Source organism: Hemiscyllium ocellatum, chromosome 4, assembly GCF_020745735.1.
Source record: "Hemiscyllium ocellatum isolate sHemOce1 chromosome 4, sHemOce1.pat.X.cur, whole genome shotgun sequence".
Classification (NCBI taxonomy): Eukaryota; Metazoa; Chordata; class Chondrichthyes; order Orectolobiformes; family Hemiscylliidae; genus Hemiscyllium; species Hemiscyllium ocellatum.
Window position 1 is genome coordinate 94,507,473 of NC_083404.1, and position 288,358 is coordinate 94,795,830.

Sequence of the window (288,358 nt, forward strand, 5' to 3'; positions counted from 1 at the left end):
TCACAATAAATGGCAATAAAACTTTTACATCTCATATGTCCCGTATCCTCTTCCTATATTGTTTTAAAAAATTTAATGTCTGGTTGAAATTGTGTTTTTTATTCTCTCTTGAGCTGTTGGTGTCAGTGGCTGGTCAGTTACCCATCCCTAGTTGCCCTTGAGAAGGTGCTGTTGAGCCGGCTTCTTCAATTGCTGCAGTTCCTGCTGTAGGTAGCCCCACCATGCCTTTAGGAAGGGAAATCCAGGATTTTGACCCAGTGACAGTGAAGGAATGGTGAGTGGCTTGGAGGAGAACTTGCAGGTGGTGGTGTTCCTGTGCATCTGCTGCCCTTGTCCTTCTAGATGGAAGTAGTTGTGCATTTGGAAAATGCGATCTAAGTATTTTTAGTGAATTTTTGCAGTACTCAGAGTCGAGTCATAAAGCATAGAATTAGGTCCTTTGATCCAACCAGTCCATGCTGAATATAATCCCAAACTAAACTAGTCCAACTTGCCTGCTCCTGGCCCATATCTCTCCAAATTTTTCCTATACATGTACTTATCCAAATGTCTTTTAAATATTATAATTGTGCCCATATGCACCATTTCTTCAGGAAGGTCATTCCACAAGTGAACCTCCCTCTGTAAGATATTTGCCCCTTGTGACTTTTTTAAAATCTCTCAGCTTAAAAATATGCCCCCTAAACTTGAAATGCCCCATCCTAGGAAAAAGACAACTACTATTAATATCTTGTGGATAGTATACATTGTTGGGATTTCATTTACATAGACTAAGCAAAATTTAATTACAGCATTCAGAACATCTGCTCCTTTACACCATAATTAACAACAGAAAAGCAATTTGTTCCTGAAACATCATCCTGTAGACATCCAAGATCACTTAATGAATGACTCAGTGGAAAACTGCAATCCTGCCTGTTTCTTGGGTACATTTAAAAGTCTTTTGAGCTGCAAAATGGTGACTATTGTATTAGCAATTTTTTGGGTCAAGTCGCTGGTTTGGATCATCCTATTAATTTGTAAATCTCTTTAAATGTGTGTCCCTCATTGTTGTTCCTTTTCCCGTCAGTAACAGTTTCTCTTTCAATGTAGGCTATTCAGCCCACACATGATTTTGAAGGCCTTGATTATATTTTCATCTTTACCTTCTTCTCTTCAAGGTGAACAGTCCTAGTCTTTTCAGTCTATCTTCATTATCCAAGTTTCTCATCCTTAGAATCATTCGGCATTCTCTCCAATGCATCCACATCCTTCCTATAATGTTATGTCCAGAACTGTGTACAATATTCCTGACAAGTTCAGCTTCACTTCCTTGCATCAGTACTCTATGCCACTATTAATAAAGTTGAGAACTGTATGCTTTATTTACTGACCTCTCCATGTGACTTGCTACCGTCAATGATTTGTGCATAAAACACCAAGGACCCTCTGCTCTTGCACGTCCCTTGAGAACACTATTTTAGAACCCTCTATTTTATATTGCCTTTCAATGTTCTTCCTCCCAAAATGTATCACTTCATGCTTCTCTGCATTGTACCTCATGTGCCATCTACCTGCCCATTCCACCACATTGTTTTAGAGTTCTGCACTGTCCTCATAATTTACAATTCCTCAGAGTTTCATGTCATCAGTGAGCTTTGAACTTGTCCCTGTACACCAAAATCTAGATCATTAATATATCACAAAATGCAAGTGTCTCAATACGAAACTCTGGGGAACACCACAACAAGTCTTTCTCCAGCTCAAAAAGTATCCATTGCCCATTCCACTCTGTGTCTTGCCACGTAGTTGATTTTGTATCCATGTTGTACTGTTCCTTTTACTCCATGACCTGTAACTTTCCTCACAACTCTGTTCTGTGGCACTGTATCAATGCCATCTGAAAGTCTATGTACATGACATTTATAGCATTTCCCTCAACTAGCCTTTCTGATATGTCTTCAAAAAAACTCCAGCAAGTTAGTTAAACATGATTTCCCCTTGATAAAACTGCACTGATTCTTCCAAATCAAACCACCTTTTCCTATGTGACAACTAATTCTACCACATTAATTATTTCTTTGAATTGTCCCACCACTGAACATAAATTAGTTGGTCTGTTAATACTGGGCTTATCATAGAGTCATAGAATCATAGAGGTATACAGCATGGAAACAGGCCCTTCGGTCCAACTCGTCCATGCCGACCAGATATCCCAATGTAATATAGTCCTACTTGCCAGCACTTGGCCCATATCCCTCTAAACCCACCTATTCATAGACCCATCCAAATGCCTTTTAAATGTTGCAATTGTACCAGCTTCCATCACTTCCTCTGCAGCTCATTCCATACATGCACCACACTCTACGTGAAAAAGTTGCCCCTTAGGTCCCTGTTATATCTTTCCCCTCTCACACTAAACCAATGCCCTATAGTTCTGGACCCCAGGGAAAAGACATTGTCTATTTATCCTATCCATGCCCCTCATGATTTTATAAATCTCTATCAGATCACCCCTCAGCCTCCGATGCTCCAGGGAAAACCTATTCAGCCTCTCCCAATAGCTCAAATCCTCCAACCCATGGAACATCTTTGTAAATCTTTTCTGAACCCTCTCAAGTTTCACGGCATCTTTCTGATAGGAGGGAGACTAGAATTGCAAGCAATATTCCAGAAAGTGGGCGGCACGGTGGCACAGTGGTTAGCACTGCTGCCTCACAGCACCTGAGACCCGGGTTCAATTCCCGACTCAGGTGACTGACTGTGTGGAGTTTGCACGTTCTCCCCGTGTCTGCGTGGGTTTCCTCCGGGTGCTCCGGTTTCCTCCCACAGTCCAAAGATGTGCGGGTCAGGTGAATTGGCCATGCTAAATTGCCCGTAGTGTTAGGTAAGGGGTAAATGTAGGGGTATGGGTGGGTTTCGCTTCGGCGGGTCGGTGTGGACTTGTTGGGCCGAAGGGCCTGTTTCCACACTGTAAGTCTAATCTAAGTGGCCAAACCAACGTCCTGTACAGCCACAACATGACTAGTCAATGCTCTGACCAATAAAGGAAAGCATACCAAATGCCTTCTTCACTATCCTATCTACCTGCAACTCCACTTTCAAGGAATTATGAACCTGCACTCCAAGGTTCCAAAGCCTCTTTGTTCAGCAACACTCCCTACGACTTTACCATTAAGAATATTAGTCCAGCACTGAGTTTCTTTCCCAAAATGCAGTACCTTGCATTTATCTAAAATAAACTCTATCTGCCACTCGTCAGCCCATTGACCCATCTGATCAAGATCCCATTGTAATCTGAAGTAACCTTCTTCACTGTCCATTGCACCTCCAAGTTTGGCGTTATATGCAAACTTACTAATTATACCTCCAATGTTCACATCCAAATCATTTATATAAATGATGAAAAGCAGTGGACCCAGCACTGATCCTTATGGCACTCCACTGATTACAGGCTTCCAGTCTGAAAGGCAATCCTCCATCACTACCCTGTGTCTTCTATCTTCAAGCCAATTTTCCATCTAAATGGCTAGTTCTCGCCGTATTCCATGAGATCTAACCTTGCTAACCAGTCTCCCATGGGGAACCTTGTCAAATACGTTATCTTGAACAAGACAGTAATGTTTGCAATTTACCAGTCTTCTGATATATTGTCCAAGTCTCAGGAAGATTGAAAGAGTTTGGGTTAGTGACCCTACAATTTCCACGTTCACTTCCTTCAAAATTCTTAATGCATCTCATCCAGTACTTACATTCTGTTCAATTCTTCTTCCTTAACACCTTTGAACACTTTGACTATTTCTTCAGTCAGCATGGCCTAGGTAATAATTCTGTCTCTTTAGTGAAGATAGATGAAAGGAATTCATTTCACACCTTAGCTAAGCCTATTGCAACTTGGTGTAAATTCCCTATTTAATCCCTAATTGGCACTACACCTTTGCCACTCTTGTACTAATTAGAGCCAACAGAAGATTTTGAGACATATCTTTATGTTAACTGTCAGTCTTTTTTCATAATTCCTCTTCACTTCTCTTATTTGTTTTTTCACCTAACCTCTGAACCTTTAATATTCCTCTTGATTCTCAGTTTACTTTCTACCTGGCACCTACCATGAGCACACTTTCTCTCCTTTATCTTGATTACTACTTTCTTTGGCTTCAAGGATCTTTGGACTTGTTTGCTCTACCTTTCCCATTTGAGGGAAGATAACCTCAATTTTATCTGAACTATCTCCTCTTTGAAGTTAGCCCATTGTTCAATCACTATTTCTCTTGCTAACTTCTCGTTCCAGTCAGTCTTGTCCACCTCCATTGATGTCTACTCTCCCTAAATTCTGATTGCAGGACCACATTCCCTTCCTACCTGAGTCATTGGCACCAACATGACTCAAAGCATCTGGCTTTCCAAAATTGCACACTTCCCCACCACACCCCAGAATAATGTCCCTCAGTAGTTCTGTGACATTTCTTGACCCTAGTATGAAGGTAATTAGGAGGTAACATTTCATCCTAGAATCACATTGACTGCTACAGAAGCACCTGTCTTCTTCCATAACTAATGATTCCCGTATCATTATCAGCCAACCTTCCTTCTTCTTTTCCTTCTGTACAGCTGAGTCACTCATAGTGCCACAAACATGGCTGTGACTGCAAACCCCTGAGGACCCAATGATCTGATTAGCTTCCAGGGTATGGCTGCACTACCTGCCGCTCTCACTTTGGTTACTCATTCTCTTCATCTCCAAGCCCTTAGCTGCAATGTGGCCATCTCTCTGAATGTGCTATACATTAGCCTCACAGATCTTCCACAATGTCTCCAGTTGTTGCCTTAGCTCTGAAAAATGAGGTTCACGTTTCTGCAGCTTGCACATATAGTTGCCTCAGACTCCATTGGGTCCCTGACATTTTACATATTACAGGTCACATAATTCACTCAAACAACCTGTGCTGCTATGAAACCTAGACTTAATTAAATAGTTACTTAAAGTAGGTTAACAAGACCATTAAAAAAACAATAAAAATCAATTAAAAACTACTTAAATTCTTATTTACTTAGTTTTGCACTTGCTTCCTTTATCTTAACAGTATTCTCTCTTTCTTATCCTACTTTGGCTTAACTATATTACCTTATCAGATCAATTATATTTGTTGCTGACTGCTTCCTTCAGGCTGTTGCTTTGATTTTAGAAAAGCTTGGCACTTCCTGTATTTGTTTTAGTTCCAAAAATACACAGGGAGTGATGTAGCAAGTGCTGAAAGTAAATTTGCTGAGTTCAAGGCTCCTGTACAAGCCAGTTTGTCTCAGAGGAGACTGTACTAGTTGGCATGCCCCTCGGAATGCAGCATGACATTGAGAATGTAAAGTGGGCAAAGAGTAGCGCAAACTATTGGAAGAGGCAGGAGGGTGAGAGAAAGAAATGCCCAGCAGTAGGGAAGATTCAGCCAGGCTTTTGGGAAAGTAAATCACCTATGTAAACCTTCATGAGAAACCTTGGTGTGTCTAGTGTCTTCTGCAAGGATGACCTCCCTAAAATTACCAACTTCTGCAGCCTCCGTGGATGGCAAGGATTACATTACCAAGTGCCTGACATGCAGATCTTTGTGATTAACGTTTCTTTTTCCAGACTGGAGCTGGAGATGTTTGCAACACCTTGCATCCATTACTTTATCAGAATGCAGCAAAATAAATACAGGGCTCAGGGTGGTCTGCTGCACGCTTGACATTGTTGGGATAGCTCTTGTCAGCAGCTGTATGATGAACAGCTGAGAGCAAACATATGAGAGGGAACAGGGGAATCATTCAAAGGAACAGGTGGAAAAGGAGAAAGAAGAGAAAGGGCAGTGCCCATGTAGAAAGCTGACTTATGATTGGAGCTTGTGCAGAATTTATCCAAATGCAATATCAACAACCACAATATGAATTCCCCATTCGCCAACAATTCCTTGCCTTCCTCTTTCATTGATTCTAATGCAAAGAACAAGCAAAACAAAATAAACATTTCAAACCAAATTCCTGTGCATTCCTTAGTGCCTCCCATCTGTCAGCCTTTGTTCTCTCAGAGTTGCTGAATGCTGACTTTCAATGAGGGAGACAGCAGATGGTCTTGAAAGGTGCCTTAGGAATCACTGGACTTTGAAAAGTGTGGCTTTGACTGTCCCATCTTGGCTGGTTAATCACACGTCTCAGCCTCTGTGCTTGTTATCAATGGCTACCAAATTTTGTCCCCTTCACATTCACCACAAGCTTGATGTATAATCAAGCTGACTGACGTTTAGTTCAACTGGTATGTGTTTAATCAGAGTTTTGCTTGTAACCAAGTTTTCTTGACCTTGTCTGCTAATATGAATATTTATTGACTGTAACTCATTAACTTAATGTCTTATCTAATCTATTAAAATAACTGAAATTTCTTACCAAGTTATCTGTTTTACTTAGAGTCCCTACAGTTTAGAAGCAGGCCATTCAGCCCATCAAGTTCACATGGACTCTCTTAACAGCATCCCATCCAGACTCACAACCCCCTGCCCTACTCCTACATTTCCCTAATCTGACTATCCCTGGACACTATGGGCAATTTAAATGCCCTACTCATCTAACCTGCACATCTTTAGACTGTAAGAGGAAACCACAGCAACCAGAGAAAACCCATGCAGACATGGGGAGAATGTTCAAAATCCATGCCTGAGGCTGAGTCAAACCTGGGTCCCTGGCAGTAAGGCAACAGTGCTAACCACTGAGCCACCATGCCACATAAAATCTAACACCAGTGGGAAGTCATATTGAGGTTTTACAGGATATTAGTGAGGCCTCTTCTAGAGTACTGTGTCCAGTTCTGGTCACCCAGTTATAGGAAGGATATTATTAAGCTGGAGAGGTTTCAGAAGAGATTTACCAGGATGTTGTTGGCTATGAAAGGTTTCAGTTATAAGGAGAGGCTGGATAGGCTGGGACTTTTCTCATTGGAGAATAGCAAGTTGAGAGGCGACCTTATAGAAGTTTATAAAATCATGAGAGGTATAGATAGAGTTAATGAACAGCTGAGAGGGAGCAGGAAGATCTCTTTTCCCTAGGACGGAGGATTTCAAGACTATGGAGCACATTTTTAAGGTGAGAGGAGAGACTTAAAAAGAGATGAGGGGCAAATCTTTTACACAGCGGGTGGTTTGTGTATGGGATGAACTTCCTGAGGTAGTGATGGATGTGGGCACAGTTACGATGTTTAATAGACGTTTAGATAATTATGAGTCGGAATGATTTGGAGGGATATGGACTAGTAGTAGGTAGATGGAACTAGTTTAGTTTGGGATCATGTACAGCATGGACTGGTTGGACTGAAGGATCTGACTCTCTGACTCTATGCATGATTAACTGGAAATGTTTAAGTGATAGCTATATGTATGGATTTAGTGATTGCTTTGAAAGCACATTAAACAAACTAACAAACATGGTTGCTATAACTGTGACTAGTCTAAGCAGCAGACTTTGAGAAGCTTGAAAACAATTAACATCAGCCAGCCAATTAGTTCTTCATATACACAGAAACCTAGAGAAACCAACAGGAATAGGCTATTCAGCCCTTAGAGTCTGCTCTGCCATTTAATTTGATCGAATTACTTGGGAAACATGGACAGATTTGGTCAGAGGATGTAATTTGTAGAGTTGATCAGGGAAGCCAATGGACATGGTTTATTTAGACATTCAGAAGGCATACAATAAGGTGATTAGTGGGGTATCGCAGGGAACAGTGCTTGGACACCACCCATTTACAGCATATATTAATGATTTAGATAAGGGAACTAAATGTAACATCTCCAGTCTTGCAGATGAGACAACGTTGGGTGGGAGTGTAAGCTGTGAGTAGGATGCAGAGATGCTTCAGTAATTTGGATAAGTTGATTGAGTGGGCAAATGCATGGCAAATGAAGTATAATGAGGAGAACTGTGAGGTAATCCACTTTGATAGCAAAAACAGGAAGACAAACTATTATCTGAATGGCGATAGGCTGGGAAAAGGGGAAGTACAATGAGACTTGGATGTACTTGTTTAACAGTTGCTGAAGATAAATATGTAGGTATGATAGATGGTGGAAAGTGAGGACTGGGGGACCAACCTGAGGGAATAGAAGGGGTTAGAGCAGGTGTGGGGAAATTGGTCAGACATGGCTAAGGGCCCTGTCAACTATGGCATGGTACCCTCCCATTGAGGGAAAAGATGGACATTTCTGAGGCACTCCTGTGGAATAATGGAATAGAGTCCTTATAGGAAGCAGGTTGTGTGGGTGTAAACTCAAGGTAACTGTGGGAAGTTGGTGGGTTTGTAATGAATTGTCTTAAAGGGGGAGCAGGCTTGAGGGGCTGATTGTCCTTTACTGCTTCAAGCTCCATATCCTTTGGTTCTTTTGTACTTAGCTGAAAATGTGTTGCTGGAAAAGCGCAGCAGGTCAGGCAGCATCCAAGGAGCAGGAGCCCTTCTTCAGGAATGAGGAGAGTGTGTCCAGCAGGCTAAGATAAAAGGGAGGGAGGAGGGACTTGGGGGAGAGGTGTTGCAAATGTGATAGGTGGAAGGAGATAAGGTGAGGGTGATAGGCCGGAGTGGGGATGGGGGCGGAGAGGTCAGGAAGAAGATTGCAGGTTAGGAAGGTGGTGTTGAGTTCGAGGGATTTGACTGAGACAAGGTGGGGGGGGAAGGGAAATGAGGAAACTGGAGAAATCTGAGTTCATCCCTTTTGGACTTTTGTACTTAGGTTGTTGCTAATTGAATAATCTTTTCATCCTTTTTGAATCAATCCTGCCTTCTATGTTTCTAAATGTACCAGTGCTGCAAAACGTTCTCCCCCTACGTCTAAAAATACATGAAATATACCCAACTTCTGACTTAATCTTATAGCAGTGCTTTTGCAATCCTTATGGTATCAGAATCCATAAACAGGGAGTGGGACAAAATACTTAAAAAGGGAAAAAAAAATTAAATCACAATCTGCTGATGGACAAATGGTGAAAACGGAGAGAGATTAGTTTTACAACTCACACTCTGCCCCGAATAATATTTACTTTTATTATACTCACTGTGGTAGGACTTCTGCCTTTGTGAGAATTTAAATGGGGTGAAAATGGATGAGCATCTTGTTATATTCCTCTCAGGTCCAGATATCTCTGTGGGTACTTGACACCACAGCCACTGACTGATTTATTTGTATTTACTGCATTGTAAGATAATAAATTAGTTGATACTGCTGTCACTAGTTGGTGGGAAAAACTTCTGATCAGATCTATTTTGAGGTCATTAACATTTTGTGGTTTTTTTTAAAAAAGAACATGATTACTGCAGTTACTCATTCCTTTTAAATTGTAATGTGCAAAACCCAGCTTCCAACCCTGTCAACAATAAATTTCATTTTGGATGGTTATGAAATGTGGAATTAGTTTAATTGATTCCCCTTTTTGCCTGGATTCAACTTTATCTCATTTTAGTAGATTCAGTGGGCAATGCTTTGTGTTTGATGTTCTACATGTGAATCGATCACACAGATATCTTAGGAGAAGAGCTTATAGACAACAGGTAAACATACATTGTACAGAACGTTTATCGTGGAAGACTTTGAAACAGGATGCAAAGGTGTTTATGCTGGTTGCAGTTCCCATGCTTTTACTGTAGAAAAACCACTAAGTTTTCGAATGAAAAGATCCTTCCACTTTATTGATGTAAAAGGTCAAATCCTATTTTGAACCAGATGCAACTCTGACAGATTTAAAATGGAAATCAGATGTTTATTGTGAGTCCTGCCAGATTTACGAGTTTCAGATGTTCTAGGACAAGAGTCACCCTCCAACATCTAATCTAGCTCTCATTTGTCTGCACAGATTAAAGCTGGAGATTCCAGTTGGGTTGATGAAGTTCTCGAACACTTTAAGATTAATAAAGAGGAGATATCGGATATTTTAGCAAGTATAAAGGTGCTTAAATCCCCAGGGCCTGATGAGATGTATCTCAGGTTGCTGTGGGAGGTAAGGGAGGAGATTGCTCGGGCGCTAGTGGATATATTGAATATTTTGCTGGTCATTGAGAAGTGCCAGATGACTGGAGGATAGCTAATGTGGTGCCTTTGTTAAAGAAGGGCAGCAGGAATAGGCCAGGTAATGACAGACCAGTTAATCCAACATCAGTGATAGAGAAATTATTAGAAAAAAACTGTGAAAGATAGGATTAATCAACACTTGGTGAGGGATAATCAGAGATGGTTAGATGGATTTGTTAGGGCGAGATCCTGTCGGAATAATTTAATTGAGTTTTTTGAAAAGGTAACTAATTGTGTTAATAAGGGCAGTGCAGTTGATTTGGTTTACATAGGAACCTCGGTTATCTGAAGGACATGAGCGGGGAGTATTTTGTTCGGATAATCGAATTACCAGATAATCGAATGCCGGATGACATAGTTTTGCTAAGCATCGGGACCTTGTGATCTTCCAAATCTTCCTTGTGATAATCCAAAATTCAGATAATCGAATGCTGGATAATCAAGGTTCCTCTGTACATGGACTTCAGTAGAACATTTAACAAGCTCCCACATGGAAAGCTGGTCCAAAAGCAGAGTTGACCTAGTGGTAGAATCACTGGAGTGTTAATCCAGAGACCCAGGTAATCCTTCCACAGCAGATGGTGGAATTTGAATTCAATAAAAATCTGGAATTAAGAGTCTAATAATGACCATGAATCAATTATCGATTGTCAGAAAAAAATACCCATTTGGTTCAGGTCCTCCAGGGAGGGAAACTGCCATCCTTAGCTGGTCTGGCCTTCATGAGTCTTCAGACCCACAGCAATATGGTTGACTCTTAGCTGACCTCTGGGCAATACGAGATGGGCAATAACTGCTGGCTTGGCCAGTGACATCCTCATCCTGTGAATGAATTAAAAAAGTAAGAGTCCATGGGATTTAAGGCAAGTTGGTAAACTGATCCAAACTTACTTTACAAATATTCGCCAAAGAGTGATGATGGAGGTTTGTTATTGTAATTGGAAGCCTATAAATAGTGCTGTATCACAGCATTCAGTGCTGGGACCCTCGCTGTTTGTTATTTACATTAATGACATGGGTGTGAATGTAGAAGGTAGAATTAGTAAGCTTGAAGATGATGCAAAAATTTGTGATTTTTTGATAGTGAGGATGATGGTCTCAGGCTTCAGTCTCAGGCTCAGCTGATAAATTGGGCAGAGCAATGGCAGATGGAATTTAGTCTCGCTACATGCAAGATGATGCATTTTAAAAAGTCTACTAAGGTAAGGGTATACACAATGAATAATAGGTCCCAGAGAGCACTGAGGAACAGAGGGACCTTTCTTACAAGTTTATAGACCCCTGAAGATGTCAGCACAAGGGGACAGGGTTATGAAGAGGGCATATGGGATGCTTACCTTCATTAGCCGGCACATGGAATATAGGAGCAAGGAAGTCTTGTTACAACTTTATAAAACATTGGTTAAGCCACAGATGGAAGACTAAGTGCTCAATCAGACTGCCTCTGATTGAAGTATACAGAGGTATGAGAAGCATAGACAGAGTAGATCATGAGAACTCAACCCATGATGGTAGATGTGTCTAAGACCAGAAGGCATAAGTTTAAGGTGAGGAGCAACTGGTTGAAAGGAAATGTGAGAAGGAATTCTTTTTCACCTAGAGGTTGGTGTTATATGGAATGTGCTGCCTGACAGAGTGGTGGAGGCAGATAGCCTCACTACAGTTAAGAAGCATCTGGATGAATACTTGCAATGCCAGGGCATAGTGTTTGGTGTTTGTTGGTCAGCATAGACATGGTGTACTGAAGGGCATGATTCTATGACTCTCAACGACTATGACTCCCCAACCAGGGAAAATATCTTCCCTCCTGCATCTACTCTGTGCAGGCCTGTTAGAATTTTACATGTTTCAATCCGATCCCCTCTCCTCCTTCTGAACTCTAATGAATACAGTTCCTTGCATCTCAAATTCTAATTACCCATCTACCACCACTGATCTTCCTTGATTTCTCTGGCTAATTGATTTGCCGCTGTATTAAAACTTTTCATGACCCTGGCTCTTCTGAGGGAGACAGTTTCAATGTCTCACATGTCTCTGAGAGAAAAGATTTCTACTAATCTCTCTCCTAAAAGGGTGACCCCTAATTTTAAAAATAGTGCCCTCTAGTTTTGGACTGACTCATAAGAGGAAATGTCCTTCCCACATCAACCTTGATAAGGTTACTGAAGACCTTAACCACTTCAATCGATTCATCCCATGTCCTTCTAGAGAGAATTGATTTTAGGCCAGGGAAGGTGAAGTGAAATGAAATCAATTCAGAAAACCTGTGTTGAGCAGACAGTCAGTCAAGTCTACGTGAGAGCAAAATGACAGTTTATTTCCTGATTTAGTGTAGTTTGTTTGGATAGGAATGCTTGCAGCATTATATAGTTTATAACAATCTTCTCTCACATTTTCATGTTGACAGGATGATAAGAAAGCATTTGATTTTAGGCCAGGGAAGGTGAAGTGAAATGAAATCAATTCAGAAAACCTGTGTTGAACAGACAGTCAGTCAAGTCTACGTGAGAGCAAAATGACAGTTTATTTCCTGATTTAGTGTAGCAATTGAATCTAAATCTTCTTTGAAAGACTCACAGGAGTGAGTCTTGAAATTGGAAATTGCCTCAGAGGGAAGTATGTCACTAACTGAACCCCAGGTGTCTCAGGACTTCTGTATTTTTTCATCCAACCTTGAGAATGCATGTCACTGAAACACACTGGTGACAGGACTATTCATCAAGGTGGAGGCACTTGTTAAAGAATAACAAAGGATTGCTTGTGGAAACTTTCAGTCACGCATACCTTGGGACTTGATGCAAATATTGCAAATCCTGGTCCATCAACAGAATTATGGGTCATGTTTTTGGTCAATTGTGAACCTGTTACACCCTGGATCTTTTACTAATTTACATTCTCTGGTTAGACTGAATATTCTGACACTAGAAGCAATTTATTCTATACAACTAGCCAACACATTCATATTTTTGAACATATTATTAACCTCGTTGCTCTCAGGAGATCAACACAATCCTTCTTGATGTCCTTAACTTCCTAAAAGTTCCTCTTCCTGGTACCGTTATAATGTGGCAAAAAAATGTATATTGTAAAATATTGACTATATGTACATTTTGATGCAAAATCCTTTATAAAGTATTTTAGATATATAACCATTTTAGTGGGGAGACATCATTTGGTTTATTATTACTACCAATAGAAACCTGAAGTCGCCAGGTTCAAATTCAGGTTTCTGCTGTTAACTGATCTGAAGCAGAATAACAATGAGTGGTGTCCTGCTCTCCTCAGTGTCATTAGAGGGGCATAGAAGAAAGAACTTATTGCTATGACTCCTTGAAATTGTGCGTTGGTTCTGGATAAGACACGAATTGGCTGTTGTAGCTGCTTGAAAGTGTGCTGAGTGTATGCCAGCATTCATGGTATCAAAGCTCAACAAGAATCAATATCCTTACGTGAAGAACTGAGAGAAATGGAGAAACACAGCTATGTGAGTTGGTTCGACTTTTCAAAACACAAAATATAATACACAAAGTTGTAGAATTAAAACATGTATGCAGAATTCTCCCAATTTTATCTGTCTTTCAGACTCAAGTTGACAGAAAGCATGGACCAGGTTTCTGTGCTTAATAAAAAAATTACAATTTAATACAAATAAGCAGATTCAAGTTACAGGTTATGAACCTTTGGAATTTAACTCTGCTAATAAGAATGCTAACAACATATATACCACAAATATCTTAAGGACAAAAGGGTAACTAGGGAGAGAATAGGGCCCCTTAAAGATCAGCAAGGTGGCATTTCTGTGGAGCCACTGAAAATGGGGGAGATACTAAATGAATATTTTGCATCAGTATTTACTGTGGAAAAGGATATGGAAGATATAGACAGTAGGGAAATAGTTGGTGACATCTTGCAAAATGTCCAGATTACAGAGGAGGAAGTGCTGGATGTCTTGAAACGGTTAAAAGTTTATAAATCCCCAGGACCTGATCTGGTGTACCCGAGAACTCTGTGGGAAGCTCAAGAAGTGATTGCTGGGCCTCTTGCTGAGATATGTGTATCATCAATAGTCACAGGTGCCGGAAGACTGGAGGTTGGCAAACTTGATGCCACTGTTTAAGAAGGGCGGTAAGGACAAGCCAGGGAACTATAGACCAGTGAGCCTGACCTTGGTGGTGGGCAAGTTGTTGGAGGGAATCCTGAGGGACAGGATGTACATGTATTTGGTAAGGCAAGGATTGATTAGGGATAGTCAACATGGCTTTGTACGTGGGAAATCATGTCTCACAAACTTAATTGAGTTTTTTGAAGAAGTAACAAAGAAGATTGATGTGGGCAGAGCAGTAGATGTGATCTATATGGACTTCAGTAAGGCGTTCGACAAGGTTCCCCATAGAAGATGTTGATTCTCCTGTTCCTTTGATGCTGCCTGACCTGCTGCACTTTTCCAGCAACACATTTTTAGCAAGGTTGGATCTCATGGAATACAGAGAGAACTAGCCATTTGGATATGGAACTGGCATAAAAGTAGAAGACAGAGGGTGGTGGTGGAGGGTTGTTTTTCAGACTGGAGGCATGTGACCAGTGGAGTGCCACAAGGATCGGTGTTGGGCCTTCTACTTTTTGTCATTTCCATAAATGATTTAGATGAGAGCATAAGAGGTACAATGAGTAAGTTTGCAGATGAAATCAAAATTGGAGGTGTAGTGGACAGCAAAGAGGGTTACCTCAGATTAACAACAGGATCTAGACCAGATGGGCCAATGGGCTGAGAAGGGGCAGATGGAGTTTAATTCTGATAAATGCGAGGTGCTGCATTTTGGGAAAGCAAATCTTAGCAGGACTTATACACTTAATGGTAAGGTTGCTGAAAAAGGAGACCTTGGAGTGCAGGTTCATAGCTTGGTAGATAGGATAGTGAAGAAGGTGTTTGGTATGCTTTCCTTTATTGGTCAGGGTATTGAGTACAGGAGTTGGGAGGTCATGTTGCGGCTGTACAGGAGATTGGTTAGGCCACTGTTGGAATATTGCGTGCAATTCTGGTCTCCTTCCTATTGGAAAGATGTTGTGAAACTTGAAAGGGTTCAGAAAAGATTTACAAGGATGTTGCCAGGGTTGGAGGATCTGAGCTACAGGGAGAGGCTGAACAGGCTGGGGCTGTTTTCCTTGGAGTGTCAGAGGCTGAGGGGTGACCTTATAGAGGTTTACAAAATTATGAGGAGCATGGATAGGATAAATAGGCAAAGTCTTTTCCCTGGGGTCGGGGAGTCCAGAACTAGAGGGCATAGGTTTACGGTGAGAGGGGAAAGATATAAAAGAGACCCAAGAGGCAACTTTTTCACACAGAGGGTGGTACATGTATGGAATGAGTTGCCAGAGGAAGTGGTGGAGGCTGGTACAATTGCAACATTTATGAGGCATTTTGAATGGGACTTCCTATATGAAAAGGAAGGGTGTGGAGGGATATGGGCTGGGTGCTGGCAGGTGGGACTAGATTGGGTTGGGATATCTGGTCAACATGGATGGGTTAGACCGAAGGGTCTGTTTCTTTCCATGCTGTACATCTCTATGACTCTATGACTCTATATAAGCTCCTCCTTCACACTCACATATAGATTTTAAAAAGAATGGGTGTTATAGATGGAGGGAAAAGCTGGGAAAGCAGTTCAGTGATTCCTATTTGTAGGATCTGCTGAGAGGACCTTTGGCTTTTCAGTTTTCATTCTCCCTGATGCTATCACTGATTTGCAGAAGTCTCAGGGTGACTGATTCACATTTATGAAAGGTCTCTGACTGATTCACTAAAAGGCACAGCTTATAGCAACTGCTGAATGAAAATGAAACAGACTTTTCTTCAGAATTAAAGTGGTTTTAACTGCAAAGGGCAGGGACCGCTTCTGAGCCTGCGGAGATCCAACCCCATCCGTTTATTTTGTTCACAGACCCAATCAAATCACATAATTGTTCACAGGCACAAAGCTTTTGTCATTGATAATTGGTCACTAGTTCATAGATCAATTAGCTACTTGTTGCTGGCCACATTTCAATTTGTATATACCCTTGGCTCCATCTTATTTGTACCTTCCCCTGCAACATTTTGAACAAGCAGCAGTGTAGAGGTGTAAACAGTATCTATAATGAACATCAGGTAGTAATGTTTCAGGATTACTGTTCAAAACAGAAACCTTTGATTAGGTCTTCAGTTCTGTTATTGGCTTCTGTAACTTGATGTAAAATTTTAACATCTAACATGATTGAGAAATTCTTTGGGATTGTTTACTCCACTACAGACACTACATAAATATGGCATTGTTATTGCTGTTTTCTCCAAAATCCTCCAGTTATAATATTTTCCAACCTCTTCTGTTGGACAGAAGATAAACTTAAATATATGTACCAACAGATTCAAGACCAGCTTCTTCTCCTTTGTTATTAAATTTCTGAATAGATTTCTCAAATTTTAAAATTAATATTGATCTCACTGTTTGTGCACCTTCTCTTGAGCAATAACATTGTGTTCCTCACTCTGTTCTATTACCTTTAGGCACTTTGGATGGTATGATCTGCCTGTACTGCATGCAAAACAAAACTTTTCACTGTACCTAGGTACATGTGACAACAATAAATCAAATCGAAGTATTTCCCAATGACAAACTGTCCATTCTTTACAAATCTTCTCATTGGTTTCTCTCATTGGTTTTCTCTCAACACCATAGACTACACTGGAAGAGATTGACCAGAATGTTGCCAGGGCTGGAGAGATTCAGCAATGAAAAGGGATTAGATAGATTGGGACTAGGGCTCATCATTGAGTTCAATAACTTTATACCCTGTGTCTATGCTTTGTTTTCAACTCATTCTCACACACGGTCTCATTATGCCATTGGTTGCTTTTAGCACAAATAACCCATTCATACTCACTCTCGGCCTATCAACAGACCACATAGGTTACCTTTAGCACAGCCTAGTTATTCTCTCCTACTCAGCTCTCAAGATCACTTATTCAGTTACTCTTCAATCCTACTATCAATAATCCCCTCGATGCCTATCCCTTTCATGATGTGCAGGTGCCAGTATTGGGCTGGGGTGAACAAAGTTAAAAAGCACATGACACCATGCTATAGTTCAACAGGTTTATTTGGAAGTACAAGCTTTCACAGCGCTGTTCCTTCATCAGGTAGTTAGTGGAGTAGGATCACAGAAGTTATAGCAAAAGATCATAGTCTCACATATTCATGCAATATATTGTGCGCTGTTCATCTCTATGACTCTAAAACTCTTAACCAGGCTTCCTTGAGTTACCAGACATTGAATTTATGAGGAATTAGAAGTGCAGCATACTTCTAAACAGATTAGAAATAAGATAAAAGTAAAAAGAACTTTATCTAAATTTTTCGCAGTGTGGACATTTGAATGTACCTATAGGGTACAGGTAGTATTAACACTACTAGTTGAACAAATGGTTTCATGACCTTAATTTTGTTGATCTGTTGATATTCTGTTGTTCTGATTCCTCTCAACTGTGATTGAATTGCAGCTTACGGAGTGACAGTGAATTATTTTGTGGTCCTTTTGACTGGCTGCTAACTGGCTGTATTTTAGCACCTAGCATACAAGAGTCTCTTACAGGGTGACTAGGGGATATTTCTCTGACTATGACCTTCACAGCTTGCTAATGCATGAACTCAAGTTAGTACACATGAGAACATTGGAGTGGAGTTGAACATGCAGTGGAGTTGAAATTAGCATGTAACTCCAGTCTTTGTGCATTATTCAAAGGGAAATATAACATATATCTGCATTTTGGGACATTATCCATAGAGTCATAGAATCATACAGCATGGAAACAGACTCTTCAGTCCAACACATTCATGGCGACCGATTTTCCCAAACTAAACTAGTCCCAACCAAACTGTGTTTGGCCAGATCTCTCTAAACTGTCCAAATGTTGTAGCTGTACCTGCATCTCTGTTTTCTCTGGCAGTTCATTTCACATACAAACAATCCTATGTATGAAAAAGTTACTCCTTACATTCCTTATAAATCTTTCTCCTTGCACCTTAAAAATATGCCCCCTAGTTTTAAACTCCCCCACCTTAGGGAAAAGCCCTTTGTTATTCACCTTATCTATGCCCCTCATGAATTTATAAACCTCTACAAGGTCACTATACAATCTTTTATGCTCCAGTCAAAAAGGTTTCAGCCTATCCAGCCTCTCCTTATAACTCAAATCAAGAGTCTAGTGAGAATGAAGGGGTGAGGCTTGTTGTTCTATAGGGGTGTGGATTAATCCATCATTGTTTTTGTAGTCTCAAGAATCATAGTTGAGTTTGTTTTGACTTGCCTCTTTCTTTGTTGTTATGCAGTTCCCTTTGCATACCTAAATGCTACTTATCATGGTTCTTTCTCTCTTGTCCCCTTCCTCCTCTCTCTCTCTCTCCCTCACTTGCACTTCTTGACTCAGCTGTTGTCGTGCACATTTCCCCATTTGGGCCAAAATGCAGGAGGAACAGTGCAAGTGCTCTCTTTTAAAGACATTGCCAAATGCTGTTTGCTGTGCAATTGTCCATTAACACCGTGCATCTTATGTTGTAATATCTTTGTGTATTTAAGAATGCACTTGTGCTAGAACATAGTGGTACTGAACCAAATCTAAGTCAATATTCTGATTCTCACACTCATTGCAGTGCTCAGTGGCAACACCAAAGCAGCCCAAATGCTGAAGAAAACACACTGTAGGCTGAAATGAATTGCCTTGCCCTTTCCCAATCCGGTGGCACAGTGGTTAGCACTGCTACCTCACAGCGCCTGTAGACCTGGGTTCAATTCCCGACTGACTGTGTGGAGTTTGCATGTTCTCCCCGTGTCTGCGTGGGTTTCCTCCGGGTGCTCCGGTTTCCTCCCACAGTCCAAAGATGTGCGGGTCAGGTGAATTGGCCATGCTAAATTGTCCGTAGTGTTAGGTAAGGGGTAAATGTAGGGGTATGGGTGGGTTGCGCTTCGGCGGGTCGGTGTGGACTTGTTGGGCCGAAGGGCCTGTTTCCACACTGTAAGTCTAATCTAAAAAAATATGTGGTTCTCTCCCAACTCTTTCAATTACCAATTTGTTGCTTTCCCTAGTTTATTTTTCTGCCTTCTTTGACTTTCTCTCTTGCTCTTTCTCTTTCTCGCTCTCTCTTGTTGTGGACTAGGCCAGACCACTCAAAACATTCTTAAGCAGGCAGCCCCAGATCATAACTTTGCAATTTCATTTGGTCAGTGTACAGTGAAAATTACCCAGAGTAAGTTAGTTAGGTTGACTACGAGATTTTAAAACAGAAAAAAAATTATTTACAAAATTACACAATGAAACACAAAGGACAGAATAAAGAACCCCTTTACAACTCAGTATAAATGGATCACATGCTTACAGGTTGAAGTTGAAGGGCAGAAAAGAGAGTTTCCACACAGCTCCCTGTTGAACTTCTCAGGTCAACACTGAACTAAAGCTGCTCAACCCAGCTAAAGAGCTGGCCACTCCCCTTTCGTTATACAGGTCACTTCTAAAACATGACCACTTTGGCCTGAAGTCTCATCTGTTTACATATAAACAAAAGCCTCTCAAAATGCTTTTCATCTCTGTACCAAACCAGACTGATTGGAGCCTGGCCCGGTTTATTGCCCCTTTGAAAGAAAATCAAGGACAGAGTCTCCTTGAGCCAATGAGCAGATTTTAGGAAAAAAAGGGACTAGCTTAGAGACACTCTCCAGTTGCCCTCTCCGATTCACAGTTTGTGGATATTTTTCCTTATTTGGATAACTTCATCTTCAGAAGCGGCAATGAAGCAGTGTGCTCTCAGTAGTCAGGAGACCAGCAGAGCTTGGACAATCTGGATTGGCTGCAATCAATATGAAACAAAAATAATTTCTGCCAGTTGGAATACTCAGGGCTAATTGCTCAGTCTGGTATACTCCAGCTCAAAGAGGTATGATTGGAAACCCTATGAAACACATTTTGCATTTCCTTTTCACATTCTTTGCTCCTTGAAGTCTTATTTTTGTCTGATTTTTATCTTATACAATATAGAACAGTTTCCCATCCCTGGCGTTCTCTTTGTGAAACTCCATTGAACACTTTCCATGGTTTTAATATACTGCAGAGTCCACAACGCCACATAAGCCTCAAATTGACCTAACTATTTATCCGTACGGATTTATTATGACAAGGCATTGCATTTTTCTATGGCTTTATCTACCTTCATGCCACTTTCAAGGAATAATGAATTTGCACTGAGTAATTTTCTTGTTCTCTAATTAGAATTTAATTTATGTATCATTGCTTGCTTCTCCTCCCAAAATGTATTCTCATCTTTCACTTTAAGTTATGTTCCCTCTGTAATCTGCCTGCTCAGTCATATTAGATTAACTACTTTATGGAAACAGGCCCTTCGGCCCAACAAGTCCACACCAACCCCCCGAAGAGTAACCCACTCAGACCCATTCCCCTACTTAACCCTGACTGATACACCTAACACTATGGGCAATTTATCATGGTCAATTCACCTGACCGGCACATCTTTGGATTGTGGGAGGAAACCCATGCAGACACAGGGTGAATGTGCAAGCTTCACACAGTCGCCTGAGACAGGGATTGAATCCAGGTCCCTGGCGATGTGAGCCTGCAGTACTCACCACTCAGCCACCATGCTTTCTGCACATGTCATTAGAAATTATATATCTTTCAAAGCCTCTTATTATACAATAGTTCCTAATTGCTGCATGGTCTTTTCCACCAAATTATTTTTCCCGCTTTACGTTGTTCATTCCACCATAACAGCTGGTGTCATTTAAATTCAAATAACAAATCCGAGATTGAAATCTAACCTCAGGACTGGTGACTTTGAAACCATTGTTGATTGTTGCAATAACCCATATAATGTCCTTTAGGGAAGGGAATCTGACACCCTTACCTGGTCTGGTGAGCATGTGACTCTAGATCCTTTGTAATGTGTTGACTCTTAACTGCCCTCTGAAGCGTCTAATAGTTCAAGAACAATTGGTTATGGACAACAAATATGCTGGTCTTGCTAGTAATATCCACACCCCATGAGAGAATAAAGAAAAAAATAAATCAACCATGCTTCCACCTGGCTCCACCTCCTTATTATTCTTTAAATTTTTATCATTCACCTCCTTCTTAACATAATTTTGTTAGTTTCAGTCTATCTTTCAGTACATTCCTTTTCTTATCTGATCATTTTGTGATTGATTATTTTTTGGCTTGTTTGTTTTTACATGCCTTGCTGCCTTATCAGTTTATTCCTCCCTCACTACTCTGTTCACCTTTGCTGCAAGGGCATTCATACAATTTAGTTTAGATGGAGCCTGTTCTATCTGAGCATTGACTTTCCAATGTTCCAGAAATGTGCATGTCTCTTTACTCTGTCTCTAGACATGCATTAATCCACAAATTTATTTTCCTGTAACTATTCTTTGTTCATGGGATGTGGGAGTCACTGGCTATATCAGCCAGCATTTGCTGTCCATCTGTATTTGCCCTAGGGAAGGCAGTGTTGAACTGTCTACTTAAATCATTTCAGCTAACTGGCTTGCCAGCCATTTCAGAATGAAATTAACAACCAAACATGTTGCTTTGGTCTGGAGTCACATGTCAGCCAGACCAAGTAAAGACAGCAGTTCTCCTTCTCAAAAACATAATAATGATCCAGATGGGGTTTTACAACAGCTGTCAGTTGCTATATGATCATTAGACCACTTTTAAATGTCAAGTATATTATTCGATTCAAATTTTGCCCCCTTCCTTTGTGGAATTCACATCTATGTCCCCAGATTAGTAATCCTGTGAAATGAGCACTATGACACAAACTCCCCTGAAACAATCAACATAATTTTCCAACTTAACTGAGGACCTCACTCCTCGAGGACACTTGGCAAGATCTCAATTCCACCCTTCCCAATTTACATGAACTGTAAGATCTTTTTGCGTACCTTTCCAGAACTTTCTACACCATCTCTGTGTGAACAGGACAGCACTACAAACTTCAAGTATATTTCCCTAATTATGGAACTCTTCTATTTTCCTAATGATAGAATTCTCACAGCTATCCTCTCTTTTTCCAAAGGGTAGTCTTTCCTCTAGATTGTTATTAGATTAGATTACTTACAGTGCGGAAACAGGCCCTTCGGCCCAACGAGTCCACACCGACCCGCCGAAGCGCAACCCACCCATACCCCTACATTTATCCCTTACCTAACCTTAAGCAGTTGCTTAATCAGTTCCCACCATTATGTCTTAGTCCACTTTCTCATCAGAGCTATTAAGAATGAGAAAACTTTTTGAATAAACAGATCTTAAGGATTTGGTTGTAATAGGTCTTCTATTTCCTTCTTCATAAGGTTTATCTGCCATTAGGAACACCACTGTTTGTAAAGACAGTGAGATAAAAACAGAAATAGACACATCACACTGGCAAGTCTTTGCTAGATGCAACAGGTTAGACCGCAAGAAGCCAGTTTAATGTTTTCTCTAGGGCAAGAAGGTGACTCATAGATACGCATTATGTTTTCATGTTACATGAAAAAAAAGTGTTACCTCAACTGAGTGAGTCTGATCACAATCATTTTTTTTATGTTAATCTGCAGTGGAATAATGATTCATAAATGGCAGCACCTAATTTAATGATTATCACTTTAAAAGGATTTTTTTAAAAATTGTAAGGTGCAATAGTTACAGCCATGCATTATACTATCGTATAGTTAGATTTTGGGTAATATGAGAATTTGCTGACAGATAAGATGCTGGGACTAATTGTGGGAGCGACAAACTCTGGTGTATTCAGGAGAATATTTAAATCTTATCGATACAATTCAACTGCATTAGTGAGTAAAGCTGAGCTAGCTTTGGGATGACTGCCCATGCAAAAGCCATTCACTCTATGGAATTTTACATTTAACTGAATCTGTCCCATATGCCAGAGGTACACTGCTACAAATGCCATCGACTTTTCATGATGAGCCGAAAAGATGCTGTAAGTCCGAACTGCTTCTGCATTTCTCTCATCTGGCATCTGGTCTAGAATATTTCTAATTGCACAGAAAATATACCAGCATAGCTCTCAGCTTTCTCTTGCTACATCCAAATGCTTCTTCACAACTGAGGGCGACCTGCTGTACATCCCTCCAGTTTATCTTTCAGAACCTCAGAATCTACGCCAACAGGTTAAACTTTGCAATGTTGGCTTGTTGCGATAAGTTTGAGCTTATGGCAACATATAACTTTGTGGACCCTTCAAGGGAATTGAAAAGGAAGAAGCATTACAAGATCCCATAATACGATGCCTTGTAAACATATTAAGATGAAATATTTGGTAAGTTATTGTCTACATCATTGTGAGAACTCAAAAAAAATGAGAACACTAAACAAAGCAAATAGCAAATCTTGTTCTGAACAACTAATGAAACTTTTGAAAGCCAGTCTACATTTGAAGAGTTGAAGGTTGTCCTGAAATCTGTTATTCTGGTCCATTTGAAATTTGGAAGACTTTTTTATTTTGCTTGTTAACAATATCTGCAGGCTTTGCAATTATTTAGCTTTGAATAATGAGGCTCGGTAGGTTTTGACAATAATCTTTCAGCTCCATCTATATTCAATGTGAAACTCACAGCCTGGTGCTCAGCGGAGCAGGTAAGGGCTGTTTGGCAGTGGCTGCTTGAAGGCTCGGTGACGTTTGTTTAACGGTTTAAATTTGAAAGTTTTTTTTAAAAAAAGCACAGAGCAGACCCGGAAGCTGGTGTAGCGCAAGCTTACCTGGGTAGGTTGTTATCCTATAAAGGCGCGCAGGAGAGGAATCCGAGGCACTACAGGGGTAGTGCCTCCCACCCGCCCTCCTCCTCTAACAGAATAATAAGACCCTTTGTGGTAAGCAGGTAAGTGCTGCATTTTGCTTGTTCTATTGTTTAGATCTAGTTTTTTTTAAAAAAAGGTTACTTTTAGAGGGATGGCAGTGAAGGCAGTGCAATGTTCCTCTTGCAACATGTTTGAGGTGAGGGATGCCATGGTCGTCCCTGCTGATTACACTTGCAGGAAGTGCACCCATCTCCAGCTCCTCCAAGACCGTGTTAGGGAATTGGAGCTGGAGTTGGATGAACGTAGGATCATTTGGGAGGCAGAGGGGGTCATAGATCAGAGCTTCAGGGAAGTAGCAACTCCAAAGATTGCAGACAGATGGGTGACAGTGAAGGGGACTTGGAGGAAGCAGCCAGTGCAGGGACCCCCTGCGGCCGTTGCCGTCAAGAACAAGTATACTGTTCTGGATACTTGCGGGGGGGACGACTTGCCAGGGGTAAGCAATGAAGTTCAGGCCTCTGGCACGGAGCCTGTTCCCGTTGCTCAGAAGGGAAGGGTAGAGAACAGCAGAGCAATAGTTTTTGGGGACTCGATAGTTCGGGGCACAGATGGGCGGTTTTGTGGGAGCGAGAGAGACTCACGTTTGGTATGTTGCCTCCCAGGTGCAAGGGTACGTTTGATCGTGTTTTCCGGGTCCTTAAGGGGGAGGGGGAGCAGCCCGAAGTCGTGGTCCACATTGGCACCAATGACATAGGTAGGAAGAGTGCTGAGGATGTTAGGCAGGCTTTCAGGGAGCTAGGTTGGAAGCTCAGAGTTAGAACAAACAGAGTTGTTATCTCTGGTTTGTTACCTGTGCCACGTGATAGAGAGTCGAGGAACAGGGAGAGAGAGCAGTTAAATGCGTGGCTACAGGAATGGTGCAGGAGGGAGGGATTCCGGTATTTGGATAACTGGGGTTCTTTCTGGAGAAGGTGGGACCTCTATAAACAGGATGGTCTACACCTGAACCTGAGGGGCACCAGTATCCTTGGGGGGAAGTTTGCTAGTGCTCTTTGGGGGGGTTTAAACAAACTCTGCAGGGGCATGGGAACCTAGACTGTAGCTTTAGGGTTCAGGTCTGGAGTGTAGGGAGGTTAGGAACATGGCATCAATCTCGAAGGAGGGTGCCTGTAAACAGGAAGGTGGCTTGAAGTGTGTGTACTGCAATGCGAGAAGTATACGAAATAAGTAGGTGAACTTGCAACGTGAGTTGGTATCTGGGATTTTGATGTTGTGGCTATTATGGAGACATGGGTAGAAGAGGGACAGGATTGGCTGTTGCAGGTTCCAGCGTTTAAATGTTTTAGTCGGGTCAGAGGTGAGGGTAAAAGAGGGGTAGGTGTGGCATTGCTTGTCAAAGATAGTATTACAGCAGTGGAAAGGACGATGGATGAAGACTTGCCATCTGAGGTAGTTTGGGTTGAGGTTAGAAATAGGAAAGGTGAGGTCACCCTGTTAGGAGTTTTCTACAGGCCTCCTAATAGTCCTAGATACGTAGAAGAAAGGATTGCGAGGATGATTCAGGAGAAGAGTGAAAGTAATAAGGTGGTTGTTATGGGGGACTTTTAACTTTCCAGATATTGACTGGGAAAGCTATAGTTCGAGTAAATTAGATGGGTCGGTGTTTGTCCAATGTGTTTCCTGACACAATATGTCGACAGGCCAACAAGAGGTGAGGCCATACTGGATTTGATTCTGGGTAACGAACCAGGCCAGGTGTTAGAATTGGAGGTAGGTGAGCACTTTGGGGACAGTGACCACAATTCAGTGACTTTTACTCTAGTGATGGAGAGGGATAGGGTGCACTGCAGGGCAAGAGTTATAGCTGGGGGCAGGGAAATTATGATGCGGTGAGGCATGACTTAGGATGCGTGGCTTAGAAAAATAAGCTTCAAGGGAAGGGCGCAATCGATATGTGGAACTTGTTCAAGGAGCAACGTTTGAGTGTCCTTGATAAGTATGTACCTGTCAGGCAGGGAGGAAAGGGTCATGTAAGGGAGCCGTGGTTTAATAAGGAATTGGAATTCCTTGTTAAATGGAAGAGGGTGGCCTATGTAAAGATGAGGCATGAAGGTTCAATTGAGGAGATTGAGAGTTATAAGGTAGCCAGGAAGGATCTAAAGAGAGAGCTAAGAGCAGCAAGGAGGGGACATGAAAAGTCCTTAGTTGGTAGGATTATGGAAAACCCAAAGGCTTTCTATAGGTATGTCAGGAATAAAAGAATGACTAGGGTAGGAATAGGTCCAGTCAAGGATAGTAGTGGGAAGTTGCGTGTGGAAGCTGAAGAGATTGGGGAGACACTGAATGAATACTTTTCATCAGTATTCACTCAGGAACAGGACATTGTTGCCGATGTGAATATTGAGTCACAATTAATTAGAATGGATGGCTTTGAGGTATGTAGGGAACAGGTGTTGGAAATTCTGGAAAGGGTGAAAATAGATAAGTCTCCAGGGCCTGATGGCATTTGTCCTAGGATTCTCTGGGAAGCAAGGAAGGAGATTGCAGAGCCATTGGCCTTGATTTTTATGTCGTCGTTGTCTACAGGAATAGTGCCAGAAGACTGGAGGGTAGCGAATGTGGTCCCCTTGTTCAAGAAGGGGAATAGGGACAGCCCTAGTAACTATAGGCCGGTGAGTCTCACTTCTGTTGTGGGCAAAGTCTTAGAGAGAATTGTAAGGGATAGGATTTATGAACATCTGGATAAGAATAATGTGATCAAGGATAGTCAGCATGGTTTTGTGAAGGGCAGGTCGTGCCTCACAAACCTTATTGAGTTCTTTGAGAAGGTGACCAAGGAAGTGGATGAGGGTAAAGCAGTAGATATGGTGTATATGGATTTTAGCAAGGCGTTCGATAAGGTTCCCCATGGTAGGCTACTGCAAAAATTACGGAGGTATGGCATTGAGGGTGCATTAGAGGTTTGGATTAGGAATTGGCTGGCTGGAAGGAGACAGAGGGTAGTAGTTGATGGTAAAGGTTCATCTTGGAGTGCAGTTACTAGCGGTGTTCCACAAGGATCTGTTTTGGGACCATTGCTGTTTGTCATTTTTATAAATGACCTGGAGGAGGGGCTAGAAGGTTGGGTGAGCAAGTTTGCGGATGATACGAAAGTCGGTGGAGTTGTTGACAGTGAGGAAGGATGTGGCAGGTTACAGCATGATATAGATAAGTTGCAGAGCTGGGCAGAAAGATGGCAAATGGAGTTCAATGTAGCTAAGTGTGAAGTGATTCACTTTGGTAAGAGTAACAAAAAGATGGGGTACTGGGCTAATGGTTGGATACTTGGTAGTGTGGATGAGCAGAGGGATCTTGGTGTCCATGTACACAGATCTCTGAAAGTTGCCACCCAGGTAAATAGTGCTGTGAAGAAGGCATATTGCGTACTGGCTTTTATTGGTAGAGGAATTGAGTTCTGGAGTCCTGGGGTCATGTTGCAGTTGTATAAGACTCTGGTGCAGCCGCATCTGGAGTGTTGTGTGCAGTTTTGGTCGCCATACTATAGGAAGGATGTGGAGACACTGGAATGGGTGCAGAGGAGGTTTACCAGGATGTTGCCTGGTATGGTAGGAAGATCGTATGAGGAAAGGCTGAGGCACTTGTGGCTGTTTTCATTGGAGAAAAGAAGGTTTAGGGGTGACTTGATAGAGGTGTACAAGATGATTAGGGGTTTAGATAGGGTTGACCATGAGAACTTTTTACCATGTATGGAGTCAGCTATTACGAGGGGGCATAGCTTTAAATTAAGGGGTGGTAGGTATAGGACAGATGTTAGGGGTAGATTCTTTACTCAGCGAGTCGTGAGTTCATGGAATGCCCGGCCAGTAGCAATGGTGGACTCTCCCTCTTTATGGGCATTTAAACGGGCATTGGATAGGCATATGGAGGATAGTGGGCTAGAGTAGGTTAGGTGGGCTTGGATCGGCGCAACATCGAGAACCAAAGGGCCTGTACTGCGCTGTATTTGTCTATGTTTTATGTTCTATGTTCTATTCCTATGGGTAGTACTTTGAAACATTCAGCCAATGGCACAAGCCCTCAAGATACTCCCTATGATTGGTATCACATGAATTATTTCACCTATATTCACAGCCTGACTATTTCTGAATTATTTGGCAAATGATACAAAGGAACAGAAATTGTTCACGTATAGAATAACACAGCACAGAAAAAGGCCAGTGTGCCATGTGCCAACGTGGTTTGCTTGAAGTACCTATTCAAATACAGATCGTTCTGGTATAACACGTGTTCTGCCAACATGAATTGGCATAATGCAACTGACAAATTGTGAATGTTGTTTGGATAATGAGAATGTTCAATTGAATGGGTATAGTGTTCTCCTTTAGTGCGATGTTTGTAGTGATTTTCTCCAGCACAATCTTCTACAGTGTGAGGTTGTAAAGGAGCGCAACTGTTGTGTTAAACCAGAATGCCCTGTAATTCCATTCTTTTATGAGATCAAAATATGGCAAAGCTGAAAATCAGAAGTGAAAACATAAAATGCAGGAAATACTCAGCAGGGCTGGCATCATTCTGGGGAGTGAAATGGATGTGTATTGCTGCAACTCTTTTCCCCCTCAACAACCTTCAGCAGGTGAGCTACTCTCAAACTGACTTTAAACTGACTCATTGAATACAAGCTGCGGGTTTGACATTGAGGGTCTGTTGTTGAGAGTCTGTCGCTGAGGGTCTGACACTGAGGATCAGTCACTGAGGGTCAGTCACTGAGGATCTGTCACTGAGGGTCTGTCACTGAGTGTCACGGAGGGTCGGTCACGGAGGGTCGGTCACAGAGGGTTGGTCACAGAGGGTCGGTCACAGAGGGGCTGAAGCTGAGGGTCTGTCACTGAGGGTCTGTTACTGAGGGTCTGTCACTGAGAGTCGGTCACTGAGGGTCGGTCACTGAGGGTTTGTCACTGAGGTTCGGTCACTGAGGATCAGTCACTGATGATCTGTCGCTGAGAGTCTATCACTGACGGTCAGTCACTGAGGGTCTGTTGCTGAGGGTCTGTCACTAAGGGTCGGTCACTGATGGTCAGTCACTGAGGGTCGGTCACTGTGTGTCTGTGGCTGAGGGTCAGTCACTAAGGGTCTGTCATTGAGGATGTATTTCTCAGTAGAAGACTGGAAATTAGCTCCTCCTTCAAGAATTGCTGGACTATTTAATTCTGCTGCAAATGTGTTGCTGGTCAAAGCACAGCAGGTTAGGCAGCATCTCAGGAATAGAGAATTCGACGTTTCGAGCATAAGCCCTTCATCAGCTCTTGCTGTCTCAGCAGTGCCAGCAGAGTGTAGTGGATTCTGCTGGAAGTGCATGGAAACCCTCAAAAATGTGTAGGGATACTGGAGCCACATAATTCAGATATCTTTGAGCAGGGAGGGATTGGGAATTATAGGAAGCAAGGTGAGAGTTCTGTGTGTGTACACATCTGTTAAGACTGTGGGGGACTGGGCAGAGGGGATGTGGGATGGGTCTTTTGAAGCCAGACAGAGAGGTATCAAAATAAATAATGTAATTGGTTGGGGCTGCCTCCAACATGCCAAAAGCCTCCTCCCCCCTCAAAAAGAGTGGTGCCTTTCCCTTCTCTCCCTCCCTTTTGCAAACTATGATTGAAAAAGAGCTTGCTGTCCTTCCTGCCTTCCCACCCATAATATAGTGGAGATGGAATGAGATGTTCAATTGACCATCAAAGGGCCCCAATAGCCCTGTGGCTGGATGTGCTTGTGGATGTCTTACCCACTGACTGTATGATAGGGAACAGGTGGGGATGAACTAGCTGCTTTTATGCATCTCTTGACAAAGATTTGTCGGGGGTAGGTAAGGTGGGATGGGGAATGGGGGTATAAAATCTCACCTAATATTTCAAGGTCACTGCGATTGCAATAATAGTAGTAGATTGATCATTGAATGTTGGGACTGCCCATCCACTAGACATCCTCTGGACTAGGCAATATTGGCAATATTTTGCTAACTAGTTCTCTTGTTCAATATTCCAGTAACAGATGCTGAAGGCAATAACAATACAAAATCAGGTAATTGTTATTACAGTTATCCCTCAATCAAAATGTAACATGAGGGCTAATTTCTTGCTGTTCTCCTTCCCTGCTAACTTCTCTTAATTCGTATCCATCTTCACCACTTAATTCAGGGAATCATCCCACTGCCTTCCACTTATTACTCTGCAGGCAAAAAACACTGCTCAAAATTTAACCTCATTTCTTTCTTATATGTTTCTGACTTCATAAACTTCCATTTCCCCATCCCTTTTATTGACAACTATTTCTCCAGTAATTTTCATTTTTAAAGTCATTGATGTCACTCCCATTGCTTTCGTCTTCATTGTCATATGTTCCTTCTACTCTATTGATATTATTATCAAATTCCACACTGTTGCCTCTGGAGAGCTCCATTTTCTTACAACAATTTCCCACTACCCCCACCAAGTATGCAACCCCTCTCTTAATTTCTCATTTATCTGTCCCCCATGATGCTAGGTTTCAGATATATGCTGATGAGTCCCAATTCTATCCAATGTCCATTGACACTCCACTACGTCTAGTTTGTCATGCTTCATATTTGACCTTCAGTATTTGATGAGCTGAAATGTCCTGAAACAAAATATTGGGAAGATTGAAGACAATGTCTTTGACCCCTGCCAGATTCTCCATTACCTGATCATTATCCAGTGCCTGCCCTGGCCATTATTTGAAGCTCCACCCAATTGTTTGTGACCTCAGAAACCTCAACCCCCTCTTCATCTAGTCACGTTTATCCATCACCTCTGTTACTCTCTGACCATACATTGTTTTTTGGCATGCCAAAGGTTAGTGCCAGCATGTTCTGTGGTCTCAGCTGTAGCTATCTCTAAATATTCCAGTCTTTGAACCTTTAAGATCTTTGTGCTGCTTCCATTCTGACCTCTTGCATATCCTCATGTTTCATCACTTCACAGTTGTAGCTGTACTTTGAGATGCCCATAGGCCCTAAGCTCTAAGATGACTCACTAATGACTTTCTCTGAAAGTCTGGTAAAAACATACCAAGTTAAAAATCACACAACACCAGGTTATAGTCCAACAGGTTTATTTGGAAGCACTAGCTTTCAGAGCACTGCAAAACCACCTGATGGAAGTCCTCTCTAGGTGGATTCTGAACTTGAGAAAACACGAGAAACATTGAAGTGTAGTTACTCAAAAAAGTGGCTCACTTTATTGCCACCTCCCAAGGCGTGATGCAGGAGATTGTAATCGTCATAGCAAAATACAAATGGCAGGAAGGTGCCTGTCAGTGAAACCAAAGAAGTATAACCAAGGTAGTGATGGCTATTAGTAGTAGGAACCTAGTGCTATTCTCCTAGATTCAGTGCTGAAGGTAGTTTAGTCACATAATCAGCATAGGAATACTGAATGTGTTGGCACATTTAACTATATCTTGTTTATATGATGATGAACCCTCATTCTGCTTTATCAAGTCTTCTCTAGCATATCATTCCTCAAGGGGAGAAAGTGAGGACTGCAGATGCTGGAGATCAGAGTTGAGGATGTAGTGCTAGAACAGCACAGCAGGTCAGGCAGCATCCGAGGAGCGGGAGAATCAACGTTTTGGGCATAAGTTTATGCCCAAAATATCGATTATCCTGCTCCTTGGAGGCTGCCTGACCTGCTATGCATTTCCAGCACCATATATCACTCCTCACATGAATTCACCTTGCAAGGCCAACCATCCTTCTCAGTCTATACACTTCTCTATGTTCTCATCTGTCCATTCACCAAAATACTCATCCTCTTCTTTATAGAGTGTCATGCTTCTTCCTTATAGTCATCCTCAATTAAGAGTGAATGTGGGTGTTGCAGATGCTGGAGATTAGAGTCAAGTTTAGAGTAGTGCTGGAAAAGCATAGCAGGTCAGGCAGCATCTGAGGAGTAGAAAAATTTCGGTCAAAAGCCGTTCATCAATTAAGAGCCACCATCCATTTGGTTAGCAACATTTACAATCTGGGTTCTAAAAGTACAGAACATCAGGGTTAATCAGAGAGATGGACTTGGCTCTTTAACCAATTCAGAAATTCTGGATGTAGGTTTGCTTGTTGAATTGGAAAGTTCATTTCCAGATGTTTCATCACCCTACAAGGTAACACCTTCAGTGGGCATCTGGGCGAAGCACTGCTGATCATTCCTGCTTCCTATTTATATGTTTGGGTTTCTTTGGGTTGTTGATGTCAGAACATTATTTCAACGAGCCAACACACACTGCAGCACAGAGGAACTACGCAGAGCAGAGGAAAATCACCTATACTGTGTATTCAAAAAGAATGGGCACCCAATGAACACAGTCTGCCGATTTCTCAGCAACAAACCCAAACAAGCAGACAAAACACATCCAGAAACCTTGGCCATTCTCTCCTACATCAAGACATCTCAGAAATGACTGCCAAATTACTCAGACCACTTGGCATCATGGTAGCCCACAAACCCACCAACATACTAAAACAGCAGCTAAAGAACTTGAAAGACCCTATACAGACAACAAGCAAAACTAATGTCATTTACAAAATACCGTGCAAGAACTGTAACAAACACTACATTGGACAAACAGGCAGAAAAGTAGCCATCGGGATACATGAACATCAACTAGCCACAAAACAACATAACCCTCTCTCACTAGTATCTTTACATACAGATAAGGAAGGACACCACTTCGACTGGGGCAACACCATCCACCCTAGGACAAGCCAAACAGTGGCACACATGAGAATTCCTAGAAGTATGGCATTATAACTGGAACTCTATCAATAAATACATCGAGTTAGACCCTATCTACCATTCCATGAAAACAAAGAATAGAAAATTACATCATCACAGGAAATGATATCACCACAGGAAATGACACCACCAACCCAAAGAAACCCAAATATATAAATAGAAAGCAGGAAGTATCAGCAGTGCTTCGCCCAGAAACCTACTGAAGATGTTACCTAGTACGGTGACAAAACGTCTGGAAATGAACCTTCCACTCAGTGAGCGAACCTACATCCAGAACCTCGACCTGAGCTACAAATCTTCTCAAAATTCAGAAATTCTGCATCCTACGAGCCTGCCCACTAGTTACCTGATGAAAGAGCAATGTTCCGAGAGCTTGTACTTCCAAATAAACCTATTGGACTATAACCTGACGTTGTATGATTTTTAACTCAATTCAGAATGGATAGCTATACAAGTGGAGCTGCTGGACATTAGGGAGTCATGTTCTGCTTTGGCATCAGACATGGAAATATACTGGATCTTCCATTTATCAAGTAGCAGAATGAAATGTTAATGACAGGGGCGGGTATCATGCACACAGAGACTCGATTTCAACCCAAATGAAATAGAATCAGAATGATCTTATGCACATAATGATCACTTTAAACATTCTTGCCTTGACATCTAATTTATGATTTTAAGTTCCCATGGGGCCTTTACTAAGGCAGAAAGTGTCTTTCTATCTACCCTATTTACTCCTCAGAATCTTGTACACCTCAATTAGGTCCCCTGAACAGCACATAGTTAGGGACAAGGAACAGTTTGTGCCGATTTTTGTCAGCAAGTACTAACTTACAGACCAGAACAAATCATTAACTGCCAATGTGAAATATGGCAGTTGTATCTTCAATTTAAAAGAAAACAATGGACCAACAATGTCTCCTCTCTGAGGCATTTTATTGAATATGAAAATGAATATGATTCTAAGTATGAATGAATGAATTGAAACAGCCCGACTTTTGGATGTGTCACTTTAATATCAGATAAAACCAGTTCAGCTGAAAATTATCAAAAAGGAGGAGCAAACATTCTGCAACACATTGCTCTGCACTGCCCGTAATTAGTCATTGTGCTATTTTGAGTGGGAGTGGCAGCTTAAAAAATTTTCAGGGATCTTCTACTCACCAAGTTTCATAATGTTAATTTTCAAAAGCTTAACCTGCTTTTTGTTTCCTGGAATAAATCCAGTGAGTGTGAGACAAGAGATAACCCTCAATGATTGAAACGGTTAGCAGATGACCAAGACACCACTGACTATTCACATGACAGTTAGACTAAAGTCAAAAGGGAGCAAAGTTGATGGCACTGCTGCCTCACAGCACCAGGGTCCCAGGTTTGATTCCAGCATTGGGCAATTGTCTGTGTGGAGTTTGCACATTCGCCTCATGCCTGACTGTTTCCTCCCACAGTCCAACGATGTGCAGGTCAGGTGAATTGGCCATGTTAAATTGCCCATAATGTTAGGTGTATTAATCAGAGGGAAATGGGTCTGGGTACGTTACTCTTCGGCTGGTCGATCTGGGCTGAAGGGCCTAGTCCCACACTGTAGGGAATCTAATCTCAAAAAGCAACAAATCCTGTTGCAAAGTCACAAATTCCTGAACATTTACTGTTTGAGGATGAGGTGAGCTTTTTTGTTCAAAATGAGACAACTTTAGATTTCATGGAATTAAATTTAAGATTCTGTAATGCAAATTGTAATGCTTGTCTTGAAACATGATCAAAAAGTCTACCACTCCTTGACTGAATGCCACACTAGATTAATTTGAAAAGCAAATGCACAATCCTGCCAATAATGGGAATCTGAAGTAAGCACAGAAAATATTGCAAATAGTTATAGAATGTCTGGCAGAACCTATGGAGAAAGAAAATCAGAATTAACATTAGGCACTGTCACCCATTATTAGAACAAGGGACAGTTAGAAATCTATTGGATTTGAGGCAAGATGGGCGGAAAGTGGGCAAAAGAATTATTGTCACATTAAAGCAAACTAAATCAAAATAATCAGAGATAAACCAAAACAGTGAAGAGAAAGGATTAAAAAAATGGGAGTAGGGGTTAAAATTATTGAACTAAATGTTTCGTCTGGAGTGCCATAAGATGCTTACTCAGAAAAAAATGAGGTACTGGTCAGATTCCTTGCCTTTTGATGCCATTGTGATGACTAGTATAAAAATGGGCAGTGTGCCTTGAACTATTGCAACAAGAAATACCACTGGATCTTGTGCCGATCAGGCATTTCAGTGGCCACTGGCTGTGCTTCCCACAGGGAACAATTCATGGTACAGTGAGGTCCTCAGAGCACAAGGTATTGGAAGTATATTATATTTCATGGGGGAATGGGCTGGGATCGCAGGAAGGTGGGGGTGTCAAGGGAGGTGAGAGGCAAAGATGGGTGTTTGGCTTTCAATGGCCACTTTGTTGATTCTCAGGTTGGGACAGGTCATAGACCTCAGGCAGACAGTTAGAGTGATAGGGCCTTCTAAGATTTATACAGGTCAGGAGGCTCCCAATATTCTCCACTGCCAGGAATCATGTTAATTCGGGTGGCGGCCTGGAGAAATTTTGAAGTGGCAATTAGTTGACAATCTAAGAGTCATAGTTGATGACTTAATTCCTGTGGTTGAGGGAGGCAGTGGGGATATCTCTAGGCACCAACCCCCTCTGAATTTGTCTGCTCATGCCATATTCCTTGGTGCTTTTTCAGAAGGGAAGTATCTGATAACTGTTTCTCATGCCTACTTCAGCTTATTTTTAAATTCCTTCATAGAATGAAGGCATCACTGACGGGGGCAGTAATAATTGCCCATCCTTAGTTGCCATGAGAATGGGATAGTAAGCTGTCTCTTGGACCACTTCAGAGGATTTGATGCAGGTAGACCCGCAATGCTGTTACGGAGGGACTTTGATCCAGCAACACTGAAGGATTGGTGATGTCAGATTCAAGAGTGGTGGAGTAGCAGAGCTGCATATGGGCTGTTGTACCTGGCTCATCCACTCCTGCATGCTTTCTTTTTTTGTCTTTACTTCTGTTCTTTTCCTATGGCTTAACTTCCTCAGCAATTGTAGAAATCAGAGTCAACAAGGATGGAACGATTGTGTGAGCAGAGATAATGGGGAATCTCATACTGGGAAGAGATTACAGTGAAGAGAACATCAATGGGTTTAGTCTCTGCAGAGAGAGAGACGTAGGAATTATGACAAGAAGAGTTTTGCAGTCAAGCAGGAGAAGCACTCCTGCTCCCTGTGGTCTAAATCAGTGCTTGGCTATTGGATCTGGCACGTCTTTCCACAATTTGGCAGCTGGGTTTCTGGACCCCTTGTAAACTCAACCTGTGGTCATTAGATTTAGCTCCTGCCAAAACGTGAGGAGCACAGCCTCATTGCATACTAAATACACTGAGCTAGTTTACTGAGATACTCTCATCGCGCACACAAACTTGCCTGTTAACCTTAAAATAGCCACACCTGCAGCATGTAATCACATTTTAAGCCCTTTAATTCGTGATGCTGTCCCATTGTCTATGTAACAATTGTGCCTGCACACTGGGGTTAGGGGTCATCTTTTCAGGGCTGTTGTCTAGGTTGGTGTGTACACCTGGGACTTACGAAAGGATGTGTCGCTCAGTTTGATATCAGTGGAAGTAAAATATAAAATGTGCAATCCTAAGCTATGTCTGCAATTTTGATCCACATTCTGAACCATTGATTATTTGCACTGGCTGTATTAACATACAAACAACCTTCCTGAACACCCCAAAACACATCTTACGTTAACTTAGTCTGACACGATCCATACTGTTATTCAAGGTGACTGCCAGCAATGTATCTGATTAATATTTCCACAGAAAACAGAACAATATGCTGCCAGTACTCTTATTGTTTCTTTACAGATATTACATCTGAATGAGACATAAACAGCAACCTGACTTGACTGTAAACAGTGTCATCAAAGTCCAAGAGTACATTTAGTATCAGAGGAAGTTGTTCTAAAATTCTAACTGCAGAGTTCTGTTTATTACTTATCACTCCAAAATTAATGTTCACAGAGCTAATTTCTACTGTGGAGCAAGAATATGTTGCATTAATTTAACCTGAAGGTATGACGGTCAAATGGTTTTGGCATGAATTAGATTATTTACAGTGTGGAAACAGGCCCTTCGACCCAACAAGTCCACACTGATCCTTCAAAGAGCAACCCACCCAGACCCATTCCCCTACATTTACCCCTTCACCTAACACTATGGGCAATTTAGCATGGCCAATTCACCTAGCCTGCACAGCTTTGGACTGTGGGAGGAAACCGGAGCACCCGGAGGAAACCCACGCAGACAGAGGGAGAATGTGCAAACTCCATGCAGACAGTTGCCTGAGGCAGGAGTTGAACCCAGGTCTCTGGCGCTGTGAGGCAGCAATGCTAACCACCGTGCTGCCCACGAAATATGTAATCAAATATCATCTTGGTCAGTCGGGTAACTAAGCTAATTAAAATTTGGTGATTCTTAGGTTGCTACCACATGGGACAGCAATCTAAGTTGTCAGACTGTCATTAAGTTTCAACTGGCTCAGCAAGGCTTTGAGTGAAGCAAACCTGTTGCCTTTGCACAGTCTGACCATATGTGACAACATTCCACATGACATAGTTGACTTTTAACATTTTCAGATCATTAACATCTTTAACATGATTAGGAATGGGCAATAAATATGCCACGGTTACCCACATCATGAGAATTAGTATGCTTATAAATTATAAACTGAAAGTGCTGAAGAAATTCAGTAGGTCTGGTAGCATCTGTGGAGACAGAAATAGAGTTAATGCTTTGAGTCCTGTATGACTTTTACTCTTCTTCTTGGTCTAAAGAGACCTACTGTGTTTTTCCTGCACTTCCTGTTTTATTTCAGATTTATAACATCATCCAAACTTGATTTAATATAGTATTTTTAAATATTATATAATATGTTTTGCGGTTCTACCCATCCGTCTTTACACTGATCCATAGTCAATAAACATCAATTGGCAGGCCATTGACTTCTGATTTTACATTGCTGCATTATTAAAGTATCAGACTTAGTATAGTTGGTGCCAGTCTTTTCTCTAAATCAGAAAGTTCTGGATTCAAGTCCCATTTCAGGTTGTAAGGACACGACCAAGTTGAACTGCAGTACTACTGTACCATTGGAAATGCTGTATTTCAGATGAGATGCTAAACCAAGACCCTACCTCTTCTTGTTTGTGTGGATGCAAAAAGATCCCATGATACTCTTTTAAAGAGGGAGGGGTGCACCCTAGTCTCCTGATCAATATTTATTTCTTGATCAATGTCACAATAATGGTTCATCTGATGATTATGACCTCATTGTTTGTGCGAGTTTGCTGTGCAAAAATTAGTTGATGCATTTCCTAGAATAGCACAGTTTAAAAGGACGCTTCGAGATGTCTGATATTGGTGACACATAGATGCAATCTTTCTTTTTACACATACTACATATATAATAACATGGAGTTTCTAAATGAGAATACAGAAATGTTTCTGTATGTAGCACTACTTTCAGCTTATTTGATTGGAATTATACAAATAATATGTTAAAATGGTAGCTGGAAGGAAGCTTTTGTGCATTGCAGCACTCCTGCCATTTTACCATTTTTCTTCAGGGCTTTCAGGTATATTGAAATCAATAGCATGTGCATGTGGGAACCACATAGTCCAATGGATACAATTCAAGCATGGACTGCAACATAATTTTCAAAAGGAATCCCATGCAGATTTTGATGTGGCAACAAATGGAAACAAAGACTAGGTGCAGGCTTTAGCCCTCCAAGATTGTTCAGCTACTCAAATAATTAATTTATATCTAATCTGTATTTATTCACTGCTCTTCCAAATTCTTTGTTACTCTTTTACCAGTTCCAAATAACTACTGTTCCAGATTTTACTGGTCCATATTGTTCCTGCAAAAAGATATGTCTCCAACTTCCCGTTCCTTTCCAAAGTCCTGGAACATGTTGACATTTACCAAATTCATTCCCATCTTTTCCAGAACTCCATATTTGAGTTACTGCAATCAGGTTTCCATCTCTGCTACAGTACCATGCTCCTCTTGCCAGAATCAAATGGATTTTCCTTGGTTTGAACTTCCAAGGGTCAGAGACAGGCAGGCGCAATGGAGTTAGAGGGTTGCTACCTCTGGAATGACCTGAGAGGAGACTTCTGAAGGGCCAGTAATTTCTCAACTGGATAGGTGCCTCCTGACACTGCCCTGTCTCCTTGACTGTGCACCTTTCCGTTGGCCCCTGAAGATACTGGACCTGGCTCTTTTGGCAGATAAAACTGCTGATTGGTGAGTTCTTCTGGGAGCAGCATGTGGTAAGATGGGGCTAGAGTTAGGTGAGAGGAGCACTACAGTGAGCGGTATAGGAAGTTAATGAAGCAAATTTGTGAGATACAGTGCGAGATCTTTTCGCCTCGTGGTGAAAAACCCTCTAAAAACCCTGACAAACTGACACTGAGCCAAAAAAGTTAAGATTCAGCCCATCATTTATAAAACCACTGAACCCCTTGATTAGATTACAGCATTAGAGTTCAAAAACAGATTCATTTGATTAGTTCATTAATGCTGCTGATTATTCCTCAAAATAAAACCAACCTCTCAAAATCCAGAGTGTCTTAATTGATGAAATGTTCATGAAAAGCTTATTCAGTTTATAATTAAAAAACATTAAACACTTCGGAAGTGCTGTCAGTTAAACTTAGTTTAATAAGATTTTGGACTCGATGAAAGGTACGTTATTATGTTATGAAAATAGGTTCACTGTCCTTTAGGAGAAATTAATTTGTTGATGTGCCATGTAAATCAGAGAACAAAATCTTTCAGAAAATCTCTTCAAATGAGATCGCTTTGTTATGATTTTGTTCTTTGCTAAACAGTAATTTGAAAACAGCCCTTCAGTTAATTTACCAAGGAATCTCAGAGGCAGAAACAGCTTGGAAGATTTTTCCTTTGTATGGACTTTAACTCAAGTACAAACACTAAGGCTATCTTGCAGAATCCAACTTTTGACGAGAGATGTGAAAAGTGGGAGCTGGAGCTGGAACTGGAAGAGAAGGGAGAAAGTGGAGAAGAGTCTGTTCTGGTCAAACAGGTCAGTAATGATCGTACCCAATTTGTTGATTGCTCGATTTATTTCCTGGATTTTCAAGAACGATTTTGATATATTTAGCCAAAACACATTTCTGAGACACCATGCAAATAAAAGTATCCTTGTTGGTATATTTATAAATCGAAACATATATCGACTCTAATTTTAACTTTGAGTTAGCTGTCAGTTTATGGGTAACAAGGTGAGTTCAAAATTGATCTTCTGTTTCAGAAGACAAGTCCAGAGGAGTCTACTCCCAAGCCACCTGACAACCTCTCAGGTGTCAGCTTTCCCATTGTATTTGCCTTTGGAAAACTGTCCATTTCTGAAAGGCAACTTCCAAATGATCTGCCAGGGGTGGATTTCATAAGATGGGTCGATCACTTTAATAAACTATGAAGCTCACTTCAATTTGTCTTGGGATTAAAGTCTGTTCTTTATTATATTTGTAGTTTGTTTCTTGTTTTTTTTTATAGCTTGTTCATCAGCAATAGTAGCAATATTGTTCAGGGAAAGGTTGAATGATTTTAAAGCTCTTTAATGTAAACTCAGAGAGGTGACAAATGTTGTTAACACTGTGAGACTTTTACTGGCTTTTCAGGTGAAGGACTAGGGACCTCATTGATAGAGTTTCTCTGTTATCTTGCCTGGCTGGTCTAGTGGAAATGGTTTCTGTATGCCATCAATTTATCATCTGCTCTGGCCTTTGTCTAATTCTTTCTGATCTAACAAGACATCATTTTGTTGCTGGGCCTTCATGAACTCCAAACCTCTTTGCATTTTCAGGTTGTGTAGAATTCGGCAAACTGCAGTGATACGGTCTCTCCCTGGTGATGTGTAAGCAATAATGACAACACTGGGAAAATATGGACAGAATGAGAAAAGTCGGAATCTCAACATTGGGAAATATTTTTGCTATTTTTCCTTTGAGCTTTAAATGGTAACTTCGTAATTTTGCCATAGAGCAGAGCTTACTTTATTTCCTTACTCATTTTCCCTGAGGAACTAGATTGTGCAAAATTCCAACATGTAGGTCATACTGAGTAGCTGTTAGCTACTGATTGATGGCTTTCATACAACTGGCCAATTGTTTCTTCAGCACAATGTCTCTGCCTGCCTTATGTCCATTCAAATTGGCAAAATATCATTGTGCCTGAACTTGGAATAACTCTCACACAAATTCAGCTCTTTAGCACTTTACCTTGGAGCTCAGGGCCACCCACACCTTGCATGTTTCTGCTAGGTCACTTTGTGCGCATGGATATAGATGCATCTCATGCAACACAACAAATTGAATCTTATGGCTCTCATGCTTGCTTTCTTAGCATTCGCTCACTTTGAGCTTACTTGGAGGCTGCTAGCCGCTGCTTTTCTGGCAGACAATCACTGACTTCAGCATTGCCTGACAGCCCCTGTGTGGCTCACATTTCTTTACAGTGCATTGAGTCTTCAGGGCACGGTTAGTGGTTGCCATGCTCTGTGGCTTGTATTATTTTTCAGCAGAGAGGGAGAGACAGTTGAGAGCACTGAACACCATGTGCGTTAATATGCACCTGCAGCTTATGCCACCAGTTTATGCAGCAAACATGCTGCATGTGCTTCAAGCAAAGAACCATCTGTGAAAATTGAAGCAAAGCAGTCCTTAGTGGGATGTGGTGAGAGAATACAGTTGGCCATGGGCTTCATTGAAAGGACTCAGTCATTCACTGGGCTAGTCCAATTCCAGTCCAGGGAGAAGGCCATGGTCAGTCAGGCACTTAGTGCTACTGGAGTTTGAGGATCCATGTTCCTCCTATTCTAGGCATTGGGCTACAGTCGGTCTGCAAACAAGGACTGGAATTACAGGTAGGTCAGTCAGACAATTGAAGAGACATCAGTCCTGGGGCTGAGCTTTGGTTGATCGAGGCAGTTGTGCCAAGAAAATCCAGGCTATGGACACAGTCAGTGCTGAGTTTTGTTCAGTAATAGTCAAGGATTTTACTGGGGGCGGATGCATCCAGGATGTAATTAACGCCATTTTCTCTAGAGCAGTGCTCCTTATACCCTTCCCCTGGTAGTGAGGAGTGTTAAGCAGCTCGACCAGTAGGACTTTCCACCTTCATTGGCTTCCCCTCCTGGAATCACCCAATTGCAGAGATCATCAACAGAAAAGGCTTTGGCTCCAACAATCGTCAAACTATATGTGACCATTAATGCCAAATTTTGGAGATCTGTGCAAGATATCCTGTGAAAGGCTATGACTCTTACTAGAGAACTCCCAGATTCATGCATTCATCGAAGGTCCTCGGGTCATGAAGAGACACCCAGGTAAATCTGGTTGACGAAAAGCTGGGAAAAGCCAAAACTAGCAAATTTCTGCCCCATTTGTCTACTCTTCATCATCAGTAAAGTGATGGAAGGTGCCATCAACAGTGCTATCAATCAGCAATGCTCAGCAACAACTTACTGACTGATGCTCAGTTTGATTTCTGTCAGAGTCACTCAGCTCCTGACCTCACTCGAGTCAATGGAAATCAGGGGAAACTCTCTGATAGTTGGAATCATATCGACACAAAGAAAGATGGTTGTGGTCGCTGGAAGATGGTCATCCGAACACTAGGACATCTCTACATGAGTTCCCCCAGTCTAGTATCCTTGGCCTACCTATTTTCAGTTGTTTCATTAATGAGTTTCTCAATATCATAAGATCAGAAGTGGGGATGTTCTTTGATAATTGCACATGTTCACCACCATTTGCAACTTCTCAGCTACTGATGCAGTCAAGTCTAAATGCAGCAACCTGGTTATTATCCATACATGGGCTGAAAAATGGTAAGTAACACCTCCACCACATGAGCCAGCAATAACCATTTCCAATAAGAGAGAATCAAACCATCGCTTTTGACATTCAATGGCATTGCTATTACTGAATCCCCTATTATCAACATTTTGGGGTTATCACTTACCAAAATCTGAAATGAACCAACTGTTCTCCTTATCTCAGGAAAGATGCCATTGTCACAAAAGCTCACTAGGCTTATAGGGGATGATGGGGCAAGTCCTATGAAGAGAAATTGAACAAATTGGACTTGTATTCTCTAAAGATTAGAGATTAAATGTATTCCCTGAAGGTTAGAGATTTAATCTGGTCGAGCTGGATAAATAAATTGGATTCCTCTTTAGTCTGAGATGAGGGGAAATTATTTTATTCATAGGGTGATGAACCTTTGGTACTATTCTGCAGAGGGCTGGGGAAGCTGAGTTTTTGAGTATGTCTGAGGTGGAGATTGAGGCTGAAAATGTGTTGCTGGAAAAGCGCAGCAGGTCAGGCAGCATCCAAAGAGCAGGAGAATCAACGTTTCGGGCATGAGCCCTTCTTCAGGAATTCCTGAAGAAGGGCTCATGCCCGAAACGTCGATTCTCCTGCTCTTTGGATGCTGCCTGACCTGCTGCGCTTTTCCAGCAACACATTTTCAGCCCTGATCTCCAGCATCTGCAGTCCTCACTTTCTCCTGAGGTGGAGATCGATAGGGTTCTGATTATCAGTGGCACACAGCATTATGGGGTGAGTAAATGGCATTGTTCAATCAGTCATGATTAAGTTGAATGGACTAAATGGCCTACTCCTACTTAGATTTCCCTGTATAAGTATTATAGCTACAAAAGCTGGTCAGAGGCTAGGAATCTTGCAGTTAATCTTCTGACACTCGATATCCTGTCCACCACCTACAAGGCACAATTTATGAGTGTGATGGGATATTCATGAGTTGCCTGGATGAGTGTAGCTCTAACACTCAAGAACATTGAGACAATTCAGGACAAAGCAGTTTGTTTGATTGTCATCACATGCACAGAGTTAACGGGCACAATTTAATTTGTTTACCCAAGGTGAGTTCGTAGATGGGAGGGCCTGCTTGATCAAGTCATTCTTGACTCAACCCTCCCACTCCTTCCCCCCTCCCCCGCCTTCTCCCACCCACACCCCTGCTGATCAAGCTCAGGGAGGGGTGGTGAAGGATGGCACTAATTGCAGTGCTTAATGAAGGTCCACTGAAGAGTCTCATCCATCACCGCTGAGTTGATCCAGCCCTCTTGAATTTCCCAATGGCATTTTGGAAGGAATAAGTTGCAAATGAGGAGGGATGGGTGATGTGGATCTCTCATCCTCAGCCAAGTCTCTGCTGTCAACTCCCCTATCCATCCCCCGCTGGTCACCCCAATCCCCCATTCCATTCTGTTTGCGGGTCCATGGTTAAACTCTCCTGCAGCCCTGATTGTAATATGGACAGTGGCAGAGACAATACTAGGGAAGTGACAGCCCCTCATTGCCAGCAGGTTTCAACAGTATGATTCCTGTGCTTTATAAAGTGGGAAGGTGTGGTCCTCATAAAGTGCCTGATTGCCTGGTAATGACACAGAGTGCCCACTGGTTCTCCAACATATGGGCAAGGACACAACTGAAAGTTCCAGCACTTTCTATTACAGCAGTTCCTGACCCTGGTATTTCTCCCTCGCTTTGTTTGAGGCTTGGCCTTTCTCATCAGGTTACTGCTGTTACATAATTTAAGGGCTGTGGTTGACATTGGCTAGGTTCACTAGTGACACCATAGAAGTGTGAAGCAGGTAATGAAGCAATTCCAGAAATAATGTTTAAACCTGTGCTTATAATACAGATTTAAAATTCTCATGATGCCCCTGAGTACTAATGTCTAACAGAGGTAAACAACAGTAATGCAAAGGAATGAAGCACTATCCATAATGTTTCAATATAAAACTCATAATTTTTCCATTGTTTTCACAGGAGGAGAGAGCCCCACGCCTGGGAGAGGACAAGGACTGATGGAGAATTATTCAAATGGCAAAGTGCCCAACTCGTTGGTTACAATGCAGATGCAGACTAGACTGTCATCAAGCATGCAGATCCCTTTGACTTTGGAGAGGGGGCATTTGAGGTGACATGAATATGAGGCATTCATCATTCAATTTTGGGAAGGGAGTGTGGTCCGGTGGCTGTGTGGCTGAGGCAATGGATGAGTGATGGAGTCTTGACTAAAGGATGGGAATGCAGTGATCTCTTTTCAAACCTCATCTGCAGTGTTGAGTGGTGCTGATCTCTCCTCCAAATGGTCAACCGTCAGGCCCAAGGCTCCTCAGATAAATACTGAGGGTGCAGCCCCCCATCTGTGCCTTGCACATAAGACTAGTTCTGATACTCGCTCCTTGATGACGATGTGCACGTTGGCCGAAAGAGAAGGACATGCTACTTTAAGCACCACACAGGAGCTGGACTGGCTTCCAGGCCTGTTGTCATGGGAGGAGTGTGGGAGTGCAGGTCAATGCTGAGCTTCAGCCTTACAAAGAGGAGCAGGAATTGCCTGTAATGTGGCAAATGCTGGATGTGTATTGGGAGTTGCATGAAGGTCTGACACAGCTTCAAGAACATATGTGTGCCCTTCCCAGAAAGTGGGAGAGTATATCCAGGCAATAAGTCCTTCAATCTCCCTCCTGCAGCTTGTTTAGAGTTTAAATACCAGCTTGGAATGGTTGTTTGAAATGGCCTATTTCTGAGCTGTATATCCAATGTAATCTTATGCAAGAGCACATGAAAATTCAGTTGGATACAGATTACCTTATTCTTTATTTAGCAATCTGTATTACATTATGTGTAACATTGAATATAATACATATATATCTGTAAAACAAGGAAGTTTATCCATTAAATTGAATATGTGACTCAGTGTTATGGTTTTACAAATTTGCTTTACATGTTTATCACAATTACAGCTGAATTAGTTCCTGATTCTTGGAAAGTGAATGACATAGTAAGTCAATATTCAAAGAGGATGTAAATGACTAGACTACCTCATAAATTCATTGTAAATACTCCACTCCCAGAAGTATTGGTGCATTGCAAACTCAAATATGTTGATCTTTTTGACTCTGAGTTTGTGAGTTTCGTCATTAGTGAGGTGTTAGCAAATAGGCTGACAGAATATTCCATCTGCTGAGCATAAGGCTTCCAGTCATATCATGTAACAAAACTGGCTCGGTTGGAACTGTCACATTAGCCACTGCTAATTAAAGTTTTCTAAAGAGGAAGTCAAATTTCTCAAACAAGCTGTTTTGTTCTTACTTTTTAATCTTACAGAAATTATTCATTTTAAAATATTATTAACTTTGCTGTAGTTAGCATTGTCATTTATGTATTTCATCCAATTCAGACAATTAAGGTCATAACTGAAGTAATGTTCTATAACATCATGTTACTATTCTGCACATCTCATTATTATAAATTCTATATAATTGATAATCATTGCATAATTTTCTTTGTCATGAGGAAATGCTAAATCTTTTAATACTATTATTGTTACTGATCCACAGTTATTTCCAGAGCGCACATGTAAAGAACTGTTCCATTTTGACTACTCTGGTAAGAGTCAAGCTAATTCCCAGATACAACTTGAATCGAGTGTGTAATGTGATCTGTAACCTCTAATGTTCAGGGAAAGGAGTGAGGGAACTCAGTTTAAAAGAGTAAGGGATGAGAATTCTAAATTTCCCAGGTACATGGAGATCCCACTAATTTAATATCAGATCCTCATTACCATATTTTAAATTCTGTTTACCACCACAATGGTGCCAAGATTAGCAGCCTGGCAGCAACAGGAAAGTCTAGCTGGGAACTGGAGACAATCTTCAGAGTTACTGTGCATGGTAATAGTGAACTGGAAATCAAGCCTCACTATCTCTGGAGTGATCACAAATGTAAAAAGATTTTGTTAAACTCTCCAAAGTCCCCAACCTAACTCCTGACAAACTCAGGATACAAAAATGCACTCATCAGGTTTCAGTATGTAACAAAAAAGCAACTGTTCATTCTGAACAATTATCTTTAACTAATGGTAATTAGAAAATATGAATAGCTAAGATAACTTTACAATTTAAATCTATCCTTTCTTCAACTTCCCCATTTGCAAACACGACAACACAGAGAGACAAACAGGACACAGATATTATCAGGTTTGAAAATACATTCCTTTTATTAGTTCACAGCCTAAAGCTAAAGGAAGTATAAAGGTGTGGTATTTACAACAACAAGCAGATAAAATTTGAAATTAGAGGAAGTGGGGGGAGGAGTAAACTCCAAGGTCACCAGTAAGGAAGAGGAGGTAGAGGAAACAATTTGAGATGGGGAGGAAGTTAAGTGTTGGGGTGGGCTGGAAACTGTTGACAGATTATGGTGTGGGGAGCCTGGGGTTGGAGAGGTGTTTAAGGCAGATTGTGGAGCATGAGGTTCAAAGTCAAGGAATTTGAGGGTTGGCAACTGAAAAGGCTGGCAGCCAAATGTTGGGGGCTGGAGAGGCCATGTCATGACCATGAGATGAGATCTTGGTTTCCATGATTGTTTGGTGAGGTTACTTGCTCACAAAACCTCCAGTGAAGAACAGTTTAGCTGGCTACTCCCAGCTCCACTCAGCTCTCAGGTTTCCCAGGACCTGGGAACACCAATCAGCAACTGTTTCTAACTACACTGTGTGAAACTGATTTAAACATCATTACAGGAAATGATACCACTACCCCAAAGAAGCCCAAACATATAGATAGGAAGCAGGAATCATTAGCAGTGCTTCATCTGGAGGCTTACTCACCACCTAGTATGGTGATGAAATGTCTGATAATGAATATTTCAGCTCAGAGAGCAAACCTACATCCAGCACCTCAACCTGAGCTACAAATCTTCTCAAAACTCACTGAAACTCACTAACTGATTTAAAATATAAGGAAGTGTCCTACCTTTCCAGGACTGGACACTGCCATCATAAAATTAGCTGTAAGTGTGCACATGATGGTTGGTGCCTTAGTTCATGATTTTAAGTGTTTATTTTAATTTCACCCAAACTCCTTGCCTGTTTGACCATTAGTGACAGACATCATTGACAACAAAGGCACAAATTTTAAACATTTTATATATTGGTTTTTATGGATTTGCATTTAAAAATGACTTTGTACTTAAACCACGTATAACAACCTGAAGAGAATGATATGAATTGTTGAATATCTCTTTAAGAAAGGCACACTTTGGTTTTGCCTTATTGTTATTTATTCGCAAAGAGATGAAAATAGAAACATTTACTATGGGGGTTGAAAGCAGGGGTGGCTGACCCCACTTCAGTTGGTCATGGAGCCTGAGTTTCATTTCGTCAACAGCGACCGATTAAATAGCTGTTGCCAGGGCTACTATCCTGTTAAGGAAAGTGCCGTGTCTTCTGGAACTGTCAGCTCATCAGAGAGTCAGCAAACCCCAGCAATGTCACTACTAGCAGTGGCCATTGTTGGGAATGTATCAGGAGAAAAGGGTCATATTAATGGATGTCCAACCTCAAAGTAAGATCATCTGATGGTGAGGGGCTTGAGGTTGGCGACACTGACAGGAAGCACAGCTGATAATGTGGGAGTGACCATTGCCAATGAGCAAAGTTCTGTTGGCCAAAGGGTGCCCTGAAAAGGAGTCCACACAGCAGCAGGCAGCAACACAAGTGGACTTTAGAATAACTTAACTATTGGAAACCTTAACTGACTGAATGCAGTAACTGTTACTAATCAACTGTACCAATACATAACACCCCTTAAACCCCTTGGTGAAAAGGTAAATTCAAACACAAATTCTTACAGGCAGGAGGGAACCACATCCAAAGAGAATTCAGGAGAAAATCGGAGGAGTCATTTACTGAAGTTTGCAACTCCCCAGATTCACATGTCTTGTGATTGCTACAGCTAAACAAACTAGAAAACACCTGAACTGGGAGAACTGGCCACTCACCTTCCATTGTTAATCTAGACCCTTTAGTACCTCTGCCTTTACGACCTTTCTTCCAAAAAAATTCAGGACAAAACAAACTTTTTAAAGTGACAGCATCGTCACAGTCACTAAATTTCAACCTATTGTGACAATGTGGTGGTACAACATTATTCTAACATCAGTTGAGATTTCAGCATCTGACTTTCCAACAAAAAATTCTCCTTGCAAACTAGTAATAATATTTGAGCTACACATGCAAATGGAGGCCCTCTAATGGCTACCACCACACTTGTCTAGATTGACCTTGTGGATTCAAGAGTATTTCTCATACTTTCTCAGCTTCATATATGCTCTTTCAGGTTTTCACAGGCAGGTTTGATTAGATTAGATTAGACTTACAGTGTGGAAACAGGCCCTTCGGCCCAACAAGTCCACACCGACCCGCCGAAGCGCAACCCACCCATACCCCTACATTTACCCCTTACCTAACACTACGGGCAATTTAGCTTGGCCAATTCACCTGACCCACACATCTTTGGACTGTGGGAGGAAACCGGAGCACCCGGAGGAAACCCACGCAGACACGGGGAGAACGTGCAAACTCCACACAGTCAGTCGCCTGAGTCGGGAATTGAACCCGGGTCTACAGGCGCTGTGAGGCAGCAGTGCTAACCACTGTGCCACCGTGCCGCCCACAAGCAAGCTTGTGCTGTACTTAAGCTGTCAAATCCCTGGTTGCTAGGTCATATGTTGCCCCTGCTTAGAGATGAGAACCAATACATATAGGGTTCAGTGCATGCCTAGAATGTTGTATAAACATTTATAAACCAACTAGTCAGCAATTCTGTTGGGTCTTTTATGCCTATTGTGCTAACTTTATTTGTTTTTATTATGAAAATAAAATTTAAAAGCAGGATGTTGCTATAAACACACATAGTTGTCATACTGTTTTGATGAAAAGTCATGGACCTGTACCATTAACATAACATTAACTCTGTTTCCCTCTGCTGATGCTGCCTGACGTGTCAAGTGTTTCTAGATTTTATTGTTCTTATCTTAACATTTTTGCTTCGGAAATATTTTGCACTTGCACATATATGAATCATTTCAGTGTTGTCTAGATATTGTTTTTTCTCATTCACTCATGGGATGTGGCACCTCTGGTTGGCAGCATTTATTGCCTGTTCCTAGTTGCCCTTGAGAAGGTGGTGATGAGCTGTCTTCTTGAAACGCCGTGGACCACGTGCTATGCGTAGACTCGCAATGCCACTAGGGAGAGAATTCCAGGATTCTGACCAGCAAAATCAAATGTAATTTCAGACTTCTCCAGAACCTATCTTCAGAGAGAGAAGCCGAACAGGAAGGTAAATTCTGGAGAGGTCCGCAATCATGTTCGATTTGATTGGTGATGTTTAAGTGATACGATAGAAGGAACATGCACCATCAAAATAATTTGACTTCCTCAGTCTTAGAGATTTTCACAAAAGTTAATGTATTGTGATCAATATGGACTGTGCTCTATCTGTACACATTTTGGGCATATATCTCAAAGTGTTTAAGAGCCAGCAATAAATAGCCTAACGGTTTCCTTCTCTATCTCCGAAGTATGTTTAGTTTTTATTTGGAGAAGTCCTGATCTCTATATTTTAGAATCTTCTTCCTGAGGGAGGACACTCCAATACTCTAATGTTTCTTACATCAATGGCTACGTTAAATATGTGGTTAAAGTTTGGAACTGCAAGCACAGGCTCACTTGCTAAATCGCTTCCGGCTTTTTCAAAAGCAATTTGACATTTCTCACCCGCGGCTTCAATGCGCTTTCAGATCTGTCTGCAGTGCAGCCATGCTCAGATAACAACTCACCAGACCCAATACCAATCATGTGCAGGACAAAGGAAGTGTACAGGATTCTATGCAACGACTGCATGAAGCATTATATAGGACAAACAGATAGACAACTAGAGGTCTGCATTCATGAACATTGACTCACCACTAAATGCCTCAACCAGCTGTCCCTAGTATCGGTACACACAGACGACAAGAACCACAAATTCGACTGGGACAACACGACAATAAGAGGACAAGCCAAACAGAGGACAGCCACAGAATGCCTAGAAGCATGGCACTCATCCACGCACTCCATCAATAAGCACATTGACCTAGACCCAATGTACCAACTATTGCAACAAACAACCGGAACTTGCAAACAGAAGCAGCAGGAATGAAACCAAATAACTTCCAATTGACACAGTACAACAGCACTTCATAGGAGGCTCTATAGCACTGAGGATATCACCTAGACAGGGGATGAAATGTCTGCAAACTAACTTCCCAGCTCAGCAAACATACCCATAACAATTGCTACTGTGTTGATAGAACATAGAACATAGAAAAGTACAGCACAGAACAGGCGCTTAGGCCCATGATGTTGTGCCGAGACTTAATCCTAATGTAAAATAAAGTAACTTAACCTATGCACCTCTCAACTCACTGCTATCCATGTGCATGTCCAGTAGTCACTTAAATGTCCCCAATGTCTCTGCTTCCACCACCTCAGCTGGCAACGCATTCCAAGCATTCACAACTCTCTGTGTAAAGAACCTACCCCTGATGTTTCCTTTATAACTTCCCCCTAATATCTTCAAATTATGACTTCTCGTACCAATCAATCCTGCACTGGAGAAAAGTCTCTGGCTGTTGACTCTATCTATTCCTCTCATTATCTTGTACACTTCGATCAGGTCTCCTCTTCTCCTCCTTCTCTCCAGAGAGAAAAGTCTGGGCTTATTCAACCTTTCTTCAGTAGGCAAGCCCTCCAGTCCAGGTAGCATCCTGGTAAATCTTCATTGTACCCTCTCCAAAGCTTCCACATCTTTCCTATAGTAGGGTGACCAGAACTGGACACAATATTCCAAGTGTGGTCTCACCAGGGATTTGTAGAACTGCAGCAAAACCTCACGGCTCTTAAACTCTATCCCCCTGTTAATGAAAGCCAAAACACCATATGCTTTCTTAACAACCCTATCCAGTTGGGTGCCAACTTTGAGGGATCTGTGTACTTGCACACCCAGATCCCTCTGTTCCTCCACCCTGCCAGGAATCCTGTCTTTAATCCTATATTAGGCATTCGAGTTCGACCTTCCAAAATGTTTCACTTCGCATTTATCCAGGTTGAGCTCCATCTGCCATTTCTCAGCCCAACTCTGCATCCTGTCTATATCACACTGCAGTCTGCAGTAGCCCTCTATACTATCAATGACACCTCCAACCTTTGTGTCATCTGCAAATTTACTAACCCACCCCTCAACCTCTTCATCCAAGTCTTTTATAAAAAACTACAAAGAGCAGAGGCCCAAGAACAAAGCCCTGTGGGACACCACTCAACACTGCCTTCCAGGCAGAATACTTTCCATCTACAACCATTCTCTGCCTTCTATCAGCCAGCCAGCCAATTCTGAATCCAGATGGCCAAATCTCCTGTATCCCATACCTCCTGACTTTATGAATGAGCCTACCATGGAGAACCCTATCAAATGCTCGGGTTGAGTTGCCCAATGAATATTCCCAAGAATCTCAAGATTTCTTGTTTTGTTGAGGGAATGGGGAATTGTGCCACTGCTTGTCTCTTTGTATCCTTGGGCATGCTCATCCTTGACTCACTATGGGTGTCCTAGATAGGCCATTTGGGCATTAGCAAACCTGCTATTTGTGATACCGACCACTGGATCAACTGACTGTATTTTACTGAAGAGGGCATCCCTTCCCTCTAAACATTGCTGTACATGAGCAGGTACTTTACGTGCACTCAGAAGTTGAAAAAGCCCACCACTACTTGGTTTATCAGCCATTTGGGACATTGCAGAATTTGAATGGCCTATCTCGAAACTGGTACAACCCATCCAGACTTATGATTTGATTACTTACAGTGTGGAAACAGGCCCTTCGGCCCAACAAATCACACTGACCCTCCAAAGAGCAACCCACCCAGACCCATTCCCCTACATTTACCCCTTCACCTAACACTATGGGCAATTTAGCATGGCCAATTCACCTAACCTGCACATCTTTGGACTGTGGGAGGATACCAGAGCACCCAGAGGAAACCCACGCAGACACGGGGAGAATGTGCAAACTCCAGACAGTTGCCTGAGGCAGGAATTGAACCCGGGCCTCTGGCATTGTGAGGCAGCAGTGTTAACCACTGTGCCACCATGCCGCCCAAAGACTGAAGCTATTTTTGTTTGAGTTCTGCAGCTAACTTACCAGTACCTTTTGCATAAATTTATCTTGATAGTGTAGGCTGCTTTCTACGCACTTTTCCAGCTGGGATAGGATAGAGGTTGGCTCTGGTCATTTCAATATTTTTTAGCCAGTCAGTGAGCAGAATTATGGACCTGACCAACTTGGGCATGAGCATAACTGGGAAGCTCCATCATTTGCTGCTGGGATCGATCAGTTGATGCTCCAGCATGTAGTTCATCTCCTCCTGAACTTAGATCAGCTTTGCTGGGTGTAGCTGATAGAGCTGTTCTCTTATGGGAGGGGCTTCTCTCACACTCAAATCATGTGGAACTAGAGTGGTGCAACTTATCTCTGTATAAGCTCATAAATACAATCTGTGAGCTGTTTTCCAGCTAGGTGGGCAAATAAGGATTGTCAGGATTAATTCAAGATATCTGGTTGGCATGGACGAATTGGACTGAAGAATCTGTTTCCATGCTGTATAACTCTATGACTCGATTGGTTAGCCAAGTAGTGGAGGATGCAAAGAGTTCAATGTGGGCCTTAACCACATCTCTCTCCTGCCTTCATCCCTCTCTCTGCCCTCTTCATAGTCTTCATCCTCTAGGTTGATGGCTATGGGACAGACTGTAAAAATCCTATCTCCTTCGCAGTGGATGGAGTTGCTTTTCCAGGTTGATATGACACAGCCTTTGCTTTTTCCTGTGATCTCAGATCTCAATCAGATTCAATTCAGTTTGCCAGCTGAGAGGGCAGATAGATCTCACATTAATGTTAAAGCATGTATGGTCCAACACAGCAGCACTTCCATTTGTGCGCTAAAGCATTGGTTGAGACCTGCTATGCAAGTCCCTGGATTGGGACTTGAACCTACAATGCCATAGAATTCCTACAGTGTGGAAACATGCCCTTCAGCCCTACAAGTTCACACCAACTCTCCGAAGAGTATCCCATCCAACCCATTCCCCATTACTCTACATTTACCCTGATTAATACACCTAACCTACACATCACTGAACACTATGGGCAATTTAGCATGGCCAACTCACCTAACCTGCACATCTTTGTGACTGTGGGAGGAAACTGGTGCAAGCGGAAGAAACACACGCAGACATGGAGAGAATGTGCAAACTCCACACAGACAGTCGCCCGAGGCTGGAATTGAACCCAGGTCCCTGGCGCTGTGAGGCAGCAGTGCTAACCACTGAGCCACAATGCCTCTCCAACTCATCTGAAACAAACACAGAGAATGCTGGGAAAGCTCATTATATCTGGAACCATCTGTGGAGAGAAATAGGGTTAATGTTTCAAGTCCAGCATGATTCTTCTTCAGTAACTAGACTTGAAACATTAACTCAGTTTCTCTATCCACTGATGCTGTCAGACCTGTTGAGTTCCTCCAGCATTCTCTGTGAATGTTTCAGATTTCCAGCATCTGCAGTATTTTGCTTTTATTAACTAAGTTATTAAGTGGGATTTAGAGTCTTATTAAACAGTACATTGAGTGGAAGAGAAAAGGGAATGAAGAAGATGGTTTAGGCAATTACAATTTTGAGGGATTTTGAGTGGCAAGTTGCAAGTAAAAAGAACTTATATTTATTTAGTGTTTTCCCAAGAACCCCTTTGAAGTTCCCAAGGTACTTTGTCATCAATGGCACCTGAAAGAGATAACTGACTCTTAACCTGCTTTTGAAACATTGCTTAAAGGATAAAGTGATGATGAGAATAAAAAGGAAATTCCCTTCCAATAATAGTGCCATAGGACCTTTTATAGCCACCTAAACATTTAGATGAATGAGTGCTTATAGCACTCACACAGCACTGTATTGAAGTATTTGCCTTGATTATATGTTGAACTTGTGTATAACTTCCTGAGTTGAAAATGTGTTGCTGGAAAAGCGCAGCAGGTCAGGCAGCATCCAAGGAACAGGAGATTCGATGTTTCGGGCATAAGCCCTTCTTCAGGAATGAGGAAAGTGTGTCCAGCAGGCTAAGATAAAAGGTAGGGAGGAGGGACTTGGGGGAGGGGCGATGGAGATGTGATAGGTGGAAGGAGGTCAAGGTGAGGGTGAGAGGCCAGAGTGGGGGTGGGGGCAGAAAGGTCAGGAAGAAGGTTGCAGGTTAGGAAGGCGGTGCTGAGTTCGAGGGATTTGACTGAGACAAGGTGAGGGGAGGGAAAATGAGGAAACTGGAGAAATCTGAGTTCATCCCTTGTGGTTGGAGGGTTCCTAGGCACCTGCACCTCCACACACATCATCTATTGCATTCACTGCACCCGATGTGGCCTCCTCTATATTGGGGAGACAGGCCGCCTACTTGCAGAACGTTTCAGAGAACACCTCTGGGACACCCGGACCAACCAACCCAACCACCCTGTGGCTCAACACTTTAACTCCCCCTCCCACTCCACCAAGGACATGCAGGTCCTTGGACTCCTCCATCACCAGACCATAACAACACGATGGTTGGAGGAAGAGCGCCTTATGCCCGAAACGTCGAATCTCCTGTTCCTTGGATGCTGCCTGACCTGCTGCACTTTTCCAGCAACACATTTTCAGCACTGATCTCCAGCATCTGCAGTCCTCACTTTTTCCTACAACTTCCTGAGAGCAAGCCAGACTCCACTACACCTAGAAGCCATTACATTATTTTGCATGGCTCAAGCAATTAGGAGCCTGAGTTCATGGCTTCCACATATTCCTGACTCTCAGGATGTCCTTTCTCTAAGGGTCCCCAGTCAATCAAAGGGCTGGCAATTCTCAGTTCCAGTAGCACCTCTGGGAAAGATGGTCCCTGGTAGCATTGCAGCCAGTTCCAGACCAAGTCAGCGATGGAGAAGTAGGCAAGTGACTCAGGGTCAAGCAGGTTCTGTTAGGTTGGAGATATGTTGATCTAGAGGCCATGTTGGGAAGGTAATCAAGTGGAGGCAGCCTTTTCTGTTAAAGAGGCCTTCAGTGAGACATGGGATGCTGAACGAAAGGGATCACCTCTCTCTCTGCCTCAACCCTCATTGTGTAAAACTATTCCTTTAATAAATAAAGGTCTGCAGCCTGCTTCTGCTGTTAGATGCTCATACCAAATAAGAAATGGGCTTCCTTCTGTATTAGTGCTGTTGCAGAGGTAAAATGGTGGAACCCACTGACCCTGACACATAGGTAAGCTTTTTTAGTCTAAAAAAAAGTTTTAGCGTTTATAAAGCTATGATTTTTTTTAAATCAGGCACTCTGCATTTGAACTATAAGATGCCTTTGACTGCGGTTTCACTTTTGAAACAGGAAGTAGGCTGTTAGTTGACTTTTATTAAAAGAATAGTGGGGCATTTTCCTTGATGGAAGCTAAATGTTAAGCAGAATGAAATTAAGTCTGCCACCTAACTGTTTAATCTGCAGGCTCTTCTAACATAAATTTTCATTTACAGTTTTCTTTGATAGCAGGCCTGTGGTCGAGCTAATCTTCAGTTAGGTTTCCATGTTTTTTGGACATTTTACAAGCAGCCACTGCTGCTTATCGTTATGCTGCCACCATAATTTGGCAACTTGATGGAACTTTTGCCTCCAGCAGAATGTTTGTACTTGATGGGCAATCCTTATGATAGCTCCTGTAATATTAGAACTTGGCATGTATAATGTAGTATATATAAATATAGGCAATATTGTGCCTGGTCTAATACTAAGCTATTTGGTTACAAAGAGCAGTATGTTTCAATTAGCATCTCATGGTTCATTTGACCTCTGTTAATTTAGAGACTAAGTCCTTCATGCCTTCACTTCACTTCATGCCCACATGATTTCGTACAGAGAAGATGCTATTAGTATGTCTCTAAAAGGTACACTGCACTAGCTGTGTGACACATCACAATAATTGATGCCATGTATAGTTATCTTGATGTTAAATGCATCATCCTCAGTTCCCCAATTGAGGTCAGTAATTTTGTCTTTGTTTGAACAAAAACAAGAACTGAATGAGTCTATCAGAACCCCAACTTGAGTGCCAGTAAGCTGGTTACTGGTGAGTTCAATGCTGCTTGATAGTACTGATGATGACATCTTCCATCACTTTGCTGATGATTAAGAATAGACTGATGTGACTGTAATTGGCTGGGATGGATATCTCCTCGTTTGGATAGAGCACATCTGGGAAATTATCCACTTCGTCAGGTAGATATCAATATTTAACTTTATTCGACCAACTTGTCTAAGTTAGCTCTAGAGAATGTCTTCATTATTTTGGCCAAATGTTGGTGGGATATATGTCATTTGCAGTATCCAGTGCCTCCAGACATTCAACTTTCATTATTGAGTGGCCTTCAATTTAAAATCTTCACTCAGGCAAGCTTTTAGTCTTTAGTTATTTAATTGTTGAGCATTTGATTGTTCTAAGAATGCAGGAAGGCAGTCATTTTAAAAATACTGTAAATAAAACTCTGTATACATAAAACTTAGTGTGTCAGCACAGTACATCTTCAAGACATGACACACAACAAGAGGATAAAAATATTTCTTTACACAGATGATTGATGGGACATGAGATGATTTGCCATAGGAACTTCCCAGACAGAAAGCAATGTTAAGGAAAAAAATCGGGAAATAGTTGAGGCAGAGAAGGAAACAAATCTTTGGAGAGAAAGTGGGGCAATGTTTTTGTGTTACTTTAACAAAGAACCAATAATATGTAATTAACTAATTGACCTCCATATTGGCCTATGATATTGCAGCTATATCTTCCTTTATTCTAGGAAGAGCAAAATAAGGATGTTTTAAAATGCAAACTCTTTTCTGTCTCAAAAACTCTAGCTGAGAACTGGGTCAGATTGTGTGTCAGAACCAACTATGTGATTTGATCATTGACAATATATTTGTCTGTCGCAGCATTAGCATTTCGTGTACACAGCAGGCTTTGAGCATAGCTTCTCATTAACATGCAATGCTATGATTGTCTTTGTTTTGATTCTGATGACCAGTTCTGCAGCTGGTTGCATCCTGAACGTGGGAATAAATGTGACAAGCTTTCACTGATTACTTATTTCAATTGACAGAGTCCATTCTCCACTCTTATTGCCAAGCCATTGTGCAAAGCAGGACTCTTGAAGTGCTGTTGGTAATGCACTTTCAAACTATATTATTATGGCTGTGGAAAAGGACTATGAATTCAATAACATCCTATTATTTGTACTCTGAAAGCAATAACAACCTGCATTTACCTAATATTCTTAATGTCCTGAGATAACTCACATATTGACATCAAGCCAACAAGGCCAAGATTAGCAGCTGTGACCTAAAGGTAGGTCAAGGAAATGGCTTTAAACCAATTAATGTGCTTAAGTAATTAATTAAATAGGTTTGAATTTCCAGTCCAGTCAGGTACATTGAGATGGAGAAAATCTCCAGCTGTTGCTCACCTAAGTCTGTTTCCTATTCCTTCATATTGTGGAATGTTTGAGCAGAATGGCTGGAATCTTAGTCCTAGTCCACATTTGTTTCACATGTTTCTACGCTACATAGATAAGTGAATTTTCATCATACAATTTACTTTACATCATTTAACCTATAGTAATGCGACACGCAAAGAACATGCACATTGTTTTGATCACCTAAGGGTTGCTTAAATTTTCAGTGACCTCAACATTTACTAAATCAGTCACAGAACGAACAATTAACTATCCTGTGATGCTCGATAAGATTAAAAATAAAACTATGTTTTTCATTTGCAACTATCAGTTGTTTCATCATTAATGTTTTTGTGTTGAAATAGGATTATGTCAATATTCATTTTGTGATCACAAAATAGCACAATACTCTCGACTTCAAGGGCCATTGTCTTGAATGCCTAAAACATTTATGCTTGAGTATTGGCTCAGGTCATTTACCAGGTATTAGATCCTTACATATATAATTACAAGGCTGAACATTTGACTGAGTTGTACATTAGGAAACTATATAGCGTGAATCGTATTAAAAGCCATATTCCTCAGCAGATCTTTAGCAACCAATAGATGGTCAATTTCCTTCATTGAACTATTTTTAAAATGAGGCCTAAGCTTAGCGTTGATGGTAAGTTAAAGCATTCAATAAATTTTAAGATGAAATTATGGAAAATAAGTAGTTCAATGACCAGAAACCACTGAACCAATCCCATTTACTCAATGAAACTGGTGGTCTTTTTGTTCCACAAAAAATCCAATGAATTTGGTGGCAGTGACATAGTAGAAATGGCGACTACTTGTGTTATTCGAAGAAGGGAACAAGCTCAGGAGTTGAGACTGGTTTAGAGTCAGTTATGGATTGGCAGGGATCATAAATGAATATGAGTGACATTATGATTTAAATCTAACACTTGTTACAATCTGTCCTGGGTAAGGTTTCCCAATTCATTACAGTCTCAGATGAAATACTCAGTAAAGCTTCTGTGTGAGAACACAACTCCCTTCCATTACTCATCCACCCTTCAGTTGGTTACACCAAAGCTAATTAGAACAGAAGCAGATTGGATACCCCAAACTGTTAAGCTTCTGGGTGAGATAGTGTAAACTTGCTCACCTTGGTCATTTACACAACACTTAGTTGGTCACAAGATTGATTTACAAAGGGTCCCTTCCCTTGTAGATATTTATCTTCTAGATTCAAAAGAATTTATGTTGTAAAATGAGCCAATATAACCAGACTTTAATCTTACGGAAGAGTATGTTTATTAGTTTTATAAATAATGGAGCAATGTGTAGATACTAAGATTGAAAATAGGAAATGAGTATTAAAAAGACAAAATTTAAAAGTATACAGAACAGTGTCTAGATTGTTCATGAAGGGCAGATTGTGAAAGATTGGTAGTTGATCAATCAACTTCACGATGCTTGGCTTTGCAGGTTAACTGAGTATCGTTTGACCTATTTCCTGTTGACTGGCTTCCAACGTTCTACAAGAGAAATCTTTCTTTTGTCCTGTTTCCTTTTGACTGGCTTGCTGGCTGATTTCCAGCATTCAGAGTGGAAGAACTCTTTATTTGGAGACTAATAGATGGTCCTTTGACTGTGATTAGTGCTTGATCAAAAGCTAGTATGCTCAAGTATTTCAGCTCACTCTTAACCCCTGTTCCTGTGATTTCTTGAAAGGGGAAAACTCAAAGATATCTCTTGCTGTCTTTTCTCCCATCACACTCACAATCTGAGATAATCATAACAGATTATAGTTCAGTTGGGACTGCATTTCTCTATTTGAAACTTCCATGATACCTTCAGGTGTAGCATTCCATGGTTCGTTAACCACACAGCCATTGAATATATCCACAGTCATCTTTTGGTGCATCTCCTTTTAAAACAAATTCACGCTTTGTTCACTATGTCCATAGGTGAACTTGAATTATGATCCATGGTTGAGCCAAGTTGTTTTTATTGAAATCAGCCAATATTGTGAAGTTTTGTAGTGGTTCTGTTCGCCGAGCTGGAAGTTTTTGTTGCAAACGTTTCGTCCCCTGGCTAAGAGACATCATCAGTGCTGTGGAGCCTCCTGCGAAGCGCTTCTTTGATGTTTCTTCCGGCATTTATAGTGGTCTGTCCTTGCCGCTTCCGGGTGTCAGTTTCAGCTGTCCGCTGTAGTGATTGGTATATTGGGTCCAGGTCGATGTGTCTGCTGATGGAATTTGTGGATGAATGCCATGCCTCTAGGAATTCCCTGGCTGTTCTCTGTCTGGCTTGCCCTATGATAGTAGTGTTTTCCCAGTCGAATTCATGTTGTTTGTTGTCTGAGTGTGTGGCTACTAGGGATAGCTGGTCATGTCGTTTCGTGGCTATTTGGTGTTCATGTATGCAGATTGTTAGCTGTCTTCCTGTTTGTCCTATATAGTGTTTTGTGTAGTCCTTGCATGGTATTTTATAAACTACATTAGTTTTGCTCATGTTGGGTATTGGCTCCTTTGTTCTGGTAAGTTGTTGTCTGAACGTGGCTGTTGGTTTGTGTGCCGTTATGAGTCCTAGGGGTCACAGTAGTCTGGCTGTCAGTTCTGAAACGCTCCTGATGTATGGTAGTGTGGCTAATCCTTTTGGTTGTGGCATGTCCTCGTTCCATGGTCTATCTCTTAGGCATCTATTGATAAAGTTGCGCGGGTATCCGTTTTTGGCGAATACCTTGTATAGGTGTTCCTCTTCCTCTTTTCGCAGTTCTGGTGTACTGCAGTGTGTTGTAGCTCTTTTGAATAGTGTCCTGATGCAGCTTCGTTTGTGTGTGTTGGGGTGGTTACTTTCATTGTTTAGGACTTGGTCTGTGTGTGTTGTTTTCCTGTGTACCCTTGTGGTGAATTCTCTGTTCGGTGTTCTCTGTACTATCACATCTAGGAATGGGAGTTGGCTGTCCTTTTCTACTTCTCTCATGAATCGGCTGCCTGTGAGTGTGGCGTTGATGATCCGGTGTGTTTTTTCTATTTCCGTGTTTTTGATGATTACGAAAGTGTCATCGACATATCTGACCCAGAGTTTGGGTTGAATTTGTGGTAGGGCTGTTTGTTCTAACCTTTGCATAACTGCCTCTGCTATGAGTCCCGAGATTGGTGATCCCACCTCGACCTGGACCCAATATACCAATCACTACAGCGGACAGCTGAAACTGACACCCGGAAGCGGCAAGGACAGACCACTATAAATGCCGGAAGAAACATCAAAGAAGCGCTTCGCAGGAGGCTCCACAGCACTGATGATGTCTCCTAGCCAGGGGACGAAACGTTTGCAACAAAAACTTCCAGCTCGGCGAACAGAACCACTACAACAAGCACCCGAGCTACAAATCTTCGCACAAACTTTGAATTGTGAAGTTTCCAAAAATGTAACAATTCTGTTGCTTTGTACACCCAAAAACCTTCACATACATCAAATGAGATAAAAAATCTGACTGAAATGATCTCTACTTTGATAATCTGGCCTACTAATCTCCATAGCAGTGAATTTCTTCATCGTTGCTATGGCTTCCATGAAAAGCAATTTGTGGTTGATGGAGACATAGTTACACAAGAATCTATTAGGTGAGCTTAGAAGAATATTATTGCTATAAATTCCTTACAAAACAAGTATAGTTTACTGTCGTACATGAAAATCGGAGTGTAACTTTTGTAGCGACTTCAGCAATAGCTAGAATGTAAATTGAACCTCAGTTCAAAATTCACTTGAACCTCAGATTTGCTGCATGTTTCATCAATGTTTCACCACATTATTCAAAAATTGTATTGACTGCAGGTACACTTGCAACAAGAAGTAAAGCAAGGCAGTGTATTAGCATACCAAAGTAGTAAAGGAAAAGAGTGTACCACATGAAATAGCATGGGACTTTATCAACTTAGACTCCAGGCACTTCTCAGTGTAATTGAAATCAGAAGAGAAAGAGACAGTTTTGCTTATGAGTGCCAGCAAGTCAGCTTGGTATGTCACTGTACCACTTCCATTGCACTGCAAGGTGTGGCTACTGATAGCACCATCACTCTCTCTCACTTCTTTCAGCATGCTCATCTCTCATATACCCCTCCCCCAGGATTGTGAAATACTGCCAAAAATCTTCCAGAAAACCTCACCAGAGTAACAATGGTAATGCATACCACCTTCTCCTGCTTGAGACTATTGCTGCACGCTTGAGGTATGATTTATACAATGAACCTATCAAAATAGATTCTGCTTAAGCAAAGCTCAGCTGATCGCCATGTTGGAATCTTGTTCTAATTCTGTCCTAAATTTGTATTCCCTTATTTTGAGGCTAGGCTCTCTAGTTCTAGTTTCACCAGCGAGTAGAAACAACCTCCCTGCTTCTATGATATCTATTCCCTTCATGACTTTATGTGCTCTAGAAGATCCCCCCTCATTCATCTAAATTTCAATGCGTATAGTCCCAATCTACTCAATCTCTACACATTACTCAATCCTCTCAACTCTGGAATCAACCTAGTGAAACTCCTCTGCACCCCCTCAGTGACAGTACATCCTTTCTCAAGTGAGGAGGCCAAAACCGTACACAATACTGTAAGTATAGCCTCACCAGTACTCTATACAACTGCAGCACAACTTGCTTATTTTTAAACTCCATCCCTTTAACAATGAAGGATAGTATTCCTTTTACCATCATATTATCTCCTGAACCAACATTTTGTGATTCATGCACAAGGTCAACCAAGTCCCTCTGCATAGAAATGTTAGCAAACCAATCGCTTAGTAAGATGGTTAGGCTTAGAGAAATCAATATGAGTAAGAAAATAGTGCTGGGGAATTAATGGGGTTAAAGGCTAACAAATCACAAATTAATCTACATCAGAGTACTGAAGGGGGTGGTCCCAGATATATTATATGCATTGAAGGTTTTCTTGTAACCTTCAATACACTCTGGAGTAATTCCTACAGGCTGATGGGTGGCAAATATAACCCCACTATTTAAAAAACGAGGGAGAGAAAAAAGCAGAGTAGTTAGTTTAACATCAGTAATGGAGACAATACTAGAGTCCATTCTCACAGCCGTGATACCAGAGCATTTGCTACGTAGAATTCCTACAGTGGCGAAACAGGCCCTTCCGTCCAACAAGTCCACATCGAACCTTCGAAGAGTCACCCACCCAGACCCATTCCACTATTCTGTTATCCTATATTTACCCCTGACCAATGCAGCTAACCTACACATCCCTGAACGCTATGAGCAATTTAACATGGCCAATTCACCTAACCTGCACATCTTTAGACTGTGGGAGGAAACCAGAGCACCCAGAGGAAACCCACACAGACACAGGGAGAATGTGCAAATGCCAGATAGACAGCCGTCTGAGGCTGGAATCAAGCCCAGGATCCCTGGCGCTGTGAGGGAGCAGTGTTAACCACTGAGCCACCGTGCCACCCGGAACAGACCAGTGTTAAGCAATTAATTAATCATGTAGTCCTAGGATATTACAATTTTTGATATATGTAGCCAAAACAAATGGTTACCTTTAGCTTAAAAAATATTTGAAACAACTGAAAATCACCTTGGCAATGATACTTGAATCTGTCCCTTAAGTGGAACTTTCATTCTTCAGATATCAGTCCAGAATTATTCGCAGTTCCCACTGGCTTCAATTGTTTCTCCGTTCCCAACCAGATAACTTCAAATTTCTGAATGGACTTTCACAGTGAGGGTCACCCAATCACTTTATCCATCTGGCCTAAGGTAGGTAAACGTACAGATTTCTTTAAAATTTTATTTCTTTAGTCACTGGAAATGTAAGGTAATAGGGTAGAAGACTGAGTCTGGGTGGGATACTCTTCAGAGGGTTGGTGTGGACTTGTTCGGCCAAATGGCCAGTTTCCACACTGTAGAGATTCTATGATTCTAACTCTTAAAGGGTTATGCATTGTGTTTGGATCAAGTGCTAGTAGGAAGTGAATTTGACTTGTATCAAACAGTGAAACAGTGAGGGAGAGCAAACATAGAGCAAGTCAGTTCCAAGATTTTCAGGAATTTCACTGGAGGTCTTGGTGTTGTGAAGAAGATGGGATGTTCTGTATTTGAAGAGGGGCAGATAGCTTTCCAGATACACAAGGAAAGGGCAACAGCACAGACAGCTGGTCAATGCCAGCGATAAAGTCCTGAATCCAGTGCCGCATTAAGTTCAATGCTTTCACACAAGTGGTCAAAGTCATTGAATCATCTTCAAATGTTTTATCTTACCAATTGTACCTTTAATCTCAAGTACTACTCAATTAGCCACACATTCAATATTCACCAACCAATAAGTTCTATCCATCAGGACACTTGCCAAAAATTCAAATGCTCCACCACACCCACAAGCATGGTCATGGTGTAGGACTGCTTCTCATCTTGCCTCTCCCTGCACTATAGACCGCTTACTTTTACAATCACTGGAAGGTCAAAAGAAGCGACAGAGGACATTGCTTCTGCTGACCTGCTCTGCCATCACGAACAGAATAAATCATTGCCCATATATATTTAGAGTCAAACAATTTGTCATCAACTTAGAACCAGCTTGAAAATTATGGATCAAAGTGACCTAGTTTCTGACATTACATATAGAATGGGATACGCTTCATTAAACAAATTTCACAACTGAGATTCTATTCCTTCTGCATGATAAGCCTGGCCCTGTTTCTGTACATTCCAACTAGTTTAAGTAGCCTGATGAAGGGCTTATGCTCGAAACGTCGAATTCTCTATTCCTGAGATGCTGCCTGGCCTGCTGTGCTTTGACCAGCAACACATTTGCAGTTTAAGTAGTGATTGAGCCTGTGTGTAAAATGAAAGGTAATTGTCCTCAGAAAGATGGTGCAATGTACTTCTGCAGGATTAGTATTCCAGGATGCAGGCTAACATTCTTTTATCTGTCGGCTCAGAATTAAGGGGTGAAAATGTGTTGCTGGAAAAGCGCAGCAGGTCAGGCAGCATCCAAGGAACAGGAAATTCGACGTTTCGGGCATAAGCCCTTCAACAGGAATGGATGAAGGATTCCTGATGAAGGGCTTATGCCCGAAACGTCGAATTTCCTGTTCCTTGGATGCTGCCTGACCTGCTGCGCTTTTCCAGCAACACATTTTCAGCTCTGATCTCCAGCATCTGCAGACCTCACTTTCTCCTCCAAAATTAAGGGGTGCCAATTAAAGATTGAGAAGAGGAGAAATTTCTTCTCTCAGAGGTTTGTGTGAGTCTATGAAAATCCTTGCCACAGATAGCTGTAGGGGTAGAGCCTTTGTGAATATTTAAGGCTGAGATAGATTCTTGATCAGTAGGGAATCAAGGTTTACGGGTAAATGTAGGAAAGTGGACATGAGGAATGATGTGTCATGAACGTATTGAATGGCACAGCAGGCTTAAGGGGCTGAACAGCCTGCTCCTGTTCCTATTCCTTACAGTTCCTATGATCTTATGGAAAAGAATAAATGGTTTCCTTAAACAGGTACTTTCTTTTTTATATCTTTCCCCAAAAAGAAAATAATAAACTATTGAACTTAAGTTTTGGTAAAGATTTGCATTGCATGGACCTAATTTGAATGAATTCTCACCTAGTGTGTCATCTACAATTTTCCTGTAAAGCTGTGCGCAGAAGTATGTGGGTCACGTCAAATGACATATATTAACCAACACAGGATTGGGAAATACTGAAATTTTAAATGCTTCAACTTAATGAAAAAAAAAGTTTTAATTCTTCTCATGTTTTGCCTTTACATCTAGGCTAAAATAATTGCGAAGGAAACCTTTTTAAATTACTGATTGGCATGAAATCTTCCAATTTACTAATGGAATACAGAATAGGTTAATGTACTCCTAATATCATAGTTAGGAACCTACCAACTTCGACAAAGTGAGGACTACAGGTGCTGGAGATCAGAGTCGAGAGTGTGGTGCTAGAAAAGCACAGCAGGTCAGGTAGCACCTGAAGAGCAGGAGACTTGACATTTCGAACTTAAGCCCTTCATCAGGAACTTATCCACTTAGTTAGGAATCTGCCACTGAAGCAATAAGATCTTTCTTGTTTATTGAGACAGCATGCTCCTCTTATTAGGACTCCCAAGGTAAGTACATTGAATTAGAAAGGCTTTGCTTTATACAGATTTGCAAACAATGGAAAATGACTGTTCACAGCAAAGAAATTGCATACCAGTAAAATGTTGCCAACTCTGTGCAGCAATAGATGTTTGGCAGCTGAAAATTAAATAGCAAACGAAAGATCATGGAATTCACAATTAGTGCAGAGAAAGGACTTTGGGGTAAAAATTACAGATCATTTTAGGGCATATATAGAGCACACAGTCCAGGGCTTGCATGAAATTTGTTTTGATTCAGCAGTTTGGTCAACCTGTTTGCCTTTACAGATGTTTCTTGTTCCAGCAATTCATGCGTACTTATTTCAATCTAATCTATTGCATTTGCTCTTTATAATGTAGTTTCCGCTACATTACTGGGATCAAGTGCTGATTTTATGACCACTTCATGGGACACCTCCACTGTTTCCACAGAAATGAGTCTAACTTTCTAGTCACTGGTGGAAACAAGGGCTTACCTGAGGAATAACCTTTGCATGCAGCTCGTGAATATAACCAACTATACCTTGTCTGAGGGTATTGTAGACACAGTGTCAATTGAGGCTTTCAAAAAGGAATTTGAGCATTATCTGAAGAGGAAAACAAATTCAGGGTTATGGTGAAAAGACAGCTGAATTACATAGATATACTGCTATTTTAGAGGACCAGCACATGACATATGCATTTAATGGCTTCTTTCTTTGTTGTAACTATTACCTGATTTAAAGTGTTTTGAGAACCAGTCTCTCAAAGGTCATTGCTGGAGGGCTTCATTGAAACTGTTCAAAGACTTTCCAACTAATCAGTTTTGCTGAAGAGTTTCTTCTTACTATCCAGTCACACCACAATCTTCCCAAATCCTTCTCCAATACTCTGGGAATATTTTACGCTGTCTCTCCATAAATTCTAGTTTCTCCCTCTTTACTTCTTTAAGTACTGAAGTTCCAAGCCAAAGGCACAATTAATTGAAACTAATGACCCATGGAAAATTATAAATAACGTATCCATAATTTATTTCTTCTATTCTCTGACATTTCCTATTAACTGAAATAGTTGATAGTTTATGACCATTCTTAGGGCCTAACACTTATATACTGACACAGCAATAACATCTCCTCATGTATTCTGCAAGGTAATAATTATTCGGAAACTGCCACTTTGAAGCTTGCTTTCTGTAGCCCATTCCAGCATAAACAAAATTTAAAAATCGCACAGGTTATAGTCCAACAGGTTTAATTAGATGCACTAGCTTTCAGAGCGCCGCTCCCTCATCAGGTAGCTTCCAATTAAACCTATTGGACTATAACCTAGTGTTGTGTGACTTTTAACTTTGTCCACCCCAATCCAACACTGGCATCTCCAAATCAGCATAAACAAGGCACTATCAACATTTAAACTCTGAGAAATCTAAAGGAAGCTGTTGACACTGCTTCTAATTAATTATGTGAACATGTTAATGGCATATTTTAAAGATTAGAATGTGTGTTTGCCTCAATATTATAAAATTGAACTAATTTTTATGACCATGCATTTTCCTATAAAGAGTGGTTAACAGTAACGTTGTAAGGATACACAGCATGACTGATCTTGAGCCAAAAAGTGAGCTTCAAAACATCAAGAAAATTGTTGTGTCAATTAATTAAATCAATTGCAAACAAATTAGACAATAAAGCAATTCTATAACATTTCCATCACATGATGAGGATACATCTGATGCAAATAATAGTGCTTAACTGTGAGTTAAATGTGGATAGGTTTTTATTTCCTCAGACCTGAAAAATGAACATTCTTCATCTGCAGCAAAGAGAAGGGATTTGCAAAATGTTATGACAAGTCTCTCTGTAGTTCATGATATTTCATGCACTGCTTCCAACTGAAAACAATGGACGCTTATACTTGGTAGAGGTTGAGCCCTCCCATGCTAGTGTGTGGGAAGAGAGAAATCCTGTCTGAATTTTCCGTGTCTACCCCCACTGAAGAGTCCAGCAGCCCCGAGGCTGAGTTTTGACAGCACATACCACAGCAAGCTCTATAGCTATGTTCTAGTTTATTTTCCAATTTTCAGTTCCTGTGCCTAGAGTGTAAATGAGTCATGTAATGACCTGAATTATGGACATAATGTGATTCTACTTCCCAAAGGTCCTAAGGTACTGTTGCTAGTTGAGTATTCAATGGCCTTCCACACAGAAAATCTACCTGATTATTAGTTCAATTGTCTCAGAACAAAGCAATTTCTTACACAAGGTCTTCAATGTAAACAGGATTTTGAAGTATATTAGAGGATTAATTCATAAATTGACAACATTGGCTATTGTGAACAAGCCCAACTATTAAGAAAGGGGAGGCAGGTTTTTTAACCAGCCCATGTCGACACTCATTCCTACACTCCTCTAACATTGCCTCAGACTTGGTTAGGGAAGGATAATTCTTGACCATCCATATTGCTAGGAGATAAAAATATGTTGGGTTTGGAGAAGGCTTAGTGAACTTGGGAATTACATAGCTTTGGTACTCAGGAGTTCTTTTTTGATGCCCAACCACCTCCTCACGATGTAGAATCCCCCACTTCATGTTTCCCTCGTTACCTTGTCCAGCCATGCTACTGTCCATCCTCCGTCCATTTCCTTAGGAGTGTCGGCCAGCCTGGTCCCAATGAGACCACAGACTTATACCCCCCCACACACACAAATTTTGAGTTCTTTCCTCTTGGCGTCACTGTAGCAACAGCAGTGGCCACTGCTCCCGATTGTGTTGTTGGGACACAGCAGCTGCCTGTCCCCTGATTGACCAGAATCTCCCTGAGATCAGAGCTTCTTAGTAAAAATCAGAATATTTGTCATTAGCCATCAGGTCCCAGCGTAAAATTCAGCTCTTATTCATTGAAGTCAAAATTTGTAGCAGTTCTTTCTATTTATCATTTCCCTCTTTATTGTTCCCAAACACTGATTGAAATCAGTTTTCTTACTCAAGAAAGGGATCAACCATGGAGCATTCTTTGTTGGTGTGTCTTAGTATCACAACACTTTACACCTACTACAACATTATCACACGGGCAAAAGCAATCGTATCTTGCAATACTAGTAGTCAAGACATTTAATCACTGATTTGTTACTTACTTTGTGTATCTAGGTTACAAGTTGTGAACCCAGCTTGACTGCTTCAGAACATAGGAACATATGAGCAAGAGTGGGCCATAAAGCCCCTCAATCTTGTTCTCAGCAAGATTATGGCTGATCTGTGACCTAGTCTGGATCACGTTGGCATAAGTAGGGAAGATGTATTAGGTAAGCTAGAGGTTATTAAGGTGGACAAGTCCCCAGGACTGGATGGGATCTGAGGGAGGTGAGAGAGGAAATAGCTGGGGCCCTGACAGATATCTTTGTGGCATCCTTAAATACAGGTGAGGTGCCGGAGGACTGGAAGATTGCTCATATTGTCTCCCTGTACAAGAAGGGTAATAGGGATATTCCGGTAACTACAGACCAGTGAGCCTGATGTCAGTGGTGGGGAAGTTGCTGGAGAGAGTACTGAGAGATAGGATCTATTTATATTTGGAAAGAAATGAACTTATCGGTGATGGGCAACATGATTTTGTACTGGGGAGATCATGCCTTACCAACTTGACAGAGTTCTTTGAGGAAGTGACCAAGTTGTTAGATGAACGAAGGGCTGTTGATGTCACATACATGGACTTTAGTAAGGAGTTTGATAAGGTTCCCCATTGTAGACTAATGGAGAAAGTGATGTCACATGGTGTGCAGGGTGTTCTAGCTAGGTGGATAAATACCTGGTTGAGCAACAGGAGACAGAGAGTAGTAGTTGAAGGGAGTCTCTCGAAATGGAGAAAGGTGACCAGTGGTGTTCCACAGGGGTCAGTATTGGGGCCACTGTTGTTTGTAATATACATAAATGATCTGGAAGAGGGCACTGTTGGCATAATCAGCAAGTTTGCAGATGACACGAAGATTGGTGGAGTGGCAGAAAGCATAGGAAATTTTAAGAGAATACAGGAGGATATAGATAGACTGGAGAGTTGGGCGGAAAAGTAGCAGATGGCTTTCAATCCAGACAAATGTGAGGTGATGCATTTAAACAAGTCTAATTCTAGAGCGAATTATATAATGAATGGAAGAGCCTTGGGAAAAGTTGATGGACAGAGAGATCTGGGAGTGCAGGTCCATTGTACCCTGAAGGTTGCTGCACAGGTGGATAGAGTGGTCAAGGAGGCATATAGTATACTTGCCTTCATCGGATGGGGTATTGAGTATAAGAGCTGGCAGGTCATGTTAAAATTGTACAAGACATTGGTTCGGCTGCATTTAGAATACTGTGTACAGTTCTGGTTGCCACATTACCAAAAGGATGTGGACGCTTTGGAGAGGGTGCAGAGAAGGTTTATGAGGATGTTGCTTGGATGGAAGATGCTAACTATGAAGAGGTGTTGATTAGGTTAAGTTTATTTTAACTAGACAAAAAGGAAATTGAGGGGGGACCTATTTGATGTTTACAACATCATGAAAGGTATAGACCGGGGCGATAGAGACAAGCTTTTTCCCAGGGTGAAGGATTCAATAACGAGAGGTCATGCTTTCAAGGTGAGAGATGGAAAGTTTAAAGGGATACACGAGGCAAGTAATTCACATAGAGGGTGGTGGGCGTTTGGAACGTGTTGCCAGCAGAGGTGGTAGAGGCAGGCACGGTAGATTAATTTAAGATGCGTCGGAACAGATGCATGAGTAGGTGGGGAGCAGAGGGATACAGATGCTTAGGAATTGACTGACAGGTTTAGACAGTACATTTGGATCGGCTCAGGCTTAGAGGGCTGAAGGGCCTGTGCCTGGGCTGTAAATTTTCTTTGTTCTTTGTTCTAACTCCATATACCTGCCTTTGGCCTGTTTCCTTCAATACCTTTGCTTTACAAAAAAAAAACATCTATCTCAGATTTAAAAATAACATCTTTTATCAGTTTATCTGTTGTCCTAATCACAAAGATGAAAATATTCTTAGACTATGGCTTTTAAGTAATATTGTTTTGCATTCTACTGTAACTATAGTGAATATACAATAGTTGGGATTACATTTCAATTTTTTTATTCCAAATATCTCACTGAACTCTTTGTTCATTAATATATGTCATCTGCTATTAAATCTATCTATCATTATGGATTATTTTAAATGTTAAGACATAAATAGCATTGTGTATAATAAAACGAGAAGTAACAAATGAATACACCATAAATGTTACAAGTGAATATCAAATCAAAAAATGACTAACTCTAGGATTACTATCAACTTTTTTAGAAATTATTAAAATTTTCTTTTAATCAAGATTTTTATTTTAAAAATGTGCTGCAAGATACTGAGCAATTGCTTTAATGACTAATGAAAAGGTGTACAAAGTTAAAAATCACACAACACCAGGTTATAGTCCAACAGGTTTAATTGGAAGCACACTAGCTTTCGGAGCGACGCTCCTTCATCAGGTCATCAGATGGACTATAACCTGGTGTTGTGTGATTTTTAACTTTGTACACCCCAGTCCAACACTGGCATCTCCAAATAATGAAAAGGTGGGTTAGAATAACAAAGTGACATACTTATCAAGACAACATATTCTATGTACTCAGGAAAATATAATTTGATGGTGACTATGAGGCTATCATTAATTGTCATAAAAATTTTGCTAATGACTTTCAGAGATGGAAATCTGCCATTCTTATCTGGCCTAGCCCATTTATGAATTCAGATCAACTGCCCTCTGAAATGAGCAAGCCTCTCAGTTCAAGGGCAACTAGGAATAAACAACAAAAGCAGGCCTTGCCAGTGATACCCACATCACATTAAAGAATAAATAAATTCAAATCTATTTACTTTACATGTCTCAAGATATGTAAACTACCTCCACACTTTCCAGTTCACACGGAAGTTTGAAGGAAAACAAATGGTGATCTATGATGTGTCCATTATTCTAAAAATAATACTTCGTAGTCAGTGCATCATTAATTGGGATGAAGTTAAATATACAATTTAAATTTTGTTCTCAGCAGGGTGCAAAAGCCTTTCCTGAAATGAAATATTTGTTTACTTTCACAATGCTAGTAACTACAAATATGAGAAACATCTTTTTTGGCAACTAATGCGTGTTTCCTCAATAGCTTTTTGCATTGATCATTGTTATGTGTCCTGCCTTTACAGTCTGCTGTGCCTCCAAGTAGATGACCTACTTGTAAACAAGATTGGTTTTCTATGATACATTATATGCAAGTGGCTGCACAACCATCATGTGATGGTTCTCAGAGACATTACTGGAAAAAGCCCAAGGGAAAGTTAATGCAGTCAGGACAAACATCAATTAGGTCCAGTTCTCCATTTCCACATTCACTACAACCACATTCTGATGCTAATATTAATATTTTTAACTTCCCTAGCTCCACAATATTTAATGCATTAGAACGAAATTTTTTTAAATATCTATATACTATCTTCTGTCACCACCTCACTATCTGGCTTGGCTCAATTGCTACCTCTGTATCAGGATTTTGAGGTGCTGGTGTTGGCCTAGGGTGTACAAAGTTAAAAATCACACAACACCAGGTTATAGTCCGACAGGTTTATTTGGAAGCACTACCTTTCATAGCACTGCTCCTTCATCAGGTGGTTGTGAAGGATCAGTGTTCTAAAAGCTAGTGCTTCCAAATTACCCTGTTGGACTATAACCTGGTGTTGTGTGATTTTTAACTTTATATCAGAAAGTTGTCAATTCAAGCCCTAATCGAGACTTAAGCACATAACTGACACTGTAGTGCAGTCGCGAGTGAGTTTAGTTTTTGTCAGATATGCTGCCTTTTGGAAGAGACATCAATTTAATATTCTGTTTTGTCCTCAGTAGATGTCAACTATGATAAGAGAATATTTGGAAAAGGACAAGAAAGTAGTCCTGGACACCATCTCTCCCTCAAAAGCTGCATGGTTATTTAAGAAGTGTTTTTTTTAATGATCTCATTGTATAGAATTTTACAAAAGCTAAACAAGCTGCCTTCCTGAAGCTGTAAGTGACTGGTTAGAACTGACTACCAGGTTAACAAGTGCTGAGAAGCCAGAGGACTTTTCTTAATGTGCAGCCTAAATAGCACAGAGTCTGGTTTGACAGTGACTTAAAACTCCAGATTTGGCGAGTGAAGGAATTCTATGCAATAGAGAAAACAGTACATGTTGTACTGGCCTTTCACTGTCAAAGAATAGAACACAGAATGTAGGGTCTTCCACATCTGAGCGGACTATGATACCATTCTAAACTAATCTCATCTGCATGCATTCGGTTGCTATCCTTCTAATCCCTGCCCATTTATGCATCTGTCTAAATATCTCTTAAACATTGCAATTATATCTGCTTCTACCACCTCCTCTGGCAGGACATTCCTGCACCAACCATCATCTGTGTAAAAATCTTGCCTCGGACATTACCTTAAAACTTTCTCCTCTCATTTTAAACCTGTGCCCCTAGTATTTGTAAATTTCCACCCAACTACCCACTCTATCCATGCCTCTCCTAATTTTATATATTTCTATCAGGTTGTCCCTCAGCCTCTGATGCTCTCACGAAACTAATCCAAGTTTGTCCAGCCTCTCCCTATAGCTATTACACTCCAATCGAGGCAACATCCCAGTAAACCTCTTCTGCACTCTCTCTAAAGCCTCCACATCCTTCTTAGAAGGTGACAACCAGAACTGCACAAAATCAAGAGAAGGAGCAAAAGACAGACAAAGATAAAATTCTAAAAGCATTAATTAGTTGAGTAGGTGGATGATTTTTTTGGTAAATTTTGTTTCTCTAAACTAGAACCAGGGAGATTTAACTAAAATATGACATTTAAAAACTAGCTATTTGAAATATTTAACATTTTATAATATTTCTAAAATTGAAATTCTGATTTGACAAATAAAATACAAAAGAGATGGCAAGGAGCTGATGTGGTACAGATGCAAATTTAATTCACAGCAACCACATCTGCAGTAGGCACAAGTATTTTGAGGAAATTCAGAACAGAGTTGCAGTTCAGTTTGCAGTTTGTGCTTTGGATGCTGTGATGCATCAGGAAAGGAGAATATTACCTGGATATTACTTTGCCCTCGGAAGTAGTCACATCTCTTGGGTTGTATACTTCAGATTTGGTCCGTGGTCAAGGAGTGAAGCAAATGTGGATCCAGAAGCAAGCACTGGAGGAGACTCAACCTTTGCAGTTGCTGAACAGGTATGAGGTACTTGCACCTTGTGTGGATAGAAGCAGGAACTGGACAGCAAATGAACGAACTGACAACAGTTCTATGGTATAGGAGACCATTCAAATTGAAGGAATACAAAGGGATATAGCAGCAGTATGGGAAAGTTTATTTCGGGGGTGAGGTACAGCAAACAGGAACATGTATCCTAAATGTCGTGCTGCTGTTACTATACCAGGCGTAAAGACATCTTGTCATGTCTGAGGGGGGAATTGCATTGTGAAGGGAAGGGTCCAGTTGCTGTCGTCCAACTAGTGCCAATGACCAAGATAGGGCTAAGAAAGAGGTTCTGCTAAAGGAGTACAAGCTACTAGGGGCTAAACTAAAGAGCAGATCCACAAATGTAATCTCTGAACTCCTACCTGAGCTACGAGCAAACAGGATGAATGAGATCAGAAGATTGGATGCATGACTAAAATTGGAGAGAAATAGATTTCAATTTAGGAGATACTAGCACTAGGACTGGAGAAGGGGAGCTGTAACACTAAAATGGTCTTTACTCACGTGCACTGATGAATTGTAGAGATAGGCAGGGCAACACTACAAATGGAGATGCCCTCTGAGGATCAAGTCCTTTTAATTTAAAATAGCCATGGCTCTCCAGTGAAAACACAGCCACCAGGAGGGTGTTCTCCCTGTGGCTCAGCAGCCAATAGCAATTGTGGATGGCCTCTGTCATATGAGTAATTGTCACTCCATCTCCTCATTCCCTGTTTGAGTCTACCACTTTCCACTCAATGTGGTCCAGTGTGATTTCTGGGTCACCTGCTTTGATAAATGACATTTTTTTGCCAGAGCCGTATGAGGCTTTAATGTGACTCTAATTACCACTCATTGTCCTGATCTAGCTGCATGGCAGAGACCGACATAACAAGATTACAGATCGACCCATCTCGTATCTTAGCTTTGACCTATCCAAAGACTCTGAAAATGCATGTGGACAGTGAGAGAAAGAAACATGCTGGTTGGACTAAAGTATAAGAAAATGCAAGTTCATTCACACTGGTATGCAAAATTAGAAAAGCAGTGTATTATTTAAATAGGGAGTGACTATGCAATGATACAGAGGGATCTGGGTATCCTTATGCACGCATTAAAAAAAGGTGATATGCAGGTTGAATAAGTAACTAGAAAAGCATATGGAATGTTGCCCTGATTGAAATTGGGATAGAGTATAAAAGTTAGGAAGTCTTAGTATGAGTTTGGAGATGCACTGTTTTGGAAAACCTCGAGTTTACTATGGAAGTCAGCCAGGAGAACATTGGAATTGTTTAGTCTAGAGGTAGCAAAGGCATAGTTGGAAGTTTCAGCAGCAGATGAACTGAAGCAATGGGGAAACAAGGAACAGTACAGAAGCAGAATTGTCAGTACTATTGATATTGATACTATTGATATTTGGCCTTCCAACCTTGTCTCTGGGATGGATAAGATGTGGAAATTGCAAGCTACCTGGTTCGCCCTCAGGTAGTGCCCAGAGAAAAGAGTGGAATCAGTTTCTGGGAAATGCTTCTAGTATGGGGACCAAAGACAATGACTTTCATCTTTCCAATCCTTTACATACTGAAATATTTTTGAAACAGAGCCACATATTTTAGGAAGTAGAAATTATTCATCTCAGAAAAAAAGTCCCTCTGTTCTATTGAAGTACGCACTTATGTTCTCAACTCTCTGAAGTGCATTTTCAAATCTATGACCTTTTGACACAGAGGCAGGAATACCACCATGGAGTCATAACAGAGCATATTATTGTTTTTTTCACCACTTTCTCATTCAAGATAAGCTTACTCAGCATTGTTCAACATCAAGTAATTATTAGGCAAATTTTATGTTACAATTCAATAGTTTCTGCTATGATTGACTTAAATGTAACTTGATTAAAAATGTCTTTTTTGAAATGTATTAACATTGTCAATGCATGCAATAAACACACAAGTTTGGACATGTTGTACGATCACTTATCAGGCATTTGCACTTGATGAATGTAAGGAGTGATAACATCATGCCGCAACGTTTTGGCAAATGGGATTAAAAAGGTCCCTTGACATTAGTTGGCATTGTAAATGGCACAAATTAGCAAAGAACTTGAAAGCAAGTTTTGAAAAACATGCAAGATCATCACCTACGGATCCCCAGACAGGCATTAATTGGAACACATTAGAAAAACTGAGCCATGCACAGCGCTAAATCCTATGAGACCATTTGGCTTCATCACTTGAAACAGCAAGAGATAACATATTGTTCCTCTGTCAAAAAACAGAAAAATAGAAGTCAAAGAAAGAAAATGAGAACAGCAAATTGGTAATTTCCTGATTTCGTGCTGTTGGTAGAAAAGAAATCTAGGCACATGCTGTTTACAATTTTCTAACCATTTAAGGATTAGAAAATAGTACACAGCAAGCACATACATTTTTCAACTGTACATCTGCTTAGTTAGTGTCTGGTGGCAGGGAGTATTTGAAAATTACTTGTTTTATATAATTACTAAATCACTGAGGGTGCTGTTGCATTAGATGCATGGTGAATTGAAGAAGGCATGACTAACTCCTGTTTTGTATGATCCCGAGGAAGGTTGGTGATGGCTCCAATGAGAAGGGGATGGAATTATATGAATAAAACGCAAGGGTAGGCCACTTGGCCACTTTGACCCTGCTCTGCTGTTAGGTACAATCATGACTGATTTGATTTTAAGATCAAGATTAGAGTGGTGCTGGAAAAGCACAGCAAGTCAGGCACCACCCAAGGAGCAGAAAAATCGACGTTTCGGGCAAAAGCCCTTCATGAGGAATAAGGCTGGGAGCCTTGGGGGTGGACAGATAAATGAGAGAGGGTGGGGCTGGGGAGAAGGTAGCTGAGAGTGCAATAGGTGGATGGAGATGGGGGTAAAGGTGATAGGTTGGAGAGGAGGGTGGAGTGAATAGGTGAAAAGGAAGATTGACAGGTGGAACGGTCATGAGGATGGTGCTGAGGTGGAAGGTTGAAACTGGGGTAAGGTGGGGGAAGAGGAAATGAGGAAACTGGTGAAGTCCACATTGATGCCATGGGGTTGAAGGGTCCTGAGGTGGAAGATGGGACGTTCTTCCTCCAGCTGTTAGATGGTGAGGGATGGCAATGGAGGAGGCCTAGGACCTGCATGTTCTCGGCTGAGTCAGAGGGGGAGTCGAAATGTTTGGCCACAGGGCGGTGAGGTTGATTGGTGTCAGTGTTCTGGAGATGTTCTCTGAAGTGCTCTGCGAGAAGGCGACCATTGAGAAGTGTCCTCAATGTGGAAGAGATTGCATTGGGAGCAACAGATACAATAAATGACATATGTGGAAATGCAGGTGAAATGGATGTGGAAGGCTGCTTTGGGGCCTTGGATGGAGGTGTGGGCACAGGTTTTGCAATTCCTGCAGTGGCAGGGGAAGGTGCCAGGAGGGAGGGTGGGTTGTTGGGGAGGCATGGACCTGATCAGGTAGTCGCCGAGGTCTGATTTTAACTTCAACTCTATATTCCTGCATACTCCTGAAGACATTTCACCCCTATTGTCATCAGTAATCTAAAAATTTAAAATTCTCCCTCTGCTGCCTTTTTGAGGAAGCGGATTCCAAAGACTTAATACACAGAGAAAACCTCTCCCCTCATCTCTTTCTTAAAGGGGCGCCCCCTTTATTTTTAAACTGGGATCCTAGTCCTGGATTCTTCCACAAGAGAAAATATCCTTTCCACATCCACTGGGTCAAGTTCCATTAGGATCTTACATGTTTCAATTAAGTCACCTCAGATTCTTTGAAACTCCAGATGGCATCGACCTTGAATTCTGTCATATAATTTATGACTTGTACTCATGTAGCTTTTGAAAGATGTCTATCTCCATGAGGGCTGAATCTTGTGCTAACTTCGTATGATCAGTGTTTAAGCATGAACTCTACCAATCTGAGCCCAGTATACCTCCAGTCATACCTCTTGTCTGCATGATTTGAGAAGGAAGGGCTGTTTTTGTTCCCAGTTCTACATGCATCCATTTCTAAACATGAACTGTTTCCTGTTGAATGATGCTCCAGATGGCACTTACACACCAACAGGAGTGTTGTGCATCAATCAGTTTTTGTAAAGTGCTTTTAACTCCCTTGCTTAGGAAAGTCTGGAAGAAATGCTGTGTACTTTGACTCTTCTTGCCTGAGGAAGAAATCTGATTGGCCTTCAGTGTGTTCCTGTATGTGTTGGTGTAGTTTTTTCCCTTGGATTGCTAATGGATCCCAGTTGCATCACCGACATGCATCATGAGATATCGCCATTTTTAACATTTTAGGAAAATTTAGTTTGGCTGCTTTTGGAATACTGCATGTAATTCTGGTCTCCCTGTTATAGGAAATATGTTGTGAAATTTGAAAGGGTTCAGAAATTACTTACAAGGACATTGCCAAGGTTGGAGAGTTTGAATCAAGGGGAGAGGCTGAATTGGCTGGGGCTATTTTCCCTGGAGCGTTGGAGACTGAGGGGTGCCTTATAGAAGTTTATAAAACCATGAGGGGCATGGATAGAGGAAACAGACAAGGTCTTTTTTCCAAGGTAGGGAAGGTCCAGAACTAGAGAGGTTAGGTTTAAAGTGAGAGAGGAAAGATTTAAAAGGGAGCTAAGGGGCATTTTTTTCATGTAGACGGTTGTGTGTGTATGGAATAAGCTGCCAGAGGAAGAGGTGGAGGCTGCAACAATTAGTACATTTAAAAGGCATCTGGATGGGAATATGAATAGGAAGAGTTTAAAAAAATGTGGGCCAAATGCTGGCCAATGGGACTAGATTAATTTAGGATATCTGGTCAGCATGAACGAGTTGGACCAAAGGGTCTGTTTTCATACTGTACAGCTCTATGACTGTATGACTCTATAACCTTGAGGGAGAAAGTGAGCACTGCAGAAGCTGGAGATCAGAGCTGAAAATGTGTTGCTGGAAAAGCGCAGCAGGTCAGGCAGCATCCAAGGAGCAGGAGAATCGACGTTGCGGGCATGAGCCCTTCTTCAGGAATGAGGAGAGTGTGCCAAGCAGGCTAAGATAAAAGGTAGGGAGGAGGCACTTGGGGGAGGGGCGTTGGAAATGCGATAGGTGGAAGGAGGTTAAGGTGAGTTTGTTAGGCCAGAGTGGGGGTGGGGGCGGAGAGGTCAGGAAGAAGATTGCAGGTTAGGAACTTGGTGCTGAGTTCGAGGGTTGGGACTGAGACAAGGTGGGAGGAGGGGAAATGAGGAAACTGGAGAAATCTGAGTCCATCCCTTGTGGTTGGAGGGTTCCTAGGCGGAAGATGAGGCGCTCTTCCTCCAGCCGTCGTGTTGCTATGGTCTGGCAATGGAGGAGTCCAAGGACCTGCTTGTCCTTGGTGGAGTGGGAGGAGGAGTTGAAGTGTTGAGTGGTTGGATTGGTTGGTCTGGGTGTCCCAGAGGAATTCTCTGAAACATTCCGCAAGTAGGTGACCTGTCTCCCCAATATAGAGGAGGCCACATTGGGTGCACCGGCTGCAATAATTGATGTGTGTGGAGGTGCAGGTGAATTTGTGGCGGATATGGAAGGATCCCTTGGGGCCTTGGAGGGAAGTAAGGGGGGAGATGTGGGCGCAAGTTTTGCATTTCTTGCGGTTGCAGGGGAAGGTGCCGGGAGTGGAGGTTGGGTTGGCGGGGGATGTGGACCTGACAAGGAAATCATGGAGGGAGTGGTCTTTTTGGAACGCTGATAGGGGAAGGGAGCGAAATATATCCCTGGTGGTGGGGTCCGTTTGCAGGTGGCGGAAATGACGATGGATGATATGATGTATATGGAGGTTGGTGGGGTGGTAGGTGAGGACCAATGGGGTTCTGTCCTGATGGCGATTGGAGGGGTGGGGCTCAAGGGCAGAGGAGCGGGAAGTGGAGTAGATACGGTGGAGAGCATCTTCGATCACGTCTGGGGGGATATTGCGGTCTTTGAAGAAGGAAGCCATCTGCGTTGTTCAGTATTTGAACTGGTCCTCCTGGGAACAGATGTGGTGGAGACTAAGGAATTGGGAATATGGGATGGCATTTTTACAGGGGGCAGAGTGGGGGGAGGTGTAGTCTAGGTAGCTGTGGGAGTCAGTCGGTTTATATAAATGTCCGTGTTGATTCGGTCACCCAAGATAGAAATGCAGAGGTCTAGGAAGGGGAGGGAGGAGTCTGAGATGGTCCAGGTAAATTTGTGGTCGGGGTGGAATGTGTTGGTAAAGTGGATGAACTGTTCAACCTCTTCGTGGGAGCACGAGGTATCACCAATGTAGCGGAGGAAAAGGTGGGGTGTGGTGCCAGTGTAGCTGCGGAAGATGGACTGTTCTACATATCCTACAAAGAGGCAGGCGTAGCTGGGGCCCATGCGGGTGCCCATCGCTACTCCTTTGGTTTGGAGGAAGTGGGAGGATTGGAAAGAGAAGTTGTTCAGAGTGAGGACCAGTTCAGTCAGTCGAAGGAGGATGTCAGTGGAAGGGGACTGGTTGGTACGGCGGGAAAGGAAGAAGCGGAGGGCTTTGAATCCTTCATGATGGGGAATGGAGGTGCACAGGGACTGGATGTCCATGGTGAAGACAAGGCATTGGGGACCGGGGAAGCGAAAATCCTGGAGGAGGTGGAGGGCTTGGGTGGTGTCCCGAACATAGGTGGGGAGTTCTTGGACTAAGGGGGACAGGACCGTGTCGAGGTATGCAGAAATGAGTTCTGTGGGGCAGGAACAGGCTGAGACAATGTGTCAGCCGGTGCAGTCAGGTTTGTGGATTTTGGGCAGGAGGTAGAAACGAGTGGTGCGGGGTTGTGGGACTATGAGGTTGGAGGCAGTGGATGGTAGATATCCAGAACACCCTCTCTGAGGATGAAAGATCAGTCCTTGGCAGAGGCCTCACCCTCATTCCCCTACGCTCTCGGATTAATGAGTTCAACACGTGGCGAAACATCGAACAATTCTTCCACCGCCTTCGCCTCCATGCCTACTTCTTCAACCAGGATTCTCGCCCACCCTCTGACGACCCCTTCTCCCGCCTCCAACACACCCCATCCACCTGGCCTCTTACCTGCCCTCAATCTCTTCATAGCCAACTGCCGCCATGACATTAACCGCCTCAATCGCTCCACCCCTCTCACCCACTCCAACCTCTCACCCTCAGAACGTGCAGCCCTCCACTCCCTCCGTTCCAACCCCAACCTCACTATCAAACCGGCAGACAAGTGAGGGGTGATAGCAGTTTGGCGCATCAAACTTTACATCGCAGAGGCTAAACGCCAGCTCGCGGACACCTCCTCCTACAGCCCCCTTGACCATGACCCCACCTCCTACCACCAAACCATCATCTCCCAGACCATTGATAACCTCATCACCTCAAGGGATCTCCCATCCACCGCCTCCAACCTCTTGGTCCCACAACCCCGCACCGCCCGTTTCTACCTCCTGCCCAAAATCCACAAACTTGACTGCCCCGGCCAACCCATTGTCTCAGCCTGCTCCTGCCCCACAGAACTCATTTCTGCATACCTTGACACGGTCCTGTCCCCCTTAGTCCAAGAACTCCCCACCAACGTTCAGGACACCACCCACATCCTCCACCTCCTCCATGTTTTTAGCTTCCATCTGCTCTGCTACATTTCCTCTGCTACATCAATGACTGTATCGGCGCTGCCTCGTTCTCCCACGCGGAGCTTGAACAGTTCATCTACTTTCCCAACACATTCCACCCCGACCACAAATTTACCTGGACCATCTCAGACTCCTCCCACCCCTTCCTAGACCTCTCCATTTCTATCTCGGGTGACCAAATCAACACAGACATTTACTATAAACCGATCGACTCCCACAGCTACCTAGACTACACCTCCTCCCACCCTGTAAAAACGCCATCCCATATTCCCAATTCCTTCGTCTCTGCTGCATCTGCTCCCAGGAGAACCAGTTCCAATACCAAACAACCCAAATGGCCTCCTTCGTCAAAGACCACAATTTCCCCCCAGACATGATCGAAGATGCTCTCCACCGCATCTCCTCCACTTCCTGCTCCTTCGCCCATGAGCCCCGCCCCTCCGACAGAACCCCATTGATCCTCACCTACCACCCCACCAACCTCCATATACATCATATCATCCGTCGTCATTTCCGCCACCTCCAAACGGACCCCACCACCAGGGATATATTTCGCTCCCCTCCCCTATCAGTGTTCCGAAAAGACCACTCCCTCCGTGACTCCCTTGTCAGGTCCACACCCCCTACCAACCCAACCTCCATTCCCGGCACCTTCCCCTGCAACCGCAAGAAATGCAAAACTTGCGCCCACATCTCCCCCCTTACTTCCCTCCAAGGCCCCAAGGGATCCTTCCATATCTACCACAAATTCACCTGCACCTCCACACACATCATTTACTGCATCTGATGTGGCCTCTTCTATATTGGGGAGACAGGCCGCCTACTTGCGGAATGTTTCAGAGAACACCTCTGGGACACCCGGACCAACCAACCCAACCACCCCGTGGCTCAACACTTCAACTCCCCCTCCCACTCCACCAAGGACATGCAGGTCCCTGGACTCCTCCATCGCCAGACCATAGCAACACGACAGCTGGAGGAAAAGCACCTCATTTTCCGCCTAGGATCCCTCCAACCACAAGGGATGAACTCAGATTTCTCAAGTTTCCTTATTTCCCCTCCCCCCATCTTGTCTCAGTCCCAACCCTCGAACTCAGCACCACCTTCCTAACCTGCAATCTTCTTCCTGACCTCTCCGCTGTTGGGACGGACCCGTAGGGCCTCGTCTCCACGTGTTCTTTGGAAGGAGAGATCACACCGTCCAGAGTTTGGAGCAAAAACACCGTTTATTACAGAATCAAGACTGGCAAACTATACAACGAATTCAAAAGCATGCAATTCGTTGGAGAAGGCGTTCTGTCTTCCTCTACGGACCTGGAGCAGTTATACTTCGCGCTTCCTCGAGTTCCCAGTCAGGTTCCCCTCGTTCGGTTCTCTCATTGGTCGGTTCACCTGTCTGTGAAGGGATTAGTGTCTCTATTGGCTGCCCCGAGATACCTGTCCAGCTCCTGCTGTGCTGAACAATGGGTAGACATCCTGGGTTCAGCAGTTTCCGATCTTGTAATTTAAAAGTTTATTGTTTGGAAGGGTTTCCTCATTGCTATGCGCCTGCTGTCTGGGCGTTCACAATAGTTCTCCATAGTTGAATATACAGGTATTATCATTTAACACAGGACCCGAATGAGTTTGACGTCAGCGGAGGCATTAGCAAGTACTTTATCAATCAAGTGTAGTATCGGTGCGATTTACACTATCCAATAGTTACCGGTTTCCTTTATTAACAATGAGATTGTAACAGGATGATCTGAAACTGACGGACATGTTCTAATCCCCAAGGAATGTGGCCTGCAGTGGCTGGGTTTACTTTACATGGCTGTGTTTTAGCTGGTACCTGACAGTGTCTGCTTTAATAATGGTGCTCCCCTCCCTAGCCCCAATGTAGGTACCCCGATAGCAGATTATCCCCAACATTCCCTCCCTTGGCCTCGAAAGAGGCCACACCCCCTTATCCCGTAAGGGACGCAACCCCACGAGGCGACCGGTATCTGGTGTTGTATCGACCAGACTCACCGGTTCTAAGGAGACAGTCATGTGGGGATGAAGGGTGCCCTGAAAAATGCGCCGCTACACAATTAAGCAATAGATAGTCACAGCTGCATGCTAGGCTAAACTAATAGTTGAAGTAATTGAGGCAGTGTCTGCAGAAATAACGAAAAGCACAGGATTAGACAAGCATTGCAATAAGTCATTCAGAGCTGGCGAAATGTACGCGAGTGCGTTAGAATGAGTAAGCCATTTAGTAAATGCAAGTCTGTAGTCCAAAGAGCCGGCAAATGTAAATAGGCGTTGTAAGTTTGGAAAGGGAGTAGGAACAGCCTGGTACCAGCAGTTAGGTACCCGCTAGAGATCTGAAACCCAGTGTGAAACTGTACTGTGCCCCGGTGGTCCTGTAGATCAGTATGCTCCAGAGAGCAGCAGTGCTGTCCAACCGTCCGACACGGATGCAAGCAGGCAGAAATCTCATCAAATGGAGACGAACGGAGGCCACCCGTTCCGATGTCAATGCGCGACTGTGCCTGTCTTAGGTTGTCCCCCGCCCGAGGGATCTTACCCGTCATTGGCTAACCAGTCGTGCTGCATTGAGTAATAGATGGCGACATCCATTTCACCGCCACAAGGACAGGCGTGGGCAGCTCAGTAGCATGGTCAGTGGCCTCCAAGAGTGGCTGAGGCCAGTCAGGAATATTCGACAGTCCGCAAGGGCCGCTTGCGAGAACAGCAGTGTTTCGATTGCCAGGGCGCACAGTACATCTCCCCCACCCGCTGTTATGGAAGGATCAATTCACATATCCCCAATTTAAACGGGCAAAATAAATAAGTAGGGGCTCTTTGGACAACCAGGCTTCATTCAATGTACATGAAGGTGAAAATTTAGTCATGAGCACAACAGGATGCACAACAGGATCATATGAATTCGAAAGAAAACCATTGAGGGAGCCGACATGCCCCGGAGAGATAGCCTCTACTACGCCCGAACCCCGAGCTCATGCAACGGCGGTACTATAGCAATGAAGAAAAGAATTGGGAGGTCCCCACTCGCCCGCCCTTATCGCAACCAGCCGTAAGCAAGAAACCCGGTATCATGGCTCACGAGCGGAAGTCGCATTACAGCATGTATTGGATATGTCCCTGTCCGTTTGTAGGAGGTCACACACAGGCTGTCGTGTTGTCGGAGTTGGTGGCAGCGGCGTCTCCTGGTGGAGCTCAACGTATGGGGGTCTGGTTGAAAAGTAATGATACCTCATCACCTTTAAATCAGTGAGATGGGGCTGTGGGAATGCAGTAAAAAGGAGTCCCCGCATCACCAGGGTGATATATGGCGGGGTCAGTCAGGAACTATGTGACTACAATGGGAAATAAAGTGTTGTGTTGTATGGGGTCTTTGGGGTGGCATGTCTGGGAGACCGGAATGGACGGGAGGCAGTCCCCAAATTCTCCAGTCAGTACTCCTGAACATAAGGTCTGTGCTCATGTGGACTGTCAGATGCAACCAGGAAGAGTGTACTCAACCATTTGTGTAAGAGGAATGGAGGGAGCAGATATGAGAAGACAATGGTGAAGAAAAAAAAAATGAAGGCAGTCTGAAACCCATAACCTTTCTTATGAGTTGTGGACCTGTACGTGGCAGTATTGCAATGGAAAATATCTACCAGGAGGAGTCACATAAAAATAGAGCGACTCTGTGCGAGTTGGACGGAGTGATTTCACGTAAGGGAAGGGGTACAACTTTACACAAGGGAAGTCAGAGGGATTCGTGCAGGGGCTGCCACAAAAAGGCAGTCGAGGCAGGGGTAGCCAGATTATACTGTAGGTGTTTTAATGTTCGTCAAATTACGAAGAGGCAGAGGAAAACTGTAAAAAACGTAATCATGACACTGGTCCAGTGTCGGTGAGGTAATTGCGGGGAGCAGTCACGCAAAAGGTGTCAAGTCGCAATATTCTGACAAAGTTAAAATCAAGTGTGCGCAGACTGTGGAAGACAATTAGTAGGATAATCCGTGTCCATTTGAGCAGCAGCACTACACGGGGTAGATGAAAGTCGGGACACTGATACAAATGCAAGATAGTACGAGTGGCAGTTATGACTCGGTGGGAATGTGTGCTAGCAGCTGCAGGAGCGCAGGCTCCTGTATGTTTTAAAACGCAATGTTTGAAGAGTAAAAACATTCGTCCAGGAGTTGTGTCGAAAAAATAGAGTAAGTCCCTCGAGAGGGAAGTGGGATTGGTAATAGTGAGAAGGGAACCACAATAGACTGCATAGGGGAAGGCAAATGGTACGCTTTGATAATGCACAGTAAGGGACACAAGTAGTTTCGATTAGCACACCGGGGAACTGCCGGTGCTTGGGGCGCCCAACCAATGGTGTTGTCGTAGGACAATCGTTCGACGAGGCGCCCATGGAGACCGTTTAGTATAAAGGTGGAAATGATGAGGATCCCCATCAACTCTGTGGTAATAGGACAATAGAGCAGGTGAAATTCCAGTGTGTGGTTAGGGAAGACAAAGCGCAGGAGATGCCCCTAGCCTCACAGTGCGCGCAGAATAAGCGGCAAGGTAGCCGGGAACCCCCTTTAGCAAGCAGGGCGGGATTGTCGCCCCCAGACACTTGGGTAGGATATTGGAGCGATCCGCGACTGTGAGGCAGAAAGTATTGGTAACATCAGGAAAGGCGCCTATACAATGGAGAAAGACCAATGTAGATAAAAAGGGGGTTTGAGCCACCAGCTAAAGGGCGCAACCTTATCCTGGCGGCTATTTGCCCGCTCGAAGCGGAGTGCATGATAAACAAGGTGGATCTCTTAAGATAAGGCTGAATGAAGAGTTTAGAGAGCGGAATAAAGTACACGAAGAGTAAGGATATCAGTGAAATGGACCCATGTCGGGCCGTGTCAAGGTGGGGCTGCATGTTTCCAGCTCAGACTGCACCTCCCCATCAGGTCGTGTCTCATCGAGTGATTTTAGAGATATATTAGGTTCTGCTGACCTGGAGCAATGAGAGAAGTGGTGCGTGTAGTGGCGTATGTGTTTCCAGCCAGCTCGGTACAAGATATGATGATGATGATTATGGAGCGGGGCCGTTCTCACTGGGAGCCTCATGAGCAAAGCAAAACTCTGGGCAATTGGGAGATTTGCGGTGGTACGAAGTTGGACCAATTCCCTGAGGGGGCTTGTTGCCCTGAATGAGGCGCAGAACGAGAGGTGCAAGGACGATCCTGGCCTAATGAAGAACCTGCTTGTGAGAGGGGCCGTGTGTTCTAGCCAAAGGAGTGTGCGCAGGTGCTGCGGGCATGTTGGAAAGGAGACAGAGAGAGAGAGAATCTCAAAAAGCTGGTCAGACAGATCAGGACAGAAAGTGGCTGTGTAGCAGTTTCTTACGTGAAATACATGAAGATTTGATGAATTTGGGGGAAGTAGCAGCCTTTAAAAGATACCCCTAGGAGAGGATTCATAGAGGAACCTGGTCACCCTGCCGTTCTCAGTGTGAACCTGTGCGTCGCAAAAGATATGAACAGATGAATTGGCGAGGAGTACTCGCAGTTGAGGAGACTGAAGGATTTGGGCAGGGCATGAGAGTTGGGAAGTCCTGGTAGCAAACCTCAGGGAGCATAAGAGTTGGGAAGTCCTGGTAGCAACCCTCAGGGAGCGGAAAACTCTCTATTCAGTGAGACCCATGCAGGCTGAGTGAAAGACCAAGCTAAGACGACCTCAGATCCGGCGGTGAACATAAAGTGTGTAGGTTTGGGAGGAGATGATGAAGGGGTGTGACCACGGCGTGGGGAATGGGGAGCGGGGGTATAGGATAGGGCAGTACAATCGGCAAGAGGAGTCTGTACGAGATTTCAATGGGAAGGTTTGGTACTGACTGGCAGTTACAGGTTGCATGTTCAAAGCATTGGAGAGTGTAGCCTCAGACAGGTAGACTGGCTGGCATCTTCACCCCGCATGGTTGCCAATACCCGCTTTAGGGACTGGAAATGGCAGTGTCTGTGGCAGCAGTAGCTCAACCCTCCCTAGCCGCAAACTTGAGGAGGGGCGGGGACAAGTAGCAGGAGGAAATTGCTTTAAAATGAGTGTCCATAATGCTTTAGCGAAAGAAAAAATCTGTGGACTTGGGAGAAAAGATAAAAATGGGTGCGTGAGAAGGGGCATTAAAATTTGGAGGGCATAGACGGAAGAAGGAGTAGGTGGGCCCCCTCTCGTTCTTGGCACTTTGTGAACACGAGGGGAAAAGGGATGGCCTAAACACCCATGTCGGCGGACAAAAAGATGAGTGAGCGGCCGCGAGGAAGAGAGATGGGCCAAGCACCCTGCTGTGTGCTGAGTAGCACGTCCTAGTTGGAGGCCTGAGGCCTGTGACCAGCGGGGGAAAAAGAGAGAGAGACAAAAATAAGTGGGTTGGGGGATATTTGGGCAGTGGGACGGCCAAACACTGGACATACAAAACATTGTAAATGAAAACGCACAGTATGGCGATACGGCAATGCGCATGTTGTTGGTCGGGACGTTATAGTTAAAAGTAAAAGGTACAACCTGTCAGACAAGATGTGGTTAGAGGCATGATTCATATCGACGTCCCAGTAACTGAAGAGGACCTGTTCATCGAGTAATCCCATGGAGTAGGGCAATGACGCTTGAGAGACCCATCGGTGTAGTGGTGGCGCGGTAGTTGAGCTAATAGGGTCGAGGAACGTCCGCAGGCGAGCAGCCCCTTCTAGACTGTGCAATCCTGCCAAGAGTGAGCATTCGCGCCAAAAGCGAACGGGCACCGCCCCAACTGAGCGTTCGCGCCAAAAGTCAGCTGGCCCCGCCCAACCTGAGCCTTCGCGCCAAAAGCAAGAAAGCCCGCCAAGAACTGAGGTGACCCGCCCAGAGAAGGGTGACCCGCCAAAACTAGGGTGAGCACGGGACACCCCGGGATTTACCGTCTTAGGATTCCACAACCGTAGTGTTATTAAAATAAAAAGCTCCACCATCCCTTCCTGCGCCCCCTCCCTACATCCAGGTATTCCTTTTCAAGTATAAGAATAATTAAAAGTGATAGTGGGGGGACAAGCGGTATTTAATCATAAAAATCAAGACGAGACTATGGAGAAAAATCCCAGACCGTTAAGTGATCAATCCCAAACCGCTAAGTGTAGAGAACAACACTCACGTACTCCGACACCAGTAAAACTGCTTTCGGCTGCTGGGCGGCTTCCCACGGTCCCTCTCCGTCACTCAGGCTGTCGGCGCCGGTCCACTGTACACCGAGACCTGGGATGAAACATTTGCTGCGACACGTCCGTTCGCCACATCCGTTAAAAATCACTGCACTCACTCACTCACTCCCTCTCTCACTGGGCCGGCCCCACACTGGTTTTCATCCACATACATGCCAACCCACGCATACTGTCGGTGTGTCCGTACTCTCGTCTCAGTCTGTCGCAGTCCCTTGTCCCCAGTTTTAGTGACATGTTTCGAGGCATTACATCCTCGGTGGTCCGAAATCAAGTCCCCCATGTCGGATCCCCCTGATGGGTACCGCTTTAAAAAACAGTGCGTCTTTCAAAAGCCTGACCTTTGCGTGGCAGGTCTCTGCTCTTAATAACCGGTCTAAGGCAGACGCCTGTGCAGGTAAACCCTATCCAGGAGATGAGATCCGCCCTCTGTCCCCTTAGGATGCTAGCAGCGAGTGTGTCTATCGATAGTTGTCAGAGTTAAAGTGCTTATTAAAAAGAGAAAGGATCCAATCAGTCAAGTGCGGTCAGCGCTGTATTAATTAATTTCAAAAAGCGTCCAGGCTCCGTAAGCCACGCTGTACCTTAACTCAGACCCAGAGTTTTTTCCCCACTAGCGCGTCGGGCCCGACAAAATCCCCCATTCAGTAGAAAATTACTGCAGTACTGGACGTCTCGCGTGTCAGAGCCTTCGTTACCTCTGAAGACAGTCCATCAGGGCACCTTGTAACCTCCGAAAATTGTCCGTCAGAGCACCTTGTCACCTCTGAAAATTGGGCTGCCGGAATCACTTGTTACCTCCGGGAAAAACACACTTTAAAAAACTCAAAAACCGCGTCCAGGATCCGAAATCCATGCGTAAAACTTAACTCAAAAACCGCGTCCAGGATCTGAAATCCACGCGTAAAACTCAACTCAAAAAACTGCGTCCAGGATCCGAAATCCACGCATTAACTTAACTCAAAAACTGCATCCAGGATCCGAAATCCACGCATTAACTCAACTCAAAAAGCGTGCATTAACTTAAGGCTAGCCATGGATCAATTAGTCACTTCAGTACCGCGAAAACAGGCAGGTGTTAGTGAAGAAGTGAGAAAATAGCTTACCAGTATGGACTCTGCAACGTTGCTGCCAAACTGATTTTAAAGTACTGTTTGTGTTGGTGAGGATCAGGGAGCAGACAAAGACTGACTAACTAAAAAATTTACCTACTGGAAGTCTTTGCTTTAACAGGCGCTTCCTCACCTTTTAAAAGTTCGGCCGAAAGTTTGTCTGCCCTCCAGTCTGCCAACGTGGCCAACTTGCGGTCGTCTCTTTCCCTTCCCACGTTCAGGCTCACCAGCTGTTGGGATGGACCCGTAGGGTCTCGTCTCCACGTGTTCTTTGGAAGGAGAGATCACACCGGCTAGAGTTTGGAGCAAAAACACCGTTAATTACAGAATCAAGACTGGCAAACTATGCAACGAATTCAAAAGCATGCAATTCGTTGGAGAAGACGTTCTGTCTTCCTCTACGGACCTGGAGCAGTTATACTTCGCGCTTCCTCGAGTTCCCGGTCAGGTTCCCCTCGTTCGGTTCTCTCATTGGTCGGTTCACCTGTCTGTGAAGGGATTAGTGTCTCTATTGGCTGCCCCGAGATACCTGTCCAGCTCCTGCTGTGCTGAACAATGGGTAGACATCCTGGGTTCAGCAGTTTCTGATCTTGTAATTTAAAAGTTTATTGTTTGGAAGGGTTTCCTCATTGCTATGCACCTGGCTGTCTGGGCGTTCACAATAGTTCTCCATAGTTGAATATACAGGTATTATCATTTAACACAGGACCCGAATGAGTTTGACGTCAGCGGAGGCATTAGCAAGTACTTTATCAATCAAGTGTAGTATCGGTGCGATTTACACTATCCGATAGTTACCGGTTTCCTTTATTAACAATGAGATTGTAATAGGATGATCTGAAACTGACGGATATGTTCTAATCCCCAAGGAATGTGGCCTGCAGTGGCTGGGTTTACTTTACATGGCTGTGTTTTAGCTGGTACCTGACAGTGTCTGCTTTAATAATGGTGCTCCCCTCCCTAGCCCCAATGTAGGTACCCCGATAGCAGATTATCCCCAACACCGCCCCCACCCCCACTCTAGCCTATCACTTTCACCTTAACCTCCTTCCACCAATTGCATTTCTAACGCCCCTCCCCCAAGTGCCTCCTCCCTACCTTTTATCTTAGCCTGCTTGGCACACTCTCCTCATTCCTGAAGAAGGGCTCATGCCCGAAACGTCGATTCTCCTGCTCCTTGGATGCTGCCTGACCTGCTGCGCTATTCCAGCAACACCTTTTCAGCTCTATAACCTTGTGAGCAGAGAGAAAGGAAATAATGTTTGATAAATAATTTTTTAGCATTTCACTGAAGTGAACAACATGCTTTCTTTAAATATCAAGAGCAGAAAATGCTGGAAACAAATGCAGGAATCTTGCTTAATTAGTATGTTGTTCAGGATCTATGTATCTCATGGGGAAAAGCAGAGATTAATATTAAAATGCTCAAACACCCAGTACAGACATGATGGGCCTAATGGCCTCCTTCTGCACCATAACAATTCTGTGATGGAGGCAGTCTCAAATATGACACTCATGAGGGCATTAGATAATAATTTAAACGGAAATGATGTGCAAGGCTATGCAGAAAAGTCAGGAGATTGACAAGGAGTCAAAAATGCTCATAGCTAAGGGTGCTCATGCGCCCTTAATGCTTATGGGCAGCATGTTGGCTCAATGGTTAGCACTGCTGCCTCACAGCACCAGAGACCCGGGTTTGATTCCCGCCTCGGGCGATTGATTGTGTGGAGTTTGCACATTCTCCCCATGTCTGCGTGGCTTTCCTCCAGCTGCTCTAGTTTCCTCCCACAGTCCAAATATGTGCAGGTTAGGTGAGTTGGCCATACTAAACTGCCCATTGTGTTATGTGCATTAGTCAGGGGTAATGGGTCAGAGTGGACTTATTGGGCTGAAGGGCATGCTTCCATACTGTAAAGAATCTAATCTAGTACAGACATGATGAACCAAATGGCTTCTTCTTGCTCTGCATACATTTTCTGATTCTTTGAGATCGATAAAGGAAGGAAAGTAACCAGATCACCACAAACACACATGCGCATGAAAAGGAATAGTTGTTTAAGTTGGAAACAACAGATGGTTAAAAGCAGAAATAATAATAGCATAAGACAGTCAAATGCATATCAAAGGAAGGCAGGAAATAAAAGATAACAACGAGCTACAGGGATTGTGCAAATAGCTGACGAGGTATGCAAAAGGCAGAGAGAAATGAGACAGAAAAAAATTGGGCAAGCAGAGCTGAAGCAGCCCAATGAGTTGGTGAAGCGAACGAGCAAATAGACAACAATTCTGCAAAATGCCACATCACCAATGGTTCAATGGACCATCCTCACCCCATGCACCAATTAAATCCTCCACTTCCATCCCATTACAACTATTTCGCACTGACATCACTTGCTGCTGAAGGGGAATTTGGGCAATAGATAAAAGGGATGGATTAGCTGGTATTATTGGGCAGCGTGGGATTTCAACATCTGCAGTTTTTTTGCTTATTATTTTCTACTGCCAATGACAGGTCATCGTAGCATGATATAATTTCCTTAGTTCATCATTACTCATTTCAATTTATGTCCATTCTAAAATTTTCAAACAGAATTGATTTCCTGTGTCATCTAAATCACTTGAATATAACTGCGACATCATCTAATGTTTTATTCAGCATACCACAATTATGAATTCATAAGGGTAAGCTTTGATAATCCACCACTGTTCTCACCTGCTTTGCAATTTATGGGGAGCATCCCACTTTTGTTTCAGAAACAAATATTCCCTGCATTTCTAATAAATCACAATACATATTCCTCATTTGTACGCTTGTCATTTTTCTTATGGTTAAGATGCTCAATTTCTATTTCATATTGCAGACCATAGTTGGAATAAACATGAGCATGCGTTGGCTTTCTGAAAGGATCAGTGTCAAACTGAATCACAATGCGAAAGCGATCTACTTGCAATGATCTGGGCAACCGCTGGCATCAGTTACTGGGAGGAGGTGACGGATGGATCATCATATCGAACTGTTACAAGTTATGCTTTGTGATTAGTTGAAGTAGCTTTCTAATCACTTGAGACTCAAAGTGGAACTCTAGTCACATATAAACAAGATCAGGTAACAATGAACTTTCAGGTTTTTGCTTTTATTGATATGAACTTTAGATAACTGACTCTCTACTTACACATTATTTAAATTCCCAAATGGTCTCAAGGGAATTGGAATTGAAATCCTTTGAATTATTAATTGTGTAACATTATCATGATGCTGAAATTGCTAGCTCATACCCAGCTCCCTAAGATGCAATAGTAGGGAGGACATTTTCAGTCTTCATTTTGTTTCCAGATGGACACACATTATTCGGTCCCAAAGGCAATTTTTTAAGGTTTACTTACACTCTTAAATTTTATTTAACATGTTAAATAGAAAACAAAAGAATCAGAGGGTCAAATGTAAATCATGATGTCTGAGTATTTATTTTAAACAGCAAAGACTCACTTCTACAGTTTAAATTCACATTTTGATATAAATGCGCAATAGTGCAGAACTGAGGTCAATGACTTTCTATGCTCTAATAATAAGTGCTAAGTGCCATCATTTCTCTCTGCTACCTCACACTCATTTTAACTCTGCCACTGTGCACAAACCTCACCACTGCCATGGACTACCAACCTCACTATTGCAGGCTGCATATCAATTCAATGGCTCTCATCCACCTCATCCTCCTCCGCAATGACTAACTGTCCTGCCTTCTGGTTGAAAAGCTATGCAATTCACAGAGGCTGGCAGCCTGTAAGCTGCTTATGCTGCTGACACATGGTTCTGGTGTGATATGGCCATAGTACTGTACCATACGACAAACTGTCACCCTTTGACAGATGACTACTGAGAACCATAACAAAACCGACTGACCATGTATCTGTACCAAAAGGCAAGGTGAGACAGAAGTACTGTGAGCTTTAAAATCTAGCTAGGGAGTGAGGTGCAAAACACAAGGCAGAGATGATGTAAGCATTGAAGTAGGCATATAGTGAATGAGCATTAAGACAGCCAAGTGAGGCGGTCTGAGATTCACGCCGCTCTAATCCATTAGGTAGGTACCTACTTCTATGTTTCTGGATTAGTGGTGCTGGAAGAGCACTGCAGTTCAGGCAGCATCCGAGGAGCAGTAAAATCAACGTTTCGGGCAAAAGCCCTTTCTACTTTTGTGTGCAAAGTATCCTGTCAGCACCATTGCAATTATGGGTGCCATGCACTCCATTGTGCAGTATTGATGTCCAGAGCTATATTGTATAAAGATCGGAGATGTGCCATGAGGGTGCGATGAGGCTGGTACACCTCGGTTGCCAATGTCCGTGGATAGTTGGTACAGGTGGTGATTCATGGAGGCCCTGCTTGCTGATCCTACTCTGAGATATTACTGATGGTGTCCCAAAATGGAGAGCTATCAACAGTTAACTCTACAAGCTAAAACTCCCATCCTATACACATGTGCGGACAATAAAGAAAAACATGGGTGTTATGCACAAAGGGAAAAATTGGAAAAGCTATTCATTGTCCCTGACCTCAGGGTTCACTGAAAAGATGCACGTACGTTTACTTACTTGCAGAAGGCATGGGGTGCCACTGGTTTACACACTGATTAAAAAAACTCACACCATTTACAGTAACTGAGATGAAATAAATAGGCTATCTTCAGGCTTGAAATGCTTTTTACTGTACAGCAAAAACAACCTTTTCCCTTCTGGAGGTCTCATGGCTTCTGCCTTTGGCTTCCTGGGAGCCAATCACATAATGCTGACAGACAGAAGGCCCATGTCATTGATAACTGGTTACCATATCACAGACTAATCAGCTACTTGTCCACCATTCGCAAACATCCCTCTGGCTCCAGCTCATCTGTAACCAAACTTGCCCCACTGCTTTAACAAGCAGCTTTGTAAACGAAACCCACAATGGTTATCAGGTAACTTGTTTTTTAAAAAAGACTGCAGCAATTCTTTAACAATCCTTGGCATTTGAACCAGTTATTTTCCTATTTCAGTCTACACTTAAAAATACAGAAAAATGAAATGACCATATAGTTGCACCATATAGTTACTATCAGGCAGCTGGGAGAATGGGAAATTGCATGTAAATAAAGTGAGCTTAATTAATAATATGTTAATATATACTGACATATGTAAATAGGCCTTTCACCATTCATGGATGATAACCTCATCTTGCTGTTCAAGACTTGGTTGGAAATTGAGAATATTTCTGAATCTCATTGCAGCCAATCTTACCCTATTTTCTTAACTCTTTTCACATATTGTTCAGTGGATGGGAAGATTCTTTCCTATGTATTCCCACAGTGCCAGAAAATAGCAGAACTTATTACTGTCAGTATAATATATGTAATTCAATGGTATACAGCTATTAACACATAAAACCCTAGAGTACAATAGTGTTTATCTCGGCTTCTGGACAGTTTTTTCCACAGAATGCCACATTACAGCAATTAACACTTTTCCAAAGATCAATTTAGGAATGAGGTGATGTGCAAAATTAAGTTAATGCAAGTTGCTGATGCACTTTTTGTACCTGATGTCAGTCATTTGAGAGCTGTTTAATTGACATTGTTGAATAAGCTCATTAAAATGCAATTTTGAGCTAACCTTGCTGACAATCATGACAATTATAATACCCTGATATTTTAGCACTTACGTTAAACTTTCAGAACAGAGTTAGATTTGAAGAACATAAATAATATGAGCTGGTCCATGAAAATAGAGGAAAGGAGCTTAAAAACCAATTCAGAATAGTTCTCTTACAATAATACTTCCCATTTTTATATTAATTCACAAAATTAGGAGAGGGCTTCACATTACCACACTGTAGTCTTTCAAAGTAAACTGCCAAAGTAGGGGAGCTGTTGGTTGATAGGAATAGTTTTTATTTTGAGTTCAAATAAGGCTGTTCAACTGCTTTTCATCGAGACAGGTCAGAGAGAGGATACTTTCATCTTTTCATCTTAGATTCTACCCCCAGATCAGAGATGCAAGAGCAGTTGCCTAACTCATCATACCTTCGTATCCCCGAGGGCTGATCACTTTATATATTAACCTTTTGAACAATGATTAAGAGGACTCTGAAATAGAAGAATTAAAAAATACATTAAGAAATATATTGCTCTTGAACTTGGAACGTGCAGCCATCTTAACAAAATAAAATTAACATAAAAGCACAAAAAAAGTAGACGAACATCCTATATTCTAAGGATGCCTGAAGGTGTCATCCACAGACATTAGCAGTGGGAAATGGCAAACTCCTTGGACTGTCAGGGCACTTCTCCACTACATTAGCCAGGATGCTCAGAAAGTACAGACTAGCAAGGCAAGGCACGCCAGCAACTAACATTGAAATGCTGCAGCAAGGACAGATTGGATTAGGCTGAGCTCAAGACTGCTCAGTTGCTTTCCGAGTATTTGCTCACCTAGCATAGCCCAGCATGCTCGCAGCATGTGTGCCTTGCCTTGTCATGTCAATTAGCACAGTCATACAAGGAGGCAGCTTGCTTTGCTGCTCAGCAATCCTCATTCAAAGGGGTGGACACCTTGTTGCATGGCAGGATGTTATGTCAATCTCACACCAGCAATGTGCACCAGCGGCCTATGCAGTAAACACATTGCATGTGCACCGTGCAAGCAATCATGTCTCAAAGTCTTGGAGGAATGTCCTCACCAAAATTCATGGAGATACCTATCAGTTAGCAGATTCCGGCACAATAAGTTAAGGACAGCCTCATGTACCAGTCCAGGAGAGAGGCCGCAGTCAGATGTCTGGCTAGTGTGATCTCAGTCAGGGGTCCGTGCCTCTTTAATCCTGTGGCTCCCCAGCACCTAGGCTGGGGGTCTGGCGAACAGTCAATGAGATTTGTCAGAAACACAGACCTGTGGGGTCCCTAATCCCTGGCTATTCTAAAGCATTGCCTTATCACTCCTTGTTTCTGCTGAATCACCCTGCCTCAGACATTGCTGACCAACTCATTCACACCATCACATTCAGACATAGAGGGCATGAAAGAGTAGGAATACTATAGGAGGAGGGCCAATGGTGCCAGCCCTGCATATGCCTTGTAATTAATGATTTCAGATGATGCAGCAGACTCTCAGCAAAGGCATCCATCAATGGAATATCCTGTGTGACTGAATTTTAGTCTGATGAATTAAAACTGAGATTTAAGACTAGACAGAGAGTCAAACAACGCAAACATTTACAGCATAGTGTCATTTTTGTTGCTAAAATGCCTCAATAGGCATTTTGTCTTTTTATCCCCCGCGTTACCTCTGAGTGGGCCCCTTAGAGCCACACTTCAGTTGGGCTGTGTCTCTCAGCAGTGGAAACAGTTGGCCTGGAGATTTGGTCAGGTAACTCTCAGGAATGCTTGTGCCTGAACGACTCAGATATACCAAGGGTCATCTTGCTAGATGCAAGTTGACCCTCCAGGGTGTGATTTTCTAAGGGTTGGAGGGTCAGGCAAGGTTGAGGTGAAGGGTCTGGACACCAATGGTGTGAATTTCTAAGGGTTGGAGAGTTAGGCAGGGTTGAGGTGGAGGGCCTGTGTCCTGAGTGGAGATATCTAAGGGGAGTGCAGGTGAGGTCACTTGTGAGTGCTGTTTACGTTTACATGAGTTACACTTGAGGACATTCAGGAAGAATCATAGAAAACATAGGAAAGGGACATGAAAGAAAGGTACTGCAATATTCTTGTAGCTTTAAACTCTGCTGAGATTTGAAGAAACGAGTTATCAAAGGAAAGCCTGTAAAATTATTTCATACAGTGTATAATGGTCCCATTAATTTATTAGCGTAGGATGATCTAAAGTAAACCAAGGAGGAGGCTCTCCTCAACCTTGTAATGAGCAGTGAGAAAGGATGTATCAATAACCATAATGTAAAAAAGAAGACTTCTCAGTGACAGTGATCACATCATGATAAAAGTTCGTGTTCATTTTGAAAGGGTGAAGTGAGTATGCATGTCTTGTGTTTTTATCCTAAATAAAGGTAATGATAATGGTATGAAGCTGGCCAAGATGGATTGGGAAGCTAGTTTAAATCTAAGACAGTACATGTTCAGTGACAACCTTTTGAAGAGATATTTAATTACTCTCAGCAAAGAGATATCCCTTTCAGAAAGAAGAGCTCTTTGGAGAGTATGCATCATCTGTGTCTAAATAAGGAAGTTCAACACTAATAGTTGGTCAGAAAATCAGACAGATTTTAAGAATCAGCAAAGTATTACTAAAAGGTGATTTTAAAAAATGGAAAGCAGAGTGTAAGAGGATGCTACACAGTTATAAAAAACAGAATGGAATCTTCCCATCCCTGGTCTGGCATGAGTGAGGAGAAAGTGAGGTCTGCAGATGCTGGAGTTCAGAGCTGAAAATGTGTTGCTGGAAAAGCGCAGCAGGTCAGGCAGCATCTAAGGAAAGGAAATTCGACGTTTCGGGCATAAGCCTAATGAAGGGCTTATGCCCAAAATGTCGAATTTCCTGTTCCTTGGATGCTGCCTGACCTGCTGCACTTTTCCAGCAACACATTTTCTGGCATGAGTGAGGCACGCTAACATGAAACAAATGAAGAGATTGGACTCTCAACATCGAGAAAACTTTTCCCAGTTTTCCCTTCAAATGGCAACTTGAGAATTTTGCTTTTGAGTAGTGACTACCTTATTTGCATGCATTTGCATCTCATTAATACTCCAACTCCCCTTATTATCTGCAACTTCAAACTCGCCCCCCTCCCTTGCCAAGAAAAGACACCGTGTGAATTTCCAACAGCAGAGGGTTACCTGACAATTGCAGCTCACAGAATGTTTGTTCCAGCCTTTGTGTAAATGTTTCTTTATAGCGTGTTCCATGGCCACTCCCCTCTTTAACCTTTCATACACACAAGTTAGGATTGGCAAACCACCAACCTCATCATATCAATGCGCCTGCTCTTGGACCAACTCAGAAACTGTATCAGCCCTTTGATGCTTTACTTTGGAGCTCAGGACCACCTATAACTTACATGTGTGAAGGGATCTCTACACATATGATACAATTGTACAGGATATAAGTTATGTCTCTTAGCCCACTTCCTTAGCACCCACTCACTTTCCACTTATTTGGAGGCTGCCAGCTGCTGTCCATTTCACATTGCTTTCTTGGTACACACTCACTGGCTTCCATACTGACTCACATTACTTTCTTAGCGCATTAGTTTTCAGTTATGGGCTACAAGTCTTAGTGGCTTGCTTTTGAGTTTTAGCACAGATGTAGAGGCAGTCAGCTTGTGATGGTCAAAGGCACTGGACAGTCAATCTATCGGTCAGATAATGGGACATGTTGCTATATGGCACCTTGCTATATCAACATTAGAGCTGCAGCATGTGCCAACCTTACTTGGCAAACACGCTGCATGTCCTTCAAGCAAATGGCAAGTGTGAAAAGTCAATGGGGAGCAGTCGTTCGTAAAAGGGACTGCAGTCATTCAGGAGGCTAAGCAAACACAATGAGTGTAGTATTGAGAATTTTGGAGAGAGGTGTGTGCAGAGTTAGACAATGGGGGGTCATTGATAGTGAGATGACAGAGAAAGGGTGGTGGGACCTATACTTTCAGAACACAGAAAATCATTTACCTTCTTTCTACTTAGCTGGACACTCATTTACTCCTTGGACTGGGCTACAACTGTGCCCAGGCTGGCCGAGTCTGGAGGCATGGTCTTCTGAGGCATTTGGCTGCAAGAAGGAATGCCTTCCCCCCCAGCACTCCATCCACAACATCTCTAGGTCCCTGTGTGTGAACTGGAGAGTGAACTATCTTTTCCTTTGTGCTATGTTTGGTGACAACAGTCATTATGGGGGTCAGTTTTGGCTTGTAACTTTCTAAAAAAATTCATAATTCATGTGTGTTGCTGGGCCAGCATTAATTGCTCATCTCTAATTGCCCTTGAGAAAGTGGTGGTGAGCTGTCTTCTTGTACCACTGCAGTCCATTTGGTGTAGGCAGACCAATAATGTCATTAGGGCATGATTTGGAGATGCCGGTGTTGGACTGGAGTGTACAAAGTTAAAAATCACACAACACCAGGTTATAGTCCAACAGGTTTAATTGGAAGCACACTAACTTTTGGAGCGACGCTCCTTACAATCACCTGATGAAGGAGCGTCGCACCGAAAGCTAATGTGCTTCCAATTAAACCTATTGGACTATAACCTGGTGTTGTGTGATTTTTAGCGTCATTAGGGTAAAGTACTACATCTGAAGTGATATGCAGCTGGGCATTAAATATGGTATCAGAGCCATAAAAGCTGAAAGGTTCCAGCAGTGTCGAACACTTCCACCTCTCTAGACATGGAATTGCCCAAGAAGTATACTCAACAGCACAGCGAATGTGATTAAGAGACCAGAAGATTGCGAGAAAAGTTGTTCTAAGCCATAGTGGACTGGACACCATGAATCCCACGCTACAAAACATGTTAAGTGCAAATGAGGAAATTTTGCTCTTAGTGGAAGTTTCTACAAATACTTGAATAGGAAGAGTAACTAAAACTAGTGCTGGTCCTCTGCAGTGAGTCTGGGTAACTGATTGTGCAAAGCAAAAAAATTGTGGAGGGTTTGAGCAAGTGTTTTGTGTCCGTCTTGACAGTAGAAAAGGGAGTGATGAACTTAAACAATCACCATCACCAGGGAAAAGGTGCTCAGATAATGATTGGACCTAAAGGCAGAGAAGTCCAGGTGTCCCTAAGACCAGATGGTCTTCATTTTCCTAACCTTTGGATGACATGGGCAATGATAAATCAGTTGGGAAAATATGGTAATATTAGAAAAAATGAGGTTCTTGATGTCGAGAAAAAAAAATTCTGATTTTCCACCCAAGGTTTGAGCAGCAAGATGAGAATCTTATGAGTGAGCAATGAGAGGCCTACTTGCATGCATTTACATTGTATTAATCTTGCCTTGTTTATATACAGTTTCCTGTACTCCTGTACAGCAAGAAAGAGCACAGTGACAATTCCAGACAGGAAGATCAGGGTAGGCATTTGGCAGGTTTAATTCGCCATTTGTTCCTCCTCAGCTTGAGCAGAATGTTCCATGGGGAGTGACCAGTCTGCACACTCCATCCATTGATGTTAGCATCAGACTTGCACTTGCCTCACCACATTGCCCTAGCAGATCTCCAACTAATTTGGGGTACAAATCTCTACTTCAATATTACACTTAGGAGCTTATCGATACCTTTCATTCTTGTGCTGCTGCCAGACCACTTTGTACATCGTGCCACACATCTATCTCATTCATTGGAGCAGATTGCATCTTAGGGCTCTATACCTACTTTCATGCCAACTTGGATGCTCACAGCATCTCTGCGGTACCTTACATTTTGTTGCTTCTTTCAGAATTTACAACCTAACAATCATAGAGTCATAGATTTGTACAGCACGCAAACAGACCCTTTGGTCTAGCCATCCACTCCAAACATAATGTCAAACTAAAAAAGTCCTACCTGCCTAGTACCAGCCCATATTGCCCAAACCTTACCTATTCATGTACATATCCAAATGACTTTTGTAACTCTACCCATATCCACCACTTCATCAGGAAGTTCATTCCACATGTGAACCATACTCAGCATAAAAAAAAATTAGCCCCTCATGTCTTTTTTTAAACCTGTCTGCTCTCACCTTAATAATGTGCCCTCTAGTCCTGAAATCCCTCATCCTAAGGAAAGAATAACTACCATTAACCCTACCTATACCTGTCATGATTTTAGAAACTTATATAAGGTTGCCTTTCAACCTCCTAAGCTCCAGTGCGAAAAGTCCCAGCCTACCCAGCCTCTCCTTATAACTCAAAACCTCTGTCCCCTGCAACATCCTGGTAAATCTCTTCTGAACCATCTCTAGCTTAATAATATCCTTCCTATAACTATTCTTCTGCCTTTCCTTAACTTTTAGTGCAGACAAAGTCAGGTATTTTGTTATGGTCATCAGCAATAATCAGTCAAGGGGCTGCTCGTGTTACTATATGGCGCTATGCTACATCAATGTCACAGCTATTGCATGTGCTAGCAGGGTTGGTGACAAAAACATTGCATGTGCTTCAATCAAATGACAATGTCTCAAAAATCAAAGGGGAATAGCCCTCAGGAATGTCATCAGTCAGTCATGCCACAGTCAGCCAAGGACAGCATTTAATCTCAGTCCATGGGCTCGGATGCTTTCAATCAGCCACTTGGGCTGGTCTGGGGCAGGGGTTCCCTATTATTTCAGTCCTACAAAATTCAGTGCAACCATTCTCAGACATCAGTTAAGAAAATGCACGGGTCTGGTCACTTACCAGTCAGGACTGTCTTTCCAATTTGCACCATTGTCAGTCTTGGAAAGTCAAGGCTGCTTAGTAGGGGGGCTGTTGCTGTGAAAAAGACATTGGGGTAGTAAATTGTGGCAATTGAGGCAGCATGCTGGGCTGTAGAAGGGTCAATAATAATGACAGTAACATATAAGTTAGAAGATGATGATACATTATGGACTTGGGTTACTGCAGGAGGGGCATGTTATCAATGGTCACTGTTACTTGGGCTTCAATAGGGAGCAGTGCATGTATAATTCAGGGACACCTGTCGGAAAATAAAGACTTAAATGAAAAAGTTGGAAACTCGTAACTAATAGGGAGTGCAAGGAAGAAAGGGACACGGAGGTTTGCAAAGTCACCTAGATGAACAGGTTGAGCATGAAACTGCCTCTGCGAAGCATGTCCTGTGTTGGCTTTCATCCTTATTCAAATTACAACAGCACAATCAAAATGAAAAATGACTACCAACCCACTGGAAGTGGGTGGAGTAAGTGGCCTGCTCTGTCCAAGCAAATGGACTCTACTTGTGAACAATGTGAGGCTTTTCAAGATGCAATTGCATTAATCAGGCACTCACACATATGGACTAAAGACATCTATGATAATAAAATCCTGCATGTGAAATACATACAGTATCCAACTGCGTGGGATTTAAACCTTGACTATGTCATTCGTCATTACGAATTGATCACAGTCACCGCTGAGAGGCAGAAGTAGGTCATAGGTCACATTAAAAGTTTTACCTGTGAGCTCCAATTCACAAAGACAATCCAGAAGCTCATTGGGCTGAATGAGGCTGCAGAGTTGAACTCTATATGTTTGCTGACATGTTTTTACATGCAATGCTGCATTTCTTGGGTGTTGTGGGGTGGAGGTGGGCGAAAGGTTTCAGTAATCCTCCAGCACTCACAATTACATCAGAATAAGGCCCACTACGTCAAAGGAAAAGGCACAGGCATTTCAATAGCCTCTGACTTTCCCTCAGATGCAAGACAATATAGAATGTGTGCATAACACTTCCCTCTATCCAGATCATTAACATTGTTGTGTCTTGATGTGCATGAAGGGGAAAGTTTATAAAGTGGGTTGGATTTTAAGTAGTAGAGTTATATGTTGACATTTCACAGTTGTTTACAGTTGGTTAGAATGTATTTATTTTCCAGAAATAGTAGCTCTTGTTAAGTCCAGAAATTTTGCCTCTGTTTCCTGATGAAGGGCTTTTGCCCGAACGTCGATTTTACTGCTCCTCGGATGCTGCCTGAACTGCTGTGCTCTTCCAGCACCACTAATCCAGAATCTGTTTTCTGTGAAGCTGGTCTAAGAAAACAGATAAGTCAGGATGGAATACTCTCCACTTGCATTGAGACGTGTGGCTCCAAAAAGATACAAGAAGCCTAGCAACATTACAAGTATCCTACTTGATTAGCACCTAATAGGCCATGTTAACTCCCTTCAACATTGTTGTGTCGTGACAATTCCAGAAAGAGCAGGGTTTGATTTCCAATGTAATACAGTGAGGCATGTCAGCAGGCCTCCTTTTATTTTGAAAAACATCAACACAATATTATTACAGAATACATGTGATTCACGGAGAATTGTGTGGCACACATCAGCTATACCCTCTCTATAGAAATACCTTTTGTGATAATATAGATGTTGCAACATTTGCCTCTACGTGTAAGGGGATTAGATTTCACAGCACAATTAATCAAACAATGTAACGTGACCTGTACAAACAAAATAGCAGAAGCTGAATGTTGCAGTAACCTTTTCTGGGAGAAGGGCATAGTTAATGGTGGATGACGCAATGTTGCTCAGCATATCAACCAAATTTTTGTTCAATTTATATTAATAAAAACAGCAAATTAGGACTAATTAATAAGACGTTTTTACTTCAAAATGCTTGGAAAAATCTTGATTATTTTATTACCCATCTATAACTGTTGTGGAGAAGGATATGGTGAAGTGCCTTCATAGTACCTTGCAGATCTTGGAGTATAGGGCCACTCATTGTGCTGTTCAGAAAGGAATTCCAAGATTTTTACCAAACAATGAAGGAAGTGTGATGTAGTTCTAAGTCAGGATGGTGAGTGGCTTAGAGTGGAACTTGCTGATGGTTTTCCCATGGTTAGCTGCTCTTGACCTACAAGGCAGTAAAGGTCATGAGTTTAGAAGATGCAGTGGAGGATCTTTGGTGAGCTATTTAGTTCATCTTGTAGATGGCACACACTCTTGCCCTGACACATCAATGTTGAAGGGAGTTAATGTGGTCTATTAGGTGCTAATCAAGTAGGATACTTGCAAAGTTGCCAGGCTTCTTCTGTTTTGTTGGAGCCACACTTCGCTATGCAAGTGGAGAGTGTTCTATCAAACTCCTGATTTGTGTTTGTAGATGGTGGACTGATGTTGGAGAGTCAGGAAGTCTGGTATTCATTGCAGCACTCTTAGTCTCTGATCTGCTCTTGCAGCCATTGTATTTACACGGCTGCTATTTCCTTATTCCCCAAGATAATCCTATCTCTGCCTCTAAGAAACCAAAATTCATTTTAACTACTCACCTCCTCTTTTATATATTTGTTAAAGCTCTTACAATAGGTTTTTATATTCCTTGTCGATTTATTCATATATTCTATTTCTTCCTTTATTAGTAAATTTTGGGCGTCCCTTTGCTAGTTTCTAAATTCTTCTAACCTTCAGACTTTCTACTATTCTTTGCCATATTATAAATCTGTTCTTTTATACCAATACTACGATTAATTTCCTTAGTCAGCTATTATCTTCCTTTCTGGATTAATGCTTTTTTAGTGGAATGTGTTTTATTGTACATTTTGAATTGTTTCTTTAAATGTTTCTCACTTTTTAGCTATACTGTATCTATTAATCTCTTTACTCTTTTTAACCTTAAGCAGCTCTCCTGCCTTTGTAATAGCTTTAAGCGTGGTTCAAGACTCTTGTTTGGAAATGGAATATTTTTCAAAGTTTTCGTATTATGATCGCTTTTCCCATTGGATCATTTTCTGTGATGTTATTAATTAACCCTGCCTCATTGCTCAATGCCAGATCTAAAATAGCTTTCTCCCGAGACACTGCATAAAATGGCTTTATCCTGAGTTGGTTCATTGAAAGGGTGAGGCAGCACATTTACTCATGTGAATGTAAATTGATTAAAATCTTTTCAAACAACAGGAAAATATTAAATTTAGTGGAATCAGCAAAAGTAAAATTCAAGTGAAAGTGTACAGCCTGGACGTAGGTTTGCTCGCTAAGCTGGGAGGTTCATTTCCAGACATTTTGTCACCCTACTAAGTAATATCCAAGTAATTATCAGCTGGGCGAAGCACTGCTGATAATTTCTGCTTTCTATTTATATGTGTGGGTTTCTTTGGGTTGGTGATGTCATTTCCTGTGGTGATATTGTTTCCTTTTCTTTTTCTCAGGAGGTAGTAGATGGGGTCTAACTCGATGTGTTTGTTGATAGAGTTCTGGTTGGAATGCTACACTTCTAGGAATTCTCGTGCGTGTCTCTGTTTGGCTTGTCCTAAGATAGATGTGTTGTCCCAGTCGAAGTGGTGTCCTTCCTTATTGTATGTAAGGATACTAGTGAAAGAGGGTCATGTCATTTTGTGGCTAGTTGGTGTTCATGTATCCTGGTTGATAGTTTTCTGCCTGCTTGTCCAATGTAGTGTTTGTTACAGTTCTTGCATGCTATTTTGTATCATGTACAGGTACAGGTGTACAGCCTGTTGCGGTGTTTGGGTACATATGGGACTTATAATCATTGTCGGGATCTCAATATCTGATTTTCATGAGGATGGATTCAAAAGTCAACAGGAACTCCCATGCTCTTGCTGTCATTGTGTAAATAATTAAAAATTTTAAAGTCACTAATTATGCGCGTTTTATTCAAGAATTCTTGCTTTAATAGCTTTGTAATTGTGCCAGACTTTGTGTGTTTTGTTGTAGCCACAATTGTCTATGCAAGTGGAGTGTATTCCATCACACCCCTGACTTGTGTTTTGTAGACGGTGACGATTTGGAGGTAAGGTTAATAGCCCACAGGCCCAGCCTCTAAGCTGAAAGGGTTGCTGAGGTGAGCAGGTGGCACGGTGGCTCAATAGTCAGCACTGCTGCCTCACAGTGCCAGGGATCTGGGTTCGATTCCACCCTCGGGCTACTATCTGTTTGGAGTTTGCGCATTCTCCCCACATCTGCGTGTGTTTCCTTTGGGTGCTCTGGTTTCCTCCATAGCACCAAAGAGGTGCAGATTAAGTGACTTGGCCATGCTAAATGGCCCGTAGTGTCATTCATCATGATTAGATTAGATGCACAGCACCAAATTCCCAAGTTCGATTCCAGCCTCAGGCGACTGTCTGTGTGGAGTTTGCACATTCTCCCCCTGTCTGCGTTGGTTTCCTCCAGGTGCTGTGGTTTCCTCCCACAATCCAAAGATGTGCAGGTCAAATGAATTGGCTGTGTTAAATTACCCATAGTGTTAGCTGTATTAGTCAGAGGGAAATGGATCTGGGTGGGTTACTCTTCAGAGGGTCGATGTGGACTGATTGGGCTGAAGGGCCTTTTTCCACACTGTAGGGATTCTAATCTAATCTAATCTAATCATTAATCAGGGGAAATGTAGGGTTTGGGTACAATACTCTCCAGAGGGTTGGTGCAGATGTACTGGGCCAAGTGGCCTGTTTCCACACTGCAGGGATTCTATGAGCACATAGCAGGGATAATTTTCCAACAAAACTGATAGGGCTGGGCAGTCTTTAATCAATGGAATGGAGGAGGTTCAACAATGGCCAGGTGGAAAGGTGGTGCTCACCATATGATCTTCATTTCTGGGAACCCAGAGGTGGGACACTCACTCTGTACCTCTGTATTTGAGCCTCTTGATGAGTCCAATGGGCTCCCAATCAGCTAATGGCCATGTCATTTGGCTGGGACTAAGATCAGCAAATTCTGCTTCATGTTAGTTACTTCCATTCATTAGTTGGTAGAAACTATTGTCATCGTGTAGACTGAGGCTCAGTCATAGATCCCTAGCTTTGTATTCCAAAAAGCAGTTTGGAAGTGATAGGGTGATGATGAACAATAGAACTGTGGACTACGGAAAGATATCAATGGACTGATCAGGTGGACAAAAACGGTGGAAAACAGAATGGAATTCAGAAAAATGAGAGGCAATGAATGTAGAGAAGGTAAACTAAACAAGGGAATACACAATAAATAATATTATATTGTGAAGTGTAAAGGAACAGGTTTGAGTGTATGACCACCATTCTTAAAACTAGCAAATCAGGTAGAAAACATGGTTCAAAAGTATAGAAAAATGGCGAAGAATCCATAGCAGGGAGGTAATGGGAGAATCTATAAAATGTGAGATTAACCAGAGCTCTGGCTCTGCATATAGCTTTGGTCACTATGTTTCAGGAATGGTGTAACTACAGAAGCTGTGGAGAAAACTTGAAAGGATATTGCCAGGAATGGAGAATTTTACCTGAGAGTGTGGATTGGATCAGCTGGACTGTTTTCTTTGAATCAGGGAAGATTTATTTGAGGTAAATGAAATTATGAAATGCCTGATAGAATGGATAGGAAGAAACCTTTTTTAAACAGAGAAATTGATAATCTGGCAGAACAGGTTTAAATTAAAGAGCAAAATTTACTATGGGAGAGGAGTTGCAGAAAAATTTATTCACTCAGAGAATACCCAAACGCCATCTTAAAAATCAATTGAATTAGATGTGAAAATCATTGCTGGAAAATACAGGAAACTCTCCCATAATTTAAAGAGTACTTAGAAATGCAGTTGAAGTGTCATCATTGATATAGGTACAAACATAAAAGTTAGAAAGTGGGAATAGGCTGGTTAACTCTGTTTCGGCCACACTGGCATGATGGGCTGAATAATCTCTTGCTGAGCTATTGCTTTTCTATTTCTACATATTGAAATCTTCCAAATAATAGCCCAGATGTCCAATGAAAGTTTCCTCTACCACTCAGTTTCCTACTCAATATATACATTTTAGCAGAAACAAACAGCATACTCTATACAGTATTTTTTTATTTCTGTGCTATGAATTGGGGTTCAAAGACCAATTAGTATGTGAAACACAAATGCACTTATTTGATAATTCTCTGCCTTCTCACCAGTCATTAACCTACTTATTTTAAAACAGCAGACAAGATTTTCCAACACACATTTTTGCCACAGTGGTCATCCATCTGCCACTGAATGAATCTATTCATTAAACATTATTGGTACTGAATAATGATCTTTCAGTTCTGTACATTCTATGCACCACACAGCATCAGCCATTAGTGCATCATGTATTAACTGTCTGGGCACATCATTACTTCAAGGACTTTGAATTACTGGACTTTTTTACAGGCACCCTCTTCCCTGTTTGACACACTGACCTGCTTTTTCTGTTGATAATAAAGTATCACTGTTTGCTGCTATATGAAATAAAGAATCCATTCTCAACTTTTTCATAGCCTGCTGCAGTACTTGTTCTCCTGAATACCACAGTGGTCCAGTGGCAAATGCTTGTCCAAGGCTCAGAAAAGGGTGTATTCCTGGTGAAGTTATTCCTCCATTGATGACACTAAAAAAATCCATGTCTCTTAAGATCAAACAGTCAGTTGCTCAGATTGGTGTTTCATGGCACTTTGTGATTTTAAGTAGTCTTCAACATGATAAATACCTTTCAATCCATTTATGGAATATGTAAAAATGCTTAAAAACCTTTAAGCGCTTTAACAAACCTTTACATGTTTGTAATCATGTTTAAATATTTCTTTAGACTTCAAAAGATTATTATAAATTTTAAATGTTTTAAACTTTAAAGAAAACTTTTAAATACATTAATAAACTTTGAATGGCAAAGTTTGCATTCTTGTTTTGGAAGCTGACCTGCTGAATGATAGCCAAAGTAGAGTTAAGAAGCTGAATGAGCTTTTGTGATCAATACACAGTCCTGCCCCCATTGAATTCATGTAATTTTTGAAAGGATGCATAGATACATCTTTGATTGCGCCAAATGCTGGCACAGAGCCAAGTTCTGAAGGTTCTGATAGTTCAGAATTGTCTGTATGACCTTCAAATATGTTTAGTGGTGGAAAAGCTTCCCCTATCAATGTTTACTGTAGGTCACTTTCATTGCATGCTTATCACATCTCCTGAAGTTGAACACAACTGGTATGTGTTACTACAGTATGTCTTTCATTCATCATGCTCAGTTTAAAAGGGAATCGACAGCGAATCCAGCTTTATCACCTTGATCGATATGTTGTTTGGCAAATGCTTTGATATCTGTCACTCTTAGTCAATCGCATATACTGAATGTTCTTAAATTTATGTGGCAATTCAAATATTTTTACAGGCCCAACCTGAAAATACCATGAGTGCGCGGAATGGTTTTATCTTTTCAGTTTGTTTTGGGTACTGCTTCACTTACATTCAAGAAGCATTCAACTCAGAGAAATGTCATATTAATGCAAATCAGCAGATCATGGCTATGACATATAAATTTGGGAGTCAATTTACATTTCACCTACAGATGAATATACTTTTGCTACTGCTGATCTTTTTTTTTATCAGGAATAGTTTAACACAGAAGAAGTTCTTGAGCCATTAATGTGCTGCAGCAAAGGAATTGACAAGGAGAATATTCCACAGCTTCCTGGCACTGTAAGAACTGTATACATTAGGATTATTATTGGATAGCTCCCTGGGCTCTCCAGGCTCTTCTTCCTAGGTTCTCCTAACTCTCCAGACCTCTCTTCCAACTACCCCCTTGGCTCATCTTCAGATTCTTGCTCCTCCCACCCACACAGGCTGCTCAACACTTGACATAAGTTAGAGTTTTGCTGACTCGTGTTCTGATTCTTACACTGAACTGTGAAACTTCTATTCCCTGCTTGAGATACGGCCACAGTACAAGGAGCTGAGAGATGGCATGATCAGCAACTGTGGCTTGGATGTTCGTTGGCTAAATGTTTTCTTTGGCTTGAATGGTTTAAAAAGGGACCAAATGGTAAAAAGGTAAAACGAAACAGAAATTCAGGCTAAACATGAAAACAGACAGTCTGCTGTGTGAGAACTAAAATAAATACCGAGTAGAATCCCAGATCCAGACATAAGTAGAGACAAAATAACTGAGTCCCAAGACCACAATGTTTTATTAGCTTGAATTAAGCTTTGCATTGGAATGTTTTTCAGCTGACAAGAGTGTTAGAGCAGCAACTCAGCAATCCTGGATTCTGAACTGACAGATGGGGACATGATATCTTTTGCAATAAGGTTATTCCATGAACAGTAAGGCAACGATTGTTTTAAATCTTGTCTCCCTTGACTTGTTGAATAAAGGAAGCATAAATATTGTTTTTTATGCACAGAAACTGCAAAAGTAATTGACCTGATGAGGTTAGAGGTCACCCTGTAGCCAAGGCCTTGCAGAAGGATGGGCCAGAGAAGGTACCATGCATGTCTGTGCTGCACTGATTGCTGCAATAGTGCTTAAAGCACAGTCAGTTTGTATTGAATATTAGAATAATGCTGTTGTGCTTCAACACTACTGCTCAGACCTTAAAATGTGTCAAGCTTTACTTATACAGAATAAATATAATCACTGCCACCAGTAAGGATCGTCACTTTGAACATTTTCAGAATTTGATAGGGAAAGGGTTAGTTAAATGTGAAACGCCTAAATTCAGGGAGTGGTGGCTGTGATTGCAAACTATTTGTGCACAACATTGGTTGGTGACACTGTAGTTGCTATCCTCCTTGGTCTATGACTATGATAGGAAGTATGGAACAGTGTGAGGACAGGAGAGGACAAAGTGCCTGGAGGGGAAAGAGGAAAAGGGGAAGAAGGGATCAGCCAGGAGGTCCTGTCCACATTGAGCCTTTAGGATGTACTTCACTCAATCTCCACCTGAGCCATGAGCAATCTATTCAATGTCTTCAAGTCATGAAGGTGATGCTTATGCTTGGAACAAGATTTGCAGGCTCACAGCCATGTGGCTCCATAGGTAACTGCAGTCCTGGATTTCTTTGTGCTGGGATCCTGCCAAATTGGAACAAGTCTCATTGATATCATCTCCCTTTGTCAGAGATTCGACAAAGACCCAGTTAAGCAACACCTCAATACGAAAATTCGGAACCTTATTTTCAGATGATTCAATGACCTCAGTCATTCCTCGGTCTTTAATCGCCTCTAGTCTTAAAGCAATGCATACTAAACTCTTCTCTCTGTTTCAAAATGTATGCGCCACTGCATTGTCAACTGAGAGTGCAGTACAGCTGTACAACCATAACTTGTCAGAGCTCCACAGTGACCAGAACTGCCTCAGAGCATGTGACCCCTCTGCTTGTGAACCTATTTGGGATCCAAACCCTCATTTTGGGTTGCCCTGCCTTACAGACTCTCCTAGTGGCCACCTCCTATTACAAAGATTTCTGTGGTCAACCAATTCGGGTCCTTTGGCATCCATTACTTTGATTACTTTCCTATGAGAGGCTATGCCTTCAGCTTCCAATTCTGAAACTCCGTAATTTCTATCCAAAAGCTCTCTCCCACTCTACCTCCAGTTGTTTTTTTTAAGGCACCCCTTAATTCCCTTCTTTTAGCACATTGTCCCTACCTCCTATATGGCTCATTATCAAAATTAGTTTGTTAATGTCCCTATAAAGTGCCTCATGATCTTTGAGAATGAACAGACAGTATTTATTGTCTGTATCCTTGCTTCCCTGAGGGTATAAAAAGTCAAGAACTCAGTAATAGTACTGGAGACAGGCAGCCCTCCTTGAATCCCATTAGTGAACTAATTCAATTTTTATCAAACAGTTCTCATAGACTTAATACTGGTTCTGTTCCACAAAATACTAGCTATGATTTGGAGATGCCGGCTTTCAGGGCAACACTATACAACCTTGTCACGGTGGAAGCTGCAAGACATGTCAGAGTATCAATGCAGATAACACCATTATGCGTGAGGCATCTCCCATCATGTACGTGGCAGATACTCACGCGACCAACCAACATTGTCTATCTTATATGCTGCAGGCAAGGATGCCCTGAGGCATGGTACATTAGCAAGACCAAGCAGAGGCTATGGCAGCGAATGAATGGATACCGCACAACAATCGACAGATAGGAGTGTTCTCTTCCAGTCGGAGAACACTTCAGCAGTCCAGGACATTTGACCTCGGACCTTAGGGGGACCGTCCTCCAAGGCAGACTTCGGGACAGGTAATAATGAAAAGTGGCCAAGCAGAGGCTGATAGCCAAGTTCAGTTCCCATGGTGATGGCCCCAACCGGGATCTTGGGTTCATGTCACGCTACAGGTGACCCTATTGCACTATACTCACACACAGACAGACAGACAGACAGACGCACACACAGACACTCCAAAGACACACACACTCTCCTACAGACCCATACACTCACGCAGACCCTCTCTCATACACTCACAAACACTCCCACACTCACAAATGCACCCTCTCACCAGACTTATACCCTTTTACACTCACACTCACACACATACACACACTCTTTCACAGACATTCATAACCCCTGCTCACCTAATACCCCCCCCCTTTAACACACACACACAAGCGCGTACACACACACATACACACACACACACACACACACACACACATATGTTTGTGGGGTGAATTTGTACTTGCAGAATTACATTTTACTTAGCTCAAAAACTACATGAATCCACGTTAAGATTCTGTAAACCCGTTTTTAGATTAGAATTAGTCTGTCCATTGTGGCACAGTCAGCCTCACACAGGGCAGCTCACATCTTCAATGCATTATCTGGGCCGACGTGACACCAATTGTTAAAGTTCACTTGAGAATGTAACTTTAAAATGTTCTGTGATTTACATATGAAAGAACTGAAGCCAACATGTTATTCTAAAAGATGAGAGACTTAACAAACAATCCAGGTCTTTTTCAATATATAATTTCGGTTACATCACACTGTAATCTTTTGCTATAGATTCTGTGTCTTACATTCTTACACTCCACAACCACCTACTGAAGGAGCAGCACTCAAAAAGCTAGTGCTTCCAAATAAACCTGTTGGACTATAACCTGGTGTTGTATAACAAGTTACTAGTTGTTTATTTTGATTTTATAATTTCCATGATGGGCTTTAAACTTTAAAATCTTTGGGTGCAAATCCATTATCATAAAACTCTAGGATAAAGTTGAGTAGTCTTACCTTGGTTGATTTTGTCAAAGAACAAAGAACAGGCCCTTCGGCCCTCCACCCTGAGCCAATCCAAATGTACTGTGTAAACCTGTCGGTCAATTCCTAAGCATCTGTATCACTCTGCTCCCCACATACTCATGCATCTGTCCAGACACAGCTTAAATGAATCTACTGTGACTGCCTCTATCACCTCTGCTGATGCCCACCACCCTCTGTGTGAAGTACTTGCCGCATGTATCCCCTTTAAACTTTCCACCTCTCACCTTGAAAGCATGACCTCTTGTTATTGAATCCTTCACCCGGGGCAAAAGCTTGTCTCTATCCACCCTGTCTATACCCTTCATGATTTTTCAAACCTCAATCAGGTCCCCCCTCAATATCCTTTTTTCTAATGAAAACAAACCTAATCTACTCAACCTCTCTTCATAGCAAGCACCTTCCATACCAGACAACATCCTCGTAAACCTTCTCTGCACCCTCTCCAAAGCATCCTCATTCTTTAGGTAATGTGGCACCCAGAACTGTACATAGTACTCTAAATGTGACTGAACAAATGTCTTGTACAATTTTAACATGACTTTCCAGCTCTTATACTCAATACCCCATCCGATGAAGGCAAGTATACTATGTGCCTTCCTGACCTGTGCAGCAACCTATCGGATACAATGGACCTGCAATCCCTGATCTCTCTGCCCAACAACATTTCCCAAGGCTCTTCCGTTCATTATATAATTTGCTCTAGAATTAGTCTTCCCAAATGCATCACCTCACATTTGTCTGGATTGAAAAGCCATCTGCCACTCTCCAGTCTATCTATATCCTCCTGTATTCTTTGACAGTCCCTTATGCTTTCTACTACTCCACCAATCTTCGTGTCATCTGTAAACTTGCTGATCATACCAACAGTGTCCTCTTCCAGATCATTTACATATATTACAAACAACAGTGGCCCCAACACTGATCCCTGTGGAACACCACTGGTCACCTTTCTCTATTTCGAGAAACTCCCCTCAACTACTACTCTCTGCCTCCTGTTGCTCAACCAGTTCTTTATCCTTCCAACTAGAACACCATGCACACTATGTGACTTCACCTTCTCCATTATTCTACTAAGGGGAACCTTATAAGGTCCATGTACATGACATCAACAGCCCATCCTTCATCTATCAACTTGGTCCTGCTTGCTGAGCTTGGCTATTTTCTCATTAAGTAGCAGCTGAAAATGTGTTGCTGGTTAAAGCACAGCAGGTTAGGCAGCATCCAAGGAACAGGAAATTCGACGTTTGATGTATGTATGAGCTCTCTGGATGTTGCACCTAATTTTCAGGTTAATATCCAGAGTACAATTCGAGATTCACTCATTCCATAATGCCTGAGTTGTGAATAAATCAAAGTCTTTAGGAATAATAGACAGTAGAATCAATTCACTATCTTGCACTTACCCTTTTTATTACATATTCAAGCTCATTCAGTGGCTAAGTCTTTAACACTTGCTATCCTCCATTTAATTCTTTCTCTCACTAACTTTATGCTTCTTCATTTTCCATAATGCTACATGTACAATAAACCATACAATTTCTCTCCTATTCAATATATGCTTATGTTGTTCTTCCCCAGCCATTTTCTTTTGCAATGTAAAACTAAGTTTCTTCTCATCGGGAGCAAGAACAGGAGGAGTGTTAATCTGTGGGGAGAGAAAGAAATCAAATGCATGAATATAATTTTCACCAACAGTCCTCTTCCTACCTTGCCAGACCAATGTGTGCAGTATTCTTTCCACAGAGACACACACACATTTGACTTACGTTTATCCGTTTTGTTCTCAGAAATGTTTCCCCTCACATAATTCCTTTTAAAGTGTACCTCTGGTGCCATCTGGTGAGCAGATAAAAATGAAAAACACTTATGAAACAGTACAAAGAGTGGAAATTTTGAATAAGAAAGATAGAATTCTATTTCTGCGGTGTTTTTCACAGCCTCAGGAAATCCAAGCAATTTACAGCCCATTAAATAACTTCTGTTCTGAAGAAGAATCATTCACTTTGTTTCGCTCTTTCCACAAATGCTGCCAGAGCTACTTTGTTTATCTAGCATTTTCTGTTTTGTTGAATAACTTTTTGAAATGTGGACACTTGTACAATTTCAGGAAAGAGGCAGCTATTTTATACTCAGCAAAAAACATTCCAAAGGCAGCACGGTGGCTCAATGATTAGTATTGTTGCCTCACAGCACCAGGGTCCCAGGTTTGTTCCCAGCCTCAGGCAACTGTCTGTGTGGCGTTTGCACATTCTCCCTGTGTCTGTGTGGGTTTCCTTCGGGTGCTCTGGTTTCCTCCCACAGTCTAAAGATGTGCAGGTCAGGTGAATTGGCAACACTAAATTGCCCGTAGTGTTAGGTGCATTAATCAGAGGGAAATGGGTCTGGGTGGATTACTCTTTGGAGGGTCGGTGTGGACTGGTTGGGCCAACGGGCCTGTTTCCACACTGTAGGGAATCTAATCTAAACAGCCCAATGATAAGAACCAAACATTTTGTTTTAATGGTGTTTAATTTTTGAATGAGAAGTAGGAGCTATGAGTCTGGAGGTAGTAATTCCTTTCCTTCAAAATAATGGTGGGGGTTAGTTTACATCCACTTGAGAATACAACAGGTCCTCAGTTTAAGTATTTGCAACAATGCAGAACTCCATTTATCAAATATCACACTAGTTTTTTTCTCTGGCATAGAGATCTGAATTCATCATGAATCAAAGACTAAAGGACAATCATTTCAGCCAAAGCAGAATTCACCTGGACAAAAGAAGAATGACTGCTATGTTCAGCTTTCACAAATTGGTCCAAAATTCCACTTTGCTGAATGATTTTTAAGCATTTGCTAGAGAATTTTCATTCAACATTGGTTGAAATGAAATAACCCTTACCCTAACCCCAACCCTAACCCTAATCCTAATCCTAATGAGTGATAAAATGCCTGGACATTTGTGTCAAAACAAAATTCAGCCTTTTAATCCTCTTGAAGCCGCAAAGAATGTTGGATCATTCAACCATATATCCTCAAATACAGAAAATTGTGTGTACATCGTGGACTAAATTGGGAAAGGAAACATTATCCGACAACACTTTCTAGAAATAATTTTACAGGAAAGTCAGTTAAGGGTAAGATTAAACTGAACCATAATAATCCTCATGTAGAATTTACCACCTCTGCAATGGAAAAATGGCTGAGTGGAGCTAAATGTTATTGTTATAGCTTATGGGTTCATTTATTAGCACATACCCATGAAGTAGAACTTTCCAATTTGAGCTTCAATGAGCTGAGGATATTTAGGTGCTGGAAAAATATAAGTTAACAATATCTCCATTACATATCCCAGAGATACTTCTTATCTGATAACCTGGTGGATTGGCATTATCATATCAATATAAACAGTTGGAATACTAAAAATAGTTTGTGAAAAATGCAAATTTATTTAAAACTAGGAAAGCTGTAAGTTAGTTTTCCCATGAAGATTTTTTGTTACTTCTTAGTCCAGTCAACGTGGAAATTTTCATGTATTCATAAACTTACTCCTAATATGCTGTTGAAGCTTAGATGTTCAATTATTAGCTCATTTCACTTATTATATAAAAATATGCCAGCACTTGTCATTTTAAAAAATTCATAAGAAAGTATAATTTCATAAATTTAATTGGACAATCTATTCTTATGTGAGAATCTGCTTTAGTATTAACAGGAAAAGTAATGGTTGCCTTGGTAATTAAATGCCCATACTGTACTGCTGTCGAGAAAAGATGGCACTCCACTGGCTTGACTTTTATTTAAAGTGTGACAAACAGATTAAGATAGACTCTAGCCTTTTAAGAGTCTTCTCAAATGTTGAGCTGAAAATGAATGTATCACCCAGATGCTTAAGGACAGACGAGAAATTGAGTTAGCAAAGAGTTTTATCTATCACATACATGAAAGTGACAGGGGCATTCTTGTCTATTCTTAAAATCCCACAATGGCTGTTCAGAATGCATCTTGTTCAGCAATGGGTCATTATAACTGTGGGCAGATTGTGATTGCAGAAATAATTGCACCTCTGAGAATTGTAATGCTTCCGCACTCTTAGGTAAAACACAAACATCGTTATGATCTAACTGACTCTCTCTCTGTTACTAGGGGTTGGAGATTTTGTTCCTTATAATGTATCCCTGTCCACAGAATGTGGGAGTTGAGATCATGCACCAGGGGCAGCATTGAAGAGAAAGAGAATTGGTCTCACCCTGGTGTTTGTTAGTAAATACCTACGGTGAGTGAAACACTGCAGATTAGCACCTTCTTGTATGAATATCAAACACCTCCCTGGAACATTGTTGAATATATAAACTAAATGTAAAGTTTCGTGTACATTATCCCAACAATACTTTTTTAAACACAGACTTCAATTACACAACTCTGACATCATTAATGTGATTCAAATTAGTGCCAACTTTTATCAATTGTTTTTTGTCTTGTGTAAGGCATTGTGAAGCGTGGTTTGTAGCTATACAAAAGAATTGGATCATAAAATTACAACAAGAGAGGAAACATGCAAATGTGAGAACTTCTGCTAAAGTTACAACACGGTGGTAGAAACTCAAATAAATTGCTTGCCCTGTATCGGTTGAAGGTGTCACCAAAGCCAGTATGCAGATTCAATTTCATTATTTTATACAAGCTGCAGAGAGAAGCCTTTCACTTCATCAATTTACACTGATTTCTAAACAATGCCCTGATCATTAAAGGAGAAGGTAAGGACTGCAGATACTGGAGATCAGAGCTGAAAATGTGTTGCTGGAAAAGCGCAGCAGGTCAGGCAGCATCCAAGGAACAGGAGAGTCGATGTTTCGGGCATGAGCCCTTCTTCAGGAAGGCTCATGCCCGAAACGTCGACTCTCCTGCTTCTTGGATGCTGTCTGACCTGCAACGCTTTTCCAGCAATACATTTTCAGCCCTGATCATTAAAGGACATCTTCACATCCAATAACAGAAGAAATCACCATCTGATAAAGTATTCATGATTTAGAGATGCCGGTGTTGGACTGGGGTATACAAAGTTAAAAATCACACAACACCAGGTTATAGTCCAACAGGTTTAATTGGAAGCACACTAGCTTTCGGAGCGCCGCTCCTTCATCAGGTGATTGTCAATCACATGATGAAGGAGCACCGCTGCGAAAGCTAGTGTGCTTCCAATTAAATCTGTTGGACTATAACCTGGTGTTGCGTGATTTTTAACTTTGATAAAAGAGGCAGCTCCTGAAAGATGGCTACTTTATAATAGCTCCGACAACCCAAGTTGTATAATACTTTTCATGCAATAGAAATGTAGAAACAAAGTTTGGGAAATACTTGATATTTTCTTGGTGATATCACATTTTTCTTAATTGCTAATATTAAGAGCTCTCAAATGCATTAGCATTGCTCGTTGTTCCTGAAACTGAGGTGGCCAACTCTTCCTGAAGCCTAGGAGAGTATTTCAGCAGATTGCACTGCTTCGACAGGATCTCGAAATTGGGGCTCATTTTAGCAAACCTTTTGTAGCGAGCCTACCCTGTCAGATCATACATCAGTCTCCGTTTATTCAACCACAGACATGGGATAAATCTCCTGTAGCATTTCCATCATATCCCAGGTGCATTTCACTGGGCTGGTAAGTAAAACACTGGATGGCAGCATAAATAAGAATATAGCTGGTTGTGAAGAACCATCTATTCATCTCCTTCATTCTTCTTCCACTTCCACTATAGATGTTTGCGTTGGGTTATTTAGAATGATGCATTTTTCCCTGAGGGAAAAGTAAGAGACTCTTCCCATTTGGTTTCAATTCCTTATGAACTTGGTTTTGTCAATCTGTACAGAAGTTCTCACCTAGAGTGGCAAAGCGCAATCCTCTGCCATTCCTCTTCCTACAGCTGCTTTCCATTTCGCAGATTCAGGCAGATTAACTTTGCTTATGAGTTTTCAGGGATACCGTCGGTTCTTCCCTTGTCCAAACCCATTTCCGTCAACATATGAATCAGATAGACCTTACATCCAGGTAGAAACACTGATTAGATATCCTTGACAATCCAACTCTCTTTCATCTCAGAAAAAAGATGAAATGTTTAAAGCACAACTGCTTACAACAAACTGTTATCAACACTCTTATGTGAGACTTTGAAGACTCACAGTCTTTCCTGTGTTAACACACAGGTTGTGGCCATTGTTTTCAATTGTAAACATGTTTTCTTCCCAGTAAAATAATCTGAACCCTTTTTGATCTCTATCAATCAATCTCCCCGAGGCTTGTTGTCAGGCAGACCTCAGACAAGACCAAACCTCATTTTCTCTTAAATTAAAGGCATGGTTCCAAAAAATGTTAAACCTCATAGCTATAATAATTCCTACAGTTGCCAAAGAAATCAAGATTTCAAAGGCAAAGTCATACAGTCAAAAGAATTAATGATTATCTCAAATTACGGAATTACTAAGATAGCAATACTTGTTTACCACAAATACTTAATAGGAGCTACCAAACCTAGTTCCAATCAAAAGGCAGGAATGAATAACGAGTTAACAATGACCAAAACATAATAATATTGCTGGTTTTCAATCAAAAATAACAGATCATTATATAATCGTTCAAACTGTTCAAATTTCATTCTTCTTTCAGTAACCATTTGTTTTCCCTCTTTGGTCTATTGTGTATTGAGAAATGTTATATAAACTATGTTAATAATACCAGTCCAGTAAATGTTAAGCATTATACATTCAAAATGATTGCCATAGGTTTCTTATACAAAGGCTGTGCTTTTTCTCTGAGTGTGCATAGTAGATAGGTTACTAGAACTATAGTTTTCATCCTGCTAAAGTGAACCTAAAATGTCAAATTTTTACTGACAACTCATTTCATGAAAACCATGCAAAAACTAACCCATCAACTAACAATTTGTCATGCTGACAAATTTAGTTTACATGAAGGCTTTTCATTTCTTTTGGAACTGCAATATGTGAAATTCAACAAATTGCCCCTTGGTGACGATAAGATCTATGCCTACAAATAAAGAACAAAATGTAGTTAGACACATTTATAACTGGGAGACCAGGTGAAAGCATTTTAAAGTAATACCACTTTGCATGCTTTAAGGCTTTTAAATAACCTTTTCTGTGACATCATCAGTTGAAATGAAATTTAAGTGCCAGTGGCGAGGACATGAAGTTTGCAAAGGGTTAATGGGGTGGCGTTTGTTGCATTTTTTTTGATGCTGAGTTTAGATGAGAGCCGGAATCAGCTAGTCAGTAAATCTTAGATTATCGTGAATGATAGCATAATGAATCAAATAGCTAGGGCTGCAGATGGGGCTTTAAACTAAATGGGTGGGGGAAGTGGGGAGGCTCAATTATAGGGGTAATTAGTAAACCAAAATTAAAAGAGGAGGTAAGATTGCAGAACTCAGAAAAGGTTATTAAAATCTGCAGCACAGACACAAATAGGACAGGATGTATGGAAAGGTTTAGTAATCAAAACTTCAAGCACACTGGACAAACGAATGACAATGAGAAGAGGGATGGTCAATACAGGACTGAAGATGTTATATCTGAATGCACGCAGTATAAGGCATAAGATAAATGAGCTTGCGGCACAGATCAAAATTGGCAGATATGACATAGTGGACATCACAGAGATGTGGCTGCAAGGGGATCAGAATTAGGAGCTGAATGCTCAAGGATATACATCCTTTTGTAAAGATAGGCAGGTGGGCAGAGGGTGTGAGGTTGCCTTATTAGTAAGAAATGAAATTAAATCAATAGTAAGAAACAAAGTAGGGTCAGATGGTATAGAATCTGTATGGGTAGAATTAAGGAACTGCAAAGGTGAAAAAATACATAGGGTTATGTACAGGCCTCCAAATAGTAGTCAAGAGCTGGGGCACAAGATACACTAGAATATAGAAAAGATGTGTAGGAAAGGCAAAATTACAGTGATCATGCGGGAATTTCAATATGCAGGTGGGCTGGGAAAATAGGGTTGGTAGTGGATTGCAAGAAAAGGAATTTGTGGAATGTCTATGAGGTAGCTTTTTGGAGCAGCTTGTGGTGGATCCCATGAGGGAATAGAGAGCTTGGGCTGAAGGAACCCTTCAGGAGGCAGTGATCATAATATGATTGAATTTACTCTGCAATTTAAGAAGGTGAATTTAGAATCAGAAGTAATGGAATTACAGCTCAATAAAGGCAACTACAGAGGCATGAAGGAGGAGCTGGGTAGAATTGACTGGGAGAGGACCTTAGCAGGAAAGACAGTGGGACAGCAATGGCAGGAGATTCTGGGAGTAATTTAGGAGACACAGCAGAGGTTCATCCCAAGAGAAAAGAAGCATGGTACAGGAAGGATGAGGTAATCATGGCTGACTAAGGAAGACAGGGATAGCATAGAAGCAAAAGAGAAAGCATATAATATGGCGAAATGCAGTGGGAAACCCGAAAATTGAGAAGCTTACAAAGACCAACAGAGGGCAACAAAAGAAGAAATAAGGAGGGAGAAGATTTAAAATGAGGGTAATATAAAGGAAGACTGTAAGAGTTTATTTAGTATATAAAGGGCAAAAGAGAGGCAAAAGTGGACATTGGACTGCTGGAAAATGACATTGGAGATAGTAGTGGAGAATACGGAAATGGATGAGGAACTGAACAATTACTTAGTGTCAGTCTTCACGTTGGAAGACATGGGTAATATCCCAAAAATTCAAACAGAGTGAGGGGGCAGAGCTGAGTGTGGTGGCTATCACCAAGGAGAAGGTGCTAGACAAACTGAATGGACTGAAGGTGAATAAATCACCTGGACCAGATGGACTAGACTCCAGAGTTCTAAAGGAGAAAGCTAAAGTGATAGCTGAAGCGATAATGGTGATCTTTTAGGAATCGCTAGAATCAGAGAAGGTCACAGAGGACTGGAAAATCACTAATGTGACACCCCTGTTTAAAAAGGGAGTAAAGCAAAAGACAGAAAATTATAGACCGATTAGCCTAACCTCAGTTGGGGGTAAGACTCTGGATACATTATGAAGGATGAGGCTTCTGAATACTTGGAAGTGTACGGTAAAATAGGACAAAGTAAGCCTTTAGAAGTAACAAACAGGTTAGACCAAGGACAGCTAATGGATGTTATCTACCTAGACTTCAAGGTCTTTGACAAGGTGCCACACAGGAGGTTACTGAGTAAGATAAGGGCCCATGGTGTCAGAGACGAGATGCTCACATGGATAGAAGCTTGGCTGTCTGGCAGAAAGCACAGAGTGGGGATTAAAGGGTCCTTCTCAGGATGGAAGCCGGTGACAAGTGATGTTCCACAAGGCTCAGTGTTGGGACCACAAAATTTCACTTGATACATTAACAATCTAGATGAAGGAACTGAGGGCATTCTGGCTATTTGCAGATGATACATTGGGGAGGTGGGGAGGCTGCAGAAGATTTGGACAGGTTAGGAGAGTGGGCAAAGAAGTAGCAGATGGAGTACAGTGTGAGGTCACGCAATTTGGTAGGAAGAATAGAAATCTGAAGTGCAAAGAGACTTGGGAGTTATAGTCCAGGATTCTGTCAAGGCAAACATGCAAGTTGAGTCAGTAGTTTGGGAAGGCAAATGCATTGATGGGATTTATTTTGAGAGGGGGCCTGAATATAAAAGCAGGAATATACTTCTGAGGCTGTATAAGACTCTGGTCAGACCACATTTGGAGTATTGTGCACAGTTTTGGGCCCCATATCTCAGGAAGGATGTATTGGCCCTGGATCATGTTCAGAGGAGGTTCACAAGAATGGTCCCAGGAATGAAAAGCTTAACATATGAAGAACATTTGAGGACTCTAGTTTTATACTTGATGGATTTTAGAAGGATGAGAGGGCATCTAATTGAAACATACAGAATACTGAATGGATTCTGGATCAGTGGTGCTGGAAGAGCACAGCAGTTCAGGCAGCATCCAACGAGCAGTGAAATCAACGTTTTGGGCAAAAGCCCTTCATCAGGAATAAAGGCAGTGAACTGGAAGCATGGAGAGATAAGCTAGACAAGGGTGGGGTGGGTAGAGAGTAGCATAGAGTACAATGGGTGAATGGGGGAGGAGATGAAGGTGATAGGTCAGGGAGGAGAGGGTGGAGTGGATAGGTAGAAAAGAAGACAGGCAGGTCGGACAAGTCCGGACAAGTCATGGGGAGAGTACTGAGCTGGAAGTTTGAAACTAGGATGAGGTGGGGGAAGGGGAAATGAGGAAGCTGTTGAAGTCCATATTGATGCCCTGGGGTTGAAGTGTTCCGAGGCGGAAGATGAGGCGTTCTTCCTCCAGGCATCTGGTGGTGAGGGAGCGGCGGTGAAGGAGGCCCAGAACCTCCATGTCCTTGGCAGAGTGGGAGGGGGAGTTGAAATGTTGGGCCACAGGGCGGTGTGGTTGATTGGTGCGGGTATCTCAGAGATGTTCCCCAAAGCGCTCTGCTAGGGAGCGCCCAGTCTCCCCAATGTAGAGGAGACCGCATCGGGAGCAACGGATACAATAAATGGTATTAGTGGATGTGCAGGTAAAACTTTGATGGATGTGGAAGACTCCTTTAGGGCCTAGGATAGAGGTGAGGGAGGAGGTATGGGCACAGGTTTTACAGTTCCTGAGGTGGCAGGGGAAAGTGCCAGGATGGGAGGGTGGGTCTTAGGGGAGCGTGGACCTGACCAGGTAGTCACGGAGGGAACGGTCTTTGCGGAAGGCGGAAAGGGGTGGGGAGGGAAATATATCCCTGGTGATGGGGTCTTTTTGGAGGTGGCGGAAATGTCGGCGGATGATTTGGTTTATGCGAAGGTTGGTAGGGTGAGCACCAGGGGCGTTCTGTCCTTGTTACGGTTGGAGGGGTGTGGTCTGAGGGCAGAGGTGCGGGACGTGGACGAGATGCATTGGAGGGCATCTCTAACCACGTGGGAAGGGAAATTGCGGTCTCTAAAGAAGGAGGCCATCTGGTGTGTTCTATGGTGGAACTGGTCCTCCTGGGAGCAGATATGGCGGAGGCGGAGGAATTAGGAATATGGGATGGCATTTTTGCAAGAGATGGGATGGGAAGAGGTGTAATCCAGATAGCTGTGGGAATCGGTGGGTTTGTAAAAAATGTCAGTGTCAAGTCGGTCATCATTAATGGAGATGGAGAGGTCCAGGAAGGGGAGGGAGGTGTCAGAGATGGTCCAGGTAAATTTAAGGTCAGGGTGGAATGTGTTGGTGAAGTTGATGAATTGCTCAACCTCGAGCACCACTGATCCAGAATCTGGTTTCGAGCATCTGCAGTCATTGCTTTTACCTCGTTGATTTTAACCCTACTGTGAATCCTCTTGCAAGGATGCCTGCCTTGAAGAAGTTTTCCTCCTCTCTCTACAAGAATCTCAGGGAGTCCCTCTCCCACTGCAACTCCCAGGTCATTTCCTCTGCCCTGAAGCTCTTCAACCATGTCGTGAAACAAACTCGGTACCACAGCCACATTTGCTTCCTCAGTGCCTGCCTCAGTAACCAACTCATCCCACACGAACTCCGAACCACCTTTAAACCAGCAGAGTTCGGACCCGAACAGGACAAACAGTACAGACTACAGATTCAAAAACACCAGCAACAGTTCTCTTTCAGGATCCTCCGCTCCACGCTCGCAGCAATGCGCCGGCACCTAACCTCTCTGCAGTCAGCCCTGCCTCAGCTGAGGGCCACACTCTCTCAGAATTGCAAAGGACCCACTCTGTACCACATCCTCAGGAGAATTCATACTCTCAACAAACAGTACTTCAACTCCATCTCAAACATCAAAAACTGTAAGTACAACAAACTTTTATCCACCCACCTCCATAACCAGCGCTCCTCAAACATTCCAGAAGATTCTCCCGGCCTCGGAAACACCATTAGCCATGCGGCTGATGCAGCTTCCACCCCCATGCTGATTGATGATGTCACTTCCGCCCCCATCATGGCCACTCCCAAAGCCACTTCCGGCCCTCACATCATCGCTGATGCCACACGCTCAGTGACTTTCGCCACCTCTACTGCCGTGTCTGCCACCACTTCTGCCCCCACCAGCGCCACTCACTTGCAGTCTGCTGACATGCCCCCCACAGACCCCACTGTCACTATCCCCACTCCCCAGAACCCTGAGGGGCACATTACCCCTGCTCATGACTCCACCCCCATTCCCCCCACCATCACACCCACTCCAGGTACTGCCTCCGACCCCACTCCCAGCTCCACAACCACACCAGATCTCAGCTTCCAGCCCTGCCCTAGTTTTCACCATCCCCCCAGACCTCCCCCTTACTGAGGACGAACGATCAGTCCTCACTCACCTTCATCCCCCTCCGTCCACGCATCAATGAATTTAATACACGCCGTGACGTCGAACAATTCTTCCGTCGCCTCCGCCTCCGAGCTTACTTTCACAATCAGGATTCCCGCCCACCTTCCGAGGACCCCTTCGCCCACCTCCAACACACTGCATCCACCTGGACACCCTGCCCTGGCCTGTTACCTGCCCTCGACCTCTTCATTTCCAACTGCCGCTGGGACATTAACCGCCTCAACCTGTCTACCCCCCTCCCCCACTCTAGCCTCTCACCCTCACAACGCGCAGCCCTCCAATTCCTCTGCTCCAACCCCAACTTCACCATCAAACCAGCGGATAAAGGGGGTGCAGTGGTAGTCTGGCGCACTGACCTCTACACCGCTGAAGCTAAACACCAACTCGAGGACACCTCTTCCTACTGCCTGCTAGACCATGACCCCACGCCCTATCACCAAACCATCATCTCCCAGACCATACAGAACCTCATCACCTCAGGAGATCTCCCACCCACAGCTTCCAATTTCATAGTCCGGGAACCCCGCACTGCCCGGTTCTACCTCCTTCCCAAGATCCACAAGCCTGACCACCCTGGCCGACCCATCGTCTCAGCATGCTCCTGCCCCACTGAACTCATCTCTACCTACCTCGACACTGTCCTATCCCCCCTAGTCCAGGAACTCCCCACATACGTTCGAGACACCACCCACGCCCTCCACCTCCTCCAAGACTTCCGTTTCCCCGGCCCACAACGCCTCATCTTCACCTTGGATATCCAATCCGTCTACACCTCCATCCGCCATGACCAGGGCCTCCAAGCCCTCCGTTTTTCCCTCTCCAGACGTCCCCAACAGCACCCTTCCACCGACACTCTCATTCGTTTTGCCGAACTGGTCCTCACCCTTAACAATTTCTCCTTTGAATCCTCCCACTTCCTCCAGACCAAAGGGGTAGCCATGGGCACATGTATGGGCCCCAGCTATGCCTGTCTCTTTGTTGGCTACATTAGAACAGTTGATCTTCCGTAATTACACCGGCACCACTCCCCACCTCTTCCTCCGCTACATTGATGACTGCATTGGCGCCACCTCGTGCTCCCGCGAGGAGGTTGAGCAATTCATCAACTTCACCAACACATCCTGACCTTAAATTTACCTGGGCCATCTCTGACACCTCCCTCCCCTTCCTGGACCTCTCCATCTCCATTAATGATGACCGACTTGACACTGACATTTTTTACAAACCCACCGATTCCCACAGCTATCTGGATTACACCTCTTCCCATCCTATCTCTTGCAAAAATGCAATCCCGTATTCCCAATTCCTCCGCCTCCGCCGTATCTGCTCCCAGGAGGACCAGTTCCACCATAGAACACACCAGATGACCTCCTTCTTTAGAGATCGCAATTTCACTTCCCACGTGGTTAGAGATGCCCTCCAACGCATCTCGTCCACGTCCCTCACCTCTGCCCTCAGACCACACTCCTCCAACCATAACAAGGACAGAACGCCCCTGGTGCTCACCTTCCACCCTACCAACCTTCGCATAAACCAAATCATCCGCCGACATTTCCGCCATCTCCAAAATAACCCCACCACCAGGGATATATTTCCCTCCCCACCCCTTTCCGCCTTCCGCAAAGACCGTTCCCTCCGTGACTACCTGGTCAGGTCCACGCCCCCTACGACCCACCCTCCCATCCTGGCACTTTCCCCTGCCACCGCAGGAACTGTAAAACCTGTGCCCACACCTCCTCCCTCACCTCTATCCTAGGCCCTAAAGGAGCCTTCCACATCCATCGAAGTTTTACCTGCACATCCACTAATATCATTTATTGTATCTGTTGCTCCCGATGCGGACTCCTCTACATTGGGGAGACTGGGCGCCTCCTAGCAGAGCGCTTTAGGGAACATCTCCGAGATACCCGCACCAATCAACCACACCGCCCCCTGGTCCAACATTTCAACTCCCCCTCCCACTCTGCCAAGGACATGGAGGTCCTGGGCCTCCTTCACCGCCGCTCCCTCACCACCAGACGCTTGGAGGAAGAACGCCTCAACTTCCGCCTCGGAACACTTCAACCCCAGGGCATCAATGTGGACTTCAACAGCTTCCTCATTTCCCCTTCCCCCCACCTCATCCTAGTTTCAAACTTCCAGTTCAGCACTCTCCCCATGACTTGTCCGGACTTGTCCGACCTGCCTGTCTTCTTTTCCACCTATCCACTCCACCCTCTCCTCCCTGACCTATCACCTTCATCTTCTCCCCCCTCACCCATTGTACTCTGTGCCACTCTCTCCCCGCCCCCACCTTCCTCTAGCTTATCTCTCCGTGCTTCCAGCTCACTGCCTTTATTCCTGATGAAGGGCTTTTGCCTGAAACGTCAATTTCACTGCTCGTTGGATGCTGCCTGAACTGCTGTGCTCTTCCAGCACCACTGATCCAGAATCTGGTTTCCAGCATCTGCAGTCATTGTTTTTATCCAGAATACTGAATGGCATGGACAGAGCGGAAGTCGGGAAGATGTTTCCATTGGAGGAGAGACTAGGACCTGAGGGTACAGCCTTAGAGTAAAGGGAAGACCCTTTAGAGCAGAGATAAGGAGAAACTTCCTCAGCCAGAGAATAGTGAATCTATGGTCTTCCCTGCCACAGAAGGCTGTGGAGGCCAGGTCATTGAGTATATTTAAGACTGAGAAAGGTAGGTTCTTGAGGATCAAGGGAATCAAGGGTTATGGAGAGAAAGTGGAAGAATGGTGGTGAGAAACCTATTAGCCATGATTGAATGGTGTAGCATACTTGATGGGCTGAATGGCCTAATTTCTGCTCCTATGTCTTATGGTCTTATGAAGGTGATGCTCATTTAAAACAGCACAACGTAAAAGTCCTACCTTGGCTGTTTTATTCCCTCAGGAGAAAGTGAGGACTACGGATGTTGGAGATCAGACTCGAGAGTGTGGTGCTGGAAAAGCACAGCAGCTCAGGCAGCATCTGAGGAGCAGGAGAATCGACATTTCAGGCATAGTTCCTGATGAAGGGCTTATGTCCAAAACATTGATTCTCCTGATTCTTGGATGCTGCCTGACCTGCTGTGCTTTTCCAGCATCACACTCACCTTTACTCCCTCAACAAATTTTGTAAGAACTGCAAATCCACATTGACAAGTAAAAGAGTTGGGAGGAAAGATCAATAGCTTATTGTAATATAAATCACTAAGAAATTCATTTTGGGGAAATGGAGGATAAAATATAAAGCAATGAAAAGTCTTGCAACTTAAGCAACCATTGCAAATTGGCAGAGGAGACAAATCCCCAAAAATATTCCACTATTACATAACCTTCAAGTAAGAAGTCAAGAATGATGGAAAAAAAAACATGTTTTCTAGAGATAGGCAAATTATATTACCAACACTTGAAATTTAAATAATTCACAATGTTTACTTTGTGCTATTATGTTTTATATACCTGCCACAAATTTATAGCTTTCCAATAATAGGTGACCTATCATTGTGTTCACTGTCATGAAGGAATTAAACAGAGTGCAAAAGAGAAATGTTCCTACTGTGTAGGATCTGAAAACCAAGAGGCACAGAATCAAAGATTTGCAGATGGTGCCGTATCTATGTATTGCTGAATTCGTCCTTTGTAGGAAGTAAATGTTACAGGTTTGGAAGGAACTTGGATTGCTGCAGTTCTCTTGAAGATATGCTACAGACTATTGTCACTGTGTGTCAGTGGTGGCACAAATGAATGCATAAGATGGTGGATGGAAAGTCCATCAAACAGACAGCTTTGTCCTAGATGGCGTTAGGTAAATGCAGCATATTCTATAACACCCCTGAAGTGTGAGAGACAGACACACAGAGAGAAAGAGGGTGGGGTCACTAATGGCAATGCTGTTGAATGTGAAGTGTACATGGGTAGATTCTCTTTTTGTGTGGCAAAAATCATTCTGTTCATTTGTCAGCCCCATCTTGAATGTCATCCAGGTCTTGCTGCATAATATGTAAATGGAGTCCTTCAGCATTTGAGTGTTGGAATGTAATGATGTCCCTATACACTGGGATGAGTGTTATAGGATCTCCAACAGTAAGTGGCAATAGTGATAAAGGGCGTTGAGCAAGAGAGTTGAGCAGTTTGCCAGGTTCTCCACAAGTAGATGACAATGATAAGGGAAGCCACCTGAAGCAGTCAAACAGATTCTCACTGGAAGAAAAGGTGTGTTTGATGGAAGGGTCAATGGGATGGGGCACATATGACAAAGGATTCCTCAGACCAATGTAAACCACAGGTTTCGTTCCATACAAAAACTGCAAATAACTTCTCGTTTATCTTTAATTATCCTCCTGTTCATATGACCTGATGACAATGGAATAAAGAGCCCTTGCTTCATCATTAGATTACTTACAGTGTGGAAACATGCCCTTCGGCCCAAAAAGTCCACATCAACCCTCTGAAGAGCAACCCACCCAGACCCATTCTCCTACATTTACCACTTCACCTAACACTATGAGCAATTTAGCATGGCCAATTCACCTAACCTGCACATTTTTTGGACTGTGGGAGGAAACCAGAGGAAACCCACGCAGATACAGGGAGAACGTGCAAACTCCACACAGACAATCACCTAAGACGGGAATTGAACCTGGGTTTCCAGCGCTGTGAGGCAGCAGTGCTAACCACTGTGCCACCGTGCCGCCCGCTCTATCACCTTCTGGTATTCCAAGTATTCAAATTTCTACATACAATGTTTTAGCAAAAGAGTTTCTGTGAAGGAGATCATAGCATACTGCTGTGAGATTTTTAAAAATCATCCATGGAACATGGCCAGCATTAATTGCCCATCCCCAATGGATGTGGTAATGATCTGCCTTCATGATCTATTGTAGTCCATGGGGGAGGAAATAGGAACAAACATAGAACATAGAACTTAGAAAAGTACAGCACAGAACAGACCCTTTGGCCCACAATGTTGTGACAAGATTTAATCCTAATGTAAAATATCGTAACAACCGAAGCACCCCTCAACTCACTGCTATCCATGTGCATGTCCAGAAGTTGCTTAAATGTCCCTAATGACTCTGCTTCCACCACCACCACTGGTAACGCATTCCATGCATTCACAACTCTCTGTGTAAAAAAAACCTACCTCTGACGTCTCCTTTATACCTTCCTCCTAATATCTTCAAACTATGACGTCTTGTACCAGTCAATTCTGCCTCGGGGAAATGTCTCTGGCTATTGACTCTATCTATTCCTCTCATTATTTTGTACACCTCTATCAGGTCTCCTCTCTTCCTCCTTCTCTCCAGAGAGAAAAATTGAAGCTTATTCAACCTTTCTTCATAAGGCAAGCCCTCCAGTCCAGGCAGCAACCTGGTAACCCTTCATTGCACCCTTTCCAAAGCCTCTGTATCTTTCCTATAGTAGGGCAACCAGAACTGGACACAATATTCCAAGTATGGCCTCACCAGAGACTTGTAGAACTGCAGCAAAATCTCTCGGCTCTTAAACTCTATACCCCGTCGATGAAAGCCAAAGCACCATATGCTTTCTTAACAACCCTATCCACTTGGGTGGCAACTTTGAGGGATCTATGTACTTGAACACCCATATCCCTCTGTTCCTCCACCCTGCCAAGAATCCTGTCTTTAATCCTATATTCACTATTCAAGTTCAACCTTCCAATATGCATCACTTCGCATTTATCCAGGTTGAACACCATCTGCCATTTCTCAGGTCTGCTCTGCATCATGTCTATGTCGCACTGCAGCCTGCAGTAGCCCTCTATACTATCGATGACACCTCCAACCTTTGTGTCATCTGCAAATTTACTAACCCACCCTTCAACCTCCTCATCCAAGTCATTTATAAAAACTACAAAGAGCAGAGGCCCAAGTACAGAGCCCTGCGGGACCCCACTCAACACTGTCCTCCAAGCAGAATACTTTCCATCTACAACCACTTTCTGCCTTCTGTCAGCCAGCCAATTCTGAATCCAGATGGCCAAATCTCCCTGTATCCCATATTTCTTGACTTTATAGATGAGTCTACCATGGGGAAACTCTTATCAAATGCCTTGCTGAAATCCATATCCACCACATCCACTGCTCGACCGTTATCGACCTGTCTTGACACCTCCTCAAAGAACAGTACAGTTAAGTAGTAACTTCAGGAATTTGACTCAGAGACAGTGAAGGAATGGCAATATGCTTTTAAGTCAGGTTGGTGTGTGGCTTGGAGAGTAGTTTGCAACGTGGTTATGTTCCCAAGTACCTACTTCCCTTGCTCTTCTAGGTGATCGGGGTTATGGGTTTGGAAGGAATAATTGCTTATCTTGCTGTTGACAACATAGAGGAGAATGTAGTGTCCCTGTCAATGCTGTATTTGCAGGTGGAGGGCAGGGTCACATAAAATAGAACAGATGGCTAGTCAGCTGTCTTCCTGTCCACCCACAAATTACAGTAGCTGGATAATTTATAAGCTACCCTTTGAATAATAGATGCCCTTTGCTAGCCAATTAATATCTAGTTAGGGGCTTGTTTATGAACTTGCCAGGACAATAATCATGGCTGACTTTATTACTGGGGGGATAAGCAACATGCCCCCCAATACTTTAAAAATCAAATCCTGATAGCTTAATTGATATGCTGAAAGCAAATAAATCCACTGTCACATATGTTTCCTGCATTTGTTATATTACTCAGCTATGAAAGAAATGGATGCAATTCAACATGAACTTCATTTTCCATGAACACTAATGTCTCCATTGATTAAAGGGAGTGAATGTTGAAGTTGGTGGAAACCAGGGGACTGCTTTGTTCAGGTTGGTGTCAAGCTTCTTGAGTGATGTTGGAGCTGCACAGGCAAGCAGGCAGTGTTCCATCACACTCCTGACTTGAGGCTTGTAAATTAATGGGCAGTAGGGAGTCAGGAAGTGACTTACTTGCTGCAGAATTCTAGTTTCTAACCTTATCTTGTAGCCACAATCCTCATATGGTTGATTCAGTTCATTTACTGATCATTGTATAACACATGAATGTTGATTCAGCAATTGAACATCAAGAGGTGATGGCTTAATTCTCTCTTGTTGCAGATGGTTATTGTATGGCATTTGTGCAAATGTTCATTGCCACTTATAGGCCCAGTCTGAACATTGTCCAGGTCTTGATGAATATAGACATGGACTATTTCAACATGTGAGGAATCCCAAATGGTGTGAACATAGTGCAACTACTAGTGAAAATTCCCACTTCTGAGTTATATTTGATCATCAATGAAGCAGCCTGGGTTGGGCCTAGGAAAATACTCTGAGGAACTCTTGCTCTAACATTCTGGACTGAGATGATTAAGCTCCAACAACCCATTGAGTTGGGTATGAGTCCATTTGATAACTATATTTCAGACAACACTGGCAAGAACATTTCAAAATGAATAGCACCTCAGAATTTCTTTTCATTTATACAAATAATTAAAGAGTGTAAATGCACTAAAATGCTCTACATCTAGAAGATAAAAGGATTATTAATGGAGAATTTTCTTTGTATCATAAAATAACTTCCTATGATTGAAGCTGATGGGAAAACTTACTGTCAAAACAAATGTTACACTTCAAGCAATAAATATAATACCGTAATGAAAAAAACCAGAATCAATAGATGTTCACAAATGATTTACTGAAGCAATTAACAGAAAAATTCTTTTAAAGTTCATGACACATAGGAAGAAATAATTTTATTGGTGAACACCATAACATTCATCCTGCCACAATTACCTCTCCGCTTGTGATGGGATAATGGCTGAGGAAGTACTGGCAGTCATATGCTGGTGCTTTAAAAATATGTCTTTACTGCGCCCTTGTGGTAACAGGAGATTTCAAGATATTGTTTGAATCCAGTATGACAATCAGGGGAAGAGCAAATTGCTTAATTCCAAATAAAGAGACAGTAAAGCATAAAAATCCCCAAATAAGAGACAATAAACCAATATTTTGCTCTAGGCTCCCACAAAGTAAACAATGCTCCACCCCCCGCCTTGTACATACTGTATATGTGTGCACTAAAAAAAACCTTCTTTATTCAGCACTTTTCACAACCACCATTCATTTCAAAACACTCAGCCTATGTAATCTTTTTTGAAATGCATTCATTAATATGTAGGAAGGATGCTAGCAAATTCCCATAAATGGCAGTGCGGTTATCATCAAATAACCTGTGTTCAAGATGATGATTGAGGATCAAGCAGTAGCCAGGACATCAGATATAACTTCCCTTTCCTTCTTGCCCATGGGATCTTTTACATCCACTCATGACCTTAGTCTCCCATTCAGAAGGCAGCCCCTCACTTTCTAATCAGCCTGTCCAGAGATGTTGTTTTGCACCTCTGGAGCAGGTGAGATCTGAACCCAGGCATGCTTGACTCAGAGATACTGACACTACTACTGCATTGCAACAGTCCTACCAACTAAGCCACAGCTGATAGATTTAAAGCCACTTGAAGAACTGCTGTAACATGTTTCTTTCATCTAGTCACTTTTTGTTTAGGGCTGTTATGGTGCAACGGTAGTGTCTCTCCTTCTGAGCTAGGAAACACAAATTGAAGTCCCACCTGTACCAGAGCTGTGAAATAGCAAGTGTGAACAGGTATGTTTTTTAAAAAATTACCTGCCTGTTAAGTATTTGCAATTCATAAGGAGGTTAGCATCATATTGACCTTTTACTGAAACATAAAGTATTAACACATCCCAGCGAGCAGTTATACCTTGTGGACAGCTTTATCCATTTCTAGTTAGGCAGTAATATTTAACTCCTTTCTTTTGTATCACTAGTTAAAGTTCAATTGTATTGGAAACATCGGATTAAGGTGATATCCCAGACTTTGCGTAATTATTTAATTACCAATTTGGTGACCGTGATCTGATTCCTAACAGTGTGGGTTAAAGCAAAGTTCTGACGCAGATTCATTTGTGTATTGGAATTGCATTTATACTCTGGTAGGAGCTGATAGCTGGTTCCAGCTAACGGTATCCCTTTTCTCTATCCAGAGATGCTGCCTGACTTGCTGAATAATTCCAGCATTTTCTGTTTATATTGCCATTTACACTGGTTGTATAATGCAATTCCCTTGTCCAAATTACATAAGGAAACCTGAGCAAACCTTAGACTCTATTTCATATCCCAATCAAGCTGTTCCCGATGTGGAGTCAAACCTAAGCAGAATGAGACTTTGGGAATCTGTGTCCTTGAAAAGTCCAGATTTGACTATTCCAGTGCTCTCCTGGGGGATATTAATTCAGTTGGCCAGAGATCTGTGTTCAATTCCCACATCAGCTGAGGTTACCACAAAGGATTCTCCTTCTTAACCTCTTGCCTCACCTCAGATGTGGTGATCCTCAGATTAAACCATCATTAGTTTTCTCTCTCTAATGAGAGAATGGCCCAATGTTTTGCTGGGACTATGGGTCTCCTGACTGACTTTCACTTGACGAAGGGGCATCGCTTCAAAAGCTTGTGATTTCAAATAAAGCTGTTGGACTTCTGACCTTGTCCACTCTAATCCAATGCTGGCCCTTCCACATCATGACCTTATATACTCCACCTTTAGGTTTACCCTTTAGCTAGAAGCAGTTCCAATACCACACGGAAAAGTGATGTTTATTATTTATTGCAGTAATAATTATGATTTTTTATATCAGTGATTTTGAAGCAGTCAGTTTAACATCCAATTAGTACTTTAAATAGTCTAAGCTCCATTCCCTCCTCATTGCTGTACAATAGAAAGTAGGGAGAATGGAAAGTGGGAATGTTTTCTCTTGCATTAACATTGAATTCCATGATATATAACATAGGTTTATGTTGTTGTCATAGAAACACCTTCAGTATAATAAACAGTAGTTGCTAGACATGTTAACATCGAGTAGCCCCAGCTATGCCTGCCTCTTCGTAGGATATGTGGGCCCCAGCTATGCCTGCCTCTTCGTAGGATATGTGGGCCCCAGCTATGCCTGCCTCTTCGTAGGATATGTGGAACAGTCCATCTTCCGCAACTACACTGGCACCACCCCCCACCTTTTCCTCCGCTACATCGATGACTGTATCGGCGCTGCCTCGTGCTCCCACGAGGAGGTTGAACAGTTCATCAACTTTACTAACACCTTCCATCCCGACCTGAAATTCACCTGGACTGTCTCAGACTCCTCCCTCCCCTTCCTAGACCTTTCCATTTCTATCTCGGGCGACCGACTCAACACAGACATCTATTATAAACCGACTGACTCCCACAGCTACCTGGACTACACCTCCTCCCACCCTGCCCCCTGTAAAAACGCCATCCCATATTCCCAATTCCTTCGTCTCCGCCGCATCTGCTCCCAGGAGGACCAATTCCAACACCGCACAGCCCAGATGGCCTCCTTCTTCAAGGACCGCAGATTCCCCCCAGACGTGATCGACGATGCCCTCCACCGCATCTCCTCCACTTCCCGCTCCTCCGCCCTTGAGCCCCGCTCCTCCAACCGCCACCAAGACAGAACCCCACTGGTTCTCACCTACCACCCCACCAACCTCCGCATACAACGTATCATCTGCCGCCATTTCCGCCACCTCCAAACGGACCCCACCACCAAGGATATATTTCCCTCCCCTCCCCTATCAGCGTTCCGCAAAGACCACTCCCTTCGTGACTCCCTCGTCAGATCCACACCCCCCACCAACCCAACCTCCACCCCCGGCACCTTCCCCTGCAACCGCAGGAAATGTAAAACTTGCGCCCACACCTCCACACTCACTTCCCTCCAAGGCCCCAAGGGATCCTTCCATATCCGCCACAAGTTCACCTGTACCTCCACACACATCATCTATTGCATCCGCTGCACCCGATGTGGCCTCCTCTATGTTGGTGAGACAGGCCGCTTACTTGCGGAACGCTTCAGAGAACACCTCCGGGCCGCCCGAACCAACCAACCCAATCACCCCGTGGCTCAACACTTTAACTCTCCCTCCCACTCCACCGAGGACATGCAGGTCCTTGGACTCCTCCACCGGCAGAACACAACAACACGACGGCTGGAGGAGGAGCGCCTCATCTTCTGCCTGGGAACCCTCCAACCACAAGGTATGAATTCAGATTTCTCCAGTTTCCTCATTTCCCCTCCCCCCACCTTGTCTCAGTCGGTTCCCTCAACTCAGCACCGCCCTCCTAACCTGCAATCCTCTTCCTGACCTCTCCGCCCCCACCCCACTCCGGCCTATCACCCTCACCTTGACCTCCTTCCACCTATCCCACCTCCATCGCCCCTCCCCCTAGTCCCTCCTCCCTACCTTTTATCTTAGCCTGCTTGGCTCTCTCTCTCTTATTCCTGATGAAGGGCTTATGCTCGAAACATCGAATTCTCTATTCCTGAGATGCTGCCTGACCTGCTGTGCTTTGACCAGCAACACATTTGCAGACATGTTAACATGCTGAGCTGCGATAAAATGTAAACATTTTGATTATCATTAAAGCGTGCTACACAAACAGGAGGGAGGAGTGGGTTTGGGTGTCTCCTGTTATCTACAGCAACATTTTAATCCACCCAACAAGGGCATAAACATTTCTAAGAAATATCACAGTATAAGAAGGCATTTTCCCAAACATTTCTGTTTTATGCCATCAGCAGTTTTGACAAAAAAAATTGGTGAAAAAGTTACTTGCACTGCAAATAACTTCTTCTTTATTTCAAGCGTGCATGTTTCACAGTTTTTATCTTCAATTGCCTAATGTATGCATTTATACAAACATTAATAGAAGTTCCTAAACTGTGCAAAGAAGACAAACAAAATGACAAGGATTGAGTTTTGAACATTGAAAAGTCTATGACATTCAAAAGTAATGGGAGTCTACATAAAGACAGTGGCGGGGGGTGGGGTAACATTCCTTATCAAATATGGTATTTGTGCAATAGTTAGAGATGATCTTGGTTCAGAAGATCAAAGTGTAGATTCAGTTTGCGTAGCGATAGGTTATAATAGATGTCACAAGTGGAAGAGATCTATAGGTCTCTGAAGAGTAACCACAAGGTAAGAAGAAGCAAAAAAAGAGAATGTTTGATGAAGGGATAGCAATAATTATGGGTAATTTTATTCTACATGCACAATGCAAACAAAATAGATTGGAAATGTGGACCAGGAGTTCATTGAAGGCTTTTGAGAAAGCTCAAAGTTTGGGAGAAGATTTGTAGCTCAGGAGCTCATTGTTGTGGTTCTGTTCGCTGAGCTGGGAATTTGTGTTGCAGACGTTCCGTCCCCTGTCTAGCTGACATCCTCAGTGCTTGGGAGCCTCCTGTGAAGCGCTTCTGTAATGTTTCCTCTGGCATTTATAGTGATTTGTATCTGCCGCTTCTGGTTGTCAGTTCCAGCTATCTGCTGCAGTGGCCGGTATATTGGGTCCAGGTCGATGTGTGATTGATTGAATCTGTGAATGAGTGCCATGCCTCTAGGAATTCCCTGGCTGTTCTCTGTTTGGCTTGTCCTATAATAGTAGTGTTGTCTCAGTCGAACTCATGTTGCTTGTCATCTGAGTGTGTGGCTATTAAGGATAGCTGGTCGTGTCGTTTCGTGGCTAGTTAGTGTTCATGGATGTGGATCGTTAGCTGTCTTCCTGTTTGTCCTATGTAGTGTTTTGTGCAGTCCTTGCATGGGATTTTGTACACTACATTGGTTTTGCTCATGCTGGGTATTGGATCCTTCGTCCTGGTGAGTTGTTGTCTGAGAGTGGCTGTTGGTTTGTGTGCTGTTATGAGTCCTAGTGATCGCAGTAGTCTGGCTGTCAGTTCAGAATGTTTTTGATGTATGTTAGTGTGGCTAGTCCTTTGGGTTGTGGCATGTCCTCATTCTGTTGTCTTTCGCTTAGGCATCCGTTGATGAAATTGCGGGGGTATCTGTTTTTGACGAATATATTGTATAGGTGTTCATCTTCCTCTTTTTGCAGTTCTGGTGTACTGCAGTGTGTTGTGGTCCGTTTGAACAATGTCTTGATGCAACTTCTTTTGTGTGTGTTGGGGTGGTTGCTTTCGTAGTTTAGGACTTGGTCTGTGTGTGTGGCTTTCCTGTATACCTTTGTGGTGAATTCTCTATTCGGTGTTCTCTGTACCCTCACATCTAGGAATGGGAGTTGATTGTCCTTTTCTTCCTCTCTCGTGAATCGGATTCCTGTGAGTGTGGCGTTGATGATCCGGTGTGTGTTCTCTATTTCTGTGTTTTTAATGATTGCAAAGGTATTGTCTACATATCTGACCCAAAGTTTGGGTTGAATTTGCAGTAAGACTGTTTGTTCAAACCTTTGCATTACCGCTTCTGCTATGAGTCCAGAGATAGGTGAGCCCATGGATGTGCCGTTGATTTGTTCATATATTTGGTTGTTGAATGTGAAGTGTGTTGTGAGGCACAGGTCCAGTAGTTTGAGTATACAGTCTTTGTTGATGGGTTCCCCGTCTTGTTGTCTGTTCTGTATGTCCAGCAGGTTAGCTACTGTTTGGCTAGGGCTTTGTCAATAGAGGTGAACAATGCCATTACATCGAATGAGACCATAGTTTCTTCCTTGTCTATGTGTATATTTCTGATGATGTCCAAGAATTCCTGTGTTGACTGTATAGAGTGTCCGGATCCGCTGATCAGATGTTTCAGTTTCTGCTGTAGTTCTTTAGCCAGTTTGTGTGATGGTGTCCCTGGTAGCGATACTATGGGTCTGAGTGGGGTGCCTGGTTTGTGCACTTTAGGTAGTCCATAGAATCTAGGGTTGTTGTTGCTTTCAGGTTTTATTCTCTGTAGGTCAAACCTGGTTATCTGTCCACTTTTTTGTAGGTTCCTCAGTGTGTTGTTTATCCTATTGGTGAGCTGGGGGGTGGCATCAAACTCCCTCTTTTGGAAGGTGTTGGTATCTGTAAGTAGTTGTTGCGCTTTTTGGATGTACTCTGCTTTGTCCAGGATGACCGTCATTCTACCTTTGTCTGCTGGTAGTATGATTATGTTCTTATCGTTTCTTAGTGCTTTTAGTGCTTCCATCTCCTTGGTGTTGAGGTTATGTGTTTGTCTTTTCCTTGTTATCAGGGGTACGATACTTTGTCTCACTGTTTGTTGTGTCTCTTCTGTCTTTTGAGAAAGCTTCTTAGATCTGCATATTCTGGAAGAGACCAGACTATACTAGACTTTAAATTGTGCCATGTGAGGGGTAGGTCAGACGACTAGTTAGAAGTCAAAGCATGATATGATTAAAAGGTTTATGAGGGGAAATAACTTAAACTATGAGGGGAAGCTAACGAGAAATGTAAACGCAGCTTGCAAGATCTTCTATAGGTATTTAAAAAGGAAAAGAGGAAGTAAAGTGTATTTGGTCCTCTACCTTGATTTCCAGAAAGTCATAGTTCATCAGAAGTGTCATATCAGCATGGATAGAAGATTGGTTGTTGGAAGAAATTATTTTTCAGTTGGCAGGATGTGACAAGTGGAGTCTCTCAGATGCATTTGCGGGACCTTCAACATTTTACAATTCACGTTAATGGTAGCTGAAAGTAGAGATGACACAAAGATAGGTAGGAAAGATAGATGGTGTGAAGATAGCATCATCAGGATGCAGACTAATATAGGTTGCATGAGCAAAAATCTGAGGAAAATGTGGGAAAATGTGAAGGTGTTTTGGCACAAAAAATAACAAAAGCAGAGTATTACTAAACAGAGAATAACTAGATTTTGGGATGCAGATGGCTCCAAGAGTTCTAGAACATCAGCTACAAACGTTAGTATGGATATACAGCAAATGATTAAGAATATTAATAATGCACTGCCCTTTATTACCAAAGGAATTGAACATCAAAGTAAGGAAGTTATGCTTTAGTTACCACAGGACATTAATGACGTCACATTTTGAACACTGTTTGTAGTTTGTTGTTTTTATTTAAAGAAAAATATAAATGTGTTGTCGGCAGTTTAACCAAGGTTTACTAGAATGATGCTTGGAATGAGCGTGTTGCATGAGAAAATATTAGACAGCCTGGGCTTGTTTTCACTGGAATTTGGAAGAGTGAGAGGTTATTTTATTGATTCTGAATGTTCTTGACAAGGCAGGTATGAAAAGGATGCTTACGACTGTGGGCGAGACCAGGACTAGAACAGACTGTTTTAAAATTAAGGGTCACCATTTTAGAACTGAGATAAGGATAGTTTTTCTATGAGGCTTGCATGACTTTGGAACTCTCTGCCTCAAAATATGCTGAAGTCAGAATCATCAAATCTTTTTCTCATGCAGGTGCTTATTAGGGAAAGGAATAAAAAAACTTATTGGGGGTAGATGGTAATGTGAACTACACAACATAAATGATTCAGCCCTGATTTTTTGAATGGTAGAACAGACTTGAAGGGCTGAATGACCTACTTCTGATCTTAAATTGTATGATATTTTATATATTATAGACATTTGTTAATTCCATCATTGAGGGCTCACTTATTGTTTGCGCTGAAATCTCTTACTCACCTCTGTCACTCACTTCCTGTGGAACCACACTGACCTAATAGTCCTGAGTGACCTTTATATTCATGCCGGGGGGCAGACAAAGTCTCGCTATATAGAATATCTCACAATGAGCCACTTTAGAAAAGTTCATACATATTTAGAGTCATAGAGTCATAGAAGTGTACAACACGGAAACAGAGCCTTCAGTCCAACCCGTCCATGCCGACCAGATATCCCAACCCAATCTAGTCCCACCTGCCAGCACCCGGCCCTTATCCCTCCAAACCCTTCCTATTCATACACCCATCCAAATGCCTCTTAAATGTTGCAATTGTACCAGCCTCCACCACATCCTCTGGCAAATTATTCCATACACGTACCACCCTCTGTGTGAAAATGTTGCCCCTTAGGTCTCTTTTATATCTTTCCCCTCTCACCCTAAACCTATGCCCTCTAGTTCTAGACTTCCTGACTCCAGGGAAAAGACTTTGCCTATTTATCCTATCTATGCCCCTCATAATTTTGTAAACCTCTGTAAGGTCACCCCTCAGCCTCCGACACTCCTGGGAAAACAGTCCCAGCCTGTTCAGCCTCTCCCTGTACCTCAGATCCTCCAACCATGGCAACATCCTTGTAAATCTTTGCTGAACCCTTTCAAGTTTCACAACATTTTTCCGATAGGAAGGAGACCAGAATTGCACGCAATATTCCAACAGTGGCCTAACCAATGTCCTGTACAGCCGCAACATGACCTCCCAACTCCTGTACTCAATACTCTGACCAATAAGGGAAAGCATTTCAAACGCATTCTTCACTATCCTATCTACCTGTGACTCCACTTTCAAGAAGTTATGAATCTGCACTCCAAGATCTCTTTGTTCAGCAACACTCCCTAGGACTTTACCATTAAGCGTATAAGTCCTGCTAAGGTTTGCTTTCCCAAAATGCAGCACCTTGGAGATTTTATTGTCCACAGAGTATCTGAAGGTATGAGCTGAGAATGGTACCATTATGTTGACACAATATAGCACAGAGACAGGCCATTTGGCCGTGTGGATTCGTGCCTTTGTTAATTCTACATGTGAGTCTGTGCTTAACACTCTTCATCTAATACCATCAGCAAATCTTCTAATTCTTTCTCTATCATGATCCCACCAAAGTACTCCTTAAATTACGTCAGTAACGTTACATTATATTACAGTGAAGGTAACAAGACATCTGGGATTTTGGAGAACAATGTGACAAAGAGTATATTTCCTTAAATGAGATTTAAGGACTAAAAAGGAGGATGAATTATGATGCAGGCATCACTGGCTGGGATGGCATTTATTGCCTGTCCTTTGTTGCTTTTGGGGTTCACCATAGACTGTTTTGGTGTCGATGCAGAGTCCCTACCTAACAGGTCAGGAGGCTCAGGTTCAAGTCCCACCTGCTTAGAGATGTGTAATAATATCTCTAAGTATTTTGGTAAGAAAATGGCTATAAGCCAAGTGCTGGAAAATAGGATTAGAATAAATAATCGCTTGGTACAGTCATGATGGGCTCAAGGGTCTTTTCCATGTTATAAAAACTCTATGAGAAGGTGGTGGACTGCTGTTTTTTTGCAAATGTTACAGTGACATTGTAAATGTCATTTGCAAATGTTACAGTAATCATTGGCTCCTTCAAAAGAATGTCCAGCAGCCACTCTGTGACATCCTTGACCCTGGCATCATCCTAGAGTCATGTCTGTGATCACAAAAGCACCTGTCTGTTCCCAGAGCCATCTATGGTGCCATGAAATTAGCTTTACCTGCAATCCTCATGTCCTCACCAGTTTCTGAAATGCTAACTCATTATTGAACTGGAGCCTTGGGGATTCTTGCACTAACTGCCTGTTTATCATGGCATTTCTAGTCGTTACAATTTCAATTTGTGTTTCCATGCTTCTAATGTATAGTCTGACCACCTCACTGAACATGCTGTCCTGATAGCTCTTGGTGTCATGGAGACTACTATTGGTCATCAGCAAAGGAGTGAAAGAGATCATTGACAGTACAATCAAGTGATTACAAGGAAATAATCTACTCACTGGCACTTAATTTGGATTACAGTTAGTGTATGATATGTTGGGACAATGTCCCTTTTAGACATGAGCACTGCTGGTAAGTGCTCAGCTAATGCTCACTTACTTGTTCAGACTTGTTTGAGCTTTTGCAGAGTGCCGAGTTTCAGAATAAAAGCCTTCCTGTTGAGTTGCAACAAATGACAGTTTACATGTTCTAAGTTCTGAATGGAGCCTGGTAACAGCCCAGTACTGAATAAATAAAGCCTTGGTCCAAAACTAGACTAAAGAGCTGAACTCCAGAATGGAGGTCAGAGTGACTGCCTTTAACATCAATCCAGTATTCAACGTCAAAGAACGCTAGCAAAACTGGAGACAATGGTAGGCATAGAGAAAATGCTGGTTGATGTCATACCTAGCATAAAGGAAAATGGTTGTGGCTTTGCCTGAGGCCCACTGAAGATGTTACCTAGTACCTTCCATCTCAGCGAGCAAACCTACATCCAGAACCTCAACCTGAGCTACAAATCTTCTCAAAAATGGTTGTGGCTGTTGGAAAACAACAATTTCAACTCCAGGATATTGCTGTAGGTGTTCATGTGGGTGGTAACTTAGGCCAAACTGGTTTCAGCTGCTCCAACAATGATTGTTCCTACAGCATACGGTCAAAAGTGAAAATCTTGCTGATGATCACACTATGTGCAATACCATTTGTAACTCCTCAAATACTGAACCAGTCTTAGTCCATATTCAGCAAGACCTGGACAATTAAGTCATGAACTGATAACTGGCAAGTAACATTCATGCCAGACAATGACAATCATCAACAGCGAATCTAATCTTTGTCTCTTGATATTTAATTGAATTAAGTCAGAAGTCATATGACACCAGGTTATAGGCCAAAAGGTTTATTTGAAATCACAATCTTTTAGAGTGCTGTTCCTTTGTCAGGTGAAGTGAATTTAATTGAATTACTACCATTGAAACCCACTATCAACATTGTGGGGGCTACCATTGACCGTAAACTAAACTGGACCAGTTATGAAAGTACTGTGGCCACAACAGCAGGACAGAGGCTAGGAATACCGCAGCATGGAATTCACCTCTTGACTTCCCAAAGCCTGTCCAACCACCTGTAAGGCACAAATCCGGAGTGTGAAGGTGTACTCCCCACTTGCCTGGATTGGTGCAGCTCCAACAACGCCCAAGAAGCTTGTAACCATCCCGGTCAATACAGCTCATTTGATTAATATCCCCAACGCAACATTCAACATCCACTCCCTCCACCACCAACGTACAGTGGTAACCGTGAAGAAATTCACCAAGACTCCTCATTCAATACCTTCCAAACCATGATTACTACCATCTAGAAGGACAAGAGCAACAGCTACATGGGAACTCCACCATCTGCAAGTTTCCCTTCAAACCATGCACCATTCTGACTTAAAAATATTGTCATTCCTTTGCTGTTACTTGGTCAAATCCTGCCGTTCCCTACCTATCATCTCTGTGGGTATACCTGCAACAAATTGACTGCCGCAGTTCAAGAGGCAGCTCACCCACTACTTTCTCCACGGATAATAGGTATGGGTAATACATGTTGACTAAAACAGTGATGTCTACATTCCATGATTAAAAACAATTGGACCCATCACCAACCCACTAAAGCAAAATTAAGGTCACAATATTTCACAGGTATCGTTCCATAATTCCAACTATGAATTCCAAATGAAACATTTCTTTTTATGGGGAATTGATGCCATTCTGATGAGTGGCAAAACTATCTCAGATGAGACGCATTATATTTATCAAAATATCAAACACATGTGACAATGTATAGTTGTGATGCAAATAATCTCTTTGTGAGATTATTAATCTTAAACGAATTAATAAACGAATTATTAAACGAATTAATCTCTTAATTCGTTATGTGTATAGAAAGCTTGCTAAAGCCCTCTAATAAAATTTCAAATTTCCTTTAATATAAATTTTAGAGCTTCTGCAAGAATCGGGAAGCCTTCACGTACTAACACTCAATTTACTTCAGTGCATTTACTCTCTGGAAAGCAAATGTACTTCTGTCCAGATCATTGTAAAAAAACGCAGCCAAGATAATTTTTGCTCACAACCATATGTAAAGCACAAGTATCCTTTCTACCAAAGAAAAGCAAATATGATTAGCTAAGCCAATTCAGCACCACACTGAGCTTTCAGTTCCAACATATTCTTCAGCTCTGAATGACCTACTCCTATTTCTAGACTCCTATGATTTAAAAATTAACTTGACTGAGTGCAGTCAAATGCCAAAGATGTTACAGAATGTAGCCCATAAGGAAGCCCAGACTAGCACCAACAGCTGGTTGAATTCAGTATTGAGTTGATCAAGGAAGGACCTTGGGAATTCTCCAGGTTGTGCAAGTGATCAAATTATTGACATGACATTTAAGTATAGAATCGGTCATGATAGATAGATATTTTGAACATAATAGAAATGGATTATTGAACTTTGACCTTTTTTATCATTCCTGATATCTGTTCCAATTATACCTAATATGCATTAAATTTAATCTTGGCTATTGTGGTAGCTAACAACACAAATCAATTTTTATACATTTGTTAGCCATAAATGAACTCAGCCCAGTTGCTGTCATAACACATGTTACATTGTACTTATCACTGCACAGCAAATTAGTTAAGTATTTCATTTCATATGGGGAGGTTTAGCTTTGCCTTGCACCATTATAAAACCTACAAGGATTTCAGAAAATACATAGTTCCCTGGTGTTCAGAAAAGTTGAAGATATGTAATCAGGGTGGACTGGTCTTGACTTACAATTTTCAGAAAAAGGTGAGGGAAGTATTAATGTATAATTATAAACCATTCATGGGGCATTCAAGGAATTTCTTAATTTTCCATATGTGTAATGCCAGAGTGTGAACAGATTGAGGTTGTTATGTTATGTTTCACATATAGTACCTCATTACACTCTTAGGCTCATGGTATCATCACTGTAACATAGCAGGTGACCTGAGGATATAAGTATCTCAGACTTCATGTTAACTTGGGACACTTTGAAAACATAGCACACTGGTGAAAACATACTGCAGCTTGTAACTAATGTGCCTGCAAATGCAGTATTGAACATATTAGTGAGATGTTATAAATATCTGTTGGATCTTTTAATATCACATTACTTAAGTCTAATTACTATGCTACAAGGGGAAATATAAGTATTGGAGCATCTGGTAAAGGTACACTGCTGGAGGCAAAACATGCATCAGGCACTAGCCAAGCTTTTGGGTTTTTGGAGTCAGTAGGGTATGTATAATGAAGTCTCATATGACATGTAACAGTACAGCACACCATGTCTGTGCTGACCATGATGCCAGTCTAAATTAATCCTATCTGCTGTATTCCCTCTCTGTTCATGTGTCTGTCTAAATGCCTCTGAATGTTGCTTCCACCATCCTCCCTTGCAGCACATTCCAGGTACTTACCACCTTCTGTGTAAAACAGCTTGCGTCACACATTTTCTTAAATTTTCCCCTCTCACTTTAAACCCACACCCCCTAGTATTTGAAATTTCCATCCTGAGGAAAAGATTCTGACTGTCCACCCTATGCTTCAACCCAGTCAATATCCTGGTAAACCTCTTTTACATCCCCTCCAAAGCCTCTCAATCCTTCCTATAGTGTAGTGATCAACACTGCACGCAAAACTCCAAATGTAGCCAAACTAAGTTTTCCTATTCTTGTATAAATCTCAAGCGTTTGGTATAATTGATAGACTAATTTATCATTTATTCACGAGTGAAGCGAATGACATAAACATTCCCACACAAGTCTCCAGACACATGAAATTCAAACAGCACCAGCAAGAAGATAGCAGAGGGGCAAAAAAGGCAAGCTGATTTCCCAGGCCTTCAATGGGCAAGTTCATAGTTAACGTTTGGATGTCCCCGGGATTGAATCTGCAAATATCTACATGTTTATCTGCTTTCCTCCTAATCCACAACTTTTCAAAAGTTCAGAAATGTTGAAAATCTAGCCTGGGATTCCCTTAGCAATGTCAGTACAAGAAGCCCAGGGATTTTACTTTTGGCAGGAAGAGTGTTTTATTCTGTGCTTTGAATTTCCTGATGTTGAGTTTATCTGAAAAAGTGAAAAGTGGTATTCACAAAAGAAAATTGGATTGGAAAATTTATACAAATTATCAGGGATCTCTTTACCAAAATATCTTTCAGTGTTCCTGTCTAGCTTGGAGTGATTTTCTGTCTTTATTTCCTGTGCGCTGTTAATACCTATAGCTATAGGTGAAACCAAGGAGAGGTATAATAGTAACGTAAGTGGTCAGGAAACAAATACAGTTATAGATCAGAAGTTGGAAGTGAAGTGAGGAAATGATTGTGAAAACAAAATGAAAGCGAAGTACAGCGGATGCTGAAGGTCTGAAATAGAAATAGTAAGTGGTGGGGAAACTCAGCAGTATCTGTTTGGAGATGAACCATCATAGTATAAGCATCATGTTTGCTCAATCTTCCAACTGACTATCATCCTTTTTCACCACACTGAAGACTGTTCCCCATTGATTATTACTTTTGGCCGTTTGCTTGAAGTGCATGCAATATGTCCCTTGTAGGCTGCTGGCACGGACTGCAATCGAGACATTAATGCAGCACCTTGCTGCACAGTGACATCTTCAATCCCTTACGGTTTAGTACTTCCCCACCGTGACGAGCTGTTAATTCTGGTATGCTAAGTCTGTGTAGACATTCGTGTAGACACTGTTGAAATATCTTATATCATGTTAGGCAGAGTGACATTGCTGCTCCTTTGACAAGGTTAAGGTGGCCTTGGTCTTTTTCAGAGGAATTTGTAAAAGACATGGACTCCAAAACGTCTGGGTTTGGATCGGTTTTGGGGCCAGTTTGATTAAAGCTAATAGATACTGCCTTAGGCAAAAGGCCTTTAAGTTAAAAAAAAGTTTGTCCAATGAGAAGGGAGTGGCTGGTACTCCCACCTCAGCTTTGCTTTGGTCTGGCTATTCACTGAAAGCAGTCAGGCAGTTGTAAAAGCTGCTGGACTCAAAGAAGCAGGTCCATGCTGATCCTCTCTCTGACTTCTCTCCTGTAAGATTATGTGTTTTATTTTTACCTTTTGTGCCAAGGGATGTTTACAGGGATTGTTACAAGTATTTGGAACAGCATCATTGAGTTGGGATGATCCGTTGTATTTTTGGATAGGTTAAGTTATTCTCTGTTCTGTTTGTGTTTCATTCAGTAATCATGTAAATAAATTCTGTTTTGTTTAAAACTAAGTGGTTTGACCAACTGCATCCCTCCTGGATTATTCGTGTTATACCTGCTTAAAACAATTAGCAAAATTAGGGTCTGGGCTACTTTCTTGAAATGTTTTGAGGGGATCTGGCCTGGTCCATAACAGCAGTTTAAATCAGGGAATTTTGTGAACATTCTGACAGTATGCTTTTCACCTTCCCTTACTTGCTATCAACTGGGCACACTCAACAAAAGGCAGCACCTTGAAAGTAGTGCTTCCAAACAAACCTGTTGGACTAATGATTTGGAGGTGCCGGTGTTGGACTGGAGTGGACAAAGTTAAAAATCACACAATACCAGGTTATAGTCCAACAGGTTTAACTGGAAACACACTAGATTTCGGAGCGACGCTCCTTCATCAGGCAATCACCTGATGAAGGAGCGTCGCTCCAAAAGCTAGTGTGCTTCCAATTAAACCTGTTGGACTATAACCTGGTGTTATGTGATTTTTTAACTTTGTCCACTCCAGTCCAACTCCGGCACCTCCAAATCAGTTGCATTTCGATAGGCATTTCATAGCTTACCAGCAAGCTGTGTTTTCAGTACTCTCTGGCACTTGTTACGACACGGGGTAAACCCTCCTGCTTTAATTTAAACCAGCAACACAGAAAAAATTTATCCCATGCAGTAGTCTGTGAAAATTCGAGAGGCCAAGAACTATCCCAAAGATCACTATTTAAAGTAAAAGTTAACAACTTTATTTTTTAAAGTATAATAGAGAATAATTAACTAACAACTATTTGCAACTCCTTTTTCTAACCGATCTTTTACCTTCCCCTTCTACAATATTAGTCCAATAAAACCCCGGGTTAAGATTTACCAAAAATTCAACTTTCAAAACCAGCAAGCTGTCAAATCCTCCTTTTATATCTTCCTCTGTCTGCTTTTCTTCTTAGGGATTTCTGTTTCACAGGTCAATCATCGATAAAGGTACCTTTAAATTTTCTGGGCAGTCGGCAGATGTTGGAGGCTTGGCAGTTCTCCCCAACTGTTTTTCCCAGTCTTATACCCCCAGAGCATCAGATTGTATTTAATTTTGTCAATATACTAAATTCAAACTTGATTGGCTTTTAGTTTTTTCGGAGTATAATTTAACTGATTGGCCTAATTCAAATTTGTTTTTGTCTCCAGGTAACCAGCTACATAGCTGCAGAAGGTTACATTATATCTTGTTCAGAACACTTGGCGCTGTCAGGTAGTTCTTCTAGCTTTTAACTTGCTTAAAGGTACAGTACACCCACATCTTCATAACACAGTACATGAGTAAACATATTCAGGGTTTTTTCATGGACTTCAATATGGCCATTTGTTCTGTCCTTTCCTGTCTATTTCTCCCCTCTATTCCTGATGAAGGGCTTTTGCCTGAAACGTCGATTTTCCTGCTCCTTGGACGCTGCCTGAACTGCTGTGTTTTTCCAGCGCCACTCTACTCTAGAATCTGGTTTCCAACATCAGCAGTCCTTGTTTTTTCCCATTTGTTTTGTCTGTAGATTAACTTATTTGCTGCCTGTTCAACCACAATATGCTTCATCAGCAAGATGTTTTCACTGCTGCCCATCATGCTATATTATTGATTATTGTCGAATAACTAATAGCTTGTCAAACATTTTGAGGTTAGTTTGCTTAAGATAGTAACACCTCATTGTAAGTTATATGCAGACATTACCACAAATCAACAGTTTTCTGAGCACTCAGCTTGTAAATTCATAGTAGTCAAATTGGCAGGCAGAGTCACAACATTGCATACACACTATACTGAGAATCTCTATATATGAAGTCTCTTTATGGGAAATTACATACACATCAGAATAACAGCAGTATGCACAATTTAAAAAATTGTCACAACTCCTTCGACAGCACCTTCCATAGCCAGAATTTGTATTTCCTTGGAGGACAAGGGCAGCAGATACATGACCATTTCACCATGCAAGTTCCTCTCCAAGCCCCATACTATTTTGACTTGAAACTATAGCGCCGTTCCTTCATTGGGTAAACAGTATATGGGCTTACCCAAGGTCTGCAGCAGTTCAAGAAGGTGTCCCAATACCATCTTCTCAAGGGCAATTACAAATAGACAATAAATGCTGGCCTAGTAAGCAATACCCATGACTTGTAATTTTTTTTTAAATGACCTTAGAAGAAGAGATGAAAATGATGTAAAGACATTAAAGATTCAAAGTTGAAGATAGAGAGGATGAAAGTTCTGTTCCAGCAAAGTCCTTTGAGGTCAAGTGAGCAGGGAGAAATTGAGCCCTAGAATTCCAAATACATTAGAATTAAAACCTGCTGAAAGTTTCAGTCATTTCAGGACTTGTGGGAATAAATCTGTATACAGTATATAACATGAGCAGCTCTTCAGAATTTATGAGAGCAGGGCAGGAGCAGGTCAGCAGCCTCAGCAGCTAACTGTGGGACTATATTCCTCACAGTTTTAATCAGGTTTCTGCTGATTGCTGCCTTGCTTGAAAATAACTTGCTTTTGCGGTGGGTAACCGGCCTTGGCCAATACGCTTGTCATCAGAGGGGATTTCTGCAGTTATTAATGAGCATCCTGCGCGACTTTGTTTCTTTTCCTGACTCACCCAATTTCTGCCACAAGGAAGTGTTTACAAAAACTGCTGTAATGTTTTCAAGTTTGCCGTAGAAACCCCATACTCCAGCTCAACTTTTTAGGAACAAACATGTCTGGTTCAGTCATCATGCAAGAAAATATGATGGTTTCTCTTATGAGTAGTCATGCATTCGCTGAAGAGAGGCAAAAGAACAATTGATATTTATTTAGTACCTTAATGTAATGAAACAGCCCAAAGGATTCACAGGAACAGTAATATACATAGTAGTATAATGACACAAAGTGACATAAGGAGATATGGCACGGCACGGTGGCACAGTAGTTAGCACTGCTGCCTCACGGCGCCAGAGACCCGAGTTCAATTCCCGACTCAGGCGACTGACTGCGTGGAGTTTGCACGTTCTCCCCGTGTCTGCGTGGGTTTCCTCCGGGTGCTCCGGTGTCCTCCCACTGTCCAAAAATGTGCAGTTCAGGTGAATTGGCCGTGCTAAATTGCCCGTAGTGTTAGGTAAAGGGGTAAATGTAGGGGAATGAGTGGATTGTGCTTGGCGGGTCGGTGTGGACTTGTTGGGCCGAAGGGCCTGTTTCCACACTGTAAGTAATCTAATAAGGGCAGGTCTTATGAAAAAAGGTTGAGGGAGCTAGGGCTTTTCTCATTGGAGTGAAGAAGGATGAGAGATGACTTGACAGAGGTGTACAAGATGATAAGAGGCATAGATAGATTGGATAGCCAGAGACTTTTTCCAGAGATGGCTATCATGAGGTGGCATCATTTTAAGATGATTAGAGGAAGATTTAGGGGAGATGTCAGAAGTAGATTCTTTACATAGAGAGTGGTGGTTGCGTGCAATGCACTGCCAGCAGTGGTAGTAGAGTCAGGTAAATTATGGACATTTAAGTGACACTTGGATAGGCACATGGATGACAGTAAAATGAAGGGGATGTAGGTTAGTTTGATCTTAGAGTAGGATAAAATGTTGGCACAACACCGAAGGACGAAGGGCCTGTATTGTGCTGTATTGTTCTATGATCTATAATGGAGAGAATTTTACCAGTCGCACTACATGGGTGCATGGTAGGGACAACCAATAAAATCACAGGGGACTTCTTCAGAAATAGTCACCACTCCTGGTCAAGCTGCTGAGTTGCCAGCACTCTAATTGGGCTAGCAGCTATTCTGGAACACGTAGGTGTCTTAAACAATGCAGCAATGCCAACAACACTCCTTAACTGGCTTCAGGAAGAAAAATTGAGGGTGAATGTATGATGATATTGTGGGGGGCTTTAAGAGGTGTGTTTTGACTTGGCTTTTTTTAGGGAGCGATTGGTGAATAGGGAACGCACAGCCTAGGAGAAGATAAATGACTTGTGAGGCATTGGGTGTTTTTTATTCAACCTTGGAACAGTAGAAGCAGCCTGAATGAATCTGATCAAGCTCCCACAGAATCAGGGTTTTCCCACGGCCAATCTTTGGACTGTGGGAGGAAACCGGAGCATCCGGCACAAACCTACTCCCCAAAATAGAATGTTCAGTGAACAGTCTGATAATTCAGCAACAGTGAAGGAGGTGAAAGAGTGAGGTAGAGCTGGGTGTCATTACTCTACAGTTGAAAACTAACGTACATGCTTTTGGATGATTTTGTCAAGGGGTAGCACGTAGATCAGAAATAGGAGGAGGCTAAGACCCATGGGGAACATCACAAGTAATAAGGCAGATGGATAAAAATAAGCCATTGCAAGTGATACTCTGATGATAAGTGAGGAGTGTAATGGAATACTCCCCTATTACCTGGATGAATACAGTTCCAAAAACATTGAAGTAGCATGATACCATCCAATTCAAAGCAGCCTGCTATATTGGCAGTAAAAAATTAGGTCTGCAGATGCTGGAGATCAGCTGAAAATGTGTTGCTGGTCAAAGCACAGCAGGCCAGGCAGCATCTCAGGAATAGAGAATTCGACGTTTCGAGCATAAGCCCTTCATCAGGAATGAGGGCACCTCATCCATCATGTTCAGGATTCACTCTATCAATCAATAATGCTCATTTGCTGCAATATGCACAAATCAAGCCACAAACTATCCTGATTTGGAAACATATTAACATTCCTTTCCTATTGCTGGTCAAAATCCTAGGAAACCCTCTACAACAGCACTGTGTGCATAACTACACACCAAGAATTGAGATAGTTGAAGAAGTCAGCTCACCGTCACTTTTCAAAGGTTAATAGGGATTAGCAATATATACTGGTCTACATATATCCACATCCCATGAACAAATTTTTAAAATAAGATCGGTAAAATGGAACCAGCTGACAACAATTCCACCCATCTTGGCAACAGGAAAACATTTGGAAGTATTGATGGAGGATGATATGGGAGTCATGGCAAAGGCTGCATAGAGATTAAGAAGGATAAAGAGTTTTTTTTCATTTGTCATAATCATATTTGTAAATTTGATAGGAGCTGTTTTGAATGTGTGGCATGGACAGAAACCTGATTGGATGAATTTGAACACAGAGTTCAGGGAAAGTTAGGAACAAATTTGGGAAGCAGTTTAAAGGAATTTGGAGAGAAAAGAGAAATTGGAGTTGGAATGGTAGACTGTAGGGACAACATGGATCCGGGCTTTAATAAGGAGATGGTCAGAGGGTCAACAGGTGAAGAGAGAGAACTACTATAAACCCAAAACACAATTCACAAAAGAAAATGTATGTAATTCCTCATCAGCCTTAAAGTAAACAATTTCCCAGTTCCCAGGAAATTCCCTGGGGTGGGGAGTCCAGAATTAGAGGGCATAGGTTTAGGATGAGAGGGCAAAGATATAAAAAGGACCTATGGGGCAACTTTTTCACGCGGAGGGTGGTGCGTGTATGGAATGAGCTGCCAGAGAAGTGGTGGAGGCTAGTTATCCAGATGGGTATATGAATAGGAAGGGTTTAGAGGCATATGGGCCAAGTGCTGGTAGGTGGGACTAGATTAGGTTGGGATACCTGGCCAGCATGGTCGAGTTGGACCAAAGGGTCTGTTTCCGTGCTCTACATCTCTATGACAATGAGCACAAAGTCCAGTCCCATCTCCTTTCCACTGTCACATTATTGAAATGACTGTAAATACTGGAAAAGGATTAATAGTGTCCAGGTGAAAGTGAAGACTGCAGATGCTGGAGATGCTGGAAAAGCACAGCAGGTCAGGCAACATCCAAGGAGCGGGAAAATCAACGTTTCAGGCAAAAGCCCTTCATCAACAATGAGTGTTTGTTGAATCCTTAATTGGCATTAATGGGCAGTTGGATAATATCTTCTACCTCTTCAGGTAAGAGACTTTAGGACAACTTAAAATGACAGCAAACATTTCAAGCAATGGTTTCTAATATTTTTGGTTCATTTTGTTGCAAACCTCTATTCTCGAAAATTAGTATTCAAAACATCCCACTAGTGGCAAAAGTATGCCATTGTATGTATTGTTTCTACAAGCATATTCATATTTCCTTAAATACCATTTCTTTTCTCACAATGTAAGTTGTAGATATGACAACTTTCTGTCAGATAGTGCTACACTGCTTTTTTAAAAAGAAGGAAAGATTTTTTCAAAAATCTGCAAATCAATTCAGACTTTGAATTCAAAAGTCAGTCATCATTTATAGAAAGTTATATCCAGGTAACTTGCATTCTAAAATGTAATGCCTAGTTACCTTGTCATGAGTTACAAAGGCAATAGGAATCCAGCTAATATCAGAATATATAAAGAACACGTAGCACAATAACCAACCGGATTATTAGAGAGGGACTGAAGAAGTAAATCTGAGTTTATAATGAAAATTCAGCAGTAAATTTGGATGATGGGATCTCTTTGAGCACAGTGATCAGGATATCCTTAAAGCCAAAATGGGTTACTCCCCCTGGAGAAAATGCAATGAATGAATTGATCACAACAGTCTGGATGTTCATGACCAAATTGCCGAGAGCAAAACCATTACATAAAAACCACTGCCCAGAAATTGTTTAAGCAAATGGGAAAGGAACTTAATCATAACTGCACAGAGTGATATCATAAGACAACAAAGTGCAAGGCAATTCTGTAAATGTCAGGGAAATGAAAGAAAAGGATATAAAAGGAACAGAGATCACTACTGCAAAGTATTAAAGAATTATTTTTTACAATAATAATGTTTTCAGCCCAAAATGGTGATAAAACACATACACTTTATTGTGTTTTGTTCTGTAAAATGCAAGTTTTTTAAAAAAAATTGAAGTCGAATTAAGTACTACCTATTATCTTGTGTAATGTTGTCACCTCCAGGCTGGAAACTCTATTACTTCTCTGATGCAGTTTGCCAGTATCCATTCCAATGACTTACTTCTAATCAAACTTAAAAATATCAAACATTAGCCTGACTAAATATTATCAATGTTAAGAGCTGGGTTACCAATGTGAATTTACTGACCTAAATAGGTGATGTCTATTTGTACTTTAGCACTTTTTGAACTAGAAATATAAAGCTTCCCTCCAAGTAATGAAAAGAATCATATACAGGGAAGCAAAGAATAAAAACAGAAGCTGCTAAAAAAAAAAGCTCAGCAGGTCCAGTAGCATCTGTGAACAGAAATCAGAGTTAACATTTCAGGTCCAGTGACCCTTCCTCAGAATTGATGATAGTGAGGAAAATTTTGGTTTATATGCAGAAGAAAAGGTTGGAGAAGGAGTTAAGGAGTAAATGATAGGTAAGGATAGAGCTCAAAGAGAGAGAAGGATAGTTGGACAGACCAAGGAGTTGATAACAATCGGGCTAGGAGGCTGAATAGCTGTTACTTATGACTGTTATTGACTAACAATATAGGTAGGGTGTAATGGCAGGCTATGTGGTAACAAGGCCTAGTGTGTAGGGTAGAGAGCAAGGACATGGGACAGTTCCGGCCCTAAAACGATTGAACTCAATATTGTTTCCAGAGGGCTACAGAATCACTAAGTGGAAAATGAGATGTTCATCTTCCAGCTTGTACTGAGCTTCAGAGGAACACTGCGACAAGCCTGAGACAGAGATGCTGGCCAGGGAACAGGGTGCTATGTCAAAGTGGCAGGCTACTGAAAACTCAGGGTCTTTGTTGTGGACAGAATGTAGATGTTCTGCAAAGCAGTCACCCAGTCTACGCTTTGTTTCCTCAATGTAGAGGAGACCACATTGTGAGCAGCGATGCAGTAGACTGGGAAGTGCAAGTGAAGTGCTACTTCACCTTAAAGATAAGTTTGGGCTCTTGGATACTGGGAACAGGGCACATAAATGGGCAGGTGTTTCACCTTCAGTGGCTTCAGGGTAAGCTGCCACGCTGTGGGTCTGTGGGAGGGTGTTGGGAGTGAAGGGAGTCTGGACCAGGGTGTCCTGGAGGGAATGGTCCCTGCGGAAGGTGGACAGGGAGGGGAGGGAAATCTGTATCTGGTGGTGGCATCTCACTGGTGCCTGATGATCTTATGGAAGAAGATGCAGGTGCAATAGTAGGTAAAGGTAAGGGGAACTCTATCGCTAGTGTGGGAGGGGAGGGAGGTGCTGAGGGTGGAAGTGCGGGAGATGGATCGGAGCCAGCTGAGGGCCCTGTCAACCATGGTGCTGGGGAATCCTCGGTTGAGGAAAAAGATGGACACTTTGACATTGTCAAAGTTGGCCTCATCTGAACATATGCGACAGAGACAGAGGAACTGAGAGAATGGAATGGAGTCTTTATAGGAAGCAGGGTATGAGGACGTATAGTCCAGTTAACTGTCAGAGCCAATGGGTTTATAGGGAAGCAAAGAATTCATTTGACGATGTGTAGTAACAAGATAAACGTGATAACAAAGGATTTCGTCTTGACATTGTGCATACTATGTAGCTAAATGCTGAGAGTCATTTAGTAACATTTTCATTAGCTTTTTTCCTGTAATTGCATTAATAACAGGGAAAAACTAATCCAGAAAAACATCACTTAGTCCAAATGAATTTTCAAAGTTTGTATTTGCCTGCTGCTTTATTTGCAATGTCTACCTGAACTAAAAACATTGGCCACTGGGTGGCAGGTTCATTACTTTAATCATTGAATATTCAAGGTAGTAAATTGGCTGTTTTCCAAAGTACAGTCAACATTCCAGTATCTATGGGATTAGGAGTGTGCCAGTTGGTCAAATACTCTGATAATCAATAAGTCCACATAATCAACATAAAAATGCATGCTAAGTAACAGAAACAGAATCCGGGGGGGGGTATACTCATCACTGTTTTACTTTATTTACAGCATAATCACTTCAATAATAATGCAACTTCGCCTCAAATAAAACTTACTAGCAGAGAGATTTCTTACTCACACCTTCAACTGACTCCTCGACCATCTCAGTACTTAAAGTAATCGAGTCATGGAGATGTACAACATGGAAACAGACCCTTCATCTACGCTGAGCAAATATCCTAAATTAATCTAGTCCCATTTGTTAGCATTTGGCCGACATCTCTCTAAAACCTTCCTATTCATTCATCCATCCAGATGCTTTTTAAATGTCATATTTGTACCAGCCTCCACCACTTCCTCTCACAAAATCAAATCATCTATTGATGTTTTGTGTGGCCATTGAATTGAACAAGTATATTTACATTGAGGCAAATAAATTTTAAAAATACATAGTAATTGTACAGAATAATACAGTAAACTTTGAGGTATTTGAGGTATTTAATTTTTGCCAGTTTATCGAGAATGCTGCTTTGTAAGGAGTTGGTTAAAACAAAGTTTGCTGTAATTGCTCTTATTCAATTACTAATACTTTCGGGGTTTTTCTGAGCAGGTTGATTAAAAATAATTACAATGTAAGAATAAAGGGAAAGGAGGTGGTATAGTGGTAATATTACTGAGGTAGTAGTCCAAACACCTTGGCCAATGGTCTGCATTCAAATCTTGTCATGGTAGATGGTGAAATTTGAGTTTGGGGCAGCACAGTGGCTTGGGACAGCACGGTGACTCAGTGGTTAGCACTGCTGCCTCACAGCGCCTGGGACCCAGGTTTGATTCCAGCCTTGGGCGACTGGTCTGTGTGGAGTTTGCACGTTCTCCCGTGTCTGCGTGGGTCTCCTCCGGGTGCTCTGGTTTCCTCCCACAGTCCAAAGATATGCAGGTTAGGTGAATTGGTCATGCTAAATTGCCTGTAGTGTTAGGTGCATTAGTCAGGTGTAAATGTAGGGGAATGTGTCTGGGTAGGCTGCTCTTCGGAGGGTCGGTGTGGACTTGTTGGGCCAAAGGGCCTGTTTCCACACTGTAGAGAATCTAACCTAATATTTACAAAAGAATATAATGCTGGAATTTAAAGCTAGCCTAGTGGTGTTAATCCAGAACTTTAAAGTCACCTCTCCAAATTCTTTCAGTGAAGTCAGAAATGAAGTATTTGGTTAACACCCAGCATATCCTCTGGCTCCATACATAGATTTCTCCTTGATCTTTATAAGCCCTGCTCTTTCCCTGATTATCCTCTTCACCCTAATATATTTACAGAATATTTTGGGATTGTCCCTAATCTTACCTGCCAGTGTTTCTTCATGCTCCACCCTGCACTTTCTAAACTCCAGTAGGCCCTCTGTTGATTTGCTCAACCTGCACCAGCTAAAAGCCTTTATTTTCCTTCTTATCCAGTCCTGAGTATTCCTAGACATCCAGCATTATAGAATCTTAGAATAAGACAGCATGAAAATAGACCTTTTAGTCCAGTTTATGCTGACAATAATCCCAAATGAAATTAGTCGCACCCACCTCCCCTTGGTCCATATCCCTCCAAACATTTCTTATTCATGAACCTATCTTTTAAATGTTATAATTCCACCCGCAACCACCACTTCATCTGTAAGTTCATTCCGCACATGAACAACTCTGTTAAAAAAAGTTACCCCCATGTAATTTTTAAAATGTTTCCCCTCTCACCTTCAAGATATGTCCCCTAATCATGAAATCCCCCACCTTAGGGAAAAGATACCTGCCATTCACCTTATCTATACCTCTAATGATTTTATAAAGTTTGATAGGTCACCTCTTAACTTCCAGTGAAAAAAAGTCTCAGCCTACCCAGCCTCTCCTCATAACTCAAAAACTCCATGCCTAGCAACAGCCTGGTAAATCTTTTCTGAATCCTCTCCAGCTTAATAATATCCTTCCTATAACATCAAGTAAAAAGTGAGGTCTGCAGATACTGGAGATCAGAGCTGAAAATGTGTTGCTGGTTAAAGCACAGCAGGTCAGGCAGCATCCAAGGAACAGGAAATTCGACGTTTCAGGGCAGAGCCCTTCATCAGGAAGGGCTCTGGCCCGAAACGTCGAATTTCCTGTTCCTTGGATGCTGCCTGACCTGCTGTGCTTTAACCAGCAACACATTTTCAGCTCCTTCCTATAACATGACAACCAGAACTGGACATTACTCCAGAAGAGCATCTAGGGTTCTCTAGGCTTATTGCTTCTACATGTCACCCTAGAGACAGTATGTTTGGTGTGCACTTTCCCTGTTTCCTTCTTGAATGCCCACCATTGTTCTCCTAAAGATTTTCCCAAAAGTAGCTGTTCCCAGTCTACTTTGGCCAGATCATGACTTATTTTAATAAAGTCTGCCTTCTCCAATCCAAAGTATGTTTTGCAGACCATCTCTTTTCTTTTCCATAGCAAACTTAAATCATATTGCATTGTAGTTAAAATGCTCCCTAACTGCCACCTTGATACTTGTCCGAATTCATTGCCTGGAATTTAGCTCAGCACTGCACTAAATCTTTTTGGATTCTCTGGGTGTTGATATAAAAAGCTTTCCCAAATATACTTTTTGTGGGCGGCACGGTGGCACAGTGGTTAGCACTGCTGCCTCACAGCGCCTGAAGACCCGGGTTCAATTCCCGACTCAGGCGACTGACTGTGTGGAGTTTGCACGTTCTCCCCGTGTCTGCGTGGGTTTCCTCCGGGTGCTCCGGTTTCCTCCCACAGTCCAAAGATGTGCGGGTCAGGTGAATTGGCCATGCTAAATTGCCCGTAGTGTTAGGTAAGGGGTAATGTAGGGGTATGGGTGGGTTTCGCTTCGGCGGGTCGGTGTGGACTTGTTGGGCCGAAGGGCCTGTTTCCACACTGTAAGTCTAATCTAATCTAAAATCCACCCCCTCTAAAATCTTTAAACTATGGTTATCCCAATTAATGTTGCAGAATCCTTGAAAATAATTATCTTACTTTTATTATATACTTCAATGAATTCACTACTTATCTGCCTCTCTATTGCCTGGAAGCTGTTTGGGGACCTATATAAACATAGGAATGTGACTGCCCCTTTTTATTCCTAAACTCTATCCACAAAGCCTCATTTGAAGACCCTTTTAAAATATCATCCCTCCTTACTGCAGTAACTGATTCCTGAATGTACAATGCAACAGCACCTTCTCTTTTACACTCTTCCCATCTTGTCTGAAGCTCCTACACCCTTGAATGTTGAGTTACCAGTCCTACCCCTCCCTCTGTGATGGCAACAATATCACAAATTCACATGTCAGCCCATGCTTTTTACACATCTATTTTACCTCTATACTCCTAGCATTAAAATAGAGGCCATCCATCCTCACCTTACTCCACACATAGCTGAACTCTCTCTGTTCTGACTCCTTTTACAATGTTATGCTGTGTACCTATTGCATTGGCTCAAATATCCCAGATGTTGGTAAGAAGGGCTTTGCAGGGTTGATAGGGTTGTGTTTACTATTGGTGTTTGCAGTGCCAAGGACAGTGCCAGTTAGTCTGTCCAGTTCCTTTCCTTTCTTTAGTCTTTGTAGTGGTTAGACACAACTCAGGGGGCAGTCAAGAGTCAACCCTATTGCTGTGGGTCTGGAATCATATGTAGGTTAGACAAGGAAAGAATGGCAGATTTCCTTCACTAAAGGACTTTAGTGAACAAGAGAGGGTTTTATTTTCGTGACAACTGACAGTGGTTACAAGGTCACCATTAGGCTAGCTTTTAATTCCAGATTTTTTCCCTAATTTAAATTTCACCATCTGCCATGGTGTGTTTGACATGGAAAACATGTTCTTTCCTCTCTAATACTTCAGGTTTCTGTACAAGAAGTTTTTCCTTCCACAGCTAACCAATTTCCTGTTCAAGCCTGATCCACTTTGCCACTGGGCATTCCTCACTAAATGCCTTTTGGCCACATAGAATCCCTCCAGTGTGGAAACAGGGCCTTTGGCCCAACAAGTCCACACCAACCGTCCGAAGAATATCCCACCCAAGCTCATTCCCCCCTCGAACAACACACCTAACCTATACATCCCTGAATACAATGGGCAATTTAGCCTGGCCAATTCAACACATCTTTGGACTGTGGGTGGAAACCCACACAGATACAGGGAGAATGTGCAAACTCCACATAGACAGTAGCCTGAGGCTGGACTGGAACCTGGCTCCCTGGCGCTGTGAGGCAGCAGTGCTAACCACTGAGCCATCGTGCCAGCATTGCTCACCCTTCGTTCTTCCTGCCAGAATGCTGCTTATTGGCTGCAACTTTGTTCAGTGCATCAATAAAAGTTGGGAGTGGGAATTGGAGTAAAAAATGAGGTCTGCAGATGCTGGAGATCACAGCTGCAAATGTGTTGCTGGTCAAAGCACAGCAGGTTAGGCAGCATCTCAGGAATAGAGAATTCGACGTTTCGAGCATAAGCCCTTCATCAGGGCTTATGCTCGAAACGTCGAATTCTCTATTCCTGAGATGCTGCCTAACCTGCTGTGCTTTGACCAGTGGGAATTGGAGGATGGTGCACCACTAGGTGAACCCCCACTGCTACATGTAAATTCAGTCCTGGGACATTGATTTCACTAGCTCCAGTATATCCATGATTTGGTAACGGCAAAAGGCTGTAAGAATCTGCAATGTATGTAGCAGTAATACTCTTCAGTTTTTTAATCTGAATTGAGACAAGAAGATTTATAAAAATGTCCTGATGAGTTAAATACACTGTTAATCCCATCAGGTTCAAAGACAGCACCAGGTTATTCTCCAGAAATACAGTCTGCAGACACAAATCCCCAAAAAACAAAGCCCTCTGCAAAAGCCAGGCTAACAGAATCACCCTGAGGAGCCAACAATCACAAGTGATTAGCTCTTTCCATCCTAATGCTAATCATTAAGTACTTTTCCCCGTTCACTGTTTCCAATAGGGCCTTGGCGATGAACCCTGGCCATCTGAAAACCGTGACTCAGAGAGGGACTGTCTGCAACACAGGTCAGTGAAGTCAATGTGGTGGCGTCAGGACTTGACCAGTTTTGGGTAGAGGCCACAGTTTGCGCAGGGTGAGCTGTTTAGGGCGGGATGGGGCAATCAATTTGCTCAGTTTAAGGAGCCAATGCAATTTGCGCTAGCTGCTGGATTATAAAAAGCCAACAACCACAGATGCTGGAAATCTGAAATTGAGACAAAGTGCCAAAAATAAACACACGTATCATTCTGCTGCTGGGCAATGAGTTGTTGCAAATGTTGAGATAAGCGGTTTGAGTCACAATTCTTTTGGGGGGATGTTTTGACGAGTTTCTTTCTGTCAGATTACTTGGTCCACCCACTCATGAGTGGTGTTTCTGTTTATGTGGATGATGGAGGCACCTGTAGGATGGCTGGCAGATCGCTTGGGGGCAGTGCAATGGCATAATGTCGAGTGCTGCTGCTGCTACCTTTAACCTGGCAGTGTGCAAGCATACGGTGAGTGAGGTGTGGGTCTACACCGGCCAGATGCAGCTCGGTGAACGCACAATGTCCGAGTGATGGGCTGCGGGACGAGTAAAGTGCTACCAGAGCCGCCGAGGAACTGCTACGCGGATTTTGTGAAGACTGTGGTGAAGTGCAAGCCGAAGGTGTGCGAGGTGGGGCCGCTGACGGCGGGATCCAAAGGAGTGGACAGCGGGCAAAACGATGCGAGCTGCCCCAATGGAGCAAGGAGGACCCGCGTGGCCAAGTACAGAGCCAAGTTCGATCCCAAAGTCACCGCAAGGTAAATCGGAGCGCGAATTCATTCCTGAAGTTAGAGACTTAAAGTGAAAACCTCAGGTTTATGCTAAGGTTTCGCTTTAATTTCCTCCAAATGTTTTGTTTTGCTGAGAAACAATTACTGTGTTTTTATCCATAAAATTGCTTCTGCCCTTTTGACAGTAAAACGAGATTCAACGCTTCTGAGGAATTGCTAAATTTGAATGGTATTTTTAATACGTTATTATGTCTCTTGAATTATTGATATCATGTCCGCATTCATGGGTCAGTTTGGTCCGATCGTGAAAGCATTGCTACATTTTAATAAATCAGTACAAATGGAAATGTATCTCAGAAATTCAGAATGAACTCGTCTAGATCGGTGCTGCTTGACTTTCCTATTTGCATTTGATAATGTTCTTCACCAAATAATTGGTTGTGAGACAGCCAGAACTTTCGAACAACATGCTTCAATTGCGTTTCTAATCTTTCTTCATCCCGATCACATTTCGTTTTCTTATGAAAAAAATGATTTTCTGAATATAAAGTATTTTACTTTGTATTTATCAAATATTAAATAAATAAAATCGTTATTCCAGTTCTCCTGCCCTTCCACTTTCCTGAATCAACGATAACTTAAAAGTAAAAATAATTCCCCCACCAAGATGATTTTTTCTAATTCCCTGGGTTCCACTTTATTTTCAGGACTTTGCTGTGCGTGAACTCTTTTATTCACTGAACATGATTTCCTTCATATTTTCCTGCTTATTTTGTCTGAGGCAATAAACTATTGAACTCTAGAAAATGAGGCTGGAGAAATAGGAATGGGAGCAAAAAAATAGTGGAGGAACTGAATAGGTACTTTGCATCAGTTTCCACAGTGGAAAACACCAGCATCATAGCAGAACTTTAGCAGTCAGGCGGCGATGGGTGGAGTGACCATCACTATAGACAAGGTGTTGGGGAAGCTGAAAGTTCAGAAGGTGGATAAATAAGCTGGACCAGATGATCTATACTCCAACATTCTGAAGGAGATAGCTGAGGAGATTGAAAAGACATTGGAGGGAGTCAGGGAGAGTCACTGAAGACTGGAAAATGGCTAATATAGCACTCCTGTTAAAGAAGGGAGGGAGGCAGAAGACAGGTTGGTTAGCCTGACCTTGGTCATTGGTAAGATTTTAGGGTTCATTATTCAGGATGAGATTGTGCAGTACTTGGAAGTGCATGGTAAGATGTGGGAGACAAGTTAGCAAGGATAGATCTCATGGAATACGGGGAGAACTAACCATTTGGATACAGAACTGGCTCAAAGGTAGAAGACAGAGGGTGGTGGTGGAGGGTAGTTTTTCAGACTGGAAGCCTGTGACCAGTGGAGTGACACAAGGATCAGTGCTGGGTCCACTTCTTTTCATCATCTATGTGAATGATTTGGATGTGAGCATAAAAGGTGTAGTTAGTAAGTTTGCAGATGACACCAAAATTGGAGGTGTCGTGGACAGCAAAGAAGGTTACCTCAGATTACAACAGGACATTGATCAGATGGGCCATTGGGCTGAGAAGTGGCAGATGGGGTTTAATTCAGATAAATGTGAAGTGCTGTATTTTGGGAAAGCAAATCTTAGCAGGACTTATACGCTTAATGGTAAGATTGTAGGGAGTGTTGCTGAATAAAGAGACCTTGGAGTGCAGGTTCATAGCTCCTTGAAAGTGAAATCACAGGTAGATAGGATAATGAAGAAGGAGTTTGGTATGCTTTCGTTTATTGGTCAGAGTATTGAGTACAGGATTTGGGGAGGTCATGTGCGGCTGTACAGGACATTGGTTAGGCCATTGTTGGAATATCGCATGCAATTCTGGTCTCTTTCCTATTGGAAAAATGTTGTGAAACTTGAAAGGGTTCAGAAAAGATTTACAAGGATGTTGCCATGATAGGAGGATTTAAGCCAAAGGGAGAGGCTGAACAGGTTGGGGGTGTTTTCCCTGGGGCATCAGAGGCTGAGGGGAGACCATATAGAGGTTTACAAAATTATGAGGGGCATGGACAAGATAAATAGAAAAGTATTTTCCCTGGGGTGGGGGAGTCCATAACTAGAGGGCATAGGTTTAGGGTGAGAGGGAAAAGATATAAAAGAGACCTAAGGGGCAAGTTTTTCACACAGATGCTGGTACAACTGCAACATTTAAAAAGGCGTTTGGATGGGTATATGAATAGGAAGGGTTTGGAGGGATATAGCCTGTGTGTTGGCAGGTGGGACTAGGTTGGGTTGGGATATCTGGTCGACATGGACAAGTTGGACTGAAGGGTCTGTTTCCGTGCTATACATCTCTACGACTCTATAGGGCGGAGTCAGCACAGCTTCATCAAGGAGAGGTCATGCCTGACAAGCCTGTTTGAATTCTTTGCAGAGATAAGGAGCAAGTTAGACAGACAAGAGTCAATGAATATGATTCACTTGAATTTCCAGAAGGTCTTTCACAAAGTGCGACACAAGACTCAGCTCAATAAGAGCCCATGGTGTTAGGGGCAAGGTACTGACATAGATAGAGGATTGGCTAACTGGCAGAAGGCAGTGAGTAGGGATAAAAGGGTCTTTTTCAGGATGGTAGCTGGTGACTAGTGGAATTCCACAGGGGTCTGTGTTGGGACCACAACTATTTATGTTACACATTAACAATCTAGATAAAAGAACTGAGGATGTTGTTGCTATGTTTGCAGATGACGTAAGGATAGGTGGATGGGGCAGGTTGTATTAGGGAAATGGGGAGACTGCAGAAAGACTTGGACAGGCTAGGAGAGTAGGTAAAGAAGTGGCAGATGGGGTACAATGTGGTAAGTGTGAATCTTTAGAACTGAGATGAGGAGGAATTTCTTCAGACAGAGGGTGATGAATCTGTGGAACTCAGTGCTGCAGAAGGCTGAGGAGGTCTAATCATTGAGTGTATTTAAGACATAGATAGGTTCTTGGTTGGTAAGGGACCAAGGGTTATGGGAAGATGGTAGAAGAGTAGGGTTGAGAAACATTTTAGCCATAATCAAATGGCATAGCAGATTCAATGGGCTGAAGAGCCTAATTCTACTCCTATGCCTTATGGTATAACTTTGTCCATTGTGTGCACTTTGGTAGGTTGAATAGACGTGTCGACTGTTTTCTAAAGGGGGAATGGCTTTAGAAATCTGATGCAAAAGGATCTTGGGAAAGCTGGTTCAGGATTCTCTTAAGGTTAAATACGGATTCATTTGATGGCTAGGAAGGCAAATGCAATGTCAGCATTCATTTTGAGAGAGCTAGAATACAAGAGCAGAGATGTACTGCTGGGGCTGTATAAGGCTCTGGTCAGACCACGTTTGGAATATTGTGAACAATTTTGGGCTCAATATCTAAGGAAGGATGTATTGGCATTAGGGGGGTCCACAGGAGGTTGACAAGAATGATCCTGGTGATGAAGAGTTTGTCATCTGGAGTGCTTGAGGATTCTGGGTCTGTACTCAATTGTGTTTGGAAGGATGAAGGGGGATCTGATTGAAACATACAGAATACTGAGAGTCCTGGATAGAGTGAACATGATGAAGATGTTTTCATCTAATCGGAGAGACTAGGACCTAAGGGCACAACCTCAGAGTGAAGGGAACTGAGATAAGGAGGAATTTCTTCAGCTAGAGGGAACTCATTGTCACAGAAGGCCTATGGAGGTCAAGTCATTGAGTATATTTAAGACAGAGATAGATAGTTCAAGGGTTACAAGGAGAAGGCAGGAGAATGGGGTCATCAGCCTGAACAACTGGCAGTACAAATTCAGTGGGTTGAATGGCGTAATTCTCCTTTGTGTCTTATAGTCTAATTTTATCTATATTGATTTCAGAGACAAAATACAAAATATTCACGACTAAATTGGCTTAAAACTCCAACCATACTACCCACCTAATGTCATAGTTAAGGTAATTTCCTCAGGGTTGGAGAAGAATGGTATTGGTGAGGAAGGATCATCATCATTCATAAAGGTACCAATGGCATAGGTAGGATTAACACGTTCAGCTGAAGAGGTCTGAGTAACTAGGGGGAAAAAAAATCAAAAAGCAGAACTACAAAAGTAGTAACCTCCAGATTACCAGTGGAGCAATTAACAAATTGACACAGAGTCAATAAAATTGAAAAGTTGATGCGTGGCTGAAAGATTGTTTTGGGAGAAATGGATACTGACAAAAATTATAGGGAATGGAGGAATTATTCCATGAAGACATGTTTCAATTCAATCATGCTGTGGTGAATCAAATAATTAGGGCTATAGAGAGGGTTTCAACCTAAATCATGAGGCAAGAGGTGGTGGAGTAGAGTTCAAGAGAAGGGAAATTTAGAAATTTAAAGAAAAAGACGTGACAAAATATAGGGTAGTAATTTGGGTAATGATTCCATTGTGTAAAAGAAGGAACAAAGCGTAAAGGTACACATGTAAATAAGATCAGAGTAATGAGGAAAATATTAACAAGACAATATATTTCTAGGTTTCATAACAAGATAGATATACAGGGAGAAATAAATAATGAAAATCTGATAGTCAAAGTGAACTGGCGTATATTAGGCTACAGATCAACAAAAACTCAGTGGCAGACATTTAAGGGAACATTTCAGAATATTTAGATTAGGCTCATTCCCACTATGAAGAAAAATAGTGAAGAAAGACAACAGGTGCTTCCAGAAGATGTACAGAAGTAGGACATTTAGAGAACAGCAAAAAATTAAATCGCTACTCCCATAAAAGCATTTGTAAGTTAGAAAATGTTTTTGGAGGTGCTGATGTTGGACTGGGGCATAAAAGTTAAAAATCACACAACACCAGATTATATTCCAACAGATTTGTTTGGAAGCACTAGCTTCCAACCACCTGATGAAGGAGCAGCACTATAAAGGTACAAGCAACCTGCCAATGTAAGTGGTTTCATATCATTGTGAGCTGAAAATGTGAGAAGAAGAAGAAGGGCTCATGCCCAAAACGTCGACTCTCCTGCTCCTTGGATGCTGCCTGACCTGCTGCGCTTTTCCGGCAACATATTTTCAGCTCTGATCCCCAGCATCTGCAGTCCTCACTTTCTCATATCATTGTGAGCCTATAAATAGAGTGCTTACTTTCAAACTTAAATATGTGCCTTGACCTCTAGCTTCTTCAAATAGCAGAAGGAAGTAAACAATCTGCAGTCAATTGATAACTGGTCAAGAAACAACCAGTTATGGTGCATCTGTTCACAGAATAGTAGGTCATGAAGCCACAGGCCAAGGAAGAGTCAGATAGTGAATAATTATTTAAAGGATGACTGACAGAAGATCTCATAGACTCATGGCATTGTCCCAAGCATTGACAGAATCCACTGAAGTCAGCTCTATTCACAAAGGAGAATTTTTTTTCATGCTGTTGATAGGATATCGTGCCTGCAACCTAAAGTCTGCTCCACCAAATACATCATGAGTAGAAGAGTAACCCAAGATGTGCCACCATTTATCACCATTCCTTTGAAAGATCGCCAGGCCAAAGGTTTACTGGGTTGGCATTGAAAATATATTTTGAGTGTCAACAGCATTTTACAATTGACTAGTGTATGATAAAAGACTGTTTTTTCCCATATTTAATATGGTAAGTTGTCCTGGAAAGGATGCATAAGGGAGACCTGGGGATTGTCAGGTGCAGAACCAAAGCTCAGTCAATTATGTGGTGACCTGGGCTCTCCAAAGATATTGAGAATTGCCTTTAACGTTTTGAAACCTATGACTGTACAGTGTTGATAGAAATACTTGCTCCTCAACATCACAGAGATCATGCAACATAAGGAACTATCATTCAGGAGCCGGTCTGGGGAAGTGAATGTATCGAGATTACCAATAAAGTGAGAGAATGTAAGTATTCAACCGAATTAATAAGTTGAGGCACACAGCCTAATACTACACCACAGAATTGACAAGAGAGAGTCAATATTTGTTCACGTAGATTGAAGATGGGCTGCATATGACTACATAGATGACACTTCTGAAATGGGTGGACGAATGTCCACATACGCAGGACATAGTCAAAAAAGACTTTCCTGGCTCAGAAGTCCAGAATGCTGTTAAAAAGAATTTGCCTAGCTGAGATAGAAAGAAAATATCAGTTTCAACAAGACAGCCATCTTCTGCAAAGAGAATTCATGAGATTAATAGTTTTTTTTCAAATGTTGAAATGGAGCAGAAAGAAATATATTGTAAGTGAAAGAAAGTGAGGAGATTAAGAGTCTTCCTGTTTGAAAGGTCTTTACAGATCTCACACTATCAATAACAGAATCAAAATGAACCATCCTCAAGTCAAAGGTTGACCAATATTCCAAGTCCAAAAACATTGAATCTGGCAGAGTTGTGAAACTACCTAGACTGCCTATCTTTTTGAAGTCAGAGACTTGAGGGGAGATTGGATGATGGTAAATGTAATTGTATTCATAAATGTAGAAAAATTAATAATAGAAAAAAAATTGACTGGTGAGCTGTTTTGTAATATATTGGGATTTAAAATACAAAAACTATATCTATCAGACTAATGTAACCTGTTCCTAATCATTAACATGCAATGAACTACTTCTTAATTAAGACAAGAGCTTCTTCTCATTCGACTAACATGTGATTTTCCTCTGTCACATCAGACCAGTCCTCATTATTGACCTGGCCTTTACAACCCATAATCCCACTATAATCATGCTTCCCTCCCACTGTGATCCTGCTTCCTCCATGTTTCCCCAACAAATTTTCAAAGGACCATGCTACATGCCCAGGAGGCCATACCTTGATCTCCTTGAACATGCTCCATTGGTCAACCATACCCCAATTCCATTCCACACCCACCATAGTCTTTCTGTGGTCAGCCATGTTTTGATCTGCTTTCATTGATGCTACTTGAGTGTGCGTGACTTTTTAAGAATTCACACATGAGATGTGAGCAACGCTGACTGGGCCAGCGTTTATTGCCCATCCTTTGTTACCCTTGAGAAGGTGAGCTGCTTTCTTGAATGCTGCTATCCATTTAGTGTAGGTAGACCTACAATGTCATTAGGAAGGGAGTTCCAGAATTTTGGCACAGTGGTACTGAAGGAATGGTGATATATTTTCATGTCTGAATGGTGAGTGGTGTGGAGAGAAACTTGCAGGTGGTACTACCCATGTGTGTACTATCCTTGTGTTTTAGATAGTGGATTTGGAAAGTGCTGTGTATGCGCTTTGCTGAATGCATTAAATGACATTCCAGCTGCTTGCAATCAGGAATATATATAATTCTTCTTCAATGGGCAACATGGTGACTCAATAGTTAGCACCAGGGACCTGGGTTCGATTCCAGCCTCGGGCGACTGTCTATGTGGAGTTTACACATTCTCCCCGTGCCTGCATGGGTTTCCTCCGGGTGCTCCGGTTTCCTCCCACAGCCCAAAGATGTGCAGGCCAGGTGAATTGGCCATGCTAAATTGCCCATAGTGTTAGGTGCATTAGTCAGAGGGAAATGGCTCTGGGTGGATTACTCTTCCAAGGGTCGGTGTGGGTTTGTTGGGCCGAAGGGCCTGTTTCCACATTGCAGGGAATCTAATCTAATCTAATCTAAATCTGGTGCTGCCTAAATTTGTTACTTTCATTCCCGCATCGGAAAGCTCAAAGTTTACCTCCCACCCACACAATTCCCATTTCCAGTGTCTACATAAAATCCCCCCAAAGAGATTGAGTGGGATATAACTATGTAAAGTGGGTGGTGAAAATGTGGCAGGCGAAGTGAAATGTTGAAAAATGTCAGGCTGTTCCAGGATGAATAGAAAAGTATAATATTATTTACTACAGAGGGACTACAGAATGCTGTGGTACAGAGGCACCTAGATGTGCTTGTACATGATTCACTAAAGCATAGCTTGAAAATTCTTCAGGCAGATTGCAAGTTGAATATTGGTATTTATTGCAAAGAAAATGCTGTACTAAAAGTAAGGAAGTCTTGCTACTAATGCATATGCTGCATTTGGATTTTCAGAAACATCTTCACCATCTTTAATGCTTTTGTCGAGCCGTGTTGTGAGTTTCTTGCTAGATAGTGGCGAGTTGCCAATGAAGAAAGAATTAGCATTTCTAAATACCTTACTAAAGCTGTGACTCCTCTCATTAGTACTCAGCAAATGGCAGATGAAGTATATGTGGATAAATGTGAAGCTGTCCACATTAGTAGGAGAAATAGAATGACAGTGTTATTCAAATGATGATAGATTGGAAAATGCTAATGTGTAAAAGGGACCTGAGTCTCCATGTATAATCATTGAAAGCAAGCAAATAGATGCAGGAAGCAATTATTTATTTTAAGAAAGTCTGAGTACACTGGGCCTGAATTCATTGGAATTTTTAAGATGGGAAGGATCTCAATAAAACATTAAATTCTGACAGAACTGAACAAATTGCATGCAGGGATCATGCTACCTCCGGCTAGAGTCATTGTCACAGGATATGTGGTACATAAGAGCATAAGAAATAGGAATTGGAGTAGGCCATTAAGCGTCTTTTGCCTGCTCTGTCATTCTATAAGATGGGTGCAGATGTGCCCCAGGCCCTCACTCTTCCTTCACATCTTCTCCTCATGGCCCTCAAATCCTCAATATTTCAAAAATCGATCAACCTCCTCTTCAAATAGTCTCAGCAATCTAGCCTCCACAATTCCCTGGGGTAGAGAATTTCAGTCATTCGTTATCTGAAAGAAGAAATTCCTTCACATCTCAGTTTTAAATGAGTGTCCTCTTACTACATTCTGTAGTTAAAGATATCCACACTAGTGGAAAAATCTTCTCAACATCTACCATGAAAAGCTCTCACAGAAATGCTCATCCCCTCACAGACTTTAGACACCCTACACTCACTACACACACATATACACTCTCTCTCACACTCACAACCCCCGACCCAGACAGACAGACACACAGACAGACACAATGACCCATATATATTTTGTGGGGTGAATTTGTATTTGCAGAGTTATATTGTACTTTGCTCAAAAACTGCATGAATTCATGTAAAACTCTGTTATCTCACTTTTCAGATTAGAATCATTGTAAACATCATGGCATAGTCAGAGATCACAGGGGGCTAACACTTTCAAAATATTGTCTAGCTAACACCAATTTTACAGCTAACCTGAGAATGCAACTTTTAAAAAAAATTTTGTGATTTACACATGAAAGAAGTGAAACTATCATGATATTCGAACAGATGAAAGACACAACAGACAATCAAGGTATTTTTCAATGTTAATTTCAATTACATCACACTGTAAATTTTTGCTATAAATTATGTGCCTTACAATTGTGTCCTCCACAATCACCTGATGAAGGAGCGGTGCTCCAAAAGCCAGTGCTTCCAATTAAACCTGTTGGACTATAACCCGGTGTTGTGTGATTTTTAACTTTGTACACCCCAGTCCAACACTGGTCTCTAAAAATTACCTAAGGAAGGATGCCCTTGCATTGGACACAATTCAAACAATGTTTCCTGGATTGATTCCTGTGACAAATGTATTGTCTGAAGAGAAGTTGAGCAGATTGAGCTTCTACGCACTGATTTAGAAGAATGTGAGGTGATCTTTTTGTAACATTCTAGGGGAACGTGACAGGGTAAGTTGCTGAAAGGATTGTTTCCTCTCATGACAGGGTCCAGAACCAAAGGCACATCTTCAGATTAAATATTAAATCTTCCATGTAAGACAGAAATGAGAAGGATTTCTTCCATCAGAGAGTTATGAATCTTTGGCATTCTGTACCCTGGAGAATAATGGCATTGAATATATTCAAAACTGAGTTTTTGAATGAGAAGTGAAAGTAGTGTTATGTGGGCCTGGCAGTAAAGTGGAGTTGAGGCCATGGTCAGAACAGCCAATAAATAGAGGAGCAAGCTCATGTGGCTAAATGGCCTAATCCTGCTTCCAGTTCTCACTTTCGTATTCTAATACAACCATTCCTGCTTACCCATCTCTCCAGGCCTTCATGGCTTTTAATCCTCTGGAAGTTTATTTCAATTTCTCTGCCTTCTTTCCTTCAGTCAAACGCCCACTGAAAAACCCATTGGCTTGGGCATTTTGATCATGCCTCTGAATATTTCTTTATTTCTGGTTGACATCTATGTTTGTAAGTTACAGAAGAAAGTTAGGACTACAGGGCTGGAGATCAGAGTCGAGAGTGTGGTGCTGGAAAAGCACAGCAAAAAACTGATGAGGGGCTTATGCCCAAAACGTTGATTCTCTTACTCCTCGGATGTTGCCTGACCTGCTGTACTTGTCCTGCACAACTCTCTTGTTAAGTTACAGGCACTGTACAAATATATGATGATGTTCTTCATTCACAAAAAAAAATCCAGGTGCAGTTAACTTTGTGGCTCATTGGGTGGGTTTAAAATATCTTTTTCACCAGTCAGATCTTTCTGGTATACGACGGAAGGGTTTCCCTTGGCCTGAGCTTAAGATCCAGTACCAGACAAAGCTGGACCATGGACCATTGCAAACAGTGGAAATGGTTGCATAGAGGGAGGAATCAGCCTATTCTAATCTGTCATTGCATACATTGGCAGGTGAATTAGACTCACAATAAGAACAATTAGTTAGTAAAGCACCTTGTCTGATCCACATTCTCATGCAATCAGTGAATACTAAGTCAGAAAGCAATAGGTTTGGAAATCTGGAAGGTGGCTGGTATTCTAATCGCTGGCCCTTCCCCAGTGCTGAAGCATCTGCTTTATCAGTGAGATGTAGTTGTATAATTCAACTTGAGCATTTTGTTAACACTTGTACAGAATCTAGATATGAGAGCAGACTTTCATATGTCTAGTGCTTGGTTCAAACCATAACTGGTTTTCATGGAGGCAAAAATGTGCTGACAGACCTACCATTTGTTAGAATATGGTGCATATGAAGAACGTGATTGAGCAAAAGGAGGACCAGAATCTCAAAACCAAGACTAAGACCGTTACGCATGCTTCAGAGATGTGGACAATAGCAGGTGCCTTAAAACACTGGAGAAGTACTGGCTCGCTTTTAGGATGGCCTCTGTATGAGGAGGCAGTGAAGTGGTACCTTCACAAGATCCTCCGAATCTGTTGGCATGAAAGGCAGACCAACAGCAGTGTCATTGACCAAGTCAACATGCCCAATGTCGGCACATCAAGGTTATCAACACCACCTCTACAGAGCGAGATTTGTTATTCAAGTAACTGATTTACTTCAAATTCAGTCATGACAGGAGAAACTTAGAACTCTAGAAACATTTTAGAAATGTCCTCAAAGCATCGGTGAAGAGATTAAACATCCCCAATTACTCTTGGAAGTTGCTGGTTTGTGACTAAATGAAATGGAATTGATTTAGTCAAGAAAGCACTGAATACATTGACAGAATTCATCAGGAATAAACAAAGATAAGGTGAAACATCAGAAGCATGCCCAAAATCTCCAAACAACTCATTTTCCATTCCTTTAATCACTTTCTGCCCTGCTTGTGGTAAAGTCCACAATTTGCAGATTGGATCTATCAGCCATCTCAAACTCCATGTAATTAGAGTGGAAGTAAGTCATTCTAAGAGATTGAACATAGAACATAGAACAGTACAACACAGTACAGGCCCTTCAGCCCTTGATGTTGTGCCAACCTTTTATCCCACTCTGAGATTAAACTAATCTACATATCCTTCATTTTACTTTCATTTATGTGCCCATCCAAGAATCGCCAGAATGTCCCTAATGTATCTGATTCTACTACCACTACTGACAGTGTAAGAAAAGGTTTAGATGGTTTAGATGATAATGGATGATAATACTCATACATTTTATCATGAATTGTGCTAGTAGTGATGAATTCCTGGTATCTGCAGTTTATCTTATGAGAATTTATATTTGTTCTTGTTAGTTGTCCAACTTGTGGCCACCATTTAGAAAAAGAAGAGGTAGGCAGAGTCTATTGTAGCCAGGTTGGCGCCAGGATGACAGTTTAATATTGGAGCCTGATCAAAGATTAGAGGCAGGTGCACTAAGGTAAAGTATTTCAGAGTCTTGCTTATGGTTGATTAACCAATCAAAACCTAAATTTATGATCAACATTGAGACACATGACACCTCAAACATTATGAAATTGAATCATGTGACCTGGCATTCTCAGTAATGGTGACAACAGGTACATCTTGGAAAATAAAGAAATCATCTTATTTGCCTATGGACTACTGTGTATATACACACCTCTAATTGTTTTCCATGTTAGTAGTGAAAATGAGCTGCAGTATATGTTATTGGTTAACAAGTGTATTCCATTTGATATTATGAATGCTAGATATGTAAATATAATTAAGCTTAACTATTAGAATGGATTTCCCAAATGAAATCAGCAAATTGTATACCGATGACTTAGTTTCTATCTTTTAACTATTATATGCAGTGATCTAATATTACAAATATGGCTTGACTATGCTGTTTGCATAAAAATTTAACCTCGTCATATGGAATATTAGAACTGGTGTATTGTAAAGCATTCCAGCTACATCAATGAGCAATGTTGATAAATCTATACTGTTCATCTTCATCAGGTATGATATCAAGGCTCTTATTGGGCGAGGAAGCTTCAGCAGAGTGGTGAGAGTTGAACACAGAGCGACCAAACAGCCTTTTGCCATCAAAATGATTGAAACAAAAGCTAAAGAAGGAAAGGAGGTATGTGAGTCTGAGCTGAATGTGCTTCGGAGAGTGAGCCATCGCAATATCATTCAGCTGATCGAGGTTTTTGAGACCCAGGATCGTATCTACATGGTGATGGAACTAGCTACTGGTGGAGAACTTTTTGACCGTGTAATTGCCAAAGGATCATTCACAGAGAGAGATGCAACAAGGGTATTGCAGATGGTTTTAGATGGGGTCAGATACTTACATACCTTGGGAATTACACACAGAGATTTGAAACCAGAAAATCTTCTTTATTATCATCCAGGATCAGATTCCAAGATCCTTGTCACTGACTTTGGACTGGCCAATTCTGGGAACAAAGGTGGAGACTGGTCCATGAGGACCACTTGTGGCACACCAGAATACATTGCGCCTGAAATTTTGTTGAGAAAACCTTACACCAATGCAGTAGATATGTGGGCTTTAGGTGTAATCTCCTATATTTTGCTGAGTGGAACTATGCCGTTTGAAGATGAAAACCGGACCAGGCTTTACAGGATGATTCTCAAATGCAAATACAGTTATATAGGTGAGGTAGGTGAAACTTCTTGAATTATTAGTTTAAAGCTGTAACTTTCACTTTTCAAGTTCTTGAAAACTTAAGGTAAAATTTCTTATTTACCTTTATTTTGCAATTAAATTTACAACTTCTTATATAGACTTCTCTTGTGACATTCTAGTACATATATTTTTTAGCAGTTCGAGACACGTCAGTAGATATTGTTCATTTTACACCATCACCAAAGTCAATATTACCTGAAAAGCATTTTTTAACAAAACTGGGATACTAGTAGATTTTTTTTTCTTGTAAAGCTCTCATTCAAGAATTAAATAAAGTGAAACTTGTATAATCATTATTTGGTAAATTGACCATATCAATTCTAAATAAGGTCAAGTTAACAAAAAATATTTGAAAAGAAAAGCTCAACTGATATATAAAACAAATAGAATTCATGCAAAATTCTCTTAAAATGTTAATGCTCTTTAAAAGATGCCCAATGTGTATATATTTTGTGCACTTTGCTGCTTAGTGGGAGAAATCTTCAAATAAATTGCCACTTATTCTCATAAGCTATCTACCTCGGATGCTTATGGAGAAGCTGCATTGATAAATGAAGTGAAAATGGCGAGTTTGTTAATAGGATTTTAAAAAATTGATCTGCATTAAAATCTAGTGATCCTTACTTAGAAGAAGTGTGGCGGCTACTATACAAATTGACATTGAGTTCATAATTATACTGCATTTAGAGACTTTAGAACCATTGAATCTCATCTCCTGAATCAGCTATTGTCAGAAATGGTTCTCTTTCATTTATCACAGTTTTAAGACTTAAGTAGACTCTAAATAGGAAAAAAATACAATGCTGACTTCAACATGTTACCAACAGCACATTCAATACATTAAAACAAACTTTAAGTTCTTTACAACATTGCACTTTATGATAATTTTAGCAAAAATCTAAAAGTGAGGTAAAAAGGATGTAGATTCAGTAGATTGGCCAATGCCTATTCATACCTGGTTATTCTAATAATATTAACTTTCTGCTGTCAGTGTGGTCTGCACACCACACAATTGAACAGCATTGTGTAGGATTTGCAGTGCTAGGTACATAGGTCATACATCGCAATGATAGACTGCAAAAAGCAAGTAGCATGTTCCTTTGGTTGTTCGTAATAGACAAAATACAGGCTATGATCAACCAGCCTGTGCTTGCACAAACCTAAATTAAAACGTTTGTTGTTAAATATAATTTTGAAATTGGACAGGACTTTCTGAACAATATAGAGTGTGCTAATAGCTACACTAACAACCAATCTGCTATAATCAGTCAACTCATAACTTGGCTCATTTACTCTTGCGAGAAGAGATATATATTCATTTCCAGGGACACGTTCTCCATAAACAGAAGGAATGTATTAAAGCCAGGAGTTTCTGCACTCTCGAGTTCTCCATTGCTATATTAACAACAACTCCTGGGCCAATCAGAATCATTTTTCCAACCAATCAACACCCTTTTCTTCAGTAATATAAATTATTATGTTTGTTTGCAATTTGGAATTCTTGAACTTGTTCTAATAAGTGTAAGAATAAACATTTAAGCCACATTAATCTCTCCCTCTTTCATGGCTGTTTGTGGATCTTGCTGTTGGCAATTAGTTGCCATTTCTTTTACATTAGAAAGAGAATGACCAAACTCAAAAATTGTTTGATTACTTGTAGTGTTTTAGGACATCCTGTAGAGAGACACTAATATCCTGAATCATCTTCCATTGTGGGATATAAGGAAGCAATTGTTGCCCAAACTGGGCCTGGTGCTGTAAGAAACCTCTTTTGAAAACCAAGCAAGTCCAAGATCTGAATCTTCTTGGTGATTCTCATGTATGGTCACAAGCTTGCATTCTAGGCACAACGATAGCTCTGCTACTGCTGGACCACTCATTCCCGCCAGGGAGACTGCTTGTGAATTCCATATGCAGAGGAACTTCAATTATCTGAACGAGATGGGTGGGCACTATTTCGTTTGGATAATTGATTTTTGGTTAATTGATTCAATGTCTCTCCTCTGGAGCTCAGAGTTTTCTGAAGTTCCCTTCTTCCTTGCTCTGCCTATCTTGCTCCCTCTGTCTGTCTCAAGGTTTGTTTCAGAGCAGACACACACCTATGTGTAATGGACCTGCAGCAATTCCCCCCCCCCCACCCGAAATCAGTTCAATGGGATTGACACAGCGAGCACCTGCGAGGTTCATTCCCCACTCAGGAAACTAGACAGCAGCACATGCAAGCCCACATCTGCCCACCCCAAACTCTGCCTGCTGTCCACCCCCAACCACACCCCCCACCCACACCTCCCGTCTGCACCCCCAACCCCATCCAACACTGACCCTATCTGCCCCCACCCATCATGTCCCCTCACATCCACGTCCCCACCTCCCCCATCTGCCCCCGCCCTCATCAGCTTCCATGAGTCCCCCCCCCCCACCGTCCGCTCCCCTTCCCCTCTCCGGGGCAGCAGAATGGACACCAACAGTAAGACTGCTGCGTGAGTCTCAAAACAGCATGCATGTATACACACACACACACACACACACACACACACACACACACACACACACACATGCACGCACGCTCACGCACGCACGCATGTGCGCTCACAAACACACACACACACACACACACACACAAACACAAAACATTTTACAGCAACTTTTTGACAGGTTCCACCTCTGCCCTGTACATGACAATGTTGGAGAGATTATCTGGGGAAGGTGGGGGGGGTGGGGTTGGGGTACATCTCTGTGTAGAACTCCAGGGAAAGTGTGGGGAGAGAGAGAGGGCGGGAGGTCAGTCATTTGGAGACGGTGCCAGGGCTCCCACCGATGTCCCGAACTATTCTCGGCAGCATTTCAGTAATGCCCCGAGTTCATTTTTAATCATAAACAAAAGACGCGATCAGTGTTGAAACACCTCTTTGGTGTCATGTTTCTAGCGGGATCTTGAGATTTTCTTCGGATAATCCAAAATTCGGATAATTAACATTTGGATAATCGAGGTTCCTCTGTAGACTGGCTGCAGCTGCATTTAAATATCTATGTAAGAATGCATGGCCCATGGACAACACTTATGCAGTCAATCTTCCAATAGCCTAACGGTCTGATATTGACTGGTAGGTTGTTTGCATTTTCTCCTGCATTGACCGAGTGTATACCAGCCGCTGTTCTTTGGGCATGTGACATTGATATCAGTAAGAGCTTCCAGTGTTTGACTTCATCAACATATTTAGTCAAGTACCCAATATGGGAATTCTGTTCAGTTTCCAAGTGAAGATATTTTCACACGGAGTCTTCACCCTGGTCACCTCATGAATGGGCTTGCATTTATGTGATCCCTGACTGACTCCATTACTGCTATCAGTATGCCACATGTAATGTTTGTTTGGTTACATCTTGCTGTAGCCTCCATTAACGTTTTTGGAATGAGAATTCCTATAGCGTAGAGCCCAATGTTCATTTACACCACATGCTTTGCAAAGATCTTGGAACACTCAAACATTCAGCAAGATCATGAATGAGTTTGTATTTCAGATCCCACATAATTTTTCTATTCCCTAAAAGCTTTGATTCCCCTATCTAAAAGGAATCTATCTGTCTTTGCCTTAAAAATATTTGATGATCCCTCCTTCATTATGTTCTGAGGCAGAGAATTGAAAGTCAGATAACTGACAAAGTTCTGTGCAACTCTGACCTCAAAGTGTGATTCCAATGTGTTAAAGAGTTCCCCCTTGATCTGGACTCACGCACAAGCAGAAACATCCTCTCTATGTCCTGGTCAAGACCATCTTGCCTACTTCATTCTAGCCACCCTTCACTCCTTTAAGTTCCTGTCAACACTGGACTAGATTGGGTTGGGATATCTGATCAGTATGGATGGGATGGACCGAAGGGTCTGTTTCCATGCTGTACATCTCTATGACTCTATGACTTGTCCAATCTGTACAACTAAGATAGCCCTGTTATTCCTAATATCTATCTGGTAAACCTTCTCTGAACCACCTCAAACAAATATCCATCCTTTCTCAAATAAGGGTATCAAAACTGCAGTATTCAAGATGTGATTTCACAAATTCCCTGCATAACTGAAACAAAACATTGTTACTTTTCTGTTCAATTCCTCAGCCTTCTATTCACCTTTATAATTACTTAATCTGTATATTAATTTTTTGTTATATCTGCAATTATTCTCCATTTAAGAAATACTCTTTATTTTTCAATATAAAAGTCAGCAGCTTTACATTTTTTTCCTACATTATCCTCTATCTGCCAGAGTTTTGCCCACTCACTTCATCTAACTCTCTGTCTGGAGCCTTCTTATTATCTTCTTCACAAAACATTTACATCTTTGTGACATCTGCACATTCACCTATCATGTGTTTACTCTCCTCATACAGATCATTAACATAAAATGTGAAAAGTTGAGGCCTTGACCTGATCCCTCTGTGACTCCGCTGTTTATATTTTGTTCATCTGAAAAACAGCTTTTGTATGTACTCCACGTTTACTGCCATCTAGTCATTCTTCTATCCAGACTAATGTGTTACCCCTGGCAACTTTGAGCTCCTGCATTACACAATAAGCTTTTGTGTTGCATTTTGTCAAAGTCTCCTGGAAATCCAAATTGTTCTAAAAAGTCACGTGTTACTTTTTCAAAGAAGTCCATAAATTGGTTAAACATGATTTTCCTTTCAAAAATTATGCTGGTTCTCCCCAGTTACCTTGAAATTTTTCAAATGCCCAGACACCTCATTAAGAATTGATTTCCACATCTTCCTCACTCAACTAACTAGCCTATAGTTTCTGGTTTCTGCTTCAGACCCTTTCTGGCATAAAGGAATTATGTTTGCTGCTTTCCAGTCTGACAGAACCTTAGCTTTAAAATTAATGAGTTAGCAAACTTTAAAATTAATACAAACCTATTGACTACCTCATTAGGAAACTTTTCTAGAAACTAGGATGTTGATCAAGACCCAGGAACTTGCCAGCCCACAGCTCCATCAGTTTTCTCTGTATCACTTCTCTGGTGATGGTAATCTCACCAAGTCCAAATATCTTGAGCTGCTTCGACCATGACCTTCCCTCTCTTGTAAGGACAGAAGTAGACAAGTTCACTGATGATTGCACAATGTGCAACACCATTCATGACTCCTTGAATACTGAAGCAGACCATGACTACATACAACAGAACTCGGATAGTATCCAAGCTTGGGCTGGTAAGTGACAAATACAAGGGCCATGCAATGTCCATCTCTTGCTAGAAAAGTTCTATCCATTGCCCCTTGACATTCAATGGCATTACCATCACTGAACCCCCTGCTATCAACATCTTGAAGATCACTACTGATCAGAAACTGTAATGGACTAATCATATAAAAAGTGTGACTACTAAAGCAGCTTAGAGGCTAGGAATCCTGCAGTGAGTAACTCACCTCCTGACTCCCCAGAACCTGCTCACAATTTGCAAGGCACAAATCTTGAGTACAATGGAATACTTCCCATTTGTCTGGATGAATGCAACTCCAATAAGACATAAGAGGCTTGACAACATGCGGCACCACATACATAAATCCTGGAGCTCCCTTCCTCACAGCATTGTGCTTGAACCTACACCAAAAGGAATATAGCAGTTCAAGAAGGCAGCTCACTACCACCTTCTCAAGGGCAACTAGGGATGGACTAGCCTACTTTCCATGAATGAATTAAAGAAAGCTTGTCTCTCCCTTCCAACTCTTGATTCACAGCTATTGCTGGAAAGTTTTTTGTATCCTCAATTGTAGGATTTCCAAGAGTAGGGTTGCAGGCTGAAATGTTTGGGTTACAGGCTTGGAGGCAGGATGATTGTGTAGCTCTGACTGAGGTTACAGCTGTACACTTTCTTCCCACTCTAACACAATTTGGGGATGAGGTCACAACAAGTATTTGAGCTATGGGCACTGTTTCTTTGCACTGTTCTATATTTCTTACAAATCCTTTGCTTATTTCATCTATCATTTCTTTATTTACTCTTATTAAATCCCCATTATGCTTTTGCAGAGCTATTATGGTACAGAGGGAGGCCGTTCAGGCAAATATGACTGTATCGGCTCTCTGAACGTTTTGACTTTCTGCTAATCTCCTGCCTTTTGCCCCATACTCTGCCCGTTGTTGCTTTATTTAAATAATCATCTAATGTCCTCTTGAATACCAGAATTGAATCTGCCTCCACCATATTTCCAGGCAGTGCTTCTATAGTCTACCCATTCACTGAGTCACAAAGATTTTCCTCATTTCACTTTTGCAGGATACTTTGTACGTGTACACCATGGAGCTCAAGCTTGTACAGCTGCTGATTCATCTTCCATGAATGTTTGATGTGGTCCTGTGAAGTGTCCATAACTCCCACATATAATTCAATTTGGCCTAGCTCCCCTTACATTTTTTACTATAATTTACATAATTTACTTTAACTTATTTTAATTTTTACTGTTTATGATATGTTGGAAGTTAGTGAAAAGTGGAAATTTTTAGCCATCACAAAATTATCTCTCGCACTGGGCCTGTAAACTTTTTATCTTTCCCTTTGTCAGGTATAAATTATTATTTAAATCACACTCTCCCACTGTTCCTCTGATAGTGCGTTGCCAAGACAAGTCCTTCCCTACGTCAGAACAGAACCCAGTTCAGCCAGTGAGCCTACAACATTCATGTGATGTCAAACTTTAACTTCTGCTCTGAACGCAGTTCTCAGTCTCAAAGCAGCAGCAGCCCCAAGCGCCTCCAATCTCTCACTCTGACACTGGTTTTGTAGCCTCTAGTGCCTCCGATTTCTCACTCTTACACTGATTTTATAGCTTCTAGTGCCTCTGTTTTCTCTTACACTGATTTTATAACCTCCAGTGCCTCTGATTTCTCACTCTTACACTGATTTTATAGCCTCTAGTGCCTCTGTTTTCTCTTACACTGATTTTATAGCCTCCAGTGCCTCCGATTTCTCACTCTTACATTGATTTTATAGCCTCTAGTGCCTCTGTTTTCTCTTACACTGATTTTATAACCTCCAGTGCCTCCGATTTCTCACTCTTACCCTGATTTTATAGCTTCTAGTGCCTCTGTTTTCTCTTACACTGATTTTATAGCCTCTAGTGCCTCCAATTTCTCACTCTCACTCTCACTGGTTTTACAGCCCCAAGCTTCTCTGATCTCTCACTCTCATTCATGCTGGTTTTAAAGCCCCAAACTCTTCTGATGTCTTGCTCTTCCTCACCCTGATTTTATGGTCTCAGTCTCATGTATTGCCAAGCCCAGTATCCTAGTACATGTTAGCTAACCTTCTCTCATGCCCATACAGTTGCTCTTTCTTATGTTTAAGTTCTAGTCTTAGACCAACTCTTGATCCTTTCAACCCTAATATGGTCACTGCTAATTAGAGAAGTTTTATTCTTGAGTCTATTAATTAATCTTGTCACGTTACACAATACTATTTTTAATATAACCTGCTCTCTGTTCAGTTTCAGAACATGCTGTAAGAAATGATCACATTTTATGCGTCAATGTGGACTTTGTTATGAATGCTATGTCCATTCAGATATGGAGCTTTAGTTTTAACTTTTTGTTGTCTATATAACATCTAGTCTTCACAACAGGAAAATTCTTCAGTTTATTCTGTCTGTCCTTTCCTGCTATTCCCTGACTCTCATTTCCCGTACTCATTTTGCTGTCCTGCCTGACTGTATCCCTTAATTTGCTACATCTATCCATGCTTGATCCTTTATTCCAATTGTTTAGTTTATAGCCCTCTCTGCCTCCCTCAGTATACAACTTATTAAAACATTAGTTCCTAGCACTGGCCTGGTAGAGACTGACCCAATAGTACAGGTCTCACTCTGAAGCCAGTGCCTTAGGAAATGGAACCCACTTTTCCTACACCAAGTTTTTTCATTTCATTAATTTTCGTGCCTTCTGTCAATTAGCATATGATCCAAGTAACAATTCAGATTATTACTGTTGAGAATTGACTCTTCCATTTGGTGCCTAGCCCTTCACACTATTTCAGTATAACTTAAACAAGGCCAACACAAAACAAACGTAGCTAAAATGAACTGACAAATTAACTTAAGTGGTAGGTCAATAAAAATATAGTAGCAGACATTTAAGGGAATATTTCAGAATACACAGAACCGATACACTCAAGTAAGTAAGTAAAGTTGCAAGGGAAGGTTTAACTAAAAATGTTAAATATGTAATTGTGTTTAAAGGGAATCATACAAATGTCGAAAGGTGGGTGGCAGGTCAGATGATTGAATAGAATATGAAAAAAACAAAGAATAACAAGTGATTAAGAAGAATGGAAAAGAGGTTGGGAGAAAGCTAACTAGAAATATAAAATAGAAGTATGAATTTCTATGCATATTTTGAAGGAAAAATGGTAACAGAGCAAGTATTGATCCTAGGAAAAGTGTTGAAAATGTGTTGCTGGTTAAAGCACAGCAGGTCAGGCAGCATCCAAGGAACAGGAAATTCGACGTTTCAGGCCAGAGCCCTTCATTCCTAATGAAGGGCTCTGGCCCGAAACGTCGAATTTCCTGTTCCTTGGATGCTGCCTGACCTGCTGTGCTTTAACCAGCAACACATTTTCAGCTCTGATCTCCAGCATCTGCAGTCCTCACTTTTTACCCTAGGAAAAGTGTGTCTGAGTAATTAATAAGGAAAAATAAGATGACAATAGAAGAATTGAATTGCATTTTGCATCAATCTTTATGATAAAAAGTACAACTAACTCCAAGAAATAGCTATAAATCAGGAAATGGAAGGGAGGGAGGGACTCAGTAAATTGTTGAAGCTGTGACTTGATGCTCCATGGTCCATGATGGACTTCACATAGGATCTTAAAAGAAATGGTTCTTGAGATAGTCGATATGATTTTTCAAAATTCTCTAGTTTACAGAAGGTTCCTCTAGATTGGAAAATAGCAATGTAGCGCCTTTATTCAAAAGAAGTGGGAGACAGAACGCAGGAAGCCTCAGGCCAATTAATTTAACGTATTAAATAGGGAAGAATTCAGAAGCCATTGTTGTATACATTTTAAGAGGACACTTAGAACAATTCATGATAATCAGACAGAATCAACATAGTTTTATGAAAGGAAAATCATGTTCAACCAATTTATTGGAGTTCTTTGAGGAATAGGATGTTGTGGATAAAGGGTGACCAGTGAGGGTCCTGTACTTAAAATTATTATTTCTAAAAGGCATTTGATAAAATGCCACACCAAACATTATTGTAAAATAATAGGGAAACTAAAAGCTCGTGGTGTATTTGATAATATATTGGCATGGATGGAAGATTGGCCAGCTAGCAAGAGACAGAGTGTCGACATAAATAGTTAATTTTCTGATTGGTAAAATCTAATGAGTGACGTGTCACAGGGACAAATGCAGTGGCCTCAATTTTTGACTATTTATTTTCATAAGTATGGGACCAAAATATGGCTGCTAAATTTGCTTATGACATAGAGATAGTTTGGAACATAAGTAGGAAATGGCACAAAATGATAAGTCAATAGGCAAGCTTGGAAAATGGAGTATAATGTGGGAAAATATGAAAATGTCCATTCAGCAAGAAGAATAAAAAAGAAACATTATTTTCATGGTGAGAGTTGCAGAGCTCTGAGGTGCAATGGGATCTGGATTTCCTGATTACTGAAGATTTTGTGCTAGAGTCACTGGTAGAACACGGAATTAATTATGACAAGGCCACATTCCAGACTTTCATCAGGAGGAGGACTCCATATGAGTTTACTTTCCCTTATTCATCATTGGCTATCATACCCTTCCAGAGATTCATATCCTTCCCAACTCTGGCACTGAAAACTCTGAGGAGAATCAGTTTCTCACTGGCTGGGGCTTGGAGTAGGGTTGCTCAAGATGGTTGATTGATAAGATTATTCTCTAACTCTCAAGATTTCTCTGTGTTCCTGGTCTCTGCTTCCATGATAAGTTGGATAGCTTTATACAAAGTTCAACTTTCCTTGAACTTTAAAAGATCTAACAAATACCGATTGAATAATTGAATGACAATTCAGTCACTTTTGAATTCTGATTGTAAAGCTCCAGATACACGGATTTCATCTCATGTGGAAAGGTAATCAATGATATTCTCTCCAGATTCTCCTAGAAGTTCAACTCTTCTGTTAAATCTAGCCCGTTCAAGAATTCTGTTTGGCCTTGAGTAAAAGTAACCATCGAAAGCTTTCGTAATGTTATCAAAGGTATTGATACCTTCTTTTATTTTCTGGTGGCTGATAACGTCACTAGCTACAGGACCTATTGAATATTAACATGTTTGATTTCTGATTTGCTATTTAATTTTGAAGTAATTTGTATTTTAGGAACTGTTGAAATCTAATGTGTTCTGTTAGGACTATCTCTAATCTTAAACCTTACTCTAAGTGTTATGTTTGTTTTATAATCTATAAACTGTTCTTGTATTTAGAACAACAGTTTTATTTTTGTTGATAGTGTATTTTAAACTACAGAAAGGAATTTCCTCACTTATATCCTCTTCGCATTTCATTTTTCACAAGATTACAATCCTTAATCCAAACACTCCAAAGTTGCTTTCAATTTCCAATAGATTCATATTTTTCCAGTTCACCAATAATTGGAGTGACTCTCTAGAGGCTCTTCTCTCAATTTTTGGAAAGTTTCTCAAATCTACCACAGGCAGTAAAATCCATTTCAGAGATTACTTCATCAGGATTATTCTCCTGTATTCCGTAGGTGACTTGCAAATGCATCTCTTTGACAAGGATAAATCTCCTCCCTGGCTTGGTAGTCCATTATCTCTGTTGACCACCTAACTGGTATTCTTTTCCTTTTTCTTTGTTTCTTCTGCTCCCAAAGCTTGGATTTGGCAAGTCTATTCACTATTAGCACAGCTGACCATATTTCCCTGTATCAGAACTTCACTGAATCATTACAGCGTAGAAGCAGGCTATTCAGCCCATTGAGTCCACACCAACCTTCTAAGGAGCATCACAATCACATTCCTCCATTTCCTGTAACCCTTCATCTTGATGGCTAATCCATCTAGCCTGTACATCTTTTGGACTGAAAGAGGTAACCAGACTACCCAGAGAAAATCCACATAGATACAGGGACAATGTACAAACTCCATACAGCCAGGAGTCGCCTGAGGTTAGAATCAAACCTGGGTCCGTGGTGCTGTGAGACAGCAGCGCTAACCACTGAGCCACCATATCTCCCTCAATAAATCCCGTTATTTGCTTAGGTTTGTTGTCAGGCAAAATTCTGAATAGTCATTGGATCAACATTAATTTTAAATTTAATTTTAAAGATTTGTCCAGTTTACAGTGAACAGTCTCTTTAATTAAATCCAGAACTTTATTCGCTGCTTTTTGTTTCTCTATCTTAAGTACAATGTTGACCTTGATCTTATTATGGTTGTAATTGGATAAATAATCACATAATTTTATACCATTAAATGAATTTGGCTTATCACTCAATAACAAATCTAATATGACCCTCATTGTATTAGTTGTATCTCATTTTGACACAAAATTCTGAGCTGGACAGGGAATTTTCAGAAACAAGCTTGTCTCTTTATTCCGTTAAAACCCTGCTAAATTGTTGGCGTTACTACGTTCTTGTATCTTCTATGATTCCTGTATTGTGCCCCTTTATAGCTACCAACCTGCCTATACTGAACTCCCAATAGTTTTAAATCTTTTTTTTGTTTTGAAATTTGACCATAATGATTCCACTGTCCCTTCTTGTTAAATCGTCATTTATTATAGAAATAACCTAGTTTTTAATTGCAAATGTTGCCGCTTCCCACCAGAAAGTTCCCTATGCTTCCTGTAGACTTGGTAACTTAGCATATTCAGCCCTAGTCCTGGTCATTCTGCTACCAAATCCCAGTAAATTAAGTCACATTCTACCCTCTATTTGGGAATTTGCACCTGCAATAAATTAAAATGAAATAGTAACTGGCAAGAGAAATGTGATTGGTACCAGTTGGACTTTATGAACTACAAGGTTCTTGATTGGAGTTGTTAACCTGGGCCAATCAGGAAAGCCTTGGTTGACCAATATAATCAGGAGATTAGAATCTCCTCAGTTGAGGACTGACCGTGAGCTGACTGTCCACAGACAAAGCATTGTGTTAAGTAAATAAAGGGTGACTTGGTGATGGGCAATTGGCCTCTTTGCTGTTATTTCAGGGACAGTTCATTATTTTACGTCATGGGAAATGTTCACTCCTAATTAAATATTATTATTTACTTCTTACTGTATAACTCCCCCTTTGTGCTTATGATTAGATTCCAGGCTTGTCTCTGTTCTGGCTTCAAATTAAAGTGTCTTTGAACCTTCTTGCTAGTGGGACTGATTTTGTATTTTTAGTTGACTTCGCCAGTAGTGAGGTTCATGAAAGGAGGTGCACTCTTCAAATTCAGGATTTGTTCATAGATATTTTTAGTCAACCTGTTCAGACATATACCAACACACCTCTGGAGCAAGTGGGAACTCTTAATTCTCTGTGATTGTTTTCTGTGTATAAAGCCTGGGAATGGGATCAGAGAGCTTGGGTTACATTCATGCATGCTGTTTTCTTTCTAAATGTTATCGCCTCCCTTTGAGCTGCCATCTATTTCATGAATGCAAGCAGAAGCAAGTGACAAGTTGCATGAACATACAAAATAGGGACAAAACTGACCATTGGGCCTTCCAACCGGCTTTGCTTTTCAATCAGATGATGGCTGAGTTGTTGGTGTTTTGAATTCCACATTCACATCTATCCTCATAACCTTTGATTCCCCTGCATAACAATAAATCAACCAAAATATTTAAACATTCAGTGATCCAACCATCTGCTGCCTTCTGAAGCGGAGAAGTCCAAAGTCGCACAACCTTCTGAAAGAAAATAAATTCTTATCTCGATCTTAAATTATAAAACAATGTCCCTCATTTCTAAACTCAACCACAACAACATAGTCACTGCATTTGCACTAAGTTCTTCTCTCCATTCCACCTCCAGATTTTAAGGTATTACTAAAATATTTTTGGATGCTTTCGAGTGAATACAGAAGCAAAATATTTGTTCATTTTATTGACTGTTTCCTTCATTCTCCATTCTCACTCTCTAAATAATCAAAGTTCACTTTCCTTACTCTTCTCCTTTTTAAATTCTTATAGACACTGTTGCTATCAATTTTGACATTCTTAGCTAACCTTGCTTCATACTCTATTTTCTTGATTAACCATTTCTCTGCCATTCTATATATCCTAACATTTACTCATCTTTGTACAGTTATGTCCTTTGACTTTAAATTTGATATTTTTCCTAACGTCTCCATTTAGCCACAGATAATGGCTTCTGCCATTAGATTTTTGATTCATAATAGGAATGTACATGGGCTGAGTACTCTAACATATCCCCTCAAATGTCTGCCATAATTTTTATTGATCTATCCCATAGCCTTGTATGCCAGTTCACTTCAGCTAGTTCAGTTTTCATGCTTTGTTTAGACATTCAGTTTTGTGGTCAGACTGGTGTTTAAGTTTTAAGACAACATTAAAATATTTTGGTTCCAAACAAACTGAGATCAAAATCATCTGGGTTTTTATTTAATTTCCCATGTGTACAGTGTAAGCAAATGCTCTTGGAAGTGGAAATTCTATGAAAGCTAGAAAAGAACAATAGCGGTTGAGATTCATTGATTTGGATTTTTCACAAACAACATTTGCGGATCAGAGACAGTTTGTTGAGCTGACAGATCACGTCAAGCAAAAGGAATGTATAGGAATGTACAAAACCAGAAAACATCTGCAATTTTTCAGTTAGTCAGGAGCAGAAGGAGGAGAGAGTCAGCTCCATGCTGCTCAGAGGGGCTGGGACTTGGAGAGGTCCCAGGGGAAGAATCTGCTCAGAGCTACTAAGACCTGAGGCTAACATGAACTGAGAATCAGCGCTTGCTCAATATAACTGGGATCATTGGGATCGCAAGCCCAGAAACAGTGTTGGCAGCAGAATGGCTGTGAAGCTACGACCATGTTTGTGTTTATGTAGCCTGGCAGGTTGTGGGGTTGTGCACAGTCTCAGTAGGAGGTTAGTTCAGCTGGAAAAGATGACTAAGGAAGCGATTCCCTGGAGCAGATTTGAGAGAATTCTAGAACAGTACATCTTCGAGTTAAGGTTGTACACTTGGAGTTCAGAATAAGGAGAAATGCTGTCAGCTGGGAATTTGATAACTCATTGAAAGTGAAGAGTTCCAATTCCTCATGAGATACAGAATCTGATAAAGATTGTTATGATTAACTGACATTTGAGTGGGCTGCTGAAAATAATTACAGCACCTATCTTGGTTGTATCTGCCATTTAATATGCAGCTTGTGTCGTGTTCAATCACAGTTTGCCTAGTAATTCGTGTTTACCTACTTCTGTTTCCTACAACACTAACTAGATATTGGTTAAAACATGCTCTGAGGCATTCTGAGGTTGTGAAAGTAACTGTAGAAATAAGTCTCTTTAGATTTTGAAGTCAAGTACAGGTAGGCAACCCTTTATCCGAAATCTAGAAATCTGAAAAACTCCAAAATCCGAAGGTTTCTTTGTGAAGTTTTGTTTTTCTCCTCCATAACAATGTTGTTCGGTGTGCACAACCACTCGATGTGTGTCACTTGAATGTGATGTGTGGGGGGGGAGGGAGGGGGGGGGGGGTGTGGGAACAATGGAACAATTTCATGTTCCATTGCCAAAGTGGATTGCATCAGCATCTTGTCTCACCATTGGATTCACACTCAATCCCTTTAGGATCAGCTATAGTGCCAACACAAAGCACCTACTGAAATTCCATGATTTTTGTCTCCCTTATTCTAAATGTAGACACTCAGTCACACACGTTCCAAGTATCAACTCTATTTCCCCCAGCTTTTCTTACAACCCAAGCTGCAGACTATGATTAACTCTCGGAGGGGAGATGCTTTGATTTCCAATGGAAAATTTGAAAAAGAAGAATTTTCGAAGGAAAACAATACAAGTGTATCCAAACTTCCATCAAAGCTGCAATTTTCAAGTATTGACTACATTCTTATAAATCTCATCAGTACTCTGTTCTGAGATGCTATTAGACAGGAGCTATGGAGTATAAATTGGGAACAATTATTCTACAGGAAGTTCACAACAGAAATGTGGAGGCTGTTTAAGGAGAACTTGTTGCGAGTGTTGGATAACTTTGTCCCACTGAGACAGGCAAGAATTGGCAAGGTGAAGGAGCCTTAGATGACAAGAAAAGAGGAGCGTCTCATCAAGAGGAAGAAGGAAGCAAGGATCTGGCACGGCTTTAGGGGATTACAGGGTAGCTAGGAAGGAACTCAGAAATGGACTGAGAGTTAGGAGGGGGCATGAAAAAGCTTTGGCGGCAAGGATTAGAGAAACACCAAAGACGTTCTATAGTTTCGTGAGTAATAAAAGAATGTTCAGAGAGAGGGTAGGGCCGATCAGGGATAGTGGAGGGAACTAGTGTCTGAAGAGGTAGGGGAGGCCCTTGAATTTTTTCATTCATTATTCACCACAGAGAAGGACATTGTTGATAGTGAGAACACCATGGACTAGATTAATAGGCATGAATAGATTGATATTAAGGAAGTGGATGTGCTGGAAATTTTGGGAAGCATCAAGATAGATAAGTCCTGAGGGCCAGACCAGATATATCCAAGGTTACTATGGGAAGTGAGGAATGAGATTGCTTCTGGTGATGATCTTTACATCCTCACTTTCCATGGGAGTAGTACCAGATGACTGGAAGAAGGCAAATATTGTTCCTGTGTTCAAGAAAGAGAATAGGGAAATCCCTGGGAAAGGATTCTGAGAGATAGGATTTATGACTATTTGGAAAAACATAGCTTGATTAAAGATAGTCAGCATGGCTTTGTGAGGGGCAGGTCATGCCTCACAAGCCTTATTGAGTTCTTTGAGGAGGTGATGAGACAAGTTAATAAAGGTCGGGCAGTGGCTGTGTTGTATATGGATTTCAGTAAGGCATTTGATAAGGTTCCCCACATTAGGCTCATTCAGAAAGTTAGGAGGTATGGGATACAGGGAGATTTGGCTGTCTGGATACAAAATTTGCTGGCTGAAAGAAAACAGTGAGTGGTAGTGGATGGAAAGTATTCCGCCTGGAGGTCAGTGACCAGTGGTGTCCCGTAGGGATCTGTTCTTGGGCCTCTGTTCTTTGTAGTTTGTATAAATGACTTGTATGAAGAAGTGAAAGGGTGGGTTAGTAAGTTTGCCGATAACATGAAGATCCATAGTTTTCTAAATAGTGTCAAGGGCTGTCGCAGGCTACAACAAGACATTGACAGGATGCAGAGCTCGGCTGAGAAGTAGCAGATGGAGTTCAGCCTAGAGAAATGCAGTGATTAATTTTGGAAGGTTAAATTTGAATGCTGAATACAGGGTTAAAGACAGGATTCTTGGCAATGTGGAGGAACAGCAGGATCTTGGGTCCATGTACATAGATCCCTCAAAGTTGCCACCCAAGTTGATAGGGTTGTTAAGAAGGTGTATAGTGTTTTGGCTTTCATTAACAGGGGGGATTGAGTTTAAGAGCCATGAGGTTTTCCTGCAGCTCTATAAATCCATGGTTAGACCACACTTGGAATATTGTGTCCAGTTCTGGTTGCCTCATTTTATAGGAGGATGTAGATGCTTTAGAGAGGGTGCAGTGGACATTTACGAGGATGATGCCTGGATTGGAAGGCTTGTCTTCTACAGAGATGTTAACTGAGCTCGGGCTTTTCACAGTGGAGAGCAGAAGGAAGAGAGATGACTTGACAGAGGTGTTCAAGGTAATGAGAGGCATAGATAGAGAAGATAGCCAGAGAATTTTCCCCAGGGCAGAAATGACAGTGATGAGGGGACATAATTTTAAGATGATTGGAGGAAGGTGCTGGGGAGATGTCAAAGGTAGGTTCTTTATGCAGAGAGTGGTGGGTGAGTGGAATGCACTGCAAACAGTGGTAGTAGAGTCAGAGACATTAGGGACATTTAAATGACTGCTGGACAAGCACATGAATGGCAGTAAATTGAGGGGTGTCTCAGTTAGATTGATCTTAGATTAAGGTAGATGATTGGCACAACATCGTGGGCCAAAGGGCTTATACTGTGCTGTACTGTTCTATGTTCTATGTTCGAATATCAACAACACCAATTTTCATGTCATCTTCAAACTTACTAATTTTACCATCTACATTCTCACCCAAATCATTAATGTACATAACAAGCAACAAAGATGCCAGCACCAATCTCTGTGGTACACTGCTGTTCACGTGCAGAAACAAGATTGCAAAACAAAACCTCCACTGTCACCCTTGCCTCCTATTTGTAAGCCAATGTTGGATCCAATTTGCCAACTTGTCTTGGATCCCATGGATGAGGCATCTGGTACGGGTGGAAAACCAGCTTTTTGTGCTGCCTGACCAGCATTCCAGGCTAGCACGATAAAAGTAACTTGAAAAAATTACCTATCTGAGTACTGAGTTAGGAAATACAGAACAAAATCTGCTCAGTTTCATACTAAAACCATGGGCTCCTCTGCTGTCCACTGCCTTGATCTGATTGCTTTCCTCCATGATGGCTGCTTTGACTCTCATGTGGCCACTTTCCTGTTTGTCCCTTCTTCTAAGACCTACCTGTCTTAATGTCTGTACAGCAACCCAGAATTCAAATTTACTTCTTGACTGAATTTCTTGAAGATCATTTTCTGCTCCACGGTTCATACCAACTGGCCAGGCTATCCAATTTCTAAACCATTTTGTCCTCAATAATTACTTTACCCTTTCATTTGAATTGTTGGACTGTTTGTATCATGAAATCTTCAAATTCTTTTGCAATTATGCTCTTGTGTAATCCTACACAAATAAGCTCGGGGCCTGTGTTTGTTCCGGTATGACATCACAGTGCAGAAATCTCCATGAAATGTGAGCTAACTCGGAGCAGTAGAGCATTAAATTTTCTTTTCTCACTCCTTCAACCTTCAGAAATTTCTATTTGTCACACAATTCATTTTTGTTGTTTCTAGAATAATCCAATCAGTTCAAGTCTGTACAGAGATGTGTCCTGTGGAAACTAATGAATATCATTTTGTAGGAGTGTGCTTCTGAATGGACTATGCTGAACCATATCCTCACACTGCAATTTTGGTGACCCAGCTGGCGTGGTAGCTCAGTGGTTAGCATTGCTGCCTCACAGCATCAGGGACCTGGGTTGGATTTCTGCCTCACGTGACTGAGTGTGTGAAGTTTGTGCATTCTGCTCAGGTCTGTGTGGGTTTCCTCCAGGTGCTCAGGTTTCCTCCCAGAGTCCAAAGGCGTGCAGATCAGGTGAATTGGCCATGGGAAATTGTCCATTGTGTTAGGTCCATTAGTCAGGGATAAACATAGAGTAGGGGAATGGGTCTGAGTGGGTTGATCTCGGGAGGGTCAGTGTGTACTTGTTGGGCCAAATGGCCTGTTTCCACACTGTAGGGAATCTAATCTATATATTGCAACGTGACAGTCATTTCTTATAGCTGCACAATTTACCTGTAAACTTCTAATATTGTTTTCAATTCTCCTCACCACATAACAGGAAGGATGTGGAGGCTTTGGAGAGAGTGCAGAAGAGCTTTACCAGGATGCTACCTGGATTAGAGGGTATGAGCTGTAATGGGAGGTTAGAAAAACTTGGGTTGTTTTCTCTGGAGTGGCGGAGGCTGAGGGGAGACTTGATAGAAGCCTATAAAATTATGGGATGAATAGGTAGGGTTGACAGTCAGAATCTTTTTCCCCAGATTTGAAATGTCTAATACTAGGGGCATGCATTTAAGGTGAGAAGGGGAAAGTTCAAAGGGGATGTGAGAGGCAGGTTTTTTACGTAGAGAGTGGTAGGTGTCTGGAACCCACTGCCAGGGATGGTGATGGATGTTGAATCAATAGGCATCTTCAAGGGACGTTTAGATCAGCACATGAACATGCAAGGAATGGAAGGATATTGACCAAAGGCTGGTACAGGGATTAGTCTAATTTGGCATCCTGTTTGGCACATCTATGTTCTATGAAATCTGGAACCATCTGGAAATTGACATGGAATTATAGGCCGGGAAAGTCAGTATTTGTTGTAGTGAGTCTGGAGTGTTTTCTCAGCAAGATACAATTTGCAGTCTCCTAATTGTCTTTAAGGTCCACTTCCAACGTTGCTGAGCCCAGTTTTCATTTGGTTAACCACCTATCCAAGCGCACCTATCCCAAAATGCAGCCCCCCCCCACGACCCCCATGGACAACACTCCACTCCCCAACCTCTGCATCTTCCCAACTGGTTTAGGGTCTCAGTTGCTGAACCCACCTTCTCACTAATCCAGAAATACGAATGAGCTTCAGAAGTGACAGTCCCTGAAACGTTTGTTCCCCATTTGACATCAGTCAGGTGTTTATCTGGTCACGATGGCAAATGTCTCCCTTGCTAGTATCTTTGGAGAAAATGTTTCTGGGAAGAGGCACAGATTAGTGCAAGATGCTGCTGTGTGTAAATGTGTGAGGGGGTAATAATCAACCTAGCTGCCACAAGCTACCCTGATGTCACTGTACAAATTCTTTCAAATGTCATCCATCATGCAAGGTAGATCATAGTCGCTGCACGTGGGTGCAATGCTCACCAAATGTCCTTCTTTTCATAAACTCTCAAACCTCAGTCTCCCTGAGTCAAGAAAGGCGTCTCTGGAGCTGCTTTTGGAGAGCAGCACAATTTTCATCAACCGCCCACTAAGTGATTCATCTGATGCAATATCCCCACTCCCATTATCTGGATCCCCTGACTAAACTTTTTGAACTGATTTGTCACATGTAACTGGTAATGAATGTATCATCATTTGAGAAAGAAGAGAAGATCTAGTGTTTCAGAGGAAGTGAAGGTCTTCCTCAGTCATCATCTTCCCACAGTATGTCATTTATCCCTAATATTTGTCATCATTCTTTTCCTCATCATTGAATCCCCTACAGTACGGAATCAGGTCATTCAGCCCATCGAGTCCACACGACCCTCCAAAGAAAATCCTATCCAGACCTCCCCCCTTACTCTAACACTGTAACCCTGCATTTCCCATGGCTAATCTGCGTAGTCAGCTCATCCCTGGATACTATAGGCAAGTTATCATGGCCAATCCACCTAACATGGACATCTTTGAACTGTGGGAGACCAGAGCAGCCAAAGGAAACCCACGCACACGCGGGCAGAATTTGCAAACTCCTTGCAAACCCTGGGTGAAATTGAACTCAGGTCCCTGGCACTGTGAGGTAGCAGTGCTAACTAGTGAGCCACCATGCTACCAGAAAACAACTAATCTGTGGAAGGTGAGGAAATTTAAGAAAGAAATACTTCTGCTCATCTAGAATTTTGCACAATCTTAGAATGTCCCAAAGCACTTGACAATTAACATAGGAGACAACTTGCCAACCAGCAGAAAGCTCAGAATTCACTGGCATCCTTTGTACCAATATAATCTTTAAAGACGCACTGTGCGCCCAGAGAAGCACTGTCCATCTGGAGCTTCCCAGCACAGTTGCTGATATTTGCATCAGGATGGCAGACAGTGAGAAATCAGCACACAACGTTCTGGGCAGGGTCCAGGAGGTCCTGCTGGATGGTTCTAACATGGGTCTTCATCCTCCCACAGGACCAGCAGTTGTTGATCACAACACCAGATCATGTCAGTCTTGTCTGAGGTTGTCGCACAGATGAAGGAAGTCTTAGCCATCTGGAGGAATATCCAGCAAAGGAAGAAGGTCAATGTCCTTCTCCACTCCACCACCTCTGATACCTCCAGCTCACTCACTCATTGGTACCACTCCCAACTCCCATCATCAAGGCTCATTCTCCACCACTCTCACCCATGCCTCCAATATCTTCCTCACTCACTTTCATGCACATCAACCTTCAACGCTACAAACTCTGCCTGCCCTCTGTGCTGCCTACTCACTCATTCAGGACACCTCCCCTCCTGCATCAAAAGCATTTTCCAAGGGGAAAATAGCCCACTAAAGAGCAGAAATAGTCAAATAGAGCTGGAGACTGCTTGTCATTCAGCTCCTCTCCCCTTATAAGGAGAGATCCTGTCTGCAATCACCCAAGGTAGTTGGCTGATCATCTCCAAGCCCAAGACTGAATTACTGTGCCAGGAATCCCTGAACAAAGGCTGTACCCCTTGATGTGACTGAGGGCTGCTGACAACTACGACAGGCTTCCTCGCTTTGTACTTGCACTACATGGTTTGGCAAGACAGCAGTATTCAGAGCCTGGTATCTCTAAATGAAGGGGCAAAGCAGACAAACACAAAGCAAGGCAAGGGAGGGATGCTGTGAACATGCAGATCGGCTCAATGTGAGTGAAAGCTAGTGAAGAATCCAAAGTTGCAAATCCAGGAGCTGGATGTGTGCCCCCCGAGTGCATAATGTCCTTACTGCAACATTATAATGACAGTTGAAGTACAACCTCAGGCACAGCATCAATGCGCAAAAGTATTCCTGTAAGTGGTTTGAAGATGTGGCATGAGGGTTATTAGAGAATGATACATGTGGATATCAATGTCCATGGAAATGGATTGCATATGCCTAGTGCCTATGGAGCCTGCCTGAGACGTTGTTGCCAGGATGATAGGGAGAAACCATGACTAAAAACAGGATTGAATTGACCCATTTTAGGAATTAACCCTTTTTCCACCCAAAGCAGCGGATGTATAGATCAATGGTTTTACTTCACAGAAAGACACTCTCGGCCTGTTGTGCCCATACCAGTCAGGAAGCACCTTTCTATTTCAGTACAATTTTCAGCACTTGGCCCATAGCCTTGTACACTATGTTGTTTTAAGTGATCATCTAAATGCACTGTAAATGTTGTGATTGCTCCTCCCTCTAGCACCCTTTCAAGGAGTGAATTCCAGATACTCACCACTCTCTGAGTGGAAAATTTCTTTCTTAAATCCCATCTAATCTTCCTGTCTTTTACCTTAAACCTATATCCCCAAATAAAGGGAGAATTTTCTTTCCAAATTACCCTGTCTATGCCGCACATAAATTTGTATATCTCAGTCAGGTAGCCTTCCAACCTCCTCTCTGAAAGGAAAACAACTTCAGCCTAAGTCTCTCTAAGTTTTTGGATAAGCAGTGATCCTCCAGTTTCTTTAAGGGATCTCACAACTCTGAATTTCACAGTTCAAATATAGTCTTCCCTGAGACCCCAGGGCACTAGCTCAGAAAACGCCCTTAGTCAAGATTACTTCCAGAACTCCATTTACAACTCAGTTTACTGCCTTTTATTGTGAGGATAACTGTAGATTTCACATTTAGCTTCTGGTTGTTTTCCCCTCACTGACTTTGTCTTTTACTGAATACCAGCTCCCAACAGGCTGCATCATAGATAACAGAGCTAGCATTTACTCTGTTTCAGGTCTGCTTTTATTTCTCAGCTTGCAAGTGTTTATAACCAAAATAGGAAATAAAGCTGACACAGTCTCTGATCTGAATTTCTCAATCCAGATTGCCTGTTGGTTAAGCTTTAACTGAATTCACAGAGATAGCTCAAACAAAGAAGCTCTATTAGAAGATAAAAAGTTCAACTCATCTTCATTGTGCCTGAACAATAGGTGTCATATTTAATTGAGTGTGTTAATCAAGTGGACCGAAGGGTCTGTTTCCATGCTGTATGATTCTATGACTCTATAAGTACTCTGAGAGTGGAAGTATGGACAAAATATTCAGGAGCAGCCATCATGTGTCAGAGGTTTGCATCAGATTGTGTGTTCAGGTAATCATTCTGTGGAGTCTCGCTTCTTCCTTCAGTCGGTGGGAGAAATGGGCCACAGCACAAAGGAGAGGGTCAAGATCAGGAGTGGAGTGCCTCCGCAGTCATGTGCTGATGCCTACAGAGAAGAGCCACTCAAGCTGGCTGGAGAATAGTCATGGATGTTGAGATTAGAGTCATGAGCAAAGTGAATGAGGAAGCTTCAAGCTCATATGTCCACCTTTGGACAAATGGTGATTCACCATGGGTTTGGAAGGGAGGAATGTATGGGAAGGCCCTTATCTCTAAGTGTTTGTGTTCTCTCATGCAAGTTTATACACTACAAAGTATGGTAAGCCATATGGAACTGAGCTTTGCAATCCATCTCTGAGGATGAGAATGAGGATTGCTCAGAAGTTGCAATTTCACATCATTTCCACACGTCCTCCCCTACCACAGAGAACCTTTTGCCAATGGGTCTGCAGTCACGACCAGGTTCAGGATCACACGCTGGTGAGAGCATTACAGATAATGCTCAAACAGCTAACAGAGACTGTGATAGCTGAGGCCCCTGACAGTTGAAGGACTGTGGGAACAGGCTGCTTATGGTCTGCTGGTGTTTGTTGGAGTTGCAAAGAGAGGCAGGAAAACAAATCATGGAGCTTCCAGAGGCTACCAGCAGACATGTGCAGAAGGGGGAGAAATCTGTTCGAGAAATGTGTGCTGCCATGACACAGGCATATGAGCACATGGTGACCTGCAACCTGCTGACTGTGTTGCCAGGTTGGAAAGCCAGTTTAAGCAGACCAGTGTGCATCAAAAGGGAGGAAGAGCAGCTGCCTAGCAGACTGGGAGCCTCACCTCCAGCTTTTCAGAATCTGACAGTCGCTCCTCAGTTCTTCTTTCAGTAAACCAAGTACCTCCAATAGTCACAGAGATTGAGCAGCGTCCTGTACATGCTCACGAGCCCTTCAGCCCTCTCGGCCTCGGGCAGCCTACAGACTGCTGCAAAAGCTATTCCAAGCTTCTCTCTCCACTCCCTCTGCAAACACTGGAGTTTGCACCTTTTAGAATCACTTGTAAGTGTGTTAAGAGCATCATGACAAAGTAGGATTGGAGTGGAGCTGTGAAGGCACAAGTGTTAGGAATTTGCGTATGTTAATGATTGATATTAACTTTTGATCCATTAAATTGTGTTTACTTTTCAAGTTGTGGGTCTTTGATGCAGTGAATAGATTTTTGTTGGTTAGATCATATCCTTTGAATCCGTATCCGCCAGTCTGTCTTGGGAGAAAAGCAAAAGCTGTTCATTTCCTTCAGTGTGACCTTCTCCAAAGATGAAGAAGTTTGTTCTGGACTTTGTTTTATTCACTCATGGGACATGGGCCTTACTGCTGTCCAGATTATTTCCCATCCCCAGAAGCCCTTGAGAAGGTGGTGGAGAACTGCCTTCTTGAAGTGCTACAGTCTTAGAATTCCTACAGTGTGGAAACAGGCCCCTTTGGCCCAACAAGTCCACACTGACCCTCCTAAGAGTAACCCACCCAGACCCAATCCCCGATCCTATTACATTTAACACTGACTAATGCATCTAACCTATACATCCTTGAACACTATGGGCAATTTAGCACGGAATTGAACCTGGGTCACTGATGCTGTGAGGCAGCAATGCAAACCACTGAGCCACTGTGCCACCCCAAGACAATCTGTCTCCTGTAGCTTGACTTGCAATACTGTTGATGAGTATAAAGTGAAAGGGAATGTTGTGCTAATCTGGAGAGGAGTTTTCAAAGGGCACACAATGCAAGAAGTTCTCTACAATCCAGAGCTTAGTTAACACCCTGTTTATACCCTGATCATTCTCTCCCTCTACCACTGGCACACAGTGGCAGCAGCTGTCGATCATCAGCAACTTACCAAGTCTCCTTCCACAGCGCATGAATCATCTAGAAAGACAAGAGCACCAGCTGCATGGGAACATCACTACGAAAAGTTCCTCTCCAAATGCCACACACCCTGATTTGGAAGTAATTTGCCAATCCTTGTACTCAAAATGCCTTCAGGCAATTTAAACTATATACAGGAGGATACAGATTGAAATGAAGTGAAGAGTTCACATTAAAAGTATCTTCTGCAGGCTAAAGAATTTATTAAGAACATACTGAAGATCTGTAGGATAATTTGACAGGTTAGGTATGCAGCATTTCCAAAAAGAATAACTACTGAATGAATAGAGCTTACATGTAAACAAAAGAACACTGTAGTTATTGTTTGAGTTTATTTAGTCACTGCATGACTGTAACAATACATCTGGCTGGCTTTAATTCCATCTCCTGTGCCCCTAATGCCCCCAACCACCTCCCCACCCCCACTGCCACCCCACAAAGAAAGTTCTTTATTACTTGTCTTCATACTTGCTCAGGTTTCGCCAACGTTTAAATTAACAAAGCCCTGTTTCTTAGTGAGTGCATTAGAAAATCTAGCTGTGAAATCTGTCAAAGACTGTATCCTTTTGTGTTGTAGCAGACCTGATAAAGAGATAAGGACTATATCCTCCAGACAAGTATTGTTTTACCTCCTCGTTATCGGTATCATCTAACATTGATTTATGTCTCTGTTGTATGTCCTCTTTGTTGTACTTGCATGCAGAGAGAATGAAACCTGCATTTACCAGTCATTGAAAGCAATATATGAGCATTTGTCAATTTCATGCCCTGATGGATTTTAATTATAAAATGTGAGACAAAGGAGAAATGTGATCTAAGCTAGTTCAGTGCGATAGGTGGCTGAAGTCGCAAGAGAAGGGAATGATTTATAAAAGTGAATGCAGTGACTAGAAGGCCACAGTGAAATCCAAAATAGTTTCTGAACTTCTTGGAGCATAAGAGATACAGAGCATAAGGTGTAAATTATGTGAAAATTCCACCGGTTTCAAAATACATTAAACTCTAACAAAACTGGGTGCGAGCAGATGATGCATCCATTTACAAATAGGTGCATGAATATAAATTAAATCAAAAGCTGCTGACCCAGAGGTTTTGCCATTTATACTGGAACTGCTACTGACTTTTATCCACAACCTTGTCAGCAATATCAGCTTTGGTTTTGACTTTGGCTTCACAATTAGGAAGCTAAGAAAGAAATCTGCAATCTACCATCCAGTAATTTCAGGTAGTGAATCTTCCTTTAGCAATTTCAGGGAAGCAATAGCTCAGTGAAATTATCACTGAGCTATTAATTTAGAGATCCAGCTATACGCTGGGGACCCAAGTTCAAATCCTGCCGTGGCAAATAGTGGAATTTGAAATTAACAAGAAAATGAAATTTAAGGGTCTAATGACCATCAAACCATGTTGATTGTTTGAAAAATGGCCTGTTTCCACACTGTAGGGATTCTATGATGGTTCATTCATACATCTTCTTCTCAAAAGATTAACTGCCTAACATGTTCACTTCTATCTGTCCACGTCATAGAATAGTTTCACTGTGAATGCATAGATGAACAACCATTGTGTCTCAGCACCACTGTACCAACCTTTGTTGCCCTTGGGGTATTGATCTTAAATGTTTTTGCTCATACTGACTGGACAGAGGTGATAGATGAGGGCTTGATTGACAGCGGCATTTTGCTAAACTATGAAATTATCAGCTTCTTGGGACCAAGTTGGACTTAGTCTCAGGATTTCTGAATTACAGCAGAACTCTCCGGCATGCTGCAGGTCATAGTCTAGTATGCTAACATCTTCATGAGCAAGTATCTTGTCTGCAAAGCTTACATGAGTTCTCCTAAACTCCAAATCTTCCTCATAAGAAAACCCACTGCCCTACCTCCCATCCTAGGATTCAGTCAAGTGAGTCTTTTATGAACCTCTTCTCACACATTAGGATTCTTTCTAAAATAAGAAGATCAAATCCGTACACAGTATTCCAGATGTGGCCTCACCAACACTCCACACAATCAAAACAATATGTCTTACTTTTATGTTCCATTCCACTTGCACCAAAGAGCAACATGTAATCTTTTCTGTGATTCATATACCAGGACACCTAGGTGCTTAAGTACCTCAGAGCTCTGCAATCTCTCTCCATTTAAATAATGTGGTGGTTTTCTATTTTTCCTGCCAAATCTTCTGGCAAGATGATGGGCCTCTGAACTCAGGAATTCATCTCCTCCATCCGCTTTTCTTTCCATTTCTTTTTTTTCTTTTTTTTCTCTATTTCATTTTTCTTAGCTTTTGGTGAAGAGTTTGGTCATGGTGTTGGCATTGGTGGCTACAAGTGGGCCCAGCAACTTGGACTGGTGGCAGTGATGTTGGTGGCAGGTTTGGGTTTCCGGCAGCTTCTGTATGAGCTTCTGTATTGTTGAGGTGGTCCAGTGCTGACTCATGGCTCCTGCAGCGGTGGCGCATTTGTGATCCTGATGGTGTCTGTGTCCAGCGCAGATTTATGAAGATGGGCTTGAGCTTAGTATGAGACCAGGTGGCAACAACAGTGGTTGCATTGGCGAGGTGGGCTCACAGCAGACTCATGGTGGTGGTGGAGTCGAGTTTGAGCTGGTATGGAACAGTGCAGTATCGTTGGCTTCACATTCACATGAGGTCCATCAAGGACTAATGGGACAAGGACACTGAAAAGTGGCAGCATGATGAAGGCGACTCATGCCTAGCTACCAGGCCCATGGCCTTTGAAGAGCACTTAACAAGAAAGATGTAAAGTTAAACACTTTTTCTTTATTTCTGAATTTTTCTGCCTTTATATTCTATGTTTTTGTTTATTTTTCAGTGTTTAAGATGGCGCCAGAGAGTAGCGACAATTCAACACTTTTTATTTTTTGTAACAAGATACATGTGATAATAAATGAAATAAAGTGAAATAAAATGAAAAACATGTTCACAATTTTCCATGTTATGCTAATTTATGCTAACTCCTTATATCCTTTTCACAACTTACTTGCCTACCTATTTTCGTTTCATTAGCACATTTAGCATAGATTAGGTTTGTTTATCCAAGTTTTTACATTGATTTGAAATAATTGAGATCACAGCACTATTCCTTGTGGCACACTAATCTTCTCATCCTGCAAACCCAAAAATAATCCATTTATGCTCACCTTCTACTTCTTATTAACTAAAGAAATTCTTGAGTTTTGGCAAGTAACCTTTGATGTGACACATTGTCAAACATCTTGTGGGAATTAAAGTACTTCTACCGTTCCTCATCCATACTGCTTGCAACTTCCTCAGATAATTCCTATAAACTAGTTAAACATTATTTCTCTTTTGCAAGCCATGTTGACTTTGCTTGATTGTATTAAGATTTTCATAGTGTGCTTCTTAATAAAAGATTCTGGCATGTTCCCTTTGATAGCTGTAAATGTGTTGCTGGTCAAAGCACAGCAGGCCAGGCAGCATCTCAGGAATAGAGAATTCGACGTTTCGAGCATAAGCCCTTCATCATGATAGTTGAACAACATCTGGTTTATGTTTTCCTGCTTTCTGTCTCCCTCTTTTCATGAAAAGAGGAGACACCTTCACTATTTTCCAATCTGATGGGACCTTCACAGAATATAAGGAATTTGGGATAATTAAACTATTTCTACATCTACTATTTCATAGTAGCTCATTTACTTTAACACACTAGGATGAAATCCATCTGCTTCAGGGGACTTGGCAGATTTTATTTCTAATTATGTTTTCAATACACATTCTTTTGGTGATAGTAATTGTTTTGGATTCCTCACTTCCTGTTACAATCTGATCACATGATTTATTGGTTCATATTCATACTTTCTACAGTGAAGACATTTGCAAACTAACTGTATAATTTATCTGCCATTTCCTTATTTTCCATTATTAATTCCTAATCTCACTCTCTGGAGAAGTAATACTACTTTCCTTAATCTTTTCATTTTTGAATACCAGTATTACCTCCTACTTTCTATTTTTATATGTATAGCTAGCTTTTTGTCATAATCTAATGTCTCCCTCGTGATTAATCTTGGAGTCATTCTTTGATAAAATAGCATGCATTAAGGCTATATTATCGAATTATTATCAAAATATTATTGAAATAATGAATAATTGCATGCAACATGACTATACTAAGGCACATTTTCTAAAATGTTTCCTTGACAATTATTCTAAGAATAAGGATTTTCTGCATACTGTAAACAGTAACACTTTGAAGACATAAGTTTTCATTTGTTAAAACTCAATCTTCGAGTAAAAAATGAGGTCTGCAGATGCTGGAGATCACAGCTGCAAATGTGTTGCTGGTCAAAGCACAGCAGGCCAGGCAGCATCTCAGGAATAGAGAATTCGACGTTTCAAGCATAAGCTTCGAAGGGCTTATGCTTGAAACGTCGAATTCTCTATTCCTGAGATGCTGCCTGGCCTGCTGTGCTTTGACCAGCAACACATTTGCAGCTTAAAACTCAATCTGCAAAGCCTCTGTCCTCAATTGCAACCTGTTTTCAGTCTTTTTGAAAAACACAGCAAAATTAAAATTCCACAATCCTGCTCCACTGCTCATCACAGCAGGGCTCATAATCTCTCATAGTAACCCAGCCAAAGTATCTGAAAGTTAAGTCAAGTTGATACAAGTCAACATGTTACTTGGATGAAGCAACTGAAAGCTGCTGATAAGTCCTAAAGTCATGGAAACTATTCCCCATAACTGCAAAACATCAAAGTACAGTAACAGATGATTCACCCACGTGAGCTGTGCTGATGTTGTACTTCACACAAGGTTTACCTCAATTTTACTGTTATTGATTGAAGGGAATGTCATGGCGATGTAATGGGTTGTACCAAGAAACAATTGATGTTAATCCAAAAGCACTTGGTTGACTTGGTTTGAGGTCTTAATGAAGAAAAATATTTTTGCGATATTACTAAGCCAACCTGGATATCCTTGAATGTTACATTTGTGGCCTTTCTGGTGTCTATCTGGCATTCACCAAAGTTCAGAGCTCCCCTACATAGAAATGGCACTTTACTTTCTATAAGGGTAATGGGCAATGAAGACAGTATTATATGGTGATGAGATTGTTTTAACTTTGTGACTTTTAGAACTGATTACTCATAGAAATGGTTTCAACTTCATATCATTGAGAAGTATACTTTATTAAGTCTCGAACATGGAATATTTGCAGAAGTTTGATCTTAGTTGTGATATGAAATGTGAGTGGAGTCACTGTACAGTCTAGTTAAACAGGGAAGCCATTGTAATCATTCAGTAAAAAAGATTAAGATAAAAATGCTAATTTCACAGCCCAACAATGCATTGTGTTATACAGCGGTTTTCATAGTAGACCCATTGCATGAATGGTACACTGTGTTATTTACACTGCAGCAGCAGAGCAATGAAGTGAAAACATGACCAGATTAAGTAAAAACACAAAATTCTGCAGATGTTGGAATTGTAAAATGAAGACAGAAAATAATGTCAGTCTACTGAATGAACATCACTGTAAGATCTCAAGTGGAAATCCTTCTTCAAAGTTGGAAAGTTAAAGGGACACAAACGTATTAATTGAATGTAAAAGGAGAATAATTAAAAGATACTTTTAAATCAGACAAACCTAAAAGTAATGCATGATTGGAATTTTAATTTGAAATATGTTTCTGTTAATTAATTGACTGTGTTTAAAATACTCCAATCAGGAACTCTTTTTGGGTTTGTCTATTTTAGAAAAAGACATCTTGTTACACTTCTATCCATTTGGCTGTGAAATGATTTGTAATATTACAAAGACATCTCAGATTTAACTATGCTACCATTTAATAGGTATCCTTTCTTAATATAGTCAGCACAGCCTTTGGATCAACTCTGACATTTCTAGATTTTCTCCAAAATATGGCATATGAGCTTATTGAAATAATGGAGACATATATTTTGTTGCACTGAAGAACAATGCTCCATTTCCGTAGAGTTAACAGCAGATTGCAAGTTGTGTAGTCTTGACTGTACCCCATGTGTGAACAAGATATGTTCAAGAAGCAAATGATATTGTAAATTACATCAATGCTCTTTTAATGTTGTCCTAGAACTATTGGCTCCCAATTGCATGCCTGAAGCTGTGTCAAAGTAAACTCAAAACTGAAAATGTTGTAAGGGGCCTAGCAACTCAGAAAACATAACTGGAGAAAGAAACAAAGTTACTGGGCTGAGTTAGACAAGGGGAGTGGAGACCCTGATGTCAAGATAAAAAGTCGAGTTCGAGCCTGTCAGCAACAGGATATGCTCATCTACTTTACCAGAGACAGTCCCTGAGCTGACTGCTTATGGGTGGGCCATCCAATTAAGGGGGCCCCAGGACTGCCTTCTCTGCCTGCAGCCATCTCTTTATCATCACATATCCCCTCCCTCCCTCCTCAACTTCCACCAAGCTGCCGCAGGGTAGTCATGAGCATTTAGCTGTTGGTCTCCTTTGAATTGGGGAGGGAGAGGTCACTCTGTCATTGGCCAAATGCCAAAGGTGCTGTAAAGTCTTCCTTATTTGGACCTTTAATTAGTGGGTAACCTCTCTGAAACCAGTATTTCAGCCCAGTGACTGATCACATCACGGAATGGATCTTAAGAAGACTCCCAAGATTTCATCAGCTCCCTTGTTGCCTCCCAGGAGCCAGTAATATCCAAAGCCAATGTTTGAGTTTGGTGACTGTTTACCAGAAATGGAAAAAAATAGTGATTTAACAGGTTCCTGGTTTACAAAGTGATAACCCAAGTAGGTGCATTTTGTTCATCTGTGTGATATTAGTGGAAAACAAAGCTATTAAATAGTAAAAAAACTCTTGTTGTGGACATGGCTATCTGCAAGGCAGATTATCTGAAATATGTTCACATGTGTACAAGGCTCTGATCTGCTCTCACATCCATCGCATTTATATAGCCTCTTGAGAGGCATTTCAAAAGCAAGGAGTAAGTTAAGTATTAATAATGGGGATCAGCAGACAGTGCAGGGATGATCAGATTCATAGAATGCCTACAGCAAGGACGCCATTTAGCCCAGCATATACACAGCACCTTCCTATGACAACTCACCCAAACCCACTCCTTGCCATTTTCCTGGGGTCCTGCAAATCTTTTCTCTTCAGATAATTATCTAATTGTCTTTTGAAGCCCTCAATTAAACAGGCTCTACTATACATTCAGGCAGTGCATTCCTGATCCTTATAATTCAATGTGTGGAAAAAAAGAGTTTTCTGCATGTTGCCTTTACTATTCTTTTGCCAATTGATGAAGGGCTTTTGCCCGAAATGTCAATTTTCCTGCTCCTTGGATGCTGCCTGACCTGCTGTGCTTTTCCAGCACCATTCTAATCTTGACTCTGATCTCCAGAATCTGTAGTCCTCACTTTTGCCTCAGGTTGGTGATCATTGGTTCCTTATTCTTGTGTCAAAAGAAACAGTTTTACCTGTCTACCCTGTCAAGTCCCCTCATGATTTTGAACACCGTTTCGAAATATTTTTGAAGCTTTGATTTTGCAAATAGTTTGGCAACATAGAGTCATAGTTATAGAGATGTACAGCAACAGACCCTTCGGTCCAACTTGTTCATGCCGACCAGATATCCTAATCGAATCTAATTCCATTTGCCAGTGCTGGTCCATATCCCTCTAAACCTTTCCTGTTCATATACCCATCCAGATGCCTTTTAAATGCTGCAATTGTACCAGCCTCCACCACTTTTTCTGGTAGCTCATTCCATACATGCACCACCCTCTGTGTGACAACATTGCCCCTTAGGTCCCTTTTATATCTTTCCCCTCTCACCCTAAACCTATGCCCTCTAGTTCTGCACTCCCCTACCCCAGAGAAAGGAAACCTTGTCCATTTATCCTATCTATGCCCCTCATGATTTTATAAACCTCTATAAGGCCACCCCTCAGCATCCAAAGCTCCAGGGAAAACAGCTCCAACCTATTCAGCCTCTCCCTATAGTTCAAATCCTCCAATCCTGGCAACATCCTTGTAAATTGTTTCTGAACTCTTTCAAGTTTCACAACATCTTTCTGATAGGAGGGAGACCAGAATTGCACATAGTATTCCAACAGTGGCTAACTAATGTCCTGTACATTATATGACATCCCAATTCCTATACTCAGTGCTCTGACCAACAAAAGAAAGCATACCAAATGCCCTCTTCACTATCCTATTTACCTGCAACTCAACTTTCAAGGGACTATGAACCTACACTTCGAGCACTCCATCTGCCACTTCTCAGCCCATTAACCCATCTAAGCAAGATCTCGTTGTAATCTGAGGTAACCTTCTTCACTGTCCACTACACCTGCAATTTTTGTGTCATCTGCAAACTTACTAATTATACCTCTTATGTTTAAATCCAAACCATTTACTTAATGAAGAAAAGAAGTAGACCTAGCACCGATCCTTGTGGCACTCCACTGATCACAGGCCTCCAGTCTGAAAAACAGCCCTCCTCCACCACCTTCTGTCTTCTACCTGGCTAGCTCTCCCTGTATTCCATTTGATCTAACCTTGCTAACCAGTCCCCATGAGGAACCTTGTTGAATGCCTTGCTGGAGTCCAAATAGATCATGTTTGCCACTCTGCCCTCACCAATCCTTTTTGTTACATTCAAAAATCTCTATCAAGCTTGTGAAACATGATCTCCCACACACAAAGCTATCCCCAATCAGTCCTTGCTTTTCCAAATACATGTATATCCTGTCCCTCAGCATTCCCTCCAACAACTTGCCCACCACCAATGTCAGGCTCACTGGTCTATAGTTCCCTGGCTTGTTCTTCCCAACTTTCTTAAATAGTGGCACCATGTTAGCTAACCTCCAGTCTTCTGGCACCTCACCTGTGACCAGCGATGATACAAATATCTCAGCAAGGGCCCAGCAATCACTTCTCTAGCTTCCCACAGAGTTCTAGGATACACCTGATTAGGTCCTGGGGATTTATCCACTTTTATGCGTTTTAAGACATCCAGCATCTCTTCCTCTGTAATATGGACATTTTTCAAGATGTCACCATCTACTTCCCCACATTCTATATCTTCCATGTTCTTCTCCACAGTAAACATTGATGCAAAATACTCATTTAGTATCTTCCCCATCTCCTGCAGCTCCATACATAGGCTGCCTTGCTGATCTTTGAGGGGCCGTATTCTTTCCCTAGTTACTCTTTCGTCCTTAATATATCTATAAAATCCCTTTGGATTCTCCTTAATCCTCTTTGCCAAAGCTATCTTCTGATTCTCCTTAACCCTTTTTGCCCTCCTGATTTTCTTCTTAATTATATTCCCACTGCCATTATACTCTTCTAAGTATTCACTCAATCTCTGCTGGCTATACCTGACATCTGTTTCCTTTTTCATAACCAAAACATCAATTTCTGTAGTCATCCAGCATTCCCTACAACTACCAGCCTTTCCTTTCACCCTAACGGGAATATACTGTCGCTGGATTCTCATTATCTAATTTCTGAAAGCTTCCCATTTTCCAGCCGTCCCTTTACCTGCAAACATGTGCTCCCAATCAGCTTTTGAAAGTTCTTGCTTAATACCGTCAAAATTAGCCTCCCTCCAATTTAGAACTTCAACTTTTAGAATCCTTTTCCATCACTAATTTAAAACTAATGCAGTTATGGTCACTGACACCTCAGTCACCTGCCCTGATTTATGGGTCCACATTTTCCAATCAATTTGTATAACTGACGTTCCTCATCCCTGAAATCTGCACCTTCTCCAATGTCTTCACATCCTTCCTAAAATGTGGTGCCCGTAAATGGATGAATTGTTCCCATTGAGGATGGATCAATGTTTTAAATATGGAAGGATTGTATTAAATCAGAGAGGGTTCAGAAAAGATTCACCAGGACGTTGCCAGGATAGATGGTTTCAATTGCAAGGAGTTGCAGTCCACGAAAATAAATTATGCCCGTCACCAATAGATTACCAAAACAGGGTACCAACCCATCTCTGTCCACAATCTCTTCCCATACTGCAACTGTAGATGTCAGCTCCTGGCTTGCAACAATTAACTTGCTGCACAGCTGGCATTTTAAATATGGTGCCCAGACTGGGGATCTCAGAAGGTCCCAACAGTGATGAGTGCATCCACCATTGGCCAGTGCAAAGTAGTGTGAGTGTCGCTTCATAGAGACATGGTACATACACAATGAGGTGAGTAGTGTAATGTTGGGTTAGATAATTTATTAGCGCTCTTGGGGAGAGACCATCTATGAAATTCCCCGAAATTGCCACTTCACTGTTTTTTTTAGTAAAATTCAGCTCAATGTGTCCAGCGCAATAAAATGAATTAAAACTCAATTCATTTGTCAGAAAGTGATCTGTGGACACAGTTCTGCTTCCTTTCTACTGAGGTAATTCAAAATAGCAGTTTAAGCTTCATTTAGCTGACAGTCTTCAAATTGAATAAATTACCTCAGCCTTTAGATAACTATGTTCCAGTACTAGGTGAAAACATTTTCTTGCTAACTCTTTTAAAACCATCAGCATATGAACATTGGAACATGAGTAGGCCATTCAATCTATCAAGTCTGTTCCACTATTTAATTCGGTCTTAGCTGTTAGAAAACTTCATTTCCTTTGACCCACTATTGATAATCAAAAATTTATCAACCTTCACTTTAAAAAGACTCAAAAACTGAATTTTCATGTCCTCTCAGTTAGTGAATTCCAAGGATTCACCACAGTCTGAACAAAATAAATTCTCTTCATCCCTGTTTTAAATGACATACCACTTATTTTTAAATAGTGTCCCTGGTTGTAAACTCCCCAGCCAGCAGAGATATACTATCTACATCTACCCTGTCCTGTCCCTTTAAGTGTTTTGTAAATTTCAGTGAGATCTCACCCTTCAAAACTGTAGAGAGTACAGTTCCACTTTGCCCAATCTCTCTTTATAAGACAGTTCTGCCATTCCAAGAATAAGTCTGGTCAAATGTCATTGCAACCCCTCAATGGTAATAATGTCTTTCCTGAGATAGAGACCAAAACTGCATACAGTGCTTCAGGTGCAATCTAACCAAGTTCCTTTACAATTGAAGCAAGACTTCACTACTGCTGTACTTAAATCCACTTGTATTAAAGCTTTCCTGATAGCTTGCCGCACTTGCAAGTGAGCCTTTTGACAAGGAGACACATCCATAATTACTACCTCTCACCATTTAAGAAATACTCTGCCTACCTGTTTTTTCTACCACGTTTTTCCGCATTATGTTCCATGTTCTTGCCCATTCACAACACACATTCTTTATTAGCTTTGTATTATCTGCAAATTTGGAAATATTATATTTGGACCCTACATCTAATTCATTGATATATGTAAGGAACAACTAAGCTATATACTGATTCTTGTGGTATGCACTAATCACAACTCACTAATGCAAAATGGCCCATTTGTTTTCTCTGTTAGCAAATCCTTAAACTATGCCAGTATATTACATCCTATATCACATGCTTTAATTTTGTTAACGAAACTCCTGTGGGGGACCTTACCAAAAACCATCTGAAAATCCAACAATACTACATCCATTGACTCCCCTTTATCAATTCCGTAAGTAACATTCTCAAGAAAGTTCCATTCACAAATCCACGTTAACTATCAGGTCATTTTTAGGTAAGTGTCCAATTATCAAGTCCATTATGATAGATTTCAGTATTTTGCTTTCTATTGATGTGAAGTTGATGAGTCTGTTATTCTTGTTTTTTCCCTTGCTACTACCTTCATTGATGCTGGAATGTGTACTATCAGGGGTTCTTTCGTCTTTCAAGCCCATTAATTTTAATAACACAACCTTCTTACTCATACTGATTTCCTTCAACTCATCATTCTCCCTAATTGGTTGGATCTCTAAGTCTTGGAGATTTCTTGTATTTCTAAATTCTCAGATTTTTACTATTTCTGGCCATTTTATTAATCTTTTCTTTCAATCTTACACAATCCTTAGCTTACCTTGCCATCTTGGGTTTGACTGACATTTTATAAATTTTTACACTTGATGGAATCTATGGTTGCTGTGATCCACTGACAGTTCTTTATAAAGCTGTCCATTGCCCATCTACAGTCACCTTTTAAAATGTATTTTCCCAATTCACTTCCACAAATGTGTGTGTGCCTCACTCTTGCATAATTTTCCTTCTTCAAATTTAACGTTTCTTCAGATTGTTTCTACTTTACTTTCAAACATAATGTAAAAACCTATCATATTGTGTTTATTTATCCCGATAGATTCTTTTACAAGCATATTAATTAGTCCTGTTTCATTATATAATACCAGATCTAAAATAGCATGTCCTCTAGTTGGCTCCTCGGCATATAGTTGAAAAGAAAATCCCTAACACACTCCAGAAACTCACCCTCCACAGCTTTTATGCTCATTTGCTTTGCCCAGTCTTTATGCAGATTAAAGTCATCCATGATAACTATGTTTCCCATGCTACATGCTTCTTTCATCTCCTGATTTATATCATGCCCCTCACTACTACTTGTACTCAGTGGCCGATATATAACCCGAACCAATGTCTGCTAGAGAAGTTAGAGAAGTGATTGCTGGGCCTCTTGCTGAGATATTTGTATCATCGATAGTCACAGGTGAGGTGCCGGAAGATTGGAGTTTGGCTAACGTGGTGCCACTGTTTAAGAAAGGTGGTAAGGACAAGCTAAGGAACTATAGACCAGTGAGCCTGATGTCAGTGGTGGGCAAATTGTTGGCAGGAATCCTGAGGGACAAGATGTACATGTATTTGGAAAAGCAAGGACTGATTAGGGATAGTCAACATGGCTTTGTGCGTGTGAAATCATGTCTCACAAACTTGATAGAGTTTTTTGAGGAAGTAACTAAGAGGATTGATGAGGGCAGAGCGATGGATGTGAACTATGTGGACTTCAGTAAGGCATTCGACAAGGTTCCCCATGGTCAACTGATTAGCAAGGTTAGATCTCACAGAATACAGGGAGAACTAGCCATTTGGATACAGAACTAGCTCAAAGGTAGAAGGCAGAAGTGGTGGTGGAGAGTTGTTTTTCAGACTGGAGGCCTGTGACCAGTGGATTGCCACAAGGATCAGTGCTGGGTCCTCTACTTTTCGTCATTCACATCGATGATTTGGATGTGAGCATAAGAGGTACAGTTAGTAAGTTTGCAGGTGACACCAAAATCGGAGGTGTAGTGGACAGCAAAGAGGGTTATCTCAGATTACAACAGGATCTTGACCAGATGGGCCAATGGGCTGAGAAGTGGCAAATGGAGTTTAATTCAGATAAATGCGAAGTACTGCATTTTGGGAAAGCAAATCTTAGCAGGACTTATACACTTAATGGTAAGGTCGTAGGGAGTGTTGCTGAACAAAGAGACCTTGGAGTGCAGGTTCATAGCTCCTTGAAAGTGGAGTCGCAGGTAGATAGGATAGTGAAGAAGGCATTTGGTATGCTTTCCTTTATTGGTCAGAGTATTGAGTACAGGAGTTGGGAGGTCATGCTGCGGCTGTACAGGACATTGGTTAGGCCACTGTTGGAATATTGCATGCAATTCTGGTCTCCTTCCTGTCAGAAAGATGTTGTGAAACTTGAAAGGGTTCAGAAAAGCTTTACAAGGGTGTTGCTATGGTTGGAGGATTTGTGCTGTAGGGAGAGGATGAACAGGCTGGGACTGTTTTCCCTGGAGCGCGGAGGCTGAGGGGTGACCTTATAAAGGTTTACAAAATGATGAGGGCCATGGATAGGGTAAATAGACAAAGTCTTTTCCTGGGGTCAGGGAGTTCAGAACTAGAGGGCATAATTTAGGGTGAGAGATGTAAAAGAGACCTAGGGGGCAACGTTTTCACACAGAGGGCGGTATGTGTATGGAATGAGCTGCCGAGGAATTGATGGAGGCTGGTACAATTTCAACATTTAAGAGGCATTTGGATGGATATATGAATAGGGAGGTTTGGAGGGATATGGGCTGGGTGCTGGCAGATGGGACTAGATTGGGTGGGATATCTGGTCAGGATGGACGGGTTAGACCGAATGGTCTGTTTCCATGCTGTACATCTCTATGACGCTATGCTGATCTTTGCAGTTTCTTAGTTCTAGCCAGATAGATTCCACACTTGTTCTTCCAGTCTCTTCGTAATTTACTGATCCATTGTGTATTATCAGTATAACTCCACATTCTTTTCCTTCTTGTCCATTCATCCTAAGCACCACATATTCTTGAATGTTCAGTTCCCAATCCTGGGGACCATGCGGCCATGTTTCTGTAATGACAATTATAACTATTTACATCTATATTTGCCTTTAGATCACAGCATGATGGCTCAGTGGTTAGCACTGCTGTTTCAAAGCACCAGAATCCCAGGTTCAGTTCCTGCACATTCTCCCTGTGTCTGCAAGGGTTGCCTCCGGGTGCTCTGGTTCCTCTCACCATCCAAAGATGTGCAGGTTAGGTGAATTGGCCATGCTAAATCGCCCATAGTGTTAGGTGCATTAGTCAGGGGTAAATATAGGGTAGGTGAATGAGTCCGGGTGCATTACTCTTCAGAGGGATGGTGTGGACTTGTTGGGCCAAAGGGCCTGTTTCCATACTCAGGTCATCTACCTTGTTGTGAATGATATGGGCATTCAGGTAGATTGCCCTAAACTTTGTCTTTTTGACATCGTTCTATGTTGAGACATACTCAATGCTCGGCTCTACTTCTGCTGTGTTCACATCTCCCTCGCAGCTTTTCTGTTTTCTGTTACCAGCTTAACTTCCTTCTGATTTGGGTTGTGCCTCAGCCCAGAAGAACACTCAGTGGTTGCCGTACATGCACTTCAACCTGCAGTGCGTCATCTAGCCATTGGCTCTGCACAGGGGTGGCTAGGTGATGGGGAATGAAGCACTTTGATTTGCCTTCTGGTGACCCTTCTCCATCATGCAGCAACAGGGAGAAGCCAGCAACCTCAGGGATGTCAACTCAGGGCATTGCAAGGGTGCATTGCCACTTCTCCTTCCCTTGCTAATTTATTCAGTCATGGGCAGTGAATATCCCTTGCAATTAAACCTAGCTTTTATTGTCCACGTTTATGGCCGAGAACCAAAAGACATTTAAGAGTCAGCCACATTACTGTGGATTTGGAGCCAGAAGTGGATCAGACCATGTAAGGATTGCAGGATGCCTTCCCCTAAGGATATTTATCAGTGAGGGGTGACAACCAGAGAAAATTGCATGGGTCAACAGGCTCAGAAGTCCCATACTTCCCAGGCCTTACCATGAATGAAAAGACTCCAGCACTTATGCAGGAGACCCTGACCAGCCTGGAGCAGTCTCGGCCTTAGCCCACCAGAGTGTAGCCACCAAAGCCATCTCAGGCAACACAGTACGCAGCATTTCCCTGCATCCAGCTGTGGATGTTGAATTAGCTTCAAAGCATAAGCGAAGAAAGAGTGAACTTGCATTGTATTAGCATGGTGTCCAATCATTTCTTGATGTGTTCAGCTATAGTTACATTTGCCATTTGAAGCATTTAATTCATGCGTGTTATGTGTTCATGATAATTTGAGTTTTGCAACGTATGGGGCGTTTTAGGAAGAAACTCTTAATAATAGATCAGTTTGGAACAATAAATGAAGAAAAGGACTCACTCCATTCACATCCATTTGCCTTCCTCAATTAAGCTGTGCCTTTAATCCCTTTCCCAGCCAGCACCCAATCTTAATGCACCGATTCCTCCTCTCCCCATCCCAACAAAATTCGCCATACAGGAAAATTTGATGGATCTTTAACCAGTTTTGAATCTGAAGGCATATTTGCTGTGTAGTTAAATCTAAAAATAATAATGAGCATGAAATGCTAATTATTAAAAATGTGTTTGTGCCACTACACATTGGGCAGTACACACACCACCCTCATTTGCTTCCAACTTGCCTAAATCTCATCGTGTTGTTGGGAAGCAGACATCCTTTGCAATACAATTAATAACGCACTATTCTGTTCACATTGCTCCATTGCCTGTTTAATATTATTGTCATTAGCAAAATACTGGAAACACTTGAAAAAAGGTCCTATGATCATGAGTAAAATGGTTACTGTATTTCAACCATACATAGCTTAGACTTCTCCTTCCAGCATTCCTTCCCAACATCCCTATCATTCCCTGTCCACACACACACACTGAACAAAAGATATAAGACAGTGAGGAATTGGATCTCTGTGTAACCCACTCCTATGTGGCATGGGAATATCTGTTGGATTTTTCTTCTCATCTTTGATTCATTAAAGTAATCTGTTGAATGGACTTGATAACCTGATTCAAAAAAAGCTTTTGCTTCTGATGTTGCAACATTACAACATTAGCATGGTATTATTTTACCAAGAGTTTATATTAAACTGCAAGAGATTTCTTTTGTGTGCTCTGCCTGACATGCAACATGGTTTATAAAGGACGGTTTTGGATTTCTTTAAACATAATATTCAAAGCAAGTTACAATAGAAGCCACAAATGTAGCTGATTCTTTCTTCTTCCTCAGCAGTATGCCTAGGACAGGTTCACTGTACATTCATAGAATCCCTACAGTGCATAAGCAGTCCATTCAACTCATAGAGTCTACACCGACCCTCCAAAGAACATCATAACCAGACCCATCCCTTTACCCTATTCCTGTAACCCTATGTTTCCAATGGCTAATCCACCCAAACTACACATTCTAGGACACCATGGGAATTTATTATGGCTAATGCACCTAGCCTTCACATTATTGGACTGTGGGAGCAAACCAGAGCACCTAGAGTAAACCTACACAGATGTGGGAGAATATGCAAGTCCACACACACGACCTGATGGTGGAAACAAACCTGGGTTCCTGGTGTTGTGAGGCAGCAGTGCTAACCACTGAGCCACCATGTCACCCTAAATGCATTCTTAGTGCATTTATGGGCTATTCTACATTATCTTAAGCTTTAGCTTTATTGTCTGTATCTTCAACTATTATTCCAATACTTCCTGTTTTAAACTGATTAGGATTAAACAATGCAAATGTTGCTATCTTACGACTCAACACTAGATTATTGTTACATTTAAGACTAGAACTGCTCGGGAGGATTTAAACTAGTAAGGTGGGGTGGGAAGTGGGATCCAGGGAGATAGAGACGAAAGAAATCAATCTGAGACTGGTACAGTTGAGAACAGAAGCGAGTCAAACAGGGCAGGCAGGAACAAGGTAGCACTAATAAATTAAACTGCATTTATTTCACTGCAAGGGTCCTAACAGGGAAGGCAGATGAACTCAGGGCATGGTTAGGAACATGGAACTGGGATATCATAGCAATTACAGAAACATGGCTTACGGATGTGCAGGACTTGCAGCTTAATGTTCCAGGATACAAATGCTACAGGAAGGATAGAAAGGGAGGCAAGGGAGGAGGGGGAGTGGCATTTTTGATAAGGGATAGTATTACAGCTGTGCTGCTGAGGGAGAATATTCCCAGGAATACATCCAGGGAAGTTATTTGGATGGAACTGAGAAATAAGAAAGGGATGATCACCTTATTGGGATTGTATTATAGACCCCCCAATAGTCAGAGGGAAATTGAGAAACAAACTTGTAAGGAGATCTCAGCTATCTGTAAGAATAATAGGGTAGTTATAGTAGGGGATTTTAACTTTCCAAACATAGACTGGGACTGACATAGTGTTAAAGATTTAGATGGAGAGGAATTTGTTAAGTGTGTGCAAGACAATTTTCTGAATCAGTATGTGGATGTACCTATGAGAGAAGATGCAAAACTTGACCTACTTTTGGGAAATAAGGCAGGACAGATGACTGAGGTGTCAGTGGGGGAGCACTTTGGGGCCAGCAACCATAATTCTATTAGTATTAAAATAGGGATGGAGAAGGATAGACCAGATTTAAAAGTTGAAGTTCTAAATTGGAGAAAGGCCAATTTTGACGGTATTAGGCAAGAACTGTCAAAAGCTGATTGGAGGCAGAAGTTCGCAGATAAAGGGATGGCTGGAAAATGGAAAGCCTTCTGAAATTAGATAATGAGAATCCAGAGAAAGTATATTCCTGTTAGGGTGAAAAAGAAGGGCTGGTAGGTGTAGGGAATGCTGAATGACTAAAGAAATTGAGAGTTTGGTTAAGAAAAAGAAAGAAGCATATGTAAGGTATCGACAGGAAAGATCGAGTGAATCCTTAGAAGAGTATAAAGAAAGTAGGAGTATACTTAAGAGAGAAATCAGGAGGGCAAAAAAAGGGACATGAGATAGCTTTGGCAAATAGAATTCAGGAAAATCCAAAGGGTTTTACAAATACATTAATGACAAAAGGGTAACTAGGGAGAGAATAGGGCCCCTCAAAGATCAGAGCTTAAAAATGTGTTGCTGGAAAAGCGCAGCAGGTCAGGCAGCATCAAAGGAGAAGAAGAATCAGAGAGAGAGAGACAGGCAGTGCCATCTGGGTGGTTGAAGGCTTGATTGCCAATGGGCATGAAAGAGGTTGGAATAAAAAGGAGAGTATAGAAGAAATTTAAAAACACCATAATGGGATGCTCAGGAGAGTGTGGATTTTAGAGTTCCAGAGGTTACAGGAGAATGTTAAGAATGCAATTTCAAACATTGATCAAAATTTTGATGTGTAGTCAGAGATTAGGAGCCAACAACACTGATGATGGACAATTAGGACCTAGTGTGGAATAGATTATGGGTAAAAGAATTCTGGGTGTGCTGAAGTCTACAGAGCATAAAGGATGAGAGGCCAGTCCAAACGAATACTAGAATAATCAATTCTGGAGGTGACAAAGTCATTGGTGAAGTGAGGGCAGGGTGAATAATGTCACAGATGTCGAAATAGGTTACGAAGGCATGGGGTTAAAAATTTAGCTTAGAATAATGGAGTCAGCAACGAGGTCAGAATTTATATTGGGATCGATGACTTCCATTTTCCCTGTATCTAATTGGAAGAAATTACAGATCATAAGATGTAGGAGCAGAACTAGGCTATTTATTCAACAAGTCTGTTCTGGCGGATTTGATGATTCTCAAAGCAATGTTCCTGCCTTATACCTGCAACCCTCAATTCCCTTACTGAGTAAAAATCTTCCACGTCAGCCTTGAGTATATGTAATGATCCAGCCTCAATAGTCATTTGCAGTAAATAATTCCACAGGTTGACTGAGTCTTAAATGAATGACCCCTTAACCTAAGATTATGCCTTCTGGTCCTAGATTCTCCTAGTGAGGAAGCATTATTGCATCTAACCTGTCAAACCCCCTCAGAATCTTGTATGCGTCAATTAATTGCCTTCTCACACTCCTGAACTTGAATGAGTACAAGCTCAACCCGGATGGCAGGTCTGACATATGAAAAGAGATTGAAGCAGCTAGGACTATATTCACTGAGAAGAATGACTAAAAGAATGAGAGGTGATATCATATTTTATAAACTTTTAACAAGAATAGACAGGGTAAATGTAGCAAGGACATTCTTGATGACCAGGGAATCCAGAGCCAAGGGTCACATTGCAAGGGTAAGGAGAGGCCATTAGGATTAAGATGAGGAGAAATTTCTTCACCCAAAGAGTGATGAGTCTGTGGAATTCCCTGCCACAGAAAAAACAGATGAGGCCAAAACATTGAGTATTTTTAACGAGTTAGATATAGCTCCTAGAACTAAAAATGATCCAATGGTATAGAAAGAAGGCCTGAACAGGGTATGGAATTGGGTGACCAGCCTTATGTTGAATGGTGGAGCAGGCTGGAAGGGCTAAATGGCCTACTCCTGCTCCTATTTTCTATGTTTCTATGTAACCTACTCAAGTTGTCCTCATAGGAAAATCTACGCATATCTGCAGTCAATCTAGTGAGCCTTCTCTGATCTGTCTCCAATGCAAGTATTACCTATCCTTTGATAAGGGGACTAAAATTGTTTATATTCCAGATATAGTCTGAATATCGCCTTGTAAAATTTTAATAAAACCTCCTCATTTTTATGCTCCAATACCTTTGAAGTAAAGGCCAACATTCCACTTGCCTTCCCTATTACCCACTGCACTTGAATCACTTTTTGTGATTCATGCACAAGAAGCACCAAATCCCTTTGTGCTGTAGCTTTCATAGGTCTTTCCTCATTTGAATAATATCCATTCTTAATATTTCCTGCCAAAACAGATAACCTCACATTTTCTCACATTATATTCCATCTATGAAATTGTTGCTGATTCACTTAACCTCTCTATATCTCTGTAGATTTAGTGTGTCATCCTCACTACCTGTATTTCCCTTTCTACCTACCTTTGTGCAATTTTCAAACTTCCATCATGAATGTCATTAATGTACATTGTAAATAATTGTGGTCCCAGCACTGAGCCCTGTGGCACACCACTAGATTCAGGTTACCATCTTTAAAATCACCCCTTAATCCCAACTCTCAGTCTTCTATTAGTCAGCCAAAGTACTGCAGGGTACCTCTGTAATCTTATTCAGAAGCCTTATGTGCTAAATCAATAGAGCTCTCTCCTGTGCTAGATTACAATTGTATACTGACCAAAAAATCCATTGTAAAGGTAGAGCAGTTGAGCAGAGCAGAACTGGAACATTAAAACCATCCCTCACTGACAAACTGGAAAGTGTGGTTGGGATAGAATTCAAAACAAAAAACTAAGGAACAAGAAATTCTAAAAGAAGAAATGACTAACAATCTGGACATTGACTGGGGAGAGCCAGAGGGACATGTGGGATTGGAAGCAGACAAGGTAGCCTGGCAAGGGTTCAGCCCAAAAAAGGGAGACTAGAATTGAAATTCCAAACAAAGAAAGAAGAGGGAGGAGAGAGAAAAAGAAGGGAAAGAGAAAAATAGTTTGGGAAAAAAATAAAAGATGAATGAAGAGTAAAATAGGAAAAGGTGAAGATAATAAATAACAGGGACAGTGGAATGTCAATCCAAAATATTTGTATTATGAAAGGAGGTTCCCTTTAAACTCAGGGAAGGTATTGATAGGGAATGATATGATCACCAACTCAGACTCAATTGAGCTGCTTAATTTTGCTGAAGGGATCCCAAACTTTGAAGCAAATGAGATAGATATTTTTCATTTCATTTGAAAGTATTGCAAAACAAACAAAATTGTCACAGGAAGCTATATGATATTAATACAAAATGCTATGCACCTGATGCTTGTGTCTGTCAGCATCCTGGGGATTACCACTGACCAGAAACAGAACTTCCTGTGACTGAAGCTAAAACATTCTCAACAGTCTGCATTTAGCATTAGCAAACTCATCTTTTGTGCTCAAAATTTGATTCTCTATATTGATCAGTTTTTATTTCATTAGCCATGTAAATGTTGTGGCTACATAAACATGCCAGAGACTAAAAATCCTTCACCAAGTACCTCACCTTCTGATTGCCCCAAGTCTGTCCACCCACTATAAGGCATAAGCAAAACAGAGAACAACGGTTTCAAAAGCTGAACAAGCAGCTGATGAGCCTGTCCACAAACTTTTACCTCAGTGGAAACCATTTTTCCATCATTCAACAAACCTGAGAAGAATAGTGAAAGAAAGAAGGGCCCAATGAAAGAAAGGACAGCAGCGAATGGAAATGCATCTCTCCTAAAGCTAGAAAGGAAGATGTTGAGACTAGGGGTGATGTACTGTGTCTATGTACTTGCATTGCAAGAAGGTAGATTACCTTCATGCTGATATTGGAAGTGGAATGATAAACCAGTTGCAAGGGTACACAAGCAGATTGTTCTTTCAGGACCAAGTAAATTGGGGGAACAGCCTCGGTTTGTCATGGAGATGCTTCTTTGAATACTGCTAAAGTGAGTCAAGTTACTAGAATTTTGGAGGTTTTGACTGTAAGGTGGAAGTATTCCTTTACTTTTTCAATGAAGCAAACAAATTAATATTTGACAGACACTGTCATTGATAATGCGTGATGATTTGATTCATATTTCAGTAGGTTTAATGAAAGGAGCATTGATAGGGAATATTCATGACACTTATGAATCTGTTTCTTTGTACCAAGTGAAGTCATGAAATGACTTAGTAAACTGTGTCAGTACTGTGGAATTGTTCCCAGCTTACCTTTGAAAGGATAAGTTTTATATTGAATGAAGATTTGGCCAGTGGAGACATTAACATTTGTACTAGGGAGGCACGGTGGCTCAGTGGTTAGCCCTGCTGCCTTACAGTGCCATGGACTGGGTTGACTGTCTGTGTGGAGTGTACACATTCCCCCCATGTCTCCAGGGGTTTTCACTGGTGCTCTAGTTTCCTCCCACAGTCCAAAGATACGCAGGGCAGGTGGATTGGCCATGCTAAATTGCCATTAGTGCCCAGGGTTTCCACTGAGGTAAAGGTTTGTGAACAAACCTGCTTGTCCAGCTTTTGAAACCTTTGTTCTCCATTTTATTTATGCTTTACAGGTGGTAGACAGACTTTGAGCAATCAGAAGGTGAGGTACTTGGTGTAGGACTTCTAGTCTCTGGCATGTTTGTGTAGACACAATGTTTACTTGGCTAGTCCAGTTCTGTTTCTGGTCCAAGCTAGGTGGATTAGCCTAAGGAAATACAGGGTGAAAGGGATAGGGTAGGGGGGTGGGTCTGGGTGAGATGCTGTTTCGAGGGTCGATGTAGACCCAGTGGGCCGAATGGCCTGCTTCCACACTGTTGCGATTCCGTGGATAGCATGGCAGTGACTGTAGCAACAGTTGCTTCATCATATTGATGTTGCTAAACTCCACAAAATGTTTGTGGCTAAACAATAAGTTACTGATGAGCAATTCAAAAAAAAAACTGATCAATGTAGAGAATCAAATTTTGAGCACAAAAGATGAGTTTGCAAATGCTAAATGCGTAGTGTTGAGAATATTTTAGCATCAGCTACAGGAAGTAAAATATATTGATTGAAAACTTGAAAAGCCTCAGTCTAAATCTGCAAACGCATGTTTAATAAAAATAGACCTTCTGTTAGAAAATGATCAAGATGGCCAGTTCACTAGAACATCAACATGAAAAGAGCAATGAAAATGTTAAATTCCGATGCAATCTTCAGGATAAGAAAGATAGGATGGGTATATTGCTGAACGGTCCAGACTTTAAAATCTGTTAAAGAAAGTAAATATAAGAAACACATTAAAGAACAACCAGTAACCATGGCGATAAACATAAAAAATGAATGGAATGCTCATATGAAGTTGTCGAACATATGCAAAAATTCTACGGAAGACTGAAACAAAGGCGACTGAACAATTGCTAAGCTGAATGAAGTAATCAACAAACTTGAAAGTTAATTGGAAATTAAAAGAGAAACAAATATTTGTAAGAAGTAGTGGAAGGCAGGGAAATGAGGGTTGCACATTTGAAGCAGAGTAAGAAAATTAAAATCAGCAGAATGCAGGTCTCTCACATAAAATAGAACATCATTTGATTAAAAAGAACACAACTCCCTCAATGCAGATTATTCAATTGGTGTGAATTAAAACAATGAAATGCCAAAATCTCTTATGATGGAAGATAATTTTGAAGCTGATTGTCAACCGGATGATGGAAAAGCTTTTCGTAGCAAATCTAAAAGACCCATAGAAAGTATGTTTGTAAAAGAGTAAGAAACCCCCTAACTGGATTGGAACGAATACAAAATAGAAAATGCCAGAGAAACTCAATAGGTTTGGCAGCATACATGGAGAGAGAAAAACAGCATTAACGTTTTAGATCCAAAGTAAGGTGTTTTTACTTTTAACAAAATGGAAGGAGCTGCAAGCAGATCAGACTTTAAAGGTCCCCTGGGACAAAAATAATTTGTGAACTATTATTTCTCCTGAATGTAATTGTTACTTAGCCATAGTACTTTTAGGATAATATTCTACAGAGTTTTAAATTTTGTCCCAGATTTGGTGGTTGTGTGTATTATTTTTCAGGAAGAATAGTTGTATGTGTTTGCACAGTTTAAATTTTTTAAAAAATAATCTTTATATCTTATCTTGGTTAAGTTTGTTTACAATAAACTAGTTTTTTATTTGTATTTAAGGAGCTGACCTGGATTGTTTCTTATACTGGACTGGATATATATATATTATGTAGACTGATTGGCAATATTATCTCTCTTTTTAAATTATAACTTCGTTGTGACCAGTGGAGGAGTGTGGAAAGGAATCAGGTCACCCTTCCTAACTTGATGGTTGCTCGAATCAAAGGAAGTATTGCATTTGTGTCCATCAAATTTTATTTAAGTATCATTAATGTGCATGTTAGTAGTGATGTTGTCAAAGGGCAGCATGCATATGGGAGGAGGAGTAGGCCAGTGTTTGAATATTTGGCAGACTCTTAAAGGGGCACGCAAGGGTAGGAAGAGATGCCATTGCTACAAATGTTCAGAATTTTTTTTGTTAATAAATAGCAAATGTTGTTCATTAATTAGCAATTAATTGTTTTGTACCACATTCTGCTATAATACTGATCTTTCTTTACAATTAACTTTTGTTACAGCCATGGCCGAACGTTTCTAACCTTGCCAAGGACTTCATTGATAAACTAATTACAATAGACCCCAGTGAGAGAATGGCAGCTGCACAAGCTTTGAAACATCCATGGGTTGTGACAATGGCAGCTTCATCCTCTATGAAGAACCTGCATCGGTCAATCTCTCAGAATTTGATGCGGAGGACATCATCCCACAGTCCAAGCTCTAAGTCGGCACAGTCCAGCAAGTCAAGCCGTTCCAGCAAGTCACGTCGTTTACATGAGAAGGAAATCCGGGAGTTTAATCTGTGGTACCAGCAACATATTGATGAGTAGTGATCAATGGGCTGTCAATCAAGGTTCTTACTGCTAATTAAACTATTCTTCATACCAATCATTGAATCATCTAGATTTTCAATGATTGGTTGACCATTTTAATGAGCCCAAATAAAGTTCAAACAGTTCATAGACATAGCGGTATAATTGCTGTTAAACTCACTGTTGAACAAATGTTATATCAAAATAAATAGTTTTATCAGTATTTTAGCAACTCTGTTTAATCAGTGTCATCTTTAAGATGGATGTATGTGTTTCTGCCTTCAAATGTAAAACTCAAAGCCTTTTTCACCTTTTCTGACTTCCATTTAGCACTAAGAATTCTTGGGTACGAATTTATTGTAAGTATTTTTATTAGACAGAAGATAGGGGAAGCAAGCCAGCTATCCCCAGGATGAAAGCAGACTGAGGCCTGAATCATTCTGATGGTCAGCCTAATTTCTAGAGCTGTTGGAGCATTCCATCGAATAGGAAAACTGTTGATTTATCTTGTGAGCAGTTAGTTTAGTGGAACAAGAGCTAAAAGAGCATTAATGCCATTAAGACCGAACTCATTTTTGGAATGGGGTCCTCTTTAAGGTCCTCTATTTTTGCTGCTCCATATCCTAAACCACTAAACAGAGCATTTGGAGCATAAGCTCCACCCAATGGTGTTTGAACTTGACAGTCTTTTTGATGTCATGGACCAGGAGTTGTATTTTCATATGAGGTTCTCTCATGTATTTGCCAAAGCGTTTTGGCCACAGGTCTCAGTCAAAATGACAGTGAAAATGATAGTATGACTAGGGATTTCTACCCTTTTTAATTCGGATGCATGGCAATGCCATTCCTGACCAAAAATCACAGACCAAAATCAGGACCAATATTCTCACAATGGTAGTTTTCAAAAAACCTGGCTTGCAAAGTATTTCTTATTCATTGACATAAAAATTCATAGTTTCTTTGTTCTTAACATCTTTCAGCTTTGTATATTAAATGCATTTGATAAAAATGATCCTGAATCTGCTGAGTTTAGTACTTGTATCAAATATAGAAATATAATTTAAATATTTGACTAGGTGACTAGAGACATGGTCCTACATTTGTTGCAAATATTATTGCTTATGAATTATTCACACAATTAAGTAAAGTCTGGTCCACATGAATTAAATTCCATAAATACGCTAGTTCTCAAAAGTAAAATCTTTTGAGTAAATGAACTCCAAAGTGTCTCTGAGCAAGAAAGGCGGACACGCAAGTTGTAAGTTCAACCATTTTGAGAATTATGTGCTGATTCAATTCCTGAAAGTAAAGAATGTTGACGCAATTAGATGACCTAGATATAATTTTGCTAAGTTGGAGCCTAGTCAGTCCATAACATCAAACGAGTCTGTCAAAGCTACAAATGTGTTAATCACATTGAAATATTGAACAAACCCATCAGAGAATTTTGTGGGTAATTTTAAAATATAAAAGAATCGTTGCAGTTGTTTTGCTGCACTATTGGCAAATATTCCAAATTAAACAAAGACCTGGATATTTTCCCTCCCAAGAAGTGCATCAGAACAGTATATACTTTTGGAGTGAGTCATCAAGCAAGAGTCAAAAATGTCAAAAGGGAGTTATAAAATCTGTAAGATTGATGAGAAGACCTGTCAAACAGACCTGCCAAGACTGCAAAGTTATTTAAAACTCAATCCCTTTTAATCTGTGCAAAAAGGTTGGAGAATTAAAAAAAGATTGCTTTCTATTTCACTGTTTTTATGACCTAAGCCCACGGATTTCTGTTACTGGATTAATATGGCATGACTGATTTGACAATGATCCATTAACACTGTCACCCATCTCACCTTCCATCTGGGGACTTTACAGCCTTCAGGACTCAATATCGAATTTAATAAGTTTAGAGCCTGAACACTTCCTTCCATGTCTTTTATCCACCTCCACACTCCAATTTCTGTTATACCATGGATTGCTTTCAGCACAGACAACCCATTTCTCACCACTCATACTCTCCATTATCACCTATCTAGCTTTTCTTCTTCTCTGTCTTCCTATCAACAATCCCTTTGTCTGCTTAACTTTTTCCCCTCTCTGTCTCATGGCTCCATCCCAACTATCTGCTCAGTCATCCCTCCACCCCCACCCCCAACCCCAACCCCTGTCATTAGCGTAAATAACACTTTTCATATCTACTATCAATTCTGAAGAAGGGTCACTGGACTCAAAACATTAACTCTGTTTTCTCTCCACATGTACTGCCAGACCTGCAGAGTCTCTTCAGCAATTTTTGTTTCAGATCTCCAGCATTAACACTTCTTTGTTTTATATCATATCCATTAACACAATGGGGAGCTTCCATCTGAAAATCTGCATAACAGTAAACAAGTGTTTTTACACTCTTTGAGGTGAAACTTCTTCCTGTAGATTGGTAAAATCAAATTGGCAGATGTAGCCACAAACAAGAGTTCATCGATTTATATTCGGGATAGTTGTCTGAAACAATATGTTGTGGAACCAACCAGGGATCAGGCTGTTTTGGATCTGGTAATGTATAATGAGGCATGTTTAATAAATGAGGATAATCACAAGAAGAAGGCACAGTTGGCTGAAGTGTACTGAGAAATGTGTTTAGCAGCAAAAAACATTTGTTAAACAATGGCAGACGTTGAAGAAAACAGTTCATGAGTCACATCAAAGATGTACTCCACTGAGAAAGAACAATTCTACAGAAGGGAGTGATCAACCATCCTTAATCAAGAAAGCTAAGGAAAGTGTCAAATTGAAAGAAAGAACATACGATGTGCTAAGATTGATGATGTGGAGGTGCCAATGTTCGACCGGGGTGGACAAAGTCAGAAGTCACACGACACCAGGTTATCGTCCAACAGGTTTATTTGAAATCACAAACTTTCAGAGCATAGCTGTTTGGTCAGGTGTAGTGAGAGAGAAGAGCACATAGACCAGAATTCATAGGCAGAGAGATCAAAGGCAGAGAGATCAAAAGATCAGACAAATGGTATGAGTGAATAACGAGTCTCTGCAGGTGTCCAAGAGTGTTAGATTGTGTGAGTAAAGTGTCAACAGATAAATAACAATGGAAGGGCTGGCCTTTAATCCAACTAAATGAGGCAGAAAATGTAAAATAACATGGTGCTGGAGATAAACTAAATGACAGTAATAACATGATAGGTATAAGAGTCACATGCTGAGGAGTTAACTGAAGTAATAAATAATCCAAAAATGTATGAACTAATTAAGATAGAGAGATCATAACAAGTTATTAAGGTGACGATGTCAAAACAGGGCTGTAAGGAAGATTTTGCAGATACAGAACAATGTGGTGGGGTCACAGGTACCACCACAGGAACCCAAGATTACAGTTGAGGCTATCTTCATGAGTATGGAACTTTGCTATCAGTTTCTGCTCAGCCATTCTGCATCGTTATGTATCTCAAAGTCTGCCCTAGACAATGCTTACCCAAAAATCATAGGCTGAATATCCTTGACTGCTGAAGTGTTCCTCAACTGGGAAGGAACATCCCTATCTGGCATTTGTTGTGCAGTGTCCATTCATCCATTGTTGTAGAGTCTGCATGGTCTCACCAATAGTTCATAATAGTTCACAGCAAACTATCCAGCCTTCAGGACAACATAGGCCACAACACCATATAACCCTGCCAAGGCAACTTCTGCAAGACAGGTCAGATCATCCACAAGGACACTATCATCACACGAACACAGCAGGTACTCATGTGACTCCGCCAATGACATCTATCTCATACACTGCAGGCAAGAATGTCCCGAGGCATGGTATATTGGCGAGATCATGCAGATGCTTTAACAACAGATGAATGGACACTGTGCAACAATCATTAAACAGGGATGTTCCCTCCCAGTGGGAGAACACTTCAGTGGGCCAAGGACATCCAGCCTCCGATCTTCAGGTGACCATCCTATAAGGTGGCCTTCAAGACACACATCAACATAGAATCACCAAGCAGAAACTGATAGCCAAGTTCCATACCCATGAAGACGGTCTCATTCGTGATCTTGGATTCATGTCGCACTACGTGTTATCCCACCATACTGTTCTGCATCTGTAAAACCTTCCTTATTATCCTGTTTTGACACTGTCACCTTGGTAAGTTGTTGTGATCTCTTTACCTTATACAGTTTATACAGTTTTGGATAACTCAGTACAACCTCAGCATGTGACTCGAGACTGGAAATTGCATTACCTTCTTAATCATTTACTGCCCTCCCTATCCATTTTAATGAGACAAAGTTCCTACATGGTCAGGCCAACAGCTTGTCCCAGGCTGACTAGGTCCTTGTTATCATATTAAAATCGATGTTGCCGTGTAACATCCAGTGCAATTTTGATCCCAGACTTTAGAATGCACCATAGTGCCTAGAGGAATATAATGAAATATATAGTAGGTCAAAGTTAAACTTTATTTATAAACTGTGCACTAGGAAAAACAGGAAAATTTGTCAGGCCTTATATTCTTGGAGGTCAGAGGTGTGGAATACGCTTCTTACTCCATATATCCAACTCCCACTCAGAGCTAAGCTCTGCTGCTAATGTTTTTTAAAGTACTTGTGTAATGAGGTGTAGCCAGCTATAATGAAAAATGCACAAAGTAAATGTAAATTCTATTCTTTTTCAGGTTAAAATCTGAAGAGTTCATCAATTTGATCAAACTTGTAGAAATAAAATTTGAGGTCATTAAACAAGATCTAAAATTCAGCTCTGAGGAAGAGTTAGCTACACTCAAAACATTAGCTTGCTTTCTCTCCATGGATGCTGCCTGACCTGTTGTGATCTCCAGCATTTTTTGCTTTCAGTACAGATACCAGCATCTGCAATAATTTGCTCCTCGATCTAAATTTGATCTCTGATTTGTGTTTCAGTTGCTAGTCTCAGCCAAAACAATTATAGGAAGAGTGAAATCAGTCATATTTTCCAGTTTCATTCAAAGTCCTGTTAGAAACTGTCATATGGATTTAGAATTCGTTTTTAGTCAAATTACTTATTAGAACAGTTTATCATTTGGGTAAAGACCTAGAGGTCAGCTGACAATCATGGATCTGTTTTGAAAATTAATCATCACATTTGAGAGAAAGATCAAACTAGATGAATAAAGAAATGTTAGAGATGTTTAAATTTTATTTTTTGATATATTGTCTGTATTGAAGTACATTGCTTCCTTATAGCAGCATACCATAAATAAAATGAATGAATTTTGACCACTTAACTAAATTAGTTTCCCTCAGATAATGATTGCAAATTCCTCAAGCTGTTACAAGGTAATTGCACTGGTGTTGCTTTGCTTCATTTCTGGGTGGCTTTTCATGTTTAGATAATTCGTGACCTTCAAATTTAAAAAAGATAAAAATCTCAAAGTAACCATTTGGTTTGGTTTGTTGGTCTGGAATGGTCAAGCAAGCCGAAAGAACCATCTTGGATGGTGGGGGGGGGGGTGGGGGGTGGGAGGGCGGTGGTCGCGGGTGGGGGGGGGGAGGTGGTGGTGGGAGGGTCTTCTTCAGGACCTCAATGTACTTTAGGGTACAGAATTGATGAAGCCCAATGTAAGCAAGAGGGTGTCATGTTAGTTGTCTGCCTCTGTTCAGTGGTCTTGTCCATGCCTGGATGGCCGTGATAGAGAAGCTCCAGTTTTGACCTGCACTCTCTGTGGGCATTACTAAGACATTACTATGACTGGTAGATAGCAATATTATCATTTGGTTTTCTGAGTTTCCCTTTGTTTTGTGGATCATTTATTTTGGTTGTTATTTTATTATTTATGCCCGAAAGGGAGCAGATTTGAACAGCACTGTGACACCTAATGTAATCCTTTCAAGTTTACAGAAAGGGAAACTGGAGTCCTGCTCAAAACAACCAAAAATCTGGTCAACAACTAATCTGTTTACATACCTTGGGAGTAGGAGGGGATCAATACCAGGCTTTGTTCAGGTCTGTGTTTTTGGATGGCCTGCTTTTATTTTCCTGAACTTTATATTTAAGTCCCATTTGAAGATATATGCAGCTGAAAAGTTTTGGATTTATCACTAGTATGTTTAATTTCAATTGACATGTACGAATCAAAAGGTAACAATTTCTAAATATGTCATTACTAGTTGTAGCCCTCCAGTTTTACTTGATATCTGTTGTACAACTAAAGCAAACCTAAGGAAACCGACAGATCTTAGGTAGCATCTAATATTTGTGTTTTGTGAGTCTTGTAAAGCTTCAAACGTGCCACCGCCTCATGTTCCAATAGCTCAGAAATCATACTGTGTGATCTAAATACAGAGGGATGCGATGTTAATCCAGAGACCCAGGTAATGTTCTGTGGACCTGGGTTCAAATCGTGCCATGGCAGATGGTGGAATTTGAATTCAACAAAAAACAAATGTGCAATTAAGAATCTAATCATGTCCATGAATCCAATGTTGATTGTTGGAAAAATCCACCTTGTTAACTAACTTCCTTCAGGACAGGAAACTGCCATCCTTACTTGGGCTGGCCTACATGTGACTCCAGACCCACAGTAATGTGATTGACTCTTAACTGCCCTCCTGGCAATTAGGAATGAGCAATAAATGTTGGCCCAACCAACGATGCCCTCATCCCATGAATGAATTTAAAACAAGGCGACATTTCTTTCCTGTCAGTGAAGTTCATTTGCTGTGATAGCTTCTAATACTTGAATATGTGCGCTACTTTTAGCCAGGTGTTATTTTAAAAATAGCACATACATGAATGTAGCTGGGATGGGTTATATATCTGCACTTGAAATCCATTATTGTAAATATACTCCTTTGTATATTGCTTTGTATTTTTAGTGCTGGTTTCACTATTAAAACATCCTCGCAACAATTAAAGGAGCAGAGTCAGACATAATAAACATACGAGGATTAGAGTGGTGCTGGAAAAGCGCAACAGGTCAGGCAGCATCCGAGGAGCAGGAAAGTCGACGTTTCAGACAAAAGCCCTTAATCAGGAATTGCCCGAAATGTCAATTTTCCTGCTCCTCAGATGCTGCCTGACCTGCTGTACTTTTCCAGCACCATTCTAATCTTGACTCTGATCTCTAGAATCTGCAGTCCTCACTTTCGCTCATATTAAACGTGTGGACAATAACCTTAAAAGATGCAATTTTAAAGTCATAGAGATGTACAGCACAGAAACAAACCCTACAGTCCAACTTGTCCATGCCAAACAGATACCCTAAATGAACCTAGTCCCATTTGCCAGTATTTGGCCTGTACCCCACTAAACTCTTCCTATTCATGTACCCATCCAGATGTCTTTTAAATGTCGTAATTGTACCAGCCTCCACCACTTTCTCTGGCAGCAAATTCCATATATGCACCATTCCCCTGTATGAAAAAAGTTGACCTTTAGGTCCCTTTTATTTCTTTCCTTTCTCACTTTAAACCTATGCCTTCTAATTTTGGACCCCCTTACTCTGGGGAAAAAAGACTTTGGCTATTCACCCTATCCATAACCCTCATAATTTTATAAACTCTATAAAGTCACCCCTTAGCATCTGACAGTCAAGGAAAAATAGGCTCAGCCTATTCAGCCTTTCCCTATAGCTCAAACCTTCCAATCTAAGTGACATCATTGTAAATCTTTTCTTCACCCTTTCAAATTTCACATCTTTCCTATAGCAGGGTAACCAGAATTGTATGTAGACTTCCAAAAGGGGCTGAACCAATAGACTATATTCATAAGAACAGATGGACTAGGAATGGGCCATTCAGCCCATCCTGCCGTTCAATACAATTATGTCTGATGAAATTTCAATACCTTTTTCTCATCCCATCACTATAATCCCATATGCCACCAGTAATCAGGAATCTATCAATCTGTACATTAAGTATACTCAAAGACGAATTCTCTACAGCCCTCTATGGTAGAGATTGTGAAAATTGCACAGCCTTCTTAGTAAAATAATTGCTCCTTATCTCAGACCTAACTGGCATACCCTACATTCTTTAATTGTGCCCCATGTGTTTAGATTCTGCAGGCAGGGAGAAACATCTGCCCTGTTTATCCCTTCAAGTATTTTGTACATTTCAATGAGATCAGCTTACACCTCTTCAAAACTGTAGAGAATGCAGGCCCAATAGAATGCTTATGAATGAAGGCAACACCCTTTAACCTGAACTGTCAATGTTTAAAAATGACATAATTTCAAAATGGATCAAAAACATAATCCTTTCAGTAAAGGTACAAAGAGAATGGGGGAACGTCAATATTATCTAAATAGGTACCATTTGTATGAAAATGGGATATACATGTTCAGTTTTGGTGTCTTTTTAACTGTTGTTCTCATAGTCTAAGTGTGATAAATGTGTTTTTGTTTAGTTTTGTCGTGTAGATGTGACTCAAACTTTTTTATACTGTGGTCAATAATTTATTATTCAAGTTAAAAGAAAGCCCTTTGTGTTGTATGTGTACTACGTGTTACTTGATAATAACTTTGAGATTGGCTTTAGATGATAGGTTTTTGCTGCATGTTTTTGTATTGAACAAAAATGGAACTTTTTGTTTCAATAAATTAATCTCTTAGTGGGTGTGTGTATAATCAGTTTCCATTTTGTGCATGATCGACCTACACCCCATACCCTACATTCCTGCTATAGTTGATAGTAAAATTAATGAGCGTGATTATATTTCAGCTGAGAATAGAATGTACTAATATCATTGTTTATGACAAAATAATGAAATACCATAGATTTTTTTCTCATACTATGGCAATTGCTAATAAAAAAACATAAGACAGCAGAAGAAAGAAAAGTGGGACCATCTCAATTACTTCAACTATTTAGGTTTTGATGGACCATTTTTGCCTCTATTTTGTTGCAGAGACTGTCTCTACTATCCTCATTTTAGATCAATGCTCTCTTATCATAGTTATTTTGAAGTTTGGGTCCTATGGTTTAACAATACTTGCCTCATTTATTCTCTGGTCTTCATCCTCACTAGTGCTCAATGACAACTCTTCTGACTGAAAATAATTATTTTCAAGTAGATGCCTCTGTGTCGACGCTGGTAGATATAAGATACTAAGACAAAACAGCTGAGTACATGACAGGAACTTTGGAAACACCCAATACTAATGACCTGGGACTGTCATGGACTGTCTCCATTTTCTTAGACAATTCTTCGCAATCAAGAATGATTTGCTTCCATTTACGTTTGATGGGTTCTGATATGCCTAACAATTCCAATGCACTATCTGCAGATTCTGCAAATTGTGAGGTAGGCGGTACTTGAAGGGTTGGTTACTTGATCGTTTAGCAGGTTGTGCACTCCAACTGAGGCCTCAGGTTCACCTTCTATTACCAAAGAAGTCTCTTGATGTATCTATAGTATTCTGAGATGAGCCTCCTGAAAGAACAAAGAACAAAGAAAATTACAGCACAGCAACAGGCCCTCCAAGCCTGAGCCAATCCAGAACCTCTATCTAAACCTGTCACCTGTTTTCTAAGGATATGTATCCCTCTGCCCCCAGCCTATTCATGTATCATAGATACATCTTAAATGACACTATCATGCCCACTTCTACCAGCTTCATGGCAACACGTTCCAGGCACCCATCACCCTCTGCAAAGAACTTTTCATGCATATCTCTCCCTTAAACATTTTCCGTCACACCTTGAACTCATAGTAATTGAGTCTCCCAATCTGGGGAAAAAGCTTCTTGCTATCCATCCTGTCTATACCTCTCATGATTTTGTAGAGCTCAATCAGATCCCCCCTCAACCTCAGTCTTTCTAATGAAAATAATCCTAATCTACACAACCTCTCTTCATAGCCAGTGCCCTTTATAACAGGCAACATTCTGGTGGACCTCCTCTGCACCCTCTCCAAAGCATCCACATCCTTTTGATAACATGGCAACCAGAACTGTATGCACTACTCTAAATGTGGCCGAACTAAAGTCTTGTGCAACAGTAACATGACCTGCCAACTCTTGCACTCAACATCCCATCTGATGAAGGAAAGCATGGCATTTGCCTTCTTGACCACTCTATTGATCTGCATTGCCACCTTCAGGGAATAATGGACCTGAACACTCAGATCTCTGTGTACATCAGTTTACCCCAGGGCTTTTCCATTTACCATATAGGTTGCTCTTAAATTGCATCTTCCAAAATGCATTACCTTACATTTGTCCAGATTGAACTCCATCTGCCATTTCTTTGCCCAACTCTCCGATCTATCCACATTCTGCTGTATTCTCTGACAGCCCCCTTCACTATCTGCTACTCCATCAATCTTTGTGTCATCTGCAAACTTGCTAATCAGACCACCTATACCTTCCTGCAGATCATTTATGTATATCAGTGGTCCCACCATGGATCCATAGAACACCACTGGTCACTGGTCTCCATTTTGAGAAACTCCCTTCCACTACTACTCTCTGTCTCCTGCTGCCTAGCCAGTTCACTGTCCATCTAGCTAGTACACTCTGGACGCCATGCGACTTCACTTTCTCTATTAGCCTACTATGGAGAGCCTTATCAAACTGAAATTTGTGTTTATGACATCTACTGCCCTTCCCTCATCATTCAACTTTGTCACTGCCTCAAAGAATTCTGTTAAGTTGGTAAGACATGACCTTCCCTGCGCAAAACCATGTTGTCTATCACTGATAAGCCCATTTTCTTTCACATGTAAATAGATCCTACCTTTCAGTATCTTCTCCAGCAGCCTTCCTACCACTGACATCAGGCTCACCGGTCTGTAATTATCTGGATAATCTTTGCTACCCTCTTAAACAAGGGCACAACATTAGCAATTCTCCAGTCCTTAGGGACTTCACTTCTGTTCAAGGATGCTGCAAAGATTTAGTTAGTCACTGGTGAGGGTCTCCCAGTCAGCAGGTAGTTAGATCTCCACAAGATACTTTGAGGACACTTTTCACTGTCTTCTTGGGAATCTCCTGCTATAACTGGGCTCTCAATAGAGCTGTTGCTTTGAGCATTTGCTTTCAGACATACGGGTGACCTGTTCTACCCAGTGGAACAGGTTTTGAAGGAATAGTGCTTCAATGCTGGGCAAGTTGGTTTGTGAAAGGGTAGTGCTGTGTCTGCGTTGCCAATAGATTTAGAGGGTTTTGTGAAGCTACAGTTGATGTCCTTCTCTGATGTTTTCAGATGCCTGCTGAAGGCTATCATAGTCCCAGAAACATATAGGAGAGCAAGAACACTGCTGCACAGTAAACTTAGATCTTATTCTTAGGTGACAAAATGTGAAGACACCTTGACCCTCTTCATGAAAGTGCACTTTTTAATTCTTTCCGGAATTGTGGGCAAGGCATCATTTCTTGTTCATTTCTAATTTCCTTTGGACTGAATAGCTCAGTAGGTCATCTCAAACAATAGAGTCAACCACATTGTTCTGGGTCTAGAGTAGGCCACACTGGCCAGATATGGCAGATATCCTTTCCTAAATGGGGGGCAGTGAATCAGATGGGCTTTTATGACAACTGATACTTTCATGGCTTGCTAATAAGTGAAATTGTCCTTTAACTGACTGCATCTTTTTAAACAATGTTCTACAATTGGATTCATTTTTTAAAGTTATAGACCAATGAAGTTCAAAATTTTAACCACCATATGACCTTGAATGACGAGTGAAGGAGGAATTTGAGCAACATCATTGGTAGTTTTGCATCAGCAGGTATTAACATCAACATGCCCAATGAGAGGAGGATTGTCTCAGTATAGTTTTACCATTCCATTTTAACACCAGGAGCATGACATCATTAGTGCAAACAAGGACTAAATCTCAAATTATCCATAATCCTGTCCAATAACTATCACATAGAATACTGTATAAAGCAAATCTGCTTTAAGGTCTTGCAAAACTCAGATGAATTCTTGCAAAAGTAAACTATTGAATAATTACCAATTGATTATGGTGAGGTTCAACATTATACCATGTATTTGAGGTCTAACTCTATTTAGTCTGCTCTTTGAGTCCAAGCGACTTTCTTTATTTACAGCTTGACAGTTATGTATATTGTCTCTGAACTGGAGCAGAGTTATGCCTCCTTCTGATCTCACTCCATAATCATGTGACACTGAATCAGCATCACAGATTCTGCTGAAATTATAATATTCTACATCTCTGCCCAAGTCTTTATGCCTTGTATGAACAGTTTTGTACCCCAGATCTTTGATTTCACAGGATGTGTCTTCATGCTGTTTTGACCAGAGATATCTACCTGATCTAATTCTAGAATCATTCTGCAAGCTTGGATGCTCCAGTCTCTTCCTTTCTATGAATGGAGTCTTTCTGTCCTAGGTGGTTGTAATTTTTTTACTTCTTCTAAGAAGTAGTTCCACATTTCTGTTGGCTTCTTATTCATTTGTTACAACTTTACCTTGTTATCCCTTGAACTGGTTTAACCCTGTGTGATATTGGTTGCTGTGTTTTTCTATGATCATTCTGCCTCTCTATTGATATCTTACACATATTCTTTCCCCAGGCCGTATCTCTAACAACTGTCATGTTCTCTACCTCTTACTAAAACTTCTAGCTTGGTTGTCTCATTGCTCTTCTTGACACCTTTCCATTCTGTTATGGTCATTCTCAGTGATGTTTGGCTCTGGCTTCTGATACAGAGGTGGAAGTTGTGTTGCGTTTTCAATTTTCAAGTTACCATTAACTCTGATAGTGATGAATCATTCCATGGTAATGGTGATCTGAAGATTAATTGTACTGGATTCAAATCTGTAGTTTTTTTTTAATGTCTTGATTATCCAAACTCTGCTTGATTATCCAACAGTTTCTTCATTTGCTTGAGGATGGTGGAACAAATTTGTGGCATGAATAAAATCATATTTGAGTGCAAAATCTATTTAACAGTTCATTTGCAAACTACCAAAAGTACATTTGGAAGATTTTCTTGAGTGATTTTGTCATTGTGTCTGCTGTAATTTTGTGTAAACATAAACCACATTGAATCATTGTCTCTGACAATAATGGAAATATTGTCTTTTAACTCAAGTGAATCCATTCCCAAGCACTCTCATGCACTTTATGGAAAAGATAATGGTAGCAGGGGTTCTTTCTTGTCTTGGCTGTTCACTGCACACAAAATGAAATTGTTCATTTTCTATTCTAAGGCTGTCTGCCCTTACCACCACACTCACTGTGCACTCTTGCATATTAATTTTAATAGCCATGAATTCATGAAATAACTCAAGTCTCAATGTTCTTGGTAATCTTTTACTGATGGCTACCATGTTGTCTGAGATAGAGAGATGTCTATGCTGTTCACAGTATTGGTATAGTATGGTAGTATTTGATGCATAATTTGACCAGCCTTTCTAACAGTACTTCTTTATCTGGATACACTGTTTGTCACATACTTGTGCTCCACAAATTTCATGAATTTTCTTACAGCAAATATTTAATGACTTTGATGTGTGGGCTTCAATCTTTTCAATGAAGTCTAAATACGTTTTCTCCACTGCACCTACTGGTATCTTCAACAGTCTGCTGACAGTTGGTGCTTCACCTGCATGTATTCAGTCATATCTGATTAGTCTCAATTTGAAACATCCTTTAAAAGAGCAGCATCTTGGCCATTTCTTTCACGTTCAGGCTTTTTTGCTACTTCCTGATTCCAACATGGAAGTTAGATTTTACACAAACGTCTATTCATGACTGAGACAGTTTGAGAATTTAGATAGAAGAATAAAATTAGGGTAGATAAGATTAAAGATGACTGCATGGCTCAATGTTTTGTTTAGGAGAAATGGGTTTTGACTTGTTGGGCACTTGCATCAAAGTGAGACTTGATTTTCTGGGACAGTTTTCACCTAAACCATCCTACAATCAGTACTAGAGTGAGTTGTATACTGTGGGCAGTAAAACGAGAGCGTTAAACTGAATAGCGGAGGTGAGGGATCATGTATAAAGAAAGAAAGAGAGAGCATGATAACAATTAGGAAAATGCTGATCAGAATGTGACGAGAATGACAGATTGCACCAATTTAAGAGTGTAATATTAGATAGGGAGGAGATTACAAAAGTAGCAAAAGGACAGAACTAAAGCTCTGATTTTGAATGCACATAGCATATGTAACAAAACAGACAAATTGACAGTGCAAATAGAAATAATGGGCTGATGCTTCTTCTCTAGTTTGTATGTTCAAGGGCAAATGATTCCTACGTGCTGGCAGGATTAGGCATTTGTTTAGGGAGACAATCAGTCTGTCCTTGTAGCATTTCTTCTGTCATGCTAGTGATTACTTACGATTGTGGAGCTTGGATTTGAGTACTTGGTTAGGGAGTCTTGTCAGGCACGCAGAAAACAATACCTGCCCATTGCTGGTGTTCCTGAGTGACCAGTGTCTCAATACTGTAGATATTGCCTGGGACAGGGTCTAAGACTGATGTTTTAAACTTACACAAGGAGAATTATGAGGGCACAAAAAAAGAGTTGGCTAAAGTAAACTGGAACATTAGGGTAAGGGATAGGTTTGTAAAGATACAATGCATAACATCCAAGGAGCTGTGTCAGACTACTCAGAAAACAGTGAAAAAGAAAGATTCTAAAAGGAAGAATGGATTGACCATAGCTAATGAAGGAAAGTAAATATTGCATCAAATTGAAAGAAAAACACAAAATCTTTCCAAAATGAATGGCAGGTAAGAAGATTTGACATTATGTAAAAGCAATAAGAGTAACTAAAAAATTAATAAAGGCAAGAAATGAGTTAGCATTGTAAGTTGATCATTTCAGAGGACGAGTAAAAAGTGAGGTCTGCAGATGCCGGAGATCAGAGCTGAAAGTGTGTTGCTGGTTAAAGTGCAGCAGGTCAGGCAGCATCCAAGGAACAGGAAATTCGACGTTTCGGGCAAAAGCCCTTCATTTCGGAGGACTGTCTCACAAGAGGTTGGATGCCAAGCATCCCCAATGGATGCCTGAAATGCAATCAATGCCTGTCACTTCAATGCAGATACTAATATAGCATTACTGGTACCACAGCGGTACTGCCTTTCACATATCTGCCTGGGTTCACACATCAAACAGAAAAGCAACTACAACACTCAGCAGCCCACATACCATCAGCTCACTGACCTTTCACTGCAATCAGAAGATCTTATACAGCCTCCTCACCAAAGACTTCACTGGGAGAACCATGGAACATTGGCATTTTGAGTTGAGGTTCCTTTGAGTTCAATCTAGCTTCTGTGCTGTGGTTTGGCCTGTTTGGGCAGGCTTGTTGGCCCTGTTGGGCTATACCAATGACACTGAAAGCATTTGATAATACACACAATCAAACTGTATATAACTGAAGCATTTTATGAGTTGATCAACATAGAGTAATAGAGAGACATACAGTACTACAGCACAGAAACAGGCCCTTTGGCCCAATATGGTCCATGCTGACCAAAATGTCCATCCACAATAACCCCATTTCCACACACTTGCCCCATAATCCTTTGAAGGAAAAAGTGAGGACTGCAGATGCTGAAGAGTCAGAGTCGAAAATTGTGATGCTGGAAAAGCACACCAGGTCAGGCAGCATTTGAGGAGCAGGCGAGTCAAACTTTTGGGCATAAGACCTTCATCCTTCACTCTCACTTGGTTAAAATACTGGAATGCCTTCCTAACAGCCTCTGTATGTACCCAAAGGACACCAGCTCACCACCACCTTCTCCAGAGCAATTAGGGACAAGTAATAAATGCTGGCCTAGTCAAACAAACCCATATGACTTTGAACAAATAAAAAGATATTCTCTGTCATTCTGGATAATCTTTTACCTGATTGGATGCTAGTTCAGCAGATGAACAGGTTACTTAGCTAAGGAGCCGAGAGTCCTCTGATTAATATCACTTCACACCTCCCCCACCTCTTCTGGGCCATGGACCAGAAATCCTACAACACAAAACTTATTGGCCAGCTGTCCATTGCTTGTCAGTACCATTGGGAGTAATGGAAGCTACCATTAATGTATTCAGCAGAGACCCGTTGATAGACCTGGGTCATAGGTGAATGACAGCAAAATGGAGGGATTGGATGGCATGGGGAGGGGGATAGTTACTGGCTAGTGTGGTGGCGCTGTGTTTGAAGAATGGGCAGGGAGTGACTCTAAACAGCTTCCGCCTTCCCAGTGTTGTGACTCTCAAGCAGTTACAAATAGCCTTTGTGGTTTCAAGATTTCTTTCTCATGGTGTTCAGGTGACTTTCCCCCTTTTTTTGCTAGTTTCAGCTCAATGAAATAAAATATCTGCAAATTTTAATTTTGATGAATCATTGTTCCACAAACCAATGTCAATTACAGCCAGTCCCCGGGTTATAAATGGATTGCATTCCTGAGTACATTTATAAGTCAGTTTAGAGTCAAAGACAGCATGGAAACAGACCCTTCAGTCCAACTTGACCAGATATTCTAAATAAATCTGGTCCATTTGCCAGCATTTAGCCCACATCCCTCCAAACACTTCCTAAGAGATATGGATGTCTTTTAAATGTTGTAATTGTTCCAGCTTCCACCACTTCCCCAGGCAGCTCATTCCATACATGTACCACCCTCTGCATGAAAAAGTTGCCCCTTAGGATCCTTTTAAATCTTTCTCCTCTCACTTTAAATCTATGGCCTCTAATTTTGGAATCCCACCCCACCGCCCCTGCCGGGGAAAAGACCTTGTCTATTTGTCCTATCCATGCCTCTCATGATTTTATAAACCTCTATAAGGTCACCTCTGCACCTCCAACATTGGAACATAATGCAATACAATACAAAATAGCTGTTTTTAAATACAAATATTCACATGTTGAATCTTTAAAATTAATATTAATATGAGCTCTCATTCATGAGCAGGTCATTAGTTAACATTTGTAAATCCGGGACCCCCCCCACCCCACCCCACCCTACCCCCTACCCCACCCCCACCCGCGTGCTGAATTTCTTGTGATGAGCATGACAGAACCTTTTGAGTCTTCACACTTTTTGAGGTTTCAATGGACAGTCATGGAATCCATGAATCATTTAATGACGTTTTGTGATTGCCTCTTAAAACGACAAAGTCTGATTGTCTGAATTTGGCTGCAGTTAAATCCACAAGAGAAGTCATGTGACTTTTTAGGAGCTATTTTCCAAGACTCCATCCGTCTATTTCTAAGAGATTAGTTTTCGTAACTACATATATAAAAAAAATCATAATTATTTGTCAATGGAAATATATATTTATATTTCACAATCTCAGGATAGCCTAAACACTTTATTACCAAAACAGCAATTAACTAATAACTAAATATTTTGGTGTGTAGCTGAAAAAAGAATATTTCATCAAAGCTTCAGATCTGTTACTCATCAGGAGAATTCACAAGAATTCCAACTTAAAGGGAAAAACAACATTTATATGAGGGAAGAATGTGAACTGATTGACAAAAAGAGCCTAATGCATCAGTTAATGATGATTGGCAGTTATCTGTAAGGTTTTGTTTAAATTTTAAACCAGACAGGTTGACTCTGTTTGGTCAAGGTATTACCCTAAGAAATTAACAAGGAAATGTTTGCAATATATCTTGTTGGGTTGAAACTGGTGCAGTAGGCAAACATTTCCTTTCTGCCTGCAAAGAACAAGGCCTTGTTATTAATATATGTAGCTTACAGTCTGCACAAGTATTTCACACTGTAAGCTCAACTGACAATCCTAATAATCTTTTAGTGATATTAGTTGAGGGATAAATATTGACAAAATAGCATACATTAGTCCCCGTCCTTCTTCAAATTAATATCGTGGGATCTTTTATGTCCATTTGAGAGCATGAATAGAACCATGGCTTAGCACCTTAAAAATAAAATAACACACATTCAGGTAAGGTATGTTCTGAATAAGACTATATAATTGTACTGTTGTCTAAAATACACAGCACGGAATACATGTTAATTTAAGAATCTTAATTTTCTCCCTCTGAAAGAAAAAGTTTTTTTATACAATGGCTACAAATTGCTATACAATGCATTAAAATAACTGAAGTAGCTTTTGTTGATATATTTTGGTTTGCTCTTGCTAATTCATTCCAATATTTTAACACTTGAACAGAATTAGTATAAAATGTAAACATGCATAAATTTGCATTTTAATCTTTAATTGGTTGTTAACCAATTAATTGACAATTTATGCTGTCGCGTGTATCGTCACCAATGTGTGTCAATCTAATTTAATCCAAGCATGATAATACATTGAAGTTGCGTTGTTTGTGTTGTAGAAAGTGCGAAACCACAAATCATGAACAAATTGCTTAATCAGAAGTAAGATTTTTTTTTAAAAACACAGTAATGGATATTCTTGACTGTGAATGATACTATGACGTATCTGGGAGAGAGGTAGTTAAGTTTACCTTACATCATGAGCGGCAATAGTTTCCTAAAGTTAATTTGTGTAACTTATGAAATGGGCACTATGAAATGGAATTTTTCAGATCATTTTCATGAAACTGGACACCTTTGTTTTTGCCTTCCCAGTATGGGATGTTAGGAGGGAGACCCATATGATTGTGCCACCTAGTGGAGAGACAAAGCAATAATTTACTCTCAACCTGTAACACGTAATAAACAAGTTTCAACTTGTTGCACTGAGTACTTTATTTAAAATTATTTCAATCACAGCGAAGCTGATGTTTTAATGTTAGAAGAGTAATTTACCATCAAGTAATTCAACCATATCTAATAAACTAATTATTCAGTTAACTCAAGGAAACCTAGTTAAATTGGCTCGTTTTAAGACGTAAATTAATTTGATCTGGGATCAGCCACAAGGCTGCTTTTTAAGCTGACCCTGTTGCAAGCAACCAAGGGGACAGATGAATAAAGAAGGCAAGCCATTCCGTCTTCCACACCCGTGAGCTTATTAACTTGTTATACTCATCGGCGGACACATGCTGGCACAGCGGTGATCACTGCTGCCTCACAGTGCCAGAGACCTGGGTTTGATTTCAGTCTTAAGCAACTGTCTGTGTGGAGTTTGCATGTTTTCCCTGTGCGTGGGTTTCCTCTGGGTGCTCCAGTTTCCTCCCACAGTCCAGAGATTTTTTTTATTTTCAAAAAAAACTTTATTCATAAAAATATTTTAATATCTATACAATTGGTGATGCCATTCATATGTATATGTTGTATTTCTTTGCACACACAGATCAGACTGAATCGTTTGTATATACGAGTCATTATATTGACCATCCAGATGTTTAGCTGAGATGTCAACGGAGCCCAATTATTGAGTGGGCCCCCGTTCTTCTTAGGCGGGCAGACCTTACACGGTGGTCTTTCCCGACCGCGCCTCAGCGGCAGCTGCCCCAAGCTTCAGCATACCCCTCAGCACGTAGTCCTGGACCTTGGAATGTACCAGTCTGCAACACTCAGTCGGGGTCAACTCTTTCAGCTGGAAGACCAACAGGTTTCGGGCAGACCAAAGAGCATCTTTGGCTGAGTTGATGATGCTCCAGGCACAGTTGATGTTCGTCTCTGTGAGCGTCCCGAGGAACAGACCGTGGAGCATGGAGTCCCGTGTCACGGCGCTGCTCAGGACGAACCTCAACAACATCACTGCATTCTTATCCAGACTTCCTTTGCATAGGCACATTCCAGAAGGAGGTGTGTGACAGTCTCGTCCCTTCCGCAGCCGCTTCAAGGGCAGCATGCGGTGCGGCAGAGAGTCCGGGCGTGCATGAAGGATCTCACCAGCAGAGCCCTTCTCACCACCAGCCAAGCCATGTCTTGGTGCCTGTTGGAAAGTTCTGGCGATGAGGCATTCTGCCAAATGACTTTGACAGTCTGCTCAGGGAACTGCTCAACAGGATCCGCCCTCGCCTTTTCCCAAAGAGTTTCAAGGACATTAGGCGCTGACCACTTCCTGATAGACTTGTGGTCAAAGGTGTTTTTTTTTCATAAATTTCTCCATGAAGGACAGGTGATACAGAACGGTCCAACTACTTGGAGCATTCCACGGCAGCGAGGCCAGGCCCATCCTTCGCAACACCGGGGACAGGTAGAATCTCAGTACGTAGTGACACTTGGTGTTTGCGTACTGGGGATCCACGCACAGCTTGATGCAGCCACACAGTGTGGGGGTGGCATTGGGCATGTTTTTTCCCCTGTTGCCCAGATCTTTATACATTGTGTCCCTCCAGATCCGGTCCATCTTTGATCTCCACATAAAGTGGAAAATGGCCCGGGTAACTGCTGTGGCACCGGTTCTGGGAATAGGCCAGACCTGTGCCACATATAACAACAATGACAGTGCCTCACACCTGATGACCAGGTTTTTATCCACGATGGAGAGCAACCGTTGCTCTCATTTGCCCAGTTTCTGTCTCACTTTGCTGATACACTTCTCCCAAGACTTGGCGCATGCCCCAGCCCCCCTTAATCAAATACCCAGCACCTTCAGGTGGTCAGTCCTGACAGTGAAGGGATAGAGGATTGGTCGGCCCAGTTCCCGAAGAGCATGGCCTCGCTCTTGCCTGAGTTTACCTTTGCCCCCGAGGCCCATTTGAACTGGTCACAGATGCACATGAGTCTGTGCACGGACAGCGGATCCGAGCAGAAAACAGCGATGTCATCCATGTACAGGGAGGCCTCAACCTGTAGGCCCGACTGCCAGGAATAGTCACCCCTCTCAGGCTTGCATGCTTCCTGATGGCCTCGGCAAATGGCTCTATGCAACACACAGACAAGGCAGGGGAGACAGGGCAGCCCTGCTTGACTCCAGATCTGACTAGGAAGCTATCTGATTCCCACCCATTGATTGAGACAGCACTGACAATGTTGGTGTAGAGCAGTCTGATCCAATTGCAGATTCCATCTGCAAAGCCCATTTTGGAGAGAACATCTCTCATGTACGTATGCGACATGGCTTTCTCCTAGTTCAGGCTGATGAGGCAGGTGTCCACCCCCCTGTCCTGCACGTAGGCGATCGTATCCTTGAGGAGTCCGAGACTCTCAGTGATCTTCCTGCCCGGTACAACACAGGTTTACTCAGGGTGAATCACCGATCCCAGAGCAGACCTGACCTGGTTGGCAATGACCTTGGCCAGGATTTTGTAGTCTACATTTAACAGTGAGATTGGTCTCCAATTTCTAATTTCCTCCCTCTCCCCCTTTCTGCTTGTAGATGAGGGTAATAATGCCATTCCTCATGGATTCGCTCATGGTACCTGCCAGAAGCATACTGACATACACCTCTGGCCAATCAAGTCTCACAGAGCGGAATAGAGCTCGACCAGTAAGCTGTCGCTTCCGGGAGTTTTGTTCTTTTTGAAGGACTCAAGGGCCTTGGTCAGCTCATCCAGAGATAGCAGCTGGTCCAGCCTCTCCCATGTTCTGTCGTCTAAGACCTCTGTGTTAGAGGACAGGAAAGACTGGGAGGCCGCTCTGTCAGTTGGCTTCAAGTCATACAGACTGGCATAAAAGGATTTGCTGATCCTCATGATATCAGCCTGAGATGATGTTACTGAGCCTTCTTCCTTCAGGCTGCTGAGCACAGAGCTCTCTTTGTTCCTCCCACAGTCCAGAGATGGTCATGGTTAAAAACCCCATGCAGGCGTAGTGGGCAGGGTAAGTGGGTCTGTGTGGGATACTCATCTTAGGGTCAGAGTGGACTTGATGGGCCAAATGGCCTCTTTTTGCACTGTAGAGATTCTATGATTTTAACATACTCACTTGGGCAATCTCATCTTTGGTCTGCTAATAAGTTGTAAAAGTTATAAAATAAAACTGGATTATTAAAAAGGAAGAAATATATAAAGGTGAACATTCTAATGTATATTAGTATTTCTTTGCAACTTTGTGATTTACATCAGTCTTCGCTTTGTTTTTAATTCATTCATAGGATGTGTTTGTATTTTGGCAAGGCTGGCATTTATTGATCATCCTAATCATCTTTGAGAAGATGTTGGTGAGCTGCCTTTTGAACCGCTGCAGTATACTTGATGTAAGTAACGTATTTGCTGTTCATGAGGGTACCCTAAGATTTTGCCTTTGACAATGAAGCAACCGCAATATAGTTTCAAGTCATTATGGCAATCTTGACTTCTTAATGTATTAGTTTTATTTACTTGAATTCCCCCAACCTTTGGGGTTGTAAATTATCCCATGTTCTGGCTTTTGGTGGACTAATCATTCCATTCCAAGCCTCACATCCAGCTCACAGATAATTAAAGATGGCACCAACACCTGGCAACTCCTTGCCAGCTCCCTACAATAGATTTAACTCTAACATTTCTTATAACTGTTCTACCCTTCTAACCTATATTTTAAGTTTGTACAAATCCCTCACTCTGTCCAAGTTTTTTTAACACTATGATCTACATGTCCTTTCTTACTGTGTACTGCTTGCAAAAAAAATGCTTTTCACAAAAAAAATCAAAGTAATCAATCAATTTACAGCTCCTTCAGCAATTGGACACAATAGATTCAACTCAAAAACACAAACATCAATCATTGATGTGTAAGTTAAAAGGAGTCGTTAAATCCCACAAATCTTATCATTAACATTGGATGCTTCCCTCCCACATTCATTTTCAGTCCTACAATCTACCTGCATCTAGTTTGTGCCTTGAATTTGCTCGTGACAGGGATAGGAAACTATAGTTAGGAGTACAGTATGAGATACTGGGATTACTTTCTGTGGAGCAAAGCATGCTTCAAAATTCAAAAGACACTTGAAATAATTAAAGGCTTGGATAAATAAGAAAAGACTATTTCTCCTTACTGGGATGGTAATGATGAGAAATCATTGATTTTTCAGATTATTTCTAACAAAGGTGGAGAGAGAGCCTATTTCTTCACAGAGTGGAAATTTTGGAATTGTATATAACAGATAGTTGTTGAAGGAATGATATTTACTGCAGTTGTATAGCATGCTGATAAGGCCACACCTGGAGTACTGCGTGCAGTTTTGGCCTCCATATTTGAGAAAGAATGTATTGACACAGTGGGGTGTGGAGACAAGCTTCACTATACTGACTCTGGAATTGAGAGGGTTGATTTATGTGAAGAGATTAAGTAGATTGGGACTACACTCATTGGAATTTAGAAGAATGAGGGGGATCTTATAGAAATATATGAAATTATGAAAGGAATAGATAAGACAGAAGCAGAAAGGTTGTTTCCACAACCAGGTGAAATTAGAATAAGTGGGCTTAGCCTCAAATTACGGAGGAGCAGATTTATGACAGAGCTGAGGAGGAACTTCTTCTCTCAAAGGGTTGTGAATCTGTGGAATTCCTTGCTGAGTGAAACAGTTCAGGCTGTACAGTTTTGAACAGTAAAGGAATTAGGCAAGTGCGTAAATGGAGCTAAGTCCACAAAAAAGGTCAGACATGATCTTATTGTATGGTAGCTGAGGCTCCAGAGGGCAGATAGCTTACTCCTTCTCCTATTTCTTACGTTCTCATGAGAGAAAATTTGATGAAGTCATTGAAGCAACCAATGGAATGAAGTAGACATTCATGAAGTTCACAACCTTCATAAAACAGTGGAGATACTAAAATTGAACACTGGAATAGTAGATGAGGGAGAAGTTGAAATCTTTGAAGTCACCAGTGAGTTCATTCAGAGCAGATGGATATGTTGGAACTTCACCTGTGACTCTACAGGCAAGATAAACACACATAGGATTTTCAATTTGCAGATGACCTCTACTCAATCCACAGGCATGACCTCAGGCTTTGGACAGTTTATCATTTTAATTTCCCCCTTGTTCTCATGTTGATGTCTTTGTCCTTGGCCTGCTGCACTATCCCAGTGAGAGTTAACATAGCTCTGAGGAACAGCACTTCATCTTTCAATTGGGTGATATCGGTTTTGCCAATTGGTTACTGGGAAAAGTTGCCCACATTTGTCTTCTGAACACAGGTTGTGCTGGGAATAGTAATTTATTTTCCTTTTGTATTGCATTAAAAAGGCAGCAATATGATGCAGGAGCCTTATTGTGTTCCTTGATACTTAATGATCATTGATTTCATCATATGTATCATAACTGCGGCTAAAGTGCTTGAGCATGCGCAAGAAGAATGATGTGATATTGTTCACTTAGTACATATTTCTTGAACTGGTTTGTCAATGAACTATATTCTGTTGCCAGACACTATCTAATTTAGAATACTGAATAAACTGACAATTGCGGTCATCGTGTCAGTGATGTTATGGCCACTGTGTTGGTAAGTCACTGAACAACGGAAATTTGGAGAAGTAATCAATCACAACTATGTAATCTTGCCCATGCAATGTGAACAGCTCTGTTAGTTTTGTCCAAGGAGTCAATGGAATATTGTGTCGATGTAGAGGCTTCCTTCCCTGCTGGAGTTGATATGTTTGGTGTGCCTCATTTTCATTCATGAATCATTGAACATCCTGATTTATCACTGGCAAATATAGAGATTCACATGCTAGCTTTCTGGTGATTCAATATCAGCGTATCACTGAAATAACTTGGACATGATATCCTGATGGAATGCATTAGAATTAGGACTTGTTTGCCCTTGAAAATAACTAGTGAAATATCAAAATAATTTCTGTATGGTCAAAATGAACAAACCATTTCAGAACCTTCTTTAGTAATGTCAAGCCATCCCTGGATGATGGACTTTAGCAATTTTTGTAGTTGCTCAAATTTGGCGATTGTGGTTTACAACTCTTCATATCGATCCTAGCCAAACTAAAGCAGATCAACATTGAGAATATTCTCAGTTTTGTAGTTCAAAGGGAATATCTTGCTCTTTGTGTGAGTTGGACAATCTGCTCAGAATGTCAGACGTAATTATACACAAAAACATAGATTGCTGTAGAAGCTCAGCATACCTGGCAGCATCTGTGGAGAGAAAACAGAATTAATTCAGAACTGTGTTCTGAAGAACGAGCACTGGACTTGAAACATCAACTGTGGACAGAAAACAGAGTTACTGCCAGACCTGCTGAGTTTCTTCAGCAATTTCTGCTTTTACGTGTTTCAGATTTTAGCATCCACAGTTCTTTGTTTTAGATTCATCTTGGCTTATATCCCATTTGAGAGTCATTTCCTTTCAGAATGTTGACTATTCACTTGTGCAAAGTTTGGTCTATTCTGCCACAATGGATGTGGTTTGAACCTCATGAATTATGACTATGCTGAGATCTGAGTTGTGTTTACCTAATGCAATCATTCATCAATCACGGCTCCTTCAATTAGATGCATCCTGCCACAGTGCTTTGCTCCACTGTCTCTCATCTGACTAGACTTCATAGCCATAGATATGCAATCTTGGATTCAATATCTTACTGATTACCCTTCTAACAAAACTAATTATCTCTTTGGAATAAAATAAATTATATAGATGAGAAGAAAACCGAAATAATTTCATACAAAAACTGAAATTGCTGCAGAAACTTAGCAGGTCTGGCAGCAGCTGTGGAGACAAAGCAGAGTTAATGATTTGAGTCCAGTGACCTCGCCTCTGAGTTCTGAGTCTTCACAGATGCTGCCAAATCTGCTGAGTTTCTCCAGCACTTTCTGTTTTTGTTTCAGCATCTGCAGATCTTTGTTTTACTTTAGTAAGAATTTGACCTTGGCATGTTGGATCCATTTGCCATTTTGAAATTGTATTACACCATTTTCTGAATGCTTTCATTAATTTTGTTTTGCCTGGTAATAATAATATCATCCCCGCTCTTCAGAATGGAACAAAAAGTTTTCCGATGAAAATTCCAGCCAAATCAAATGCTGTGCTTCATGAATCAATGGGCATGAGACCAATTTTCAGAGTAACACTAATTATATATGGATTATTGTTTATACATTGCTTTAGTAACCATAAACTCCACAATTAACAACTCAATCCTAGTGTGCAATTAATAACTTTGGCTATATCACAACATTATCAAATTCTAGAGGCACACTTAATCGAAAGACTGACAAAGGATTCATGCAATTAATTATGAAAAGTAAATCAAATTTGCCTCTGCCAAAACTGTTATGAGTGCTTATTTATTTAGCATGATATGATTACAGATAGGAATGATTATTACAAAATAACTAAGCAATACATTCTTCCTTGGAAATGTTGTTCCATGTTTTCTGTAAAGCTTTTCAGATGATCCCTGTGCTATTTCTGTCCTTGCCTTTGTCAGACCAAATTAGACATCTTTCTCAACTGGTGACAATACTGAACATGAGGAATAAGAAGTAGAAACAGGAATAAGCCATACTGCACCTCGTGATTGCTCTGCTGTTCAAAAAGATTATAGTTGAGCTGCTGCTGGGATTTCATCTCAACTCCATTTTTCTACCTGATCCCCAAATTACAGGATTAGCTTTGAGTTCAAAACTCTGTATATCTTTGCCTGGAATACACTCAATGACTGAGTGACAGCACATTTTGGAGAATTTGAGGTTCCCAGCTTCTGAGTAAAAAAAAATATTTTTATCTCTCGAACAAATTATCGTGAGACTGTTTCCCCAGAGTTCCATTCAGCTCTAATACCTTCTCCATCCAAGGAGAAAGCTTGTGAGCATCAATTTTTCGTTCATTCTTGGATTGCAAGTATCATTAGCAAGGCTGCATTTGTAAAGCATCCATAATAGGCCTTGAGAATATAGTGATAAATTGCCTTCTTGATCCGCTGCAGTCTGTGTTATACCAACAGCCACTGTGCTATTAGGAAGGACATTCCAGAATCTTGATCCAGCAATAATGAAGGAATGATGATTATAGTTCCAGGTGAGGATGGGTTAGAGGGAATCGGATGGTGATTTTCCCACTCATCTCTTGCCCTTGTCTTTCTAGGTGGTAGAACATGTGGAGTTTGAAATTGATGTCAAAGAAAGCTTGACAAGTTGCTGCTGAGTATTTTCTAGATGATAAACATTGCATTGACCCTGTGAGGTTCTCAAAGCCTCTTTGTGCAAAATCATCTGGTCTTTAGATCATCAGAGAATGAAGATGTGTGATGGGACCCTATTAGAGCCCTGACTCACAGACTTATGTAGGAATTTGCTCAGAAATTTCAACTTCTGATGGTTTATTCCCTGCAATTCATAACCTTGGCAATTTGACAAAAAAATCAAATTCTAGAGACGCCACTTAACAGAATGACCAACAAGGATTGACTCAGTTAATAACGAAAAGCAAATCAAATTTGCCCCGGAACTGTCATGAGTGCTTATTTATTAAACATGACAACTATAGATAGGAATGATTTTTTGCAGAGTAAGTTGCTGCAGAGTATTTTCTAGATGGTAAAACATTGCATTGACGCTGTGAAGTTCTCTGAGCCTCTTGTGCAAAATCATCTGCTCTCTAAATCATTGGAGAATGAAGGTGTGTGACAGGACCCTATTGGACCCTACTGGAGCTCTGACACACAGAATAATGTTGGAATTGGCCAATAAGTTTCAACTTCTGACGGGTTATTCCCTGCATTCCCCACCCCCATCCTCCCACACCATCAACTCCCAGACCCTGTTCAAATGTCTCTGAATCTGATTTTAAGTCAGAATTTTCCCTGTATCTGATCATTGTGGACAGTGGCAGAAACATTAGAAGATATTGTGAAAATATGAAAAAGTGATTTTCTACAGCAAGAAGAAAAAAAACGATTTTCCTCTCAAGGTTTCAATTGCCATAAGATTCTTGTTTAAAAACCTTCTTTGGCAAGCATCTGGTCTGACCTATAAGCTTTCCACCAGGCTAGCTAAGTTAAAATTAACCACCACTTCAATGGTCAAGAATATAAGTATTTTAAACCATAGAGACAAATTTCAACCAAGGACTATGGAAAAATTATCGAATTGAATCTGCTCTTAATGGCAAAGCATGGATCAAAGTAGGTCATTGAGCAGCTGAGCCAAAAAGCTTGATACCATCCAAGACAAAGCAGGCTGCTTGATCAACCACTTTCATTATTCATTCTCTCCACCACTGATGTACAGTCACAGCAGCTTGTACCATATACAAGATGCATGCAGCAAACTGCCAAGACTCCTTTGAACAACACCTTCTAAACCTGTGATCTCTATCACCTAAAAGGCCAAGAGCAGCAGATGGATAGAAGCACCAAGTTATTCTTAAAGATACACACTACCCTGACTTGGAATTATGACTCCATCCTTTCACTGATACTGAATGAAAATGCTGGAACTCATTCCCTAACACCAAGTGTCATCCAATAATATTTCAAGAAGGTGGCTTGTCACCACATTCGCAAGGGAAATTAGGGATGGCCAGCAAATGCTAACCTTGCAGTGACATTCAAATCAAGAATAATGAAATTGAATATACTTGATAAATCAGTTGGAGTTTGTTCTGATTACATCAATGACTTGTTGTGCTGGGTGTCTTGAGATAACAAACAAACTTTACCTATTGGTTTCAGTCTATGCTTCGTGCAACATTTTGTATCCATGACTGGAATGCAAACCTGCCAAGAAAAATAAATCAAGTTTTTTGGTTGCAGAAACAAATTCACTGCCGACAGCCGGATTAAGTATATTGCAGTTAGAAAATTGATGAACTAATGTTGCTGACAGAGAGCTTCAAATATAACCAGTGTAAATTTGGCTGCATAAAACCCAAACATTTTCAGATCAAAATGTTTGAAAGTGTTGTCCAGTACTCCTCAGAGTTTCAATTTGCCTGATGGAAAGCCACCATATGGGCACACATATCTCAGTGAAATTATATGATCCATATTTTATGGGTTAGCCCCAGTAATTATTCCAAAAGCAAGTGAAAATAATGTGATCTTGCAGCCACTTTTTTTCATTTTGTTTACTATCCTTCTTTGACATTTTCGAAAGGAGTAGTCAATTGATGCAAGCTTTGGTGTGTGATACTAGTGACCATTCAGCCCATATGGCAGAATTTAGGGTGAGCGTTAGTTTAAGGCTGGATTAGGGTGCAAGAACACACCACTTCCACTATTGATGTTCTCATATTCTATGTCTGCAAGTTATGATTATGAGAGCTCGCCAGCCCCTGAAAATATTACCGTGCTCTTTATTATGGCTTTGGACTCCCATTTTTTAAAACGACTCAGGCCAAAAGGGTTTTACCTTCTCTCTGTACTAAGTGGTAGAACTAATGTTAAATTGTTCTTTGTTTCCTGAATCCTAGACAGACTGCACAACATCCATCAAGGGAAAATGATAAGCGTGCAGTTAACAAAGTCAATGATACACATCAATATCATTCAATTCACAATTATGCATATTTATTATTTAATTGGAATTTTCTTATATAATCCTTCCAAAACAGTTTCACTGATTCGGCTCAGTTAGGAAAATTATTTCATTTTTGACCCTGTGGATTATTTGTTGTAATTGTTTTCAATAATGTGAATTCAGTAAAAAAAAAGGAAAATTGATACTAATGGTTCTTGCACATTAGTACGGAAACCAATTCATGTATCCCATGATACATCTCATTCATAGTAAAAAAATCTTCCTTTTTCTCTCCCTTTCCTCTGATTTATTTCTATCAGATGCCTGTCCCAAATATTTGAAGAGCATTCTTAAAATTAATTGTGTTGTTGTTTCTCTGCACTTTCTTCAGGTTCATCTCTTGCTGTTCTCTCAGCATCCATGCTTATTTCTTATATTTCATTCCCTTGCTGATTCTTTTTATTTATTCATTCATGGAATGTGAATGTTGCTTGCTGGAAAACATTTACTGCCCATGCTTAGTTTTCCTAGAGAAGGCTGTGGTGAGCTGTCGTCTTGATATGCTGCAGTCCGTTGGTAAATGTAAGCCAAAAATGCCATAGCTGGTGCAGTGTTTAATGCAGGCATCAGGGTTCTTGCATGCAAGACAGTAGCGTTACCCCCTGTGGTGAGATTGCGGTATTAATTAATGCACCTCCTTCTATGCTATAAAAGACCCTGGGAGCAGAAATCATGCCCACCAACTAATCAAAAGACAACAGCTGTCCAATGAAGGCAGGAATTGGCAGAAAAGGCAGCAGCTGCCAGCAATGTACCCAGAGAGAGACATAGGTAAGAACCCAGGTTACGGTCAAGTGAGAACACCAAGGACACTGCAGGGTGGAGTCAGGTCAGGGGAAAGTGGGCTCAGCAGCAACGACAACAGCCTTCCCCACCCTTGACTGCAATGTTCTGAGGCCTTGCCCATCATAGGGCACCAGTTCAGAGCAGGGCAGGAAGACTGCCCAGCATGCCTACCCACTCCAGAATATTTGGGGCTGAGATGGGAAGGTAGCAGATCCCAAATCCGGCACCCACTGGGCAGATTAAATGCTGCCCTTCTAATCCCACTGCAGGGGATCGTTAAACTCTACCTCACCCCTTTGTTTTCTTGTTGAGTTCTGACATAAAGGTGCACAAACATGCAAAGATAAATCAGAAATTCATCGAGCTCCAAAAGGCTGCTTCATAAAATAGCTAACATTCACTTATAGAATCATATTCAACTTTTTGCTTGAAAATTATCACTAATGTTGCTGGAGTTTGTGCCTAAACCTCAGGATGAATTCAGCGAAATGAGATTGCAATCTGGCTCAATCCTTTTGTTCATGTTGCATTTTGAATATTTTTCTCAGAGTGATAGATTTGTTTTAGAATATAACATGAGGACATAAGAAAGAGAAGCAAGAGTAGAATATTCAGTCGTTCAAGCTTGCCCCAACATTCTGTAAGATCATGGCAGATTTATCCCAGGCCACAGCTCCTCTTTTGTGCCATTTCTACATCTTCTTTTAAATACTTTCAGAGATCTGGACTCCACTACTCTCTGGAGTAGAGAATTCCACACCCTCTGGGAGAAGAAATTCCTTCACACCTCATTTTTAAATGAGTGTCCCCCTTATTTTGCAACTATGCCCCTAGTTTGAGATTCTCCCACTGGTGAAACATCTTCTCAGCATCTAAAAGTCCAGTATGACTCTTCTTCTGAAGAACAGTCCTATCAAATTCAAAACATTAACTATTTCTCACTACACAAAAGCTGTCAGGCCTGCTGACTGTCTCCAGTGCTTTGTTTTTAGTTCGATTTTCAGCATCTGTGCTTTTATTCTCAACATCTACCCCGACTCATTATCCCCGACTCAGGCGACTGACTGTGTGGAGTTTGCACATTCTCCCGTGTCTGTGTGGGTTTCCTCCGGGTGCTCCGGTTTCCTTCCACAATCCAAAGATGTGTGGGTCAGGTGAATTGGCCATGCTAAATTGCCCGTAGTGTTAGGTAAGGGGTAAATGTAGGGGTACGGGTGGGTTGCGCTTCGGCGGGTCAGTGTGGACTTGTTGGGCCGAAGGGCCTGTTTCCACACTGTAAGTAATCTAATCTAATCTAATCTACCCTAAGCCCCCTCAGAATCTTGTATGTTTCAACAATTCAGCCCTCATTTTTCTAAATTCTATTCAATAAAGTCCTAAGCTGTTCAGTCAGTTTTGATGAGTCAACCCCTGTATCCCAGGAATAAACCTAATGATTTTTAAACTGTCTCTAATGCCAGGATATCTTTTCGTTACACAGTGCTCCTAATGTGGCCTCACCAATGCCCTGTACAGTTGTAATAAGACTTCACTTTTTTAAAACTCGAACCCCTGAGCAATAAAGGCAAAAATTCAATTTGTCTTCTTGCTACACATAGATGTTAGCTATTTGTGTACCATGCACAAGAGCCCCCAGATACTCTGTGCTGAACCTTTCAGGAGTGTCTCTCTATTTAAATATTAGTCTGCCTTTTGGTTCTTCCTACAAACTGCATGACCTCACATTTTCCTACATTAAATTCTGTCTGCCACATTTTTGCCAACTCAGCCTATCTACATGCCCTTGCAGGTTCCTTATGTTCTCAACACAACATACCCTTCTACCATTATTGTATTGTCAACAAAATTGGATACGTTACACTATGTCCCATCTTCCAAGTCATGAGTAATAAATAATTGAGGTCTGAAATCTGATCCTTGTGACACTCCAATAGGTATGTCTTTCTAACCTGATAATGACCTGACTCTGTCTTCTGTGTATTGACTAACCTTCAATCCATGGTATTACATTACTACTAGCAGCATGAGCTCTTGACTGTACAATAATCTTTAATGTGACACCTTATCATCTGCCTTCTGCATATCTGTATTTTCTACTTTATCTATATCCACCAGTCCCCCTTCATCAACTCTACTTGTTTTATTCTCAAAGCATTATAGCAAACATGATTTTTCTTTCATAAAAGCAGGTTAACTCTGTTTTATTATGTTAAGCTTTTCTAAATATCCTACCATTTTGTCCTTATTAATGGACTCAAGCATTTTCCCATCAACAGATATTAGGCTAATAGGACTATAGTTTGGTGTTTTCCACTCTTCTGAAACATTAACATTTTTCTATTCATCCAGAATTCAGTGAGAATGGGAATATTTCAAGTAATGCCTCCAACATCTCTGCAGCTATAGAGATTTTCCAGCATAGAAATGGCCCTTTGGCCCATCATGTTATGTCTGTCATCGTGCTTATCATCAGGTATCCATCTATCCCAATACCATTTTCCAGCACTTGGCCCATAGCCTTCAGGTGCTCATCTAAATGGTTCTTAAATGTCTTGATGGTTCCTGCCTCTACCACCCTTTGAGACAGTGAATTCCAGATACCCACCACCCTCTGGATGTAACTTTTCTTCCTCAAATCCCCTCAAAGCCTACTACTCCTTATCTTGAAACTGTCCCATCTGGATATTGACCCCTCAACTAAGACAAAATGTTGTCTATACACCTCAATCAGGTCCCCTCTCTGCCTACTCTGCAGTTCCTGGCTTGTTGCAATTGACCTGCTGCTCAGCTGAGCTTTAAATATGGCTATGAAATAAATCGCTAGGGCTCATGGAGAAAAACCTTCCATGGAACTCTCCAAAGCTGACACTTAGCTGATTTTTAGTAAAATGTAGCATACAGTTCTTAATATGAAGAAAGTACTTCTCAAAAAGTATGCATTTGAAAAATAAAGGCTGAATATTATGTAAGGTTTTGGCACAGGAGACCTTGAAACAGCATAATTTCCCTTCCAAATCAAAGCCAACAATCCTGACACAGCGCAAGCTCTGCATCATCTTTTAAAGTTGGCAGCAATGTCTGTTTGCAATGTTTTTGAACTTGTAGAAATGTACTTCAGTTTTGTCCCAGCTCCAAAACTGCAACATAAGATAAACTTCCAAAGCAGCATCTGTGTTGTTTTAGAAGTACAATGACCATAAAAATGACTTTAAAACTACACAACCCCAACATTCAATTTGATCTTTGCCTACATAATATTCCGCCTTTTATTGTTCAAATGCAATGAATAAATAACAGGTTATTTAAGAGTGTGCCTGTAGTTTCTACAAGATGATTTAACTCTCAAATAAAAGATTGTGACTTTGAATGACAGCCAGAAGCCTCATTTGAATATACTTTCCAATTCTAGTTGGGATTCAGCATTATTTTTCTTTCTTGTCTAAGTTATTTTATATTTTTAGCTGTGCTGTTCACCACTGTTTATTTTCTGTATACTATGCATGCTCACAGGCTGGGAGATAAATAGCTCTTGTTAGTGTTTATGCTTCATGTGAGCAATAATCTATTTTCACATTCCAGCCTGTCTCACCTCTCATTTATCCCCCTTTTCCTTCAACTTGTTATCCAAGCTGTTCTTAAATGAATGTTTAGCCTCTCCCTTAATCACTAAAGAGTACACTAATTCAGAGTTATCTGTGATAAAAAAGGTTTTCATTCAGTCATGTCTATGTTTCCTTGAAGTAGACTTCTCAACCATCAGAAACAGTCTGCCTTCTTCAACCTTCCATAATTTAAAATATTTTTTGTTGTATTGTTCTTTTATTCAAAAATATTTAAATAGTTGTGTTCATGTACATTTTTATATCCAGAATGCTACATCATTCACTGCTGCACTATAGTCTTCTTATCAAAAATGATTTATCTGACCATCGCACATAGAGTCATAGAGATGTACAGCAAGGAAACAGACCCTTCGGTTCAACTCATCCATGCCGACCAGATATCCCAACCTAATCTAGTTTCACCTGCCAGCACCTGGCCCATATCCCTCCAAACCCTTCCTATTCATATATCAATCCAGATGCCTTTCAAATGTTGCAATTGTATTAGCCTCCACCATTTCATCTGGCAACTCATTCCATGCACTTACCACCCACTGCGTGAAAGTTGCCCCTTAGGTCCCTTTTTATATCTTTCCTCTCTCACACTAAATCTATGCCTTCTAGTTCTGGACTCCTCCACCCCATGGAAAAGACTTTGTCTATTTATTTTATCCATGCGTTCATGATTTTATAAACCTCTATCAGGTCAACCCTCAGCCTCTGACTCTCCAGGAAAAATAACACCAGCCTATTCAGCCTCTCCTTATAGCTCAACTCCTCTAACCCTGGCAATATCCTTGTAAATCTTTTATGAATCCTTTCAAGTTTCACAATGTCCTTATGGTAGGAAGGTGACCAGAAAATATATTCTATCAAGTTCCACCATTGAATTTAAAAACAATATTACTTTCATCTGCTGGGAATCACAAAACACAAAACCATTGTCAAATCATCCTTTCCTTCCTATTTTCCAATAAAATTTGAATCAATTTTTCAAGATTTGATTCATATTTGTATTTCCACAGGGAGCATCCCAATTATCTATGTTTTATTCCTTTAATGTTTCAACATCCTTCCTATTGTGTGAGATCCACAAACATGCAAAGAATTCCAGTAATAGTTATGGTAGTGTGTTGTCTAGATTCACCATTGCATCTCAACTTTTAAATCTTATGCATTTTGTGATGAAATCCAGTACTCCACTGGATTGTTTTATGGTCTTGGCTATTTAAGATATTTCTTTAATTTGGCTGTTCTTCAGAAATGAAGAACATTCATATTGGACTTGAAACTTGAACTCTGTTTCTCTCTCTACAGATGCTGTCAGACCTGCTGAGTTTCTCCATCATGCTCTATTTGTTTCAGATTTCCTGCATCTGCAGTACTTTTATATTACTCACTATAATTATTGTAAATCTGAAATCCGTAATTTCTCCGAAACTCAACATAGCCCAGATTTCCTCTAGCCATTACTTACAACTTTTTTATTTACAAAAATGTAGCATCTCACACTCTCTGGCACTAAATTCCATGAACCACTTCTTTGTTTAGTTTATCTTCCAGTAAAATCACCTTACACTTTCATTTAGTCTGCAAATTATTGAACTGTGCCTCCTTTTTTAGATCATTTGGACACTGTTCCCTCTAGTCATATTTCATGTGTGAATCACAGTGCAAAGCAATATTCCACTACACACTGTCAATGAGTTTCACCATAAGCGCATTGTTCAATCATGATCGATGGATTTTACTTGGCACTTAAAAAATAAATTCTCGTGGTTGCTACTTTTAGAATTATATTTTTCAAAAGCAGATCTTGTAGTAATACTATATAAAAATAATTAATATGCAAATGATGCATTGCAGTTGAATGTAAAATTCTAAAAAACCACAAACAACACCTTCTGTCAGAGGAGACCCAATTCAATAATATTATTCCCTTTATTCCTTCATTTCATGTTGAGAAAAAAAAGGGAAGTGAATGCACAATACTTAGCAAGACCAATGGATGATTCAGGGAGCATCAAGAAGACAGAAATAATTGATTGACCAGTTCAACCTAACAGAAGAAGGATGCCATGACGAACTGTCAGGGAAACAGAGAAAAATAAAAGTGTTGAATTAAAATACATAATTGACATGACTAGTCAGCATTCACCAACATAATAAATGGTAATGTCTCCCCGCAGTGACTACAGTAAATTTTGAAAACAATTTTAGTGAACAGATGCGCTAAGAAATTCCCAAGTGGGCACCAATGGAAGGGTTGTTGTTGAGCTTTCTGTTCTGTGTTTGGTACATAACAAAGTGCAGCTAGAAACGACTGAGATAAAATTAACCTCAGTATTTGTTTAGAGCACAGAGAGACTGTGAAAATGTTGGTTCATGGTTCCAACAGAAAATAGGTCTTCTATTGTTTTATGGATGGTGATAATAATTATCAAAGCACTTAAATTTCCATATGAATAAAACAAAGTTTCAAGCCTCATAACCATTCTCGATTGTTGGCAATAACTACATACTCAACATACTGAAATGTTGGCTGCCGAATATTTTGGAATGTTTACATTGGCTGTACCATCATCAGTCTGATATAGAACCCTATCCTCATCCCACTGTGATAATGATTGCTGGTAGTGAGTAGGGAAATATCTAACTGCATTTAGACAACATGAAATGTTTTCCATCCCGGCATAAGTAATAGTTCTTCATTCTTCTCTTGATCTTTCCCTTGATTTATCAGAATTCTAGAAAATTGCACCATTGTAGGCAATTGTAATGGTTTGCTTTGTTGCTATGATTACAACCCCACTGGAAATATACTATAGAAATACCATCCACAAAAGACTAGACCAAGATCCCTAAAGCATTTGGGGTTAATGATCACTTCTGCTCATGTTGTCAGTTTCCTCACATGTATTGCATTCAGTGCTGAGATCAACCATTTCTGTTGTGATACTGTTTTCAAAAACGTGTTTAAAATAATTTTTAAAATTTGTATTTTATAGTTTTAATAAACTGTATTTTCATTTCAAAACAAAAGCAGTCAGAATCATACAGTGACCTGATAATTTGTTTACACCAATATTGCTTTAGAGAGTTAACAGTGTCAAAATTAAAAAAGACCTCAGTTCCAACTCTAGCTACCAAGATCAGTTGCTCTGTCATATCCTTTTTAACTTTGTCTATAATTGATAAATTTGTTGACAATGTCTCTCTGAATGTTTATCTTTTTTATCTCCCAAACTACAATATATCAATCTGATTCTGCTGATTCTGACTTTGAGCAAAGTTCTGCAATTCATCCATGCAGTTTCAGTTTTCCACTTGATATCATGTAACAATGTTATGACATTGGAGATAACTAGATTTACAAGGTGGAGTAAGAATAATGAAATGACCGGTCCCAGATCGAAGAAGCTTCACATCATTAAAATTTTGCATCCAGCAAAATGCCTTGAGTGTGTAGTTATTACCAGAGGCACTGGTGAGGTGATGGGGAACAATGGTCAGGTATCTGATAAAGCCTCTAAAAAAAATGTCAATTATTTCTGTGATTGAACCATTCCAACAACAACCAGAAAGGCTTTCAACTGACCTTGGGCCTCACTGTCTCTGGAAGAAAAACTAAGCATTTTTATGGGTTCATTTTCTGGCTTTGTTGACTTGGAAAGGGCTTGGGTTCAAGACCTTAAACCTACAGCTTCTCAACGCCAGTCTAACTATGTACCTGATCAAAAGGTGAACAGGCAGTGAAGGAGGTATGTCAAATATTTTTGCTTAATTAATTTCTAAGAATGGCCCTGCCTGTGCACTTTAAAAGGCAGGATAGGTATCCATTTTGTCAGGGATAATTTCAGAAGTAACATGATAACATTAAGAGATTCTTTATTCCAGGATAGTTGAGGTTGAGTCATTGAATATTTTCAAGATTGAGTTGGACAGAAATTTAATCTATAAGGAAGTCAAGGGTTCTGGGAGGCAGGCAAGAAAGTGACACCAAGCTACAGTCAGATCAGCGGTGATATTATTGAATGGTGGAGTCGATTCAAGTGGCCTACTCCTGCTCCTACTTCTCATATTCATAAGGTATCAGATATACCCAGCATAATGGGTTAATGGCCCTCTTTCCTGTGTTCAGCACCCTGTAAATTAGTGTTTCCCAAGGCATTGACCTCAGGATTATTGCCACTAAAATACTTGTAATCTTGTAAATTACAGAAGAAAAAATGAGTTGGCGAGAAGACAACGGTGCTTGCTGTAAGCTGTAGAAAATGACAGAGGTCAGTAGATTCAAGGTTGAAAAGTGTGTTGTTGGAAAAGCACAGCAGGTCAGGCAGCATCCAAGCAGCAGGAGAATTGACCTTTCGGGCATAAACATTTCATCAGGAATGATTCTCCTCCCACTCGGATACTTCCTGACCTGCTGTGCTTTTCCTATGCCACATTCTTGACTGATCTCCAGCATCTGCAGTCCTCAATTTCTCTTCCTCAGTAGATTCAAGGCTGGTCATTCTTCTCTATCTTTAGCTCAGTGGTTAGTACCGCTGCCTCACAGTGCCAGGGATCCAGGTTCAATTCCCGCCTCGGGCAACTATACGTGTGGAGTTTGCATATTCTCCCCATGTCTGCGTGGGTTTCCTCCCACAATCTAAAGATGTGCAGGTCAGATGAATTGGCCATGCTAAATTGCCCATAGTGTTAGGTACATTAGTCAGGAGTAAATATAGGGTAGGGGAATTGGTCCGGATGGGTTACTCTTTGGAGGGTCGGTGTTGACTTGTTGGACCTGTTTCCACACTGTAGGGAATCTAACTAATCTACCTCCTTGGTGGATCTTCACCTGCTGCTTCTGGCTCTGCAGGCTTTGGTACAGTGCCTGGAGGATGGTTGTTCTGGCTGAAATAGCTGTCAGGGTTGCATCTGCCCTCAGTTTTCACGCCAGCTTCATCCTGTAAGTGACTTGCAGGTTCAGCCTGAGCCAGAAGGTGATCCTCCATTAGGTTGCTGTCCTTGTGATCTGAAGAGCTTTCCATTTCTGTTAATCCCCTCTGTATAACTGTAATGTTCCAATCTATGCCCTGAGCACGTGGCTTTGTGAATTGCCGTCCATTATTAACCAGATATTCTCCTATGTTGAGGCAAGAGTGATTGTGACTTGTGAACCCTACAGCCCCACCCCACCTCCTGCAGTTTTCAGTCCACTTCAGTGCTCAATTTCTCATATTGCCCACTTTCACGACCATCATTCCTTCAGCAAACTGGTCGAGTCAAACCCAGTCCCAGAATTGAGTTCCCACTTTCCCCAGGACTTCATGGATTTTCCCTGGTAAATAGCCTGAATATTATTGAGCAAGCACCCACGATGGACTGTGACCCACCTTGGAAGGAGTCATGAAAACATCCCCAACTGAGAACCGCCCAGATTGGCAGAGTCCAGAATAGCCTGGATTAGGCTGTAATAGACTGATATCGCCCCAATTGACATACTAGTCCTTTCTGGACTGGTTGGACGTGCCATACAGAACTGACTGTGGCCAATTCCCAGGTTGCAATGATGTGGATCCCTGGACCCAGGTATGACTAAGAGCTTCTTTGACTGCTGTCAACTCACTTGACAGGAATTGGATGAGCCTTTTGGTTGACTGAGATGGCACTCCCAGACTAAATATAGTTTCCTCTTGAACCCATTAAGGACTAGACCCCTTTGACTTTCTGACATGGAAGTCTGGTTGAAGCACATTCAGTGTGTTTGCCATCTGAGCAGCAGACACATGCTCTAAGTTTGACACTGATGTAGTCTGGTGCCATACGGCAACATGTTCACCCTCTTGATTGTTCAGTGTCCTGAATTGTGACAAGTGATCTGCCTCTCCTCTGCCCTAAAAGGAACACAAACAACACAAGGTGGCAAGGAGATTGGAAAGAAGAGCCTATTCTCTAAAAAGCAATGAAACCCAAACAGACATGCAGCCTCCCAGAGGTTGCAAAATGAGGGAGCATAAAGAAAGTAATCTAAGAACCTTAAGATGCATCATGTGTAAATGCATGAGTTGCATGTGAGTCCCTGTGTGCAATGGAGCAAGCAAAGAAATGGTGCTGAACATGCAGTTGTTTGAAGACCCAGAGAAGTTAGCAATAAGCTGTTTCTGTCAGCTATCTCTTTGACTTGTATGATAGGAATTGGCAAGTCTAGTTTCTCAGGGAAAGAGGAGAGAATTGGAAGCTGCCAAAGTGAGGTAAGATTAGTTGGTAATGAGGTGTTAATACATGTAAATAAGGCAGTTACCATTCATTAGTGAGATCCAGAATTCACCATTTAAACCCGAAGGAGAAAATTGGAATTTTCTTTCTCTGTCTAGAATATGATTTTTTCTAATTTTCTCTGTACCTTCCCAAATTTCTTGCTATTGCCCAAGCTGCTCAAGGGAGTGGAACATTCTGCCCAACATTTTTCAGTGCTAGTTTTTTTTTTCTCTTTCTTAGGCACTTTCTCAATTGACTTAGGATATTTCATGATGTGGAGGATGCTACACAAATATGAATAACTGTTCCTGTAGTTGGATGATTATTTGCAGAATATTTGGTGTTTTGCAATGATAAGCAACTGGTGTTTTACATAAGTTGTTAATAAATAGTGATAAGCAATAGAAACAGCAAACTATGTCTCATATTTTGTGCAATGTAACCAAGAGAAGAAAAACTATTGGATATGCTTTCGTTTGTGCTTTTATGAAGGAAGTACAAGCATAAACAACATGCAAAACTCACAGCAAATGGATGTTTGCTCATTTTGTCCTGCTACCAGAACAGTGCTCTAATCCTAAAATAGATTTATATGGAAATTAACATGGAAATCATTTTTAGAAGGCTGTTTATGAGAAATGCATGCAAAACAAGACCAGCTGAATGGGGAGGGAGAAAGGGATCAAAATATGAGTTGAATACCTGGCACCCTTCAGTTTTAACTGAAAGACTTTAATTATTGCCACATCACAAGTTAGATAAACTAATTTATACAGCAAAATAACATTTTGGCATTCAAAGTACAGCTTGAATAGCTCTGTCACTGTACCATGAGCATTCACTTTCATTCTAATGATTTAAGAAACTTTTAAGAACAAAATTTATCAAAAACCATTGGGAAAACGAAACAATGCTTGATCCTCTTCAAAGTTTTAAGGATTTTTAAAAATCCATTAATTGTATCTTGCTGTATTTTGATTAAAAACAAACTAATTAGTATATTAAAGATTATTATGTTAATAAATCTATTAGAACTATATCCACCAAAATAAAATAAAGAGTCAAAGAGTCAGGCAGCATTCGAGGAGCAGGCGAGTTGACGTATCAGGCCTTTATCAGGAATGTGAGGTGGGGGGAAAAGGGGCTGAGAGATAAATAGGAGGGTGGGGGTGGGGTTGGGAGGAAAGGTAGCTGGGAAGTCAATAGGTGGGAGGGGGGTGAGGGCTAATTGTGATAGGTCAGTAAGAAGGGTGGAGCGGCTACAAGGGAAGGAAGATGGACAGGTAGGACAGGCAAAGAGAGCGGTGCTGAGTTTAAGGGTTGGATCTGGGATGAGGTGAGGGAAGGGGAGGGGAGATTTGGAAACTAGTGAAGCTGATGTTAAAGCTGTGTGGTTGAAGGATCCTGAGACAGAAGGTGAGATGTTCTTCTTCCAGTTGTCAGGTGGTTTGGATTTGGCAGTGGAGGAGGCCCAGGACTTGCATGTCCTTGGGGGAGTGGGAGGGGGAATTGAAGTGGTCAGCCACAGGACAATGGGTTTATTTGCTGCATGTATCCCAGAGATGTTTTCTGAAATGCTCTGTGAATTGGAGTTCTAACTCCCTGATGCAGAGGAAACCACATCAAGAGCAACGGATACAGTAGATGAAGTGGGTGGATGTGCAGGAAAATCTCTGCCAGATTGAAATGATCCTTCAACAAAGGTGAGGGTGGACATATGGACACAGGTTTTCCACCTCTTGCGGTGGCAAGGGAAGGTGGAGGGAGTAGAGGTTGGGTTGATGGGGGTCATGGACCTAATAAAGGAGTCATGGAGAGAATGGTCTCTGCAGAAATCCGATAGGGGTGGAGAGGGAAATATACTTCTGGTGGTGGGGTCTGATTATAGGTGGCAAAAATGGCGGAGGTTAATGAGCTGTATCTGGAGATTAGTGGGGTGGAAGATGAGGACCAGGAAAGCTAAAACAGAAAGATAGTCTATGTAAAATCAAAATTGAAGTCAAAGCAAACTCCTGGTTTACAAAAGACAACAATAGAGTCACAAAATCATAGAGATGTACAGCTTGGAAACAGACCCTTCAGTTCAACTTGTCCATGCTGACCAGACATCCTAAATTAATCTAGTTCCATATGCCAGCACTTGGCCCATTTCCTCTAAACTCCTCCTATTCATATACCCATCCAGATACCTTTTTAAATGTTGCAATTGTGCCAGCTTGCACCACCTCCTCTGGCAGCTTGTTCCATACATATACCACCCTCTGCATGAAAATGCTGCTTCTTACGTCCTTTTTAAACTCTTCCTCTCTCACCCTAAACCTATGCCCTCTAGTTCTGGACTCCCCCAATCCAGGGAAAAGTCCTTGTCTATTTATCTTATCCATGCCCCTAATGATTTTATAGACATCCATAAGGTCACCCCTCAGCCTCCGACGTTCCAGGGAAAACAGCCCAGTCTATTCAGCCTCTTCCTGTAGCTCAAAACTGCCAACCATGGAAACATCAATAGAAATCTTTTCTGAACCCTTTCAAGTTTCACAATATCCTTCCTATAGGAAGGAGACCACAACTGCACACAATATTCCAAAAGTGGTGTAACTAATGTCCTATGTAGCCCAAACATGGTCAATAGTCAAAGGATTTTTTTTCAAATAGTTTAACAGAGCATTTCTTGATGGTGGATAGTGTAATATAGACTAGATGTATAAATATAGCAATAGAAATATCGGCTGAAATGTAAAATATAGATTTAAATTGTGATATTATGTAAGTAACTTAACCTGGTCTATCATTTAAACTTTAAATTGAGAAAAAACAACCTATTTATTTTTATTCATTATTCATTTTAGAATGGCAGATGGCCTCTTTACACCACGTGCTTGAATTGCTTTTTGTGATCAAATGGCAGTTTTGAACATCAAATCCTGTACATGTTGTATGACAAATAGTATCAGCACAGTTTAGAAGACAACATTATTGAATATGAGCAAAAGTGTAATATGATCCCTTGCAAAAACTCCTTCAACATCAAAAGGTCTCAATTCTGGTTTGAAATCTAATTTTCTTGCAACTTTAAACAGGCAACAATGAAAAGTATTTTGTGAAAGTTCACTTTTACTTGTTCATTATTTTCTTATCTTAAGATGTACATTGATGGTGACATCAGAATAATTAAAATGATATCTGCGTCAATTAGTTGCAAACACAACTGGTCGTCATTCAGCATGGACAACCCTTGCATCTCTTTATCTGTTAAAAAATAACATGAGATTGACACTGCTGCCCTATTTTGTTGCACTGTTGCATTTCAAAAACTATGAAGGATTACTGATGTTAGCCCTGTGACCAAGCAGCTGGTTCCTCACCGTGCTACAAAGAACCTTATTTCCTCAAGCTTGTTAATAGTATCTTCTGGCATTTGTATTAGTCTGCTAGAAATTCCTAACTTCAGTGAAAGGGCTGCAAGGTGTGTTGCCATAATTTTGGCCAGTGGTGATTTGATTATCCAGGCTTATAAACAAAAAGGAATAAACAGAATCCAATGATCATGTGAGGGCTTACTGAAAATAACCAGCAAGTGTGAAACAGGATGCCGTGATGAGCAATGTTGAGCCTGTTACATGGCATATCTTATCAGATCTTAAGCATGTTGCCTTCTCCTGCATCTGTTCTAATGGGCTGCAAATAATAAGAGTTGCATTGAGCCTGACTGTCATCTCACACTAGGCATGGTACAGAGCAATTTTCATACCCAGAAGGGCCAAGCAAGGAAATCTTCATTGTATTCAGCTCAGCCAGTGCGAGACACAGTTTCCAGTGCTGAATCACTCAAGTCACTTGGCTTGTAGACTTTCAAAATGGAATTATTTTCATTTTGTTTTGACAAAATTAAATTCCCCAATGCCTCCAATAGCCCACAAATGCTATCAAATAACTTAAATCTATCTTTAACCTTTATAAAAACTCAGTACTTATTCCCATATATAACCATAGAGTCATAGAGATGTACAGCATGGAAACAGACCCTTCAATCCAACCCGTCCATGCCTACCAGATATCCCAACCCAATCTAGCCCCAATTGCCAGCACCCCAGTCCATATCTCTCCAAACCCTTCCCATTCATATACCTATCCAGATGCCTTTTAAATGTTGCAATTGTACCAGCCTCCACCACTTCCCCTGGCAACTCATCCCATACATGTACCACCCTTTGCGTGAAAAAATTGTCCCTTAGGTCTCTTTTAAATCTTCCACTCTCCTCCAAAACCTATGCCCTGCCCAGGGAAAAGATTATGCCGCTCATGATCTTAATGAACCTCTATAAGGTCACCCCTTAGCCTTCTATGCTCGAGGGAAAACAGCCCTAGCCTGTGCAACCTCTCCCTATTACTCAAATCCTCCAACCCTGGCAACATCCTTGTAAATCTTTTCTGAACCCTTTCAAATTTCACAACATCTTTCCAATAGAAAGGAGACCAGAATTGCACACAATATGCCAACAGTGGCCTAACAAATGTCCTGTGCAGCTGCAACATGGCCTCCCAACTCCTGTAATCAATGCTCTGACCAACAAAAGAAAGCATACCAAACAGCTTCTTCACCATCCTATCTACCTGCAATCCAAAGTCTCTTTGTTCAGCAACACTTCCTCAGACATTATCATGAAGTGTATAAGCCCTGCTAAGATTAGTTTTCCCAAAATGCAGCACCTCACATTTATCTAAATTAAACTCCATCTGCCACTTCTCAGCCCATTGGCCCATCTGGTCAAGATCCCGTTGTAATCTGAGGTAACCTTTGCTGTCCACTACGTCTCCAATTTTGGGGTCATCTGCAAACTTACTAATTGTACCTCTTATGCTCACATCCAAATCATTTATTTAAATGATGAAAAGTACTGGACCCAGCAACAATCCTTGTGGCACTCTACTGGTCACAGGCCTCCAGTCTGAAAAACAACCCTCCACCACCACCCTCTGTCTTCTACCTTTGAGCCAGTTTTGTATCCAAATGACTAGTTTTCCCTGTATTCCATGAGCTCTAACCTAGCTAACCAGTCTCCCATGGGGAACATTGTCTTACTGAAGTCCATATAGATCACATCTACTGCTCTGCCCTCATCAATCCTCTTTGTTACTTCTTCAATCAAGTTGGTGAGACATGATTTCCCGTGCACAAAGCCATGTTGACTATCCCTAATCGGTCCTTGCCTTTCCAAATACATGTACACCCTGTCCCTCAGGATTCCCTCCAACAACTTGCCCACCACTGACGTCAGGATCACTGGTCTGTAGTTCCCTGGCTTGTCCTTACCACCTTTCCTAAAAAGTGGCACCATGTTAGCCAACCTCCAGTCTTCTGGCACCTCACCTGTGACTATCAATGTAAGAGGCCCAACAATCACTCCCCTAGCTTCCCACAGATTTCTATAGTACACCTGATCAGGTCCTGGGGATTTATTCACTTTTATGTGCTTCAAGACATCCTCCTCTGTAATATGGGCATTTTTTCAAGATGTCACCATCTATTTTCCATATCTTCCATGTCCTCTTTCACAGTAAACACTGATGCAAAATATTTGGTTCGTATCTCCCCCATCTCCTGTGGCTCCACACAAAGGCCGCCTTGCTGAACTTTGAGGTGCACTATTCTCTCCCTAGTTACCCTTTTGCCCTTAATATATTTGTAAGAACCCTTTGGATTCTCCTTAACTCTACTTGCCAAAGCTATCTCTGTCTCCTTTCTGCCCTTCTGATTCCTCTCTTAACTATACTTCTACTGCCTTTATACTCTTCTAGGGATTCACTTAATCTATCCTGTCTATATCTGACATATGGTTCCTTCTTTTTCTTAACCAAATCCTCAATTTCTTTAGTCATCCAGCATTCCCTATACCTACCAGCCTTCCCTTTCACCCTGACAGGAATATACTTTCTCTGGATTCTTGTTATCTCATTTCTGAAAGCTTCCCATTTTCCAGCTGTCCTTTTATCTGCAAACATCTGCCCCCATCAGCTTTTGAAAGTTAGAACATAGAATATAGAACAATACAGCGCAAAACAGGCCCTTCGGCCATCAATGTTGCGCCGACCTGTGAACTATTCTCAGCTTGTCCCCCTACACTATCCCAAAATCATCCATGTGCTTATCCAAGGATTGTTTAAACCTTCCTAATGTGGCTGAATTAACTACATTGGCAGGTAGGGCATTCCACACCCTTACCATTCTCTGAGTAAAGAACCTGCCTCTGATATCTGTCTTAAATCTATCGACCCTCAATTTGTAGTTATGCCCCCTCGTACAAGCTGACATCATCATTCTAGGAAAAAGACTTTCACTATCTACCCTATCTAATCCTCTGATCATCTTGCATGTCTCTATCAAATCCCCACTTAGCCAACAAGAACAGACCTAAGTCTCTCAGCCTTTCCTTGTAAGACCTTCCCTCCAGACCAGGCAACATTCTGGTAAATCTCCTCCGCACCTTTTCCAATGCTTCCAAAGTCTTCCCGAAATATTCTTGCCTAATACCGTCAAAATTGGCCTTTCTCCAATTTAGAACTTCAATTTTTAGATTTGGTCTATCCTTTTCCATCACTATTTTAAAACAAATAGAATTATGGTCACTGGCCCCAAAGTGCTCCCCCACTGACACCTTAGTCACCCTAATCACTTACCTTCAAGTGAAATCTTATCTTTAAACATGAACTGCAGCCCATTAAGATATCTGAAGTTTAGTGTAAATTGGCAGATTTCCTGTGACCTTTCTCTTGCTGAGTCAGGCTATGCTATCTACAAACAACTGTGATGTTGAAGTAACGTATGTGTAGTGATATGTATTTTTATTGCAATAATTTTTGGATTGTTTGGGATTGAATTCAAACAACTCCGCCTGTTAACCAGAAATGAGTGGCTTCTATTTACCGGGGAATTGGTTAGGAAATATAAGTGGGGTTGATATATATACTGTAATTGGCAGGATATGACAAGTGGTGTCCTGTAAGGAGCTGTATTAGGGCCCCAACTGCTCACTATTTTGATCAATGTCTTGGATTAAAGAATACAGACCTCTGTATCTAATGTTGCTGATATTCAGATACACAGTAAGTCATATCAGTGTGTGCAGGAAGCTGCTTGTGGACATTGATAGATTAGGTGAGTGGGCAAAACTCAGGCAAGTTAAAGTTTTATGTGGAGAAATGTGAGCACATCCACTTTGGTTCTAAGAAAGATAGATCAGGGTATTTTCTAAATTATAAGAATCTAGGAGCAGCAGAGGAAAAGAATGCCCATTCATTAAAGAATGACAGATACAAAAACACTAAAAGGTGAATGTAATGCTAACCTTATCCTGTTGGGATCTAAATTTTTTTGTACTATTGTATAAATAACTAGTTTGACCACATTTAATGGTTCTAGTATCATGTTCATCATTGTGGGATAGTCTCTGCTTTGGTGTTCACTTTGCAGTTTACATTGTAGCAATATTTCAATGCAGCTTCACTAAAGATTCAGCTTTTCGAGAACAGGCTGGCTGTTCATGTGTCTGCAAACAATGTTTTGAACACAGGCTGTAGTCAGCTTGTGTGCAGGATGCCAAACAGGAGCATGGGAGTCATTTGGGACAGAGTATAATAATGCAGATGAGATGGGTATACCAAATATGTCTGCTATCCACCTCAATCTGTGTCCAAAACACAGGGCTATCCAATTCCTCGACATTTTGGCTTGGCAGTAGTTGGAAAGGACTAGAATTTAGCTGTTTTCAGAAATGGTTCTGAGCTAAAATAGTACTCTGACTAATCCAAGCTTTGTATACTAGCCTCGAGCTAATTACATCTAAAATCCTGAAATTAATAGCATTAGGGTTTGATATGTTATCACTAATAAAGGAGAATCTGGAGAGTGGCAGAACTCAAATATGATAGATCAGGGAAATATTGGGATTTCTATGTCTCTGCTGGAATCATGATGTCTGTTTGTGTGACGGGATTCAGAGAATACAATGTATTCCTTGGAGAGAAGGAAGTGCCCTGGACTGGCAGCATTGATTTGTAAGGTTCTAAAAGTTCTGCCAACACTGAATTCTGAGCTTTTTGACTGATTCCTACAAGTGCCTGTTAGTTGTTATAACTTTTTCTCAAAGTTATTGGTTAATAATTTAGTTCATAGTTTCAACTCCAAACAGAATAAATATATTGATCACTGACAGATCATAATGATGCAGAGGACATTACCACAATGGACAGTAATTAATGTAATTTCATTAAGTCGATTAAAACCATAGTCATGCAGACAGATTTAAAATACTAGACAATTTCAATTGTGGAAGAAAAGAACAAGTGTATTTTAATGTTGTTTTTCAAAATTATAATGAATTTTGACAGAAAAGGAGAAGTTATTAAGTGGACGGGGAAATCAATGTCAAGAAGTCATCAGTTTAAAATTGTCATAAAATAAGAGCTTAGGTTTTACTTGCACATTGATTTGTCGCAGTATTTAATTGTTTTTGCCATGAAATGATAAGTGACAACATAGTAACAGAAGATAACAGTAGGATTTTGGATTGACCCTAACCTAGAATTTAATTTCAGTTAAAATTTCACAAGAGCACTGAGAAAGTATTGTGTTATTCTAAGTTTTGTCTCTTAAGATGTTACACCAGAACTGCTCCCTGGATGTAGCAAGAGGAGAAAACTTGGATATGTTGGCCCTATAAAGGTACTCCTCTCCTTCTCACCACCTCACCAAATAATTGAAGCCAGGTGAGACATTCTCAACTCACCAGCAATAAAGCACTGAAACGATCAATTAACTGCCACTGAAGGACCTCGACTTGGCACCTCCTCAAACTCCGCACACAAACTCTCCAGAGAGGATTCCCAGCTGAAGATGTAGGTGGCTGGTTTCCCAAATGAATAACCAGGGTAATATACAAATGGAGTTGGTAAGGGTAGCCTGTTTACTCCAACCGAGTGGCAAGTTAAAGCCTTTGAAAGTTGAGAAGCCCACTATTCAATTTTTAATCAAGCTGATTGGCACACCTGACAAAGGAGCAATGCTCCGAAAGCTTGTGATTTCAAATAAACGTGTTGGACTATAACCCGGTGTTGTGTGACCTCTGACAGTGTTTTGGTGCATCTTAAAGAACATGTGTCATTATTTAATTAGCCTTGGTTAACTGACAATTTATGGGTTTTTGCATCTTGAAAGAATCGATAATTGCTGTAACTCATGTAATAGATCTTTAAAGACTATGCACTGCTGATGTACAGTAATGTCTTTTAATGTATTTTACAAATTCACCTCAAGCAGTTTGTGCTTTACACTTGCATGATCTACTTTATTCAAAATTAACAGTCTTGCTTCTGCATACATTACCTCACTGTCAAAATTTTATCATATTGTGGTCACTTATCCCCAGTTAGCTGTTTTTCATTATTTAATGCTATCTTGAAAATAGGATGCCCTTTTCTTGGTTCTTTAACATTCTGCTGCAGAAAACTATTCCTAGCGCATTCCAGAAACTCGTCCTCCAATAGTGCTCAGTTGGTTTACCCAGTCTATATACAGATGGAGATCACCCATTATGACTGTGTTGCCCATGATAGTTGTTTCTCTCATCTCTTGATTAGTACGATGCCCAACACTACCACTACTATTTGGTGGCATATAAGTAACTCAAATCAATGTCTCCCACCCTTGCTACTTCGTAACTCCACCCAAACATATTGTCTGAGTTCCTCCCTTACTAATGAAAAAATCCCATACCTTACTTTTTCAGCACAACGTAATGGCTCAGGTTCACATAGTAGGTAGTGCTCGCAAATACATCTCACCTTTACTGTATGGGTGTCTGTGTAATGCTGTTACAGTTTGAAGAGTCTCAAGTCCTTTCCAGAACAAAATATTCCCCTGATACTTTGAAACATGGCCATTTGTTTAATGCACACGCAGTGTGTTTGGTATAAACACTGCTGGACATGGTTCAGGTGTCAGTTTGGTTTTGCATGGTAACATATAGAAACATGCCCTCCCCCTTGAATGCTGACCAATGCCAAGCGTGGCAAGAAAGAAGAACTGCTAGGATGTCAAACACCAAACACAACAAGTGGCAAGTAATATTCATGCCAAGCCAGGCAATGACCATCTCCAGCAAGACAAAACCTAACCATTGTCCCTTGATTCAACTATCATTGAATCCCACGTGACCAACATCCCAGGATTTATCATTGATTAGAAACTAGCCACATAAGTACTGTGGCTACAAGAGCAAGTCAGATGCTTAGAATTTACAGCAACTTGGACAATTTTCCACACTGTTTGATAGATTCTAAAGTTGTAGCTGCACTGGAACAGCTTTACTAGAGATGCAGCAAGATTTGGAGCATTTATCTTTGATACCATCACTGAATGGTGTCAGAGTCCATAGCATTTGGATTATATACTGCTTCTACCCATTTCTTGATATCACATGAAGTGAATTGAATTGGTTGAAGACAGGCATCTATGATGCTGGGGATATCTGGAGGTGGCTGATATGGATCATCCACTGAAAGCTTCTGGCTGAAGATTGTTGTAAATGTTTCAGCCTGTTTTTTTGTACTTAGGTGCTTTGCTTCCCCATCATCTCGGATGCAGCCTCCTCCTCCAGCGAGATGATTGATTATACACCACCATTCATAACTAGTTTGGCAGGATTGCATAGTTAAGATTTGATCTGTTGGAATAGCTTAGCCCTGTCTATCACTTGCTATTTATGCTGTTTGGCACACATGATTAGGTTAAATCCCCTACAGTATGGAAACAGACCTTTCAGCCCAAAAAGTCCACACTGACCCTTTGAAGAGTAACCCACCCAGACCCATTCCCCTACCCTGTATTTACCCCTGACTAATGCACCTAACACTATGGGCAATTTAGCACGATCAATTCACCCAACCTGCACACCTTTGGACTGTGGGATGAAACAGGAGCAAACCCACGCAGACATGGGGAGAATGTGCAAACCCTACACTGACAGTGGCAGGAGGTTGGAATCAAACCTGGGTCCCTGGCACTGTGAGACAGCAGTGCTAACCATTGAGCCATCGTGCCGCCCCCAACATGTGGTTCTGTTTTGGAATTGCATTTAAAATATACTTTGTAGCTTCACGAGTTTGACACCTCATTTTTATGTATCCCTGGTGCTGCTCCTGGCATGCCCTCCTGCATTCTTCGTTGAACCAATGTTGATTTCCCGACTTGATAGTAATGGTAGAGTGGGGGAATATGCCAGGCCATGAGGTCGCAGATTGTGTTGGAAAGAATTCTGCTGTTCTAACGGTCCACAGAGCTTCAAGGATGCCCATTCTTGAGTTGCTAGAACTCTTTGAATGCTATTCTATTTTTAGAACTGAAGTAGATAGATTCGCATTAAGCAAAGGGTTGATTGGCTACCGAGCACAGGTGGGAATGCGGATTTGGGCTGATAATCAGATCAGCCATGATCTTATTGAATGGCAGAGCAGGATCAAGGGTTGAATGGCCTATTCTAGCTCCTAATTCCAAGCTAATGTATATATAGTATAAAGGGCAGAGATGACCCAGAGTTCCTAGAATGTGTTTGGAAGAACTTTCTGCAGCATTATGTGTCCTGTCCAACAAGAAAGGAAGCACTGATAGACTTAGTTCTTGGAAATGCAGTGGGTCAAGTAATCAAATGTCAATGAGAACATGTTTGAGTTGTGACCAGTGTATCATATCATTTGTGATGACTTTGAGAAAGGATAATGAACAATTCAAAATGAGAATAATTCATATAAGATCATCAGAGGGTTTGAACGGGGGGAGAGTGAGAGCTTTCTTCTGAGGTTGATGATTGGTAGCACAAGGGGTGATAGATATGGGACAGATGTCAGAGTTAGTTTTTTTCCTCAGAGAGCAGTAGGGGCATAAAATGCACTGCCTACAACAGTTGTAGACTTGCCAACTTTATGGACATTTAAATGATCATTGAATAGGCATATGGATGAGAATGGAATAGTGTAGGTTAGATGGGTTCAGAGTGGTTTCACAGGTTGGCGCAACACTGAGCACTGAAGGGCCTGTACTGCGCTGTAATGTTCTAATTGATTGGGAGAAAACCAACTTTAATGGCATAAGAACAGACTTGGATCTAATTAATTGTGTCAGACATTGGCAGGAAAATCTGAGCTGAACAATGGGCTGACTTCAAAGAAGAGATGGTTGTGCAGACTAAAGATGTAACCCCCTCAAAAAAGGAAAGGTAGGGCAAAGAAATCCAGAGCTCTCTGGATATCACAAAAAGATGGAAATTACGATAAAAAAAAGTGTGCTTGTGACAGATGTTAGGTAAAAGTAAAAGTGAGAACCAAGTTGAATACAGAAGGTTTATAGGGATGGAAAGAGATTAGCAATTAATATGAAAGGGAATTCTGATGTTTTATGTAAGCATATGAAGAGTAATAATGATGTTATGGGGGGGGGGGGGGCGACAGTAGTTTAATCATTGGACTGTAAATCCTGGGACCCAGGTAATGTTCTGGGGACCAGGGTTCAAATCCCACCATAGCAGAGGGTGGAATTTGAATTCCAGAAAAATCTAGAATTAAGTGTCTAATGATAACCATGACTCCATTGTCAATTGTTGGGAAAAACTCATCTGGTTCACTAATCCCCTTAAAGGAAGGAAACTGACATCCTTACTGGTCTGGTTTATATGTTACTCTAGACCCACAAAAATGTGGTTGACTCTTAAGTGCTCTCTGGGCAATAAACGCTGGCCTAGCCAGCGAAGCCCTTAACCCATGAAAGATTGAAAAGAAAGGAGTGGGGCCAACATGTAAAGGCAGAGCGTATGTCTGAAATAATCTGTCGAATTTGTCTGACCAACAGAAAAAGGTGCCAACCGGGCTACAATGTAACAGGAGGACATTCAGCCATTTGAAGTGTTTAAAATTAATAAGTAGGAGGTAATGGATAGTCTGGCTCTACTTAAAGTTGACACAGGATAAGAACCACATGAGATGCACCCAAGTGAGGGAAGTGAGAATGGAAATTGCACAATGGCAACAATTGTCATCCTTAGAGTTAAGTTAAAAATCACACAACACTAGGTTATAATCCAACAGGTTTATTTGAAAGTACAAGCTTTAAAAGTGCTGCTCCTTCATCAGGTAGCTAGTGACACAGAACTTATAGTAAAAGGTCAAAGAGTCATACAACTGATGTGATGTATTGAACAAACCTAGATTGCTATCAAGTCTTAAATCACTTAGAATAGGGATGCAGGTTTTAAGTAATATGTAAATCCCAGAACTTCTTTCAAGTCACAGTCCTGAGCTAACTTAAGGTTTTTTCAGTATAAAGAAAAGTGACATCTTAGCTCAGACAATGCATTAAAGGTCTGAGATTAGAGTCTGCCTGTATCCCAACCTTGAGTTGGACTGATTCTATTTCCAAAGTAGGAATTTATAAAATGTCACATTGACTGCCTGCCTACAGATTGTGTGCTTTTTGAACAAAATACAGGTATCTCCTGTATCATAGAGTCATAGAGATGTATAGCACAGATGTATAGCAACTCATCCATGCCGCCAAGATATCCCAACCGAATTGAGTCCCATTTGCCAGCACTTGGCCCATATCCTTCTAAACCCTTCCTATTCATATACCCATCCAGATGCCTTTTAAATGTTACAATTCTACTCGCCTCCACCACTTCATCTGGCAGCTCATTCCATACACACACCACACTCTGTGTGGAAAATTTACCCCTTCAATCCCTTTTATATCTTTTCTGTCTCACCCTAAACCTATGCCTTCTAGTACTGGACTCTCCCACTCCAGGGAGAAGACTTTGTCTATTTATCCTATCCATGCCCCTCATGATTTTATAAACCTAACTGAGGTCACCCCTCAGCCTCCAACGCTCCAGGGAAAATAGCCCCAGCCTATTCAGTCTCTCCCTAGAGCTCAAATCCTCCAACCCTGGTAAAATCCTTGTAAATCTTTTCCAAACCCTTTCAAGTTTCACAACATCCTTCCAATAGGAAGGAAAGCAGAATTACACGCAATATTCCAAAAGTGGCCCAACCAACATCCTATACAGCCGCAACATGACCTCCCAACTCCTATGCTCAATGTAATATGTTCCGAGACCTACCGCGGATGCCCGAAACCATGGCTAGTAGTGAACCCTACTATTTAAATGGGAAATTTACCTCCCCAGCAGTCCCTGGAATTACCATGTGATATGTTTGGGCTACAGTAAACTGCGGATAACTGAAACCGCGGAAACGAATTTATGGATATGGGAGTAGAATGTATCTGCAAATGCAAATTCACACCATAGACTTATATATATGTGTTTGTGTAAGTGAGAAAGAGTATGTGTATATGTGTGTGTGAAAGGGAGTGTGTGAGTGTATGTGTGTTCTTGATAGAGTGTATGCACGTGTGTGACAGAGAATATGCGTGTGAGAAAGTATACGTGTGCGTGTGTGTGTGTGTGAAAGTGTACAGTGTAGTGGACTCACCTGTAGTGTGACATGAACCCAAGATCCCAAGATCTTTTACAATGAAATCTGGTCTTATGATCCTGCCCACGAGCTACCTAATGAAGGAGCAATGCTCTGAAAGCTGCATTTTCAAATAAATCTGTTGGACTATCACCTGGTGTTGGATGATTTTTAACTTTGTCTACTCCAGTCCAACACTGGCACCATCACATCTTAGATTTAAGGATTGTGTCAGACAATTGGATAATGCAAATATTATACACTTATTCAAAAAAGGGTGTAAGGATAAGTCAAGCAATTACAGTCAGTGATGATTTGTTTTGGTGATGGGAAACGTTTAGAAAGAACAATTCTTGTCACAAGTAATCATAGAACATAGAACATAGAACAATACAGCACAGAACAGGCCCTTCGGCCCACGATGTTGTGCCGAACATTTGTCCTAGCTTAAGCACCTATCCATGTACCTATCCAATTGCCGCTTAAAGGTCACCAATGATTCTGACTCTGCCACTCCCACAGGCAGCGCATTCCATGCCCCCACCACTCTACCCCTGACATCCCCCCATACCTTCCACCCTTCACCTTACATTTATGGCCCCTTGTAACACTCTCTTGTACCCGGGGAAAAAGTCTCTGACTGTCTACTCTATCTATTCCCCTGATCATCTTACAAACCTCTATCAAGTCACCCCTCATCCTTCGCCGTTCCAATGAGAAAAGACCTAGCACTCTCAACCTATCGTCGTATGACCTATTCTCCATTCCAAGCAACATTCTGGTAAATCTCCTCTGCACCCTCTGCAAAGCTTCCACATCTTTCCTAAAGTGAGGCGACCAGAACTGCACACCTTACCAAGGTCCTGTACAGCTGCAACATCACCTCACGACTCTTGAATTCAATCCCTCTGCTAATGAATGCTAATACACATAGGCCTTCTTACAAGCTCTATCCACCTGAGTGGCAACTTTCAAAGAGTAATGAACATAGACCCCAAGATCCCTCTGCTCCTCCATCTTATTAAGAACCCTATCGTTAACCCTGTATTCCGCATTCTTATTTGTCCTTCCAAAATGGGCAACCTCACACATGACAGCGTTGAACTCCATCTGCCACTCCTCAGTCCAGCTCTGCATCATATCTAAGTCCCTTTGCAGCTGACAACAGCCCTCCTCACTATCCCCAATTCCACCAATCTTCGTATCGTCTGCAAATTTACTGACCCACCCTTCGATTCCCTCTTCCAAGTCATTAATAAAAATTACAAACAGCAGAGGACCCAGAACTGATCCCTGCAGAACTCCACTTGTAATTGGGCTCCAGGCTGAATATTTACCATCTACCACCACTCTCTGACTTCGACCGGTTGGCCAGTTCTCTATCCAATTGGCCAAATTTCCCACTATCCAATGCCTCCTGACTTTCCGCATAAGCCTACCATGGGGAACCATACCAAATGCCTTACTAAAATCCATGTACACTACATCCACTGCTCTACCCTCATCCACCTGCTTGGTTACGTCCTCAAAGAATTCAATAAGACTTGAAAGGCAAGACCTACCCCTCACAAATCCGTGCTGGCTGTCCTAATCAAGCAGTGTCTTTCCAGATACTCATAAATCCTATCCCTCAGTACCCTCTCCATTACTTTGCCTACCACCGAAGTAAGACTAACTGGCCTGTATTTCCCGGGGTTATCCTCACTCCCTTTTTTGAACAGGGCACAACATTTGCCACTCTCCAGTCCCCTGGTACCACCCCCGTTGACAGTGAAGACAAAAAGATCATTGCCAACGGCTCTGCAATTTCCTCTCTTGCTTCCCACATAATCCTAGGATATATCCCTTCAGGCCCAGGGGACTTGTCTATCCTCAAGTTTTTCAAAATGCCCAACACATCTTCCTTCCTAACAAGTATCTCCTCTAGCTTACCAGTCCATTTCATACTCTCCTCTTCAACAATACAGTCCCTCTCATTTGTAAATACTGAAGAAAAGTACTCATTCAAGACCTCTCCTATCTCTTCCGACTCAATCCACAGTCTCCCACCACTGTCTTTGATCGGACCTACCCTCGTTCTCATCATTCTCATGTTTCTCACATACGCATAAAACCATGTAATCATTACATGGACAAATGCAGATTCATTAAGAAGAGTCAACATGGATTTCTTCAAAGTGAATCATGTTCAAGTAGCTTACTGGAGATTTTTGAAGAGATTGTAGAGAAGTTTGATAAGGGCAATATTATTCATGTGGTGTACATGAACTTTGAGAAGGTATGTGATACAGTTCAGCATAGCACACTTGTGAGCAGAGTTAGTATTAATGAAATTTAAAAAAACAGAGAAACATGCATATTAACTTGTTTAAGTGACAGAAAACAGAGAGTAATGGTTAATGGTTGATCTTCATGCTTGGTGAAGATATATATTGGAGTTCCCCAGTGATCAGTGCTGGGGTCTTTGTTGCTCCTGATGTATGATTGTGATCTAGATCTTGGTGTAAGGGGCACACTTTTAAAATTATGGATTATATGAAACATGGAAACATTGTAAACTGTGGGAAGACTATTATCAAACATCAAAAGGACAGATGAGATGGTAGAATAGGTTAGTAGATGACAAATGAAGTTCAATATTGAGAAGTGTGAGATGGTACGTGTTTGTGGGAAAAAGATGGAGAGACAATATTAAATAAAGGATATGACGAAGGGACCAGAGGGATCTGGATGTATATGTACAAAGTCATTAAAAGATGCAGATGCAGAGTTCAGTCAATAAAACATATTGTTTTATTGGGCTCTTATTACTAGGGCGTAAAGTATAAGATGAAGAAAGTTGTGTTAAATTTACGTAAGACACTCATTTGGCATCAGTTGCAGGCTTGCATCCAATTCTGGAGGGCACGGTTTTGGAAGTACATGAAGGCGTTGCAAAAAGTGCGGAAAATATTTCTGAAAATGGTTCCAGTGATGAGGAATTTCAAATATTAAAATAGATTGGAGAAGCTGAAACTGTTTTCCTTGGCGAAGGGAAGACCAAGAGGACATTTGATTGAAGCATTCACAACTACAAGTACTTAGGAAAGATTAAATACAGAGAAAATGGTTTCACTTGTGAAAACATCATGAACAAGAGGAAATAGATTTAAAGTAAACACAGCAAATGTGATATGAGGAATTTTTTTCACACTGTGACTCATTAAGGTCTGGAATGTACAGTAGAAATTGTTCTTGGCTAGTGGTTCAAAACAGGCTGCGTCAGACCAACTGCCTGATACTTGGTGTTCACTTGAATTGTAGAGAAATACAGAATGGTTGTGACACAGAAGGACACCATTCAGCCCACTATGTCAGCATCAGCTCTCTGCAAGAGCAACTCAGACAGACAGACTCTCCCCAGTTCTTTCCCAGTATTGCAAAGATTGGTTCTCTGTTTGAGTGCTTATCCAATTTCTTTGCAAATACTAGCTTTTAATCTGCTTCCAACATGCTCTCATGAAGTGCATTTCTGATCATAATAACTTGCTGAGTGAGGAAGATTTTCCTTAAATTGCTGTTGGATTTTTTTTACCAATCATCTTAAATTTGTGCCCACAATGGATGAAGGATTCCTGATGAAGGGCTTATGCCCGAAACGTCGAATTTCCTGTTCCTTGGATGCTGCCTGACCTGCTGTGCTTTAACCAGCAACACATTTTCAGCTCTGATCTCCAGCATCTGCAGACCTCACTTTCTCCTCCTACTATTAGTCCCAGTTAGCCTAAAACTTAAAATGCTTTCCACGTCTGAGAATTGTCCGGCATCCATTTGAAGGATGTAAATAAATCTACACAACACGAACACTGAAAGTCTATTCCACAGTTCAGATTGTCTGCCAAACAAATACTCACCGTCATCTGTCCTAAATCTCAGTTTTCACGCTCAAGACTTAATTCTTCCAGCTTGAGGACTTCAGCACTTAAGTGCAGTGTTGAAGGAGTACTCCACTGTCAGAGATGTCATCTTTTTGATGAGATGCTAAACCAATACCCTGTTCAATTGCCTATTCATGGGGATGAAAACGTTTCCATAGCACTACTCCAAAAAGGAGCAGTGGAGTTATTGTATGTCCAACATACGAACATGAATATATGACTAAAGAGCAGGAATAGGCCATTCGGCTGCTCAAACCTGCTCTGCCACTTAACAAAATCATGGCATATCTGGTTGTAACCACAATCCACATTCCCACCTACCCCAAAAATCTATCAATATTCTTTATTTATCTAGTCTCTATCCAGATCTGCCTTATAAGTATCTAAAGACTGCTTCCACTGCTTCTCAAGAAGAGAGTTCCAAATGACATTCTGTGAGAAAATAAAGTTACATAATCTCTGTTTAAAATGGGTGATTCCTTGTTTTTATACAGTGACTCCTAGTTCCACAATCACCTGATGAAGGAGCGTCGCTCCGAAAGCTAGTGTGCTTCCAATTAAACCTGTTGGACTATAACCTGGTGTTGTGTGATTTTTAACTATGTTTCAAAATGCTTCACTTGCTGTAGAATTGAAGTATCTGTGAGTTGTAAAAAGGTCTACATGCCAATCTTTCTTTCTTGCCATCTCATTCAAATAAACTGTTCAATGTGCAGAATCCAATCATTATTTTAAGCACCTTGATGGTTTCCCCTCAAAGTCTTTTCCCAAAGTCAATAATCCCAGTTCCCTATTCTGATAACTAAAGACCCTTAAACTAAGTATCATCTGAGTGTCCCTCTTCCAGACCTTTTCTAAGGCCTTGAAAATTTTCTTCTATGTAAACTATCAAAATTGGACACAATATTCTAGATGTAGCTGAATCAAGGCATTTTTCTCAGTAAAAATAGGACTTCTAGTTGTAAAGTTAATTGTTCCAGCTAAACAACAAATCCAGTTTTGCAATAACCTTGTAGCAGTGATCACAGACTTTCCATATTTCGTGAAATAAAATCCCCAGATCTTTCTCATGCTCAGAAGTCTAAACCAAACAACTATACATAGTGTGTGCAAACTTAGAACTACAGTTCAAACACTTCAGTTGCATTCATCAATATTGAAAGACAAAAGCTGTGAGCACAATGGCTGGCATGTACATATCTACTTATAGACTATTCATCCTGTCCAAGATTCTAAATTCTATCATGTGTCAAAGTTTTCTTTATGCATTGCTTTTTATTCATGCATTAGTTCATGGTAGTGGTTTTAAAAGTACTTTTCATCTTTGTTGCATTTATCTTTGCCTACTAAGTATCAAAGAAGTAGACAGTTGGAAAGAAAGTGGATCAATTTTTCTTTTATTTTAAATAATGGAAGAAAACATGCACAGATTCTTTTACATGGATGTGCTTAGTTTGCCCAACTTTGCTACATCCCATTATTATAATAAATGTGAAAACAAGTTCAATGAAATCTTCCTTATCATCTCACTTCCTAGAATAATCAAATTTCCTGAAACAGACAGAGAAAATGTGAAATTTGTTATCCTGAACAGAGCCAAATTGGCATTGGCTGTGATGAGTCCAGTTTTCAGAAGAAGCCCTGCAAGACGTAGTAGATCCACTGTTTTCATTCATAGAGGCCTGCCTCATAACAATACAGCATGTCTGTGGAGTGGTTACACTCAAACAACACATAGCTAATTATGTTTTTCTAATGGCCAGAATTGTCAAAGGTCCTTTAGAGTCAGAGTCATAGAGTTCTAACAACATGAAAAGAGGCCCTTTGGCCCATTGTGTTCACGCTGTCAATCAAATATCCATCTATCTTTATTCCATTTTTCAGCAGTTAGCCAATAGCCTTCTTTGCTTTTCAAGTGCTCATCTAAATACTTGAGGGCTCCCACCTCGACCATTCTTCAGGTGGCGAAATGTTTCGTTAAATCCTCTGCTCCTTAGCTAAAAACTGTGCCCCCTGGTTATTAGCCACTCTACTAAAGGGAATAGTTTATCCCAATCTTTGCCGTCTGTCTATGCCTTGAGAATGTTGCATATCTCAATCAGGTCCACCCTCAGCTTTCTCTACCTTAAGAGTAACAATCCCCGTTTATTTAGATTCTCTTCATTGCTGAATTGATCTAGGCCAGGCCATCCCGATGAGTCCTTTCTGTACCCTCTCTAATGCAATCGTATTCTTCTGTGTGAAAAACTTGCCCCTCAGGTCCTCTCACCCTAAACCTATGCCTTCTAGTTTTGAACTGCCCTTCTCTTGGGAAAATATCTTTGCTACTCACCTTAAATATGCTCTTCATGATTTTATAAACCTTTATAAAGTCACCTCTTGCATCCCAGGCTCCAGGGCAAAAAAGTCCCAGTCTTTCCAGACTCTCCTTATAACTCAAACCCTCCAGTCCTAACAACATTCTTATAAATCATTTCTATACTCTTTCCAATTTAATAATATCCTTTCTATAGTAGGGCAAGCAGAACTGTACACAATACTCCAAAAGTGGCCTCACCATTGTCTTGTACAGCCGCAACATGATATCCTAACTCCTATACTCAGTGCTCTGATCGATGAAGGTAAGCATGCCAAATGCCTTCTTCAACACCTTTTCTATCTGTTACACCTCTTTCAAGGAACTATGTACCTGAACCTGTGAAGGTAAGCATGCCAAATGCCTTCTTCAACACCTTTTCTATCTGTTACACCACTTTCAAGGAACTATGTACCTGAACCCCAAGGTGTCTCTGTTTGTCAACACTCCCTGATGTCCTACTATTAACTGTGTAAGTCCTGCCCTGGTGTGTCTTATCAAAATGCAACACTTCACATTTATCTAAATTCAACTCCATCTGCTTCCTCATCCATTTTCCCCGCTGATCAAGATCCCATGGTATTAACTAACCTTCTTTATTGCCCACTATATCACAAAATTTGATCTCATCCACAAAATTACTCATCATGCTTCCTATATTCTCATCTAAATCATTTATGTAAATGACAAATAACAGTGAACCTTGCAACAATTCCTGCAGAACATCACAATTACCTTGTACCTTCCTGGTCACTATCAAATTCTCCCTGACTGCCACATCTATCACTTGCCTGGTTTTGTTCCCTAAAATTAAGTCCAGCACCACCCCTCTCTTGTATTGCTTTCTAAGTGCTGGATTAAAA

General features: G+C 41.3%; 1 protein-coding gene and 2 long non-coding RNA genes across 11 annotated transcripts; 2 read left to right on the top strand and 1 right to left on the bottom strand.

Moving 5' to 3' along the window:
- Positions 1 to 23,343: 23,343 nt before the first annotated feature.
- LOC132815452 (uncharacterized) lies at positions 23,344 to 45,936 on the top strand. Of its 7 annotated transcripts, none has more exons than XR_009644659.1 (3): positions 23,344 to 23,419; positions 39,785 to 39,880; positions 44,658 to 45,935. It is a non-coding gene; the product is annotated as an uncharacterized LOC132815452 (long non-coding RNA). The 7 variants fall into 7 exon arrangements; XR_009644655.1 differs by lacking the exon at positions 23,344 to 23,419 and adding an exon at positions 23,890 to 23,978; XR_009644657.1 differs by lacking the exon at positions 23,344 to 23,419 and adding an exon at positions 23,891 to 23,970 and having other exon boundaries at positions 39,666 to 39,880; positions 44,658 to 45,936.
- Positions 45,937 to 115,682: 69,746 nt separating this feature from the next.
- On the bottom strand, positions 115,683 to 137,994 carry LOC132815454 (uncharacterized). Its single transcript, XR_009644660.1, has 3 exons — positions 137,904 to 137,994; positions 116,039 to 116,108; positions 115,683 to 115,917 (listed from the first exon to the last, which is right to left on the bottom strand). It is a non-coding gene; the product is annotated as an uncharacterized LOC132815454 (long non-coding RNA).
- Positions 137,995 to 138,608: 614 nt separating this feature from the next.
- Positions 138,609 to 226,971, top strand: LOC132815453 (serine/threonine-protein kinase H1-like). 3 transcript variants are annotated; one of them, XM_060824407.1, is made up of 4 exons: positions 138,609 to 138,641; positions 163,582 to 164,024; positions 176,587 to 177,253; positions 226,529 to 226,971. In XM_060824407.1, the coding sequence occupies exons 2-4, from the start codon at positions 163,798 to 163,800 to the stop codon at positions 226,835 to 226,837; spliced, it is 1,203 nt and encodes a 400-aa protein (XP_060680390.1). In that variant the 5' UTR covers positions 138,609 to 138,641; positions 163,582 to 163,797; the 3' UTR covers positions 226,838 to 226,971. The 3 variants fall into 3 exon arrangements, with proteins under 3 accessions (XP_060680390.1, XP_060680391.1, XP_060680389.1); XM_060824408.1 differs by lacking the exon at positions 138,609 to 138,641 and adding an exon at positions 163,198 to 163,264 and having other exon boundaries at positions 163,636 to 164,024; XM_060824406.1 differs by lacking the exon at positions 138,609 to 138,641 and adding an exon at positions 163,205 to 163,264.
- The last annotated feature ends 61,387 nt before the right edge of the window (positions 226,972 to 288,358 follow it).

Bases quoted from the DNA above. Each gene is read 5' to 3' on its own strand.
- LOC132815453 (XM_060824407.1), top strand. From the start codon at position 163,798: ATGGGCTGCGGGACGAGTAAAGTGCTACCAGAGCCGCCGAGGAACTGC. The intron at 164,025-176,586 runs GTAAATCGGAGC...CATCTTCATCAG, and splicing joins GATCCCAAAGTCACCGCAAG to GTATGATATCAAGGCTCTTA. The intron at 177,254-226,528 runs GTAGGTGAAACT...CTTTTGTTACAG, and splicing joins AATACAGTTATATAGGTGAG to CCATGGCCGAACGTTTCTAA.